We start from the raw sequence: 246,089 nt of genomic DNA, 5'->3' as shown, positions 1-246,089 counted from the left end.
GGGCAGATGCCATGCCTGTGAGTATGATGTTTGACTCTTTTCATATCTTCTGTAGAGAACACTGTGATGTTAGGATACAATGTTGGAAACTGAACCAAAGTGAAAGAATATAAACATTTCAGAAATGCACATACACAACAGGTATACTATAAAGAGCACCTGAATACATCAACATACACCACTGTGTTGCGTCAAACAACGTAACCATTACAATGTCCCCATCTCAATACAATAAAAATCAATTATAAAAGACAGTTAACATAATCATGCCCATGGCATATGACATAAAGTAATCCTCTGCAGCATTGCATTGCCTCATAAACACATACAACTTTCTAATTAAAATAGACATGGGACATCCAATAATGTTATGACCAATGGTGTTATGCAATTCACAATACACTATACAGACTTTCTAGCCACAATTTAATTAAAATAGCATAGCTAGAGCCTGCTGGCTGAAGAGGATAAAATGATATGGGCTTAATGTTTTATGTTGTAATAATAGTTATGCCATTTCATGCCACCTCAAGCTTCGCTCAAGCACAAAATATACCACAGTCTATAATACGTTAAAGCTTAAAATGACACGCCACGACAGTGTCATTATTACATTATGGTAAATATCTCTTTAGGTAAAATACAGAAAAACCGTACAATAACAAATGTTGAAGACAAAGACGGTGACAAAGATTATTAATATCACCGGCCATCTGGTTATGAATAGTATTGGACCGTCTGTGGGACAAAATAAAATGTACTCTTCCATCAAAGTGAACTACAATACCGTCTCCCTCGGGTGACACTTGCTGCTCAGACCCAGTTTCCATGGTGACTATGCCTGGGCTACCCGAGATAAAGCACCTCAGTCATTTGACATAACGGCAGCATAAGTTTCCAAAAAATTGTGGCCAAATGTAGATGGTATGTGTTGCAGCAGTGCCAATGTGACAAGACGGCCTGCCGGCTTTATGGGAACTGTTTTTAACTTGATGTAGATTCTTTTCTTTTCCTTTTGAGGTAGAGATGAAATGGCAATTCATGGCACAGAGAACACGTGTCAACAGGTCTCCTCTATGTTTAAAGTCCAGTGAGACTTTGGATGAGAGGAACCCTCAGTTGCACTCACTGAAACATCATCTGTGTGGAATGACTTAGCCAGGGGGCAATCACTGCAGGCCGGCAGAGGAGGTCAGACAGGCCACTGTCGTCTGTATTAGTAATATTAAGTAAAGGATGTCTGGGTGGGTGGGAATGTTATAATATAAAATGGCAGAGCAAATCACCCAGAGTTTGTTGTAAGTCTTGGGCAGAGAATGTGTTACGGTTTAGCCTAAAAACTGTGTAAACAACGTATGTGTTCCTCTTTAGTTCCTCTGAGAGACACTGGCAAATATAATTTTTATTTTCAATAGCCAGACATCAGAACAAAAAACAATGTAGCTCTTATCTACAGTGGTCAGCTGCTGTATCAGGTCTGTGAAGTCTGGTTTTTAAATGGTTTAGGAGAAAAAACAGCATTCGGCAATGAGCAAAACAAAGAAAGCCACACACACATCGTGTAATAATTTAGTACCGCTGTTAGTATTAGTTTGGATTATTCATCCAATTTTTTAGGCTCATTTGCAACATAAAACAAAGCATCATGTGAAGCATCTTTCAGTCAGTGCTTGTTAGGATCTATTCTCTTTAATGAAGCTTTTCTGTGTTCATATCATGTCATCATTTTGAGACTTGATCCATGTCACCACCGTTGCTGTTTTGTACCTCTTTAAGTTGACTTAGCTCACCTTGAAAACCCTCTTATTAAAGCTGACAGCTGTGTTATTCAACTCCAGCTCTCAGTAATGTATGTTGCTGCCTTTGTAAATGTGAATTACAAGAAAAGTATGTCATGTGATGTGGGGACAAGTAGCATGCCAACTGTGTCATGCTGGTGGGTCAGTGCTCTGGGATGTGAGCCATATGACCACAACGCTTACGCTTTTCCAGCTCCATCTTTGTTGCATGTCCTGCCCCTCGCTCATCATGTTTCCTGCCAGTTTCCACTGTCAGCCATTTAATATAAGGCACATAATGTATGCCAGAAATATGTATTTTAAGTAAACTGCATTGTGTTGATGACCAATGTTCCTGCAAACATTGCTTGCAATAAATGCTCAACACTACATGACTTACACCTTAGAAATAAACAACCAAAAACAAACATATTCACTTTACTGTTACTTGTTTGCCTTTGTTTAGGAGTTTCTGTTTTCCGTCCACACACCAGCGTACACTCTAATCACAGGGCTGTGCCACAATCCCAGATTTGGCAGATTAATTTCCTGGAGCTTTGATATTGGCAGTGGAATGGGAATCCAGTGTAGGGCTGTCTGATGATTATTAAATCAATTAATCATTTTGTCTAGAAAATTGTATATTAGTACTTAGGACTGACTCTAGCAGTCTGAAACAAAATATATTAAACTGACAATAAAACAGAGGAAAAACAACAGAAGATCCCCTCATTTTAGAAGCTAAAATCAATAGTTTTTGTGTTTTTGTTGGCTGAAACAGTCAGAACATTCAGAAATGTTGTCAATTGAAAATTGGATTACTTGACTAATTGGATCAGTACTAGTACAGTGGATATCGCACACACACACAGCACCAAAGCACAGTTCTCAGTATGCTAGGCAGAGGGAAAAGACCAACATGCAATAAGAAGTTATCATATTATTGCAGAAACACTGATAATACTGGAGCACCACAAGGGATGCCAGCTGAGAAGGCCAATTGTAATCATCCACCCCACCCCACCCCCACTCAACAGTTAACTTTACAAAGGATATTTAAAACAAATAGAGAGTAGGTGCATACTACTTTATTATTGCTCTTTATTATTTAAAACTCATGGCCAATGTCTTACTTTCCTTTCTGACCAGGCATATTCACACTGCTCAGATGTTAGTGAGCAACTACAGTAGGAGGACAGCAAATGCCAGTATAGGCCATGAAGAAATTATCACTGGCAATTCAGAGAGCAGTGGTGCATTAACGGAGAGGAGGATATAGATGTCCTGGCAGAAAGATTTCACCTCAGGCGATGCCGAGTCTGTGGGGTCAGGGAAACCCTATTTCTAGAAAAAGGCGATCATGACATTTTAAAAGCCAGCATGCAGACATTTTGTTCCTATCCTCTAACAAATATGAATAGTACCACTAAACCAGGGTTCTGTGACAGTGAGAACATTCGTTTAGGCCAGAGCACTTGTCTAGGGCATATAAAGGGCATTTGTCTATAAATAGCCTTTACAATTGGTTGAAAATAAAGAAATTCCACCTGAAAAGAGGTCCCAGCCTGTTCAGTGAGGGTGCAGTGCTACTTGAGCTAGTGCAACACATGCACTACCTCACCACGTATTCTCCTCCCCCCCCTGCTTCACATTGACTTCAATGGTTGGTTAAATGGATGAGAAAATGTGGCCTAAATGTGCGACTTCAAATTGCCTGTTCACTCGTACACTACAGTCCAATATTCAACGATAAGTATTGCTTATAAATGCAAATAAAGGCTCAGGAAACATGACTCGTTTTCGACCGATGTTTATCTTAATTACACACGGGTTTCTGTTTGCAATTCAAATATTCTGTCCAATGTCTGCCTGCTGATGTGCAGGCTGAAGTAGGCTATTTAATGCAACATAAGAATCACGGTCGACCAATTGACATCTTATTGGGCCTACATTTTCGATGGCTTCGGTGTGGTGTGCGTCGAGCAGCTGACTACACCAATGAAATATCAGTTAAACCCGCCGTGGTGAAGCCTACTGAAACCTTTATTTTGAAACACGGCCCGGCTCTATCGTTTCAACACGGCTTTAAAATGCAAATCATCACGTATCAAGTGAGCACTTTCTGGCTGTGTCCATGCAATCAGCGACCACCTGATTTTTTTTTCTTCTTCTGGAATACACATAGCTTGTGCTTTTTTCCGCTAAATCGTTCACAAAACGCTCAAAAGTACGAAAGGACACACGTGTCATCGCTTATAATGAACCGCGGATAGCGTGGGTGTGAAACAAAAGCAGGCAAATGTACCTTGGTCGATGTTAATTCCTCTCCTTCGCCGCTTTAGTCGGCATATTGTCGCCTCCATTCACTCGAGCAGCCTCTCTCAGCATCCTGCGCTGTCATTGGGCAGCGGACTCGCTCTCTCTCCTCCACACGCCAGAGAGCAGCATCTCCTCTGCAAGTGGCAGCTGGCAGGATGGGATGGGCGGATGGGACGCGGGAGCCGCCTGCTCGGGATTTAACTTCATCTGGGCGTTGAACGGCAATCATGGACCGCGTCCGCTCATATTAGTTCAATATATTTGAGTTTTTATTCGAGCTCTATTTGTCTCTTTTATGGCTCTCATTTTCAATCAAAGGTTAACAGGTGCAGGGAAACACAAATTCGGTACTTTAATATAGAAAGGCGTTGTTCAAAGTCAGCTGTGTGGCTTGGATGAGTATAGGCAAACATATGGTGACCCATTTCGATTAAAAAAGTAGCAAACCATTCATTATAATGACTCAGAATAATTAGTTAGCATTTTAAAATGAAGAGAAACATCCAAAATAATGATTTGGTACCTCAATATGTTGACCTAGTTATTTTGAGGTACAAAGTAAAACTATTTTTATTTTAAAGTACTACATAAAAATATTTATTTTGAGACACTAAATAATTATTTTCAGATCATTATTTTGATGGTTTGTCATACTGACTTCCAGAATTATTATAATCCCACTATGAAACATATGAACCTCTAGGGGGAGCTAGCTGCATTGCTTTCCTTTTTTTTTTTTTTGTCCTTAATTTTGACTCCCAGGCAGCCTTTCCTCCCGCACTGAAAACCACCCTTATCAAGCCATTCCAATTTAACACTGTAGGTTAAATAAGGTTGGGATAATACCAAGGGACAGAACTGTTGTCTGCCAATCCTGGCAAAAAAGGAGGGATTTGCATGCCTGAAAGGCTGTACTCTGGGAATATAAATCAAACGGTTTTCTTCATCTGCCATCTATCCATCTGCAATTTCTTCCTCTTCACTAGTCTTGCACAGCTGAGCCATTTCATTCTTAATGGCTGAGCAGAAGAAACAGAATTTCCCCAACACCTCTTATATGAAAGTGGATCAAGTGTGCAGGGGCAGATGAAATAAAAGCTTGCCCTACATGGAGAGACTAGCTTCCTTGCATAGAATTAGATGGCAAGGTTGATACTACTCTCAAATTCAGAGCTATAGACACTCAGCATAAGGACTAGATACAGGGGGAAACCGCCTGACTTGGCACACTAAAACAATCCACTAACCAATACATAAATGTAACCCGCAAACATGTTATGTGTCATTTGTTAAACGTTAAATGTTTTAAGGGTGTATATATGCAGGACTATTTTCTGGCCCTGTGCCGTAACTTCCTGGAGTCTCGGTTGGTTGCTTGGCAACGTCACTGGGATGACGAGACTCCAGCTGGTAGTTTTATATTTACAGCACAGACATGAGAGTGGTATTAATCTGCTCATCTAACTCTCGTCCAGAACGCAAATAAGCGTATTTTCCAAAATATGCAGCTATTGCATCTGGTTTGACGTCAAAGCAAAACAGAACTGGGACCGGCAGTCTGGTTTACAGTGGGAAGGATAACACATCAAGTAAAGCAGTGAGCAGCTGACAGAGGAACTTCTGTCACAGCATGAATCTAAACTCATGACATCACACACGGACTTCCATATGAGGTGAGCACGTCCTTCAGAAGTGTTTGAACAGCCAGACCTGCAGGCTTTTTTCAAAACTAAAACAATACCCCCATGGCTCTTGTCTTCCTCCTGCTCTTACCCACCTTCAGGCCTTCTGGAATTACGGGGACTTTCTCCCATTTTGCATTGTAAACATTGACGCTAAGTGTGCTTGACAGGGCCCAAAGGAGAGGCATCAGCATTTCTGTGTCCTGAAAACACAAACACACATAGGCTCCCTCATTCTTTCCCTCATGCACACAAACAAGGTTATATGAACAGGAAAGGGCGTACATGTGTACAGTAAGAAGCCCGTTGTGCTCCAGTTTATTGAATAATATATGTTCTACTGACATTTCCATAATGAGAACCCAGTTACAGTTCCTGCATTCTATGTGGTCAAAGCTGAGGTGCTGCCAGAAATGTCCATTTTCTTGCAATTTAGATTTCTCTTTAGGTGAGGGGAAGGCCCATGCTCCTGAAAGAAGAATACAAATAATTATGATAATAATGTCCATCTCTGGTAACATGAGTGTACTGTTCAATAGGTTAGATAGTTGTGTGCACAATCCACTAAACCTCAGTAACATAAAATAGAATAAAATAAAACTGCAATACAAGGATCACCCGCATACTGGATCACAGCTCCCTTTTCTGTTTTGTTTTAATTAACTACAGGTCCTCCTCAGACACACATTATCCTCCCAACATTTGAAGTTGTAGGCTACATAAAACTGTATAGTCTACTTTACATATTGTGATAATTGTGTTGACGGTATGTGCATTGTTTGTTTTATACAGGAAATAAATGTCTTGCTCTCATTATAGTGGCAAAAACAAGAAATAACCTTGAGACAATACAAGTATTTTTATCAATCTTCAAAACAACAGCCACTAAAGGGAGAACAAACTGCAGCAGTGAATCTCACCAAACCGATCATCTGAGTAACGTGGCGTCACATACCAGTGCTCAGTTTGCTGCTAATTTGCACTCGCAGATAATCAACACTGTTCTTTCCGGTGACCACAACTAACTTAATTACCTAATAAACAATCAGTCCCACGAGGCATCAGATTGTTTGCCATCCACATTCATAGGCAATTCATTGAGTATATTGTGTCTTCCCTCACCCAATGCACGAGACGTTGAGAACCGGTGCGGCCTCTCTTCAATGACCATTTTAAAACTATTGTTTTAGCCCTTGGCCTTAAATGGTTTATTAATGATAATAACAGCAGTAACTGAGGGTGTTTTATTCCATGCATTAATCCAGAATGATATCTATTCCAATCCCACTAAAACTTTTTGTCGCCAGCAAGTGTTCGTGTATCAGATGTCAGATGTATTTTTTTTCTGAGACATGACTGTGATTTTAGATTATGCATCTTTTTTTTTCTGGTGAGACAGCAATGAAACATAAAGCACATAAAGAAAGCATAAATGCCTGGAAAAGGATTCTTTCATTATAAAAGTGTTGTGTATTGATTATGCGGTCTGTGAGACTGGCAAAGCAAGCAGATAAAGACTGAGAGAGTGACAGGTAAATGAGGAAAACCTGAGCAGCCAGTTCTCCCATCAGTTTAATTCTCAGAAAAAGGCTCAATTACGGTAATGTGTGAGTGCTCTTTGGCTGTAGCAATGACAATTAATAATTTATTTGCAGAATGAGTCACTCTCTCCTTCCACAGTTCTTCAACCTCTGTGTCACACTTCCCGTCACTTGATGTTGAGTCACAAAATGTTCCTTTGAGGTCATTGCTTTTGGAAATAACTGGTTAATCCTCAGAGACCAATGCTCCTATCATGGCTTTCAAGCATCCCAATTATAGTTTATTGACTTACAATTATGCCCCTAGCAAGAAGATGTCTAGGTGAAGTGTCCTATAACTGAGGACAGCAATGACAAACCATTATTTAACCTGCTGTATACCAGCAGCCACCTGCTCTGTAGTGGGAGATCGGACAGAGCTGGCTCAGCCCATGAAAAAGGTCTATTAAGTAATACAGAGTAAGTGACCTCCAACAGTTTATGAAGAGGGTCGCTCAGCAGTTTTATATATCATTGTGGAGTTAAATACGCTCCATTAGAGCTACCTGATGGGAAAAAAAGGTTAGCCACCAGTGCTGGAGAGTTGGCTGCTGGGCCCAGCAATAAATCCTTGTTAGAGCCAAGATTGAGCATTTACGGCTTAACAACACTCTCATTGATCAGTTAATAGATGAAATTTTAGTGGTATTTTACCTTTGTGGACCTAAGTCTTCATCATCTTTATCAAAAAATATATGTTGTATGAAGACCACAATTGCTTAATTTGAAAACTGCTAGCAGAAGTCTTTGGCGCAATAGGTTATGGTATGGCTCAGCTGGGTCAGTCACTCTCTCACTTTCCATTTTGTTTCTCGCAGTTCACCCTACATGTCTAGATCTTTTAAATTACAACAAACACATCTTCCTCTCCAAGATTCAGTTCATATCTTCGGCTGTGGAGATCTGTCGAGCTTGCATGATTCAAATCAGATCATAGTACAGGCACTGACCTCATTAAGGAACCAGTGACCTTCTTTCAGCTGCAAAATTGAGTAAAAATCCAGATTAACCTTTTCATATCTTCTTGTTTTTATATGTGTACCATGCAATTATAATTGACCATGCACTTCAAATTCAAGATTAGCATCAAGGACCTAGCACTTAGATTCAGGGTCATCCTGTTTTGCATAACACATTCTTACACTTGGTTGTATTATTTAGAGGTATTTTCTCACTCTGAAATATATGCTGATACATTATTGACTCACGAAGCCCAATGGCAGCCTGAATATTCATTACTTATTCATATCTGTCTTTCCACCAAACTAAACACAAACTTCTTTCAAAATGAAATTAATAATTTGCCAACCAAAGTAACTTCATGGCTGCAAAATATTAATTGAGAATTTCTAGTCTTTACTTTTGATGAACAAGTAGAAAAAGGACACTTTGTGTATCCTTTTGATATATGTAACTTCACTGCTACAGTAGAGTATACAATGTGACAGTACAAATTCAAACTTACCTTTACTGACACACTTTTTAAGTAAATGTAAACAAAAATGAAATCATGTTTTCTTTGGCAGAGCTAAATGTAAAATGTATTTTGTCCATGTTGCTTTTTTGTACCAGATGAGGGCAGTCAAGATCTGCAGATGTACTGCTTTACTCTGAGGGAAAGGGGAGCTGCTGGATGGGTTGGGGCTTCATAGTAATCTGGTGGCCCATTCAACTTTGTGAGAGCAGCCGTTCAAACACAATATAGGGTGATGACAACTTGTGGGCTCAGTCTGCTGGTGAATGATAGAGCTGCACTGCTGTGCCAGCGGTAATGTAAGTTCTCTTCATAAAGGAGTGGTAAATTAATTCGTCCCTACTCGAAAAAACATTATATGCATCACATTGACATTAGGAATATACAGATCTAGACATACAGCACACATCTTAGATGAATCAAAAGAGAAGTGATGGAAGCCATTATTGTCAATCAAGCAACCCTGAATACAACAATATCAACTTTAAAAAAAAATCTTAATGGGACATCGAGTCTCAGAATCCTTCAAATGTACTGGGGCATACAATAAGTCATCTGACCACATCCGAGAGTAAACGTGTGTTCTGGTGCCATGGGTGAGCTGTGATGACTTGTACACATGGGAATAGTGAGGCACACTTTCCAATGGTCTCCGTTTTAGTTCCCATTTTAAGTGCCACCATATTGGTTTTATAACGCACTCTCACTCCAACTCTTATTCCAGCTTTGTCAGACCCCTTGACATCACCCTTGACAGCACTGGGTAGCCCAGCCCACAGTCACAGTAAATACGGGGTTAACGTTGTGAACTTTCATTGTTATGCATATGATACTCAATTGTATCTGTCGATCAAGCCAGACGAAGCCAGTTCGCTAAACCTCAAACATGTCTTAAAGACATAAAAACCTGGATGACCTGCAACTTCCTGATGTTAAACTCAGACAAAACTGAAGTTATTTTACTCGACCCAGAACACCTTAGAAATCAATTATCTGTTGATATAGTTTATCTTGATGGCATTGCTCTGACATCCAGCACCACCGTAAATCATCTCAGTCATCTTTGATCAGGACTTGTCCTTTAACTTCCACGTAAAACAAATCTCAAGGATTGACGTAACATTAAAACAATTAGGCACATCTTGTCTCAAAGTGATGCAGAAAAATAAATTCACACATTTGTTACTTCTAGACTAGATTACTGCAATTCCTTATGATCAGGCTGCTTTAATAAGTCTCCTAAATCTCTCCAGTTGATCCAGAATGCTGCAGCTTGTGTACTAACACAAACTAAGAAAAGATATCACATTACTCCTGTATTAGCTGCTCTGCACTGGCTCACTGTGAAATACAGAATTTAATTTAAAATCCTTCACCTCACCTACAAAGCCTTATTGGTGATGCACCATTATATTTTAAGGAGTTTATAGTACCAGATACAGTCACCACATTTAAGAATAGACTTAAGACACCACACACACACACACACACACACACACACACACACACACACACACACACACACACACACACACACACACACACACACACACACACACAATAGACGACAATAACCACAATATATTCCTTTTCTTTTTATTCTTCTCTCTGTTTGGAAATTGCAGGGTCAATATTTTCATTAATCACATTACTTGACATGATGCACCAAAATTTACTCTGTTTACAGGAATACACTGAATAGAACACAAGGTTTCACAATGGATACACGACTGACGTTTTGCCCATTGCACTTACAACAGTGAATGACATTTTTCCAGATTTTTTGTTTCATTTTTTTGCTTCCCTTTACCCTCATCACCAGTTGCAGTTAATATCCATCCAATCGAAGACCTCCTGATAGTCTGACAAAGGCTTTCAACCCTGCAGTTGCTGAGGAGGTTCTTTCTTCTGGTTTTACAAGCACAATATGTATAGAAACTATACACACACTGGATATGTTTCTGAATACAAGTTTTGTTCCACTGTTGTAAACAGTCAATACAAGTCAGCCACATACATTATGCTTATGCAATAATAATCATCATCATCGTCATCATCATCATCATCATCATCATCATCATCATCATCATCATTATTCATTAGTTTTACCATCATCCTCATTATTGTGGTAGTAAATATTCTTTTTATACACAAAAGTTGGCAGCAAATACGGCATGGGGATGCACATGACAGCCGTACTCAGAACTCAAAAGCTGTACAGAAGAATGGATTTGTATTTACATTTGGATGTAAGAATGTGTTTCTCTCTGCCTTTCTGTCAAATGGACAGCTGCATCGAAGGCTGTTTTGTCTCGTGCACTTCATCTTGACCAGATGACATTTCCAACTCGCTTTGATATAGATCTCACTCTGTTTAGTTGGAGGCACTGTGACGCAACCTCCGTATTTATGCGTTTCATCGGGCAGCAAGTGCTGCCAGTCAGGCTTGTGCTTTCAAAATGACATGCCCTGATTTGTGAATGACTGGCTGGACATTTTACTCATCAGTATTCTCTACATTGGCTTGTGAAAGTCAAGGTTCGTTAGGAAAACCTTGGTGAAATCATGCCTTTGCCTTTTTTTACTCAGGTACAACTTCCAAGAAGATAAGCTCTAATCATGCACCTTTCCAATGTCTTGGCTGCTGAGTGGTTTAATCAACAATGAAATATCCGATAGAAGCATTCCATTCACCCCACAAGTTATACTGACACCCAATATGTACATCGACAAGTATTAATGAGAAGTGCTGACCATCTGTATCACAGGTTTATAGCAGCACGGACAGTCACTGCAAGCCAAACACTGAGGAGCCCAGGTCAGCCAAAACGCACAAAAACTGAATGAAGGCTTACAAACAGCCAGACAAAGCCAAGCAAACCCATGCTTCAAAGCAACATGATGGTGGACATTCAAAACCGACAGTCTACACAGTTTACCCTTTGGCAACAAGTCCCCGTGTGGGGAGTGAGGGGTCAAAACATGCCACGAAAATAATAACAATTCTAGTTCAATATTCAATATTCAAATTCGTACAGACAAGTTGCTAAGTAAAAATATTTTCATGAGCTTTTTTTTCACTATGTTAGTTCATCATTTTGTTGTTTTCTTGTGAAGACAGTGATGATAATAAACTGTTTTAGGCAGAATCACTTCCAGGTTCAAAATGAGTCATTGCATAGAACATTTGAATTGATAATTGCTTTCATCCGCTCCGATATATGTTTGCACGTGTATGTGTGTCTTTGCACAAATAGAGGCAGTGGGCCGAGCTTGTTAGTGAGGTCATCTTGTTGGTGAATTGGTATAACCTCATTAATCAGCAGGAGGTTAACATCTCTATTGGGTGGAGAACATAATTAACCTTGGCTCTGAAGTGTAACAAGAGTGCAAAGTGTGTGATGTGTAAAGTATGTGTGTGTGTGTGTGCATATGTGTTTACAAGAGTTAGAGAGAGAGAGCGGGAGAGAGTGAGAGAGAGAGGGAAAGAGAGACTGTCTGTCTGTCTGTCTGTCTGTGTGAGTGTGTCCGTACCTGTCTGCATGCTCTTATGCATCTGCACATAACATGCATGTATGAACACGGTACTGTGATTGTAAACCCTCTGACAAATTGTATTACGGCTATTTATTGACAGAAGTGTTTGATATTTCCCATCGCTGATTTAAACAACATTTATACGATTGTGCTATATACCATTTTCTGCATGCTATTGCTTTTAAAAAATCAACAAGCAAATTATTCGATGCAAGAAAACAGATTCAAACAAATAAAAAGTGAAAAATAGAAAGTTTTACCAAAGAAAAACACAGAACAACAAAAAGTCACTGGAGAGTGATTCCATACATACACAAATGACACATTTACATAATTAGATCTCTGGTTTGTTTATGTACATACAGTAGTATACAGTTGTGTAAAAAGAAAAACATGATGACTTGGACATTTTAAAACATATGAGGTATACAAGTAAAATCATGTACTGAATAAGGCTCTTCCATTCCGTGAATATCAGGCAAAAATTAAAAGAAACTAAAGGTGAGACAAATCAATAAAAAGGATAAAGTCCCCTCTGAGGCTTTATCCTTTTTATAGTCAGCCTCAGAGCGTTGTAGTCAGCCTGGGGCCGACTGTAACGATGGCTTTGCAATGGCTAATTAAGAGCCGTGGCCACTCTTTCATTTGGTCCTCTCGTCTGTGTGAATCTCACACTTGTGGGCACACTGGTAGTACTTCTCTTCCCTAAAAACCTACAGCTGATGACTAGTGGCATCTCATAGGTGGTGAAAAAGTATTAATATGGGCTTTCTTTTTTTCAGTTTTTCCAATATTTGTGCGTGCATTCTCATGTCCACATTTATACAATGCATTCTGTAGACATCTAAATAAAAAGAGAAATAAAAACACATTCAAATAAAGGGTAAAATTCCCTATACTGGAATGTACTGTAGAGATCAGAGAAACCAAGCATTCAAGGATCGTAGTGGAGTTGTCCGGTTGGTTGTCATGGCCGTGATACACCTGGTTCACTCCAGGTATGTGGTGTCATTGTGGGCTGATATCAGTATCTTTGATACAAGGAAAACCTATGAAAATCTATCTTATTCTTTTTTTCACTGTATTTTGCATCTAAAGGCTGTGAAGACATCAATGTAGAATCAATATCCTTGCCAGATGTGCACTCCTCAGACGTGAGTGGTGTTCCATAATAATCCCTATAGAGGACGCTGTGGGGCTTCATTGATTGAGCTGTTTGAAAGAAGAGATATGCACGGCCTAACACGTTGAATATTTAGGTGCCTCAGCCAGCGGGCCTTTTACTGTCACACAGATCCCAGGAAGCTTTCTCAAGAAGAACGAGGAGCAGGACTCAAATCCCCCTTCTTCCTCTCTCTTCCGCTTCTCCACATCCTCATTATTGACCGTTATGTCCACCTGAAAAGACAGTGAAGATTGGAGTGTCAACAGAAATTAATTACATGTGAAATATGAAATTCTCGGAACCACAAAAATTAAAACTATATATAGCAGTATAATAGTATACATATAAATAATCTGAGCCTCTAAAGATTCAGTATGACTTCAATGGCCATTAGACAGCACACATAAATTTATAAATACATAAATTCAAACCATCTGCAATGTTTATGTTTCAGTTTTGCCAGCCTACTTTCCTTTACATCCTGTGACACTTCAGCCAATCACAGCCCTACTGTATCGGCATTAATCCAAAGGGCTGAGCAGGCTGGCCTGCTGCTCAGAGCAGCACTGACTCGGGTTTATCTCCACATTCCCCCGACTGAATCCTGAGACTGGCCACAGATATATATAAATATGACTTGACACAGCTACTGATATTAATCAAAGTGTCAACATAAACATCATTACAGCCGAACGGTAGACCTTCAGTCAAATGAGCCACAACTTCATCCTGTGCAAGTCACAGCATGTGTTTTGACAGACGCTAAATAAAGTGCATTGAAATCTGCCTCTGCAGTTCTGCTCCATTGAGCAGAATTAGTTTGTTAGCTCATTCTACCATGTAATGAATGATGCTTACCATGAGTCATGATTCTGTTTGTCTGCATAGGCTCTTGTCCCTGTGTGTCTTTGCATGTGACATTAAAGCAAAGCCACAGTTAGCCTTCTCAGGCTAATTATAGCCCAGTGTGCTTGGCCCAGATTATTGGGAGTTTGTGGAGTCAGAAGGTAAACCATACTAGTGCTGACCTCCCTTGGTCTTGGCCTCACGCCTCTGCAGCAGACAGTTCAAGTGTGTGTGACTTTCACAACCTGACAACCAACAACAAAACTAAATTCAATCAACCCTTAATACAGCAACAGAAACACACATACACGAGCACACACATGTAAACACACAGAGATGTATGTGAATGGCTTTAGTTACTTACCATTGGTCCAATGAGGCATCAGCCGTCTCCACAATAATCATTCTGGGACTGTAGTTCTGTCAAGGCATCCACTTACTTTCAGGCCTCTTCAGCCCTCTGCTCATGTCTTGTAACACTGTGCTGACAAAGCAATCACCCTTATTTAATTCACTTCAGTCGTGTGCCCATGTCTGGGGAATTCAGTGCTGACAAGGCATCTTTTGATTCCAGCTCTGTTCAGTAATTTGAGGTAAGAGAACGGTACAACGGATCAGTCAGAATATACTATCACAGACTTTAATCAGTCAAAAGTTAGCTTGAGTCTTCTCATTGTGCAGACACGGACTATGCTAATATATGTAAATATCCAGCTGATAAAACACTTAATCAATTAATAAAAGCATGGCAGAATTCTATGTTTTCACAGTTTGTTCCTGGTGTGCTAAATAAAACTAAAACTAACAAGCTAAAACTGCAAATATCACCAAAAATGTAAAATTTAACACGTCCGTGCATTACTACTTTTGTTTTACACAACAGACGTGAATCAAAATAGATTGCATTTTTAAATAGTTTTCTACAACATTGTTGTTTTCACTTGCTAAGTGAAGCAGGTGACACAATATTTATCATAAAGACATGTCCAATGATGATGAGATATTAATGAGATACTCACTGATGCACTTAGGATCTCTCTTCCTCATTTTCTTCTGTTAGTGATTTTTTTTATTGCAGTTTCATAGGTTTTTCAAGTACAAAGCTACCAATCCATCTCATTTCAACTCTGCATACACATCTGAGAGAAAAGCACAGTTGATTAAAAAATAAACAATTAAAGCAATAAGCACATGATCATTTCATCTATTATCTATAAAAACTAAAACATTTTGAGTTGCACAGGCCTTTAACTTCATGAAAAACAACTTACCCTCCTCTCTCCAGTTCACCAAAGTGAAGTGAACTTCTTCCCAAAGCCAGACAAAGCTGCGAGAATGACAAATGACGCGATTATCAGAAAACAACCTAACCCAAACTGTGATATACCCATTCAAGGAATTAATAGACTCTTACTTTAAAACTAAAGCTAAATCATAGTGGATTAAACATTTGCTAGACCTGAAGATAAGCTATATTAGATTTTTTTAAACATTTATTTATTCATGACCGTACCATCGCCCAGTTTCCCCGCTTGCTCTGCTGCCCCTCCTTGCAGGATTTTAGTGAGAACATTTTCCCCTTCAGCAGGTGGCGGTCCTGCTGCGGCGCTGCCGATACCTACGGGTTTACTACCGATCCCAACAGGGCCGGCCTTGGAGCCTGCAAACAACAAACAACATAACCATCACATATGTCACTGTTTGCCTTTGGTTATTGAGTGGTTTATGGTAATGATGGAACTGAGACTTACCAATGCCTGTAAGAGGAGGTGTCGCTATTTTGGTAGGCTGAGGTGCTGTTGGGGCTCCTGTTGTAGGTTTTATTCCTGTCGCTGCTGCTGCTGCTGCTGCTGCAGGTGAAGCTTCCATTTTCGCCTGTCAAACAGAACAGAGTCTTATTTTATGCTTTTGTTTTAATCTTTCCCACTGTGTTTAGTTTATATAATGCTCACTACCCACTAGAAGCCAAAAGCAAGAAACCAACAGCCGTTGCTTCTTTTTGTAACATTTAAAGGTTTTTTTAAACGTTAAAAAAGGACACAATGCCATGTTATGACTAAACCTATTTTCTGTCATCATAACTAACCTTTTGCAATATTTGACTAAGAAAATAACTTAATACAGGATTTCCAAGTAGCACATCCTTAATAACAGAAGATATAAACAGTTAATGCATGACATTAAAACCAGGCTCAGGTCTACTCACTGCTGTGGTAGCTGGCTGCCCTGCTGCAGACCCTACTCCTGGCTGTCGTCCCTGTGGTGGGGCGTGGCCAGATTTGGGTTGCTGCGGTGTTGGTCCAGCTCCTGCCGTGGTTGTTGTAGGCTGGCTGCTCTGAGGGGTTTGGCTGTGATGCAGGGGTTGCTGCTGCTGTTGTGCACTCTGCTGATGTGGCTGCTGGGCCTGCTGGGTACCATCAAGTGGTTCAGGGCCTGAATGTCTCCCAGACTGGCTCTGACCACCTGACCGCTGCTGTCCGACATGGCCCTGAGTGGGCTGCTGCTGCTGCTGCTGCGGCTGCTGCGGCTGCTGCTGCTGCTGCTGCTGCTGCTGCTGCTGCTGCGGCTGCTGCTGCTGCTGCTGTTGCTGCTGCTGCTGCTGCTGCTGCTGCTGCGGCTGCGGCTGCTGCTGCTGCGGCTGCTGCTGTGGTTTGGGCCCTGCTGCAGAGGGCTCCTGCCTCCTGGATGTTGCGCGATCTCCTTGGGGTCTCTGACTTCGTCCACCCGTGCCATGATGATGAGCAGAGGCTGAGTCTCGAGAGAAGTCGCCTGAGTTGCGGGGGCTTTCCTGGGCGGAACGGGAGTCTGGACCACTCCTTCTTTGGGTTGACGAGGAGCCTCTGCCATCAGAGCGAACAGATGGGTCTTTGGGGTGTGTTCTGGAAGAACGGGTCGACCTGGGATCCTCTGAGGTGTGACGAGAAGAGTTGTGTCTGCCAGTACTGCCGCCGTGACGGTGATCCCGCGGTGTTGTCGAGGAGGGGTGACGTTGTTGGTTGTACTCCTCTGGGGGACAGTATTCCTCTGGAGGTTCGTCATAGTCGTGGTAGGTGTGTTTACTACGCCTACCTGTGGATGAGTGACCTCCATGATGTCTTGAGCGATCAGAACGGGCTTCCCGTGGCTTCTCAAACCAATCAGTCTCCTCTTGGCTCAAATGATAGGCTTTTAAAACCAAAACAAACATTATCAGTCAATTGTTTTTTATGGTGAGAGGAGTAGCATGCAGATTGAAGCCATTTAAAATAACTGGGAAAACATGCTCCACATCCCAGAGCCATGCACATTTTTGAAGAATCCAACAGAAAAATTAAAAGAAATCCGTAAAAAAATAACGCATTACCTTACACTTAAAAATCTTGCGTGCAAAAACAAATATAAAACAGGCATTATTGGCTTAATTCATCACAAGGAACATTCCATAACAAAAGACAAGCGAAGTAATGTCTCTCTTCTCAAAATTCCACACTTGGCATGCAGTACCTTTCCAGCACACGGTAAAGGTGGCAAGAACAAGTCACACAGCAAACAAGATTCAACACCAGTTACCTTCACTGTCAGAAACAGCACAGTGCATGTCATCTACGAGGTACGGGTCATCTGGTTTATAGATATGACTTCTGGGCAGGTCCTTCTTGTGATGGTCCTGCACATCTGGCAGCGAATGGCTGGAGCCATACTGGTTCCTCACATCATGGGCTTCTGGTATGCCAGAGCCTCTTTCCATTCCTACAGGCTTCCCAACAGGACTGATCGGACTCTCCTCTTCTGAATTCTGGCTGCGCATTGGAGGCCTTCCACTGCGGCTGCTTCTCTGAGACCGCTCCATGGCATCCCTCTCGTAGGATTTACTTCTGTGTCCTGTGGCGTCTCTTGAGGAAATCTTGTCCATACCATATCCAGTAGACCTGGACCTGCCAGAGCTGTACATGCGGTCCTCCTCCTCAAGACCATCACGACTGGTGCCATAATATTTTTGCTGGTCATACGCATTCTTCTTAATCCCATAGGTGGCATCATCCTGAAGCTTCTTGGATCTTGACACAACTGTACAGCTGCCTCCTGTTGATGTTGTCATTGTGTAAGAGGCAAGGTCCGACTCCACATCCCGTGCTTCCTCAATAGGGGAGAATTTAGAAATCTTCTGCTCCATTCCCTGCTTCCTGTGTTTACTACGTTTAGAGGAGACAACAGCAGGGGCAAGATTCTTGGGTGCAAGTTTGTGGCTACCGGAGCTGCTCCTTGATGTGTGTTTATAATCATCATAGTAATAAGAGGAGCCTCCACTCACTGTGGTGCTAGTGCGGCTGTCCACTGTACTCTGGTACCCTGTTGTTCCACTTGGTCTGCCATAAGCATCTACAGGCTCATCTTCGGGTCTACTGTAGGCACTCCCACGTGCGGGGCCATTCTCATTGCGATACCGCCCTCCCACAGGATGGCCTAGAGCATCCATAGGTTGGCTAGAGTTATCCTTTGTCAGCTCACTGATGTCATCAATCATGACATAGTTCCTCGGAACATTCTGCTCCAGGTTAGAGGTGTAGAGTCCATCAGAAGCAAAAGCAGATGGGGGACTGTCCACAGAGTGAGTCAGGCCGGGCTCCGGGGGGCGGTACTGTCCATATGCATTGCTGTAGACTGAACCAAAGTTGGTATCTGGAGCTGATGTGGCCACTGACACTGCTGGGTTGCTGATGACTTCATAGTTGGTGGGGAGTTTTTGCTCAAGGTCAGCCAAAGAGGTTTGGCGTGGTCTTTGATGGACTGTAAGGATCTCTGCCTGTGGCGGGTAGGAGAGACCGGGTTGGTAGGAGCTGTGGCTGGGGTAAGGAAGGCTCTGGCTGGGCATTGGCTGACCAGGAGGATGGAAGCCCTGATGACCATGCTGCTGCATGCCAAGGTCTGTTTGGTAGGAGGGCTGGGCATACATGCGATTAGGATAGGTTCCCTGGTTCTGGTAGCTAGGGCCTGGTGGGGGATGGGGCTGGAATGTTCCTGGCTGGGGTGCAGAGGATGAAGGGTATTGAGGAGGTTGGAAACCTATCTGTTGGTAAGCAGAGCCTGGCTGCTGTGTTGATGGCTGACTTTGTGGGTATGGATAAGACATATAGGATGAGGTTGAGGGATAGTGGGAGGTTGCATTTAGGTCATTAGTAAATTGGCTCAATGGTGCAGTGCTGGGCCTTGTTAGCAGACCATTACCATCAAAGGTTCCTGTTGCAGCTACCATCCTGAGGTTATTAAGCTCACTGTCCGACATGTAGTCCCGAGCATCACCCATACATCTCAGGTAAGCCAGGTCTCTCCTCTCCCTATCCTTCACCATGGTCTCCTTACGTTGGGTGATGCCTAGCTCCAAGTAACGTAACTTGGCGTCAATCTCTTTCTCTTCTTCCTCTAGTTCAGCCTGCTGCTTACGGAGCTTTGACGACTCTTGTTCCACAGCTTTCAGTTCACTCAGCAGACCAGCCTTGGTGACTCCCTGGGCAGGTCTGGGTAGGACCCTCTGGGGCATGCCGGGGGAGCTGTACATTTGTGCTGGAGTAACAATGGGGAGCGGAGTCTCCTCTGGAGGGGGACTAGGGAGAGTCCTCTTTATTTTCCTCATCAGAGAGTTCTGCTGCTGCTGCAGGGAGGCCATCTGCTTGGAAAGGCAGAGACACATCAGCAAACACTGAGCTATAAACAGAATGTGTTTATGTAAATTAGACTCATTACTGTACACTGGGTATTCACAGAGGGTCTGCACATTTCTTCATGCCTAGACCTAAGTAAAAAGGTCTCCAGCCTGATAAGTTGTCAGACTACTTGGTTAATTAGCTTATGTACTACAGGGGCGTTAGCTCCAAGTAGTTCAACTATCATGGTTTGATTTCATTATATCAATTAAAATGTTGTTTCACTGAAGCCAAATACACTAAGTGACGTTTTTCATTTCATGCCTGCTTAACAATCTTAAGTAAAATGTTGAGTAGTGGCAGTCATTGTAGTATTCACGATGCGGCTCTATTACATAATACAATGTGCAACGTTACACCATTTAGCATGTTAATTGTTATACTAAACCAGCAACATTAATAACATTGTTACTGTAATAGATTAAATTTAAAATATATCTCTGCAGTATCAATTCATATCAAATTTTCAAAATGTGGGATCTATGAATGTCAGAATAATTCTAAATAAAAATGAAATACTGAACAAATCAATGTATGTTTCAGCAGCTCAGTAAATGTAAACATCATGATAAGATATTTTTCCAAATCAACATGCAACATCAGAGTTAATGAAACAATTGTGTTTTAAGTTGTTCGATTACATTCAAATGTTTTTTTAGAAATCTGTTAATTCTGCCTCTACTCTTTTGATCAAATATCCACAATATCTGGCCCTTCTGTATGGCATGCGGGTTAGAAAAGTCAAACTGTATAAACTAGAAATAAAAACACTTAAAATATATATATATATCTGTGCTAGTCTAATACTTACAAAATAGTTGTGTTGGGTAGATCCATAAGTATCCACAAGAGAACCATGTATGAAAAAATAACTCTAAAGATAAGTAAGTACATAAGGTGTGTTAAATGCCTGAAATCTGATTTATATGTTTCCTTCTCAGACAAATGTTGGGTCTAAGTGCAGAGCAATGTTAATTTACTTTGACCAGCTGCTCACAATCAGGAAGACAGCAAATCACCACCACAATTTCTCCACATACTATGTCCCCCTGGCAACTCTTAAGGGTTTGCCTGATATAGAAGACATGACAGAGAGAGAGAGAGAGAGAGAGAGAGAGAGAGAGAGAGAGCAGGAAAGAGAGAGAGAGAGAGAGAGAGAGAGAGAGAGAGAGAGAGAGAGAGAGAGAGAGGAAAACCAGCTAAAAGAGTAGAAAGGGGGAAGATAAGGGAGGAGATGCAGCAGAACAAGATGGGAATAGGCTTTCTGGCATGGCCAGCTGCTCTCATGAGAACATTCTGTCACCTTCTTGATGCCAGATCCTGTGTGATCATATAAGTCCACACAGCATATTTGTTTTGCATTAACATGCATATATTTTCATTTAAATTTATATTTGTCTTACTCTCTGACAATAAATTGACATATACTAACTTAATTTAAAGTACTCTATTTCTATGTAATGCTTCTGTACATGCTAATTTGGTCAAACATGTTGTGGTGTTTGAGACTAGTATGCACAGGATAGATTAGTTTGAGTGCAAAAGTTGTGACACATTTTATGACATCCTGTGTAGTGTCCGTGTGACCTCTAATACAGTAATGTGTGTATATATATATAAAAAAATATATATAAATATATATAATATATACAAATATTGCATTATGTTCCTACAATAACATACAGCATATTATCCCACGCAAACAAAATTTTAATGGTATTTTTGACATCCAAAAACAATGTATATTTGCAAAAACAAATGTTGTATTTGATCAGTATACTCACATTTCCGTGGGGGACTTAAGGCGTTTATGCAATATGCACTGTCGCTTTATTTGAAGGAGCTACTCTAGACTTGCTGCATTTCTACAAAAATATATATCTTCTGAATACATTTCCCTTAAATATATATATATTTTATATTCAATTAATTATCATTTTTTAAGCCTTCAGACATTTTGATAAACTAACTTCTGCTCAAATAAAAAGTGATGGTTTCGTACCTGACTGTTGGACACAGCTTGCTGATGATATGGGGAGAATCTGTTCTTGGCAGGGTCCTCAGATGTGGGGCTTAGAGGCTTGGGATCCGACATGGAACGCTGCACACTTTTTATGGGTCTTGGTAGGGTCTGGTGACGTTGGGGCGATTCAGCAGTAAAGGCCTTCTGCTGGGGTGTAACATGGGCCTTGTTAAGTTTCTCCTGGGAGGCAAATGTTGTCTCCAGCATGCGATGAGGAGACAATGGAGATACAGGAGAGTATAGCACCTGGGGAGATTTGGGGGGCTGTCGAGATGGAGACTCATTTTGTTGATAGCCAATTTCCAAGGGGTCTGGTTTCCTCCTCTCAAACTTAACAACTCCTTGGTGTCTTGGAGAGGTTGGGTCAGATGTGTTCGCACCTACTATATGCAGACTTGTTGAGTACGGACTAATAGTTGTAGGGACACTCAGCTGAGGGGCGACCACACCCTGAGACTGAGACTCTGGTTCTGTCTGGCAGGCCAGACTCTCTCCTTTGTGGGTCCTTTCAGGGGCCGCTATGTAATGTAATAGGTCAACCTTTGAGGTCTCTGCCATTGTAACGTGGATAGCAGGAGAAACCCTGCTTAGTTGGTCGGGCTCTGTTTGGCATGACGAATCATTTGTGGTCTGAATAGCTATACTTGCAGAAGCCACTTTAGATGACCCTTCTGATTTAGCCTCCCCACTGGACTCAGAGTGCTTGGAAACACGTGATCGCCTGCGCCTGACTGGCTGCTGGTCCCATTCTCCCTGGTCCTCCTCATCAGTCTGCACACTGCAGTCGGCAATACGCCTTGTTCTCCTACGCCTGTTCATAAATCTGTCTTCTCCATCTTCATCATCTGTTTGCACACAGCTGTCTGTAATCCTTTTCCCAGAGTCCTCCTCTGCACCATCCCTCAGACGTGGCATGGAATTCTGCTTTTTCATAATCTTGGATTCAGCCTGTTTGTCACTGCTTCTCAAAGACATTTCAGAGGCAGAACTATGAATGGGTCGAGCAGCCACCATGGCTTGGACCACTTGCCCATCCTGCCAAAATTGAACACTCTGTCCATCTTGTTGAATAACTCTACCACTCTGGTCACAAATAATGAAGCCTTGAGGGGGCCCTCCTCCAACAACTACCCCTTGTATAGCACTCTGGGCAGATGTGGCTGCTGCTGCCGCCACTGCTGATGCGGTGGCTGCCTCCACTGCTGCAGCAGTAGCTGCTGCCTCCACAGCTGCCGTCTTTTGTCTTTTTTGCTCCTCCAACTGATGCTGGAGCTGATGCTGCAGCGACTGAATTTGTTCAAGCTGCATTCTCTGCTGGGCCAGTTGTTCTCTTTGCATAATGAGCTGTGTCTCCCGCTCTGCCTGCTGTTGGTGTAGAACTTGGTGCTTGATTGTCTGCAGCTCTTGAATCTCACGCTGAACGATTAGTTGTTCTTTTTCTCTGTGACGCTGAAGCTCCATACGATCTCTTTCAAGCTCCTCGTGTAGGCGCAGCTGGCGTAATTTCTCCAGTTCTACGCGCTCTCGCCCTAGCGTCAGCACATGCTCTTGTTGCTGACTCAGTCTCTCATCTTCCTTAATTTTTTGGGCATCTACGGGAGGAGAAAGTGAGGAACTCTGTGCAAGGGCAGTGCCGTGGGGTGTCACTTGGGGCTGACCCTGTGGCAGAACTAATGGTTGAGGTTGACTGATGGGTTGAACTTGAGGTTGGCTTTGAGTCAAAGATAACGGTTCAGTTTGAGTAGGTAACTGGTGTGGCTGCATTTGAACCTGCAATGGCTGGACGGTTGGAGGTTGGCCTTGAGCTTGAGAGAATGATGAAACACTCTGTGAAGTAAGTTGAGTGCGGTCAGTCTGTTGATCTGCCATTGTTTGCATACCAGTTGATGGTACACTTTGTGCTCCTACATGTGCTGCAGGTTGAGTGGGTGGAATGGTTGCAGCTGTTTGAGCAGCAACTATTGTTAAAGGCTTTCCAAGGTACACAGGAGTTTCCTGGTGTGAGCGGCTTGCTTCAGGCACACTTCCTGATGGTGTGGCTGAAGTAGGATATTGGTTTGGACTAGGGTAGGAATATGGTCCCTGTGCGGACATCGGCATTCTGGGAGTCACTTGAGGCAACCGGGTGAGGCTAGCCAATGGTACTGCAGTTACACCTGTGGGATATGGTCTGTAAATTGCTCTAGGTATGGGACCCAGGACTGAGGAAGGCTGGGTGGTAATTGGCAAGGTGGAAGCTATGGGAGTGTTAATGGTGGAATATATCATGCCATCACCTCCTCTCATAGCAGCTGGGTACAAGGCGCGTATACTTGCTTGTCTAGCATTTATTAGGTTTGTTAGTGTTTGGCCATTTGCTGTTGGTCTTCCATCTGGGCCATACAGTATATTTGCTCTTATTGATGCTAAGCTTTGCTGGAGATTTAACCTAGCTAAAGGTCCACCCCTTCCAGCCCCATATGGTACCAGTTCAGGGTTATTTCCATACCGGCTCCCAAACTGGTCCCCAGAGTTTATAGCTGCACACATGCGAGTGATCTCCCTGGCAGTGGTTGCACTATACTGAGCCAGATTGGAGTCCCGTGGTCCTGTTTGGTCACGTGTGTAGGCGTAGTCAGAATTTATATTTGACATAGAGCCATATCGGCGAAGGGGTAATGAAGGACCAGTAAAATCTCCTTGGTGACGCAAGTCTGAGTGAGATCCATATTGCGCTCCAATGCCAAGGTATCCACCATCATAAGCCTGATTCATGCTGCTAAGATCTACTGCCAGACCCCCCTGAATGTTACTCTGATAGTGACCACCATCAGTCATGGAGGGCAGATTAGTATCTGATATGGAGGGCTGAATTCTTCCTGACAGGACTACGGGTGGTTGATGTGGTGTATGTTCCTCTGTTACTCCTTGAGTAGCTTGAGGCTGGTGTTGTTTTTGTTGTTGTTGGATGATATTGTAGTGTGGTGGATGGGGAGGGTGGGCTGCTTGAGAGGTTTCAGTGGTGGGTGTTTTATCTGAGGATACTGTTGTAGGCTTCTGAGTGAATGACCCTGAACAGGAACCAGCGAAGGGCAATTTGTAAACAACATCACAACAAGCCACTTGGTTTTCTGGTTTGATCTGTCCAGTGAGATCCAAGACCTGAGGAGGGGGAGGAGGTGCCTCTTGCTTAACCAGTTGAGTCACTGTGCCCCCCTGTGATGGTTTATTTTCATCAAGTTGCACCATCATGACATGGGGCTTACCAGTGGACAAGTTCATTACTGTTGGCTTGTTTTTTAGCTCTAAGGCAACTCCACCATATACCTCATGGGGAGCATCAGAGGCAGGAGCCCCAGACACTGATGGTGGAGCCAGGGGGGATACTCTAAGAATGGCACTAGCAGTCACTGCAGGCTGGGCACTGCTTGTCTGGCTGACTACAAGGTCTTTTTTCATTAGGATTGGCTGGACCTGATTAGCTAAATTGTAACGTGCAAAAGAGGATTGCTGATGGTGCTGCTGTAGCTGCTGCTCAAGAAGCTGTTGCTGCTGCAGGAGCTTCTGCTGCTGTAACTGCAGTTGTTGCTGTTGAATACCTAGGTTCTCCAGACAGGCATCAATTTTGGGAATAGATGGGTCAGAAATTGGAGGCTTGCTCTGGGTTAAACACACAGCTGATCCAACACCCTGCCCCAAATCCATACGGTTTTGCAAAGGATCGCCATACACGACTAGTTGCTTGGGTTGGGACATGAACATAGAACCTGCAACTGTGACGCTAACTGTAGTCGGTGTTGATACAGATATGTGCGGTTGCTCTTGTGCATTCAGGTTCATGATAAGAGGTTGCACTGCTGTGTGTCGACCAGATGGCTGCTCTGCTCCTAAAGAGTATCTCCTTGAATCAGAGGCAAGAGATGTTAGGTCCATTCCCTGATCTGTCATTATAATTGGAGCAGGCCTCATTGGGGCTCTCAGATCCACCACGTTAGAGTTTGGATGTGTTTGATCCTGACCCACAACCATTGAAGAGCCTGGAATATTTGAGATTTTACACAGAGATATGTTTTCCATAGATCCACGACTATGTGCAGTTGCAGTCCCAGTTCCAACATTAACTTTTTCAAAATTGTGACCCATTTGTGAAGAATGTTGTGATGGATGCATTTGTGGTGATGTTGGGGAACATGTTGAAGGGGGCTGGGAGCTATACAAGGTTTTACAACTGACCTGTGTTGGTGATGACAAAGGGGAAGTGGAAGAATTTACAGTGAGTGGCTTGGCAGGACTGGTCGTATCTGAGGCTAGAGTTATCACCATCACTGATGAATCTCGAGAGGATTGTTGTCGTGCCAGACGTGGTGAAATTGCCCTTTGAAGTGCCTGAGCTCCATGGGATGCTGTAGCTGCTGATACAGGACCACCAGGCAAAGATGGCAGCTGTCTGCCACTACCACCAGTGGATCTCACAGATGCCGTATGCGTTGGGCTTTGTGTTGGGGAAGCATTGGGGGAGACCGGGGGGCTGGGACCTTTGAAAAGGGAGAAGACTTTGGAGGTAAGGGAGGATGCTCCAGGGTCAGGTGATGCCTGTGTTGGCCTCTGGGAGCCCGCTCTATTGCCAGCAGGCCCTGTGCTACCTGCCTGTCGAGTTGTGGCAGTCTGACTGACTTGGGCTTTGGTTGTGGCAACTCCAACAACACCTTCAATTTTGGCACTCTGTGTCATCATCCTATCTTGCGTTTCTTTTGATAGATGCTGTGCTGCATGAATTCCTGGAATTCTTGGATCACTCCCTGTTGTGGAGAAGGTCATAGGTGCAGTAATCTGCGTTGGGCTTGAGCCAGGGGTCAAGACAGTTCCTGCTTCAAGATTATGTTTACTGTCAGGCTGAGAGGCACCTTTCTGCCTCTGCATGAGCTGTGCTTTCTTCATCATTTCCTCATAGACCTCCTCTGCACTTTTTAGAGTTTTATCAGATGGTGACATTGCTGATGTCTTCTCTGTAGGGGAGTAGAGTGATGTGAAGGTTGGAAGGTTATATTCATTTCCTGGATTGTAAAGCTTTCCACCAATCATCTCAAATCCCTCTGCCTCTGAATCTATAGATGGTGAGTATTCAGAACATGATGATCTGTGAAGCTCCTCCATCTCTGCAGCCTGCCTCAGCTCCTCTGTTGGTGATGCATCCTCAATAGGAGAGAGATTACTGGGTGGAGTTTTAGATCTTTCCCTGCGTCTCTGTGCCCGTAGCTCCTCTTTATCCCTTTTTGTTTTTCGAGCAGTACTTCGTATCCTCTGTTGCTCCAGATCTCTCATCTGCTCCTGTTCTCGTAGTAGTTCTTCCTCCTCTCTGAGCTCATCCTCCTCAGATGAGTCTTCGATAGTGGGCAGCAGTGGCCCATGGGACCGATGTCGAGCCTTCCTCTGCTGCTTTGCCTCCTCTAGTCTTGCCCTACGACTCGGGCTGCTGTCACTGTCATCCTCCATGGAAGACACAGATGTTGGGGATGTTCCAGAGGTGTAGCTCGGTGTGGTGGCAGGTAGAGTGGATGAATATTCTCCCTTGGACCGCTCTTCAGGAGAACCAGTCAAACTTTCCATCTCTAGCTCTGGTTCTCGTAGGTCATGTTCGGTGCTGAGCTCCATGTCTCGGTTGTAGCTGTTTGTGTTATTCAGCTCAATGGTCTTAAAACGCCGAAGGCCACCGGCCATTACAACATCTTCCTCTTCATTTGCCTCTGTTGCCTTGGTGTCCTCCTCAAAACTATTAGATTGGTGAGAGAGTCGTCGTCTCTCCTTGCTTAAATCCCCACCAGTTTTATGTCCCCTTTTAGTCTTATGGTTTCCGTGTTCTTCCATCTCCTCTTCATCCGCACTCATCTCCAAAATTTGCCTTCTCATGAATTCCTCATCTGTTATTTCTTTATGTGACTTCTTCTGTCTTACTGGCAATGGTGACAGACCACTTTCACTGCTGTCCTCCACATAATCATGGCGAAGCTTACAACTGAGGTCATCCTCTGATTCATCCCTTGCTGCATCATCATCAGGATTGTAGTCCCGGCCCTGTCCTACAGACAGTGAATGTGGCCTGTGTTTCTGGTCTGACGTCTTTGACTCTAGTAGAGGCTTCATAGAGCTCTCTAGCTTGGTGATTTCAGAGGGGATGGATGCACCTTTTTCACTGAGCTTGATTCCTTCTTCCCGGATATGTCCTGTAATCTCCCCATGAGAGCTTGAGATCCCATCTGAGGAGTATCCAGTGTCACTTAGACTCTGTGTACTTGATTTGTTGTATTCCTGAAAAAGGAGAGAAAGAAAGGAGAGAGGTCAGAAGCAAAAAAATGCATACATTTGTCCTAAATTAGCTCATGGCATGGTCTATTAAAAGCACCATTGCACACCTTGTATCCCACTATTTCATCAAACGTATCAGCAGTGACATTCTCATGATAATTTTTAGATGATAGGGAATACAAAGTAATGTACTAGACCTTAAACAGTTGAAAATGTCTCTAGTAATAGATATTAGAGAATAATTACATTGGAGAGAATAAGTCCTTCAGACAACCATACGTATATAGTAAAACTTTAGGCTAAAATCAACCCAAATATTTACTATTGCACTTTGGTTTTAGAAGTCAAGCAAATTTGACTTTGTATAGAGTTACCACCAAGCAAAATGTATCTATTATCCTGAAATGAAGACTTTTTCTAATCTTATTTTGTTGTTTATTAAACCCATTAATCATACTCTATTGATTTGGGTTGAGTTTACCTGTCAAAGTTACATCTACACAGATGGATAAATACACTGACACAAAGAGTGAATATAACAGACAGTTAACATACAAACATCTACAGACAAATGTCATTTGGTCACATGCTTGATTGTCAACTTTGACGCATTCTCCGTTGCATTCTTCGAATCGTTGAAGAATAACGAACATGCTTAGAATGCTTGAAAATATCATCACGAAGTGTCACAGTAAACAAAAAGCTTGCGTTTGACACAAAAATTAAAGTGTACGAAACCAGGCGGAGGAATGGAAGAACAGGCCACTGAGCAAATTATAATTATGATGACGAGGATAAGGATGACAATGATGGTGATGATGATGATAATGCTAATTATGAAGATGGTGATAATGATGACAATGATGATAAGGATGACGATGATGGTGATGATGATGCCAAGGATTATTAAATATGGCGATGGCGATGACAATGGTGATGATGACGTGATAATAGTGACATTTGATAATAACTACTACTAACTATCTTCAGAGTAAATGATGACAATGGAATGATGGAACTGATGAGCATGAAGAAGGAAAAGCAGAGCAACAAAAAAAAAAAGTTACTACAAAAAACATAATTAAGAGAAATATTAAATAAAAACGAGAGAGAGAGAGAGAGAGAGAGAGAGAATTATGTGTTGACCCCAATAGTGCTGTGGAGTGAATGATTAAAAGGATGATGATTTAATGAAAATGTTTATGAGAAATGGTTCCCATTATTTAAATGGAGCAAAAACATAAAATAAAAATGGTGAATCAAGAGTAACGTGTGACGGCGAAGAAGTTGCAGGTAGCTCACTTCATGGTGTCTTGACTTCTGTGAATCTTCAGCTATCTTCATGTCTTTTGGTGAAGTGATAGTCTCTGACAGTGTCTTCTTTGGTGAGGCCTTGACGTCTTCTTTTAAAGATTTAGATGCGACTTTAGACTTCTCCTGGAACTGCGGCTGTTTGCGGGCCTGGTTGTTACCTGTGGGTTTAGACTGAGTAGTTGCTGTTTTTGATGGGGTGGGAGAGGCCTTGGCATGGTTGGGCGTGGCTTTACCAGGGGTGGCCTTGGCACCAGAAGGATGAGAAGGGCCCTTAGTCTGAGCAGAAGGCTGAGCAGATCCTTTAGTCTGAGCAGAGGGCTGAGCAGATCCTTTAGTCTGAGTGGGCCCTTTGACCTGACACTGGCCCTTCATTTGGTTAGAAGACTGAACAAGGCCCTTACTCTGAGCATGTGATTGATTAGGACCTTTACTTTGAGGTCCCTTACTCTGAGCTAAGGGTTGTGATGAACCCTTAGTTTGGGAAGGTGGGTGAGTTGAACCTTTAGGTTGGGGAACAGGTTGGGCAGAGCCCTTGGTTTGAGGGGAAGCTTGGCTGGGCCCCTTGGTATGAGGGGCAGGCCCAGCATGTTTCAAGGACGAGACAGGGCCACTTACTTGGGGACCCGGTGGTTGTTGTTGAGGACCTGTGGGCCTAGGCCCTAAAAGCTGATTTGGCCCTTTCTGCTGAGGTGGTTGTTGATTGGCTGTAGCAGGTGACCGGGGGGATCCCAAGGGCTGTACAACAGGAGCTGCAACATCTCCCAAGCTTCCTGACAGAGCCCTCTGCGTCTGGCAGTTCAAGCACAGCCATTCTTTCTTCTGAAAAACAAGCAAAAAGAGAACAGCAAAATTGTTTTCTTAGTGTCACCTTGTTCCAAAGGAAACTATTTCAATGGGCAGCAATCTGTCTACATACACAAAGTATGCTCAACATTGGAGCTCACTTTGATATTGATACTACTTCGACACCTTTTTCATTATTTTTGTATGATGATTGATGGGTGCAGAAATATAAATGTGTTCGTTAGTATAAAACAAATTAAATCAGAAAATTGTTGCTTTACAAATGGTCATGAAATGCCAAGGACTCGGTATAGCAAGTCTGAACAACTGAATATTTGAAAGCCTGTCCAAACAAGGCCTTTCATCTCTCGGTGAAGACTTAATCATTTGACAACATTAAGCACTCTCAAACAAGGTACATAGAGAAAGAGTGTGTGTGAATACAAATTAACATGTCTGTTATTAGATTGGAGGAGTGCAACTGTCATTCAACACTTTCTGGAGGCCACAGCGAACCTTCAATCAGCAAGAAGAGTAAAGGATTGTATGGTGGTTTAGATTCGGACACTGCTAAAAAAATCTAGAACTAATCCCATCAAAATCAGGACATTAACATAAACTTTCAATTTCAGGTCAATGACTCAGATCAATGAAACTGCCCGATGGAGAGAAATAATTATATTGCAGATTATGAAAGCTGAAAAGAGAGGCGGCGGCGGCACCATGTTTGTAACGCAGACCTCCGTTTCTAGCCCGAGGCCTGAAGAGGGAGCGTCCTTGTGTCACAGACTCCTACAACAAAACAAATAACCTCATAAACACCTCTATTGCCGATTACCATCCGCCAAATAAATCATTACTTGGTGTCATACTCAAAAGCCTAATATAGAAGATGAAATTCAACAACATGACCTGAAACAGCAAATAAACAAAAACAATGCAGGTGTTCAATGACTGAATCAGAGGACACCTTTACTGCGGTCAGCCAAGATGTCAGAAAAGGTTGCAAAGAAATTATGAATTATTTTCCAGTGCCCTTACATTTTGCTCACATTTCAACTATCAAATATAATCAGTACTTGTGGAAGTTATTGGGATTATGACACTTCTGTCACAAAAAAAGAGTTATCTGCTTGAATGATACAAATAACTGAGAAAATCTGTTACAAGCTAGAAAAAGAGAGATAGACAGAGTAACAATCATTCACTCAGCAAGAAACATCCTAACAGCCAGATAGGGATCTCAATCTAGAGACCACAGAGACCGGCGTTAGACAGACAAGTCTCCGTTGATAAAGTCTTCTTTGTCACTTCATACTTAATCTGTGTAGAGAAATTGATCATACTCTGTGTGAGTGAGAGATTGATTTATTGTGTTCTACTCTGGGCTACTTGTGTGTCCTCTGGATTCGTATGGAAACAGTTTGGCTCACTGGACTCGATGTAAGGTTGATACAAACCAACACAGGCCGCTTCTACTATTTTTCCAGTAAAACTGATTCGTGAAGGCAAAATAAATCGCACATAATGGTAAACCACTAGCTGATGTGGGTGGTAAACAAAGCTACAGCTGAAATTTAACAGAAGAGGATGGAAAAGGATGCAGAGGAGGATGAAGGAGGTAGTGAGTGGAAAAAAAAAAACAGGGAGACGAAGAAAGTGGTGGTGAACTAACGATGATGATGATTATGGTGATGATGAGTGGAAGAAAGAAGGTGGTGGTAAAGATGATGCTCAAATAAATAGATGCATACCAATCAAAAGTAATTTGACAAACAAAACAGAGAAATATATAAAGTAAAATTCATGATCTTTGGAGATAGAATACACAGATATAAAGTAGGGAGCTGCAACTGACAATTTTAAGTTATTTTGAAGTTGGCATGCTGTCAGGATAACAACAAATTGCCAAACTACACAATCAGCAGACACAGAACAACATCATCATCCCAATTGTGTGTCTGGCCAACTGACACATTTGAAGAGACTTTTAGCACTGGCTTGATTTCCAGTAAAGTATTTGGGCCACAATTATCAATTATTTTCATACTCGTTTAATAGCCCATTACTATCTTCATTCATTGATTTATTGTACTTTAAAAATCTGTTAAATAATCAAATCTGAAAAGCTGAGACCATCAAATGTTTGTCATTTTGGCTTTAAAAAGTTCTGAATTACTGTTTATCAATATTGTTTCCAATAAATGTTCTGACAATCAGATATTTGATTAATCTACAAATGGTTTCAGCTCTTGGGTCTGTAGCTTGTTAGATGTTGAGATTTTTTCACCAGCTGCTGTGTGGGTCTGGTCAGGTAGCTTGCAGATACAGATACCAGAAATACCCCAAACTGCTGCCTGTGGGGAAAGACTCAACCTCTCTGGATTACTGTAATGTGAAAATTGTGATTAATTCAGCTTTGGTACCGGTAGACTTCAACTGTTCTTCTGTTAATCTGTAAATTAGACCCTTATGCAACATGAGTGTTACATTATGCAGCTCCCTCATTTAGAAATGATGCCATTTGAATCATGAATACTGTGAAAATATGCACTTCATTAAGGACATCGCTGCAGCAATCTAAGGAATAGTGATGGCAGCTACAAATATGTTTAGCATAAAAGGAGATCAAATAAAAGCCTGGCAAACACTTGGCCAGTTTGAAAACCTTTCAAGGAGCAAAAACCACAATGATACCTTTACAGTAACTTCACCCACTTAAATACAATAACTGCCAGAACCAAATGTAATAAAACATAGTATACAGATATAATGGCTACATTCGAAACCTATGTGTAAAATGTTATTTTTATTGATGCTATTTTTTCATTCAGGATAAAATCTCTCTGTGCCCAAATCCTACGGGGATCTGTAGTCTCAACTGAGAACACGAAGCATGGATGGAGCCATTGGCATGCCAAACAGACAGACTTGCTTTGTTTTCCTCTCTCTCAAGTGCTCTACTGAGAAGCTATATATAAACAGGTGCAGTACTTCCAGAACCGGCCATCTGTGCCGGTTCTTTCACACCAAAAAAATGTGCAGAAAAGTCAGAGTTAAGCGTCTGTGTGCTTGTGGACAGCTAGTGCACAATGGGGCCGACAGAAAACCACTGAAGCGACAATATGGCCGGTTAGGACATTCTATGTGTGTGTACTGTGTGCACACATGCGTGCATACGATCACATAATCAACCGATCTAAAACAATCTCCCAACCTTTGAAGTCTCGACTCACTTGCAACTTCCTTTAAAACCACATAAAATCTGCTTTAACTATTTTTTTAGTATGTTCATGAATTATTATCTACTTAAATTAGATACTATAATGAAGATTGTTTTTGCCTCCACCAAGAAGCTTTCTTGCTGCCATTTTGGCAAAGCCAAACTCTTTGCACCTGAATCAGCATAACATCACTGCGTGGGTGAAAGGGAGAGAGGGGCAAGGCCAAACTGGAGCTGGGAGTTGCAAATTATTCATGGAGAGTGCTTTAGCTTGTACAGCAGTGAGCATTGTGGGCTGTGTTCCCACCTCTGCCCACACGTTGTGGAGAAAATCAGGTCCGTAAAAAAGACTGAGCCACTGCGCCTCAAAAACAAGCTTTTAATGCATTCTGAAAACAGAGCAACCAATTCACTGTGGCAATCTTCTACTTTTTAACTGCCCTCTGAAGAAAAGCACCTCAGCCCAATACAAATAGATTAAACTACAGATACAACTAAGGAGACAGAGAAGGGAATTTGTTGCTCAAGCAGAAACTAATTACTTATGAAACACAGTTTTTACTTTGTTCATATCGTTCACTGGGGGGGAATTGTATCTGTGCGTGGGGTTGTACTGTACTTGTGTGGTAGCAGCAGGCTCAGTTTGTCCGTGAGATCATCTTGTTAGTGAGCTGGTGACCTCATTAAATGGCAGGAGGTTAACTTGTGTGCTCAGTGGAGAGTGTATTTAACGTCGGCTCTGAACTGTAACTCAGATGTGGCGGACAAGACTACACACTGAATATAATCTATCAATTACTTCTGAAGTATTTTGGCATCGACTCTTTTCCACTGCAACATGTCATGACTCATTGTGGCTTTCAGCATCTAGTTTGAAGACATTTTGACAGAACACATGATTTCTGTTTTTTACACTGTACCCTTCTAACAATCTCTCGCACCAGTGCAGATTGTTACTTGCTCTAAGATGTTAAGTGCCTGGATCTTCTTCCTGTTTATAGCTACTATTTATATAATCGATGTCTGAATAATGATATGGTATCTCATATAACAAGCTCAGTGCACTGCAACTTGACAAAACACATGCAAATTAGTTTAGTTCCCTTGAAGAAACTAAATATATAAAAGTATCATAATCCGTTGAATCTACCATGAGAGACAAGGGTGGATAGTGTGAACACTGGTAGTGTAGCGATGCTCCAATCAGCTCACAGCCGGAAAAGCTGCCCTTTCAGTGTCAAAATAATGAGGGATTGAACACTGCAGGTTACCACAAGGAAAAGGTCAGAGAGATTGATCCCATTCCCATAGATTGATCCCACTCTCAGAGGAGCTTGCTGAGACATTACAGCTCTGATCACTTATGCATGTGTGTGTGTGTGTGTGTGTGTGTGTGTGTGTGTGTGTGTGTGTGTGTGCGTGCGTGTGTGTGTGTGTGTGCGTGTGTGTGTGTGTGTGTGTGTGTGTAACCTGAGTATGTGCGTGCTAGTTTGTGTACATGTGTGTGTGTCCATGTCTATAAGTGTGGTTTGGTATAAATTCACCAAATGATGTAATGCAGCAAGGAAAGTACATTCATTATCCTGACTGCTAACCCCTAATGACAAGTGAAGCTAAAAGCAGGTATGCAAATGACAAATTAAAAGTGTTCAGATGGGGCTGGATTTGATTAAGGAATGTACCCTCCTAAATTAAAATCCAACTATTTTTTACTGTCTCTCTCAATTTGGAATGATCCAATAAAGGCAGAATGGCAAATGTAATGAGCCAAGAAGACCAAGTTCCCATAAGTAGAAGATGAACCCCGGGCTATAAAATATGTTCTTGAAGTTGTAAAAAGACATAACTCTGAAGAACAAAAAGGAGTCTGCTTAACACTTCAGTCACACAAGGAATCCTGCAAACCTCCTGCAGGATGGACTCCAGAGTGTGACTCAAAAGAGGATTTAAAACTAACATGCCTGTTTACTTTCTGTAGTTTCAATGCTAATTAAATCCATTAAAGCCTCAGAGATGGTTTATGGAGCTTGCAGAGAGCTGCAGAGATGCGTCGCGGACCTCCTGAAAAATGTAACTACGCGCCAGGCCCTGCAGACTGAGGTTTGATTGGACAGAGATGAACCAGGAGATGGAGTTTCTGGACAAGTACCTTACATCTTGTTACAACAACACCACAGTTTATTAATTCTCGGCACAGGAACTCCCCCTCTTCATCCAAATCTTCCATAATGTTTTTCTAGCTAAATGATTTATGTTGGACCAAACGTACGTGGAAACATTGAATCAAATAAATCAAAGACCATCTGACAAAAGACTTGAAAAACGAAGGTCCAAATCAAAAGAAAGTACATACATGTTCGAGAGGAGCTCACACAGAATGCACAGGGGCACATCTGCAGGAGTATAAATCACGCTTAAAACCTAAACCCACAATAGTTATTTGGCCACTTGAGGGCAGTAGAAACAGAAATTAACATGGCAAACGGTTATTCATTTGGAGTTGTTTTTTGCCATCTGATGAATCCCTCTCGTTTTGGCTCTGGTTTGCTCTACACCAACTAATGAGGGTAATGTGTGGTTCTTAGCTGCTCACCAGCTTGCCGTTAAGTTCGTCAGTCTGCTACTGTCATATATATAGAGACATGTATTTGTTCCCAAAACATGTTAGAACTGCCTCCTATGGGACAGTACAGGCATTGCTTTAGGCAATAAAATGTTTGTCCTTGTGCACTTCATTTGTCTTCATTTATTTATTTATAATAAACTGAAGTAGTGATTGCTTTATTTGGCTTTATTGGGGGCTCACCTTCTAGGTGAAATGCAGCTATGCAGTCTCCCTTTTGATAGCAGGAGCTATAAGAGCAGAGGTGGCTACTGGAAAATGTTTTCTTCAGGGAGAGATAACTACAAATAATGTCCAAAGTGGACTCTGTGATCTGCACGTCACACTTTTTTCTCCACACGGCTAAAATAAATGGTCACATTGGTCATAAATACATTTGTTGCAACCATGAAATAAAGGCCAAAATGCACACACGTAACGTTTACTAGAAATGTGCAGATAACGGACCTACAGAGCCAAACTGCTGGTGAAGCAAGAATATGATGGAGAGCTATAATATTTCCTGCCCATGGAGGGAGCCAGAGAGCGTAGGATTTCATAAAGAGATATGGAGCCCAGTGGGAGCATACACACCCACACAACAACATGAAAAACAAACAGTGCACTCACAGAATCTGATTCAAGCATCCTGCTAAATATTGCACTTGGAGTGGGCTGCATATTTAACACCAACCATTTTACTGTAATACCATCTCAGCTCTTATTCCCTACACTATTGGTGTGGAGACAGTCACTCCCCCGCTGTCCCACTTTACTTCTGATGAATACACATACACACGGGTATATTTTGATATGCTGATCAGCAAAGTGTACGAACACATGTGCAATTAGACATACTTTGTGTAGCCTACACAATGTCAGTATTTCACCTCTCTGTCAGTCAACTCACAGCAGGTGTCTGTCCCCCGCATTGTGTCTCCCCCCAGGAACCAGACCACAAGCTGTTAGCAAGAAATGTCAACTGACATAAACTGCAGTCACAAACATCACAAAGGTATATCATATCTTAGGTGACCAGAAAGGAAAGTAAGATCAATTCCCACTAAATAGTTATTTTCACGTCACAATAGAGACCACAAAATGTTAGAAAGGCTGCTCCCAACCTCCCAACCTTCTGCAAATGAAGCATGACAGCGATGCATGGCGATATACAAAACATGTGTAACGCATTATGTGTTATCCTCTCCCTCAAGGTTTGACTTCTAAATGTCAAACGTGACATTCAAATAACTTAAAAATGATCACAGTGAACCATCTCGAAAAATGTCACCACTTTATTTTTTTTGTGTTTCAGGTTCGTAGAATGTTTTGCCACCAGTGAAATAAAGGATATTATTTGACTTCTACTTCTAAATGTCAAACTCTATTCCACTTCTTACACAATTTATTAAAAAAATAATTCAACGGTAACTTTTACGTCTTTCCCATCAAAACAGCTTCGGTTATTACCTGAATAGAATTTTTTTGGGGAAGGTGCATAACAAAAACGCCAACTGCGTCAACCTTCAAAGTAATAACAAAGAACTGAAATAAAGAGGATAGATGTAACAACAAATAACCATCATAATAACCCTACACGTTCTGTCTCTCACAGAGAATAATGAGGTGTACGACAGAGGAGGTCATAATTAATTTGTAACAAGTGAAGGTCAGGGGAGCAGAGGGTCAGTGTGAATTATTAACTACCAAGTGCACAGGGGCGCGCTGCCAAGCAGGTATGAATGGGGTGAGTTTAAGGTGAGTGGGGAAATATGTCACGCACAGTTTGGTGCCCAGACACACACTTACGTTTCATACCAGTAACGAAGCATAGGAACACCTTAACACACTGAATGTAAAGTTCGGACAGTGACAGTCAAAGGTCATTTAGATTCAATCAAAATCAAATGAATGTCGGACAGAAGAGAAATGTATTTTCAATCTTCTGTATGTTTGCACAAATGGAAAATTTACAATAAAACTGACTGACTTTTGAATCACTACAAATAACCATACACAATCCTTTTTCACTGCAGTGATATCAACACTAAGAATTAAAGATCAGCAGATCAGGTTACTCTATGAATGAGCCCTATCGGAGCCCTTTAAACCATCGTATCCATTTCCATTATGCACAATCTGAATAAACAGTGGTGCGCAGTGTGAAGTGTGTAGCGAGCACATGTCACAGTAGGGTGCCCGGCTGTGCCACTCGACCACACGGCTGTGACAGGTCAGTAAGAGTCAGCAGGTATATAGGTCAATCCCCTGGGACTCCTTCAATGACGACACGTGGTCGGGCCTGTGGATTACAGAGGAAATGAAGGATCATCCATGGAGGAAGTCGGTCTTAACTACAGTCACAGTCACTCATACAGTTCCCCGCAGTGTATTCAAAATGAAAACACCATATAGTAGATGATAATCTTAATGTGTTTTGTAGGGTATTTCCATACTACACACTCCTGAATAAATATTATTCTTCTCCTCAGGGTGTGGCATGTTTGATAGGCCAACCTGCAGGTAGACAAGCCATTTATTTATTTGTAGGAGTAGTCACTGAGATTATTTTATTAGAATAAGAGCAAATCAGTCTGAGCAAGGTCTACCTGAGAATAGAATGGCTTCCCTGTCTTCTCTCTACGTGTTGTAATCCGAGTTTCTCTGTGCTTTGCTTACGTAGCTGGTCCGAGAACACATGCATGTTGGTGCATGTGAGTCCCACCGGCAAGCTAATCGCTGCCGCTCTGCACTGTGCTCATACAGCGGTTATCGCTGATAACGCCCCGACCCACAACTCAGGTAAACACTGTTAGCTCTGTCAGCACTGTTGCTGTTGTTTGCATTGCTGCTATCCGCCGGCTCAGCCGTCACCATGTTGAGAGCCGTGTAGAGGGAATCCCTCATTCAAAATGATGCTGTGAATGTGGAATTTAGCATCACCAACGCAATAACAATCCATCCATTGGGAATCATAAATGTCTGAGCAAACATAGTCTGGAAGTCAGTATGCAAAATATAGAGGGTCTTAATTGACACTTGAGACTCCCTGAAAGCTTCAACAGCAAAACTTTGGGGGATCGCTGGAAAAGTCCTCCAAAATGAATTTGTCATTTGAAATCATCTTTTAAAAGCTCCCTATGTCCACCAGTATTAATAATTAAAATTGCAAAACATTTATTCATGAATATGAATACAGAAAAATATTGTTTTTTATATTGCCTTTGAATACCAGCTGTTAGTTGTGTAGTTCTGAATCTGAATGTTTCCTCGTACAAAAGCAGTGGCTTTTTTACAGTCCAAAGACTTGCAGCTTAGGTTAATTGAAGGCTCTAAATTGCCCGTAGGGGTGAATGTGAGTGTGAATGGTTGTCTGTCTCTATAAGTGCCCTGAGATACCTGGGCACATATAGGGTGAACCCTGCCTTCTTCCAATGTCAGCTGGGATCGGCCCAAGCGCCCCCTCGACCCTAAATAGGATTAGCGGTTTGGATAATGGATTGAAAAGGAACATTATCAGACAAGCAGATTTTAAAAGCTAACCTTATCCCTTGCTTGATTATTACATGACTAATGTGAACAATTAAGCAAACTATCAAAGTGTTTACACTGGAAGTGTTTTCTAAAACAGTGGCAGTCTTTATGTGAAATAACTTTTTATAGTGTGTTGCTGCAGGACAACAGTGTGTCATCTGCCATTACGTATGTGTGTCTCTTCTGTCCCTCCGGGGGGCCGGGTAGCACAGTGTCAGGTCATGCTTCCTGCTCTTTATTTACTCATTCTGTCTGTTTCTATTCGTATCAACGGGGGCAACAGGTGCCCCCTTTTGGCCCAGCACACAGGGGCCGATCACATCAGTCAGAGTGTCCTGCCTCAGTAGAGGGCTTTCGATACATAAATAAGACACAGTGAACGCACCAAGACATCCAAGTTAACCCACAAAGTAATTTTATCTGAAAGCATGTTTCCAACCACACATCTTCATGGAGGTAGTCTGACACAGACACAGACGTTCTACTACCTCTGGGCAGGAACATTCAGAGGAGCACATTGTTTGTTTAAGTTCTGGATCTGTTAAGGTATCTCCGTAGGAAAACAAATCTGCAATAATTATACTTATATGTGGTGAAATGTACAACTTTTATCTAAACGTCATTTGAAAGTGCCTCTGAGATTTAAAATATCTTAATCAAGATGGTTCTGTAAGCAACAACAATGGGTTACAGACCAATGACAAATAAACAGAAAGGAAATTCCAAATTCCTGAACAAAATGACCGTTATGTAAAATATATCATTTTAGAAACAACCTGCATAGCACAAAGAACACAATAGTTGTCTAAATACTTTAACAAAACATACTATTTCCAAACCACCATCTTATGTGTGGCACTAAGCTACTAAACATGGCAAATAATAACGCTAATCCATCGCCTCCACCATGTCTAAATATAACTGAATCTTTAAGGGAGGTTCTGTGGATCCACCTCCTTCATCCCTCAAAGAAGTGAAATCTTTCCTAGAGGACAAGAACAATCCAATATCCCACTTCACACGCTTAAGGACTTGTAAGAAAGCATTCAACGGATAGCTGAAGCTGTTCTGAAGGCAGAGGGTAGTATTTGACAGTTTCCTTCGTTTTATTTTTATTTTTTGAAGAGCCTTTTAGCCCAGCTCTGCTAATTTGCTCTGTGAATGTTCAAGATGAATTTGCAATGTTTATTTCTCTGCAATCCTACATAAAAAGCACCAAGAGCGGCAGCACACGGCTCAGCTTAGTTTATTGAACGAAACCTTCCTCTGTGGTCAAACTGTCCAATGCAATCAGTATAATAACAACTCATTGATGTGGCTTATTGTTGACCTCCCCACACCTTCACTGGTCTCATATTTCCAGACTATTTGATAATTCTCCAATATTTAAATCTTCAATCAGCCAACAAGCTTAATGTCAGCAATATAATAAAACAGATTGCCAATGTGGCTGATTGAGATTAAGTCAGATGTACACAAAAGAACAGTATAGTTTGTTTGCAGCATCATACAGAGGATGGGCGATGGGTAATCTTCTCACTCTTTTGGCCACACAGGAAAACTCAGTCAGATGTGCTTTTTAGCTCAGAGGCAAAAACAGAATAAAGGCAGTGGCATAACAACAGTCAAACCTCTAATCATACATCTGTTTTCCAAAATGTTAATCAAGCTGCAGCCAAACAAACCCATTTTACACTGTGGTTGGCAGCCAAGCCTAAACAAGTCATGTATCTCATTGCATATGCCTGTCCCCAGGACAAGTTAATCAGGCTGTCTCCTCGGCCCTGTTTCATTTTAGATGAGTTTCTAATACCCCTGCCAGGCAAATCTGCAGCTATCAGCCAAGCAAATGCAATTCATGTATCTCACATTTATTTTTTAAACAAGTTACTCAAGTTGCAACCTCTCACAACCATGTAGTCAGGTGATTCCTCTACTGGAATTTGTCCAGCAAAAACGATGTATACTAATGCTATACTGAAGTGTCAGACATTTTGGAGTTATATATGTTTTAACTTAGCAAGTCTGCAGGGAAGCATCGCCATCAGCATCCTTTAAGTGGGACTTACTGTATAAGAGAAGTAAGTAGGGAATTCCTGAAATGGAGTGACATAATCCACTATACAAAAGGTAAATTAAAAACAGTCACAAGACTTGTGGTCACACACAAGACGCCAGTAAAAAAGCAATTACATAAAAATATAGAAATCTCTAATGGGCACTAACCAAACTATCGTTACTTTGGTATGAAAAAACATGATTATGTAGAACCTCATTGCTCATACGCTCTGACTTTGGACTTTGTCTTGCTGTTGTTAATGGAAGGATGAAAAAGGTGGCACATAGTGAGACATTTAAAAGTTCAAAGTGCATGAAGTGAAGTATCAGACAACACTGCTGCATATTTTTGTACATTATTTATGGTATAAAAAGCACAGGGGTCACTAATCTAGCTTTTAAAAGAAAGTCAATAGCTCTACATTTGAGACAAGAACAACCCTGTGTTGGTTTGTGAAATGAGGTGTTTAAATAAGAAAATGACAGTGACCAAGTGAACCCATTAAGCACTATTACACTTCCTTTGGTTGTTGTCTCACGCCCCCGCCATTGCAGCCTGTGTCTTCACTAATCGAGGCAGTGGGAGGACCATCTCTCTGGCCAAGTGTAATGATCTTCATGCTGCTTTTGCTATTGTTAATACTGTAGTTAGGCTCAAAGCAGCAGCCCAGACACGCATCGTTGATCTGGTCATCTCCACTGCTGCCCGACAGCTGCAGCACTGAGAAGATTAGCAAGGGGTTAAATGTAATATCTGAGTGATCAGTGAGCTTTATCTCTTTCATTTGGTCTCTCAATCTCCTGCTCCCTTTCATTATAGCGCTCCCTGTCTGGCTGTGTATTTTCATTCCCCTGACATACAACTACACGTCTCCGTTCCATAATCTCACATTTGTGTCGCCAGCCTTTTAGTATTTGCAGCCTCTAAGCACAGCGCACACTCAACTGACCCCCTCCTTCTTTCCTAATGGCAGCATTAGGGAGTAGTTGCATGCCGGAGGTTCTGCAGGGGAAGAGAGAGCAGGAGCACCGATGAGGCTGGTGAAGTGATATGTTGAGACAGGAGGGCCCAGTAGCAGGGGTGGGAGGACTCCGGTCCACCTCTGTGGCTGTGACACCGAGGATAGACACGGCACTGCCAGGAGCCCTTGGAGCATCGCTAAAGCTTGTTAGCAACGCCACCAGGCCTTGAAGATGATGAGTTCTGAAGAGGTGATTAAGCCAATGCTGAGGTCCCTGGTAGGCTTCAAAGCACATTCACACAAGGTAGAAGAGGAAGGGCATTTGAAGAAAAGAGCCACAGAAAAGAACTGGAGGGTAATTCAAGTTCAATATGGTCACTGTGCTCCGAGATAGCAATTCATCAAACGAGCTGATATGGCTGCCGTGGCAGACAGGGCTAGGTACAGGTCGAGGTTAACCTTAAAGACATCTCGTGAAAAATTAACACATGTGGTGAACAGACGCTGAGCAGAATAAGGCAAATAAATGCAATCCCAGTGTCAAATTGTGCCAGTCAGATTCTCCTCTCACCCTTTTCTTTTTCCTGTCAGTCCCATGTTTAGAATCAGGAAATACGGTGCAACATCTCAGAAAATCTTAAAAAGCACAAAAGATTGCACTGGAATATACAAGCAGGTGTGGGAGCTTTGTCCTGGATCTCTCAGTAGGTCTGTGATATACAGGAGTTTAAACAAAGTGCATGCGACTCCAGCTCAGACAGAGCCCAGAGCCTGCTGCCAAACACAAAGGTCCCAGAGATGAGAGTGAGTGGCATTTAAGCCTCCAAACCAGCGAGCCATCTGTGCTGGGTGCCACATAATCTCAACAGGAAGCAGTCATTGCTGTACATCCCATCATCTTCCTGTCTTTTCGTCTACTGCAGCACAGTCACACACTGTATTTTGTCACTGTGGCACAAGGGTTTTGGGTGATCCTGCCTCATGTTATTCAAACTGAACATGTGTCGCCTCTTTTGAAATACAGGCTTTAAGTGGAAAAACCTTTATTTCACCATTACAGTCTCTTCAACTCTAATATCAAGTGAAAATGGGCTTTGTCTCAGTTTAATCAGCCATCAAGGCTTACTATTCTCAGATGGCACTTATTTGTGTGGGTGGATCTTTACAATGGTGTGCCGGGGTTAAGCATCATACTCAAGGGATCACTACACTCCCTCAGCACGGATTACAAACACTCTCAACTATTAGCTCCTTCTAAGATCCCCAGCCCCATATACACACAGAAACACACCCATCTCGCTGTCTCTGCCTCTTTTTGTTTGTGTCTGAGTCACCTGTGTCTTATAAATACTCTTGTATTATGTGCAGGGGTTTTAGGATGCTCACCCTGCTGTTGCTGCTAAATCAACAGAGCGTAGACTGAATCAAGAGGGCTGAGTACCCGTGTTGCAATGTCAACTGCAAGCGATTCAACCAGAAGTAATTGCCAATTCAATCAATGTGTCAACAGAGAGCAGTCTCGAACTAAAGTGTGTAGACAGGAGGAGGAGAGCTAAGAGAACAGGTTGTTTCCAGAGCTGGAACATGTTTAAAAGGTATCAGGCACTAGTGTTAGACTTTTTTTTAAAGGGTAGCATAATTCAAGAAATGGATGGTTGAAATAACGGTGGTAACGGTAATAATGGTTGAAGATGAGTATGAGTATGAGTATGTGTGTTTTATTCAGTCAATCATTACATACAATACAATAAGTAAAGCCACAATCTAATATACAAAAAAAGAAAGATTGAAAAGGTATGTAGAAGCATAATGCTTCTATATTACTATCTTAAATTATTATCAATTAAATCAAATAATTGATTCAATATAAAGAACAAATAAATATATATATATATATATATATATATATATATATATATATATATATATATATATATACATACATTTTATTCACACTTGTAACCCTCAAAAATAGTTTTATAAACAATCCTTTTGAAAACCGTTCTTACATTCATGCTAGCGTTGTTCCATAATTGAACTCCTACAATAGAGATACATCTTCTTTTAATCCCTTTGTTAGCTTTTTGAACAGTAAACTTACAAACATCTCTCAAATCATATGTACACTCAAGTATTGAAAACAACCTTTGTACACAGTCTGGCAGTGACTTTGCTTTAGCTCTGTACATTGTCTGCATTTTTTTAGAATATACCAAATCATTAAATTTTATAACATGAGATCTGATAAACAATGGATTTGTTTGCTCATAGTAACCAGCAGTATTCATGATTGTAGATGATTGAAGATGTAGTTATGGGTAATAATATCATTTTATGTATTAACTCAATTATTTGTATTGAAGTATAGTTATATAATGCCAATACAACCATTTAGTGTCTGTATTCAAAATCACTGTCAAACGATGAACTGACAAATGTTGCATAGTTCTCAGTATTGTGCTTCAGTGGGCGTGAATACATGTATTTTAGTATGTGCAGCATGTGTAAGTTGCATGTGGGCGTCTGAATCTGAATTCTTGTAATAAATGTGCTCTGGCCCACCACAAGCACATAGTGCATGCAGCACAAAGGAAAATGGAAGTATTAAAAGGCAGCAAGCAGCTGATTGAGGCCGGGTGGGTGTTTGAATCTGTGATGGTGTCCCATCATCACTTTGGAAGCAGCCAGGCTGAGCATGGCAGGCTTGGATGCAAGATGCCGGTAGCCATCTGGCTTTGGATGGGACTCCCGAGGGAGACACAGACTGGTGCCAACCTTCAGAAAACACTTCTAGTATGTTTGAGAATGAGAATGACATGTTCATCTATACTGTGGCTCTGTGTGAGAGCGGCTTAACTGTGTTCCTGCAGAGCTGTGACACGTAAGCAAATACTACATGTTCTACATATGATTACTGAGTGCTGGTGTGTCTTCAAGGGTACTGCGGTCTCAAGCAAATTGTAGCCGTGAATGGAAAAGTAGAAGTAGAATCCCCACCAAGACTTTGATTAATTCAAGATATGGATTTAATCTGTGTGTAGCACTCAGTAGCTGTTGGCTGTAAGAGATTCTTCAACTGAGTCAACAGTGTGCTCCATTTGCACAACGAAATGTTTGAAAATTAAACAACGTTTTTAAAGGCTAAATTTCATGCTGCACAATTTATCTGCAATTTCTCATTATCAACATTTCATTGTGTGTTAACAGCACAGTTTACTGCTTCCTGTGTTCGAGCACATACAACTGCAGACGGCATTACAAACTGTTAAAAGGTCACTCTTTGCACAGTCTCTGACTGTAATTGCATATTGCAGAATGAGACTGTGAGAGAGTGCCTTTGTGTGTGTGTGTGTGTGTGTGTGTGTGTGTGTGTGTGTGTGTGTGTGTGTGTGTGTGTGTGTGTGTGTGTGTGTGTGTGTGTGTGTGTGTGTGTGTGTGCATGTGTGTGTGTGTGTAGATGACTATGACTATGGATGCATCATATAAAGTGAATGCATACTGGTAAAGGTCACATAATGAGCAGGTGAGTAGCAGCTATAATGTGAACATTCTGAACTGTAAATATATCGATGTAAAGTTACTGTATACGCTGATCTTATCTCAGCTCTGTGTGGTAGAACAAATATTTGTGACCAAGGAACAGAGCCAGAAAAGGCTACAGCTGAACTTTACTTTGCTAACATATCACCAGAATATGTTAATATTAAATGGGAGTCTGATCCACATTATTATTCTCGAGGATGAGAGAGTCTTATTTAGAAGTTAAAATATAATTTCTAGGCTGAAGAGGCAAGTTTAAATGTTAGAATAAAACTCCTCTGAGTTGCCAGAACCGTTAATATATTTGATACCAAATATATGTTCTGAGTAAGTCGACTTGTTTTGAGTTCAGAATGTGATACCCTCAGAAATCATATTGGATTCTTACACCAACCATACAACCTGCTCCTGGAACTCAGTCTCATACAAACAGACACTGTCCTGCATTAAAACTATCATGCACCCGCATCTCTTCTCATACACATGCATGCAACATGCACATGGGCATCAACACACACTGACCTTATGTGACATGATGAATCAAACACAGCACTTACCCTGCTCCGCACTGCATGAACTATTTATAATGTTCTCGTTGAATTATTGATGAACTATGTTTTCTGTTTCTCTACACTTTTTCTACAATTCTGTGAGAAATTCGCTGTTTACTAATGATCCACTCAGGGCCTCCATCTCCTTATGAATAGAGGGGACACGTCTATATCATAATAATAGACACACTGAGTCAGATCAGTGCGCCTGCCCAGCCGTAGGATGAAATGTCAGGCATATGGGAAAAATAATGTGTGAACTAATACATAACGCATTGTCTCAAACACACCTCCACCTATATTTATTGTCAAGAAAAAGGCATTGCTGAAGGCTGGAGTAGCCTGTGCGAGTGGAAGGAGAGAAAGAAAACATTTCAGGGATGAGGACTGACAGCGTACTGTAAATCACATCGAGCAGGAGACACTCCAGTGAAAACAGCTTATGTTGCAATAGCAACCATACTCTGGGGAGACGACAATGACTCAAGGTTGGGTTTAATCTCCTTGAGAACCGTAATGGGGAGGAAACGGCCCTTAAACAAGGACATCTTATTTACTCAGAGCCACACATGACATTCAACTCTAATTGATGTGAAATATTGTGCAATGTAACAAACAGTTGGCTTCCTCTCAGTCATTATCTCTGGTTCTCACTCTCTCTCCTTCCTCCTCCTTCTCAATCTATAACCTCTTTCCTTTCTCTCCTTCTCTTTTCTTCCACTCGTTCACGAACAGACGCTGGCATTCATTGCCTCATCTCAGATTAAAAAGGGGCCGACTATGTTTTTTTTGTATGTTACAGCTCAGCCTAATTTGCTCTGAATGAATTATGCAGTGTGTCACTCATGGGGTGACAGAACATGTATTTTCATGAATAATTTCAGCATTTTTCTGATATCCACAAGCAGATCCTCCTTAAGTACAGTGACAGAGAATTTCATGACAGGATGTCTATTACAAATCATGCTTTATGTGTGACATAGTAACGGTGGTGAACACTTAATAGGCAGTATTTCTGAATCTTATACTGCATTTGTAATTCATTTAGGTCAGTTTGTGGATATTTCTTTAACTTTTTCCATAATTTTGCATTAAAAAAAACCCTGATTAAGTCCACTGTGATTAGTAGACAAATTTAAACCTGAAAAAGACCATGGTGGGCTGAATGCTTTCTGTAGCTACTGTAGTTTGATATTGTTCTATTTAAGCAGCTATAATTACTTTGATACATACTTACAGTTGCAGCTCATTTGCATTGTCTTCCCATTTTTGTTTCTTTCTATCTATGGAAGCATTTCCTTAGCTCTCATTATCAGGTGAGGACTATATTTACAGTAAATTGTTTCTTCTTGTAGCCGGAAAAAACATCTTTTGGAAAGACATATAATCATATAGAAAACCATTTCAAACTGATTTGCTCCTTACAAAAAAAAGAGAGGAAAAAAGTCTGGTGCTATTATTATTATTATTATTATTATTGCCTATATTATCATTGTTATGCCCCCTGACTTAACTCCGCCCTCTTCTGAGAAGAGGGCTGTCTATCTGTTTCAGGTCTGGCGCACCTGGAGCAGCCACACCTGAGAGACATCAGTCAATCAGTGGGCTGGATAGATATACTCCCAGATCCAGTGCTCTCTTCCTCTTCCTCTCTGAGCGGCGAGCGGTCGGACCTGCGGTGGTATGGTGCCTGAGTGCAAGCTACCACTGGTATCATTTTGGGGGAAGCTGTGTAGAGGTTCTCTGTCATTTGTGTTGTCTCGGTTTTCTCCTGTTTTGTGGCTAGACAGGGAGGTCAGTATTGTATTGTCAGTATTGGTTTTTTAGTTTTGGCCTTGGAGATCCTGACGCCTTTTAATTCCGTTTTATTTGATTTACCTTTTTGTTAAACTATAAGCTGTCAATAAATGATTTTATTACATGCATTACATTTTTCTTTTTGATAAAGCCTATTCCTGTTATTACTCAATCAAAATACAAATCTCATAAAACATTTTAAACACAGAAATGAGCCCCATTGTTCCACTGTGTGGCATGTTCCATTTAATGAAAATGGGCACTGTAGTTTATTTTTAGCTGATCCCACATAAATCAGCTATAATGACTTAGTGCTTCAAATAAACGTATACATTCATGACTGTTTTTCAAAATCTGCAGTACATCTTCAGTAATAACTAATGGGCTGAGAGTTGTAGACCGGACAAGGAAGAATTACACATTGTTGGTTTTGGTATTTTCAGGATTTGTTTATAATAATAAAAATATTAAATATCACTATAGCCTTGTCCTTTACATTTCTAGTAACTGGTAAACAGTGGTCACTGCCCAGTTGTTAAGCCACTGAGCACAGATTTAAGTTTGTTTTGTCTCTCATCCAGATTGATTATAAAACATCAAACCAGACCAGTGACGAGAAGAAATGATGCATTCACAGGCTTTGTCACGACACCATGAAAACAGGGAGCAGTAATTAAAATTATGTCTGCAACAGGCAAGAAAATACAGAGAAAAAGAAATGGAGAAACAAAAAAGTTTGAAGAGATTAGAAGAAGATGAGAAGGAGAAATGTGCAAAACAGGCTGCGGAAATCAAGCTGAGAAACCAAGATTCAAAGTACAAAGCCTCACACCATGTCCAAATGGTTCTCACCCACTCTGGAGCGACCGACCTGCCAGCTCACATGGAATGACAACAAAAACTGTTCACAGGTTTGGAAATAATGCACCTTATACTGCATTGAGGTCGACGCCAGCAGAGCAGAAACCAATCACACCTAATAACAGAGTCTCTCCTGAAAACAGAGCAACAGCAGTCTGAAGGTTTTTGTCAACTCTCAGCGTCTTAGCAGCCGAGCATGAAAGGTACGCCTGACAAACAAATTATCTCTCTGTTTCCATAGCGATCTATGAATGGCCTGCGCTAGTGCCTGTGACAACCAGATGCCTGGGCAGACAAGGCTCGCCCATAAAAAGCCAGCGCTCTGCAGAAAGCCAGTTATTACTGCTATCATTCAATTGGACTTGATTTGCATAATTAAACTCTGTTATTGCCTGGCTTACTGCAAGTCTCTGCTCTTACCAACTGGTTTCCCAGCATGACAGAGGACCAAGGATTACTTCAGGAAAAAATATACCCTCAGCTAACCCCTGTGACTAATCAATACGAAGATTAACCATTCAATTGAACTTGATAAGGCCCAGTTTTGGGTAGATGGGTCATATATTTCTGTGCAGCTCCAGGGTAGAGTGCACACTGATGAGGTGAGTCACAGCCTGGACTTCACTCAGCTAACTACATGAAAGGCTCTGACATAGCAGAACAGAGCAGGTCCTGACTGAGAAACACTGAGAGAGAGAAAGAGAAAAAGCTCAGAGGCTTACATAAAGCTTTGTGTGTACAAGCTACAGAAACCTGCAGCTTGAAAATACAAATATCAACCCTTCTTGTGCAGAAATATTCTTTTGTTAAAGTAATTTAGTGATCTCTCTGGATTAAGGAATGGTAGCAAACAATAAGGCACTATTCTTTTAAATTACTTAGAAACAACAAGAACAAGCTCTGACATACAGAATAGGGATCATAAAGAACCTCAGAGACAGAGCAAACAGAGACAATTGTTGGCCAATTGACAGCAGTTGAAGCACAAGAATTCTCTTTAAATTGCCGCTATTCACTCCAAGAGAAGGCGACCGCAATTAGATAACAACACAACCCATTCAAATGCAACATGACACAGCATTTCCTCTGGAAACACATCAACAAATCATTTCATTTAGAAAATGCATGGTCTAAAAGCCATTGCAGACCAGTTGACTCTTTGTTACATATAAATGAAAGTCATACCAATCAAATCAGTCTTACCTCGACTAGGTGTGGAGTGGGATTGAATCCACACATGTTGCACACTTGGTGGTGGCACTGTGTGCAGGTATTGTAGTTGGGTTGTTCTGCTGTGTTGCCGATATTGAGGTTGGTCTTGCAGAGAGGACAACAAGCTTTGGGTTTAGTGGAGTCCGGGGGTGCGTGCTGTTGTGGCTGCTGAGCATGGGCTCGAGGCCCTTGTTGTGTAGGCTGAGGTCCTGAGGGTTTACCCGCCCCAGGCCCTGGACCAGGAGGTCCTCCTGGTTTGGGGGCCGTTTTGGGGGGCTGTTGTTGTGGTTGAGTAGTCTCAGATATGAGAGTGCTGGCCTGGTTAAGAAGAGAAGCACCAAAGCCAAACAGCTTCCCAAATGTCTGCTCTGGAGGTGGGGGCTGCCGTGAAGGAGAGCTCCCCGCACTGCGAGTCTGGTCGTGGCGGGTGTGCTGGGGTTGGTGGGCGGGAGAATTCCAGGACAGATCAGGCTGGGATGGGGCTTTGGCCATGCCGGGGAGAGCGATTGCCCCTGGAGGGAGCTTTACTTGATGCTGACCTGGGCCAGCTGGACCAGCCTGTTTGGTAGAGCCAGGCGCTGGATGAGCCTGTGCTGGATGGTGAGTCTGCACTGGAGGGTGAGCCTGCGCTGGATGGTGAGTCTGCGCTGGATGGTGAGTCTGCACTGGAGGCTGGGCCTGCGCTGGATGGTGAGTCTGTGCTGGATGTTGAGTCTGCGCTTGAGGATGGGCCTGCCCTTGAGGATGGGCCTGCGCTTGAGGATGGGCCTGCGCTTGAGGATGGGCCTGCGCTGGATGATGAGGAGGCAGCGTCTGAGGAGGGGGCTGTGTCTGAGGTGCAGGCTGAGTTGAAGCATCAGGTTTAAGTTCTGGTTTGGCTGCATGAGAAGGAGAGTGTATCTGTTGCTGGCTCTTGGAGCGTGGTGTGGTCATGTCCATACCCAACGCTCTCTGCATCTGACAGTTCAGACATAGCCACTCCTGAACCTAGGAAAGAAAGAGATAAAAAAAAAAACAATGACCATAAACTACAGCATCTATCTCCATCTTTTAGTTAATAAATGGCTGTGGAATTAGAGAAAAAAGTTAAACATATTGGGTAAATGTTTATTTGATTGATGACTCTCTCATGTCTGAACCCTTTTAATGTATTAAATACACACAATATAATGTGTTAATCAGGGAGCTTTAGAAGCACTGGTAGACAGATTGGCTTACCTTTATCCTTTTGTGTGTATGCTAAGCTAAGCTAACCAGCTGCTAACCATAGCTTCCTATTTACTATGCAGACATTCATTTTCACTTTTGGCAAGAAAGCAAATATTTCCCAAAATGTCAAATGATTCCTTTGATAAAAGGTTTAACTGATGGAGCTGTTGTAGATGATAACAAATGGGTGCATTATTTAAATAAGTCAAGAAGATATTCTTTAAAAAAAAGATAGCGTAACTTAGTTGTTTGCATCTCCTCCCTGCATCCCCGTGGGTTTCTAGTGGATGCTCCACTTTCTTTCCACTGTCCAAAGAGATTCAAGTAACATAACCTAAAAACTCTGAATTGCCTTTGGGTGTGAATGTGAACACGAGTGTGTTGTCAGTGTGATGAACTCGCTGCTTTCCCTTCCCCTGGCCAATGCATGCTGGGATAGCCAGGCATTGTGTATGGAAAATGATTAAATTAAAAAGAATAATTTTGAATGGTGTAAAATACCTCATTGAGGATGGATTTAAGCATCATGTGCTTGCATGGACATTTATTGGTAAACATAATTTACCCTTAAACAAATGTGACAGACGGTGTGAACTCTTGACTTCATCAATAAATCATGACCACCACTGATTTAGTATCTTGCCTCGCATGAAGTGTCTCTTCACTTTTTTCTTTCTCTTACATTCCCACTCTTTACACAACATGTTCCCTTCCTCATTAAAATCTTCCCACCATTTTCCTCTTGTTTCTCCTGCTGTTGTCATTTCCTTCACGGCTTTCTTTCTCTTATCTTCTGCTCCATTACGGCACATAAGAAGATCAAAGTCAGAAAAAGGTCCTATAGTGATGGCACATGACCATACGTGATAATTGGCATCCTGGTGCTTTGACACCTGCCACACCATTGTGTCTGTCTTGGATCTGTGGTTATTACATAATGCCTTAATGCATTATAAATGCAGTCGGAGAGAAGTTGTGTAAAGGTTGGGGCTGTGTTGGAGGTCTGGGGCTCAAAGGATGAGGTGGGAGTCCTGGACGCAATCTTTTTACTTTCTACCTTTGGGTAAAAATTCCCTTTTAGACTGTGAAGGTGGATTTTTGGTTCAGCTTCAGCGGAGAGTTTTTAGTACTCCGGGAGCTGCTGGAGCGAGGACTGAAAATGCAGCAAGATCTCTTTACTTCTCCTGTGGAATCAATCCCTGCAAGCCTGTGGCCACGGCATGTTGATTCACAAACAAGCTCACAAACAACACGAACATACACATTATCTATGAGGGACTACGGAGAATCCCACAATTTATGTGCATAATATATTTTAATAAGATCTCTGTCCTGTAAGATTTTCTCAAACTATTGCCTATGAAATCAATCAAATTCTACAATACTATTTGAACAACAACCACCACACATTTACTCTACATGTTTGATCCAAACTTTATAACGACTGTATACTAATACGAGAGTATCAAATAGCACTTAAATAAATTTCAATAAATGTCCTCTCAATATATCTTGCATATTATAATTTGTGACTGTTTGTGGATTATATGCCAACTGTACTATTGATGTTTAACTTCTTTATAAGGTTTAATTGCTAAATGTTATTGACATTATTATATTATTATATTTAATGACTAGAGCGTCATTAAATATATTATTTACATTTAAAACATTTCATACAAGCTAGTACAGTTGTTGTCACTTCACACATCACTTTACTGTTTTAAAATGTTTAATAATCACTCGACCTGCCTTGCAGTATTTCTCCGTCTGTCTCCAAGTCCGTCATTCAGTCGGTCAATCAGTCAGCTACTCAGGAGAGACAGAGTAAGGCTCAGCAGCATCTTTGCCATGTGCTTGGCTCCCGGCCAATCCTCAGTATGAGGAGAGATGAGGCCGTGGTTTTTATTGTCAGTCAGGGAAGCTGAGAAGCCGGGAATAGAGGTGAACCCTCGGGACAGTCAGAGTAATCTGGACAGTGAAATAAGCCAACACTGGAGCAACACAACACCATCCAACACTGGACTTCATCCAATCAGAGACTCACAAGTGGGAACTCCTCTTTCCATCATTATTATTGTCCTTGATTTTTTTTTTAATCTCCAAATTACAGTAAGGATAATCATATTAAGCCCATTGAGGAGAAAACAAACAGAGAAAGCAGCTGCTGGGAGGGCAGGCAGCTATTTATCAATTCCATCGTGTCTCTGCTTGCCTCCGCCTCATCTCTCCATCTCATTCCTCTCTGGGTCCCCCTTGTTATGAGGCAATCATGTGGATCTTTATGAAATCTGATCTGTATCAGCAAAAAACAAGCACACTGCACATTCTGTCTCCTGCCCTCCTTCTCTATAAGCTCTCTGCTGAAACCCTCCATCTTGTTCTCCTTCACCCATTTTTATTTATCCGTCTTATCTATATCTCTCGAATCACATATAACTCTCCTCCTTCATCTCCATCACCGTTTCCATATCAAGTACTGTGTGCATTGTTGATGGCTCTCATTCGGCTTTGCTTACATACATGGATCCAATTCCTGCCTAAGCTTGCTAAATGTGTGTGTGTGTGTGTGTGTGTGTGTGTGTGTGTGTGTGTGTGTGTGTGTGTGTGTGTGTGTGTGTGTGTGTATAATGGTATGATGCACGTCAAAGGTCATAAGATGCGATCAAAGCCCACTGTTCTGCGAGAACCCAGTGTCTGCCAACAGGATGCTCGAGCAACGTGGCTTCATGCAGAACAACAACTTGCTGCCAGAAATAGAACCTTTTAGCAGCAAGGGCCCAGCGATACTTGGATATGGATCAAATCATGAGCGCATCCTTATTAGCACCACACACACACACACACACACACACACACACTTATTTACACATTGAATGTTATGCTTTGGGTAAGATCTGATACATAATCTTGATCGTATCAACTTACAGTTATTTTTTTAATAATGTATTCTTTTGGAGATTATTTCATTATTAATGTATTAATTATTTGGTCTGTAAAAAGTTGAATATAATTGCAATCACAATTTCCTAAAACCTAACATCTTAAGATGTCTTCTTTTGTTCAACAAACAATCCAAACCAAAGGTATCCATTAAGGTAACTATCACATGTATCAAACAAAAGCAGCACTTCCTCACTTTTTTTTCTTCTCCTGAGTAATCAATGAATCAACACATTTTTCCAACTCTGATCATAGCTACAATGGGTGTGATTGTAGAATAACATTGGATTCCTATAGATAAACATCAACAAGCCTGGAAATGAAGCATTTTCAAATTCAATGACAAAAGGGGCAAACCCAAGTGATAGAATCAAAAGCTCCAGATCAAGGAGCCTTGATCAAGGGCATTGTTTTCTTAACTGCTGTTTCCAACTGCAAAATTGAACATTGAATCCTTAACGAATTCATTAAATCTGACGCATTTCTAGATTTTACACAACCTAAAATGTTAATAGACCTCTTTTACCAACGACGTTTTTACTTCTCACAATCGTAAAAGCACAGGTCTAAATAATAAGATAAATGGTGGCTGAATTCCATTTAGCTGCTTTAGTTTCAAGGTCTTGATATTGTGCATGTTGGTTCACTGTCAGCCTTAGCTTACTTACTGGACATTTGAGTAGACAGTAACCAGGCCCGCCCAAAGTTAATGTGTCCTCCCCAAATATGTGTTACTCTGGGGCTGCAACTAACGATTATTTTTAATATGGACTGTTCTGCTGATTATTTTCGAGATCAATCGCCTAATCGTTATAAAATGTAAAAAAAATTTTTTTTTGTCTTTTTTCAATCCCAAACCCAAAGATATTCATTTTAATATGGTATAAAACCAAGCAGGAAATCTCCATATTTGAGAAACTGAAAGAAGCATTTTATGCCATTGTTGCATGAAAACAATTACGTTCCCAATTAGACTAATTGATTCGGCGACTTATTGTTGCAGGTCTTATTTAATCGTATCATTGCATGCACGTGCTCTCCTTCTCTCTCTCCAACTAAACACATACATGTAAACTGAGACACAACCTACTCAGGCATAGCATAGCCAGGAAATTCACTCTTAATAGATAACACTTTAGATCACTTAGTTTCTTAGGTCATGTGGCTGACACCCACGTCTTCTTTTTTTGCAACGATTGTGTATTCAAGAGGACGTTTTCAGGAGGGGGCTTACATTATGAACACAGGTTACATTTTACGAAAGCAACAATAAAGACCACACTTATTTTAGTTGTTTTAATGACTAAATATTTTTGATCAAAATAGAATTGTGTTATCATTGCTGAGGTGGGGGCCTCCATGGCCCCACTTAGCAGCTCGGCCAAAAAAAACTTCTCCCTGTTTTACCCCCTTATGAGCTGCCCTACTATATATCTGTGGTTTTACCGCTATCACACTTTGACAACTGTCTGCCGTGAATGCGGCTTTTTGCTAATAGCAACAATAACTATTCTTCAGAATTGGGGTTGCTCCTCATATTTAGAGCATCATATTGCTCACACGTTTTTATTGATAGATAATCAGCATTTTGTGTTTTTTAATGATTTTAATTGAAAATATCAGCAAGTTAAACCTGTGTTTAAAGACGTAACTGAACTAGCGGCATCAGAACACATCTATTACTCAGATACATAATAATAATAATAATAATAATAATAATAATAATAATAATAATAATAATAATAATAAGCGTAAACTGTTGTTACATGTGGATCACAAATTGTGGCTTTAAATATTTTAGTATTTTTGCAGCACTGGCCTGAATAACATCCCTGTGACCCCAAAATGATCCTATAAGTTACAAGTGAGAAGAAACAAGCTGAGGAGAGAAGTAGAAGGGAACCTATCTTCACCTCCCCTCCCCACCCCCACCCCACACACACACACACACACAGAGAGAGAGAGAGAGAGAGAGAGAGAGAGAGAGACGCTGCATACATCAGGTGCACAGAGTTTCCTACTTTTCCTTTTCCAGTACACAGAAGTGAGACATCATGCACTCCATCATTCCCAAGGAAAGCTGAGTTAAGAGCACAGTCTGAGACAGAATCAAACTTCAACTAAACAAGAATGCAGACAAAAAAGGAAGTTCTGTCCCGGAGATCACGATGCGGTATCACCATGCAGTACGCACAGCAGCTGAGCACTGCAGTTTGGGGATCAGCATGCTTGGAATACAGCGGTTTATCAATTCCTTGCAAATTGGGCCAGAAGACATTGAAATGCCTCCCAATGCCTCACCCCCCTCCCTCAACCTCTCCCTGTCAATTTGTCTCTTTCTGCACTACACAATCTCAATAAAAAACATCTGTTTTAGTGCTAAACATTGCCAAGCAGGAAATTGCATTCATAGAAAAAGAAATTAGACTTGTACATTTATGAATGGTTGTGGGAAAATCACTGATACATTTCTGTTCATGCTGTTTGTTGTGCTGGTGCAGTGTCGTGCACAGCGTGGAGCCGCGCTGTAACTTAGGATGCTGGAAATAGTGCAGAGGTAGTGTATAACATTATATATATTGGTATATAGTACAGAAGATAGACACAATACACACCTGTGCAGTGTAATGTAATACAAAACTAATATCTGAAAAAGTCATGCTAATACCTTTTAGAAGCTTTTAATGTTACATTTTTGTTGAGACTGTGTCAAACTCTTCTCAGCTGTGATGTTTAAGGCTGCATTTAGTGCTGTTGTAGTTTAGTTTAGTTTAGTTTAATTTAGTTGTTTGGATAAAGACCAGATGCACTGTTTTTAGTGTTTGTAGCAAACCACTAATACATTACTGTAAAGGCTAGCTATTATCACATAATAGACAACAAAATGGTAACACACACCTCCGCAAATGATGAACATTACCATAAGCATACCTTTGAAACAGTCTCAAAAACTACAAGAGACATATCTCAGAAAAACAGATAATGATTGTTTTCTATTGAATTCCAATCTTTTTTTTTTTTTTCAACCATTATTTAGGGTATATGTTTATGGTCTGATCAGAAATATATATAATGGCAAACAAAATAACAACAAAGGACAAAGTTTAGTGCAGTCCTAATTGTTGGTAGAATTTTAAAGACAGTAAGAAGCCTAAAAAGGTCTGACAGAATAATATAGACTTTAAATATAAACTGCAAAATGTAGTTTCCAATGTGAAAATCTGGCAGAATAAACATACACATCCCTTCAATACATGCTTATGCTGCTGCTCTGATACACAAACAATGTGACTATACAAAGTTTGGTAAACTTGTGAGTTTCATACAAAGTCACAAATTACACCATGTTGCAGAAAGTGAGCTTTCAATGTGTTTTTCCTATTTTATTTGTTTACAGTAACAACGCAAAGAAAATGGAATAAAGACACACAGCTGCTCCATCTAAATTCAAACAGATTGAAAAGATGTGATGTTGCTATTATTCCCTGCTGGAGAGCACAGCACTGACTTTAGCAAGCTGAGACTCTAAATGCATCTAGTTACGGGGTAATAATCAAACCAGTGTCCTAGATTTAGTGTTTGACACTTCTCATTGCAAAATATTTTGGTAAATGCAAAATTCAGCATGTAGTGGTCTCAGCTGGATACCTGACCCAGTTCATACGGTTTGTCCACTTTAAGCCCCAGTCTGTGATTACCGCTTGGTGCAACGTGTGGAAAAATGTCACATAAAAACATTCTCACATAATTTTTCTGTATTTTGATTTATGGACACACTGTACATGTTCAGTGAGAAGTTCCCTGTCTAAGAATTTACAGTAAATAGGATTATGACATTTAGTACAAACTTACACATTGTAATTTGTATCAATCATATTATAACCAACATTTCATTTCCAAAACATTAGGTGTCATGTAAGTCAGACAGTCAATAATAATAATATTTAACAATATGGGCATGCTGTCAGAGTTTAGATGACCAAACCTTTTAATCCAAACTCTAACGTATTTAAATTATATCTATATGATAATGATCTAATAATTATTTCATATATACTGTACATTTTGTATCATAAGTGTCGAAGGCGAAACAGCTTTTTTTTCTTTTTTTCTGAAGTGGCACTGTCTCAGTCGCTAACTCAGCAAATGACGCACACAAGCAGGCTGACTGCTACGGTCTGGTTGGTGGGAAACCAAGAATTAAACGATGGCTCACTTTGTCCCCACAAATAATGAAATAGCCCATTTTTCTGTAAAACCTTTGATGACAAGCAATTGGCAGCAAAAACTAAATTATTAAACATCCATTCAGAATATTTTAAACGTATACATTATTATCAAAATCTTCCAGCACAGATAGTCAAACAACCCCAACTGCAAAGAAACTGGTATTTCCCCAAAATGGTGTGATATATGAAACATTCCAACTTTTTGTTGAATTGATATGTTGATAAATCACATCTTGACTCTGTAGAGTCATCACATACTGAATACCAGCTGTCCTTCGCTAAAAGTAAAGCTCCAGACAATATTATTGAGAGATTCATAGAACAACCTCATTGTCTCCCACTTTGCCCAATATAAATGCCATTGAATCTCTTGAGCCACATGATGGAAAGTTAGAGGGGGATTAGAAATGTCTGATGCTAAATATTTGAATTAATTCGAGGGGATTAGGAACCAGTCTCTGGCTCCCTCGAGGTATAATGGACTTATCCTTCAATGATATGACCACATCATTTTAATTCAAATATATTTGTATTTATTTTTCACTTTATATTTGTAGACTTTCTTTTCAGACCATGGGTAATGGTGGAATATAAATGTTATAAAACAACTGAAGGAGCTCTCACTCTGAGGCAAGCAATAAACCCTGGAAGAAGTTAAAGTTCAAACTAAGATCAATAATATACCTGAGACACTCACAACCTACAAAGTTGCCTTCAAGAACAGTTTGAAAAAATACCAGAATCTTCACTCAAACCAATATGGACAGCTTGTTCTCCCAGGTTGAGGTTACTGTAGCAGCCTGAGAAAATCAATGTTGGGCCTTGGGATTATGACATGGACCATTTTAAAGTCCAAGTCAGGTAAAAAAACACCCCTGTCTCCGAGAAACTTAAAGGCAACTCTGCGTCCCACAGCTGTGCATCTGCAGGGAGGAGGGGGTTGAAACATTTGAATGACTGACCAACAGAGTGACTCATAGTAGCTGCTAGTCACAGCTAAATACCGTCTTTTACAAAAAGAGGGCTGGTGTAAAACTATTTGACTGCACTCAAAGTTTACAATTCAGCCGTAAAGGACAACCTTAAAACAGCACCTTGAACACTTGGAAGTTGTTGTGGCGAACATGTATGCAAGACGTCATGAAAGCCATTGTTAATAGAAAATAATTCATCAGCTCAGATTTAACTTACTAAATAATATAACAATTTATGGAAAAATGTATCCATCCTTGTAAAATATTAGCTTGTGTAATCTTAGTTGGACATTTTTAAGTGCTAAATATTGTATTTTGGAGTTAAAATAGATTTCACATTTCTAGTTGGGTTGCTAAATATATATAGTGCAGGAGGAGATATAAAGAGTGCCTCTGCAGAGTCTATTGTGTGGGAGCATTTGTTAAAACTGTGTGTGGGATTGTTGGTTAAACCAAAAAAAAACAGTTCCAAGGCACTCTTCAAACAAAAGTATAAAACAAGTCTTCATTCCATCAAGACAGAGAGTGTTTCAAATCCATCTGCAGAGTGTTTTGGGCAATGCTGGTGCCTTCATCGTGGAGAAGCACACCAAACTGCAGAAAAGGTTTTGTTTTCAAAAGTGCCCCAGAATTATTTTTTTATTCATCTCTATATTTTGCATTTTTGTATTGCGGCACTTGGAACTGAATCAATGTAGTGTTGCAGAGCGTGAACACTCTGACTATTACGGTTAATTTATGATGATGCGTTTCTCTCTCGCTCTCTCTCCCCTGCTAACACACAGCTCTCTCTCTCTCTCTCTCTCTCTCTCTCTCTCTCTCTCTCTCTCTCTCTCTCTCTCTCTCTCACTTTCTCTCAGCTGTGGCTTCTCAGGACCCGGCCATCGATGCAGACAGAAGGAGGGTATGATCTATAAATAGAAATTGTACCAATTATAAAGCAGATGTTCCCCTGTATAATGGTGGGAGAACACTGGGGGGTTACTTTCACTATCTCTCTTAGCTCATGTTCTGTTTTATTCTCAGTCTCAAAGTCGGTCTATGACTGTCTTGTTTCTCTGTCTCCTTTCCTCTTTTTCCTCTTACATCACAATATCTTTAATCAATGTCTTTAACCGCTTCATAACTATTTTTTTTCACCGCGCACACATACGTATACAAGCTCATGCATATGAATGCTTGCACCTTCACAGGCAAAGAGTCAAAATAAACCTGGTCATCTCAGCTTGACTGACAGCTCTGGAACAGACTCATAACATCCATTTGTTGCTTGCTGTTTACATTTCTCTGAATTGCATTCCCATCACTAGGTTGTTAAACACAGCTCCGACTTTTATTTCAACAATTGTTATCATTCCTCAAACAATCTTACAAGAACAGGGATTTGTCGGCTTCCTGCTGAATGTAAAACAAGAAAAGAAAAGAAAACTGCTTTACTTTACACTTTTGATTCTCAGCCAGAGATACCATTTGGGACTTTGTGGTAAATAGGCATAATCTAAAATATCCAAATATGGAATTGCTCTTGGTTATCAACACTTTAATCGGCACTGCTGTCTTTCTGAAATTTAAGATGAAAGCCTCTTTTAATATCAGATTTTACTTATTATCCCTATAATCCTGGACAGTTCAATCAGTGTCTGTAAACTATTCATAAACAGAAACATCTCTGACAAAGCGGGGCATGAACCTGGACTGAGCCGGTGTTGTGATCAAGAGACGATACTGGAACTGCATTAAATGAGATGATCTTTTTAATAGAAAAATGCCACAGGTAACTTTCCCATCAAAACACCAGATATACAAACAAAAACAATTATAATCCTAGAAAATCCTGAAAGTCTGTCTCCCTGTCATCACAAATATAACAATATCTGCTCCTGCTCAGAAGGAACCGTTCACTCTGAGTCTCTCCTCGCCATCACTGTAATCGCAATTCCAGACATCATCGTCTTCGTTGTTATCATCACCTTGATCGCCAACTACGTGGCCATCATCAATTTCGCTGATGAGTGATAAGGCTGTGTTAGATCTGCTGCAGTGAGGCAAAAAGCCCAATCCATGCTAAGTAGGTTAGGGGGGTAAATTTTCAGGTCTCCAGAGGCTGAGCGCTTTCCCTCAGAGTCTCTCTCCCTGTCAGCATCTGACAAGCTCACCAAGGCTGAGCTGAAAAATACCCATAACATCCACCTCCGCAGTTCTCTTTACTGCCATGCTCTCCTTCACTCCCTGCCATGATCTATTCTTCTCTGTCTGTCTCCATTTTGGTCCACGCATTTCTTTCTAGTCCTTCCATCTCCCACTACTTCCTCTTACCATCTTTTGCAGAGAGTCTCCCTTCTTACACACACAAATATGCACTCATGCAAGAGTGTATTTAAAATGTGAATGCATGCATCTACAGTTAAAAAATGAAACATTTACTCCCTGAATCCTATTTATTCAGCCTGCAGTTGCTCTGCAGGCCAGCTTAACTGACATTGCATCTTGGCTGCAATTTGCAACATGACTCATTGGAGTTGATGTAAAACTTTGTGACAGATGACACAGCCACACTTGACTCACAGTAACAGCGAAGCATAGACTAATTCAAATTAGGCAAGTGATTTATTTTTGGATGAAGGCAATAGGCTTTATCAGCTACCTGTTAACAATGATGACTGTTTAGATGCACATGAATGATTGTGAATGATGGGGAAAGGTGTTGTGCTGCGTTCAGCGGTGTTATAAAAAGCTTTGTTTGGGAGCGGCTCATGGGCATGATTTGGATGCTTACTAGAGCCTGTCACAAAGGATGGATAGAGCTTTGTTCAAGTGTTGTGTGCATTTACTATGAACATCAGCTGTAAAAAACGTAGCACTTGCTCAAGATAAGGGCCTACGATTCATTACGGCTAATAGGAAGTGACCAATATGTTACTGGGTACAAACTTATGTGATAAGCAGGTCTTTGGGGATGAAAGATCATGAGCCCATTAATTAAACACTTCATTAATAAAGACGAACAATGGCCAGAACTAGGAAGTTCACAGCTCTCAATCAGCCGTGCAACTAATTCACATCCTCGCTAAGTTTCAGTTGGTGCAACCCAGCCAGCAGGCCAGTCACAGCCAACTTGACAATAATAGTCATCAATGACATTACTCACAAATGTCAATGAGAAATAATTAAGTAAACGTAAAGTAAACCAAAATGAAGTACCTGATTCACCTACTTTGATCAACATCCTTAAATGTACACTCACTGTAAGAGTTTTTATATTCCTGTTGATATGCTTTTTTGAAGACACTGCATAAAATAAAATAAATAAAACGCTGCTAAGAATAGGCAAAGCTGTTGTACAAAACAGCCGTCAATATGCGTATATGATTCCATATGTAGCTCCACATTGGGGAAATAATGTTTACTAAATAAAACCTGAAGGTATTCTGAAGAAGGATTTGTAAGCCTGATCACAATTCCAAGGCCTTTGAAGAACATCCTGGTTGTCCGTGGACAGGTTTGTAAAATATTTACAATGTATTGTTCGTTTCCTTTAGAAAACCATGTGCTTGGTAAGTCAACTTCACACAGCAACCCAGCTCCCTCTCTTCTCAAGGCTTCAGGCAGCCTATAATACTGTATGCTTGAATTCATTCTGAATCTTTGTGCAGTCGATTGTACAACAGCTTTTTATTTTTTTACTTTACTATTTTGTGTTTTAGATGTTTTTGTGTTCCATGTGAATGCTTCATGGCATATCCTGACTGTGTTTCTAATTCAGGGCAGAGTGACAGTGGTGACTTCCCATACATACCATGTCTCCTATGTGTATGTATTAAGTTGGTTTTTGAGTAAACTACTACAGAACTGGGGGAAAATAGAAAAAGGTCCCTATCATAAAAGTACAACACTGGTATTGTTACAATTGCACCACTTACCTCTGTGAGGTGAGGGTTGGGGTTGAAGCCACACTGGGTGCACACCATGGAGCAGCACTGTGTGCAGGTGTTGAAGTTAGGCTTGTCGTCCCCAGTGCCCATCAGATCGGTGGTTTTGCAGACAGGGCACAGTTTACTGCTGGGCATGGGTGCAATTTGTGGCACAGAGTAAGGGGACGTGGGTACACTGCCTCGGTCCGGGGACACGGAGGGGGACCTCCCAGTCCTGCTGCTTCCCACATCCACATGCAGACTCTTCCTGGACACATGACCCTGGCCCTGCTCTCCGTGAGGCGCAGCTTGCTGTCGGGTGTCGTGGGAGGCCAACCTGTCCCCTGTCCCGTGACCACTCTGGACTCCTGCTTTAGGTCCAGGGTCTGACTGAGGTGGTCTGGTAGAGATGATAAAGAGAACACAAAAGTAGATGACAATTGGTACATTTCTCTGTAGTTTACAATGACAACATGTGTCTCCCAGCAGAAACAATTTGTCTCATGCTGGTTTTATACCAGTGATCTCTATTTAATTTCAAGGCAAAGCTGTTCTTCTGCTTCAGTGGTATATTTTGGAAGTCTTCAGCTGTGAGATGCACAAGGTCCACATCCCATTAAAAGGTTTTTATTGTTGTGCATAGTGTGATATCAGACTACTCAAAACCTTGGCCAACAGAGAGGCATCTGTTGAATATTTTATATTGCCTCTACCGGTTTCTGTGAAGTGCTCCTTGTGGCTGGTTTTCACTCTTTGAAGCGGTTCTGTTCTGGCCTCAGCAACGTGTTTAGGGTGGAACAAATGTAGTGTATCAGACAACAGCATTGTAAACTTTTGGTTTTCTTGCTCATTCCGGCCCTCAGGGATTGGTGTCAATAGTTATATAGGAATAGAGGATTTCCACTGTCATAACAACTTAGACCTTGTTTTGTCATGCCCGTCATCTTCAAAGACTCAGCAGCCGCTCTGCATCCATAGTGAGAGAAAGGTGGAAATAAATGGAGGAATAAAATAATTAAAATATTTCATGTTAGCATTTATGAGTCTTAGTCATCAGGAAAAACCTACACTTTTCAAACCATCACTGGACTGTTACATTTCAAATTAAACACAGTCCTGCCAGTGTGCTGACCACCACTCTCACTCTGTTCGAAGGCTAAATTGGGCTTTTGAGGATATTGTTAAAGCTACTGACCACTGCTACACAAGTGCAGTCTAAATCTCCCCGGTGTCCTCACAAGATAAAAGGTAGTTTCACATAATAATCATCACTTGAATGGCACAGATACCCAAGTGGAGTCTTGTGTGACATTTGCAAAGCCTTGGGCATGTCTTAATGAGAAAAAGAGACACCTTTTCAAAAGATTTCTTTCGGTATTCTCATCCATAATGGGAGTCCACTGAGAACAACTTGAGGATTTGTGTCTAAACCAGTACAAATGGCTTCCTTAATCACAAAGTAGACAGTGAAGGTTTGTAAGCTGCCCTTTTTGTAATGGGAACTCTCTGCAAAATAAGTGTGACTTAAAGTAATAGTTCATTTCAGTAACATTTTGGGAAATAAGCTAGTGAAATGTTTCCTTTAAAATATATCATACTTGAGTTGTGTGGTAACAAGCACACAGTGAACCCATGTTTTGTACATACTTTATTGGCACTATCAAAGAAGACAGCTGAGACCCAACAAGCCGGGACATGCCAAAAAACATGTGTCAAACCAGAGTAAGTAGTTCTAAGATACTCCATCACACAGATATAATACTAACTATTGGGTAATTTCAGAAAATATATAAATAACGCATTAGCAGAAAGTAATTATTTCCTCTTTTGCAAAATACCCACAGATGTGTGGATGCAGTGCCTCTCTGGTTCCTAACTCAACAACTTTGATCAAAATGCAATGTTCAAATCAATTCTCAATTTAAATATAGAATGAGGACACATCAAATCCAAGGTAAGTTCAGTAACATCTCAGCAGCCAAGTGTTTGTGCCCGTTCCTCTAGTGTCCTCCAGTAGTGTTGCATCAAAAGAGCATACATTCAAATATTAACTGGTACAAGGTGCCGACTCATTACATAACTTTGAAAGGGTTTAACTGAACAATTAACATCTGGTCACTATACAATAAATAAATAAATGTATATATATATATATATTATTCTAAAAAAACATTACCTCACACTGACATCCAACTTGTCAAATATGTATCTTGGAACAGGAGGAAATTAGACAGGAACCTAATTGTAGCCTGACACACAGAATACCTGTATCACCATCCCTTTAATGGAGATTCTATATGTTTCTCATTGATTTATTCCTTTGTCCATTGGAAATTAAACTGGTTACCTCGGTCCTCTGAGGGAAATCTATATTGTGTCATATTAAGTAATATTTAAAGGTCAAACCAAAGAGATAGTGGATACATCACACTTTAACATGTTCAAATGCAATATTTGATTATGATGGCTAGAAGCATGTTAAAGGCATCAAGTGGAGCATAAATACACTGACAACTCGTCTGTTTTCACAAGGTTTCAGGAATGTCAGTGACTACTGACTTTTTGGAAGTAAAATGGAACGAGGTAATGATTATTTTCCCAAAGGGAAATACTTTTTAATTTAAGATTTAATTAGATTTCATGTTGTCATATTGTGGCTGCTGGACACCTTGCTTGTTAGACAATAGGTTTAATGTGTTTAAGTGTGTTTTATCAGCTCAGGGTAAAAGTAGGACAAAGAGGATATTTAAGACATTTCTGTCACAAATGATGACAAATGCAACATTTTAAAGAAGCCATTTTGATTGATGTTGTTAGCAGAAAAGAGTTACTGTGCTGCATTCCCATTTATTTTATGTTTTCAATTAGCCAAACCTGTATCAGAGGCTGTGACAGTTAGACCCTAAGTCAAGGCTGTTACAAAATTCACTAAACTAATTATTACAGTCTCTCACAGAGGTGGATAGCAGTGTTATAGGCCACGGCTCTTCTTATTGCCATTATTTGTAGCCGTTTCATCATTTAGTATCAGCCATCTTGGCAGGCCCTCAAAAGATAATTGATGAGCAGCCAAGACATGGACAAGGGAGAGATTCCTGCAGAGACACTGTAGTCCCCATCATGTTGGTCAAATGTATATGCAGGCGCTGTAGTGCTGAAAATGTAAATCCCCCACCTGCAGTGCGTCACATGAGAAAAGGCTCGTCATAAGAAGCAGACTACATCAAAACCATAACAAGTGGCCCTCAAACAATGATCCCAAAGACATCACACACACAGCAGTGTGTGTGATGTCTTTGGGATCATTTAACAACACTAGCCGCTGTTCTGAAGGTATTTCATGAACCTTCAGAGAGTTTTCAAACCATCTGAATAAAAAATAGTGTGTCCCCTGCACCTAAAAAAAGATTTTTAATCTGTTTCCTGATTTAATATAGTAAAAAATAGACATAGTAACCAGAACGAATACCTCCTTTTTACATTGCTATATTGATGTCTCTTTTTGATCTTTTATATTTTCACACAGAATAACACATTCATATTTTGATTGTGTTTGACAAAAAGAGTAAATACATATGTAATTTCCAGTGAGCTGAATTAGTCGCTCCTTGAGAAATAAGTTCAAGATCTTTTTTATTGTGCACCAGACAACATATTTTTTTCATCTAGAAGATTTAAAGAGTCTTTGAGGATTCTGTCTACATTCAAAACAGTGGTAAGTGTTGTTAAAGAATCATCTGTGTTTTTTTTAAAGATAGTCAGGCATGTATTTTCCAGAAAATAATTTGCTTTGCCCTGTGTCTCAAATTGGGGTTAGTTGCACCAATGTGTCTGCCTCTAACTCACCAACCACAGTGCCAAAATACACAAAGTAGCACATGGAAGTTGAGCAGAGTTCAGCTTTAGCCAGTTATGTTACAGTATATTTGCGATGGACCATGCAGTCTAAGATAATGCAACGTACTGAGGAAGTATGTTGTCCTGGTGCAGTCAGCTTAACTCCCTACATATGATGTACACGCATGCAGATAAAACTGACAACCAAAATAATGTTCAGTTTGCTGCAGCAGAATGCGGAATTAGCCGTAGAAAGACAGTAATGCTCACTCACTCACAAATGCACACACACAACCATTGCATTGTCCTTGTGGCGGAGATAATCATTATCTGGTGTTTAAATGAAAGAATAACTTACATTTTTGGACAACAAGGCTACACCATCAATGACTCACAGGCAGCCATTCATTTTCTGAATTATATGGCTGTCATAATGTTATAAATAATAAGAACTGCTTTTACATTATTTGTTTGCGTTGTGATAACCCTTTGTTGTGTGTCGACTACACAGTGAACAGTGTTTTCATGAAGGTAAATTATTTATGAGGGCATACTGTTTGTACACTCTGTCTTAAAAGAACATGACCGTATCCATCATATTCATGGATTTTATGAATATAGCTTTGTTGAGGTTTGTAATGGACTTTTGATTTATTTTGATTTGCATTGCTTAATGAGTTACATTGTTTGAAAAGACTGAGTCAAGTAGCTCTCAGCACTTCATAACATGTGTTGTTGCATGACGGAGCAAGTCCAGCTCTTCACTAATTTGTTTGTTTGACAGAAAACAGTGAGATGAAGATATAGCAGCAGCACATTGTGTAAACACAGGAGCTATCTGGACCATGCGTTCAACACAAGGAAGTATGTTTTACAAATGTAAAGGCTTGTCAGTTATGGTCATCAACTCAGGATGACTGTGCACTTAGTTAAAGCTGTTATGATTAATGCAGAAAACAACTATTGTGATGCTTTGTGGATATGAAGTGTAGGGTGACTCCCATAGCTTCAAAGCTCTGACTGCGATGCATTTATCTACATATATATATATATATATATATATATATATATATATATATATATATATATATATATATATATATATACTATAGATAGATAGTATATATGTGCCCATTTATATTAATTGGCAAATTCATAACAGTTCTTATTAAGATGAAAGTCTCCTATCTACAGTCTCAACACAGCTACTGTCTCATTGTTTCTTACACTCTTTGTGGAAGTTACACAACTTCTTTGTGGAAGAGTATTTTAAGGGAAGATTCAGACTGAATGTGGAGGCCCTGATATCACGAAACCCATTTTAATCAGCCATATGATATACTCTCTCTCTCTCTCTCTCTCTCTCTCTCTCTCTCTCTCTCTCTCTCTCTCTCTCTCGCCATATCTGTCTCTCAGCACTCCACATCACATTATGAGACACAGAGAGAAAACTAGATATGAAAGATTATTGTGTTACATAGGAGCATTTAAACCTGGCCCACATGGATGGAAAGTGGCTGTTTTTCCAAAAAGAAACATAGACAGGGCTTAACATGATCAGAGGTAGGGCTATACAATGTTCTTATGGTGGGTGAACACATACATACAGCTCCACACTACACCTTACAATCGTTTTGTGCAATGACACAAATCAGGCAAGAGAGACTTTTCAAAGGACCAGCTTGAATTTTAGAATTGAACGAAGCATGAATGAACATACATCTTCTTGGTTGGCAAGCTAAAATGGCAAGTACAGAGAGACTGTAAGCAGGTGTGGCACATCCAGACACAGCTGTGCCTCTGCATGTGCATTTTCAGGTATACGACTGTGTAATTAAGGCAATATCAGATCTTGTTGGAAGGGTAATCCCTCCCACACACAGACCTATAGGCCTACAGGCTACACGTGATTAAACACTAATGATCTGGGCTGGAACAGGCTAATATTGTATCTGATTATATTGCCTTTAGATAGCACAACAATTGAGTTTTCATATGCAACTGCCAAAATATTATAATACTGTTATGTAGGGCTACCATAACTGTCAATGTGTCTGGCTCTGTGTCTGGATTTTTTTCATGAGAGATGAAACAGCACGCTTCCAGAAGAAATTACCCTGTTCCTGTGCTGTGTAGTGGTATAGTGGTGAAAAACAATTTCCACTAGCTGCATATTGATTCGCTTTGAGATCTGATGAGTGAAGCAGCTATATGGCATATGCGTTACGGTCCTGTGCTCACAATGACGCTGTCTGACGGTACATTGTCACCCTATACAACAACCCACACCAGCACAGGAAGGTGATTTATTAGAACGACTTCGCATTTGCAGGTTTTCATGTCTAGGCATGTTCAGGAAATCAACCCGTAATGGAACCGAGTGAGCCATCCAACATGAGATGCAGTGCACTTTGCATCATTTACATTTCTAATTTATTTATCACCTGAAGCTATGAGGGACATTAATATTTGTGAGACCCATTCCGAAGTATTCATATTTACTTGGCACACAACCTCACTATGAGGAAGAAAATGTCGCTCATTCATTCATGTTATACTTAGCTGCTGATGCCTGAGGACAGACACCGTGAAAACGGGCGTAGAAATCCCTACTGAAGCGCTTGAAAGCTACACTCACGTATTATTGATTCTACATCGAAAGCGTTGCATTTCAAATTTGACTTCGACCCGAATTGACGTTGAGTAAAAGGGTAGTGCTGTCAATAAGCAGAAATGGGTCTCAAAAGGGGTGGTGAATTGTGTTGACAAGGATATTGAAATAAATAATTAAGCACCCATTCAGGTCTATCTCCACGCAGTCGGTTGATCCTAAAGCCTATCTATCTACGCTCCACATCGTACAGATGTACCGTAGCATACACGCCACGCTGCCGTGTAGCCTCACCGATGTCTCGCCACAGTTTGGCCGAGAAGCGTCCTAGCTATAGCGGCTACCTGTTAATCCCCGGCCCGGGTCCAGCCCCGCTCCCTCCGGCTGGCGCTCCATTGCTGGGCTTGATGAGCTGTCCAGAGTCCGGTGGTGCTGAAATGGAAGCCGGAGCCCCCGCTGCAGGGACGGCGGGGCCGGGCTGTCCCGCCTGTCCCTCCCCTTCCATACTGGCCTCGTTCCCCATCGCCTCGGGATCGGTCTCGACGGAGAGAAACGATGTTGTAGATGGTTCTACAGCTGTGGTAAAAACTCAGATGAAACTCAGCGCTGCTCCCCTTCCGCCATCATCACCTACAATTCAGCATCCCGCACGGAGCACGCGCGCTGACGGAGAGGGTGAGGGAGCGCGCTGACGCAATGGGTGGGAACTCGAGTGGCTCATACGTGCGCGTTCACGACGCTCGGTGATCTCAAGTAGGCACATGACTGGAGACCACTGGGACCTCTCTGATTTAATCCCCGTCTTTCCCTCATAGACAATTTGTATTTAACTGAGATGACCAGCAACATCACACATGATTTGTTTGAAATGTTGGTATATTTGTCCATATTTTGCATTTCTGTTCCTGTGAGCCTAAAAGAGGTCCACAGTACACTACAAATTGTGCTTACTCATCATTTAATTACACAATCTATAAAGCTAAAACTATTAATTGACTAATCTATTTGACAATTAATCAGCAACTATCTTGATAATCGATTAGGATAATCATATAAGTAATTTAAAAGAGGCCAATAGATCTTGGTTCCAGCTTTTGAATATATTGCTTTTCATCTGATCTTTTTACGATATTAAACTAAATACTTTTTGGTGTTCGGATTCTTAATAGCAGCTATAATAGGGCTTTGGGAAATTCTGAAAATGGTGGCCATTAAAAATTCTGAAGTAGTATAAACAAATTGATTAATCAACTAATTGAGAAAAGTGAAAATGTATTAATTCGTAATAAAAATAACTAGTTGCAGACCAGATATTCCTAAATCCAAAGATCTTGGTCTCTGTCTCTAAACCAAATCACAGGCAAACAGTGGTGACATAACACTACAGCATGTACAAATGTGTGGGTGAAGGGTATTTTTTTAGCTCCCACTCCCACAGATGCTACTGTGTGTACTTGACCATTCTAATCTTATTGGTGTTCAAAGATGTTAAAGATTGAGTGTCAGATTGAAAATGAAATAAACAACCTAATGACCAGAGAGACAAACTGAAATTTTAATGGAACATATATAATTGTTATTATAATAAAATAACACCAGTACAAACACACTAAGAATACAACATATGCATCTAAATACACATGAACATCACAGCCATGGTACCACAACACAATCCTTCTGCAGAAAAGCCAAAGTCCATTTTATTGTGAACGTCTGTTACAGAAAGGAAATGATTCTGAGATGGTCCCACTCGTTTCTGAATGATTGCTCTCCCTAGTGTACACCAACTGTCACTACAATAAAACACTTAGATCTCATAAACCTAATCTTGTTTACCTACTAAGATTTGTAACATAAATGTCAACAGCCTTTGTAAACATGTTGTTGTACTATGAGAGGGAATCCTACGTCAATAAATTCACTCCCAATATAAAATACTGTAATCCTGGATGAACCGTTCTAGTCACGCCACTTTAAAAAAAAAATGAAATCTGGATTATAGCAAGACATTTGTATTGACTTTATTGTGGTATGAATTGGCAAGCACACAGAACAACTGAACTCAGTGTACAGGAAAGCCAACCAACAGTTACATATGTACAAAAACATACAAGATCACACATCCAACTAAATAATCACTCACTTTGAGATCCATTTCAAGTACAAAAATAACAAAAATAACAGCGTGTTTCTCATTTGCAGGACCTCAAAAGATATTTATACACAGCAAGTGACCCTTTGTTGAAAAAACATTCAAGAATGTGATTAAAAGATGTTTTTTTTATGTTACAAAGTGAATTACCAACAGTGAAGAGAATATAACTGAAATTCTATGGAGGAATAAAACACCTGGCCTTCTTTTGTCAGAACACTCAATACTTCATTGGCACCATAAAAACACGGGTTGAGGAAATATCGACTTATTGTTACCAAATTGAATATTTGATGATATACTAAACTGACCATAAGACTGGAGAGGAGATCTTTCAATAATAATGAATACTTTGCCAGATGAAAAAGCATTCGACACACCATTGGGCACATTCCTTTTTTTATATTTACAAACAGTCAATAGCAGTGGTACAAGAAAAACGAAAATTTACATTGAGACTAAAATGAAAGTACATATATACATAAATGATAAGAACTAACCAAACACATGGTCGATCTCATGAAGGAGAGGAGGCTTAGACTAAAATACAACCCTAGACCGCCGTTATGAGAGAGGTTCAGGATTGCATCAATTTCATTTTCTCTGTGGTGATTGCTCGGTTTCTTACAGAAGTTATGATTGTTTGAAATTACTGCCGCTTGGCTTTGTACGGTCGGGAGCGTTTCCTGCGATCAGGCTTCCTCTGTTTGTGCAACCGGCCGATACTAACTCCCTGACGACGACGCACGGAAATGTTTTGCTCCACAAGGCTGGCCAACATGCCTGAAGAATGAGAATCAGAATGAGTGAAGGAGCAAAGAAAGTATAACAACCACAACAAAACAACAGATTTGAGCATTTAAATAGGATTTTGCAAATATGTGGTGGCTAAAATGTTATTTATTAGTAATCTTTTATTTCTTCCTTTTAGGAGGGACATGTAGTATTGTCATGCCGGTTGTATTTTGTGTGTTAAGCCAGTAAAGAAGAAACAGGTGGCCTTGTATATTTTTCAACAATAACCATAAATATGGTGTAATGCTAGTGGAGAGTATGAGACCTTTAGTCACCAATGATCCACCACAAAGACCCCAGGAATTTAAGTGGAACTTTTAAAATGTTTAATTGTGTTTTTTAATGGAAAAAGTAAAAGGGGAGAAGAATGGTAAAGAGAAGAAGATAAATTCTCAAGATGATGACATTTACCTTCTTGGGCCAGCATTGATATAAAGGTGCAGATGAACTCATCGTAATTATGGGTCCTCCTCTGATCATCAATCTGATCAAATGAAAACACGTTTTTTTATTAAAAGCCAACAAAAACAACGTCTCACTCACTAGAATTGGATTGGTTCCAAGTAAACAAAACCTACTTTGTATTTCTTTCTCTTTTCTACTTCCTCTTTTAGATACACCTCATAATTGGCGATGTCGGCCTCCACACACTTGAGCAGTGCAAGCAGCTCCTGCAAGAGACGGAATAAGATTAACCACTCATTGTGTTTGTTGTTTATTATACCTTTATAGTGTACAGTTTTTTTTGGAAGCACAAGTAAAAAATGTGAGACTAATGTGATGTTAAAAAAATATATCATCAGGTTGATAAAAAAGAGCAAGGTATATACTACAATTCATTATAACACAAGGGCATCCATGGACTTACTTTGGGAGAGTACTTTTCCCCAGGGGGCTTGATGTCGGCCGTTGTTTCTGAAGCATTGAGCTTTTCCTTGCTAGCCTTCACCTCTGCTCCATCTTTGCTCTCCTCTTGTTTCATCTCCACAGACGGTCCCTCATCTCCCTCATTCACGCCCTCCTTCTCTGCTGCTGAGAGGTCTTTTATCTTCTCGAGAGTGCAAGGCCGCTTTGTGCCATCTGCAGCCAAATCTACCGTACAGAGTAGAGATAAAGTAGCAAACTATCAGAATGAGCTAGACTCTGACAATCCATTAATACAATGATTGTATGTTATTCACATTAAAAAGGTCCTGTTTATGCCTATTGTCTATGATGATTAATAAGCTCTGACTGTTCTGTGATTATCAAGTTATAGACTAAAATGCTAAGACTTTTAAAATCACCTTTGTAAATAACACAGAATATTGCAACGACCTCTGGTACTCACCAGATGGAGGGAGAGCATAGATGATGCCATCCTCCTGCAGGTGTAACAAGGCTGCGCTGACAGAGGGACCCAGTTCTCTCACAGCACGGTTATGTCTGGAGTCTAGTCTGAGCATCTCATCTTCTCCAAACAGCACACGAGACAGATGGGATGCAACTGGACTGGATGGGCGGGTGGCAGCCTGGGAGCGCGCGGGTGAGCGTAGCGGGGAGTTGAAGGCGCTGCCGATCTCAGAGGCCGTGTCAGTGCTTTCATTGCTGGGTGTGGGGGAAGGCTGGGACGCAGATGTGATGCAAATGCCTCCTGTGCGCCCTTCTGTGCGTACAGAAAGGGGTGTATTTAGGGCATCTTTCCTTTGGGCTTCCTTCTTCAGTTTCTCAGCCAACACAGTGAGCGCAATCTGGCTCTCCATTCCAGTCCCTGTCCGCAATGGTCGTGATCGCAGACTTGCCTTCCGTCTAAACCTAAATGACAACAAATTTAAAATTAAGAGCAACATCGAAAATGATTCTAAAGAGCTTTAGCTTCCTTCAGTTAGGTCATAAACATAGAAAGAAATTATACCTTTATATACATTACGATGCTAACCTGTTGGATGTGGCTGCAGCACCAGTTACTACCTCTTCCTCATCTTCATAATCAGCTTCATCGTCGGAGTATTGGGGTTTGGGCGGCACTGCCACTCGAGAGCGTCCAACTACAGCAGCAAGATCCTCCTCTTCCTGTTAATCAGATACAAAGGGACTTTTAATTAACATTATAGTGGATTTGCATTTTTTTTTTTTAAATACAACCCGCACATCTAACAAAGATCTTTTCCGGCCAAAGTTTGTGAAGAAACTGCAGAACACACACTAAATACATCCAAAATACTTTTCTATGCCAGGACCTTTACTTCTGCCGTTACCTGCATTGGGGACTTGGCATAGTTGTGGTTGTCCAGGAAGGCCGGCAGCCGCTGAACAATGGGGTTGGGACTGGTGACTTGCTGGGGACCTCCTCCTGTGGGGACTGGTGGTTTGCCAGGGATCTTAGCTTTTCCTGGGGCATCCTTAGACTGACCTCCAGACTCATCCACTGAATGGAATATTAGATTAGAGTCTGTGTATTTCAGGAAAATGTTTACAAGATGTATTTGAACAAAGGCTGGGGAAAGAAAGCCAACCTGAAGTACCTGAATCAGCCCTCTGGGATGTAACTGGCTCCACATCTGCCTCTTTCTTGATCACAATGGTTTTATCATCAACGGAGGAAGACTCCTGCTGCTTCTTGTCGTGGACAAGCTCGGGCTGAGTGAGCCGGATCATCTGAAGGCATGACAACATACAAAAGGTATCCAATAGCAATACCACATTCGGACATAAAAACAAGTGTCAACTATGTCATGCTGCAGCAAAGGTCATAACAATTCATCCATTTGTATTTTATTTCAGGTGAGGAAATTTATAGTAGATCCTGACCTTCTGAAGACCCTCCAGAACAGTCTGTCGATTCCTCTTTAGAATTTCAAGTTTGGACTCATACTTCATCCTGCGGTCAGGCACCACTGCCATGAGGTTGAAGCGAATGTCATGGTACGGCTCCCTGAAAAAGAGAAGAAGAACAGCATGAAAAGAAATAGGAGGTGAACTATCGCTGCGTGAGCTAACTGGCTCAAGACTCACCCAGCAGTGGCCAATCCAATCCTCTCCATGATAACCCGCCGAGCTTTATCGGTCCATTCCTCCTCCTCACCCCAAGGCCCTGAAATAGAGTAAAATATTATACTTTATTTATGCATTAATGAAATGTGTGCAATGTGTCATAACAAGGAATCCCAAAACAATATGAATGGCACACACTGAATAGGTAAACTCTTGAATTTAATACATACCTATATATATATACCTCAACATAGGCACAGCCTTTACGCCAACTGTCAGTAATTCCATGCCAGCCAAAATACTACAAATCAGTGAAAAGAGCAGGGCTGTATTTTTTTGTCAGTGTGTACTCATACCGTGATCAATGGGGTATGCCTTGAGTCCATCAAGCTCAAAGAGTCGGTCTTTGATGGGCACATAGCTCACAAAGTGGAATGCCTCCATAGTTCGCACTGCACTGATCCCATTCTGTTTCTCCGGCAGGTGCCTGGGCTCCGGTCTCCATAGAAACACAGAATGAGAGCTTAAGAAACTGATGAATGCACAAAGCCTGACATCTCTCACAGTATAGTAGACCAATAATATTGGATTTTTTTTTCACAGAGGCATGAGACATTTAAAAAAGGAACCACTGACTGAAACCTACCTGGCGTGGCTGTTATGTGCTCTGGCAAGCTCTGGGGCATTTCCTATTGCGTAACCTTTACTCTGAAAAATACATACAAATCAAAAGTTAAACATGAGGGAAGCAGGAGGGAGAGAAATGTGATCTGTTGAGATATATAGATAGATGCATAGAGAGAGAGATAGAGAGATAGAGCGAGAGACCGTTCATACAAATGAAAAACTCCTGATTTGACTGTAGACCATTGTCTGTTCTTTATATTTAATTTTGTTTTGCGAAATATAGATTATCATTACCTTATCTAACCAGCACCTATTAAGTTGTCAATTTACGATCATTTCTTAGACTAACAGCCAAAGCAAAAACTAATCTGAGAACTGATTTTCAAATGAAAAATGTATAAAGCACACTATTAAAATTACACTTCCCATAACACGAGTGAGTGTGAGAAACATCTTACCTCTGGACTAAAGCCTTTTGTGAAAGCCTTCATGCGACTAAGGGTGATGCCGAGTTCAACACCACTGCAGTTCAGAAGCACACTCAACAAAGCGTGGGTTGCACATGAATTTGGTATAAGCTAGACACATAAATGACAGCATAAACACAAGTCAGAGTTAGAATATGCATTTTATCAAATGTGTTCCTTTCGACATTATTACCAGACATGATTTTTAAGTGCTGGAAGCAGAAAAAATATCTTATGACTTCTATTTTGTATGGTGGAATCGATCTCCACATTTTTAAAAGTTCCATATATGTTAGAATATAACTGCTATACTTAGTTTGTCCTTTCATTAATACTGAATATATGGATCATTGGTTTCATATATTGTGCAGACTTGGTTGATAGTTGATTAATAATAATTCATCAAAAGAACATTTTCAGATTATTTTTAGTTTTTGATTTGAGATATAAATGTACACATTATTGCAATATATATTATGTGAAAACACACAAAATGTACTGGTACCACAATTTGCTGGCTTTTCAAAATTGCATACAGTATAAAACCTGTGGCTAAATAGTCAAAATAATTTGCACAAATTACTTTGAGACCAGATATGATATGAATGACATTTGTCATTGGTTTTGCAACTTGAATGAAAAATACTTAAATACTAAAACAATAGTTATCTGGAGTGATGATAAAATGGCTTTTGAGTATGAATGAAATTTGCTCAGGAGTAGCGTATTTACTTTATGGACAGTACTATTGCAAAAATGAATTTCCCTTAGATGACAGGAATGTAATGGAATGGAATCTAATACTGATAACATGACAGCTGATAAGAAATCAGCGAAAGGTGTTATGACTTCAAACACAGATCAGTTGCTCAGTAATCAAACTACTTTATTTACACATTATTTCACATCAATAACTACAATAACTGCACATTAACACTTACCTGATGAGCAAAGAACATATCATTTACAATTTCCTCGTCAATGACAGAAGTCTCATCCACCAAAGTGTTGACTTTCCTCCTGGATCGACGTTCCTCAATCCACTTGAACAAGAAGATGAAGCCATAGACAGGGCTAAAAAAAGAATGTTGTTTATACAGTCAAACAAGGTGTAAGCAAATGAACACTGTATATTCAGCTATGAGTTTGGATGGCATTAACTGACATTACCTGCCAGAGAGTTTCATTATTGATTTACTCGCAACTATTGTTCACCAAACAGACTTGCATTTGGTTACAAATGACATACCTTTGGCATTTGCTTTGCAGATCATAGATTTCCTCTACTTGAACACCTTTGATACCTACAGAACACACATTTTAATTGGCTTTATTAGACTCAGGACAGGCTTTGGCTTCTGTAAAAGTGCACAAGTTACTCACCAAAATCTTCAACCAGCAAAGTGAAGAGTCCTGAAATTATCAAAATTGTATGTATGGTTGAATAGCATAGAATACAGCAGAAAACATCGTGAATGACCAGATTAACGTTAATATTTTAGCTAATAATCCTCCTCATATTTTGCCTTTGGTTACTCGCTCCATCAACTTTTTGTTTATTCTTGTTCACCGTGCTTCGATCTTGAATTGCATTTAAGTTACTTTTATACGCTTAATACGTCAAGCTGCTTAGAAAGCTAAACTGTCTATCTGGATGTGTGTGTGTGGAAGCTAACGATGGTGAACGTTAGCTGTGTTGTTTGTCGAATTGTCTCACCTGGATCACTCTCGAGCTCGAGCCACCCTTTGTTCATTTTCGCATTTTCGAACAAAGCTGACTAATCTTTAAGATGTGTTCCAGTCCATGTCCGAAAGAGGTGTAATAATCTAAAACGATAATGCTGTATCCATTCACGAGACAACTCTGGAGAGCTCAAGATAAACACAATAGACAGAATTGGCCGCCTACAAACTACGTCATCAAGAAACGACAGGGGGTCGCAAAAACCCGTCCTCTCCCCAACTTCCGGTTGTCAGAACTAAGACCAAACAATCAATAAATCAGGCAATCAATACATTCATAGTTGTATTTGTTAGGTGCACCTTTTCTTTAATTAAATTATGATAACATACATGTAAATCAATAACCCGGAAAACTCTAAATGATGACAAAGTTGAAATACTAATTATATTAAAGGTTAAGATTCGGTGAATGTCATTATTTGTCGCACTCATGGACATACAATCCAGCTCTACAGTATTTTCAGAACTTGCAAATATTGAATAAGCATAGTAACATTATGGACATGTAATGTGCAATATGATATTCAAATGTTCTTTTTTACGTTTTTTGTTTTGTATGAATGTAATGCTACATAATTAAAAAAAATACTGATTGGGAAGAGGATATTTACTAAAAAAAGCACAGTACATAATTTGAAGTTGAAGTGTTGCAAATATTTAAAACGTTTATTTTATTGTATTCGTTACCGGGCTTTTTCAGTGCCGGAACCTCACTCGGAGCTACGTGTATGGGGGCGGTATTTATGGTTACACTGGAAAAAAATTGGAAATTAGCAACGTTTATCAGTTGAATTTTCACAGTTCACGTCCTGGGCGAATTAATTGGTCGGTTGTTGTATGCAAGAGAGGTTCCTTGAAGAGTACAGCAAAGTTGCATCCAAGGTAAGATCCAACAACAGAGCAGCCCGATGTTTGAGTTAAACTGGCGCGTCTTACCTAACCGACAGCGTTAGCCATGTTGTAGTGCAGGCTAGCATTAGCTACGTGAACGTTACACCTAACGTTGAACAATACAAGATTATTATCTCGTGACGACAGACCCTAAAACAGTCTGATCGACACGAAAAGCAAATTTTCTTTGAGCCGAAGATACAACCAGCCACCCTGTTTTGCTGCCACTAACGGGCAATGTTTAGTTCAACAGTAATGTGATATTAGCGTTTGGGTTTGCGTTCATTGTTGTGTAATTGGCGATCATATCGGTCTGCGGACTCGACCTGAGAAACATTACCATTTATTTGCATTCGTTTAGGAAGCCCAATAAGACAACTAACGTCAGGTATTTGATATTAACGTTAATTAACAATAACAACAACATGGTGATAGATGAGATGCAGAAATAGCTTCATGCTATTTGCTGCCGCTTGCCGCCTCCATCCTCTGCTCAAAAGCCTTTGGGCGAAATCCCTCCCATGTGTCACGTCATATTTAACATTGAATATTAAACATTAGATTCCGCACTCATAAGGACTCAGTACATTCAGTGTGTGATATATGCAAATGTAAACATACTGTATGAGGGCTGTAGCAGCTTTACAAAAATAGCCTGTTTTGGATGGACCACAAACGGGACTAACTTCCGTATGATGCGTGTTAAAGTGTTTTGCTGTCAAACGTCAGGTCTGTAAACTCACCAAAATGATTTAAACGTGTAGTTGGATTTACCATCTAGCTGGTTATGCAGTTTGCAGTATTTGCTTCTCTGTATAATCTGGCCAAGTTAACAATGACTCGGGGGCAGCAGGTCTGTCTTTAATGAAGGATTAAAGACAGATTATTTATTTTATTTTATAGTATCGTTAGTCCCAATCCTTTAGGACCATGGCCAAGTTAAAAACCTGTACAGTTGGTGATGCTGACCTTTTTATTTTGTTAACATATCAGCAGCATCATCAAGGAAGCCTCCCATATTTCAAAGTTTAAAAAATAAATAATTCAGTGTTTTTTTTTTTTGTCTCATTGAGACATCTGCAACACTTGTCCATGCCTTTGTCATCAGCAGTCCAGCCTAAATGAATGTTCTTATTAAGAATATCGCTTCTCTCCCTATTTGAGGGGCTCAGGGCTTGATTTAGCATAATGGTTCACCATTGCAGAGATGAACAAGTGGGGCTAGGTACAAGGTTACATTCATTACAAGTTAAAATAAAGAGGAAACACAAATCAATGCAGTAGCTTAATGGGGAAAGACTTTTTCTCAACTGGAATGCTCTTTTAATTGGGCCTGTTTATAATTAGCTCAACAATCCATTCCAAATGATGTCCCTTACTTTAATAAGGGCCAAATAATCCTGTAATTTCAGTTCTTCTTTAACATCCCACTGGTCTGGCGCCAGTCAGATTATGTATCTGACATGTTTAAATTTTAAGAATCCAAGAGGTTTCTCAGGTCACAGATCAGTCGTTTGATTTCAGATTGGAGTGTGTTTATAAATCAAACATTGTAGAAGTGGTTAGAGAATATTGTTTACCGATTAGTAGATGGACAGAAATGTAGTCATTGGCAATTTTCAGAATGTATTAACAGTGACATTATTTCAGGTAAAAATACCAGACATAGATGGTTGTAAAATCTCATTGTCCAATAACTAGGTTTAGTTTTAAAATGTTAAGATGTGATTTATTTCATTATTGTAGGGCTCCTGATGAAGGTGTGTAGGTGATACTTTGAGAGCCTTGTAAGACGCCATGTCTGAAGAGGCCATTTCAGAAAGTGACCTGGAGCCCAGCCTTAACAGTGAAGAAGAGTATTTGGAAAATGAAGAGCAGGAGGAAGAGGACAATGAGGACAATGAGGACAATGAGGACAATGAGGACAATGAGGACAATGAGGACATGGAAGAAGATGAGGATGAAAATGACGGAGATGACGAAGATGATGATGGTGTTGGTGAGCGACAAATTAACTTCCCTTGTGCCTCTTATTATTCAAATGCATTCACAGATAATTGTAATATAAAGAAAAGGAATCGGTCCCCGTTAACTAGTCTGTGAAGACATCAACTGAACTATTGTCTATTTTCTCTCTCAAGAACGACCTGCGAGTGCAGAGAGCAGGACAGAAACTGCTCCGGATGGCAGGGACTCCACTTCAACTACCTCTGGAGAGCCATCCCCAGAGTCTCCGTCTCAGCCTGCGTCCCGCCCATCCTCCACGGCTCCCTCCAGACCGTCTTCTCGTTCTCAGCCTCCACCCAGCCCAGAAAACTCAAGCCAGAGCAAGCCACCTTCCAGCAAAACAAAGAAACATAAAGCCTCGAAATCAACCAAATCTTCTAAGTCTTCAAAAGGCTCCAAGCCATCTAAGCCTATACACATGAGGAAGAATATCAGGTACATGTATCTGTTTGATATTTTCTCTCAAGTACAGTATATTGCTAAATGCTAAATGTTGGTATGTAAAATTGAACTTTTCCGTTATGCTTACAGAAAGCTGCTGAAAGAGAATCAGCTGGAGGCTGGGACCAAGGCAGCTCAACAGGAGGAGATGGACAGGAGGAAGCGTTTGGAGCAGCAGAGGAAGGACTTCCCTACAGCAGCTTCAACTCTCTCAGACTCTCAGCTAGGTGACTGTCCCGCTTTCAGTCAAGTTTGACATTTCTTTTGGGTACTTTTATATATCCTAATACCTTGCCATCTCTCTCCAATAGTCGACACTGCTTCAATTTTAGGGGAAGTGTCTCACTTGGTCCCTGCTCTCCTGAGCCAGCAGGATGTGATCTGTCTGGACAGCAGTGGTGATGAAGATGAACAAGTGGACCCTAAGCTACCTGCACTTGCTATTAGAGATGGTAAGCTATATGATACTAATGTGAAACTAGAATCATTTTTACTCCAAATGATTTCACACTGTTTTCACTTCTCCTGTGGCGTAGATATAATTGAGCTTAGTTCTGGGGATGAGGACACCCTGCAGATCAGCAGCGAGTCGACCGATGAGGATGCTGATGGCACCGGCGCCTCAATGGAGAGCAGCGGGGCACATATCAACGATGCTATGAATCTGCCTGATGCCCAGGGTCAAGTACTGGTTAATATCAGTCACCCTGCAGAGGAGAAAGATATTTACCTTGCTCCACAGCTAGCCAAGGCTGTCAAACCTCACCAGGTATGCCCATAATCTTGTTCTCTCTCAAACTCTCAAAACATCCTTCTTCTGTAGCAGAAACCCACAGTCCAACTTGTTTAATCTCAAACATTTGTCTCCTCGTTTATAAGATTGGGGGAATCCGGTTTCTCTATGATAACCTCATTGAGTCACTGGAGCGGTATAAGAGCAGCAGTGGCTTTGGCTGCATTCTTGCTCACAGCATGGGGTTGGGCAAGACACTGCAGGTCATTTCCTTCACTGACATTCTACTGAGGAATACTGAGGCTCACACTGTGCTTGTCATTGTTCCTGTGAGTAATACAAGTGTATACAGTGCTAAAATAAATATGTAGACTAAACATTCATCTTCTCTGAAGTCACTATCTTATTTTGATTTCAATTAACCTCTGAAATATTTTCTTCCGTCATAAAAGGTGAACACACTTCAGAACTGGCTGACAGAGTTTAACCTCTGGCTCCCAGCACAAGAAGCCATTTCCCCTGACACTGATCCTGAACTCGTCACAGGCCGCACATTCAAAGTTCATATTCTAAACGATGAGCACAAGTACGTAACATTCCATGTTGTGTGCAAGATTAAGCATTGATTGTCAAACATTCAAGCTGTTAATCGTCGCCCTGTGTGTATTGCAGATCGACGGTGGCCAGGGCCAAAGTTGTGGAGGAGTGGTCCAGAGATGGAGGGGTGTTGCTGATGGGTTATGAGATTTACCGTTTGCTGTCCATGAAAAAGAGCTTTGTAATGGGCAAGAAGAGGAGATCAAAGAAGCCAGCAGGACCAATCATCATTGATCTGGATGAAGAAGATAGACAGCAGGAACTTATGAAAGGTCAGCAAAAGTTAAGGGAAGCGGTTTTAAAAATGTGTTTAAATTGCCCTAACTCATTTTGTGAAGTTGTCTATGTGCCATTTGAAAATGTAAATGGCACACAAATGCAAGCCAATTTACAGTGTAATGTATATTTACAGACTTATTCCCTCAATCTTCTTTTGACTCTCTTTTCAGTTATTGAAAGGGCCATAGCTCGCCCGGGCCCAGATGTGGTGATATGTGATGAAGGTCATCGTATCAAAAACTGCCATGCCAGCACATCACAGGCTCTGAAGAACATCCGCTCCCGGCGCAGAGTAGTCCTGACCGGTTACCCGTTGCAGAACAACCTCATTGAATACTGGTGCATGGTGGACTTTGTTAGGCCTGACTTTTTAGGCACACGTCAGGAATTCAGCAACATGTTTGAGCGGCCCATTCTGAACGGGCAGTGTGTGGACAGCACTCCTCAAGATGTCCGCTTGATGCGCTACCGCAGCCATGTGCTGCACAGCCTGCTGGAAGGTTTTGTCCAGAGGTAAACTTTCTGTCAGTGCTGGATTTAGATGGTGGACAAAAACCACAATGCTAACCTGTCAATATTCTCTGTGGCACTTTTCTGGGTTACAGACGAGGTCATGATGTGCTGAGAGACCAGCTTCCCTCCAAGGAGGAGCATGTGATCTTGGTGCGTCTCTCTCCGGTTCAGAGGGCGCTGTATACCGAGTTCATGAGACGCTTTCGAGAAGCAGGGAACAGTGGCTGGCTCGGTCTAAACCCACTCAAAGCCTTTTGTGTATGCTGTAAGGTGAGGCTGTTTCCCTTGCTGTTAGGTCGAAAAACGTCTGGTACTGACGGGCCAGACAACCTGTTTTCTAGTGATACATTTGATGAATCCGGTTCATTTTTGATCAAGTAAGCCTCCTTCTTCTTCCCCGGATCCCATCAGATCTGGAATCACCCAGATGTCCTCTATGAAGCCCTGCAGAAGGAGAATCATGCCAACGAGCAGGACCTGGACCTCGATGACCTCACTTCAGCTGGTAACCCCCGCTGTCCTGCTGCGGGTGCCGGCCTGAAAGCCAAAGTGGCCGACTCAAGCAACAGCAAAGTCAACAGCGCCCTGCCACTACAAAATCACTCTCAGGAAAAAGCCAATCAAGTCATTACATATGAATGGGTATGTCATGACAGTCCATGTGAGCTGCCACAGCTCAGTTTTACAGCTAAAAGAGTCCACTTTTTGTTAGATTCTTGTCTCAAACCTCAAGCTCAAAAAAATGTAGAATGTTGAAACTACTTTGTTTAATGCTGATATGTCTGCTATACTAACATGTAATCTTCGTCGTCATCTCCACATAGTGGTCTCTGAGTCGTGCACTGCCTTTTAATTCAACCTCCACATTCTATGTTACAGGCAAAGGGCATAATGTCAAACTACCACACCGGAGTCCTGGAGAACTCTGCCAAGATGATTCTGCTCTTCCACTTGATTGATGAGAGTGCTGGAAGAAGAGACAAGATGTTGATCTTTAGGTAAGTCCAACGTGCATTGCGTTAAACACAAATCAACGATTAAGATGCTTAGAGAAGAGGTTGACTGACTTTGCATTTCAGCTTATTAGATCAGAGTTGTGAGAGCTTTTAGAGGTTTTTACAAACTGGGGGAAATTCATATTTTAATCTTCCTACGTCTTATGAGGTTACTCTTCTAAGCAGGAATTTCATAGTTTACCAAAAAGATGACCTTTTAATTAAACACAGTTCATAGTTGTTTGTAGTCATACATGTACATACAGCAGTACTGTGACATCTGACCTGTTTATAGTAACTCTTTACTTTGAGTAAGTCTCCACAACAAACTCGCTATTATTTCTTAATACTTTTTATTTATTTTATAATAAGTTTTATTTATTTCATCCCACGGTGTACTTTACTTACCCCCATATCGGTTTCTGCCCTTTACCTACTAGTCAAAGTTTGTCCACCCTGACGGTGATTGAGGACTTCTTATCAAAGAGACCCATGCCGCCAGGCATCGCCTCTGACACCCAGAGCCAAAACTGGGTTCGCAATATCAATTACTACAGTGAGTCATCCAGCCTGTTCTCTCTCGTCTCTCCACCAAACAGCAACTCTGCAGAAAGTGTGGTCATCACCACTGAAACCTTTTGATGGTCTTTATTTAGTATCAATTTAGCTGCAATTTCTTGCAGTTCTTGACAAAAATGTTTGTTTTTGTATATATTGTATGAGTCTTTTTATCTTGGCGGAATATAAAAAAGAACTTCTCCCATAAGAATTTGATAGAAAATAGGAATGTCCATGATTTTAAAAATATCCAATATCTCAAGTATTCAATGAAAGATATTACCATGACACTTTCTGGGTGTTCAGGTGATTCAGTGTTGAAAGATAATGTTTGTCTGTCTCCAGGACTGGATGGGAGTACATCTGCCTCAGAAAGAGAGCGACTTATAAATCAGTTTAATGACCCAGAAAACAAAAAAACATGGGTCTTCCTACTTTCTACAAGGTATGTGTATCTGCTCTTTTTTTTTCTTCTTTTTTTTTTCTCACTTCCTGTATTCACTAAGAGAAATATTATCAATAATTTGCTGTGCTCCTTTTAGAGCGGGCTGCTTGGGGGTGAATCTGATTGGGGCCAACCGTGTGGTCGTGTTTGATGCCTCCTGGAACCCATGTCATGATGCGCAGGCGGTGTGTAGGGTCTACCGCTATGGCCAGAAGAAACCCTGCTACATTTACCGCCTTGTCTGTGATTTCACCTTGGAGAAAAAGATTTATGACAGACAAGTCTCCAAACAGGGCATGTCTGGTAAGAGATTTGTACATGTGTGTGAACTATCTTCATATTAAACATTGCATTCATATTTCAATTGCACAATCCGGTTATTATCTGGTTACAACTATTGGGGTCCGTCTCATGAACAGGATAAATAAGCTCTCGAGAAGAGTTCCAAGTATTATTAGCTACTTCATTTAAATTCTTAATTTGACAAGTAATACTTGAATATATCATTTAAAGTTGTTATTGAGCACTAATCCAAGCACTATAAACATATACTTAACCAGTTAAAAGTTCCTCATAGTATTGTTATTATTAAACTGTCTCAATTTAATACCGATTCCTTTATATGACCTACATAGGTAAACAAGACCATCTTGTCAGAGTAACTTTCTATGTAGTTATTGCTTTTGATGGGCGCCACAAACTCCTCCAGGCACATTTTCTGAATGCTTCGGGCATTTCAATATGGGACCTTTAAAATGTTGTGTGTGTGTGTTTGTTTAAAGACCGTGTGGTTGATGACCTGAACCCAGTGCTGAACTTCACTCGTAAGGAAGTGGACTCGCTGCTGCATTTTGTAGAAGAGGAACCTGAAAGAATTTCCCTGGAATCCCAGAATGAATTTGAAATCGTGATGTATCAAGCTTGTCAGCTTTACCCACACCTCATCACCAAGGTACAGAAAATACTGTTGGAACCGTTTTTCACACCATATGCCATCCGATTTGTTTCCCACTCCAGAAAAGCACCCAAGATAATTCATGAACCAAATTAATGAACCACAATGGTGTTTGCATTTCTGATTTTGCAAATCTTTTAGATGGCTGTTTTTTTTTAGCCCTCTGCAGTCTACTCAGTGACTAGATTGAAGAGGGTTAAACTATGACAGTGTATCGTATGTTCATCTGATGTCCCTTGATCCAATTCAACCACACAGAAATTCTCGTAACACTTACATCTCTTCGGCTTAACTCGTAAAACTGAAATGGGCAGTCTGTCTGTGAAAAGGATCAACTTGCTTCTTGCATGGAAAATCCAATCTGACAGTTGATCTGTAGTTTAATTTCCTTCTTTTCATTTCTCTCCTTAGCAACCGTTTCCTCACGAGTCTCTGCTGGTGGATCGGAAGGAGTCGAAACTGACCAAAGCAGAGAAGAGAGCCGCCAAGAAGAGCTACGAGGAAGAGAAACGAGCCTCCGTGCCTCACTCGCGTCCATCATACGCCCCCTACTACCCAACCAGTGATCAGGCGCTCACAAACATACCAGCATTCAACCAACGCGGCTGGTGGGTTTTAGACTGAATATTTTAGCTTGCATTCATTTTAGGTATCTAATTAAATTGTTTGCATAGTGGCTCACAGATGCTAATGTTTTGTTTCAAATGTAAACCATTGGCTTCCCAGCGACGACCAGCGACGTTTTCCTGATATTCTGTAATGCAATGCGTTACAATTGACGCTTTCCTCCACCAAATATATTAAGTAGTCTATGCGATTGCATCCACCACGAACAAAATCGACTCTCAAATCTGACTGCCTTGCTTACTGGCAAAAACATGCCTCCAAAATTAAACCACCATTAAATGTGTTACTTTCTTTGAGATGGTAACTATACGTGAGTTTGTCTTCTACATTTCCATCAGATTAAACAAAACTGTTATGTTTGTGTGTGAGCGTCTCATGAGTTCAGCCCTCATTTTTCCAGGCGTCCCATGGCACGGCCAGATGACAAGCCTGTGGCAAGTGTCAGGCCCATCCAGTCAACCCCAATCCCCATGATGCCTCGCCAGGCCGGCATGGGTGGCTCCAGCTCTGCCGGCAGCCTGCCTGTCAACTTCCTGCAGAAAGCTGGAGTTTATGTGCAGAGAATTGTCACCACAACTGGTAATATATAATATTTTAAATGCTTAAATCATTGAATGTACCACACCAACCCTGACATGTTGCATTAACCATTTTATGTATTATTTCTTGTGAAATGTAGTGACCATACAATAACATCTGCCATTGTGTCTGGATCTACAGATATTGTAATCCCAGGAGCCAACAGCACAACCGATGTTCAAGCTCGAATTAGTGCAGGAGAGAGCATCCATGTTATCAGAGGATCAAAAGGTAGTTGCAACCATGCAGTAATTTCTCTCTTCGTACAAAGCATTTTGAGTTAATGCCGAGGTCATGTCTTGATGTATTCTCCACCACAGGTACCTACATTAGGACAAACGATGGAAGGATTTTTGCTATTCGATCTGGAAAGCTCAGTAGGCCAAGCGTCGGGGGCTCTGCTGCTTCAAGAGGTACAAAGTCATATTAATTCATCTTGGTTCCAGCTATATAGTTTTGTATTACAACCACCCGAACAACTCATACAACACCGAGGGTGATATTCTTTTACACAAAGTTCAGTTTACTTGTCAAGAGAAGGAACTATGCAACCTGGGAAAACAGTATACTGTCTTCTGTGGCTCTGCAGAGTCGTAATGATGTCATCAGGGTTATCTCAGTGTTGGCTTTAGACTTAAAGAATATTACAAAAAGCCAGCCTTACAAACAGGAGATGTGGAGTTTAAAATATGTGGGCATGCAGGAGGTATAGGGTCTGATGAAAGCCACCATCAATTTGGAGGGATTCGACCCCTTATTACAGAGTTAAAGTCAGAATACCTCAACCTCTGCTGCACTGTTGGCTATCTGTATTTTATGGTTTCTGACAACCCTCCAGCTGTATGGAAGTGGCATACTTAATCTTGAGTACACATCCAACTCCTAAGTACGTTAAACATAATGTTTTAGAGGATGAAACACTATAAGGAATTACTGTTGGTTATTAACTTCTATAATATTTGTACATCAAGGACATATTTGGCTTCACCATCTTATTTCCAGGATTGACCTTTTCAAACATACATTATTCAGAGACCGAGACATTGTCTCCTGACATTTCACGATTGCCTTTCTCTCTCTGCCACAGACACCCAGGGTTCCCTGATCCATCCACTCAGTAATGGCTGTTCATCGCCTGCGGATCAACAGCAGGGTTCTCCCAACGGGGAGCAGCGGCCCTCCTCTCCCTTAAGCTCTGAGATTCTCAGAGAGCTCAGCCGCTACGCTTCATCCACAAGTGACGCCACCGCTGGCATGGGGAATGAATTGCCATCACCGTCCGAAATGTTGGCTATAACAGCAGGAGGGAATGAAGGCAGTTCACAAAACAATCTGACCGGTGATCTCAATAGGCAGCTCAGTGATGACCTCTTGAGCTCGGCTCTAGAGATGCGGGGCAGCAAGCGCCGGAGTACTGAAAGCCAGGGCAACACACAAATAGGAGGCAAACGCAGTTCTGCTGTAGCACGTTTCCCTGGACTATCCATGGGCTCCAGTGGGCTCAATTTCCCCCCCGTGGGTATGAACTCCTCCTCCCTACTGGGGAACATAGGTCACATGAGTCATCCACTTCTGATGGGTGGTAGCGGTGGATCGTCATTCCTTCAAACCACAGGACAAACCCTGGCTGACCTACAGAACATGTTCCCCTCTGCAGGCTCGGACCTACTGAGACAGTCTGCCACAGGAAACGGACACCTTCCCACCTCCTCCTCGTCCTCTCTGTCAACTGTTCTCCCGATGGCATCTGCACCCTCGGCAGCCACGTCTTCCTCCTTGGTGTCCGGGTCTCTGCCTCCGTACTTGATGAATCCCAACATGGCTGGAATGCTTTCATCTGGCTTCCCTCTCAACTACAGTCAGTCGCTGCTCTCTGAGGCGAGGATGTTCCCTACCCCTCTCCTTTCTGGGTCGGGGGGATTCCCCACGCCTAACTCCAGCTCTACTACATCCAATTTCCTCTCCCATTTCAACAATCCCACTTCCAGCCTGTTGGGAGCAGCTCTGACTCAGCTGGACATGCATCAGAGTACAGAGAACGGCGACAGTAGTTCTGATGACGACGTTATAGAGGTGACCGGGCAGTAGAGGGGCAGTTTCACACACTGTTTGATCAATCACGGCAAACATAAATTAGGGATGGGAATGATTACACTGTTATGAAATGAACTAAATGGATTATGTTACAACATCTACTCCAACCTATGAACTGATGATTGATGGTCAGATGCATTGGGATATTCTGAATATGTGCGCATAAAGCTAGAAACAACTAGTCAGTTAAATGTATTTTGACCTTGCTGTTCCTACATTTAGCTGCATTCCCATTCCTAATGGTCTCATTAAACCACACACACACACACACACACACACACACACACACACACACACACACACACACACACACTTGCCTGCAAATGAGAGAATCAACTTGTACCTTAATGACTTTACAAAAGTAAGAGTAACAAATCCTTATGCTGAATATCCCAGAGTTGTTCAGCTGGAGCATCAGAACAGTCGAACAGACAACTGTCGTTCGGGGACCAGCTGAATCGTTCGGGCGCTTTCTAAGCACAGCCTCCACTGCTATACATTAAAGCAAGGCCTCCCCAGTGCTGTTAGTTTTATTTTCAAATAGAATAAGGTGATAACTGCTTATTGTTGGATTGTCTTATCATAACATATTAATGTGAAACTGTCTAGTGCAAACAAAAATTTGACCTACTGTTTGACTTATTAGCAGTACTCACCTGCTGAACAGTAATCTACAACTTTTCATTTAGCACAGATTTGTTTTCTACTAAATACTGGAAGGCAACATAGTACAATAAATAACTCATGGTGGCTCCAGAACGTGGTGTTGATATTTGACAATATACTTAGTGAAAATCCTTTGAGGCTTATATCTTTAACAGAAATCTTAGGCTTTCAGAGCATATTTTAGTCTTTAGCAATTTGATAGACATTGTAGCATCCCCTGTTGAGAGGATATATGTGTGATACTATAATTGAACATGTGGATACTTTGTAAATAGCATCATTATCGTTGTTTATATTGCAAGTCAATACTGTGCAGTGTGTAGATTTTTTTTGTTGGAGGGAGATGGTTTATTATTACAGTGACTATCATGATGATAAACACCTCTCACATTGATGCTAGGGAAACAAATTGATGTTAAATTTGATAATTTACCTTTCCCCCCCTTAAAACTAAAATGAATGTACTTTCATGTTAGCCTTTGATAACACAGGGGCTGGGACGAGGATTCGAACTGTGTTCTTTCATTTTTAGCCTTAAATAACACAAAGGGGTCTTGAGTCTTGAGCATTTATCTTAGTACATCCTTTTTTCAAATCTGTTGGAAGAACTACTGAGCATTTAGACAGTGGGTGAGAAACTCAAAACCGGTATTGGGCAGATTCAGCATTGTGATGAAAAGCAGCAAGTGTGGAAGCCAAAGGGAGAAGAAAGCTAATTGTTATGTTGCTTGCTCATTTGCCTTTTTTGTTGTTGCAGTTTTTACTTAAGTGTCCCCTCCATCAAACAGCCTACACCCTACATGTAGATTTGATGATCCTAATTTTCTTATGGGTTTTTTTTCAGAACCTTGCTGAGAACAAATATTACCTAAACTGTAGGAAACATTGCATTCATGCAGCCTGAGTGTCTAAAACCTTCAGTCAATGTAGCCACCAACCATCAAAGCAGATAGTGAACGTTTCACTTCAGCCCCCTGTGACTGTTGCAGAACGAGGTCAGGTGGTGTGGTGGCCTTACCAAACTGACCGTGCCATCGTGTGGTAGCTTTTCACAGAGGTGCGTCTTTAAAAGCAGTGCAGTGTAAGTAGCTTCTGTCGGTAGTGTCGGTCTGCGGTGCTTTAGGGAGTAGCTTTGTGTTTCTGTTGTGATGACACCTCAAGGTACGTAGATTTAAGGAAGCCCTTCTCCTTCGTCTGTGACATAGGCTAGACACAGTGGTTGTTGGCCTTTAGGAAACACTGGATAACCTGAGGCAACAGATTCCCTATGAAGTTACATTTAGCTTCCGCTGTTCACTTTTTGTTACTACTGGCTCGTTCCCTGTTGTTGTTCCCGGTGCTGCGTTTATATCAAGGATGATAGAAGTTTTCTTCAGCATGTTTTGGGAACTTGTGATGGTTTGTTTTAGATTTGAAGGTAGAGTTGGGACTTTACAAAAGGAGCATATCTGCTTGTGAACTGGGCGGGGTACAGCATATTGACGCCATGTCTTTGTTCTCAGTCTTTTTGATTCATTGGAAACATTTCGTATTTGAATCTTGGGAATCATCAATGTATAAAACAAAACCTGTCTGCCATTTCTTGTCAATTACATGCATTTTTCTGTTTCATGGAAATATTTCAGTTTTTTTAAATGTTTTTTATAACTTCGTATTGGCAGTTGTTTCCCTTATTTCAATGTAAACGTCCAAAATTTATTTATTTATAATGGAAAATACATTCTTTTTTGTAATTACATTTTTAACGTTTTGTTCACTTTGACCCATTGACGGCTGATTCAGTAAGAATTTCGTATATGCAGCCTAGATCGAAGCAGAATATGACTGTGTTATCAATGTTATTTTAACAATAAAACACTCTTCTATTGCATCGTGAATCATTTACAAATGCTTTTAATTTACGACATCTTTAGTGTTTTATCACTTAAAAAGCTGCTTACACAAGTAATGAAGGGCATCATAAATAGTCAAAAGACAAGATAATAAGCTACCTGAGGTACAATATTTCATAAATTCAGGGCAATAGGAAGCATTTTAGAAATACTGAAGTCATGAATAAATAGTATTTTTTTATTTTGAGAGTACTTTCTTCAAAATGTATCTCCCACTATGATCTAAAAACTGTCAAACCCTTCACACTGCACAGTTTGCAAGAGAGAATATAAACCGCTTGTTTTTCATTGATGTAATTTATTCAATTTACAGGCATTTTAGCAGCTCACTGCTTTTGTAAAATGCTATACTAATTCCTATCAGGTACAAGGTTTACCGTGTTCACCAGTTTAATTAAAAGCTGTGGCCAATGGGAATATCATTCATTTTGGAAGCATTTGGTCAAAAACTAAAATCCCAGTTTGTCATTTTCACTGAGAAAGTTAATAGAAAGAAATCCTTGGGAAAAAAACAAAGATATGACTTCAAGTGTTCTCAATGGTCCTATGTATTCCATATTTTATTTATTTTTTAAAAGCAAAAATGATTTATCTTCATGTGGCGCTGGTGCTTCATAACCTTGAACGATGAGTGCTGCTGCAGTCATCAGTTCCCCTTATAACGTTCATGCAAACCAAACTGATTGTATGTGACTAATGAAATCTATGCCACAAACCTTGCATAAGTAATCAGTGAGTGTTTTGAGTGTCAGCACAGTGTCTTCAGTCAGGACTGCAGCCGTTTCTTAGCCGTGTATGCACTGCTGACTTGGTTCATTATGATGAGGGCATTGAGAGCACAGCAGAGCGCTGACAGGTACCAGGTGTATTCCCCGACTGATCCAGTAAACCAGGCAGAGCGGAGCCCGAGGAGCAGGCTGGCACTGCCCAGCAGGTATGTGACAAGTCCAGTTGCTGAATGGTAGCGTTTGAGTTTGGCCAAGGACCAGCCTTTGGCCAGGGAGTGGTAGATGAGAGGCGCGGCTGCCAGAGACTGCAGCCCCACCACACACACCGTGAGCAGGCCAAGCAGACCGTGCCACGAGGTGAAGTGGGGTTTACCATTCAGGTGTTTGTTGTAAGAGATGGCTCCCAGACCCAGGACTGCACAGGACACACATAGGCCCTGCAGGATCCAGTGAACACGACCTTTTGTCTTGTGTGGGAACTTTTTCAACAGGGAGCCATGGGGGGAGAAAAGAAGGATGGCTTCTGTCATGAAGAAGGAGAACTATTGGGAAAAGGAATGAATAAATACATACATGGGGATGCTTCTCACCATCATTGTCATTGTTGTATTGTCTTTAAAATATAGAATGTTCATTACAATTTACATATTCAAATTGACTTAAATTATCAACATATGAGAAATATTTATGATAAAAGCTTTCAACTTACTGCTAATGTCATGAAGAAAGGATGCCATGAAAACAAACCTAAAATGAAACAAACAGATCAAACAAACAAAGAAACAAATCAAATTGACAAATGGTATTCCAACAAGTAACAAACTACCATGTACCAGATGTTCGCATACAAAGAGCACTCACTTGTACCCGGTCGGGACAGAACTGCGATGAACACCGTGAAGACGACGCAGAGACAGTGCGACAGAACTGCGGAAGCGGTTCTGGTCCAACCGTAGACCCGAAGCTCAGACCCGGTCTCTGTGTTGTGGACCATATTAAACACAATGCATGTGGACGTGGGCAGTTCAACAGCAATCGACAAACAACAACACCAGGTTGTCGCCTGAAATTAACTTTGGTTTTAGCCCAACAGAAGCGGAAGTGGTAATTAATGAAACGTTTCCGTGACCTCCTCGTGCTCAAGTATTGTTGCTTTTCAGGATAGAAGACAGGACTTTAATAGCAGAATCCTACATATACAGATAAGTGTCTCATGGTGGTAACTTGAAGATTCAGATTACTTTATCTCTGTCAATGAAGTCCAATGTGCTTCTATGGGTAACTTTGCTGGACAGAAAATAATAAGACATCCGGTTAGTTGTTTTCAGAATAAAGCGTTTTCTTGCAGATCCACCGTCACTCCATTCAAGAAACTTCAACCTGAGCAGAAGACTATACAGCCAGAAGAAGTGATAACACATGTGCGGGTTTTGTAGGGCCTTTAAACTACACACAGACCTTTTTATTACTATTCCACAATAAATACATCATGAGAGTTTTTTGTTTTTAGGTACAACATTGAGGTGGCACTTTCAGATTAAAAATGTGGGAACTACGCCTTTACATCTGTATAGTGATTTTACAAGCCCTCACACAGCCCACAGCCCAGCGAAGATTATTCTGGTGTTTTCTTGTAGAATAAGAGGATTTGTAGAAGTGAGTCCACATCTTTTTTTAATACAAATTAATAGTTAACTTTGTCCAAAATGTTATTACGGCTTTATTCTGAAATCAGAATATCCGGAAGTCTCCTGTGGTTAAACTGGTGAACTTGACGCACCCGCGCCTGGCTGACGTGGATTCCTCCCGGAAAGATTTCATTCCCATATATGCATTTTTTTTCTTCTTTTCTGGTTGCATCAAGCCTGGAGCTGCAGGCACACAGTTGCAAAGAAAGTTGTGTCCATTACTATGGCATTTGAATGGTTAACTCTAAAAATCCCCAAAGTGTGCATTCAAACTACCACAGTTTGGGTGTGTGTTGTTGGTTTGAGCCGGCTGGTGCTGGTGTGATGTCTCGGCCTCACGACCACCCATTTCACATCCAACATTCAGTGGTCAGTTGTGCTCCAATTACTCTCTCATAAACTTGTGACTCTGCAGGGCCGGCCCATACTGGGCATACAAAGCAAACAAACAACAACACGCTCATTCAGGACATCCCGCTCTGTCACACACATTATTTAGTATGGACACATGATTATGCTCACCAGATACAGTGTCATTTGGTCTCTTCATGCTTATGTTTTTGTTCATTGTGTGCCATCCAGGTTCCTGTTGTGACCAATACTCATTACTCAGGCACGTGTTGTCCAGATGATGGCATTCTATATAACATAAAAATGATAAGTAGTAGGCTATAATAAGTCCTTACTCACATATGAACTCCAGTTGATATGAGACTCAGGGTCGGAGTAATGCATTCATGTTTACTCTATTTTATTGACTTTTGAACAGTGGTGGATGAAGTATTCACATTATTTACTCAACAAAATAAAAAATGGATCATTATTTTTTCAAACTCAAGCAATTGGCCTTGGCTCATTTTCTCTGAAGAAACCTATTTTAAAACACATGTTCAATGTCCACACACTGTAACTTTCCAGCTCATTTTACCCTCTGTCTTGCGGGAACCAATCTTTATTTGCTCATACTCCATCCCAGCTGCAAATTGGGGGCAGGACACAATACATATAGCTTTGCCCGTGTTGTTTCTTGTCACAACTGATCAAGGTGGCCAAAAGATCCTGATTTTGGAAGAGAGAAGCTTTTGATGATGATGATGATGATGATGATGATGATGATGATGAAGAAGAAGAGGTTTCAGAATGTGAGGATCACATTTTTGATAGTATAGTCTACACAGGGAAGCCTGATGGAGGAGCCACTCAGAAAAATCAAGGAATGAGAGTTGTCCTGCACATGACTCAGGGACTCAGTGGACACAACATCACATGAGACAAAAGATTTATTTTAAATTCACTCTTTGTCACAGGGTCTGTTCTTTCTCGCTTTACAAAGACTGAATCAACTCATTGAAGAAAATAAGAAAATTAGTGGTTGTGTATAGCACATGGTATTCCAACCTATTGGCTTGAGAGGGATAAGAAGGGCACTTCGTCATCTGTCCCCATATTTAAGCCTGGAGGCTTTTTCCTTATTGAGGGATTTCCAAATGGCCCTTTAATTAAACATTAAACAGTCTATTAATTTCAAACTGACTTCCTCCCTGAGTTACACATTGATCAATAGTGGCATTCATTAGAAAATCAAACACATTTCAGTGACTAACGGTCGGAAATCTTGACATCGGTCGGAAAATAAATAAATATATATATATATATATATATAGAGAGAGAGAGAGACAACATTGTCATCACATTTTCATTGTAATAATACAGTTACAATTATTCTTTATACACTCTAATAAACCCCAAAGGAGTTATACAAGTTGTTATAAACGTTGTTTTTATTAATGGTTTATTAATGATCTTCAAATCATAAGAACATGATCTATTCACCATGAAAAAAACTTTCAATCTATATATAGATGACATATTATAAATTATAACCAGAAAACTACAATGAGTGTTTAGTGTGAACCTTTCTATGGACCACTCCATCACAGTATGCATGCAGTAGTGTAGTGTGTGAGAACAGAGCGGGCTCTTCCTGTGGCGCTTCCCCTCATAGTTTAATACACATAGCCTACTGTGCGGGATTAGGAGGTAATCCCGCACTCACAATGTGCATGCGCAAACTGAAGTACGTGCGAAGGAAGAGGGACAGCTCAGTGTTAATACGAACTACAAACTGCGTTCACTCTCCGAATCTCCTCTGCGATAAGTGGCGATGATGATTTAAACGAGGTAAGGTCCTTTTTTCAACGTTTTGTCTGTCAGCAAATCCGAACATTGATTCGGGTGTCACTGTCAATTGATGGTGTCGTCTCGTTTCGGACAGGACGGGGCTGTTTACTGGGCTGTCCCGTTACAGACGGGGCTGCCCCCTGCAACAAATGACACATGCAGATTCAATACGAATAATCAGAAACTTTATAGGTCGAAGCATTACTTTATTGGGTTTATAGTTTCACAATATAGTAGTTCATGACGAAACCAGCAGAGTCTGCATGGATGATCCAGTAAAGGCGACATTGTTGCCCTGTGTGGATAATTGCGCCGTGTGGTGACCCACTTGGCAGATAGAGCCCCGGGTTGTTCTTATTCAAGTCACAATGCAGCTCCACAGAGAAACTCACGAAACTAAATTTCTGATGCACCTGTGGACATTTCCTCGCCGTGACATCACAGAGGAATGTAGTTAAACCACTGTCAGTGTTTGCTTAACAATCCCTGCACAAGAAGTGGAAGAGGCATTCGTGAAGTAGCAATATCTCAATGTAAAAATACTCCATTACAAGGAAAAGTCCATTATTCAAAGTCTTCCTTTCTTTAAAATACACAAGTATCAGCATTGTGCAGCAGAATGACTCCTGTCAGTGTTATCATGTTTTATTAATTATTGTGATGTATCATCACTGACTGTATAAACAGTATTATTAATGTTGTAGTGGGTGAAGGTCATTTCATACACTGCTGCATAGTTTAATGTACAACAAGTTTAATGAATGAAATGGTGCTGGCCCACCATTATTTTTTCAGTGTCACACACAATAAAACAGCATGAGTTGTCACAGGATTGTACAGGATTATAGTAGTCATCTTGTCCCATATTTTATTATAATCATATCTGGCATCAAATAACAGAGGTTAATCTCTTGTTTTTCCATTTGTGAAGCCCATACCCCAAAACAGTGTCGACAGTGTCATCCTGATGACATGATGACCGAATGTGTTGATCTTAACAATAAGAATGTTCTACTTCAACTGATTTAAACATGCTGATGACTATTTTATGTTAAACTGATCCATACATGTCTTGATTGTATTGTACTTCTGTATGATTTTAAACTGTCTTGCAGCTCAGACGGAATTAGCAGCCACCCATTCCTCTTCACATCACACCAATCTGGACCGACCTGTACATTTAACCCAAGCACCACGTTCACCACATCCTCATTAAGTATGCAACGGTGCACATATTAATGCTGTCTCCTCTCTTTGCCGGGTATACCATACTGGCTCATGGACAGCAAGGGTTCACTTGACATGTCAGAGTCTCCATCAGGGACAGGATGTCTAAATGTGAGCTGATTGAGTTGAAGGATCTGAGTGTAAATGATCCCATTGAGTTGGCTGCTCCCACTGCACGCACAGCCCCACCTGTCAACCCCGGTCAGCCGAGCCCTTTCCATGTCGTCCGTCTGCTCGGAGACAGCGTCAGAATCGAGGCACCCCGGTGTCAGATAGGACATGCTGGAGTGGGTCATGACTTCCAGCCCTACAGTCACACCCATCTCACCTGGTGTGACCTGTGTGGAGAATTCATCTGGGGTGTTTACAAGCAAAGTTTACGCTGTGCCAGTGAGTACCTCTGTTCCAGAACTATTAAAAGCATATTAATCAGCCCAAATGTTGTATTGAGCGACATGTTCCTTTAATCCCATCAGCATGTGCACTGTAGTTCATTTTGAGTCAGGCCCACATTCACCATAGACTGATAAATACATAATAGAGCACAAAATGTGTATGAATCCACGACTGAAAATAGTCCCCAATAAACTCACCTATTTGTAACATTTGATAAAAACTACAGTATCCAGGTAAATTAATAAGTCATACTTATTAATGAAAGTATATATTAGGGAACAATTTTAAAGCCTTGAGTATGAACAAATGGTCTTGGCGCTGAGAGCCAGAGATAGGTTGGAAAGTATTGTGGTATATTTAATTTAGGCGATAAGAAAAATATAGAATAACAGCAGGCTTGTCTTTTATGTTTGGTGTGTACACGATGAGCATATTTATTTCTGCAACCGTTGACCTACAAAGCAAAGAGACTCAACCAGCCACTATATGTATTGCATGAGACACATATATGTGCAGTTTATTAGACTGCCTGAATCATCATGTTCCTGTATATGAGCTATGACATTGTGAACTACTGTAGTTTTTTACTCAAGGTTGATCAATTGCACTGGTATGAAGATAAATCCATTAGTCTAATCAGAAATTACGTATGCCCTCAAATTAAAGACCAGCTCTGTAACCCGATCATAACTAAGATGTGTGTGTCCAAAGCTGACAGAGCTGTGACACAATCTTCACTTTCCAGTATCACGACAATGCAGGATGCTCACATTGTTTCTCCATTCATGAGAAACTTTATCTCAGAGTTTGTCTCAAACTGTAGGAAGCTCTGTCAAGCTTCATGTTGTACATATAGTCCCTGGGAGTGTTTTCATTTGTCTGTATCATTTTACTTCATGCATTTCTGTCCCAGTTCATAAAGAATTGAAATAATAATAACTGCTGTAGCACTTAGAAACCGTTGTGAGTTATAACGGCCTGCAATTAACATCCCATTAAACATCAAACGAGCAATTTTTATTTTGTACAAACAAACATTTTGGCATGTTCCTCAGATAATGCATCTAGGTTAGTGTGATGCTTTTCAGCACAGGGACTGATTACTGAAGAAAATCCACAACAAGCATTGACCGCTAGCCAAAGCATAACTAAGAACCCAAATTCTCTCTCTCTTTCTCTCTCTCTCTCTCTCTCTCTCTCTCTCTCTCTCTCTCTCTCTCAGACTGCAGCTACACTTGTCACCACCGCTGCCGACCATTCATCCAGCTGAACTGCAGCACAGATGAAAGTTTGTTAACAGACCAGGAAGATTTCTCTGTTGACACCCTCGAGACAGACACAAATGTGGTGAGGAAAAAAGCTATAATCGCACAGATGGAGGCTACCACATTGTCCACTGCAGCGTATCAGTGTACCATATGTCCTCAAGGATGCTGTTTTTATTATCTCCTCATTGTCAATGCATCTATACAGAAAGTGATTTAGGAGAAAGCTGAGAGGAGGGGATAATTTAACAACTTCACAATGAGGCAGCTGCCTTTATTTCGGAACCACACAAAATAATCTTGGTCCAGCACAAGTTATCAGATAATTAAAGGATTGGTTGCCCTCAGTTTTTCAGCTCCCTCAGACAATATTGATGATAAATAAAATGGGAAATGTATAGCAACATTTGATTTATCATGATGTTAAAATGCAGCATAAAGGAGTGGCAGAATAGGGAATTGGCGTCAGTGGTGAATAATATATGATAGGAAACTACAGTTTGATGTTGATATGTAGCATTGTGCAAAAGTTTTCCTCTCAGGATGATTTGAGCAGATCTCCTCTTGGAGTGGTTTGGCTCTTTAGACATCTTTGTGATGTTTTATTGTCAGGGAGAAGCAAATGTAAATGCTAAGGTCAAAAGAGATGTTAGTATAATCTGATCTCTACAGACAGAAGAGAGAGAGAAAGACAGAGAGAGAGAGACAGGGGAAAGCTAAGAAAATTCAGATTTACAACTCCAGAAATTCAGATTTGGGCAATGACAAAAATCTAGTACAATTTACCTGAACCACGGAGATGACTTGGGGAAGCACAGCCAGTGACACATTCTGCAGTCAGGAGGACAGTAGTTCAGAGCTGGAGGTGGATTTTTCCTGCATATACATCGTTCTTTCACAAGATCAGAATATCTTATTTTGTATCCACAAACAAAATGCTTGAATTGGTTTGACTTTTACTTACATGCATCTGTTCCCTGTCGCCTTCTCTTCATCCTCAATGCTCACTTGTGAGGACAAGCTTTCTGCTGACTTCATGTGGCCTATTTGCTGTACTGTAACTGCTTTTTTCTTATTTTTAGGATGAACAGATCGATTTGGGTAAACAGGAGTTGACGGTCTGTGAGATTCAACATAAGGTTAAGGAGTATAATGCACAGATCATCAGTAGTCTCTACATGGTGGTTGTGAGTGACTAATAACCTTTTTTCCCACAAAATATTCATTATTGCACAAATGTTTACTTCAACTGTATTTTAATTGATTCATATTTAATAGTTTGCACTGCATTTAACTCTCATTCTAAAAATATAGTATATCTTTCTTACTTGCAGAATAAAGATGGGTCCTACACTGGTTTCATCAAGGTCCACTTTCAGTTAGTTCGTCCCATCTCTCTGCCTCCCCCCCAGAGCCTGTGCTCCACACAGGAGGAAGATCAGCAGGGCAGACATATGAAGCGGCGGACATCCTTCTACCTCCCTAAAGACACTGCCAAGCACCTGCATATAAGTTCACAGACACGTGTACGAGAAGTCATCGAGGCATTGCTCAACAAGTTCACTGTGGTGGACAACCCGGCCAAGTTTGCCCTGTTTGAACGCGCTGAGAGACGAAGTCAAGGTAAGATCCTCAATAATGTGCAGTTTTTGTCAAACAAAACAGAACCAAGTTGTAAGTTAAGTGTAAGTGCTGAATTTTATTTCTTTAAGTGTACATGCGTAAACTGCCCGACGATGCGTTCCCCCTCTACCTGCGCTTGTGTGCTGGCCCCAGTGAAAAAGTCTTGAGTCTGGTTTTGAAAGAGAATGAAACAGGGGAAGTAAATGTACGTATCCAGTTGGCTCTGATATATGATACACATGGTAATAATATATTCTGAAATAGTCAGTCAACATGATTCTAATGGGACATTGCTCTCCTCCACAGTGGGATGCATTCAGTTTTCCTGAGTTGTGCAACTTTCTGCGAATCCTGAAGCGTGAGGAAGAAGAACATGTACGGCAGATTGTGAAGCGCTACAGTCTTGCGAGAGACACAATCAAGCAAGCCGTGGCACGGATCACTACTCCTGGATGACTTTGAGCGATTCAATTGAGCTTCATATTTAAACATGAAGAAGAACGTTCTCCCACTTTGTTGATTACCAATATAAAAGGGAATGAAAGAGCTCAGACAATGGCATTGTTTTGAAAAATGTTTGTTTATGAAGCAGTTACTGCTGTTACATTTAATGTTAACTTCTTAAAGGCTTAGGCCCTGCTAATTTTGTGCAAGCAGAGCAACTTTTGTGAACTATTGGACTTAATTGGATGCAGTTCTTTCTTGAAAAACCATGCTGCTTTTTGGGATTATTTATAGTGGTATTAAAAACACAACGGTAGTTTTTTCTGTCGTCATTTATCATGTGATATTTAGTTTCTATTATATTCTGTGAAGATGTTTTTAAAATGTTGGCACTTTAATGAACCTGTGAAATATATTTAGGCAAGTTAAAATGTGAAACAATGTGTTTACAATATAACAATCTAATAAACTTATGATAATAAATTATGGGATATTTTGATGTCATTGTTTAATTTATATAGGAGTACTGAGTACGATGACTGTTTGTCAGCCGTTCATGTAAACTCTGTTAAGCTGCATTATTATTTCTGAGTTTGGGTTGACAGAGAATATTTACAATGATGTGAAAGGCAACTAAGGAGCTGTTGCGAGCTGAAAAAGTGTGTTGGACCTTAGTATTAACACTACATGAACACTGGACATAGGTGCTGTTTTTTTGTAAGACATTGGATGTATGGTATTGGGTATGTTTTTATTATTATTAATAATTATAATAATAATATCTGTGTTAATGTTCCACGTCTTTAATGCCACAACTGATTTGTTTCTTTATTTTTTGACAATATTATTATTATTATCCCACTCCGGTCCACGTGGTGGCGGTAGCTCACCATCATCTCTTTACAAGCCGGCGGAGAACAAGCCAGAAAAGAAGAAGGTGTATGTTAGTTAGCATAAACAGCTACCGTAGCTGTCTGTCTTATCTTGTGTAGATTTAGCAAACCCACCAAGACAAATCCATCAAAGAACATTTCATACCTGCGAACACGTCAAACCAACCCTTAGGTATGTTTTCAACTGGCTAAGGGGAAGCGACAAACGCCGGTAATTAAACCAGCTAACCAGCGTTTTGCAGCGTCAGTAACGTTAAACGTTATTTGGTGAACCAGATAGAAACATGTTGACCTCGCTAATGCTAGTGACGGAGTAACTGTCTTCAGCTAACGACGGTGAGAGCAGCCAGGGCATGAAGTGACATGAAGGACGCTTTAACTGACGAACGAAGGACCAGTTTCTTAATGGTCTTGTCGGTCAAAGCTAGCTAGCCCAGTTAGCCGTCCCGTCTAGACAACCTAAGCTAACGTTAATGGTGGCGATCCCTCTTCTCTCAAGCAAAGCCGACTAACGTTATTCAGTACTTTGTTGTTCTCACGTACCACACAGGCGAGTGGTGAGGTTTGCGACGTTGTCAGACAGTGTGTTGCATTAAAATACTATAGTTAAACATGTAACGTTGCACTGTAATGTGACGTTAGCTGGCCTGCTAGGTGTGTTATATTCTTGCATATATGACTCGAATTATAACCTAACATCAGTCTGGGGCTTGATTTACATGTTGGCTATGAGCAATGTGTCATTGCTGTCCATAGAATAATGACATCCGATATAAGTGCAAGTGCACAGGTGTTGCAATATTGTTTAGCCTATTTGTTTTCTTTTTTCATATATAATAGAGAGTATAGTTATTGTCCCTGTCAGTAGCATCACTTTTATTGACCACAGGGAACTGTGTTGCCAGCATCAGCAGGAAAAAAAACTGTTTTTTTCTTGTCTAAAATGACTCAACTCCCCCCTTTCATGTGCTACTTTTCATAGGTTTCATATTCTAAGGGCCACATTGAATCCGGTACAGTAACACTGTAACACCACTGGCAGTCGAGTGACCCAAGAAGATAATGCGCTGCAGCTGAAGATGGGTGGGAGCGGCTCCAAATCCAAAGGATTTTGGCCATTTTCTGGCTCGGTTAGTGTGGACGATCCAACCAAAGATGGAAGCGAGCAGTCTATGGCGAGAGTTCGAAGTTTCCATAGTGCAACTCCTTTTGTGTTAACTAGAAAAAGGTAAATATGCCGTCAGCAGGATGTAGCCTTCATCATACCCGTTTCAGAAATCATAGCTGAGTGATATAAACTTACATAATGTTCTGTTCCAGTAATCATATTGGCTTACAACAACACAAATACCCATATTGATATTCCTTAGTTTTTAGATTAGTTTGATCCCCTGGTCGCCTTTGCATCCCGAATGTTTCACAGAAAATAGCTCCATATTGATCGATCAAGTCCTGCCATTGTGGAAATGCATACATGCTTTAAATATCCTGCCCAGCCTGAGGTTTACTATTGGACTGTAATGTATGTATGAAGAAGGTCATCGGAGTAAGCCAATGTGACTAATGCTCTTGGTCAAGGACTGAGAATATTTTAGTAAATGGTGTATTATGTAAGATGCTAAAAAGACGATTTAGAGACACACCTGTGTTTGCACATAACACATCCCCACATATGCAGCCTGTGTTGTTGACACTGGGAAAAATTGAGCCATAAAATGACATTGTTTGCAAATGTGATATTTATTCCTTCAGCCAATTTCCACATGAATGTGTTTACTCAAGCGGTTTTACTCTTTATTACACTTGTTTAACTTTTACACAGGCATGATGTTCTGCCACCATAATTTATATGTTATGGTCTTAGCTGCCATCATATACAAAACTTTTGTGCTGAGCTGTTTGCTTACCATCCTCCTCTGATTTTTCAAAACCAGGCTCTTTACCCACAGGAAGACAGCTGACTGAATGTTTTGATTTCTTAAACTTTTTTAGGTAAACTACATTTTGTAATGTCTAAAATTCACTGATGGATCCAAAGCCTAATCATCTTATGTTTTCTTTTTTTTTATGCTCACAAGTTGATCTACTTCATTGAGTAACTCTTTTTGTGAAGAACCAAATACAGTATATGTGAAAATAATGTTTGATATTCATGTCATCATACTACTCATACATATATCTTGTAATATTACCAACAACCTTAAGTTTTAGTATCTCGTGAAGGTTTTGATACACACGGACATATTATACTTGTACGGATAATTAATTTAGTCTCTCTGCTGCAGCTCTATGTACTTCGATGAAGATGGCGACTTGGCCCATGAGTTCTATGAAGAGACAATTGTGACAAAAAATGGACGTAAAAAAGCCAAGCTGAAGAGAATCCACAAAAACCTAACACCTCAGGTGAGGAAATGAAAATCCCTAAACTATGGTTTTACTCACCAACAGCAGCTCTCTGTACTATCAATCTCAATAATTATCTCCTTTTGTGTCCTTCCAGGGAATTATAAAGCTGGAGATCCCTTGCATCCATGTAGATTTCCCAGTTGTCCTGTGTGAAGCCTGATGATGTCTGAGCAGTGCCTCAGACTAGCCACTGTGTCAACTCCGTCCTGTGGTCTCCCCTACAGCTGGAAACCTGAACCACCTTTTAAAATAACATGATCTCTTGATATATTTGATGCCCTTATGTGGACTGGCTGATGCCATGTGTGCTGAGCCTCTGCATGTGATCTGTTTTGGCTTGTGTGCAGTTAGTCACAGAATAGGTCACAAACGGAGATCTAGAAGGGTGCCAAGATGTCAGACTCAGTTTACAGGTCATGGTTTGTGTGCATGTTAGTGTGAATGTGTGTGCAGACACTGGATGAAATGTGACAGAGTCCTGAATTTATTGCTGCAGATTGTTTTCTGGTATGATTCATTGAACTCTAGGAGTTTGAGGAGAAGGTAACCAATGTTTCCCTCTGTCACAGTCATATCTAGAGCGGGAAAGTTGTATGTGCACACTTGTTTGTTGTTTGACACCAACATGACTTGCTTTATTATGCATGAAAAGGATCTGCTTATCGGTAATAGCCTAGGGAGTTGACAATCAGTGGCCCACAAATGCTCAAGTGGATTTATGTCATAATGTTAGAAGGACTGGCTTCAATGACCTCGGACGATGGTCAAATAGTGGTCACATGTACACAGCAGCAGTGAGTCTAGTAAGAGATCCTGTTGTTTCGTTTGCTGCTCTGGCATACTATCTTTCACTTTTAATTTATTATAACTGTTTTTTAATTACAATATCAAATGCTAAACGGTGTCATGGTCCTTTTTTATATCAATACAGTTAAACAGCAAATTAAAGTGTGTTTACTTTTTCACAAGCTGTCGAGATCAAAGGGGAAATAAATATCATGGACATATTTTATATTCATTGTCTAAATAAACTCTTGGGAGGGTTAAATTCTGTAACTGAAACGTGTGGTAGGTGTTTAACTGGCTAAACAATAATCTGAAAATATTCTCTAGATCCACTTAAGAGTTGAATGAAATACCTGGTTCTGTGAAGTAGACCTGCTTGGTGGGACATATTTACAGAATCTAAATTATAGGCTTTAAAGGTACTTAGATCCTGATACACTGCATATTATGTCGAGTGAAACTGAAATGTTAAGGTGAAGGACGTTAAAGGAGAAAATCTCTTTTTATTAGCGTCAAATGTTTTTTTTTGTAACAATTATTTGGCAGGCTTATAAGAGCTATTTGTCAAATTACCAACAGCTTGTTAGGAAATGTTCCTAAACTGAACTGACAGGACCTGTCCAGTGTCCACTCATGTAGTGTAAATAATGGCCCTGAGATGAAAGTAGCCACCTGCATAGGAAATTGAGAAGTCAAACCATTGTTGGGGGGTGAAGTGAAATGTGTGTCTGCTAATGAAGGCGGGGTTAGAGAGAAGTGAGGGGAATGCAGTCTCCATGGGAAAGAGTTCCCTACAAAGCTGTCTGTGATATTGTTCTTCTCAGAGGATAAAGAGGCTTTGCCAAAATCCACTCCACTTTATTGCTTCCATGAAATTATTTTATTTTACTTTTATTTTTACCTCTCTTACTTATCTTATTCTGTTGTATCTGGGGGAGAGAAGGCAGTACAATTACTTTTTTTGTTTACTTTAACTTAGCTGTAATAATATGCAAGGCCATGAGATGAATTGCAGTATTGAGGTTAAAAAAAAGATTTGACTCAGCAAACCACCCATCCTCTAGCTTTGCTGACAAAAGTCTGAGCGCATTCATGACAAGAAATGAAAGTAAGCTATTATTCACAGTAACCATTACCTGCATTATTTAAATCCATATTATCTTGTATTTTGTCATTAAAAAAACAAAACATAAATTATTATACTTCAATACAAAGCTGTATGTTTCAGACATGCCTTGTCTGAACCTTTTTCCTTATCAAAACAACTGCCGGAAAATAAAGAATAACTAAGCTGATTTACCTGTGAACTCTGGAGAAAACGGTAATAATGGGGCAATGACATCAATTGTGTAAAAAATACATGCTGTGTCAAAACAAACACTTTAATAATGTCTTCTCTTTGCTATAGGTGCAAAGAGAGATCTTACAAAAGATATTGCTGAAGTAATTCATTAACTCTCAGTGGTATTATGACCCCACTAAGTTCAACAAAAGGTTAAAAAAAATTTTTATGAAGCATGAGTCTTGGAATTGGCATCTACACCACGCCCTTAAATGGCGAAGTCCCTTTTAGCTTTTGCTGATCTTCGCAGCTTACTGTACATGCCTGTGGTAATAACTTTTATAGATCATTTGATGGATGTTATGTAAGCACTTACTTCAGGTCACATAACAGGCAAACAGTACCATTTCTTGGAAATCACCTTTGAGCGGTTTTCAGCTAAGCTTGTGTTTACAAACAGTGAGAACCTGACATACACTCATCCTAAACAATTAGCTAACAGTAGCACTAGATATGTCTCACTGACACTGTACACTTGTTGATGCTCACAGCTCACTCACAAGAGCTGAAAAAAATAAAAAAAATTCTCCATGATGAACTACTCAGACATCTTCATAATAGATTATCAATCTACGTACTATGCTATCCATTGTTTTGGTCATATTAAATGTTTAATTTGAACTGACTACTGGTGTAATGGGGAAAAAGCTATGAAGCGTAAAAAAATATGTTGTGCAATCACTGTACTTAAAGAAGTATCACGCTGAATCTGCCTCAATTGGATGAGCTGCCCTTTGACACCGCCAAACAGAAGAAGAAAAAAGAGGTGGAGTCTGCTGGATATTTAAATACCACTGGGTGGTGGGTGTCAACACAGAATGAACAACTGCTTTTGTCTGCTCTTTTGGGGGAGACTCGCAGACTAGGAAAAGATTTGTGGTAAGAGACATTTTAATGAAATAAGGAAATGACAGATTTAAAACGTATTCATGAGTACTACTACACTGTGTGTGTGTTTAGTAACTGGAATATGAGCAAATATATATATATATATATTTGTTCATATTCCAGTTAAAATGTAAGATGTATGTATGATAAAAAAAGTGACTTTCCTCAGAACAGATGCAAGATATAAATTCAAGAGCACTGTCGTTAACAATTTTGCAATCCGAAAATTCTGCCTATTATTCTTAGCAAGATAGAAGTAGTGCTAGCAGTTGGGGGTCTAAAGCGTCTTTTACGTAGCCAAAGTATTTACTGTTCAACTCAGTCAATTACGCTCTTATGGTCTCAGAAAATACAAATTAAATCTAATCAAAATACAACAGCCATTCAACAATATAACGTGGAATCTGTTTTGTATTTGCGCTCACGATCTAAACTTCCCTCTAAATTCAATTCAGAGCATGCCCGGAAGAAGAGACCACTTTGGTCTTTATGAAAGGGTAGTAACCGGCATTGGCGGATGTAATGTTACGCTCATATGAATGCGGGACAGGCATACAATCGGGTTTACGTGCCGAAATACTGTTATTGTAAATACAAAAACACATGAGATATTCATTAAAACGGCAAACCAAGACAAAATATGCCTTTCATAAATTAAAACACCCCTACTCAGGAGCTCGATGCACTGAACTGTTATTGCTCAACGTCATCATCGCTCATTCCTTCATTTCTATTCTCCTTAGCTTGCAGAATTGTAAATCATCAACATGGATTGAAAATACTTTTGTCTTTCACATGGCAGGTCGGTGGAAAAGTAAGTTATCTGACGGTTACACGAGTGCAATAAGTCCCTGTTCTCATCTTTATCAGAACAGGACAGACTGGATCACAATATGGTAGCGTCCGAGTCAACTTTGAGCTAGCGGTTAATTTGACCAAATAACTGAGTTAGTGTACGGACGAAGTTTAAAGTAGAGAGAGAGGTGACATTGCCGTAACAACCTGTAACTTAATTTTAACAATATCTCGATGTGCTCACTAAAAGTGAGCCTGCCTGTGAAATCATGTTGCTCTTATTCTACCTAAAACTCTCTATTGACATTACTTGGGAGTCAACCTTACTTGGGAGTCAACCAAGTGTATATATATAAGATTATATTTTCACAGATGTAATATCACTGACATATCTTATATATATATATGATATGTCAGTGATATTACATCTATATATATATATATATATATATATATATATATATATATATATATATATATATATATATATATATATATCTCATATTTTGAATGGTTTTGGTTTTATTCATGTTTTTGGCTGAATTTAACAAAAGCACTTGTTTTTTCTTGTCAAGAGAAAGAGGTGAGAAGGTGAGCAGTGACCATGGAGGCTGGATTCCCCTCTCTCTTCACCACAGCTGGCCAGCTGCAGTGGTTGCTTCTGGCTCTGTTGACATCCTGGACAGTCTTGTGTTCAGCAGATTTAAAGCAGACAAGATGGCCATTATATTCCCAGAAGCCGGTTCTTCTTGCCTGGAACGCACCAACACAGGAGTGTGCCCCGCGACATCGCGTGACTTTATCTTTGGACCAGTTTGACATTGTGGCATCCCCCAATGAGGGCTTTGTCAGGCAGAACCTCACCATTTTTTACAAGGAGCGCCTTGGATTGTATCCCTATTATGAGCGGGGAGGCACTGCAATGAATGGAGGCCTTCCACAGCTTGCCAGCCTCACTCAGCACTATGAAAAGATGCCTGAAGGTTTGCAAAAATATATACGTGAGCCACAGGCAAAAGGTTTGGCTGTAATTGATTGGGAGGAGTGGCGTCCATTGTGGATCCGAAATTGGGACGTTAAAGATATCTATCGAAGTAAATCCCGGGAAATGGTGGCCAAAAAAAATCCTACGTGGACCCCGGAACAAGTGGGTAAAGTTGCACAGCAAGAATTTGAGCTTTCAGCTCGCAAGTTCATGCTGGAGACTCTAAAACTTGCCAAGAGTTTGAGGCCCAATCAACAATGGGGCTTCTACTTGTTTCCAGATTGTTACAACCACGACTACAGAAGCGGCCTGAAGAACTACACTGGCCGCTGTCCTGCTGTGGACATGGCCCGCAATGATCAACTTAACTGGTTGTGGATGGAATGCACAGCCTTCTTCCCGTCTATATACGTGGGTTCTGTACTCGCCTCCACAAATGAGGGACGCCTCTTTGTACGAAACAGGGTGAAGGAGGCGATGCGCCTGGCATCTGTTGGGGATGGATTAGCACGGCCTGTTTTTGTTTACACCCGCCCTACCTACATCAATCAGATGATCCTCCTGACTCAGGTTAGTTGGCTTGAGGAACAATTCATCAAGTACAGGAGGCTTAACATTCATTATAATATCTAGAAGTTCAGTTCATATATTTTACCATTGGATGGTAGTGTGTATATTTCTGGGTATCAGCAATATTAGGTATTGATAAAGCTTGAGCTGTGCTTGACACTATAATAACGTCAGGTCCATGAGAAGGTTAGATACAATACATTTAACATTATACTCCCCCCTCATTGGATGGTGTACCACTGAACTGTTTGTGTTTTGTAGATGGATCTGGTCTCCACCATTGGGGAGAGTGTTGCACTTGGAGCTGCAGGCGTAATCTTCTGGGGGGACACCTCCTATGCAAGCAGCAATGTAAGTGTCATACCCTCTCTGCTCATATGATGCTGAATAGCCTAACGTTCATTGGTTTGGGGTTAACATCTTTTTTTTGTGCCTGCAGACCAGCTGCTCCATCCTGAATAAGTATCTTCAGGGACAGCTGGGCCGGTATCTCCTCAATGTGACTACAGCAGCAGAAGAGTGCAGTCAGGTGGTTTGTAAATCCCACGGCCGCTGTCTGCGCAAAGTAGCAGACGATGAGGTGTACCTGCATCTCAGTCCCTTAACACACAGCATCACCAGTCAGGGTGGTCAGCTGAAGGTTACAGGCGCGCTTAGCCAAGCCGAGCTGGCGCTTTTCCGCACACACTTCCAGTGCCAATGCTACAGTGGGTATAGGGGTGAGGCCTGTGCTCAGAAAGAAAAAGGGCAGAATAGTGCCTCCTCTGTCTTAGGGACCTGGCCTCTTTGCCTGTTACTCCCACTAGGACTCCTCACACTGCTACACTGAGGAAACGGAGAAGCCCAAACTATTCACTGCTCATGCCAGCCCTGAAAAGGACAAATCAGACTTTTCAACACATAGGTGGTAAGTTACGGTGCACTAGTGATGATGCTGAATGATGATGCATTGTCATCAGAGATTAATTTATATCACATCTCCATGCTGACCCTGGCCTCATCATTCCACATTGACTGTATGTGATTATAGTGTAATTGTGGGGCTTTTTCCCACTGAGGATAAAATGCATCATGAAAAAAGACTGCTTAACCTTAAAGTCTTTTTATTTTACAATGGACACAAAAATACAATATGAGGCTGAATCAAAAAAGTTGAAGAAAGGTACCTTTGATGCCCAGTGGCACACAGTATTCACAAGTTGTTGTTGTTGTTGTTGTTGTATCATGACTAGGTATATGAATATTGCTGCCCTCTTTAAACATAATTGTTTCTATCTGTTGATTTATCAAGCTGTTAAGTGTTAGCCGTATGAATGAAATGTAAATAGTGCATTATGCCAGAAGGTGATTAATTATGAAATATGGAGCCTTAAATATATTTGGTTATCTTTGGCCTAAAGAAACAACATGGCTGGACCTGCCTGTTTCAGTTCAAAACTGTGCCTTAACTGGGCTACAAACTAAAAAGTGCTCTTTTTTTATGGTTGCCTTTGTTTTCAAGTTTTGACTATTGAGGTCTTTCCAGCAGTGATTATCTCAGCCCTCTGCTGGCACTGGTGCTTTATACTGATATGAACTCTTTAAGCATACCAGTTTTCATGTTATTCATAAATGAAAATGTATGTATAGAGGAAAAGGTGGACAGACCTGAAAAGACCAAAAAGAAAAGAGAAATGGACTGTATCTTTCTAGTCTTTCGTCCACTCAAAGTGCTTTACACACATTCATACACTGATGCAAGGTGCCAAACTGCTCATCAGGTTTAAATATCATCATTCACACACACACACACACACACACACACACACACACACACACACACACACACACCGATGGTACAGAATTCACAGACTCAGTATCTTGCCCAAAGACACAAAATTCGGACTGGCAGAGCCGGGGATCAAACAAACAGTCGTCTAATTTACATGGATATCACTGTGAAAACAAGATGTCATTATGTTAAAAAGGCTCAATTTCAGCAATCTGCTAATGTAATTTTCATGAAAACATACAGATACTAGCAGCATGTACAGATACACATTTAGATTCCAACTCTTCATGGGAAATTTAAAATGGTTTCATATATACTGATATTGACATATCTGTGGCTAAAAACTATCAAGAAATTCTTGGACATAAATGCCAAAAATATGTTTCTTTTTCAATGATATATTGTTTTGTTCACTTCATGCCATGGACACAATTCTTAAATATGTAAGGAATCTGTTAATTTGTGTTTACGTTGAAACAATTTGGCTGATACCGTTCAGCTTCATATCCATATTAGCCTCAGAAAACCAGCATTGCCCCGGCTCTATACACAATTATTATTTTATTTTATTTAGTCTGTAGTTTGGCAGAGACAATGCGTTGATTGCAATAGGTACACCTTCATTAGTTTATTGACAAGTAAATATATTTTCTAGAGTTTCATATTTATACAGTAGGTTCTGTATTTATTCTCTATGGCACTGCTCAGAAAAGTATTCAGCTACCTAAAATAAGTTATGTTTTTCATAAACTGAAACATTTGTACTATTAGTATTGTGATAGAACGTTTGAATTATGCTGCAACCATTTTAAAATACTGCACTTTAACTACTTTTTTGTTGAGGCAAATCTACCTTTATTTCAATGTTAGAGATTTATTCCACTGTGAATTTTGTCTAAAAAGAAATGCTTCTGATTGTTGTTTTTCCTGCCTTGGCTTTCAACTTTCAAAAATATTCGAAGGGTTATTTATCTTTATTTCTAAACACGATATTTTCTTGTGTGGGGAAAGACTCCTAAACATATTAATCGGATTATAAAAACCATGTCTGACACAGTAACACTGGTTTATGGTATAGACAGGGAAGATGTCACCCATGTATAATGCCGATTTTCCACCTCGTAATATTTGACCATTATTTACATGTAAATTGGATGGTAAGATGTAAAAGAGGACATAGACTGCCAACCATTTTCAATGGTATTTGAATGTGTTCTTTTTAATTTTTAGGCAGCAGTTGCTTCTAATTTGTTGCACAACAGTATACATATTAACGTGAGACTTTGAACTTGTTTGAGCTGAGTAATTATCAACCGTTATTATCAGTGATAATGCGATGGATTGTTGTACTCAAGCAAGTTTCCAGTCTCAGTGAAATTAGTGGCTGCCTCAAGGGTAAAATTATGAATCTGTAATCTATAGTTTACATAATTATAGAATTGCCTTTTGTCCCACTCCACCTCTCTGTTTTAAAAGCATTTTTGGTGTTAATTAGGAAATTACTTCGCAAGCCTTATTTTGTCCTCCATGTATTGATGTTTTTCTTTAAAACCAAATGGAAGTGTTTTGTATTTGAAAACATTTTGTATTCGCCTTTTACATCAGATCATTTAATTATTTAAAGAGGAATTTGAATTTTCTAAAGACTGTAGTCTACTGGGATGTCATTCATTTAACAATAAATGTTTACTCTTTGTGCAAAAATATTGTAAAAACTGGAAATGGACGTTGTCAAATATGCTTGTGACTTACACTGATCAATGTGTTGTATATTTTTTTACAACAAAAGTACTGAGAATACCAGATATAAGCTATCTAAAGTTAACATTAAGCAAGCAAGTAAATAATATCAAAGAAAGTAGAAAACAGATGTCATGGTGTCTGAGGGACACACTCTCGTGTTACACAATTTATATGGCCTTGCAATTTTAAGTTTCAGGGTATCGAGACTAAAAGTGGCATTCAAGTAACATTTGATTTTTGAATATTTCTGGGATGAATTTGCAGGGCTCTCAAGTTTTTAAGACAGGTAAGAGTGACATATCATCATCCTCCTCCTCCTCCTCCTCCTCCCCGCCGCCCGCGCCTCCGTCCATGCCGTATGCCCACAGACCAGCCCCCCTCCCCCCATATTATTATAAGCTTTATTTTCATTGGTTGCTGGATTACATTTCACCCAGATACGACAGATACGTTTTTCTGATTGGCTATTCGTGTAGCCCATTTCTTTTTTTTGATTGGCTGATGAGTGGCACCTCACGGCAAAACTCCAGGGGATTCGGGGGAGACGTGCTTGATTCCTCCATGGTGAGGGCAGCGCGACCAGGTCATGTTTGCGCGCTGCGGCACATTAAATAGCCCAGAGTTTTTTTTTCAGCGTGAGAAATACGATCTGTGGCGGGAGGGCGTGACTTAAGACCGAAATGCGTGACAGTCACGCTCAATGCGTGACACTTGAGAGCCCTGAATTTGGTACTTTCCAAAAATCTAAAGCAGGTTGATAATACGCTTTTCTGATAGCCTCAACAGAACATGACGTACACTGGTTAATGTTGTTGTGTGCAGCCAGAAATGGGCTCCGACGAGGAACAGACGACTTAAACCGTTTGTGTGACAGAGACCTATTCATCGGGATTCCCATGCATCCCTCGACTTTCTCGTGTGACATTACCTGTACCGCTTTTACTAGATAATTGATTCGACATTTTCTACCCAAGGAACATTGGACGTACAGGTAGTTTCTTGTCAGTAAAATGATGTCTACCTAGCGCCAAGCTAAGAAGTTCTCCTCTCAGTCACCAGAGCTAACGTTAGCTACACTGACCACCAGCATCGACCCAAAGCCGTTCTGCAACATTTCCCATCACGGGCAACCAGCAATGCAGATGACATGACGATAAAGCAGACAGCCTCGGCCTCGTCCACCCGTCAGTGAACGTGTCTCACAGTTATCTCCTCTGTCTTGGTAGGTTTTCCTCTGGTGCTGCATCCTTAATGTCTCCTTCAGCGTCTCACTGTTCAGAGATGTGACGTTAGCTACATTTATTCGTGAGCGAATGTTAGCCTATTTGCATATTTGAGCTAAATTACATTCGTCAGCTTACTTTATTTGCTCTGCTCTGTCTTCCGTCCTTCATCCGAGAGGATTAGCTTCCCACAGTATGTGTTGTTCTTGATCCACTTTGCACAGTCACTTCCAAAATAATGTTGAAATATGTTTAGTTATTTTGTTGTGTGCGCGTGTGTGTGTGTGTGTGTGTGTGTGTGTGTGTGTGTGTGTGTGTGTGTGTGTGTGCAATACTTTTACTCATCAAGTGAATTGTTGGCATCTGCAGATGTGGCAACATTAGTGTGCTGCACACAACTTGTATTCTTATTTCTCATATTAACAATGCAGTTGGTGAGTTAGTCGATGTGAATGGTGGTTAAAACTATGAAAAATTGTGAAGAATGTTTATATATATATATATATATATATATATATATAGGTTGAACCACAATGGTCTCGATAGATGGGGATTGCAGTTTCTGTATACACTACCAAACAATTAGAACTACTGTATGATCAGGATCCATATGATGGGCTCTCAGACAATGCACTCTATCTCTTTTTATAGATCGTTTGTCTTGACAAAATGAATTTCTTGCGTAATCGTCTTGTCGTTCTGGGCCTGGTGTTGTTGGCCACGTTACTGCTGTACCTGCTGCTGCCATCCATTCGCCAGGGCAGCATGGAGCCATCCCTAGAAGCTCAACGAATGGGGCTGATGGCCACCCCTCCTCCTCCAATTCCAACCATCAATGTGTCCATTCGCACTGGACAGCTACCCGGGGACCCTCCACTGTTCTTCAGAGAAGCTTTACCTGTTGATGGAGCTGGACGACAGATATTGCCAAGGTGATAAGTGGAGAGACCTGTTTAAAACATCTGAGCACATAACATGCCTAGTCCTTGTAATCATAACCAGTGAGGATGATATAATAAGTGCTGGCCTGCGATAAAATCCTAAAATTATTTATTTGTGCAGGCTGCAAGTGGTCCTTCTGCACGGCCAGGCCTTCACATCCAAAACCTGGGAGGAGCTCGGTACGATGGCACTACTGGCAACTAATGGATATCAGGCCTTAGCGATGGACCTTCCAGGTAGAACTTATTCTTATTGCACATTATCACTACTTTAGTGACTGAAATGAGGATATAACTTTAAACTGATTTCCACACATTATGTTTACAGTATTACATATAGTCTGATACACTAATGTACTACATTTAACAGATGAGTAGATTGACACATTAATAATACTTCTATAGTATTTTTATTCCTTATTTATATTGTAATTTATTCTATTCTATAGTTATGTTTATTGATTTATTTTTATTTTTTATTCTTGCTTTTTTTAAATTACATTTCCTCTTACTATGCTTATGGCATACACTAATACACTAAAGCAAATTACCTTGTGGGAATACCTACTTGGCAATTGATAGAAAAATTTACTCGACACCTTGAGGTAAAATCATAGATCAGGACATTTATTCTTTGCAAAGAGAAACAGTTACAGAAGTACACAACATGACATGTCAAATGCGTATCCTGAACTGCTTCCCGACAGTGAGAAGACTACCTTCTTAAATACATATGTTATCAATAGACAGAGGGCCCCATGACGCCGTCATGGCTCCATCATGAGTCCCTTCTTGTCTCTTGATTGATTGGCTGGTCAGGGCCGAAGTCACAAGACTGAAAACCATACTTAAACAAGAGACCTACTGATACATCAATCTCTTGTCACTATCAGCTGACAACGCCATAGATGTGTGAGCGTTAAAAACTGTGTGAGAGTTCAATCAGAAGTCACTGGCTTTATTACTAATACGACTGACTAATGTACCTTGCTAATGATCCTGAAGGTAACATAAAAAACATTACTAATCAAGCGAAAATAAGTTTTTCTTCTAACAGCAATAAGATTTTGATTATATTCATAATAAAGCCGAGCAGGTCACTGTTGGTATTTTTTAAAGAACATATTATTTATATTCATATAAATACAAGTTGTGTTGGTTTGACTTTGGTTTTCATGAGCTGATAGTGCACTCTTGTGGTTGAAAATCAGAACATGTTTTTACCTCATTGTTTTTCTTACATAGATTCTTACAGCATCTAACATGCCCTGTACAGACTATACATACTAAAATGATGTATTCTATTTGATGTTATTAATCTAATAACATAAATTCTAATAATCTTTATATAATCTTTCAATACATGAAAACCGACATAACTGTCGGTTTTCTTTGAGGCATAACTCTCATTGTGTGAGATTTATGCACTGGGTTTGCAGACCTTTTCACTTTTAGGTTGCTATGTGTGCTATGCTGTTGGAGCATGTGGCATTTTGTTGCAGTACAAGGCTTACATTTAGTTTGAGATTATAAACAGCAAAATAAGTATGTGGTTGAGTGACCTCAACCGATTACCAGCACTACACCCACATAAATCTAAGCGGCGATCTAATCAGCCAGAATAACACAACACGTGTTTATGTGCAGGGCTTTAACAAAGTCTGTAACAAGAAAGAAATTAATAATAAAAAAAAGGCGCAGTGAGTACACATTGAAAAGCACACCGGTGTTAATGGATGTTGATCTGAGCTAACACACATTTGTTCTTCTTCCCGGAGGTTATGGAAAATCGCCCGACTCTGAAGCTTTGAAGACTGATCAGAATCGAGTGGACCTCCTTTCAAGATTCATGGAGTCTTTGGGTGTCAGGGCAGCTGTGCTTCTGAGCCCCTCCATGAGTGGACATTACTCCATCCCCTTCCTCATGAAGAACAGCGCTCAGCTACAGGGATTCATTCCCATAGCACCAGTCGGTACACGAAGTTACACCGCACAGCAGTACCAAAATATTCAGGTGAGGGAGGTAAAGAGATAAAGATTGTGTGTATTCATATATTCAAGCAGAAACAACAGACATAATGGCATAATTAGTTCTGTTTTGCGAGTAGAAAAACTCTACTGGTGATGCTCATGACATTAGGAATAACTTTTCTGTTTTGGGTGAACTGTGTCTTTTAATGGGGAGTAAATTACATGAGGCATGACCAGATTAACTCACTAGAGCGCTTTGTGTAAGTGACATGTCTCTTCAAACACCCATTAAGTACAATGCTCTGCATTAATGGGCACTAACAAAAGGACGTTTTATTACATTTTTGCTAATACTACCTGAACATGCATGCATGGCGCTAATATATAACTACATGTTGCCAATTAGTGGCAACATGGTTTGTCGTAAAGGGTTTCTACATCAATCTTTTCAGGGCCGCAGCTAACAATTATTTTCAAAGTAGATCAGTCTGTCATTTATTTCCTCGATTTATTGTTTGATCTAATAAATGTCAGAAAAATGTCTCTCACCATTTCCTAAAAAGTCCAAAGTAACATTTTCACATTGCTTGTGTCGTCAAACTAACAAAGATATCTAACATAAGATAAGCAATATAGGCACACTTTTTATGCAATGGGTAAACAAGTGCCAAGTACAGTAGATTCCCCACCCATGTCAGTGGGTTTTGTATATCTTTACACAGCTGTATGCTGATATTGGTGTAAAAACATGTTTTCCTCTGTGTAGTTTCATAGTTTTCTCACTCCTCTGTGCTCTTTTTAGATTCCCACTCTCATTGTGTTTGGAGCCCTGGACACAAATCTGGGTGCCCAGTCCCACAAGAACCTCATACAGCTTCCACATCACTTTGTGCTTAAGCTTGAAGGAGCTCGCCATGCCTGCTACATGGACAAACCCAGAGAATTTCACCAAGGGCTGATCGACTTCCTCAGCAAACTGAAGTGAGATGTGTGTTTGAGGAAGAGGAGGTAAAAAGATGGAAACAAAAGAAAGAAGAGGAAATTGTCAGAGGAACACTAGTCCCCCGATCAATGGTGTAGTGTGGTGCCAATTTTGCTGAATGGTTCTAAGAGCTATGTTCTCATTTTATCATCACCTGAAGCAAGAACATTGGCATGGGAGTAGGTTTTGATACATGGAAATGGCCTCTAAAACCTTTTAATAACACAGTAGTTTAGATGTTTCAATTATGAAAATATTGTTTTTGTGTCACCCAAAAATACTAGTTCATCTCAGCTTCAGATTTGTATAGTGGTGAGTTTTGTTTCATGTCTCTCTTTGCATGTAAAAAACATGGAAAGCGTTTGCTTCACCGTTACCATTTTTGTAGGTGACATGTAGGTTGCTGTCAATATGCAAATGTAGCAGGTGCGTGTGTTTAAGTAGCTTCTGTTAGCTTCACATTTGACAAAAATATTTGTATATTATGATCTGGAAACCATTGCAGCTTCCAAGAAAACATGTGCGAGATAAAAAGAAACAGTGTTAAACAAGTTATACTGTAATAATAAAAGTAGAACCGATTTAAAAAAAAAATAGCTCACGTTTATTTATATATTGATGATCAAGTTATATGTAATATATTTGCAATAAGTTTGGACAATCATGCAGAAAACTACTTAAAATAAGACGTGTATATAAAATAAAAACAAAAATTGTGTATTTTGTGTCATTTGATAAAAATGCCATATTTGGGGAATTCAAGGTTATTTTGATGCATTTATATAATTCAAATGTTATTACACTGCTGACTTTTAAAAAACTTTGAGGAAAGTTTTTTGGAGTTTGAAACGCTGCAGAGCCCAGATGTCCTTAACTTTTTTTTCTATAGGTGCAAAGCGTTGAGTTCCCAAGGCAACCGTATATTTGACTTCTTATGCGCAATGTATGACAAAACATTTAGAAAGGAGCACGCACGGAGCAGGGAAAAATATAGAAACTAAATAAATATTTCAAACAAACACTGCCCACATTTAAGAACGTGCTGTTGAGGCAGGTGACCAGCAGGAGGTGTAGTGTCATGTTGGTAAACAGCAAGGCCTGCTCCATGTTCCACACTAGCAGTAAGAAACACATTCATTTTATGGTTACATTTTAACAGGCTTGGCCCTGACCTGGTCAGGGTTTAGGGGGAGTGCCTACTCCTTACGCCAGCCATGTAAGGAGGGCCCGTTTTAGAACCCTGAGGTTTTCCTCTCAGTTTGCTTTTGATTACTGTTTATAGAGACAATGACGGCTGTTAAAAAACCCATTCGTTTGGTATCTCCCCGTGGCCTACTATTTCATTGAGCCACGTGATCCACCAAACTGTTTCCTCTAATAGGAAAGGAAGATGAACTGTTTTACACACAGTGCAACCCAAACGATTACTTACATTTGTCTGGATCTGGAAACGAGGCAGAAACGTACTGGATTGTGTTCCCTGGTCAACGGCCTCGGCCCGGTCTTTACCTTGGTGTCTCGACAACCTGGAAGTCGTCTTCTTCTATTAAACGGGAGTCCCCATTGAGTAGATTTCTACACTCTTATTCCAGAGTATATTGGATTTATTTCAACAAGAGTAATTATACACACAGTACTATGACCAAGTCTTTCCTTCCTTGTGAGTCACCCCGCAGTACTAAGAAACAGTCAAAAGTAACATATATTAAAAGGTTATACATTTTAATACAGTAACCGAGTCTTTCCTTCCTTGTGGGACATCCCCGCAGTACTAAGAAACAGTTCAAAGTATCAAAGTGTAAGAAAGTCTCTGTTTGATTGCTCAAACAAAGTGGTTCAGTCTCAAGGACAGGGTCCGAGAAGAACTGCCGAAGTGCGCAGTTATCACATTATATACTGTATAGGCAAGTGCCATACAGATTTCGTGTCCTTGAAACATAGTGGGAGTAACTGAGTAACAGGTGCCTGTGGTCCCAAGATGCTCTGACCTTGGTCACACGCTCAATAGCGTGTTTGTGGTTAAAGCTGCAAAAATACAGATAAAAAAGATACAAAAGGGCCGCTACAAAGCAACAGGATATCATCTGTTATGACCTCATTCAGACCTGTGTCTTCTTTGTGATATACATATAAATGTAATAAAAAACAGGAATGTACTACAGCATATTAATGCAGCGTGATAGAAGACAATTTCAATCAAAACATTTATAGTCAATAAAGAAAAAATGAAAAAGAACTTAGAAAAGAAAATAACTCGTATTTTACATAACCCAATCCTCAACAACATGACAGAAATGGTAAGGGTTTTGTTGCTTTTAGTTGTTCACAATGGATGAATGGACAGTTATCAGCTTACTTTGACTGTCTTGACTTTGGAGCAGGTTGCTCGGAGATCGTCTTCAGGGGAGAAGACTCAGTGCAGCACCTCTTCATCATGGTCATCATGATGACAACATATACAATACAACTTAAACCAAATGTATATCCAGTAAAAGCCTTGAATCATCTATCAGGAGACCAAACTCTTTCCCCGTGGAAGAAAAATAAAATATAGATAAAGCTGTTCTCTGAGTAAATTCAGTATTAAAGGAGTGAATTACCTCTTAATGATGTGAGGGAAAATAGACCACTTGACAATTCCTGGAAAACATAACACTAACAATGTTAAATAGACGATGATGATGAATATATGATATGATACCCACACCCATAGTGTCATGGCCACAGAAGTAAAAGTATAGTTACACATGTATACTTTAAGCAGTGTATTTCAAGTGTATCCTGACAAAAATGCTGTATATTCATTATTTTAAAAAGCCCTCTTTATTTTCCAGTAGTTCGTCTCCATGGAAACTATTTGACCTTAATGATTATATCAAATACAAATATACAGAGATACACTCAAAGAAATATGTCTGCTTTGATATCTGGAGCGTTTTGTTGGCTCCACTGTACACGATCTTGGCTGCATTTTGGGAGAAGCAAGTGGGGGCGGATCACCAGACAAAACAGAGAATCTACACAACCCAAGGTGCTTTAACTAGTATTGAGTTAAGAGTCTGAATACTAGTGTTAAATAAATATTTCAGACTTTTACTTCATAATAAATTCCTCCATAGTTGTGCAGACATGGCATTGAAGGGAGGAGCTGTCTGCTGTGCTTTTGCAAGAGCTTGGTGCAGGACATTGAACCATCCATGTGGATGAGGAGGAGATGCTCAGGATCCAGGTTAGCCTCTGCTCCAGGTGTTGGCTTTCCTCTTTGTCCAAAACTCACAACAAATATGATCAATATAAAGCTTTTGCCCAAGATCGGTTAAAAAATTATATGTTTTTTTACCCACCGTCATTTTGATGATCCATTTTATACATTGTTGTCCTCATTTCCTCCTCTTGGGCTTTGTCTTATAGTGAGTCATCTTCCTCCTGACTGACCTTTAATGATTTTGACTGTGTCATTGTTTCCCCACTTTATCTTTGCCTTTCATGTCAGGAATTTAAAATGGTCCAAACAAAAGCTCACTTGCTGCTCTTGGAGTCCTTCAGCAATTAGCTGGCGCTCTTTTTCAGAATGATTCAGCAGATTTACCTTCGGTGTCTTGCTAAGGGACACATTAACACAATGCACATCACCTGCTGTTTGAAGTGAAGTAGCAGCTTGGCCCATGTGTGTTAAAAATCGTTTGACCACTGACCTTTGCATGTTTGATATGTTCGTCTTACTTGCTCTACTTGAGCTAGCTATGCAACATCTCAAACTGTAAAACTCAGGAGTTTACCATTATGCATCATATTCTTGAATATCATTCAGGAATATTGAAAAGGTATTTTGGTATTTAAAAGTATCCTTTTTAAATACCATAATAGCTATATGATGGAATTACATCTTGTTATTTTCAATGGTGACCCTTTTTTAGTTTGTTTAGTCGGGTCCAGTGGTGGAATGTAATATATGTAGTATTTACTCAAGTGCTGTAGTATTTGTGCTTCACTTGAGCATCTTATTTTCATGATACTTCATACTTCTACATCACTTTATATCAGAAGGACATATTGCACTTTCTACTGAACTGAAATTATTTTTTGGTAATTAAGGTTTTAATGCCAAAATATTTAATGTTTCCAGGTTCACGAATTTGAGGATGTATTGCTTTTCCTCATAAATAATTTCATAATTACATGGTTTTTCAAAAATGTAAAAGTTTGAGGTATTTGCTGTAAAAAATAAACATATATATATATATATATATATATATATATATATATATATATATATATATATATATATATATATATATATTGTGTTAATACTTCCACACCTTGTACTTAAATAATATATGCCTATATTCACGCCTGAATATAGTTTAAAAATTCAAACATTAGGCTCGTTCGAGATGAGCCAGTTCTGCGCAGAATTGATCGGCGGCGATCAGCACGCAATGCATGCCGGTTAGATTTGTGTCCGACTTGCTCCCGACTTGCTCTGACGTCATGCACACGTGGTCAACGATACTCTCACGAGACCAAGCCGGCTGTCGATTTCATTAGGCTCGTTCGTTAAAGCTAAGCCTCGCCTGGAATCCAGACGAGAGCAGGCGGCCACAGCAGGAGGCGTTGACAAAAAACTGCAATCAAGTCGGACAGTTGTCAGCTGTCAGCTGTGTATACGCAGGAAGTCACAGAAAAAAGTACTTCCTGTTAGTTCCGAACTTTTGTTTACTTGTAGTTTACAGATCACGTTTGGATTTATTATATGTGTTTATAAATATATATTTATGTAAAAATGAGTGTGTAGCTGCATCCTTTGGTCTTTTGATGTCTGCCTGTCTCCTCCAATGAATCGCCACCTTAACGTGGTGGAGGAGTTTGAGTGGCTCAGTGATCCTGGGAGCTATGTTGTCCGGGGCGTCAGCCCCTGGTAGGGTCTCCCAAGGCAAACAGGTCTCGGGGGAGAGCCCAGACTAAGAGCGGTTCAAAAAACCCTGATGATGTACGGCCCACGGAATGAAGCTACCTCGCCCGGACAAGGGAAACCGGGGCACCCTCCCGGAGCCAGACCCGGGAGGGGAGCTCGACGGCGAGCGTCTGGTGGCCGGGCTTTCACCCATGGGGCCCGGTCGGGCTCAGCCCGAAAAAAGATCATGGACCAGCAACCCTGTGGACTCACCACCCGCGGGGGGAAGCATCGGGGTCGGGTGCTATGCAGACCGGGCGGCGGGCCAGGCAGGAGACCTGGGCGAGCCGATCGCCGGCAGCATAGACTAGCTCTAGGGACGTGGAACGTCACCTCGCTAGCGGGGAAAGAGCCGGAGCTGGTGCAGGAGGTGGAGCGGTACCAGCTAGATTTAGTTGGGCTCACCTCCACGCACAGCATGGGCTCTGGAACCAAGCTCCTGGAGAAGGGTTGGACTTTGTCCTTTTCTGGAGTTGCCCAGGGTGAGAGGCGCCGGGCGGGAGTGGGGATACTCACGAGCCCCCGGCTGAGCGCTGCTATGTTGGAGTTTTCCCCGGAGAACTCCAACATAGCATCCAACATCGCCTCCCTGCGCCTACGGGTTGCAGGGAGTAAAGCTCTGACTGTTGTCTGTGCTTATGCACCGAACAGCAGTTCGGAGTATCCGGCCTTCTTGGAGTCGGTGGGAGGGGTCCTGGAAAGGGCGCCGCCTGCCGACTCCATAGTTCTCCTGGGAGACTTCAACGCTCACGTGGGCAATGACAGAGAAACCTGGCGGGGCATGATTGGGAGGAACGGCTTGCCCGATCTGAACCCGAATGGTGTTTTGTTGTTGGACCAGCTGCGATGGTCGCGGATGCTAAAACTCGGGCATGGGAGGAGTTCGGGGAGGCCATGGAGAAGGACTTTCGGTTGGCCTCAAGGAAGTTCTGGCAAACCATCCGACGGCTCAGGAAGGGAAAGCAGGGCCTACCCCAGGCTGTTCTCAGCGGGGGGGGGGGGAACTGCTGACCCGGACTGGGGACATCGTCGGGCGGTGGAAAGAGCACTTTGAGGAACTCCTAAACCCGGCTAACATGTCCCCCGGAGAGGGGGCAGCGCCGGAAGTCTTTGGGGTGGTTTCTCCCATATCCCTGGCAGAGGTCGCTAAGGTAGTCAAAAAGCTCCTTGGTGGCAAGGCGCCAGGGGTGGATGAGATCCGCCCTGAGATGCTGAAAGCACTGGACATTGTTGGGCTGTCTTGGTTGACACGCCTTTTCAGTGTCGCATGGGGGTCGGGAACAGTGCCCATGGACTGGCAGACCGGGGTGGTGGTTCCCATCTTCAAGAAGGGGGACCGGAGAGTGTGCTCAAACTATCGTGGCATCACACTGCTCAGCCTCCCGGGAAAAGCTTATGCCAGGGTGCTGGAAGGGAGGCTCCGACCGCTTGTCGAACCTCAGATTCAAGACGAGCAGTGCGGATTCCGTCCCGGTCGTGGAACAGTGGACCAGCTCTTTACCCTTGCAAGACTACTGGAGGGGTCCTGGGAGTTTGCCCAACCAGTCTACATGTGCTTTGTGGACTTGGAGAAGGCTTTCGACCGGGTCCCTCGGGGGTTTTTGTGGGGGGTGCTGCGGGAGTATGGGGTGCCGGACCCGTTGGCACGGGCTATCCGGTCTTTGTACGCCTGCAGTAGGAGCTGTGTTCGTATCCTCGGTAGTAAGTCAGACACGTTCCCGGTGGGTGTTGGCCTCCGCCAGGGCTGCCCTTTATCACCGGTCCTGTTCGTGACCTTCATGGACAGGATATCTAGGCGCAGCCAGGGGGCGGAGAGAATCCGGTTCGGGAGTCTCGGGATCGCCTCTCTGCTGTTTGCGGATGATGTGGTCCTGTTTGCCTCCTCGGATTGTGACCTCCAGCATTCACTGGGGCGTTTTGCAGCCGAGTGTGAAGCGGCAGGGATGAGAGTTAGCGCCTCCAAATCTGAGGCCATGGTGCTCTGCCGGAAACCGGTGGATTGCTCCCTCCAGGTGGGGACAAACTGCCTACCCCAAGCGAAGGAGTTCAAGTATCTCGGGGTCTTGTTCACGAGTGAGGGTAAGGTGGAGCGGGAGATCGACAGACGGATTGGTGCGGCTGCAGCAATAAAACAGGCGCTGTACCGGTCCGTCCTGGTGAAGAGGGAGCTGAGCTGGAAGGCGAAGCTCTCCATTTACTGGTCGGTCTATGATCCAACCCTCACCTATGGTCACGAACTCTGGGTCGTGACCGAAAGAACGAGATCTCGAATACAAGCGGCCGAAATGAGCTTCCTCCGCAGGGTGGCCGGGCTCACCCTTAGAGATAGGGTAAGGAGCTCGGACATCAGGAGGGAGCTTGGAGTCGAGTCGCTGCTCTTCGTGTCGAAAGGAGTCAGCTGAGGTGGTTCGGGCATCTAGTCAGGATGCCTCCTGGACGCCTCCCATTAGAGGTTTTCCAGGCACGTCCAACTGGTAGGAGACCCCGGGGAAGACCGAGGACACGCTGGAGGGATTGTATCTCCCGGCTGGCCTTGGAACGCCTCGGGATCCCCCAGAATGAGCTGGAAAGTGTTGCGGGTGAGAGGGAAGCCTGGGTCGGCCTGCTGAACCTGCTGCCACCGCGACCCGACCCTGGATAAGCGGCTGATAATGGATGGATGGATGTCTGCCTGTGAAATACATTGCTAGTAGTTTTGATGTGTATTGTATAAATACGATTTTGTATTATTAACCACACAAAAAATGTTTTTAGATCAAACATGAGACTAATAGTCAATAATCCAGCGTTAAGTATTCCAACTACACATAAAATACGAAATTTCTACAACACGTGGTGTTTGCTGTCAGATCTAAGAGCCAATCAGCTCTCTGATGTGGCGAGAGCAAGGCGCCAGGCCAAGCCAGGTGCACTGGGCCAAGCAGTCTGGGGAGAGCCACTGCAGCGCCAGCCTCTGAAATCGACGGTCGGCTTAGTCTCGTGAGAGTATCGTTGACCACGTGTGCATGACGTCAGACCAAGTCGGGAGCAAGTCGGACACAAATCTAACCGGCATGCATTGCGCGCCGATCGCCACCGATCGATTCTGCGCAGAACTGGCTCATCTCGAACGAGCCTAGAGTCAGTCGCCGCAGTTGCTCTCAAATGACTGCTTGGCCCAGTGCATGATGGGAAACGCCTGGCTCTCGCCACCTCAGAGAGCTGATTGGCTCTTAGATCTGACAGCAAACACCACGTGTTGTAGAACATCCTTATTTTATGTGTAGTTGTAGTACTTAACCCTCGATTATTGACTATTCGTCTCATGTTTAATCTAAAAACACATCTTGTGTGGTTGATAATACAAACTGGTGTATTTTCATAACACATATCTAAACCAGTAGTAATGTATTTCACAGGCAGACATACTAATACCAAAGGATGCAGCTACACAGTAATTTCTACATAAATATATATATATATATATATATATATATATATATATATATATATTTATAAACACATATAATAAATCCAAACGTGATCCGTAAACTACAAGTAAACAAAAGTTCGGAACTAACAGGAAGTACTTTTTTCCGTGACTTCCTGTGTATATTTTGAAGGCAGCTGACAACTGTCCGACTTGATTGCAGTTTTTTGTCAACGCCTCCTGCTGCGGCCGCCTGCTCTCGTCTGGATTCCAGGCGAGGCGCAGCTCTAACGAACGAGCCTAATGAACAGGTGTTTTATTCCGGCGACCGGTCTTTTATGTTGAAGGGCAGAAACAGGCTGAGTCCGCATCGGTCAGACGACAAGTGAACTGCACAGGGTAAGTATTGTGACAACTTTAGCAACACAGATTTAATGCATCTACCTTTCTTGCTGTTCTGTAATTCAGCTTTACTACCAGAAGGTTTGACCAGTTGGCTAACATAACGTTTGAGGTGCATGCGTATCATCTTCTACAACTAACGGTTAGCTAAACATAGAATAATAAATTAAGCAGTTGCACGGCTAGCTAGCTTAAATTAAAAACAAACCTCCTCTCAGCTTCATCAGACAGCTAAGGGTCATGTCCCGTGCTGCTGGCCCGGGAAGTGAAACCAGCTATAGGTTAGCTGAGTTAACTACACGATATAACATGTTGGTTATTGTGTATATTGTAATATGTCGTCGTGTGTCCTCAGAACGAGAAAATAAATCGCACCATGCTGCCTGACAAGGATGGTCCAGGTGTCGGAGGCGGACTCGGCTCCCCTGGAGGAGAGGACCTCTCTGTGAGTCTGTTCAGAGAGTACCTCCGTGTCAAAACGGTCCACCCAGACCCGGATTATGGTGAGACGTCTTCATCACAAGACTCCGATATTAAACTGTGCTTGTTGGACATGTCTCTTTGTGGATTGTTGTCATGTGGGATCAGTCAAAACTGCTGTTTACACTTTTTAACGTTTTACAATCATTCTCATATCATATCACATACACACCCATAGTTATTTTGTAAACATGTTTAAAAGACATGTTTAATAGTAAAATAAAAAACAAGTAATACAAATAAACAGTAAAGCATCCACAATAGCAGATACAGACACAGACACATACACATACATACACATACAGAATAAAACGTATTTTAAAAAGTATTTATATTGCACTAGTTGAAGTGATTTAAGCCCCGCATGGACCTTTTTGGTCCTTTTTTTAAATTTTAATTAAACTGTGTAAAACATTACAATAATCATGAATAAATATATTGATGCTACACATCAAATTAAACAAGAGAACCTGGGCTACAATAATTAGTCAGCCATTTCAGCCAACACAACTCAAACACCAACTAAAATAATTATTAAAATAAAATAGTTATAATTTTGTCACGAGTCAGCCCACTCTGCATGTTTCCGGAACTAGCAGCCCGTAGCTTGGTGCTATCAGACAAAGACAAATAGCAAAAAGCAAGACAATTCCACACAGATTCCAAATCTATTCACCAAATCCCTCTGCTGCAAAGCATCACCGAGATACGAACCAAAGAACACAGCAACATAAATTGCTGAGTCAGCACATTTTGAAACTTTATTTTTTTTTGTTGAAAAAATGCATTTCCCCCAGTAAATCCACACTGATACAAGTTTATTTAACACCATAAGTCATATGAAAGTGAAATATAAGGTTTGCTACATGAAAAAATTCAAATGTCACAGATATATATATATACATATACTGAATAATAGAAAGGAAAATAATAACAAATTGGCTCGTTGCACACTTGATTTTTGCCTCAATATATATATATATATATATATATATATATATATATATATATATATATATATATATATATATATATATATATTGTATAGTTGTGACACCACAACAGTACGGAAATCCTGACAAGACGTTTAAGGGCACAGTTTCTGAATATGGGCTTTTTGTTTTTCTCCATGAAGTTACCGTTTCAATGCTTTATATAGTCCTTAGACCTTTATCACAAAATAAAATCTCAGTTTTTGTAATATGGGACTTTTTAAATACTCGCCGATATGTATGAAGTTCGTCTTGAGTCAGAGTAGTGAGGGTTAAGGAGAGTTTCTTCTCACCTGGTTGCATCCACACACTAATCTGAAAGTGGTTAGGTAATAAGAGAAAGCTTTTGGTTTACTGCGACTGTACCAGAGTCCGACACTACTGCCACAGCTAGCAGCAGCAGCAGGAGGCATTATGACTGTCTACTGTTCTGAGAGGTTTTACACAAGTATTAATATTTAAACAGATTGTTCTGCTATCTGTTTATTCATTTATAGATGCTGCTCTTCGTTTCCTGGACAGAATAGCAGAGGAGCTTGAGCTACCTATGAGAAAGATTGAGGTGTGTGTCTGTGTATAATATGATGTTATAATTTACGTAGCACACATTTGTGTAGACTGTTGAAATAAAAAAAATGGGTAATACTTCTTCTGAAAGGAAACACTTATCTGTTGTTCTCTCTCCCTGTAGGTTTGTCCAGGCAGAGTTGTGACGATCATGACATGGGAAGGGACCAACCCAACCTTGAAATCCCTTTTACTGAACTCCCACACAGATGTCGTACCTGTTTTTCAGGTATGGCGTCTGTCTCTGTTCATGATGTTACAATCCTGTTATATGTAATAGACGTGAAAAAAAAAAAAAAATGGATTTGATATCAATCTCTTCTCCAGGAACATTGGAAACACGATGCTTTCAGTGCTTTCAAAGATGCAGAGGGCAACATTTTTGCTCGGGGATCACAGGACATGAAATGTGTAACTATACAGTGGGTATAACAGGATTTGTACTTTAGTGTTGTTTTGATCTTCATTTTATTATGTTCAGTGAGAATCACTTGTTGTAACACCCGCTCTCTCAACCTGCATACTGTCAGTCCAAACTCCATTTCTTATTTGTGTCCTAACTCTGTGGTGTTTTCTTTTGTTTTCTGTAGGTACATCCAGGCTGTCCGAAGACTGAAGGAAGAGGGACAGAAACTGATGCGCACTGTGCACTTGATGTTTGTTCCTGGTAATATATTTGATAGCTGCTCTCCTCTATTTGTAGTTTGTTGTCAAAGCATTCACACACCATTGGTCCAACCACACAGGTGTTTTCCCTTGTATTAGATTAGACTTCTCCAGTGAAGACAGGCATGGTATGTTCAGACTGTGCTTGATAACCATCTTCCTCTTTCTCCTTGTAGCTTGTTTACACCTGTTAAGTTGAACCATTGTGTTAAATATAATTCCCCTGCAGTCAGCTCTAAAATTCTTTTACCTGATTTCATGGTTGTGATGCTGGCAATGAATACATATTGATCAGAGCGATTATAAACTAAACAGTGAATGAGAGCGAAACTACAATTTGTTGCCTTGTAGTGTGATAAGGTATATCATGGATATCAAACATGCTCGAGAAAGGACTTTCTCCATGCTCATGAATGTGATATCTCAGGAACGTCTGGAGCGTATTCCTTCAAATATGGCACAAACGACGACCTGGATTAATTTGTGTGGTCAAGATGACATTTTACAACTTGTAAGAATCGGCAAAGACAGTGAATTACCTTTTTTTTAATTTTAGTTTCATCCACTACAGCCATATTAGTGATTAATAGCCTAAATTGCTTATGAGGCTGTTGGTACTTGTAGTATTATTTTGTCTATTTACCATGTAAAGCCTTTGTTTCAAGTCAGCAAAACTATTTCCTTGCCAACTTTGAGCCTTTTGGCAACTAGAAATATGGAAACTAAAATGAAAACGTCTTTCTTTTTAGATGAAGAAGTTGGAGGTCACAAGGGAATGGAAACATTTGTGAAGCACCCGGAGTTCCAAAAATTGAACATTGGCTTTGCGCTGGATGAAGGTAAATATATAGCTGTTTGCAACATCTTCTTTCAAAAGTTAATAAATAAGAACCTGACCACTGTAGGTCACTCAGTTAAAAATTGAAACCAGGTTTAATTATACCGTGCCCACGTAAAACTCAGTTTTCTGTTTAGTTGGCAGCTGTCTGTTTTTAAAATGGTATATCTTGGCACCACAAACATTCCTACCAATAATATATATATGTATCACTCTCGATCTTTCTGCAAGATACTGTATTAAACTGCATGTTACTATAGCAACGATTTTTTTTTTCATGCTACATTACCAGTAAGTTTGAGGGGAAAATAAGCTGACTGAGCACAAATAAACTTTAGAAAATAGATGGTATTTAAATTCATCCTCCCTTTTTTTCCTCTTTGTTTCGACTGTTTGTTGTAATGCCCTCAAAGGGGAAATTCAGAGACAGAAACATCACTTAATGTTGCATCTTTAACATTGATCTTATTCCCAAGTCAAGACATCTAGTCAGAAATCATTTATAAATACTGACTAAACTAGAGCTGGATGATATTGCCATATAACTATATCTATATAACCATAGATGTCATATTTGATTTAATTATGATAAACATAATAACCTTTTTTTGTCTACAGACATGTATTAGATTTTGGATTTGACTGAGAACATTGCAGGTCATGGTCAGCATCTTGACCCCTCTGGAGCCCCATAATAATCTTTCTTTTAGAAGTGACGCTAATATTTCCTTGAGAGGTCCCTTGTGATGTTTGGCCTAGTTAATTGCAATATGACCAGATAAACCCTTTGTGAGGAAATTGGATGGTTAAAAGTTGTGGCTAGATCTCTTTGAAAAAATTCTGCAATAGGAATACATGTAGGTCTGTTTGGCAGTCCCCAATGGCTGAGCCCGCATAGTGGTGTTTGATACAGAGCCAGCAACCAAATATTTAGATAATACATGTTACCCACTGTGCCAAATTACCCTGATTGATTTTGAAGCAAATGTGTGCTGAAATGCAGCTGCTGCTTTGGAGGTTCATAAACCTTCCTTTGGTGTAGTTGCTCATTTGTACATCATCAATTTCTATCCTTTGCCCCACAGTTTGTTGTTTTAATAGTTATTGTTATGCACTAGACTTACAGTATGTTCACAGTGTTTTATTTGTTCTGTAGGTCTGGCAAACCCTGGCGAGGCCTTCACTGTGTTTTACGGAGAGAGGAACCCCTGGTGTGAGTATAAAATACATACCTAAAAAGAATCCACCATTTTATCAGATTACAGGGTTTTATGAGGACGATAAAGTCGTGCTTGAGTCAAGCAGAATTACTTCTTCTTTCCAGGGATTACAGTCCACTGCCCAGGCAGTCCAGGTCATGGGTCCAGGTTTGTGGAGAACACTGCTGCTGAGAAGCTGGTAAGTTTCCACGCCATGCAACCAGATAATAAAACCGTTTTATGAATCATAAAAACATTTTGTACAAAGACTGGGAAAGGCCACGTCAGTGACATACTGCCTTATTCTTCTCAGCGCCAAGTCATAAACTCCTTCCTGAACTTCAGAGAGAAGGAGAAACACAGGTGAGATGGATCCGTTTACATCTTGTACAGGATGTTTATGGAAAGACATTTTCTCTTTAATTACAAGCTCATTTATAACACTTGATCTGCTTTGAGCAGTTATTCCCCAAATTTGAGATTTGAGGCTTGATTTCCTACAGGAAGTCCTGGTATGAAAGTCCTGCTTTGCTGCTTTTCATACAGTAGATACAAATACTATGTTGAAGGCATCGCTTCATATCAAGACAAGTTCAATTAGTTGATATAGCCCTGTATCACAGATTTACAATCTGTACAGCATATGACGTCCCCTGTCCATGGTCTCTCGCAGCCGATTAAAGGAAAAACAAAAGGCTTTTTAACGGCGGGAAATATGGAAGAAACCTCAAGAAAACGGAGAAGGGATCCCTCTGCAGTAGATATCATGTTACAGTATAAGCAACAACATTATAACATAGACAATCCATACGACAACACTGATACAGCAGTGCTTGTGGGACACAAACAACAAGGGTTATTGTAGCTTCAAGTTAATATTATTATTGTCATCGGCAGGACTACTAGGCTGAGTTAATACAGTGACACTGAGACTGACCCTCATGACTAATTTAAAGTCAAGACAAATGGATGAGTTTGGAGTTTGAGGCTTCCACAGAATCGGACTGCCCTGGAAAGATGTATGGAACTTTTATTACCAGTAGAAATTAAAGCCCTGTAAATTATTCAGTTAATGTTTTTTTTTGCACAGGTGGCAGATCATTGTCACAGTCCATAAATAAGGACTTCTGAAATTCTTCAGCTTTAAACATAAATGTGGTATTTTGCATGTCCACATAGTTAATTAAAACATCTCAGTGGGAAAACTGCCTTTGAATTTATGAAAACAACTAACTGAAATACCAGTTTTAGAACATTTTCCTCTGTATTCCTGTAATCATTAGTACCAAATTTCATAATTATCTGCAGGAAGTTTTCAAGGGAATTATTACAAAAGCATGGGCATGTAATGTAAGACATTTCATGAATCTGGCCCCTGGTCAAAATGCTAATCAGCCATTATGTGTTGTGTTTGTGTCCCAGAGACATAAATTAATATGAACAGAAATATTGAGTTGCCAATTAGTTCTTTCGTACAAAGAATTTTGATGTAAGCAGATTTCTTTGATTAAAGTCAAGTTCATTTTCAGTGTTGGCCTTTCAAAAATGCAATTCTACTTTATATTTCATTGCTGTGTGTGTGTGTGTGTGTGTGTGTGTGTGTGTGTGTGTGTGTGTGTGTGTGTGTGTGTGTGTGTGTGTGTGTGTGTGTGTGTGTGTGTGTGTGTGTGTGTGTGTGTGTGTGTGCGTGCGTGCGTGTGTATATTTCAGGCTAAATACCAGTGAGTGTTTCACGCTTGGTGATGTCACCACAGTCAATATGACCATGGTCAAAGGAGGCGTGGCCTACAACGTCATCCCAGCTGATATGGACGTCAGTTTTGACCTAAGAATTCCGCCTAAAGTAAATCTACAGGTGTGTATGTCTGTATGGGCGGGTTTGTGTTTGTCTGTGTTACTCATGTCGACATGCAGCCATCTGATCTACAGGCAGATGTGTCGGTACGAAATGACCTCCAGCTCAATGATAACTCCAATTATTATTATCCTTGCAGGAGTTTGAAAGGCAGATCAAAGAGTGGTGTAAAGAAGCAGGAGAAGATGTCACTTACACATTTGCTCAGGTCAGTGCAGTACAGTTGTCAAAGTGTTGTTGCCTTGCTCCTGTTGTCAAATAGATTAAATTAGCTGTCATCCATTGCAGAAACATATGCACCAAAAAGTGACTTCTACTGCGGAGAATGATCCTTGGTGGAGCGCTTTCAGTGCAGCTTGCAAGGCAATGTGAGTACACTGTACACACTAATGCACAATCTGTATGTGATTCCAGTATTTATTTTGCAAGTTACTGTGCAGGTAAATACAAGGCTGATGTTGTGTAAAGAACTTAGTTAAGAAGAACTTAATTAAACTATTTTATTTTATTGTATTCACTTGATAAAAGTGAGTAAAAGCTACTGGGACAATTTAAACCTCAATTAAGATTTTTGTGATTTTTTTTTTTTTTTTTTTGTGTGTATTTTTTGCTTCTGCAACCCTTTTATTGCATTCGCTCCATGAGGTTTCACACCTCAATTGCAAATATTCCCAACGTTTCCCACAATCCTCTTGTTTAGAAATAACAGCATTGACAGTCCCTGTCTACACTTGCTTGTCTCAGCATCTGAAGAAAAGTGTATTTTTATTTTTACAGTTACTATGTATTCTACTGAAAATGTGTATAGGACCTATTGGTCATGCCTGTCTAACAGACTGTGGCACTTTTAGGATATGTTTTGGAAATGTTTACCCAGATAATAATAGCTGACAAAACCATGAAGGACTAGGACTGTAAATAATCTGTCCTTGTATGTATCATAAAACCTTTGTCAATATCTCCTCTGTAGGAATTTACCTCTGGAAAAGGAGATATTTCCAGCTGCCACAGATAGCCGTTTTATCCGAGCAGTGAGTATAAATTCATTAAATCTGACTTTCCATTCTTTAATTTAGCTATTCCACTCCTTCAGTTCTGTTTGCTTTGTTTGTTGCATCTAGGTGGGTATCCCTGCTATCGGCTTTTCTCCAATGAACCGGACACCAATCCTGCTGCACGATCACAACGAGTATCTGAATGAGCGAGTCTTCCTGAAAGGCATCAGCGTGTTCGAGAAGCTCATCTCAGCTCTTGCCAGTGTTCCTGCCTTTCCTGATGAGGCTTAGACATGTCTTAATTGTAATCCTCTCTAAAAAAATGTATTTCACTGATGATCTGAATATTTAACTTGAACATTTTGCAGAGATTACCAAAGAATAATAACATGTGTATCATAAAGCCAAACAGAGCACTTAGCCTTTGGTACTATTGATTTTATTGTTTTTGATGATTCTCAGGATATAGGCACAGTGAGCTTTGCATTACTCAGTACTGCAGCAGTTTTTTTTTTAACAACATAATGTATGTCAACATAATGCTACATCACCTGTTGTGTATACAATGTTTTCCTTATGGAAAAAGCAACTTACTAAAATGTGAAGATGACTTTGATTAACTCTTTGATCAAACATTATTTAATTGACACTTTTTAAATTTAGCTTGATTTATGATTCCACAGCTATAATTTTATTTAATAAACTGGAATTTAACTAATGTATTCGTTAATTTATGTCATGGTCATATTTGTCTTTTGCCACACTGAATGAGCAGCAGGATTAGAGCTGTATGGAGAAAAATTCTGACTGCCTACGGCAAAGGCATTTAACCCTCCAAACAACCATCTGCTTCTAGGTCAGACAATACAATGTACCATAACTACATCAATAAGAAATCCAAAAATCACTTTATATATATATATATATTCTCATTTAACAGATGAATAAACATAAACACTCATACACATATTCATCATAATTTATGTTGAGTAAGTAAGTTCCCCCTTACTTTTTTTCTAGCATCATCATTATTTGACCCACATTTTAATTTCTCTAACAGGGCTGTATATTCAAAGTCCTGCAAAACTAATAACATTCCCATCAGCCTCAGCTGTAGCCTACTTTTAGTACCATTTAGCAAATGTTAGCATGCGTACACGTTAAACTATTTTAAACTTGGAAACATACTAAACATCAGCATGCCAGCATTTTGAGCGTTTTAGCATTTTGATGTTAGCATTTAGCTTCAAGCACTGCTATGCCTCCAGTTTCACAGTCTCTAGAATTTACTATATTATTGTCTGTGTCTTGTTGTCATATATTAATACAATCAAATATCTCATTCAGTAGAATAATACATTTCTTATTGATCTGACAGATAAACCCAAATAATGGTATTTTATCATCTATTAGAACAGTGGTTCTCAAACTTTTTTTGTCACGCCCCACTTTGGAGGAAGAACAATGTTCTTTCCCCACCGCCCCAACAAAAAGTCGATCTCCATGAGATAGGCTTTTTTGCTGTTTTTGTTTTGGCAAAACGCCAAGAATTGGCGAGTCGCCAAGAATCTTGGCCGTCGCACATGCACAAGCGTAACCTGTTAACGCCGTAACGTAAACATTTCCACGAAAGTATAGGCATTTCACCATGTATTTATTAATGAGGTTTTATGTCCGTGTACTTTGTACTTTTGAACTATGTGAAAATCTAATGTAGCTCATGGGGAGTGTTCGTCCTGAAACCACAAGGTAGCCGATTTGATCCCTGTTCTCCCCATATAATAGTTGGCATGACGAAGTGTCCTTGAGCAAGACACTGAACCCCGGCTGCTTCACAGCAGCACACTGCTCCTTAATTACTAAGGATGGGTCAAATGCAGAGAATAATTTCCCCACTGTGAGATTAATAAAGGATTCTGAAAGAACATTTTTAAAAAAGAAGCACCCCATCTATAATACCTCCGCGCCCCACTAGAGGGTCGCGCCCCACAGTTTGAGAACCACTGTATTAGACAAGTCTAAAATTGGCCTGCTGTAACTGTCATTGCTTTGCCAGCCGAGCTGAGTTTTTACAGCAAATTACATAAACAAAACATTATTTGCATGTATTCAAGAGCGCTTGCCTTAAATTATATAGAAGAACATGGGAAATGTGGGTATAATGGAGATTCAGGTAAGAAGGTAAATAACAAATAAAAAAATGTCTTTTCACATGTAATGCTGTTAACATGAAGCAAAGGTCGGTCTCATCTCCAGTTGAGCTCCCTTTGGAGTTGTCGTCCAATTAACAGCGTATGGTTCTCCGAGGGGGACTGGCAGGAAGACTGTGCAGTCAGTAATTAGTCTTCTTTCTCCCCAGGACATGACAGCAGTATTATCACATGGGGCCATCAGGGAGAGGACTAAAAGCTGAACCCACATCCTTCCTCCCAGAGGGGGCGGGTAAAGCTGCAGTCATGCTGTCGGGTGAGCCGTCAAGCATTTGAATGCCTGGCTGCAGAAAAACAGCGGTACTGTTAAACAGTTAATGGAAGAAAAGTTCCTAATCTCACCGTTTCAGGAAAGCTTTTCAGGAATTTGGTATAGCATAAGCATTTCCATTGTAAAAATTGTAGCCAGGTCCTTCTGGTTTGATCCTTCAAGATTTGCTCCGTTTCGCTCCTACAATCAGGGTCTGGTTCAGATTCATAACAGCAAATCTGAGGAGAGGTGAGGAGGGGTTGCACACATGGAGAGATTTAACTGGGCTCCTGCAGTCTCTCCACCCTTGCTGTGGTTTTATCAGCATCAATATTATAATATAAACAAAAAGCTCTCAAAGACATATTGCATTAGGGGACTGACTTGTGCCTCAAATGGCTGTGACCTGCAATAAGGGGATGAAATGAAAAGGTAAGAAAGCACCAGGCTGAGGGAGAAAAGTATACATCCTTTACACTATACTGGGAAATAAAATGTATTACCTACATAGAAAAAAAGTCAGAAATTATCTTTAAAACCACAAAAGCAATCTCCAATGCATTGTCCTTACAGAAGCTTCTTTTTACATCTTCGACGTCACAGTGTTGAGTCTTAGCTCGCTGGTTTTCTTGCTTCTGGGAAGAGCTGTTTATATTCACAGATGCTGCAGTGTATAATGGAATTATGCATACTGTAAATATTTCATCTGAATGGCATTTCTCTTGCTGTGCTCTCCCACTGTTGTTTGACGGAAATTACAACCAAATCATTTTTGTGACACATTTAAGATGGAATTCATAGTAGGTCGTCAAAAATTGCACTTCTACAATCACTGTGCTGTGGTCAATACATGTTGTTTTCCTGTTACACTTATTTTCATTTTATTATTATATATATAAATTATATGCTGTTTATGTTTTTATTTTTGCATATAATATGAAAGTCTACAGCTGAAAAATAGAAGGTTTTAATGAAGATAGATCTAGGTTAGTAGTTGAATTTGCATATCTTTACATATGAAATATTTCTGATCACTATTTGAAGACTTTGAGGGATCCATCTGATTTTATAATGTTAGACAGGCAGTGACTTGTTAGACTTGTAATGATTTTTATTAGAATATATAAATATACAGTATATATTCTAATATAATATATCAATATATATATATATATATATATTAATAAGACAATCCTTATAATACATAGATATAGATATATATATATATATATATATATATATCTATATATATATATCTATATATATATATATATATATATATATATATATATATAATATGTATAATATGTTGGCAAACTAATAAATAGATAACAGACTTATTTAACACAACTGTGACTAAACAAAACGGAATGCCTTTGTTCTATTTAGGTTTACAGCCAACCAACCCCTCAACACCAGCGCACAGTCACTGCCACAGCTAAACGGAATGTAGCCGTTATTGATGTTGTTATACCTGTGTTTAACAAGTCCAAGTGTCTGCTGTGAGTAAGGTCCACTGATTAAATGTATACTAGGAAAAGTGAGGTAAGAAATAAAAAGGAGAGGGGGAGACATACACATTCATAAATTATAATATATTCAGTGAAATATACTGTTATTAAACAATTTGATGTTTTTTTATATTGTGTTATTTATATAATATGTTTTTTTGTTGTTGTTATTTAGGCCGTATGTTTACACTTTTGAGACAAATTTAATTAATTATAATAAAAATGACTCCACTATTGACTTTATTATTTATTTTTCGCCATAAATTATACTATGGAATAAATTAAACTATGGACTGAAAAGCAATGCACTGTATGGACATGTATTCATTTCGAATAGGCATTTTTTTTCACATCTGGGGCTCCATAATGTAGTGCTTTACGTGCTCCCCTCTAAGGATAACACAGTGAATATCCTATTTGGGTGCCCTGGGAGAATTTTTTTCCACTGTGCCCCTTGTTGACACCAGTACACCACATTGTGTATACCTGTCACCTCCCAAGTTCTCATTTGCCCATAGCAGACTACACACAGCAGCTTCAACAGGCCTTTTTCACAGCAGACATGTTGACATGTCCTTGTACGACAAGCACAGATGTAACATCAACAATGGCTGCAATCCATTTCAGATCTCCCAGTTCCATGGTTATATTCATACTGGCTCTCTGGATTACTGGGATACTTAAATGGAGAAGAATCTTCATTAACGTTATGAGTTACTTTGTGTTTGATTATTATTTGTTAATATATTCAGTATACGATTTTCCATTTACATAATTTTGTCAGTTTCAGGGCTAAATATAGGCTTAATGAACCTAAGGTTTTGGGGCCCAAGGGCAGTTGCTCATTTTGTCTGTTTGTTGATCTCACCTGAAACCATTTTCTCAATGTGTTACAATCAAGAACGTCATTGTACTTTCAAATGCATCCATGGACGTTTGAATCATTTAGTTGTTTTGCTTCTCTGTCATTCTGCAGGTCTGCTGCTGGTTCAATTGAACCTGAACATATTTAGTTCACAATAGAGATGAAGTCTGACTCCTTTTCCAAGATGCCTGCAGCAATAGGTCCACACAGATAGTTCTCTGCACAGATATGGGACAAAATAGCAACACCTACAAAATAGTAAAAACATAAAACATCATGTTATATTTTCTAAAAGCAGAGCTTTTGATTTAAACTGCTTCATAGCTGCATTTACATGTAATGTTACTGTAGTTTCAGTATCGTTTTACAGCTGTGAAAATATATTGAATTGGATTTGGTTGGCAGATAGCCAACTCAAAATAAAGGGCTGATCAGCCGGAGAAAACATGTGATCAATAAATATCTCTTTAGCTCTGTGAAGTGATTATTACATTCCTTGTTGTAAAGTCAGGCTCTAGCAAGACCCTTCCAATAACCCATTAGTGCTCAGACATCTGAAACGGGCCTCGGCTAGAGAAGCTTTTTTTGGGTAAAGGGTCACAAACCAAGCAGGTTTGATATCACTGGTTTCATCTTTCACAATGCATTGTATTCTATAAACGTATCATTTTTAAGGTCAAATATTGACCTGAAAAGGAACTATATCAATGTATTTGGCAAAATCAGGTGGTTTGGACTGAACACGTGACTTCTGGGGCCCCAGGGGGCCGGTGTGCGATGCATCCTTGAGGCGGAGTGAAACAGCAGTTCATCTTCATTTTTCTTCACCTTGTTGCATTTAGAGACCCTTTAGTGCTTCCGCTGCTACATCCTCCTGTCCGACAGAACCCCATACAAGAGCAGCGTCCAGTCTTGTATGAAACAAAAACCTAAATGTATTCCGATGATGAAGCCCACGTGGCTCTGCAGCGATAAATAAAAGCCTAAACTAGATTCGTCTTCTGCTCCGCTGTTGCCTGGTGAGCGTGAACGCGCCTGGCTCAACGCGCTGCTGAGGAGGGAGAGGGAGGGAGAGCTGTCGTGGACGCGCCGGCCTGTGTGTTAGTGTTGGTTGTGTTGGTGGTGTATATGTGGGAGCAGGAGGAGACACTCTGCAGTGTCTTGGCAGCTGCATTGGAGCATCTCCCCCCGTCCACGATGCCTCCGCGGCCAGTGCCCGCCTCCTCCGCGTCCACCTGAAAACAGAAACCGATATGAGGTCGTGGGGAAGCTGAGCCGGACGCGTACACCAGCTCGCCGTATGCCCCGTAGACGGTCCGGAGCGCTTCATTCACGCACAGAAACCCCCGTGACGAGAATTGTTAATGGAAAATGGCGAAAGGCAAAGGGTCTTGCAGCATCGTCTGCTTGGTATCTATCCAGATTATCTTGATTTTCAGCGCATCGTGGCCTGGAGCAGCGGGTCTCACGTTCCCGCAACAGTACACGTAAGTGATGGTTCCTTTGATTGGAAAACACACCGGGGCTTTGCATGGGAGACAACTTTGTGGCATGGACACTCAGTTATGGTGTCAATAGACACTTGACTTGTATTTTCTGCTGTTATATAATTTGACAGTGTGGACGATAGCATCAATGTAAACGTTGAGTATCTAAAGCTCAGTGTCATATGTAAGGTATAGTCCACAGTAGGGGCATTCATAAGCTGTATTCAGATCTTTTACAGGGATGTATTAATATATATATATATATATATATATATATATATATATATTCATATATTTATAAATAATGTATATGTGTATATATATATATATATATATATATATATATATATATATATATATATATATTAATATATGAACAATCGCATTTCATTGTATCAGTTAATGCTAATGTTTTTTTTAATCAAGTTTTCCTTTATATCAGATATAATGTGTAGCATGTGACCAATAATTTAGCTTCTCCATTTACATATGATAAGTTATAGCCTTCATGTTTAGGTTATGAACATTGAAAGCCTTAGATCTATTGGCACATTGTCTCAAATCAGTTGTCTCTGTTATTAATGCAGAATGACTCTCATTACACTGTTTTATATTTTTTTTTATAAAAAAAAAGAAGAGGAATGGTGAGGATAGAGAGATGTTTTCTTTTTGACACACTTTACTTTATAGTTATGTCAGTGAAGGCATATATGATGCTGGTCGTGGCTTGTATTATCAGAGGCTTATGGTGTATTTGACGGGCAACATTAAATCTGTGCAGTTGTGAAACTAAAAAGGGCTTTTTTTTTGCGTTCCTCCAGCTCCTGTTTTTGTGCGCCAGTATCGATTTTACCATGCAGGCTTTCAAGTTGTGTTGTTTTGTAAAAAAGCTTGCCACTCTAGCAACCTCCTAAGAAAATAAACATTGCAGTATTAGCTTCTATATACTGCATGCCCAGTTCTACTAGTAGCCCTACCATATTGCATAGAAGAAGAAAGGTGTGGTTTTACATTGCATTTCTCTTAAAGCCTCTCTCTATTTCAATCAATCCCGAGCTTAGTTCTTAATTGTTAACTTTTAACCCGTTGCAGTTAAGTACAGCTGACACTTAACTTGAGACTACAGTTATCTAGGCCCACTTCCAGGCTCTGCAATCAGGCTGCTCTCTGGAGGGAGGACCAGGCCAGATGGTCCACTCATCTTCGGGGCACACGTTGAGGGATTTTTAACCAATCACAACTGGAGATTTGTGCCGTATTTACCAATGAGAAATGGGGTCTATAAATCAGGGAGGTGTGGGTGTGTGTATGTGAGTTTTTTATGATGAATTGGGTTATTTCAAGTAGGGTATATAGACGTTGCTTTCTCAACCGCCTTCTCATCCTTTCTGCTGAGTGCTCCGAAACGGCTACATAGCCCTCTGCCCTGGGTCTCTTCATGTAAGCTAAATGAAGCAGAATCACTACGCTGAAGAATAGCATCTCTTTCCAATTAAGAATTAATACTGCAGCAGTGAAGATTTATTCCCCCTCGCCCTCCCTCATTTCGCTCCCACCCCTTCTGTCTTGATTCTGTTTGTCGATAGATAGATAGATAGATAGATAGATAGATAGATAGATAAATAGATAGATAGATAGATAGATAGATAGATAGATAGATAGATAGATAGATAGATAGATAGATAGACGGATGGATAGATAGATTGATAGACAGGCGGATGGATGGATAGATAGGTGGATAGATAGACAGACGGATAAATGGATAGATAGACAGATAGATGGACAGATAGATAGATAGATAGATAGATAGATAGATAGATAGATAGATAGATAGATAGATAGATAGATAGATATATAGACAGACGGGTGGATGGATAGCAACCCTCTCTTCTACCAAATATGTTTATATGACTACTTAATTGCTTTCCAAGTACGTTACGGAGGAAATGTAATTGCTGCATGGATTAGATTTACTGGCAAGGCTTTTTCCTATCCAGGAAGTGTGACATTGATATACTTCACAGAGCAGGACTTTGACACTGGAGATTGGAGTTTGCATCCTGCTTTGAACATTTACTTTTTTTGGTTAATGCGACCAAAACACTTAAATTTCCCCCCCCTGATTAATCTAGTGGTTCTCTTCCTGTCAAACAAAGTTTGACAAGATTCATTCTAACAAACTTACATGGAAAGTGCAGAGTTTTTATCAGGGAAGGAAACATAACAGCTGGTGGTCCTCATCCAGTATCATTGAGTCAAATCTGAGATATGACAAAGGCCTGTCACGCTCTTGAGATCACTGCCAGTGTGAGTGGGAAACCTTGTTTCTTTTGTGTATTTGTGTTTGAGAAATATTTAGTATTTTACATTACACTGCAGTAACTTGTGAGAAACAGACAAGAAAAGAAACCCAGTTCATGTTCTAGATAATGTTACATCTAGATCATGTTAATTTGAATTAAATCTGTTTAATTTGCTTGCTTTTGTCTTCTAAATGGATGCGTGAAAGAAAATGTTTCAGAACCACTGGATTAATCACTATAGTAAAAATAACAAACAGGGAAGATAACGGCTTTGAAAAGCCCAATGGGAACTCTTGAGATGCGGTGGTGTGTGATCAACAGACCAAAACCCAAATGTAATCAACTTAAAATGAGAGGAGCAGCAGATCCTCACATTTTTGAATTTTTGCTTCATAACTGCAAAAAACTGATTCATTTTGTTGTCTGCGGTCGATTAGTTTCCTGTTGATCCACCTATCTATCCATCCATCCAATCTATTAATTTACTTCTATTGGCTTCAGAATGAAATTTGAATAGATGCTTCCATGCTGATGTTTAGTACATAAGATGCTTATCATGTTCACCATGTTAGTTTAGTGTGTTAGCGTGCTAGCATTGGCTGATACCAATGGAAGAGTCATTATACTCTAGGTATTTGGTCATAAACCAAAGTTTTGGTTTACAGTAGAGATCACAATTCATCCGGAGAGGGACACAAATGTCTGAAAAGTTGTTGAGACTTTTCATTTAAAACCACAAATGTAAAGCTTGTGGTGGCACCACATGAAAAGTCAAAGGATCACCAAAGTCCTAAGATTCATCCTCTGGGGGACATGATAAAAGTCAAATTAGTTACTCTAGTTATCAGTTAGTTAGATATATATATATATATATATATATATATATATATATATATATATATATATATATATATATATATATATATAGATAGATAGATAGATAGATAGATAGATAGATAGATAGATAGATACACCTATTGCCTTGCTGCTCCACCCTCTCAACCTCTCGCTCTCTCTGACTGAATATGGGTCACAGCACATAGTGCTTCTCTCTATTTCATCCCAGGGGTGAGTGAATATAGTAGGTAACAGAGTAGAGGCACAAGTGTGCAGTGCTGTTCAGCCGCTTCATCGCAGCACTGCGATACAGAGTTTTCTGATGTCCCACAGGGCTCAGGAGGAGAGGAAATGGAGCACACACTAAAAAAACTTGGGACTGTGCTTCAGCTGCACTGACTCACCCGGTTAAAGCTGCTCTGCTGTTCTGTGGGCTATAGTCATGTAACAAACCTGATTTATTCACACAAAGGAATTCTACAATTGTAGGTGTTAAGTAAAATAAAATGTACTTTTGCTACATTTTCAAAACATGAGCACTGTGGATGGGTGACGTGGGTTCATGACGCGTTTCTGCTCACATACTTCTCACAATTTAAATCAGCACTAATCGGGCATTAACATGCAGTCTCTGATTCTGATACAATTCTCTTTTTGTCAAATCCAGCAAGCAATCCCCTCAGATGCACCGATCCAACTTTTCCAGTGGTGATACCAATATCTGGGCTTTGGGTATTGGCCAATATCAGTGTTTAATTTGTAAACTGTATGCCTCAATGTGTGGAAGAGACTGGGATCATTCTTTTATGTTTAAGGCAACATCAGACACAACGTAAACATTGCTTTCCTAAGTTTGTAAAACAAAATGTAACAAATCAATGCTTGAATATAAATATACATTTGATTAAAATAATGGCATCCGATACCAGATTGGTACATTGTCCCCGATAATGGACCCTGCTATTTGAGTCAGTATCGGACCAATATTCGAAAAATAAATAAATTTTTGTGTCATTTTTGGTACAATCTTTGTACTCTTATGTTTAATTTTTGGTGTTGCTCCATTGTGAGAATCACTAAGGCATCCACAAAACATTACATCTTGCCTGCTGCTGCTCTTTTTTTCAGAGCACTTCTCGTCTTAAACTGAAAATAATTGCACTTTTAAATAGAGCTGTGCTTGTCAAAGACACTTCGTCAGGCATTCCATCATATCTTCAACTTTCTTTTTAGAGTGATAATCTTGATGTTGCTGGAGTTAAGGAAAAACAATAGCTTACATATTTTCTACACCACTCCTTTAACTTAGTTCTTTTCTATCAGAAAGTCAAGCACTCATACTTCTCAGGGTGGTCTATTCATCATCAGGCCTAACAGTCTTTCACTCATGTTTAGCTCATAATATAATCAAAAAGCGGGGAAACAAATGATATTCAAATGCTTTTCATTGTGAAGAGTGTCTTTCTGTGGATCTGGACAGTTGAGTCGAAATGTGTGTCTCTAAAAACAGAGGAGACTTTGATCTGTTATGTTGTCTTGTAACTCTGCTGGGAGCTGAGTCATTGATAATGAGTCGACTCTCAGGTACTTACATCCAAGGCAATTTTCTGGGGATTGAGATTTATTTCCTGGTTTAAACTAATTTAGGTAGAAAGCGCAAATAAATGTCTTGTAAAGTCTTTTTTAATCCATTTGCCAGGCTGAACATCAGAGAATGTCCAGCCAGTGAATCATTGAACCAGTACAGGTAGGCAGGTGAACAGAGGGAGATGTGCGTTCATTCACTGATCCTCAGGGTCTCTTGAGGACAGAGCGTCAACGTCTGGCCATACAGGGGGTCTGGTTTAGTTAAGTTTAAGGCATATTTTGCATCTTATGTAATTCTGTTCCTCGTGGCGAAGGGCATACGCTTCAAGGTAGCGCTGACTATGTAAGACAGCAGTTGTTCTTATCCTGCAGGATGTTTTGATGGGTTCTGCAGGATTGTGTCTGTGCTGCTTTGAAATTGCAGTTTGGGAGGAGATTATGCTGTTTATCCCTGAGAATACCTTTTGGAAAAAGACGAACAGAAACATTTAATGGGTTCATTGGAGTGAAAGATTGTCAAATGATCAGTTAAATGAAGGTGGTTTGATATTGTTCATCTGATGTCCGCTGTTTAGAGTTAAATTATCTAGTAAAGTGGCCTATTTATCAAACAATAGTTCCACACAGATGTTTGAATCAGTTGAAAAAGGTTTGTCTCAATAACTCAAGTCTAAACACTGGATTGGTTGGCGAAGTGGTTAAGATTATATGAAAACTTGATTTCCTCTTGCATGAGAGATTGCTGCACTAAAGATGGCAGAAAACAGCTGCTGTACGTCCACCTTACACTTCCACTCTTCATCAGCAGCCCTACTGTGAAAACAGTTGTATAATGAAGCTTTCTAAAGTCTGGGGAAAAAAACACTGAAAATTGGAGGCAGGAAACAAAAATGTAATTTTCATTTTACTATATATTTTTATTTGTAAATAATTAATAATTAATTGAATAAAAACGTGAAAGAGCACATTAATGAACAGGTGTCTGTTGTTTGCTTTGTCCAACTGCCATCTGACCTCAGCTTGTGTTTAACTATTGATCAAAGGCCTCAGCTCAAGCACTGGTCGCCACAGTCAAGTATATTCTGAAAGCTTGTTAATCAGTAGCAGCATGTATCTCAACAGTTTTCTGAAGATGATTCAAATCTCCATAAATTGGACTCTTTCTTGGTAGAATCTTGTTTCATCAAAATAAGAGAAAATATTACTCTGCAAAATATCTATTTTCCTGACTTTGCAAGAATGCAGTTAGTGTTTGTTTTACGCCACCTTTTCACTTGATGTTCCTCTCTGTTAATTCATTCTGAAATTCAGTCTAAAAAATCATTAAATTGGTCATGGAGAGAATATATTGTGCTTCTGAAGGAGATACTAAGTCCATACCAGTTTAGTTTTATGCACGTGCAGGTTTGAATGCAAAAGTATCAAAAAGCTAAATGCACAACCCATTCAAATGGTCATTAAGCTGCCTCTTTGACTTCCTCTTTTTATATTACCGTATTTATAGTAGAAACCCTGTATTGGTTTGCGTGGGCTCGGAGGGAATTGGCTGCTGGAACCACATGTGCTTATAGTGCTGCGTTGGAGTTGGAGACATTTAACAGAGGAGTGCTGATACTGCCGAGTGCTGATGCTACTGTTAAATAGCCAGATACCCAAACCTTTCATTCAGTACAGCTGCCTCTTTTTAACAGTGGTTCACAAAAATAAATCTGTGTTGGTGCTGGCAGTACTCCATCATCGGGCACAGTGGTTGTTGTCGATATCACTTGTGTTTCTGCTACTGACTTTGATGTATTTGCAACACAACTGGACTATTTCACAAGTGTGGATACTCTCTTTCACAAATATAGCTCATATTACAAAACACTGCAGAATTGTTGATACATAAACAAAATCAAGAGTATAAAATGTGGGGAAGGATGGGTCAAACTGACCGCTTTTAGTATGGGATTAGTATATTGCAGTCCACAGTAGCTGGTTGAAGAACAAATGAAAACTACAACATTTGATAATTTGTTTTATTGTACAAAAAATGTGTTCAAATTCCAAATTATACGAATATATCTCTGACAGCAACCAAAAAAATGACTTGACCTTGAATTTGTGTTTCTACTGAGCATACAATTCACACACACAAAAGCATATTTAAGGCGATTGCTCATTTAAAGCTCAATGTGAAGTTCTCGGCTTCACTAACTAACAGAACTAAAAGAGCTTGAGTATTGGACTGACATTCACCCGGTGGGTAGAAACACGGCTCCAAATGAATACAAATGTTGCTCTGTAACTGCTGGATGTGTGGATGAAAAACTGATTGCTAAGTGTTTGCCATATTCATTTAAAAATATATGTCAGTGTTGTCTCATGACTACAGTTATTACAGTTAAGCATTTTGTCGGCGACTGTGGCTCAGTAGTAGAGCAGGGTCCTCCTTCAATCAGGGGATCGGCGGTTTGATCCCTGGCTCCGCTAGTCCATGTTGATGTGTCCTTGGGCAAGTCACTTAACCCCAAAATTGCTCTCTATGCCTACACGCTGTATGAATGTTGTATGTATGTTAGTCCTGATGGGTAGGTGGCACCTTGCATGGCAGGCAGCCCCTCCCATCAGTGTGTGAAAGGGTGAATGATGACAAGAAGTGTTAAAGAGCTTTTGGGTGGTCGGAGACTAGAAAAGTGCTATACAAGTCTATTTACTATTTGAAATATATTGGACTCATAAACTTTGTGTTTTAACAAAAACAGAACCTACATTGTACAGTTTATTGTCAAGATCATCCCAGCTCCAACATCCATAAGCCATTTTCATAGACAGTTACTGCTCTTCACGAATATCGCTGTAACTGTCTTGATATTCAGCATTTTCAACTGTAATTTGTTGACAGAGACTGTTAAACTACTCTGCCGTAGAGCCATACATATACCTCCCCTTCCTTGAAATGCCTCTGTTGTTGTTACTCTAACGCTCCACACAGTGGATGTTTTATTTATCCTGCCTCATTAGTTGCTCTATTTTGGGAGCTGCAAGAAATTCCAGTCTCATCAATTGATCTTGGCTGTCGCAGCAGGTTTTAAGAGCTGTTTACATACTTAGTATATAATAATGATGTGGCAAATTGTATATTTTTCTTTGCTCCGGAAACATCCTTTCGTACAATAATGATGACGAGTCAACAAAGCTGATTAGGAAGCATTACTTACATTTCAAGGCTTCCTCTCAACCACAGCCTGTTGTCAAAGCTTCTTTATACCTGTTGTCACTCATTGAATTTGGGAATTCAGCGCTGAATTGGTGGAAACTGTGTTTTTTTTGCTTAAAAAGATATTGTATCAAAGAGGTGCACAAATGTGAGGTTTTTCTTTCCATTGTGTGAAATTCTCAGATATGATCAGCTTCTTTTTTTTCATCCTACAAGTTTTCCTGTTCACTTCATTTCATAGGAAATGGGCCGGATCACTGGTGCTTTATTAATTGTATTGATTGCAGTATATTTCATTTATTTTTAGTACATCTTGAAAAAAAAAAAATATGTATATATTTTAATAAGAGCCAAAAGAAGTAGAGATAGTAATGTTTTTGTAATTTGTGTTAATCCATGCACAGGTAACAACACAGAACACAGAACACACACACACACACACACACACACACACACACACACACACACACACACACACACGCACACACATCTTTTTCATTGTTTGTGTTGTGTTGTGTGTTTCTGATGTTTATCCACAGGATAATGCACTGGGCCAAGCGTATCGAACAGGAGATTGACAAAGTCTTTCAGCACATCACTGGCGCTCAGCAGTTGAAAGGGGTGAGTGTGTAGCTCTCTTTGTATAGTGCACAGTTCTTAGTCATCATATTGCTGCATAAACTCAACAAGAAGAGCTCACTCAGCATGCAACATAGCTGTAAATCCAATAAATTAAATAGCTAAAGCTAAATAGGTGTATAAAACAAGAAAACAATTTCAGTCTACCTTTAATGGTTTTCTGCAACTCTTTTCGGAGATATGAGTAGCCAATAACACAGATTTAGTTTTCCCTTCACAGACAAACTCTTTCTAGCTTTTATATTCATCAGATTTCTTAATGTATGCTCTGTTTTGCCAAATTTTGCTGGCACTTTGTGTATTGTTTGCAATAATTATCAATCTTGACACGTTACACAATTCCTACAAAGCGGAAAAGATGAACGCCTACAGATCAGATTTCTGAGTATCTAGTATTATATTACATGAAGTCATGAGCTTAGTAACACCTACATTCATGAATACTAATTCAGGTCTTTCATAAGATGATCCTGTCATGTATGTGTTATTTGTTGCTGGGGGAACAATTTGTGAAGTGTTTTATTGCTTTGCATTCATGCAGCGTTATCTTTCATCAAGCTCTCAATCAGATCCATTTTACATTAGATTTTGCATAACTTCCATTAACCCCTTGACGTCCTATGGCCCGCTATCGGGCCAGGGAACGTACACTGTACAGTTTAAATGTAAAGTGTACGGTACATGCACACTTTAGCCGATCTTTATTTATAGTTCGATACGAGTGTGGTAGTGCGTTAGAAAGCTACGGTTCTCTGGATTCTAATTATGTCAACCATTTCAAGATCGGACCACCACAGCAGCTACAGTTAACGTTAGTGTCAAACAACAACAAACAAACAAACAATATACACATCTAGGCAACTCACCGATGACGCCTCATGGTGACCCATAGCTCGATCACATTACAACAAAAACTGTCTTGTTACATCGTAAAAACGTCCAGACAATCCAATCCAGTAAAATATTTTGTCCAAAACACTTGATTATATGCATAAATATCCACAAACTGGTGCTGCATCATTTGAAATCAGCCAGCAGATATGACAAAAATATTTCCGTATCTTCCCTGTAAAAGCCGTTATCATGCCTGCACTGAAGAAAACTTGATACCGGACTGTCCGTTGAACTCTAACCTTTCGATTGACACCAAACGTGAGCCAATATGAGCAACATGTCCACTTCACAGCCTACATTAGCCAACGCGAGTCAGCGTTGGACCGCGCCCACTGAGCCCGATTTGAGCCAATGAAAAGACGAAAACGGTATGCAGATTACAAGCGCGTCAACAACTGCGTCACGGTAAACAGTGGACGTAGTTTCATTCATTTCATTTAGCGTCAATACAAACACTGATAATGGCGAATCTGTCGGGGAAATCACGTCATTATTCTACAAAAGAGGCAATGGAAATGTGTCTCCGGCGTGATTGCGACAAATCTGGGGATGAAATATCCGAGGAAGAAAGTGAAATGTCTTTTGACTCCGAGACAGAGGAACCGTTTCTGGCTGGAGGAGACTATATTCTCGACAAGTAAGTATTTTATTATTGTCTTATTATTAAATATTGTAGTTTATATATTATTATTTTGACATAAAGGAAATGTTTCTGGAAGGAGACAACAGGCTCGTTCGTTAGAGCTGCTTCTCGCCTGGAATCCAGACGAGAGCTGCGTCATCAGCAGGAGGCGTTCACAAAAAACTGAGACCAAGTCTGACAGTTTTCAGCTAACTGAAAAAGTAAACACAGGAAGTCACAGATAAAATTACTTCCTGTTAGTTCCGATCTTTAGTGTACTTGTAGTTTACAGATTACGTTTTGATTTATGTGTTTATAAATATACACCAGCCTTTGATCGACTCGGCAAAATAAAACCTCTCTACGAGGAGATGAGGGAAGCCTGTAAAAGGAACTATCACCCCAGCCAAGAGATTTCGATTGATGAGCGAATGGTTGCCTCCAAAGCCCGCATTGCTCTCAAGCAATACATGAAAAACAAGCCTAATCGCTGGGGATTTAAATTTTTTGTTCTGGCGGACTCCAGGAATGGCTATACGTGGGACTTTTTTATATATGAGGGCAAGTTACAGGGAAAGACTGGCAAGGGACTGAGTTACGATTCTGTGATGGAACTCATTGATACACGTTTGCTGGGCACTGGCTACAAGCTATATGTGGACAATTTCTACACAAGTCCAATCCTTTTCACTGACCTCCTTCAAAAGAGGATCTGGGCGTGCGGAACCATCCGCACAAACCGAATTGGATTCCCCAAAACCAAAGTGAACAGTCTCCTCTCGAAATCAGCCCGTGGCAGCATACGCTGGATCCGGAAGGACTCCCTCCTCTTTGTCCAGTGGCGAGACACGAGGGACGTCTTCATGTGTTCAACCCTCCACACAGCCCATGCGGAGAACACCATACAAAGGCGTCTCAAAGATGCAGATGGGCACTGGGCAGTGAGGGACATCCCAGTTCCACCAGCGGTAAGGCAGTACAACCGGTATGTACTATATATTCAACTATGTTTTATGTCCTTTCAAAATGTAATAATGTGTGTGTTTGATAAATTTATGTTTTGGTATATTTTTCTCAATGTTGTGTACTTCTGTCCATCCAGGTGCATGGTTGGAGTGGACCTATCTGACGCCCTGGTCGGGTACTATAAAGTCCTCCATAAGACCATGAAATGGTATAAAACCTTTTTTTATCATTTCATGGACATTGCCATTGTGAATGCCTTCCTGCTGCACAAAGACCTGGCAAAAGGCAAAGGAGACATTCCAATGAGCCAGAAGGCGTTCCGTGAGACCCTCTCCGAGCAGCTGGCAGAGGTGGGATCTCCCTCCACAGCCAGACCCGTACCACCTCCGGCTCCAGGCGGGGGACATCACAAGCCGGTGTACATCAGTGGGCACAGCACTGTTGGTTGGCTGAAATGCAAGCAGTGCCATAAGAAAACAGCACTAAAGTGCTCCTCATGTGATGTGGCTTTGTGTCTGGTCCCAGGTAGGGACTGCTACAATGCATGGCACATGGCTAATAACATGTAAATTCCTCCCAGCACTGAAAAAAGCACTGATACAAGCACACACACTGATACAAGCACACACACTGATACAAGCACACATACTGATACAAGCACACCCAAGGTCGCTCCTCCACTCCCCCTCCGCAGCTGAGCATAATAACCCCCCCTGCCACCACAACATGTACATTGTTTTCTGTGTTATTATTAATATAAATGTAAATAGTTTGCTTTGTTTTTCTAATGTGTATTCATGTTTATTTGTGATGCTTATTCCACACTTAACATTTGTTCAAACTGTCTTTTCTACAGTGGAGATATAAACTGCTTTTCCACCAAAACATTTGTTTTGACTCTTATATGCAAACAATTTAGTTTCAATTATGGGAAAAAACACTAATGTGTTTATGCTTCAATTAATCTGTCAGCCATAGTGAATATGTATATGGGATAGGATACCTCTCAGTGTCACCTTTTATTAGAGCCTAAAATGAAGACTGTACGTTCAAGCGTTCAAGAATAGTAGTCTTTTTAGCATAAATGTGACTGGGTACCTAGGGTCCTCTGAAGTCTCCAAATGGCCTTTATTGGAAAACGCCTAGACATAACCTTAGTAAAACATGTGTAAAATATTCATTTTCTGTGATATTATAATAATGTTTTCACTTAGACTAGAAAAGGCTTCAGGCTATTGTCCCATTGTGTTTTCCAGTTCATAAGTCACATTCATAGTCATCTACAGGCATCTATTTGCAAAGAAATGTTCAGGCGGAAATAAAAACCTTATACTTTAGTGTGTTCAAACTCATATAACTCAGTGTCAGCAGCACTTAAAGGGATTCTGACTATTGGGGTATATATAATATTATATGTAATAATATATCAAATACTTCAGATTGTTACCTTTCAAAAGAGACCAAGACCATGCATTTACTCCAAAGAGTTCAAGTACAGCTTCCAATTTACTTTGGGTATACCTGGATAGGCGTTTTTCATCAAATTTTACAGGAACACTAAGAGGTTAAGGTAATCTGATAGTTGGCTCTGCAGTGACCTGAATTCTAAACTTGGATACCCTGTAAATGAGACTCAGTGTTGACAGTTCTAAAGCATTCGGCATAGATTTTAGAAGTCACTTGGCAGACAAAACACATTTTTTTGTAGGATATCTCAATATCTGAGCTTATAAATGTTGTTGTGATCTTAGTGAACTGGCCCTTTAAGGGGATAAGATACATTTCTCTCTCTAGAGAAAGGGAGTTGATTATTTGTCTATCTATACGCTCTTAATGGTTTTGGCATTGTTGTGTAGAAAATAAGTGCATACAAACTGGGGTTTAGACTATTGCCTGCATGTAAATGTAACATTTCCTGGTTTCTTGTGTGCAAGTAAACAAAGTAATGTTGGGAATATATTTCATATTCGAATTCATGAAGATATCAACATCTACTTATGTCCAATAAGTTATCAAGATTATTTTTGCTTCAATCATGTAACGGGGCTGTGAACAAGTGGCTGTCCCTAAGAAGGCAAATGCCAAACAAACTGACCAAAGGTCATCAGTAGGGGGCAAGAGACTCCTGCTCTGTGAAGATGTGTGGGGGCGTTCCCTCAGCAGAGGCCAGCGGCACGTGTCCTCTCTGTTTGTGTCACAGCAGAGCAGATGGTCAGCTGGCAGCCTGCAGTAATGCCTTGATGTGAGACTTACTTGTTCATTCAGCCCTCATTAATCCCTCTATGTTCCTGAAACACTCTGGATCTGTTAAAGAAATTGTTTCTCTCTGCCCGGAAAGCTGAGTGTATCTTGTCTTCTCGAGGAAAAGCTTGTAACTTTAATGAAACACAATTTTCTATTTCTCAACCAATGCAAATCTGCAATTTTACATTTGCAGATACTTCTGTTGGCCTCCGTGGTACCACTCAGACTGCTTGACTACAGTTTAGCGGGACAGTTTTTGATGGTGATGCTTTTCAATGAAACCCCACCAATTTTTGCATTTTAAATAAAGCTAACATGATTATCTCGAGGTTTAGGAAAATCAGTGATACTAAATAAAAACTATTTGCTTTACTATTTGTCAAAATAAGGTCTACACCCTTACTGGCCTTCTTCTTAGGGAAAGAAGTGCTTAAAGCTCAATGTTAATGACAGCATGCTAATACGTTCACAATGACACTGCTAACATGCTGTACGATCAGACAGCAGTTCACAGAAACACCCTGTTCATTACTGCATGTTCCCATCTGTTCGGCTTGAGCCAATAAAGCATCTGGTCAGTACACAACTTGACTGATGTCTTAAAGTGGATCTGGTGAAGTCCATTTATAGAGACAGTGTTATACAGCATGCAGGCTTGCTAAATATATTCATCCAGGTCATTGTCTCCATCTTCTCTCTGATGTATTTGCTCTTGAGGTAGAGTCTTATGGCCTTAAACCCACCAGAAAGCAAGCTTATAGCAAGAACTTGTTGGTGTTTTGTCTGCTGCACATCTGTTCTTGATACACCTCTTGAACTCCCAATCATCATGGTTCTTATATCTAACAATATGCAGCTGAAGACAATGTTTGTACAATTAGATATTGCTGGCAAAACCAAGCATATAATAAAAGGTGTTATTTGTTTTTGGAGAGATCTGGATGTGGGCAACTGCCAACTAAAGCTATGAAAGTTCCTCTTTGTGCTCCTGTTTAAGAATAGATGTGTTCATGTGTTCAGGCAGTATTTCATGCCAAAAGGCACCAAACATTCTCTAGGAAGTATTAGAAATTAGTTTGAAACAAAAAAGTCACTCAGACATTTGCTGCTCAGTGTCATTCCCAGATGTCTCCTGATGACCCATACAATTCTAAGAAATTATAAGGAATATTTTGTGAGCATGTTGAAAGGCCACATTTCAGAAGATAACTATGATGTGTGGTCTAATTTAACTTAAGTTCCTCAGGGGAAGGGCATTAAGAGCAGAATCTGGGTTAATCTTTAAGCTTGAGACTCAAGTCTGAACGTAATGAAAAAGGCAAAGAGTTTTTCTTTTCTTCCGTTTATTTCAGCAATATGTGTCATCTTTGAGGTGAATTGAGAACGTGAAATAAACCTCCATCTTCAACTTCACTGGAAGACATTATTGGCTATGGAAACAAAGCTGATTAACTAATAGTCTGTCATTTTGGTATGGAATTCCAGTAATGTGATTCTTCTGTGAAAACTTGGTTCAGAGACAACAGACATTGTGTGTGAATAGATCACATGAAAGGATCCATATTTAGATTTGGAGTGAACACACAAACACAACAAGTGAATGTTCCCCCGTGTCCTCAGTATTCAAATATAAGAAGGATTTGCTTTTGCAAATTCATGAGTTTTGGGATTTTTATTATTATTTTCAGGATTGTTCTGAGATCTTGAGCTTTAAACTTCAAACAGACTTGTAAATCATTATTTTCAAAAAAGATCACACAGATACTGCCCATAACAATCAACTGCATCAGAATCAGAATCAGAAACCATTTATTTGTCAGGAATGTTTACACAAACGAGGAATTTTTCTAGGCGGAAGGTGCATACATTAGACGAGACAAACAACAATCAACGACAACAACAGTGCAATGGGTATTGAATTAAGTATAAGATAATGATACATTATGTAAAATCATCTTAGACAATATGTCAAAGGTTACAAATTGTCAACAGCAAGATAGTAGGTCAGCAGAAAAATAATTAATCAAAGGAGTATTGTTCTTATGTTTTTAACTTTTTCCATGAAAAATTTACAGATATACAATGAAGAAAGACGACGGTTTAGTCTGGTGAAGAATCAGCCTCGGAAGATTGTGGAGAAGGTGGCCTCAGATATAGAGAAACTCCTGGCTAAGAAGCGCAAAGCGCTCGATGTAAGTATATTATTTCTGACAAGTATTAAATACTTTATTGATACAACTGACAGTTGATTTTTTTATCTGCTACTTATTTCTTCTTGTGTTTTTAACTCTACTTTTTTTTTGCAAATAAAGTGATCACTCTCAGAACTACATTGTCCAGTCATGGCATGGTACTTGCTCCTCTAATGTTTCTCTGTTTCCAACATGTAGAGGTTAGCCAGTGAAGCAGAGCGGCTCCAGCGAGAGCATCTATGGCAGGATGGAATCAAGGTAAAGTCTTAAATAACGTGATATTTAAAGTTAAAATAATGCATTCGTAAATTCTGATCACAGTTAATATTACATGGACTGTAGTCAGTATTACTGCAAGCCTTTGATATAAAGACAACACTGTTTCTGACCAGTATTATTAACACCCCTTTACTTTTCTCATGTATTCAAACTCCCCAAACTTTAATTTGTCTGTTATGTTTGGGGGATTTTTTTATCCTCATTTTCTAATATAGTGGAAACATTACGCAGTCAAATTTAACCACTGATGTAAATTCAAACCAGATGGGTCTGATGTCTTCAAGCACTGTAAGTCTAAATGGGACAACCTGAGAGAGGCAGAACATTTCCGATCCCTCAGCGCTCAGCTGGGTGAAACAGATGACCGAGTGCACTCAGCTGTGTGGTTCCGTTGAGTCCTCCACACATTGGCATTCCACGTTACCACTCGGCCGACTTCATTTGCCTAACAAAATGAGGTGGGGTTAAACCTCATGATCTCACATGGCCTCTCACGTACCTCCCTGAGGCGCTGAATCCCTCCGCCATTTTAAAAGACACTGGTGGTTTTGCATGTTTGAGCCCAATCATTGAAAATGGTATAGACTTTTAAACGTTGTCATTTTCCTAAGCATGTATTTTCTAAAAGTTTTTCTGGCTGAAGAAGAAGATCAATACATCTTTTGTGTTGACCCGCGAAATATGAAGCTACAGCAACTGGTTAATTTAGCTTAGCATAAAGACTGGAAACAGGGAAAACCGCTACCTTGTATTCATCCAAAGGTAATGAAAAGTATTCGTAGAACCTTGTGTGCTCATGGCAGAGAAGAAATACAGGAAAATTAAAGAGTTATAATTAACGGTTTAATTACAGTTCAAATGGTGATACAGTGTACATATACTCAGCTGAGGGTCTCCGAGCTTCCGCTCCACAGACCGTTCCTGTCTCGCTTCAGCTCAAAGACCTCGAACAGGAATCTTCAATCTGGTTTTAACATCCCAGCTCATTCGCCTCATTGGTTCAAATCGACGGCATGCGATTGGCTAAAAGTCCCACAGGGGCGGAGTCTCTCTTTGGCGCAGGTTTTGAAAATGGCTCCATAACATTTATGTTTTCCGGTACCTGAAGTCCTCACTCCGCCCTCCTGTGTTTACTAACAAAATATTTGACCTAGAAGGAATTGTTATTCAGTTCTATATGTTACAACTAATGAGAATCTTACTACAGCTCACAGTCATCCTTCCCCAGAAACCTTTCATCTCGGCTGGCTGACATGCAACTCGAATCCCCCACCAGTTCCTTATCTCGTGTCATAAACCACAGGACGAACCACAGGTGGTCCATTCTCTTTGTTCCTTAAGACCAAATGCTCCTTTGTAAAACCCTCAACCACTGTCTGTGTGTAAATGACCTCTGCACTCTCCAGTACAGAGACCATGTGATCCTCAGCAAACTAGTGACTCTGTGACCTGATAAACAATAATCTATCTTAAGCATTGCAATGTACACATGGACATCATTACACAGTAATAAAGTGACCTTCATATGCATACAATTACAAATCCCTCATAATAATATCCCTTATTAATTATCATATTTCATGCATTGTAATGTACACATAAACAACTTATTTTACATAGATGTGCAAGTCCAAATGTGACAAACTAAGCTTAAAAAAAACTACAGTAACATCTGCTCCCAGGAGTAAGAGCCAAATTATAATACCTCCCTTTTTATTGAATCAAAAATTATTTTGATTCGAGCATCGTAAGATTGTCAAGATTCCCGCCCCTAAATATTTCTTGATCAAAAACACTGGCTAGTAATGTCTTGATGTTTTCAGAGCTGTCGTCCTCTGAGTACGGGGGATCCGTATTAATCACCGCAAAAAGACAAATAGCCGTAATAAAGACATGTCATATTATGTGAAATGTGATATAGGCTAAGGCGCTCTTTGGAAATAAGATTTGATAATCTTAATCAAAGCTAAGCCTCTGAGTGGATGTCACGCTTATTCTGAAGTATGTCCGGTCTCTTCAGAAAGTAAGACTAACAGATGGCGATGCTCTATCCAAGCCCTGCAGCCTGTCTACTGATTCAAATGTGAGAGTAATGATCAGAAAACAAGAGCAAACATTTGGTGGTTACAGCTTTACAAATGCAAGGATTTTAGACTTTTCTCTCTTTCATGTCCTTGTAAACTATCCATTTTTAAACGAGCAACTTTGAGGTATAACTTTGGGATGAGGTAACTTTTGATGCACATTTGTTGTAAGTGTTGCTGTGTTACAGATGGAGTGATAGAGTAATTCATTAAAATGAAATAGTAGCCTACTGCATGTTTTGTATACGTATAGGTTATGAGGCTGGTCTAAGCCCATAGTCTCTGCCGGTCCCAAACATTTTTTTTGCTGATTAGTTGTGTAACTACTCTGTAATGATACACCACATTTGACACCTTTATAATTTTGATTATATGCATTTTGTAACTAGGTTTTTCTAGACAAATATTCTACATTCCTTTAATTCATCATACATTTTGGCTCAAACTATTCACAATAATAATAATGTTTTTGTAAACAGCTCAGGTTATCCTGAAAGAGAACATGCATTACGTCCATATTTGAACAAAAATGCAGTTTATAAGATTATTCTATATATATATATATATATATATATATATATATATATATATATTTTTTTTTTATTATTCTTATTATTATCGTCATTGAAGATTGATTATGATTAATCAAAACAGCAACACTTTGGTTGCATTCCTAATTAAGTAGCCTGCATGTGTTAGAGGTTGACCTGACCTGTGTGCACCATATTGAATAACCACGACTCCTCATGCTGTTCCACAGCTGTCAACATTGCAGCAACCTCATGTCTGTATCTGTTTTCTCCTAGGAGCTGGACATGGCTTATTATGACTCCAAGGCAGAGCTGGACTATGTGAGTAAGAGACCTATAAACAGATTGGTCTGCTTTGTTTATATCTATTGAAGCCATTAAACAGAAAAAGTGATTGATGAATGTGTTGTGTCTTCAGTCATTGTAATAGTGCTGATGAAAAGATGATGGTTAATGTGACATGCGTGCTTTCTCGTGTTGTCACAGTACTCCATGGATGGAGAAGGAGAGGTGGAAAATCCTTCACACATCAAGCTGGAGTTTGTTTATGATCCAAACTTCAAAAATAATGTCAACTATTCCTACACAGCTGTTCAGATCCCCACAGATATTTATAAAGGAGGCAAGTGAAGTTCTGATTGTATTATGTATTACTCGGAAATATCTCATATGCAGGTGATTTAATTTGATTTATTTTACATATTTTAAGGAGTATATCTCTGAAGTTTCAACTCTTTTTCAGCTCCAGTCATTCTGAATGAGTTGAACTGGACGCAGGCGCTGGAGAAAGTCTTCATGGAGAACAGTCAGGAGGATCCTTCGCTGCTGTGGCAAGCGTTCGGGAGTGCGACTGGTGTCACTCGCTACTACCCAGGTAACCTTTAACAACCATCCCTGTGATTCTGAACCTGATGTTGAATATGAATGCTGAAGGGACATTTCAAATGGATGGAACAAGGGTTAACTCAAATGTACATACCCGGTAAAAAGTATCAGGGACAAGGTCTTTTCTTTTCTTTCAGCTACACCTTGGAAAGCTCCTGATAAAATAGATTTATATGACGTCAGAAGGAGACCTTGGTACAGTATGCTGCCTAAAACATATTTTCATGTCCGCCTATCACAGGTGCAGTAGATTTAAAGGGTTGACATACTGCGTCCTCTCTTTTTCTTTGTCACAGGTACATACAGGGAGCCTCATCTCCAAAAGATATGGTCATTCTTGTTGATGTGTAAGTAATAAATAGTGTTCATAAATCTTCTTGGGTTTAGTAATTGTCTAACATGTGAATGTAACGTAGGTCGCTTTCTTTTCCAGCTTTAATTAAATAATGAACTGGTGTTGAAATCCATTTGTGAAGTTTTCCTCAGCCTTGCTTGCACTTCTGTCTCACTCACAAGTGAAAGAGACCATCTATGCTGTTATTTCACACAAGTGAGCAACTTCTTCATGCTTCTGGCCCTATAGGCCAGCAAATTAGAGAAACAAGCCAGCCTAAAGTAGAATTGTAGTGGAAAAAATATGCACCTGTCACTGACTGCACCAAAATCAGCTGAGCGTGCAGCTCATATTGCTGATCATGTGTAACAAAGGTCAAAATTAGAGATAATTCAGACACAATAATCAGATCTAAATGGTTTGTAGATGATGTTCTTTTGTAACAGTCTCTAACTGGATTAAAGTAATGTGATATAATATGTTAATGAGTGAGCTTCAAAGGTGCTGATAGGTAGGTTTTGTTACCAAAAGACAGATCATTTAACAGACAGACACAAACGTACTATTAATCCATGCATGTAACTCTCTGCCAGAAACTAAACAAGCGTATTTTCTTAAATGTCTAACTATGGATTTCAGCATGAACCTGATGAGATCGAGTTCTGCTTCCTGTTTCTATGGTAGCGCAGACAGTAGAGTGTGTTTTGCTGAGTGTCGTCATACTCATGGTCATGGTTGAGTACAGTAGCCTGTTGTTGTTGTCACTGTGTTGTCCCCTTGGTTGCTATTTATTGTGATGGTAATGTACTGTTTATTGGAAGTGTTAATGCTATTATTAAGTTAAATAAAGAAAATAGGAGAGTAGCCCTCATGAGTGACCTTTCATCAACATGGTTCATCAACATGTACAACAAGATAGTGGTAGAGGCAGCAGTGTATTCAGGTACACATAGAAAACAATTAGCAATGAACAATGGAATGGAATTATTTTTCACCCATAGGGAAGAAATGCTGCTGAATAAACTATAGGCCTCCAAAGCTGAAAATCATTTGCTCTATATTTATTCATTCAGACAGCATTTAGAGACATTATTGAGTGTATGTCCGTATTTTCATTTTAGTTGCGTTAAGGTTGTTTGTGCTTGTAATTTTAACAGCAAAAACAACCTTAATGCAAGCCCATTTCAAATTGTGTTTGTGAAAAACAAACAGTTCATTAGCAAACTACATTAGTGTGTTCCTCTGTGGACTGCAAAACACGGGAGAAGGAATTATAAACAAATAGCCGCAGAAAAACATTTATCAATGCTGATAAATCACCGCGGCAGGGGAAATAATTTTTGTGATTGAACATCTGGAGGAAACACGTGTAAAGTTGTCAGCACTGCTGAAGACTTCAGTCGGGCGCTCAAAAGCAGTGAGTGTGCATTGTTATTCAAGTTAAACGTTTACCAAAACATCTTCCATATTATCATTTGTTTCGGTAAAAATTAGATGATTTTACAATTCAACCCCTGCTCTTTTTGTTGAGCTATTATTTCCTCACATATCCTCCATTGTTGTGGGGACACAAGTGTACAACTAATTTGCACAAAATGTGTCTTCAAGATCCTCAAGATTAGGTCCAAATTAGCAGCACTTTACTCAAATCAACTGCATCTGGACTCATACTGGACACATTCCCTTTTAGTAAATACTTCTCTGAAACGGACTGCTGTATAAATTTGCAGACCTCCAAGTAAAATTACCTTTTTGTTGGTGTTATTTGTTTTAGTATTTGAGCAAGTGATTGGGATGATACTTGTGTTGTTCCTCAGGAGCGGCAGTGTCAGTGGCCTCACCCTGAAGCTCATCAAAGCGTCGGTGACGGAAATGCTGGACACTTTGTCTGATGATGACTATGTCAACGTGGCCAGGGTTAGTATCTGCTCGTCCTCACTCATTCTATTATTTCAAATGTCTCTATCTTTGTTCACTTGTTTCCTTAACCTCAGTTTTTACATATTGAAGCCCAAACTGTGTCTGTCATTGTGCTTCAGTTCAACGAGAAGGCCGAGGCCGTGGTTCCCTGCTTCAAACATCTCGTCCAGGCTAACGTGCGCAACAAAAAGATCTTCAAGGATGCAGTGCTGCAGATGCAGGCTAAAGGCACCACTGACTACAAGTCTGGTTTTCATTTTGCCTTCAACCAGCTGTTAAATGTGAGTCACACAAATAATGTACATGGACCTGAGATTATGTCAATAGTAACATCTGCACACAGTTTTACTACTGTTCTCTCTCATTCATCTCCCTTTTAAATGTATTTTTCAGAAGACAAATGTTCCTCGGGCCAACTGCAATAAAATCATCATGCTGTTTACTGATGGAGGAGAGGACAGAGCTCAGGATGTCTTCATGCAATACAACTGGCCCAACAAAACGGTTGGTTTCTTCTGACCATAAGAGACACCTTTTACTTGCATCCAGCATGTTTGCACTGTGGCGTCTTGACCACCCTCTAAAAGCTTTTATATCTTTCTCCATTTGTTCCTCCGAAGGTTCGAGTTTTCACATTTTCTGTGGGTCAACACAACTATGATGTTACACCTTTACAATGGATCGCATGCACCAATAAAGGTGAGCCGAACTTTCTGTTTGATTCATTGATTTTATTTTACTCCCAATATCACAGTGGGTCCCAGTCTTTTTTGTCTGAAATACTCCCACAGCCCTTCAATGATTTCACCTGTACATTCATTACTTTTAGCTATTTAACTACTTCAACTTCTCTGAAATTACACAATACAAATTAAAATGCAACATGTTATGAAAAAATTATACTATAGAATATTTTCATAAATTAAGATAAAGAACTGCTCTGTAGTTACTTTTTGCCCTGTCATTGTTATAGGTTGGACTTTAAAATATTTGTTCATAATTCAATTCAATTTGATTTATTTTATTTTGTATAGCCCAAAATCACAAATTACAAATTAACCTCAGGAGGCTTTACAATCTGTACACACACAACATTCTCTGTCCCGGGACCTCACATCGGTTCAGGAAAAACTCCCCCAAAAAAACCTTTAATATAACTGGGAGAAAAAGGGAAGAAACCTTCGGTAGAGCAACAGAGGAGGATCCTCTATCAGGATGGACAGAAGTACAAAAGAGGTCATGTGTGCAGAAGGAACAACATAACAGAGTTACAACACATGCAATGCACATGACAGAAATTATTCATATAGTGAGATTATAGGCATGATGAAAAGGTTACAACTACCAAATAGCAGCAACAGTGAATATAGCAGAATAATAATTATAATAAAATCATTAATGATATTGGCAATACTAATTGCAATGCAACTAATAATAATAATAATGCTAATAGCAGGAGGTGTCGGGAAGGACCAGGGTCCAAATAAAACCACGATCCATGAAAACCTGTGAGGCGAGAAACCTGTGAGGCGAGAAAGCAAAGACTCCGAAGGAGGAGCAAAGTTAGTAATGTGCATTAATGGTGCATGAATTCATACAGAAGGAAATAGAGAAGGGTGGGCGTCAGCAGGACCATGGCAGGAGGCCTTCGATCCATGGAAACCTGTGAGGCGAGAAAACGCAAAGACTGCGGGGAAGAAGTAGAGTCACTAATGGCAGAGCCCTCCTGCCATGTGTAAAGCATCAAAATAAGATTAGCTGAGCAGATACTGTCTACATTAATTTCTACAATAGCCCCACATTGTGCATACTTAAAAAAGTTGTCTGCTGTATATTTAATAATCAATGCTGACGCTGAGGAACACATACATAAATCCCACTGCTTAATGTACAGTACAGTGCACTGACCTTACTAATGGGGCTGCCTGTCACAGCTGTGAGCAGACCAGAGTTGGCTCTCGCAAGGCTTGCTTTGCTCACGCAGAGGTCACTCGTTCTCCCTTGGAGAATTCATGTTCGCGAGGATGCTTTTTGCTCGTGCAGGGACGATGACTTAATGGCACCCAGTAGGAGTTTGGTGTATTATTATTATTATTTTTTTAAACAATTCAAACACTGAACAAGTTGTGTCTGAGTAAAACTAAATGGCCATCTGATCATGTCCAGTTGAAATGTGTTTTTTAAATAATCAGGCAACATAAGGTTGTCACAGATCAGTACCTCCAGTTATTGAACTTCATAGCAGAAGATGATTTATGTTAGCACTTTATGATACTATTCCTTAAATTCTAGTGTACATATTGATATGTCATTGGATTACATTGTAGAGCTAAAACTATTAGTCGATTAGAGAAGATAAGATCAACTTTGATTAATCCCATGGTCCCAGGGTTTAAGATATACATATATATACGTATATATATATACATATATACGTATATATATGTATATATATATATATACGTATATATATATATATATATATACGTATATATATACGTATATATATATATATATATATATATATATATATATATATATATATATATATATATATATCATATATATCATATCATATTAAGTAATAGAGTAGTTGAGAAACTAATCAACAGATAAATTGATAATGAATATAATCAGTAGTTACAGCCATATTGCAATGAAACATGATGGGAAACAAATAATTAAGATTCTGATAAGAAATTAGGTTTCAGGTTCAGCAGGAGCTTTTAGTTCGGACTGTTAACTGATCCAAAGGTCTTCACTTAACTGTGTAGATACATCAGTTTACAGCTCAGTGGTATTCCTCTGTCTCTCTCTCTCTCTCTCGATCTGTGAAAGTTAAGTGACTGATTGTCTATTAACATCAAGTAAAATCTGAAATATTCATGAGCACCACTCGTGTGTTGTTTTTTTCCTGATAGCATCGCTCACACATGCTCTTCCTCTCTCTCTCTCTCCCCATCTTTCTCTCTCTGTTTGTCTTTTTTCTCTGTTGCTTGCCAGGTTACTATTTTGAGATCCGGTCCATCTGTGCGATAAGGATTAACACCCAGGTGGGTTTGTCTGGTGCCTTTGACACAGCTGATTCCCGTTCACTGTTTCAAAATCTCCTTGTGGCGCTCGCGCGCTCTGTAGAAACATCTACTTCCATTAGTGTGCACACCCATTCTCCCTGTGGCCTGATGTTGTAGGTTGTTTTGAAGCTGCAGTCAGTCACGTATCTCTTTTGTTTGGTCAGGAGTACCTCGACGTGCTGGGGCGCCCCATGGTGCTGGCTGGCAGCGATGCCAAGCAGGTTCAGTGGACGAATGTGTACCAGGATGCTTTGGTGAGACTGCATGACCGCGTTGACTGTCTGTGATTAAATATAGTAGATGCACCAAACATACATGCTGAATAATTGATATGTTTTGGGACTCTGTAGGGCCTTGGCATGGTAGTAACTGGGACTATGCCCGTATTTAATCTCACCATGGATGGAAATTCACAGGTAACAAAATGTGTAATTATATGAAAGGTTGAATGTTTTTTATGTAACAGGTGATGGTCACTTTCTCTTTTCATTATTTCAAAGGCAGAACATAGCTCTGTATATATATATATATATATATATATATATATATATATATATATATATATATATATATATCTTAGAATACTAAATGACTACCTTTAAATACTCTTATTTGCTTTTGTTACCAAAAGTGAGATGAGTAGATTGATGTCACTCTCATGACTGTACGGTAATATTAAGCTACTGTGACTTAGCATAAATACTGGAAACAAGGAGAGACAGCTAGCCTGGCTCTGTCCTATGGTAACACAATTCACCTACCAGCTCCTCTAAAGTTGACAAATTACCATTTCATATCTTTTTTTGGGTAGCCCATACAAAAACTGAATTATAAAATCTACAAGTTTTGTTTTGTGTCTGGATATGTGCCTGGACAATTTTTTGGCCAGGCAAAGTGACTTCTGAGCTAAGATCCTTCTGGCCACAGCTACATATTTACCAGACAGAGAGTGAGATCAATAGTCTCATCCAATTTTCAGCAAAAAAAGAAAAAAAGCATATTTCCCAAAATGTCAAATAAATCCGAAAACCAGCTGTATGTGTTTTATCTGACCAGAATCAGCTGATATTAGGTGTCATGGGGGTCGACGTGCATCTTGATGAGATAAAGCGCCTAACACCACGGTACAATGTATGTACATCTCATTAGCACTATTATTAGCCACATTTTTCATAATTTGTACCGACTGACACATCACTGCTAATCCTTGCTTTTAATATTTTGTGAACAGCTTGGAGCCAATGGATACATATTTGCCATTGATCCAAATGGATATCTTCTCCTTCACCCTAACCTTCAGCCAAAGGTGGTGTATATTAAACATTATTGATTAAAAAAAAACTACTGTGGGTTGCAGGAAGGAGGAGGTATGGGCCATACAGGTCCCTTGGGGTTTCAATTTAGAATTGTTTATACATAGTTTAGATAATTATTATTCTAATTATGATTACCTGTTCTACGTTTGATGTTATTGTAAATTAGTTTTTTATGACTCCTCTCAGCCGGTGAACCTCCCTGAGCCTGTGACACTGGACTTCCTGGATGCAGAGGTGGAGGACAGCAATAAAGAGGAGGTGAGCACTAAGTGGAAAGGGGAACTAAAATCTTTCTGGTTTCAGGCATTTTCTGTTCCTTGTTGTTCAACGTTCTTACTGGGCCAGTGAACAACATTATCTGCCTCCAGATGATTTGCCAATCAATTAACTGAAGGCCCCACGTTAAATGTTTTACATGTGTATGATTAAATAGGAAATGCTTGGTATTTTAATTTTCTAGATCCGACGACAAATGATTGATGGAAGACCAGGTGAAATGCAGGTCAAAACTCTAGTCAAGTCAATTGAAGAGGCAAGTAAATTCCCTTTCTATAGCTTCACAAATTTCACCTTTTAGTTTGAATGTAGCCGTCATGTAGAGTTCAGTGTGATGAATATGTTTGAACAACATCTTGACCTATGTCTTTGACAACCTGTTCCTTATTTGTACAATACATTGTTCATATTATAGACATGATGACACACATACTCTACCACTGCTGTTAAACTTGCTGTGCCCTTATTTATTAGACTATGACAGTAATGAGCAGCATACTGTAGATGAGTTTAAAGATAAAGCGCATCTGCAATTCATTGAATAGACATTTAAAGTCATTATTTTCAACTTTCATTATGTATTTATTTCCAAATAAGTAGTTTAAATATCAATTATTTCCTTATAAGATTGTTTGACCATATACATTGAATATGAGTACATTTCTTATCATATTTGAAAAGTTAATCTGAAAACCCATCATCTGTTGAAAAAACACCATTTAGAAGTGGTACTTTTCTACCGATTATAGTTTAACATTAAAACCTCTTTTCTTTTGTGTTTACACAAAATATTGCTATAAGTACATTGTAACATTCATGACTTAAGGTTGTTAAATTTAGATTAAAAGAGTGATAACGTGTTGCAAGTGTGTGTTGAATTGTAGTTTTGATCCAGCCTTAAAATTCTCAAAACAATCCTCAAAACACAGTAAAAAAAAACTGTTTACTTTGGTTGACTGGAGCGTCCTCAAATGTCTCCTTTACTGTAGAAATACATTGACGATGTGTACAGGAGTTACACCTGGACTCCTATCAACGGCACAGATTACAGGTGAGCAGTTACAATATAATGAATTACAAATAATAACCAACCAGCTGTGGCCTGATGAGGACTGCACTCATTCTTGTGTCTCCTCGTTGGGATGCCGCCACCTGCAGTCTTGGTCTGGTATTACCCCCCTACAATGAATACTTTATCCAGGCCGACCTGAGTGATGTGATGCTGCAGCTCCAGTGTGAGTAGAGAGGCAGAGCTGTCAAGATTCTGTTTTATAAGCTGTAACACAAAGAGGAGATGAAAACTAACATCACACTCTGTCTTTGTTACAGATATGCAGTCGCTCCTGCCCAGCTCCTTTGAATCCTCAGGACACGTGTTTCTGGCTCCCAGGTGACTACCATCTCTCTTTATATTTATCAATCTGTAGGGAAGGGAATGTTTTGAGTATTTATGTCCTCTCTTTCTACAGGGAATACTGCAAACGTCTGCACCTTTCTGACAACAACACCCAGTTTTTGCAGAACTTCCTCTCGCTCATGCTGGACATTTCTCCAGAATCTGATGAGTGTGAGTGTGTTAACAACATTACGTAGTTAGCAATATTTGCTACCGCTGCAGATGCCCAGATGAGATAATATAATAATAAATGTAATGATATAACATATATAATACACTTATATATGTCTTTTTTGTTTCAGGTGACCAAGGCCTCATCCACAACCTGATTTTGGATTCTCGGATTATCGGGCAGCTGGCCTCTCGTGTTTGGAAGAACAAGGACCTGAATTCGTGAGTCAACTTGTTGTTGTTGCTTCTCACGCACCATCTACCGTTGTAAAAACCCCAAAACAACATTGTGCAAATTAACAGCAATCTCCTTTGATGGTATTATAGCTGTAGCAAACAGAGCTGGCTGATTAAAAAGTAATTGTTACAGGTACGGCTTCCTGGCTGTATTTGCGTCCACTGATGGAGGAATAACACGTGTTTTCCCCAACATGTGAGTAAGACTAATGCACTTACTAAAGCAGATAAATATTTAGTAATCTCACAAATATGACCTCTATAACCTGTTTGTAAAACAACTTTTGTAATGCTTTGTGTTGTGTTTGTACAGAGCTGCTGAGTTATGGGATGAAGATCCCGAACCCTTCAATTCTAATTATTATAGAAGGAGCCTCGACAACAAAGGCTACATGTTCAGAGCTCCATCCAGATCCAGTGAGTAACTGTGCAAACACATCTTAATGTGGCTACAATCAAGATGTTTAAGATAGCAGTTGTTTAAATGACTATGATGTATATGTGTAAGGGGTCACTCAAAGTGATGAACCCACAGATAATTAGGATCCACCGGTGCAGATTCCTTTATCACTGCAGAGCTTTATAGGATAATACAGCTCATTGTTTGGGTTTTATGGCCCTGCGGCTTTGCTATTTTGGTTCATTATAGTATCGTTTTCGGTCAAAGGAAGCAGCTCGAAAAAAACACCGTACACTGTTCAGCACCAATCAACAAACTGGCAAGGTCAATAACTGGTGAACATAGTGGAGAACTTAGTGGTTTCTGCTCTGGAGTTGGTGGAGACCAAAGCTGAAAGAGATTGAATAACATGACAATACATGAATGATATTGCTCCATAATTGCTGAATGTGTAACTAAACTGTTTGCAAACAAATTCACTATATTACTAAATCCTTTTGTTTGTGAACAGCATCGGATGACCCTGTAAGTGCAGAAAATGGCACCATTGGAATTCTAGTTAGTTCGGCCGTGGAGGTTAATTTAGGAGGCAAACTGCTCAAACCTTCAGGTAAGAGAAATACTGTTACGTGTGAGACTTAATGTGCTATTATCCTGTGTCATGTGAGATTCCTAGGAAAGTTCTTTTATCTAAAATATGTCTTCAGATGTTTCAGCTACCTCTGTGTTGTACTCTTCTCACCAAAACACGGCTTCTTGCTCTCTTCTTGCTCACTTGTGCTGATCCTGTGGATGCTGTCACTCAGTGGTCGGGGTGAAGCTGGACTTGGAGGCGTGGGTGGACAAGTTTAAGATTCTGGCCAGCAATGTGTCAGACAGTCGACAGGGCTCACACAAGGTACAGCGCTGGGCCACTAATTATTCATCACTAATTACAGAATTAGACTGCATTTACTGCAAATAAAGTGCCATTGTTGTCTCATTACACGTTTTGTTGAAACAGTGTGGACCATCCAGAAGCTGTGAGATGGACTGCGAAGTGAACACTGACGTAAGAAGGATTTATAGATTGTAGCAGGCCTGCAACTTCAATCAGATACTGTCCTCAGTTTGTGACCACAATTGCATTGAGAGGTTAAATGTGTTCTTAAATATATACTCTTGTGATTATTTAATTGGTCTGTTGCTTAGAGGAAACTTTGTGAACAGTTTATAAACCAGCTGTATTCTGTTTTGACATTGAATTACTAGAAAACCTTTGTGTACAAAAAGTGTAACTATATTATCCCTTTATATAGTATATTCTGGCTTGTTTTGACAGTGGAGTCTGACATGCTTAATTAACAACCAAATGACTCATACGAAAAACTTTTTAGCAGTTTGATATATAGAAAGAAATTCATATACTCTGTATGTAAGAAAGGCATATTATACATTCATTGAATTTCAGCTTTGAACACTTGTCTGCAGGTTTTTACAGTTGTCTGACTTCTCTTAGAAGATCATGCCAAACTGTATCTTGAGGTTGTCTGTGCTGTTGCTGCTCAGCAATAAAGTAAATAGTTAAAACACTTCTCACTTGATGTACACTGTGCTGTGTTGTTTGTAGGACCTCCTCTGTTATCTCGTTGATGATGGTGGATTCCTGGTTATGTCTAATCAGAGAGATCATTGGAAAAAGGTATGTCTTTGTGTGGTAACGTGCTTATTTAATACTGTAGGATTGCATGTACTATCTACTTTTAGAAGAAAGAGGATAGTATCTTTCACTATGTTTTAAAAGTGAGGCAAAACCAAAGGTTTGAAAAACTCTAATCATGTTTTGTGAGTTTATTTTATCAACTGTTGTGAATGGTGTTGTTGTTATTTCATGTTTTACAGCATATTTACTATGTTTTCTTGTGTTGAAAATTGTTTTTACATTACATTTAATTTAGCTGACGCGCATTCAGGTTACAGGTATTTAACTCGCCCAAATACATTTGAATTTCCTTCGGTTCATAGCAGTTCAATTCAGTTGTAGGATTGAGTCAAGAAAGTAACAAGTGGAGAACTTGAACAAAGTTTATGTTAAGCCACTGTGGCGTTATTTCCCTTATGTTTTTTTTTTTTTGTCTCTGTAACTGTCTTTCTATTTTTCTTCATCCATCACAGATCGGTCTTTTTTTTGGTGATGTTGACCCTTACCTGATGCATGCACTCTACAACAACTCCATCTTCAATCGCCGCCAGTCTTTCCACTACCAGTCTGCATGTGAACCAGTCAGCAGCAGCCATACTGGTGCAGCACCTAGGGGCATCTTTGTGGTAAGAGACCACCTGCAGATTTTAGAATCAGGAACATTTTATAACGTTTTGAGTTGGTGGAAAGCTCTTATCTGTTCCCACTGTAACCATGTTTCTGTAGCCCTCCATTGCTGACATCCTCAGCTTGGCCTGGTGGACATCCACGGTGGCATGGTAAGACTTTGTGTACTGCAAATCAAACGACACCAAGAGCATGTGTGGTGTCCTTTCAAACTTTTGTAACTGTGTATAAACGTCTGCACATGAAACCAGTAGCTGTGACATGCTTAATGGTATTTATTAATGTTTACAGATTGTATTTAATTTAAAGTGCAATGTGAACACTGTTTTAGGTCTGTGACCCAGCAGCTGCTATATGGACTCGCTTACAACAGCTGGCTCTACCAAGGTGGATTTTTGCATCCTCACACATTCTTGTGTGCACATGAATATCTGTGCGATTACTTTGTTTTTATGTTAACAATGATACACATTGGATGAAAAAAATCCCTTCTACAAACATCTCACAAGCAGCTCATTTCCATTTTGCCCTTATTTTTTGCCTTAAACTTCTGTTACCATAAACATGTGGTGTGTTCTTGCAACAATACGTGTGTACATAATATCTGGGGAAAAAGTAAATTTAAACCAGTTTTCTCCTGTTTAGATCATCTTAATCTCAATTAAAAACACAGAATGAACTTTAAAAATAATATACACATGACATAAAGTGTTCAACTGTTGTGTTCTAGATGATCTCCTGGTTGAAGGTTTTGAAACAAGGGAAAGCAGCTGTGTCACCATCCAAAGCCAGTTCTACTTTACAAACACCACCAACTCCTACAATGTGCTGCAGGACTGTGGAAACTGCTCACGGTGCGTTTTTCTGAAGGGTCAGCAGAATGTGTTTGTGCTCTCATACCTGCACTGTACGTACTGTATGAGGTTGGCTAAGTATCCATCACTGTCTCCCACAGGCTTTTCCACGCTAAGCGGATAGAAAATACCAACCTCCTCTTTGTGGTCGCTGAGACGCTCCCCTGCAGCTCATGTGAGATAGAGAGATTGACGCAGATTAAGACAGAGTGTATCCTTTTCATGCTCACACACTCTGTGGTGCTTTCATTTGTGCTGAAGATGGAAATCTCTTCAATCTTGTGGGGCAGGTATGTTCACTGTAACCACCCTTAACTAAAAACAAACAGTTCAGGAGGAGAATCCATGCGAAGTACTGAGCAACGCACGGTATCGCAAAGGCCCGCCATCCTGCTTTGACTACAGTGTCTTAGTAAGTAGATATACTATAAATACAGCATTATATTTGTGTCTCAATCCTGAGCGAGCAATGTACCATTTTTAGCACAGATTTTTTTTTTAAACACGTAAGCTATATTGCATAGGAAACTATTGTCACAGAAAGAATAATTGGATTTTAACAAATGCCCTCTCCGTGTCACTGCTTTGTACACTCACACATCTTTATGCAATTCTAGTTAAATAGATAATTATAAATTAGCCTCGACCTAGCTAACTTGGTCTGAAGCTAGCTAATCTCTCCAGATAAACAGTAGTGAACTAAGCTAGTTGGCTAACTACACAGCTAAAGCATTAATCATTAATGTAGTTCATTAAAAAAATAAAACTATGCCACAGACTGTGCTTCATCATTTGAACAGTAATTACTAGAATTTAATTAATGATCATAATGCTGCGTAGCTATACATTATAACACTAACTAGAGAACTTAGCTATTGCTAATTTGGCAGAAGTAACTAACTAACTAACAAGTTACTTTGGTAACATTCCCCTGTAACCTTCCAAAACTGACAATCTGGCATCCACAATAACTTAACAGTATTATTGGCCAAGGAGCTTGAGTTTGAGCTTCTCTCTTTTTGCTCTCTAATTATATTCATGATACAAGTATTTCTGTTACGTTCTAAGTGAACAACACTATGAATTCTGAAGTCTGAAATTGTGTCACATTATCCAAATATTTCCACAAAAGCACATCCCCCATCTTTATGACTATTCACACCACATTTCAGTGTGCTATTAACACTTTTGATTTCACACATTTTGCAAACAAGTTGTTTTCAGGCAGCTTTTGGCATTATTCAGTACACTACATTACAATTATTTACCTACAAACTATAATGTATATTCTCATAAAATATCTGTTTCTGATTTTATATCTTTCTCTATTATAAATGTCACATTGACACTTAGAAATGAGGCACAAATTCCATTCATGGTGTGCAAAAACATCCACAAGTATTTGATGTACAAGTGATGAATAATTTGCTTTGAAAAAATATTATTTATTGTTAACTCTCATTGCAGGAAAACACGTCTGAGTGTGGACGAGGTTGTGCACTGCAGTCTTCTATAGGAGTCCTTCTCTTTATCCAGCTTACTCTGCCTCTTTTCCATCTCTGACACGTGCAAACACTCTAACTGACATTCATCTCTTTGGGTTTAGGCTCGGATCTACTGAAGGTCAAATCAGACAGCTTCTACAAAATTATTATTTTTTGTTGTACAAACGACACATAGTGCATTTGTGCTTGAAAATAATTTGTGGAACAGCTCTTAGTGTTTATTGCCTTATTGCTTATGCATTTGTTGGTGTTTCAGGGCTTGCTTGAGTGCAAATTATAGAATGTGTCGAGTGTGCATGCTACTTAAACGAAGACCAGCATGTTTAAATCTTTTGCACACATGCTCAGCCATTTAAGCAACCACCAAAAAGTCAGGGAGGCAGCTGAAATGCACTTCTACCGGGCAAATAAGTGATCGCCCAGCCGGAACAGACGTCAATCGCAATTTGAGGTTTGATTGTGGTGGTGAAATTACAAAAGATCTAAAACTCAGACTTATTTCCTTTGTTGTAAATACACAGTGGTGGAAATAAGTATTCAAGTTGTCTTACGTTGCTAGAGATACCATAAAAACTCATGCAGTCAAGATCTTATTTCAGTAAAAGTAGAGAAGTATGAGAAACAAACGTTGCTTAAAAATACTTATTTGATGGAAGAAAGGGTGCGATCAGTGTTATTTCTACATATCATGCAGTATATTATCAGGTTATTATTACTGATGTATTAAGCATCCATTTTAATGTTGTTGCTTGCCAAAATGGAGCTCATTTTCACTACTTTGTATACTGTTGAGTAGTTTTATCTATCACAATTATTTTTTAAACTCAGCATAGGTTTTTAATGTAAAATGTTCAAATGAAAAGTAATTACAGCTGTCAGATAAATGTAGGGGAGTAACAAGTACACTATTTCCCTCTACGATATAGTTGAGTTGGAAGTATCAAAGGTGCTCTGTGGAGTTCTTTACTCTTGCAAGCAAAGTTTCTGTTTACAATCAATGTTTCTAACCAAAACAAATTACGTGTATTCTCGAGATCTAACAAATATGTTGAATGCACTTCCTGCCTCATAAAACATTTTGATAAATATTTTGAAAATGTTGCAATCGCTTTGTTTACATACGTGTCTACTTGTTTGCAGTCTTCTTCCTCCCAGAATTTTCTGGCGTATTGCAACATTTCTTGGCGCGTCACTGCCACCTGTAGACCAGTGGAATAGCGTAAAAACCATTGGCAGGACAGTGTATATCACGTACACAACAGCACCAAAACATGGACCCACTAACAAAAATATTGCTCCATAGCACTACTAGTGGTCAGAAACTGCACAGGGTACCTTTAATAAAGTAGCAAAACATGGAATTGCAAGCAACATCAGCAATGCACCGTAGCTAACCAATTAGAGCTCCAGAATTGGCTGAGCACCGCTTTGTGGAGAGAGTAGTTTGAGTTTATTGATCTTTCTTTGTCACTGTCTGACACAATGTTGAACAGCTCTGGATATATTTATATGACTTTTCAGCTGTAGGCTTTACAGCATTTGTGTGTTTGGGATGGCTCATTAGATTAGGCCCATCTCAATAGTTATCTGTTTATATGGATTTACAATTCCCAAACAACTTCTGGGTAAAGCTATCCAAGGCATTTACACAACTTTACATTGTGCACACCACACATAAAGCTAACTGCTACAGCAGGAAAATGAAAATAGATAGACAGAATGTGCAGAGCTCAGACGCTGATGCTTCCGAAAACTTTATGCTTTTTTGGCTTCATGAAATTGAGTATAAATTATCTCCGCCAGTTTTTCTTTTTAAATCCTGTCCTAGTAAATATGTTTGCACATATGTCTGCACCTTCAGCGTTTTTTACATGATAGTAGATCCGGGCCTTGACCTCTCGTTCACTTCAGTGTCTTTCAATCCTACTCTGACCTTTTGCAAATATATTCAGTATTATTTGTCCCCCGAAACATATTTTCTCAGAGCACTTGAGAAAAGTCAGTATGAGGAAAAATACCAATGTTAGACCTTCAGCCAGATATTGTGATTTTAAAATCAAAGTAGTTTCATTCATACGAGGATTGTTAAAGTCAAGGTTTGTTGAAATGCTTCCAGAGATACTCGTTATGATCTTCCAGTTGATGAGAATTGTTAAAGGGTGTAAAATCACACAAAAACAAACCAAATTATGGAATTTTAACAGTGATTTTATTGACAGAACTGTAGTAGTGAATCCTTCAAACCACTGCATGATTTAATGCAATAATGCTGTGATAATCTGATGTTTAGCAGTAATTATCATTGCCATCAATTTATCAATCAAATTTAGATTTTAAGTAATTTACATGCAGTGTTATCTCTGTAGTCTTAGAGCACAAAACATGCGCATACGCCAGTGTGTGATTTTTAAACATCATTTATTTGATGGATGGGAAGCTCTCTGTCCGTTTTTTTTTCTATCTTGTATCGCCACAATTTGTCAAACCTGAATTTATGCACTTATGTATGCTTCTGTATGGGGAATGTAGCTTCTGAACAGCTTTCAATGTTATCATTATGTTATTAGTATGTGAGGTTGTTTGACCCTCTGTTGAGGTTTCCCTGATGTCTCGTTCAAAGTGATGATTTGCTGTGGCGAATATTTTATATTTTATCATGCGTACCTTGTCTCTGCATTGATATCTGATTCAACTTTTTACTAAATTATGAAGCTGTAAAATTAAACAATGTATTTACAATTAAATGTTAGCCCAGTACTGTATGTATGGGGGTATTACTACTTGAGTTTGGCACCAAAGTTTTTTTAGATTGTGCAATATATTTAATTCATGTCAGGATTAATGCTCTTTTTGTTCAGGCATAATATTAAGGCCATGATGAAAACAAAAAATCACAAAAACATATATTAGGACTGCAGGTGTTATCTCTTATTCTGTCAATTGTGTTCTCAATTAATAAACTATTAGTTGTTTTGTCTATAAAAAAATTGAACCAACAGTCCCAAACCTCTAAATATTATTTTAAGGTGATAAAAGAGCAGAAAAGCGCACAAGCTGAAACAAGCAAATCATTGTCATTTTGACTGTTGATTATCAAAATATTGCAAATTAATTTTCTCTGGATCGCCTAGTCCGTTATTGACCAATAATTCCAGCTACAAAATATTTTATGTATAAAGCTATTTAGTATTATGCCTTATTTTAAGTTCAAAGAGTGAGCAAGATGTCTTGCTGGCTGTTTTCACTAAAATGTTCTATTGGTTGCTTAGTTTGGCAAACAAGGCTACAGCATATGTAATGTTAAAACACATAAAATGTGTTACTTATTGTGCTATAATAAAAAATTAAAAATGTTTTCATAAAATTAAATTAAAAAAGATAGATTGTTAAAAAATCTTTAAATTACATTTATAAATGTTTAACACAGGATGTTTCTTACGGCATATTGAACCACAATTGATTAAGATTAGCACAAATCCTGCTGGTATGTGTACACATTTATTTAATGTATTCTAGTGAAGTCTTTGTAATGTCTTGTTTCTGAGGAGTTATGCATGATAAAATCCTGAAACCATGTTCCCACAGTGATTCATCAGTCCCTGGTGTCTTTTTGTGTTTTTGATCATTTGATCTGGTTAAAGAGTTACTCGGGATATTTTTTTAAAGCTTTTTTTTGTCAAAATATTTGTAAAATGTTGTTTATCTCTGTCTGCCTGGTGTTCCACCCTGCAGTGCCTTGTTGCACTCATTTTGGATGGTAGGAACCTTTGGCTCTTAGATGTGTTGACGTTCATCCTGCAGGGCCAAACGAAAGACACACTCAAGTTCAAGGGTCGCAATGTTTCAGCCCTAAATGGACTTCTTAGTCAGGGAACAAAATAAATGCTCTTCATGAACTTATGAAGCATTTTAAAAGGAGCACAACAGAAGTTTGTCAAGCAATTGGCCTCCCCTCCTGCCTTCCTGTGGACAGATGTTTGTCAAAGCAACGAGAACGAACCCTGCTGCCCTTCTGTGTTGTTTATCTCTACACTGTGGTTCAGCCTTGAATCAAAGCACAGACACTGTCCATTTTCATAGATTAACTTTGTCCCATATGCACACTGTATATTATATATTTGAAGCCTGTCGGAAACATGTAATTTTCCATTAGTACTGACTGAAACGAGTGAATGTTTATGTACAGTAATACCTACTGTTGTGCTTCTCTGCTGTACCCGAGCATGGTGGGAACCAGGAGAAACAGATTCAAGCTCAACACTGTTCGGAAACCTCAGCAAAAACACTGCTTCCAAAAGAGTATTAAGTATTAATAAGGTCATATTGCATTATTCAAACAACACTGTTGGACACTGAAAGAAATACATTTTATGGAAGTCTTTATAGCCTACAATATATTACTGCTGTTGAGGTCAGTGTTGTAGTTTCGTTTTGAATTACCGGTATTAATTTGCATGATATTTTAAACAATTAAAAAATGCGTGTACATAGTCTGATGGATATTTTACATTCCTGTCCACATTTAGCTCTCCATTACTGTGTGGAGAAGTGAGGGCGCCCCCTGTGGATATTTGGGGTGATGTGGAGGCCTCAGTGCTCTTTACTGTGTGTAACTGAATGAAGCTGAAAGTTTGACTTCAGTGAAGCCTACAATAACTGTCAGTGTTTGCAATTTAGGTTTTTGCAACAAGTAAAAGCACAGAGAAGTTATGAGCAACTTACTGCCTGATTAAACTTTTGTCATTTCTTTAGGAAAAAACGAAGGCTGGAGAAGATGTATGGATTTAGAACTGTTATAACATACAAATAAGGCAGTGGCATGTGTGGGGACACCCTTTTATTAATTCAGTTTGATTATGAAATCAATGTTGCTTATTTAATTAATTTATGTATTATTTTATTTATTTGGATATTGTGGAAAAATGTAAACATGAAGGAATTGAATGTGTTTGAAGCTTGTGTGATCTCACTAAGCCGTTTACAAGAAAATTGCAAAACAGACAAAAACAAATACATACATACATACATACATACATACATACATACTGTATGTTCATGTCCATTTTATTTACTGAGTATCAAATCAGAAGAATGTTAATGTGTTTTGCTGTAATGTTGCTTTTCCTTTTGCTGATGTTGTTTACTTGGGACAGTTTCCTCTCTTTGTGCCAGTCTCTAATGCCACCTCATTTTTGTACAGACAATGCGAAGCAGTCAGCAGAAGATGAAGGCTAAATTTGTAAAGATTTTGTCAGTCACATTACAAAAATGGATATTTAAATGTTTATATCTTTGGTCATTAAATGCTGTTGATATTTTTCACTTCAGCTCGGATTCCTTATTGTACTTGACTCATTTCTTTGCCATAAAAATATCATAAAAAATGTCCAAATCATATTTAAAAAAAATTTAAATGTATAGAAGAATTCCCTTCTATTATCCAAACTGCAGGGGCGCTGGAGCCGATCCCAGCTCTCATTGTGCAACGGCAGGGTTCACCCTGGACAGGATGACAGTTTATCACAGGGCACATATACAGACAGAGAACCATTCACACCTACGGTCAATTTTAGAGCCTTCAATTGACCTAAGCTGCATGTATTTGGACTGTGAGAGGAAGCTCAAGGGCCCACACTGCCACAGGGAGAACATCCAAACTTCACACAGAAGGACTGCCCGGGATCGGGGATTGAACCCGGGCCCACCTTGCTATTGGTTGATAGTGCTAGCCACTGCACCACTGTGCAGCCGGTATAAAATCATATTAAAATAAAAAAAGAAATCATAAAACTTTGCTGTATAATAAGTTGTGAAAATGTCGTAGTATCGTATGTCTAGAAATGTCAAAACAAATGAGAAAGTAAAAAAGTTATAGTAAAGTATGTCATAAGAAATGTCATAAATAGTCAGTATGCCTTGAACAATGTCACAAAATGTCTTGTATGAATTCAGTAAAGTAATACAAAAGGGTCATATTATATTAAAGATTTAAATAAAAGTCCAAGTATATCAAACTTTAATTTCAGACTCAAGATCCAGATAATACAAACAATTAAATATAATGAAATACATACAAAAGCACAATTAAAATACATAGACAATGCTTTATAAAGAGACAGCTTTACCAATGTCTCCACGGCTGGAACTGGTAGCGTATAGTCTGAAAGATGATTTCTTAACCATGTTGGCTATACAGACCGATCTATAACCTTCTGTTCCTCTCTTTCCTTGAGAAAGTAGTTGCAAATCAGTTGTGTGACTTTCTCTTTATATATATTCTCCCCTGTTTCCCCTGGTCCCCTGCCAGATTGTCTTTGTATCCCTGTGTGTGTGCATCGCCTTCAAGTCTGAGTAGAATCTGTTTCTAGAGTACTCTTTGTTTCCCGTGTGTTTTTGATCCTGACGAGTAAATACTTTTAGATTTTTCCCTCTCACCACGTCCACCTTGACAATATCGGCCCAGAACACCTTAGAAATTAATTATCTAATGATATAGTTTCTCTTGATGGCATTGCTCTGGCGTCCAGCACCACTGTACTCAGCGTAAAACTCATTTCAAGGACTGCCTTTTTTCACCTACGTAAAATTTCAAAAGTTAAGCACATCCTTTCTCAAAGCGATGCAGAAAAATGAGTTCACGCATGTATTACTTCGAGACTAGACTACTGTAATTCCTTATGATCAGGCTGCTCTTATAAGTCTCTTACATCTCTCCAGTTGATCTAGAACACTGCAGCTTGTGTAGTAACACAAACTAAGAAAAGATATCACATTACTCCTGTATTAGCTGCTGTGCACTGGCTCCCTGTAAAATCCAGAATCAAATTTAAAATCCTTCTCCTCACCTTAATTGGTGATGCGCCATTATATCTTAAGGAGCTTATACTACCATATGACCTCACTAGAGAACTGTGCTCACTGAATGAAGGGTTACTTGTGGTTCCTAGAGTCTTGAAAAGTAGGATGGGAGCCAGAGCCTTCAGTTACCAAGCTCCTCTTCTGTGGAACCAGCTTCCCCTTTTACTCCGTGGGGCAGACACAGTCATCACATTTATTTAGTATAGACTTAAGACTTAAGACTTTCCTCTTTGATAGCGCTTATAGGGCCTCTCCAGTTTGCCCTGGTCCAGCCCCTAGATATGCTGCTATAGGCCTAGACTGCTGGGGGACATCTTAGGATACACTGAGCGCCTCTTTCCTCTTCTCTATCTCCTTCTGGACGTATTCATGCCTCTTCTATGCACATTGCTAACTCTAATTCATCCCCGGAGTCTTTGTGCTTTGTCGCCTCTCAAGTTTCCATGGATCGTGATTGTGTCTGGAGCTGAATACGTTCTGTCATATTCATTGAATGTGCTGAAACTCTGTTAAGTTTCACACATTATTCTGTCCATCCGGGAGAGGGCTCCTCCTCTACTCTCGTGAAGGTTTCTTCCCTTTTTTCCCCGTGACATTTTTTTCTTCTGTTTTTTGGACAAGTTTTTCCTGGGCTGTCGTATGTGTACAGATTGTAAAGCCCTCTGAGGTAAATTTGTAATTTCTGATTCTGGGCTCTACAAAATAAACTGAATTAAATTGAATTAACCTGGCAAATAAATGTATACATAAGATTTCTTAAAACATTTTGGAAAGTATTAACTCCTGCAGCCACAACCATTTCACTGGCACTACACCCCATCTCAGTCTCTATAGTACGCAATACAAATGTTATATAAAAGAATTAATGAAAACATCTGATTTTAATATGCTATAAAAGTAAAAAAAAAAAAAAAAAGTAATAGAATTTTATTACATAAAAAAGTCATTGTAAGTCATAAAAAAAGATGATTGGTCATATGATAGTAGTCCATAAAAAGGTAATTGAGAAAGCCATTGTATTGTATACCACACGCATGGCAAAAAATACTATAGTATGCCATTAAAATGTCTTATGAATAGTATGTGTTAAAGAAGATCCAGGTATCCATTAATTGGTGTTACACCTGGATTGTGGTTGCACTTGCTGCCATGGCTCTGCTAGGCACCCACTGTTATCATTATTATCAGTCATATTTCATTTACTATTACTAACAATCGAAAAAGAAGTTTGTATCTTCCCATGGAAATATCTAAATCTAAATTCATTTTAATTCGAAAATAAAAGTCATAGTTAATATGTCATAAAAGCGCCATAGCATCCTATGCTATAAAACATTTCAATATTTTATGTCATGCCATAAAAAAAGACAACTTGCAGAAAGCTACTTGTGTGGGATCTAGCTGCACCTTGCGAGTGTTGCAGGAATTTACTTACTGTCATCAAAACTAGTGCTGTAATCTAAAGTAAGCTATTTCGGTTACTAACTCTGCAGTTTAGGAAGTGAGATTAAAAATACATTTTAGTTTTATGTGTTGACTTTACAATGCAGTGAACTGTATCACTCTGATGTCCAGTGAGCAGCTCTGCGTCAGCTGTCAAAGATTAAAATATGAGTATTCAGTGGCATCCCGAGGACCAGAAAAGAAATCCAAGAGGCGAGCAGGTTGTATGGCGGTCATTTGCATTTGTTCATAATGTCAGTCAGTAAAGATATCAAGCACTAAGCTGAGGTCTTCAGTGGAAAGATGATAGGCTGCTGGCTACTTCCACAGACACACAAAGCTCTAGATGGGAGTAGTGGGATGTTTTAGGTCCTCTGGTTTACTAAACCAACAGCCCTGTTCATGCCAGCTGGTTTCAATGGTATTGTTTTGATTAATGATACCTTCTATCCAGCAGGCATTGTGCCTCGTTGTGTGGCTTAAAGAGAAATACACTGTCTGAATTAGCCATGATATCACACCATCAGTGTTTGGCAAAGCAGTTTGGCTCATTGTCATTTTAATGCATCATATGAAGTATAACCAGCAGACCTCAGAGGCTCGTCTCCCATAAGCTGAACATCAGAGACTCTAAACAGATGAAGCTTTCAGGAGAGACGAGGTCTACTGCAGAACACGACTTTCTGTTGGGTAAAACCGTTTTTAATTACAATTTATCAAGTAGACCTAGAATCTGTTGTAACGTCAGTTGTTGTGCAAGTTAGTTTTTGTATTCAATAGTTGAATAGCTTATGAATTTGTTTCTGCATTATGTGTAAGAAAGCATTTTTTCTTATCAAGATTGTAACACAATATTCAGAAGGTAGTGAGTTCCACTACATAGTTAATAACTGCTTCAAAACTTGAGGCAATTAATAGCTGTGTCTTTTTTTTAGAAAGTATGGGAACATACTTGAGAAACATGGATATGAAATGAGCTAAGAAGTGTAACAGGAATGAAACTTAAAGCAGTTTTTGTTTGTGTGAGATGTGATACTTCTTTAACATGAATACAGTTATTTATAAATTATGTTTATAATTATTTAGAATTATAAATATAATTTAAAATTATTGGTTATTCAGAGAAAAATACCACTGTAAACTATACTAAGCTGTGTGTTAAAACATATGAATAGGAACTAAAAAATACAACATTTAACTATACAAATACTTGTCCCGTGTGTGTAGTAGAGACCTCTGACATGTCTGGTGCCACAGATTCAGGAGCAAACAGGTGCAACAAGATTAGTGGTGGGAACGCCAGCTGTCATCTGTCACAATGTTTATGAAATGGCTCCCCAAAGAGGAAGCACACAATACTGGATGGTTGCTTTCCTCCCAAAGAATTTGTGTAATTTATTTTCTTCTCTTCTTTGAGGAAGAGCGGTGATGCAACAAGTAAAACACATTTCATCTTTACTGCCGGTTGACTCTTTAAAATATTGCATCTAGTGACTCCTTATGTTAGTATGGTAGTTACTTATGGTAGTTCAGATGATAATTGTGATTGTGTTTTTAAAGTATGTGTTTCCTGCCCAGTGGCCGAAGGTGAGAGCCACTACAAAAGTGTTGGAATAAATATGAATTTGTTTTGTGTAAGAGCAGACTTTAAAGAAATAGTTGGCATTTCATTCACCGCATGGCAATGACAGGACTACATGGAGTTACTGCCAAGAAATAAATGTAACTATTAAACACACTATGTGTAATTTTTACACTTTGACATACCAGTTAAACAAATGTGATATCACGTGTTAATTAGTACGCTTAAGAGGTGCTGGAAGGTGGTTTTAGTTACTGTTAGAAAGAGCCAGGCTATCTGCTTCCAGTCTTTGTGCTAAGCTAAGCTAACGAGCTGATAGCTGGAGCTTTATATTTAACAAACAATAGAGTGCTGCAGGCATGATGTATTTTTGTAGGCCAACCCTTGAAGTCAGCAACGCACTGGTACTCTCCACTTATATTTGCAGAAAGATCCATGACAAACAAACTTTTATGATAATTACAAATTTGGTTAAGCAAGATAATCTTCACAAATGAACACCACTTTTATGATTTTTGAAGTGTGAATGCAATCGGAAGAAGTATATATCTAACGTTGAGCTATAAATGAACTACATCCCAGTCGCATGAGCCCAAATATACACAACGAGGCTGTTGAGGTGGATTGTTTGGCTTGTTGGTGTTTTACAGTCTCATTTAGCCACTTGTTAGCAGCCTCCTTTTTGAAGACACTTAAAAGATAAAACATTCACTAGGTGGGTATTTACTGATATATTTTAGATCATAGAACAAAACGTTAAAATGCCTTCGGCTTGTGTTAACCACAGACCTCATTTCAGGAATATAACCAAAACCCCGTAGGCTTAAAGACGAAGAAACCGGCAGGGCCAAAATAATAAATAAAAAAAAAAGTCCTGCAGCACACTATATTGAGCATGAGAGTGACTAAGTAAATTTCGAACCATTTCATTATGGTCACGTTCTACATTTGGGAGATCCCTATTTAAGTGTAATTACTTCTGTATCGGCATTCTTTGCTGCGCAGCATGTTGGTAACTCAAATGCTTATTCAGTTGTAGTTGTTGTTTCTGTCTCCTGACTGAACTGAGTTTTGGATAAAGACTGTCACACGTACTGCTATTGTTCCTATCAACAAAAAATACCTTTGAATTAATTTAATTGAAATGTAACAAATACCATGCTCTTTGTCAAAACATGGCTATTGTGTTTTTAAGTGAGTGATTTTGATTTGTAGATTCAGATCCCAGGCTGAGCGACAACACACCCGGACTCAACCCTATAATGACACTACTATGAACTATTGTTTGTTTTACGATGAGTGACTACTACTTTAGTGACAACGACTACTACTACATTTGCTCGAGTGAATCAAGAAACCCAATCTGCACTTCTTCCATTTTCTCTTCCATAAACCAAGTAGTGCGTATCTTTGTGTTGTGCAAAGAAAAGTATAAAGACAGTAGACTTTCAATATAATTTATTTAATATAGATCTACAATATATAGTGAGAGCAGTCCAATGAAAGAGCATATTCTATGATTTTCATTTGTGTCTCTCAAAGAGGTTGCAGTTTATTCTTCAGCCTCCTTCCCCTGAAATTGATAGAAAAAGGAGAGAATAAATCGTTAATGGCGTTACGCCTATGGGAGGAAAATATTGTCATGTGACATGTGTGTAGCTTTAACTTCAAATCCAAATTGAAATAGCAGAATATTCATGCATGTGAAATATTGAACTTTCAAACAACATTAGCTCAAGAAACCAATCATGTTGCTTTTCTGTAAGACTATCAAAAACCATTTGAACTGACTGAGTTTTATGTATCACTTACTCTTCCAATGTCTCGACTCTTTGCTCTCAGCTTGTTGACCTGAGACTCAGCGATGTCAGCTCTCTCCTGAGCTTCCTCCATCTCATGCTGCACCTTCCTGTACCTGGACAGGTGAGTGTTGGCCTGCTCCTCCTGTGAGGAAAATTCAACTCTGGAGTCAACATCCATCATAATTACAGATATAAAAGGGTGATTGTATTTTTTCTGTTTCCAGGTTTGACTGTACAGCATTTAGCTTTGTTTGAGACAATACAGTGAAACAGTGATAACAAGTGTCTGACTCACAGCCTCCTCAGACTGCCTCTTATAGGCCTTCACTTTCAGCTGCAGCTTGTCCACCAGATCCTGCAGTCTGACAACATTCTTCTTGTCCTCCTCTGTCTGCAAGAATTAAGGATTGAAATGCATTAATTTGGATCTTTGTCTGACAATTCTATCAATCGTTACAGAAGAAAATAACTGCCTACCTGATAGGTGAGCTCCTTCACTCTTCTCTCATATTTACGAACACCTTTAATAGCATCGGCTCCTCGTCTCTGCTCGGCTTCAACTTCAGCTTCAAGCTCACGTACCTGAAATATGAACGATGTATGCTGTTACTTGGAGGGCAAGATTTTTATATAAAAAAAAACAGTTGAGATCAGATCACATTTGTCTTTACCCTAGCTTCCAGTTTCTGGAGCTGCTTCTTGCCACCTTTCATGGCCAGATTCTCAGCTTCATCAAGGCGGTGCTGCAGGTCCTTCACTGTCACCTCCAGGTTCTTCTTCATCCTCTCCAAATGAGAGCTGGTGTCCTGCTCCTTCTTCAGCTCTTCTGCCATCATGGCAGCCTGAAATGTTGTTACATTTTATATTATTGGATATAAACCTATTACAACTACTAGAGCACCAGAAATTAAGAATAAATAGCCTTAGTATTATTAAGTATTATTGTATGCACTGACATATTATGCATTATACTTTCTGTTCAATTGCATAGAAATGCGTACGGATGACTCACATCGGTGATGGCCTTCTTGGCCTTGTCTTCAGCATTTCTCGCCTCCTGGACAGAATCTTCCACTTCACCCTGGATCTGGATGAGGTCAGCCTCCAACTTCTTCTTGGTGTTGATGAGGCTGGTATTCTATGATTAAAGAAGCAAAAATTAATTTTCATATCTTAAACTATTGTAGAACATTCTTGTTTGTCAACCTTCGAGCATACCTGGGAGTGCAGCAGTCCCACACGCTCGCTGGCATCAACCAGCTCCTGTTCAGCCACTTTGCGGCTTCTGTCCGTCTGCTCCAGTGCAGCTCTCAGCTCCTCGATCTCAGCCAGCATCAGGGTGTTCCTGCGCTCCACCATGGCAACCTGCTCCCTCATGTCTTCCTGGCCTCTTATGGCGTCATCAAGATGAAGTTGGGCATCCTAAATTGTAAAACATTGAAAGATATGTCAGCAAACACTTTCAGCTTGTTTTCAAAGCAAAATGCTAAGCCACAAATCTTTTTGTGGATGTACCTTAAACTGTCCCTGCACGTTTCTTAGCTGTTTCTGGGCTTCCGCTGCCTGGCGGTTGGCGTGACTCAGCTGAATCTCCATCTCGTTGAGGTCTCCCTCCATCTTCTTCTTGATTCTTAGGGCATCATTCCTGCTCCTGATCTCGGCATCCAAAGTGCTCTGCATGGACTCAATCACTCTCTGGCTGTTCCTCTTGATCTGGTCGATCTCCTCGTCTTTCTCTGCAAGTTTTCTGTCAATTTCACTCTTGACTTGGGTGAGTTCAAGCTGAATGCGCATTATCTTGGATTCTTCATGCTCCAGTGTAGCCTGTGAAAAAGTGTGCTTACTTTATCAACTAGAGTGCATAACAGGTTGTTCATTCAAAATAAAGAAATGGAGGCCGAGTTACAAAGAGGGAAAAATAGCACTGTGTCAAGTCCAATACCTTTACAAGATGAGTCTAAGAGGCTCTGCTAAAGCTCTGCTAATATTTACCTCTGCCTCCTCCAGAGCAGTCTGGATCTCCGACTTCTCAATTTCCACTGCCTTCTTTCCCTTCTCAAGCTCATGAATCGTTTTACCGCTGTCACCAAGTTGTTCACTCAAGTCTGCGATCTCCTCTGTTGGAGCAGATTCATGAGGTATACATTTTAGAATGTGAAGCAATATAAACAATAAAGTAACAAAGATACTTCAGATAAATTGATTTGCTGCATTTCTTAGTTCTGTTGTGGAGAACATAATAATTGTCTTACGTTGCAGGTTCTTGTTCTCTCTCTTCAAGGTCTCCAGGTGGTCCAGAGCTTCTTCATATGAGTTTTTCAGCTTGAACATCTCAGTGCTGAGAGAACGAGATTCTTTTAATGCTCCCTCCAGCTCTGCCTGGCTTTCCTCATACTTCTGCTTCCACTCTGCAAGAATCTGAAACATAAACAGACCCATGTGTTTCAGTAATTGACAAGTCTAGGGTCTTCATTTAAACAAAAAAGGCACAAATAGAAATCTAACCTTGTCAAAGTTCCTTTGCTTCTTGTCGAGGTTAGCAGCCAGAGCATTAGCTCTCTCCACGTCAATCATCATGTCTTCCACTTCACCCTGCAGTCTCTGTTTTGTCTTTTCCAGAGAGGCACATTTTGAATTCACAGCCTCGATGGATTCTTCTGCATCCTGAAGACGCTGGGCGAGCTTTTTCCTGTTAAACCATACAGTAAACAGGCTCAGTGATGCATTACTGAATCAGTGCATGTGGAAACAGGGTGATTTCAGGACTGGTCCTTACTTAGCCTCCTCCAGCTCCTCAGTGCGCTGGATGGCATCGGTCTCGTATTTGGCTCTCCACTGAGCCACCTCGCTGTTGGCCTTTGACAGTGCCCGCTGCAGCTCAGATTTGGCCTCCTGCTCCTCCTCATACTGCTCTCTGAGCAGGTCGCAGTCATGACGAGCTGACTGAACAGCATGAGCCAGGGCGTTCTTGGCCTTTGAAACAAAAGAGCACCTCATTAATACTTGATGCCAATTGTCTGGTGGCCTTTTTCTCTGTAATAATTCTACTGATTCCATAGACTGTTACCTTAACTTCCTCCTCAATGTGCCTCTTCAGCTCCTCAATCTGCTGAGTGTAAGCCTGCTTGGCTCTTGTCAGCTGAGAAACAAGAGCTTCTTTCTCCTCCAGCTGACGCGTACATTCACCTAATCAAAGATATTAATGAACTTATTGGTCATCAGAATGAAATTATCAGGGCTCACGTAATAATGTATAATGTATATAATTCACATTATTGTGCAAGAAAGGTTTTCCTCTTGGGCTATCATATTGAACAGAGATACATTTTGAAAGTTTAGAGGTTGGGAAAATTGCTGGTTTGTGCAATCTGCAACAAATATTACATTTAGGTAAAAGGGAGTAAAGGTGGAATAGGGTTTTTAAAAGTAGGGGAGAAGCCATATAATTGAATGTATGCAACATGAGCCTAGTTTTTGAACACCCCGAACTATCATAATTATACCGTTTTCAGTTTGAAGTCTTGCTTTCTGTGTACTCAGGTCGTTCAGATGACGAACATTTTCATCATTCTTGGATTTGAGCTCACTCAGCTGATCTTCCAATGTCCTGCACATTTTTTCAAGGTTTGCCTGGTAAAAATAAAACATATATATTTACAAAACTATTACCATTATATTTTGCTCCCTGTAAGAAAATGTACTTTTCTCACCTTTAATTTGGCAATAGACTCCATATTGCTGCTGAGGTCATCGATCTCCATCTTGTATTCACTTTTCTCTTTCTCCAGCTTCTGCTTGACTCTCTGGAGGTTATCAATCTGTTCTCCCAGCTCTGCCACACTGTCAGCCTGCTTCTTGCGGAGAGCTGCAGCGGTGGCCTCGTGCTGCAGCGTGGACTCTTCCAGATCACGACGCAGCTTCTGAAACTCAGCCTCACGCTTCTTGTTCATCTCGATCTGAACAGACGTTGCTCCACCAGCTTCTTCCAGCCGCTCGCTGATCTCCTCAAGTTCCCTGGAAAGATCAGCCCTCTGCTTCTCCACCTTGGCCCGAGCAGCCCGATCGGCCTCAATCTCCTCCTCCAGCTCTTCAATACGAGCCTGAAACACAAAAGGTTTAAGTGAAAACCATTTATTTGATATTTGAATGTTCCGGTTACCTTCAACTAGTACTAAAAACCTTACCTGGAGTTCCTTGATCTTTTTCTGAAGCTGGATTCCAAGAGTCTGCTCATCCTCAATCTTACCGAGGATCTGACTCATCTCAAAGTCCTTCCTGCAGAGAATAGAATAAATCGTCGCATTTGAGTTACGTGTAAGTAGTGCCTCCAATTAAATAATGTATTGCAAGTAGCTAGGAGGATGGCGTTTTGCATTTTGTTATACTTACTTCTTTATTTTCTCGTCAGACTGCTGCTTGTCATTCTCTAGATCCATTATGGATTCCTGGGCCAGTTTTAGATCTCCTTCAAGCTTCCTTTTTGCTCGCTCGAGATCCATACGGAGTTTCTTTTCTTGCTCCAGAGAACCTTCAAGCTGTCCATGAAAAAGATGTTTTACATAATTTAAGTTACAATTGTTAATATTTTCAGAAGGTCATACTCCATTTTTGATGATATGTATGGTTTGGTGATGTATGTAGTCCAGCCCAATTTTGTCAAGTTGATAATAGATTTAGTGTTTCTTACACTGTGCAACTCAAAGTCGTATTAAGTAAGTTAACTGTGACAGATAATCAAAATGTGTCGATAAAACAACGTAACAGTCAATATGTCCGTGCTGTTAAACCAAGGGTGTCACCAAATAAACCATGATTGCGATCATTAAAAAAAAAAAACGTAAAAGAAAGATTTTTGCTATTTTATAAGCAAGTTAAACTTTTGTTTTTAAATTCAGATATTACTCACATCGTCCACTTGCTGCTCCAGCTTGGTTTTGGCCTTCGTCAGGCTGTTGACTTTGTCTTCCTCTGCCTGCAGATCATCTAGGGTCTGCTGATGGGCCTCTTGGAGGGCTTTCTTCTCTTTGGTCAACTTGACAATGCTCTCATCTTGAGATGTCATTTCCTCAACCAGGTTTTTAACCTGTATTCACAATATTGTCAAAACAATTTTCAAAGGTTTAAGCATTGTAAAAGAGACAACTTAAATGCTTTATGGAAGATTTACCAACCTTGTTCTCAGTGGCATGTTTCTCCTTTTCTACTTTGGCCAGGGTGAGCTCCAAGTCATCAATGTCTTTCTTCAACTCGGAGCACTCGTCCTCCAGCTTCCTCTTCTTTGCAGTCAGCTCAGCATTCATTTCCTCCTCATCCTCCAGTCTCTCAGACGTCTCTTTGAGTTTGGCCTCAAACTGGATTTTTGCTTTAATGAGCCCCTCACACCTTTCCTCTGCATCACTGAGGGTTTCACCTTCCTAAATGACATACAATTGAAATATTTAGTTAGTTGTAAAAACCGGGATCATTGAAGTAACAATGTGTCTTGCACTTTGTAACGTACAGCCTGAATTTGTAGCTGCAAGTCATTCTTCTCCTGCAGCAGAGAAACCATCTTCTCCTCCAGTTCTTTCTTCTTAGACAGAGCCTTTGCTAGATCCTCTTTCATCTTTCCAAAGTCTTCTTTCATTTGGGCCATTTCTTTCTCAGTCTCTGCACTCTTCAGCAGAGGCTTGATCTTAAAGTACAGCTTCATCCATGGCCATGTTTTGACATTCATGAATGAGCGAATGTTGTACTGGACAGAGTAAATTGCCTCTCTGACAACAACAAAGAAGAAAATGTAATTAGAAAATGTGAAAAAGTTGCAGAGTTTTAGAACATGCTTTACATTTTTAGACAACATCAATAATAGACACAGTACCTCCTCTCCATCATCTTGACAAACTCTCTCCTCATGAGGTAACCTCTGCTGAGAGCCTGAGTCATTGTGACCAGCTCAGCCAGTTTCTCATCTCTCATCTCCTCCAGAGTTCCCAGCAGACCGGCTTTGAAGAACACCTGTGAGTCAATGATTATAATTATCTTTCAGTAATTCATTATTTATGATAGTTACTCTTATACCTCTACCTAAATCAAGTCCTCTACCTTGGTGTGTCCAAACTTGTACTGAGTCTGGTCCACATCGATAGATCCTAGCAGCTTCTCTGAGGCTTTCTTGCTGTCAATGAATTGTCCCTCAGGTATGACACTAGCATTCAATACTTTGTATCTGAAAGTAAATATATTTTACAGTTAGATGATACTTTTAGATGATAATTTTTCAATCACTGCCAATGTCATATTTCCGCTACCTCTGCTTGAAGTCACCATAGAGAATTCTGCTGGGAAAACCTTTCCTGCAGATCCTGATACCTTCCAGCACACCGTTACACCTCAGCTGGTGGATAACCAGGAAGTTCTCCATGAGACCTATGATCATGTATTATACGTAATGAATTAGTAACAGTACAAGAAATGGTAAAATCCCATGACACATTTTATTTGTGTTGCCTTTTGTCTCTAATTTCAATAAATGTATCAATTAAATCAACATTGACAGAAAGCGCACATACCTGGTGTCTTTGATTCATTGGGAATCAGGCAGCGTACAAAATGAGGATGTGTGCATCTCAAATTTGACATCAGCTTGCCCAAATTCTCCTGAAGAATTAAAAGGATATTTCATTGGCAAAAGGCTCTAAATTAGTGCAACGAAGTACGAAAGTCCTTCTTTTATATCTTACCCTGAACAATGCAGACACAGTCTGGAAAGAACCACCCTTCTTCTTGCCAGCTTTCTTTGAGCTACTGTCAGCTGTGGAATGAAAATTACATTAAAATGATTACATTTAACACAAATAAATTTGCATTATTGTATATTTCATAATGTAAAGACAGGTAACAGCATGTACCTTCTGATCCAGCATGTGCTATATAGAGATGAGCCAACAGTTTGACTGAAGACTTCTGGTAGAGCTGAACCACTGAGTCGTTCAGGGGGTCTTTGTTCTTATCCAGCCAGCCAGTGATGTTGTAGTCAACAGTGCCGGCATAGTGCACCAGGGCGAAATGGGCCTCAGCTTTGCCTTTGGCAGGTTTTGGCTTCTCAAAAGCCTTGGTTTTACCAAGATGCTGGTCATACAGTTTGTTCTTGAAGGTGGTGTCTGATGCCTTGGGGAACATACACTCCTCTTCAAGGATGGAGAAGATGCCCATTGGCTGTCATAATGAAATGATGAATTAATACAAAAGATTTCAAGTCATCGGATAGTTTTCTGTGTTTGTGAATATTCAGCGTGTCTCTCACCTTCTCAATCAGCTCAATGCAGGCAGCCAAGTCCATACCAAAATCAATGAACTCCCATTCAATCCCCTCTTTCTTGTACTCTTCTTGCTCCAGGACAAACATGTGGTGGTTGAAAAACTGTTGCAGCTTTTCATTGGTGAAGTTGATGCACAGCTGCTCCAAGCTGTTGTACTGCACAGATTCAAATATCAAAGGTCAGCAAACGTGACCGTTTTAAATGAAGATGCATAAGATTATATCAACAAACTTACGTCAAAAATTTCAAACCCAGCAATATCCAGGACACCGATAAAGAACTGTCTGGGCTGCCTGGTATCCAGCATCTCATTAATTCTGACGACCATCCACAAGAACATCTTCTCATAGACAGACTTGCAGAGAGCACTGACGGAGTTGTTGACCTGAATTTTTACAGATAAAAATATCATTAATCAAAGATTTCAAGGGTCAAACAGAAGCTATAGCTTTAAGATTCACAGGACTGCATGTGATTGTTTTACCTGAGGCACAGTCTGGCCCTTAGTCACAAACTCATTTCCGACTTTCACCCTTGGGTAGCACAGTGCCTTCAGTAAATCAGCCGAGTTCAAGCCCATGAGGTAGGCGATTTTGTCAGCGACTGCAAAGAAGCAAAAATTGAGTGGTGAGAGGTAATTTTATAGAGGTTATAAAATATTTAAATTTATAATTTTTTAATTGTTTTCAAATGTGCAACATACCCTCATTGCCATCGGGCTCAGCCTGCTCCTCACGCTGTTTCTGCTTGAACTTCATTGCTCCGTGGTGCATCACAGCTCCGGTCAGCTTGTAAATGCCGGCCTTCTCATCAGCACTGAAGCCCAGGATGTCGATGGCAGTCTGTGAGTATTCAAAGAAAAGTAATAAGTTATGCTCTATACTGCCGCTCTATAAATAAAACATTTCTAAATTCATAGACTTCTTGAGGGTCTAGACTTGATCGTTTTCTTACATCAGTGGCAATGAACTCCTCAACATCGTCAATACTCTTGACAGTGATTTCACCTTGACTGATCATGGGATAGTCGAATGGATTGGTGGTGATGAGGAGAGCCTCTGAAAAAGAAAGCCCTTGTGGTTAATTCTTGTCAGCACACGTACAGCAGGTAATGAATGGTCTTTGAAAATCTAAAAAGTATCACCTATCAACTCAGGTTTGTGGCCTGTCATGAGCTGATAGAAGATGTGGTAACTCCTCTCAGCAGACAGCTGGAACGTCACGCGAGACTTCTCCAGCAGATCTGTCGATCACAGTTAGACACCAGTCAGTTTTGTTCAATGAGCTCAACAAAAACAGACTGAAGTATCTGCTTTATCATTTCTACACTTACATGTTTCAATGTCTGCTGAGGCCAGCTTCCCAGTTGTTCCAAAATGGATTCTGATGAATTTACCCTATTAAAAAAATGACTATAGATTAGCATTATAACTTATTGCATTCTGATATTGTTTAAAAATAATCAGGTAGAAAGACACTTACAAAGCGGGATGAGTTGTCATTCCTCACAGTCTTGGCATTACCATATGCTTCCAGCAGGGGATTGGCTGCAATGATTTGATCCTCCAGCGACCCCTTTATTCAGAAAACAATCAATGGAAATATTCATGCTTCATCCCTGATAGTTCAAGATCACATTTAATGTCTATGTCAGCTTTTTTGACACCTTTTCCTGAAACAGATTTGTTCATGTACCTTTATTTTTCCAGAAGTCTGATGTTCTGCTTTCTTTCCTCCAGCCACTGCGATTGTTGCAAAGTACTGGATGACTCTTTTGGTGTTGACAGTCTTTCCTGCACCAGATTCTCCACTTAGAGCAAAAAAGAGGAGAAATTAGCAGAAATTATCTCCTTGATGGTGAACTGAACAAACCTTGAAAAAAGCTGACTTGTGACGTAAAGCATACTGTCTATGTTACGGTATGTTTATGTCAAATAATATATAGTTTGCTGAGACTTTTCTTTGACATTAAGTTACATTAATTTCAGGATTACTTTCTGTTAGACAAATCATTTATAACATTTGCAAACTTACGTGATAAGGATGGATTGGTTATCCCGGTCTGTAAAACAAAACAAAAGTTGCATACTTTCAAATTACTTCCATAATTGTGTTTTATTTAATCTGACATTTGCTAGAAATCTTCCAATGACGTGAGGTTATAAAAACCTATTATTCCAAGGCTTTAAAAACAAACAAAAAATAGCTTCTGTTAGCTGCTACTAGCTTAATAGATATGTGTTTAGAAAAACATTTGATATATACGGTAATAGTTGCTGTCTTCTCGTACAATTTTCCTTTTAAAACATGCAAAGTTTCGTCACACTTCTCACACACCAGTGAGCATGAACTGATAGGCGTTATCAGAGATGGAGAAGATGTGGGGTGGAGCCTCAATCCTCTTTTTGCCTCTGTATCCTTGCACAACCACTGCATCATACACTGGGAGCTGCTTGTAGGGGTTCACAGTCACGCAGAACAGCCCTGAGTAGGTCTGTGAAGACAGAGAGGATATTTACTGACGTCTTCCTTTAGCCACCGTTTTGTCTACTGATGTGATGACGAGGCCAAAACTCACGTAGATCATCCATGCTGCATATCGCTCTTTGAGGTTATACAGCACAGATGGCTCGCTGAGGTGGGTCATCATGGCCATGTCCTCAATCTTGTCGTACTTTGGAGGGTTCATGGGGAAGATCTCAGTGTCTTTTACAGTGAGAGTCTGTAACAAGGACAGAAACAACACAGGACTTCAGTTTTTACAGTGGAGAGCGAGCTGGTCAGTATTCATTATTATTTGTATTACAGTCAGAGGATTTTTAGAACCACTAACAAATATCAATTTAAAATCTTTTCACCTTTTATCTTTTGGGTTAATTACAGATAAAGTATAGTGCTGAACATATTTCATTCCCTCACAAGACATGCCTTTCATGCACTGGTATGTCAATTAATACAACGTAAAAAACATCACACAGTCTGTCACCCTTGACAGTTTACTTTGAAATTGAAACTGTTTAACTCTTTGTTTTATTCTACTGTCATCACGCTTACCTTTCCACCACCGAGAATCTCCACGGTGGCTTTGCCCCCATCTCTCTTAGTGAGCTTCCCCTTGAGGTACATCTCAGCGGGCTCAGTCACAAAGTATGCAGTTTTTGCATCGAAGGGAGTGTTTTGAGCTTCAATTCTCTCCCTTTCAGATTTCCGGAGGTAAAGGGCCGCCGGGCCAAAACACTGCATTTCAGCGTCCGTACTCATGGTGACTCCTTACTGCAAGTGTGCAAAAACAGGACAGCAGTCATTTATGTCAGTCATCAGTCTTTCTTCTCATGGTGGTACATGGGGGTAGTAATGAACAAAGCTGTTAACGTTTTTGAATGTTATACTCAAGTGATGAACAGAGAAAAATAGACAATGATTTAACTTTACTTATTTATGTTTCATGCTCAATGAAAGAGTTAATCACAAAAGCAGTTTACAGTTTGTAACAACGGGGTAACATTGCTGTTACATTTTCCATTCACTGTATAACATATCATCTTTATTGTTGCCATGACTTGTTACATGCACCAGACACTTTGGTGTAAGGGAACAGGGACAATGTATGTATTCTATCTAATGATGCAGACACATGCTAAAACATTATCTGTTCATTAAGTTGCTACTAATTCCACACAAGGTTAAGATTAAGCAAGTTAAGATCACATAATATAATGATTAAAAATGTTCTTAAACAAAATGAAACAGTAAAATAAATCACCTTCTTCCCTCCCCTTCAGATGAACCAATAGTGATGGACTAATGAAGGTTCTGGAGAAAGACACAAATAATTTCAATTAATCACAGCAATTAAACAATTTCATATTAAAAATTAACTTACTGTCCACTAAAGTCCTGGCACACATAAGACAGTTCTGTATTCACTTTGTGGTGTTCATGCCCTGCATTGTTCATTAAGCTGCTGCTTTTCTTCCTGCTAATAAAAGACTGTCACACACTCACCTTGGGCGTCTGTCAGTCCTTGGGTGCGTCCAGCCTCCCTCTTATATAGAGAGATCAGTGTTCTCTCAGCAGACATGACCTGCTTTATTTGGTCATGTACTTTTATGCTCTCATGCTTGAGTATTTTTTGCATCTTATCTGACCTCTGGCATCTTTTGTCACTGAATGACCCTGACAGTTTATCACAGATTAAATGCCCGTCACTTTCCCTTTCAGAGTCCCTGGTTTAAAGAGGCAAGAGATAAGAATTCAAATGAGAAATATGTACACAGACTATTCTTTGAAATTATTATGGTTAATCAGTGCATACACTATAGACATCTAATTATTGGTGTCATTACCAGAGTAACCCAACTTTATCAACTGGAACATAAATGAACAGGATGTTGGTGCTCTTTCATTGTCATGAATATTAATCCGAATAATTTGTTTCAATTAAAAACCACAATGTCCTTCGGGGCTACAGCATATGTCGAGATGTCTCATGGTAAACTTTTTAACAGAAAGAGCATGGTGCCACACAATAGTTACAGTTAAGCAGCATACTGAATTGAAAGGTGTATAAATAGATCAAGACACATGCAATGCAGCATTTTTTAGAACCCTGTGTAAATATTGTTCTGGCAGCCGTATGGGTTACTGAAGTTCAGACATTGTTTTGGTCTTTACAATAATCTCCTTAATGCACCTTGGCACTGCAGAGGATCCGACTTTAGCCGTGGAGAAGCTCTCATATGTCACTGGTATTTTGTTGCAGAAGCCTTGCAAGTCTTTCCTGTGACAAAGAGGCAGAATTGGGCCTAACAGTTGCTAATCTAAGAACCTGTGAAAATGATGATACCTCATGATAACAGAAACACTTGCTGAGGTCTGTGTTTTATGAAATCCCAAACTTAATTAGATTTGTTCGGTAGGGATGAAGGACAATGGGAAGAAGAACAATACTCGTATTAATAGCGCATTAATTTCCTCTGTTGCTTAATTCATCCATCTAGGAGATATCCTGTAAAACTTGATGTGAAAATAACAAACAAATGGTGATGGTATTTGCTTTGAAGTTCCCTTGATACAAAAGTCCACTACAATCCATTTTGGCACGGTTATGTCAGTGTCACTACATCTGATCAAAACATTACTATTTTACAATGTTTTCAGACACAAACAGTATTTCTATACAGAATTGGCAGAGTGAACATGTCATGACATAGAAACCTAAAAACTACTCCACTTTCAGCATAAGAGCTGGCCAAAGTGTTGAATTATCTCGTTATGACGACCAACGGTGGAAATCTTTTGGAGCAGGGCCAATGTTTGAGCTAATGTGACAAGATTACAAATGCCACATCACTGCATCACACTCTCCGAGTGAGAAATGTATGATGATGATGATGATGAAGTGATCAAGTAAAAATATAGTATGCCTCATCAATATTAATTAGATGGTTGATAACATACGACTGTACAATGTAGTTTTTTACAGTGTTCAATGTATCTGTCAACAACTAAAATATAAGTGGAGGCTGGTGTATAAAAAGATAACAAATGACAATGAATATAGTAAAACAAAGTTGTAATGATACTGGACATTAATAAACATAAATACAAACACATACTGCTTTAAATTACATTGTTGTGTGTTATAAAGCATTCATTATACGTTGTATACTTTTCTAATGAATGCTAAATAGTGCTACCCAAATGTATTGTTCCACAGCTTTACCACATACTTGATGATATAACAGTAGAGAGTGGTGTTATATATCTTCTCTGACACATTTTTTTGGGGGGAACATAACTAATTTCACTAGATATTATTTAAACTGGTCTAACAAAAGCAGTCCTGGTTATAGACTAATGACATATTATCCCAAAGAATCTTTGCAATTACTGAGGAATATTTTAGGCTCCGCAGCTGTATATTGGCCTGATTATAGTGCATAAAGGAACAGACAGGCGGTGATTACAGGGGTCCACGTTCTATTTTTGTACTTATTACTTTCAAGCAAGTGTGCATTCTGGTCCATTGTAATTTGTATGAAAATGTGCAACACAAATAAACTTGACTTTGACTTTGACTTTATTTATTTGATGTGGACATCACATGGCATTCAAATTCCTAGCACACAGCTATGCACAAAGCAAAAACCAGATGCACTGTGTTATAGCGAATGCTAATTTCCAACACCTGTCCACAGGTTACTACTGTGTGAAGGGAACTGGTGTGGAGCCTAAGCTTTTTGTTTGAATTTGGGTCATATAGGAAGGAAAGAGATCTTTAAACGCTACGATCTCATTCAACACAGTAATTATCTATAAATCTAAACAAACCTACTTTTCATGGCAACTCCAGACAAATAATTTGTAAGTGCAGAATTTGAAGAAGTAGTATTAGACCATTGTAAAGGATGTATAGACTATATTTAAATAAGAGGGGGAAGCTTGTTGCTATGTTTACATTCTTTGGGCGCTGATATTTGTATACTTGACTCCTAGGGCACTGTCTGGAGGGGAATGAGTGTCAGGTTTCCATTAATCCTCTACTGACAGTGCTCTAACAGTCTGAGGCTTCATTTTCACTATTTTGGACCCATAATTGGCCCTAAAATCTCAAGGATGTGAATCTACAGAATGACAAATATTTAGTGGTCTGCCGGCTCAGATGTCTGACTTTCCTGTTGCTTTAAGAGGGTGTGATGATCCCAGAGCCCAGACAGATGATAGACATGTTCGTCCTAAATGGGGTCGTCTCGCTGGGTCAGAAGGCCTCAGCTTTCTAGGGACTGTCTTTGAAATATGATATTATGAACATTATAACACTATCTCTGCCACATTACACATAGAGGTATTAGAATATTTCAAAAGGCTCATAGATTTTGACCAAATGTATTCATTTTCAAATACATTGAGTTTGACTTTGAACAGTAATCTGTAGGTTGTTTCTCAGCTGATTATGATTCAAAGTACAACATCTAATTAATTCAGGTTACAGGTTGTTTGATTAGTTTGAAATGGCCACCATTAATCATTGTGTACTTCAACTATTTCGATCAATGTCATATTACTACATTTAGATTGTGTGAATTAATTGTTTATGTGTTGTGTTTGCAAACTTGCTTGTCTGAAATTGCCACTTGAGAGACAAATAAAGTATTTAAACTGAAACTGATTTGAATTTACTTTTAGTGTATACTGTATCTGCATTATTGGTAATGCCTTAGTGGTGCGGAGTTTAAATCGGCCATTAATGTGTGTCGCCCCCCCCTCTCTCCCCTGTTTTATGTCTATTTTAAATTGTATTTCTAATAAAGGTAGTTCAATTCCCCCAATGATAATAATAATAATAAAGATTAGCAAGCTAATACAAAATAAAACTGAAAAACCTCAAATTAATTGAAAAGGAAAAAACCCGATAATTTAAACAGGATTTGAATCAAATATTGGAGATTATTTATATCATTAAATACTAAATGAAGCATTGAGGTTGCTTATTTCAAATAACAACCATATTAATAATCTAGTATCATAAACGATGATTACCTTTGATTTACCTGAGTTTATCACTCTTTCACTTTAATTTCTACATTTTAATCATGTTTCCAGTTATTCTAAACATTAGTTTGCTCACATAAACAATACAACATTCAATGTAAAACTAAATCAAGGCTTCTGATTTTTAACAAACCACTATTTTTCTCTTTCTTACATCAATCATCCTGACACATTTGAATGAATTCAATTAGCATTTTTGTCACTTTTACTCGTTACATTTTCGAGGATATCAGTTTACACGTCTGCATTTCCTACAGTATAACCAGCGTGTGTGTGTGTGTGTGTGTGTGTGTGTGTGTGTGTGTGTGTGTGTGTGTGTGTGTGTGTGTGTGTGTGCTACTCAATGACCCTCTCATCTCCTAAAAGTCAAAGGTTTAAAGGTCTGCTGTTGACAACTCAACTGTCAGTATCAGACATGAGAAACGATCGCGTATCTGGAGCCTTAGAAGTCTTTCATGTTGTGCTGCATAAAGTCTCCTGGTGTATTTGTCAGTAGACCCACAGCTCTATTGTCCAATGTGAAATCCTCAGTGAACAGGTGATTAGATTTCTGTCTCCAGGTTTTTTAAGGCAGGCCCTTGTGTTGTCTCAAGGGCGCGGATGTATTTATAAATCCTTTCTTTAAATGGTCTTGTTGTATTGTGTGTCCTGACAGATGAACAGAAGACAAGGCCAGGCTTGGAGCCTGACCTTCCCTTAAGGCAAGTGTTTGTTCCCCATACGCGGCAAGAACGGGATCATGTTATATGATGTGTAGTAGTTTGCATTCTTTCCCTGTTGAAAGACGACACTGAATTGGCAAAGTTGGGGAGAGGGCATTAGGAGCTAAATACTGAGCACTTCACACCCCACAAAAGAGGCCTATATATTCAATAAAAATGTGAAACCTGATCTCTTATGCTGCCGTGTGTGCTTATTAGGAGAAATACAAATATAGCTGTCTCCTCAGCAATGCTCTCAGAGCGCAGCCATTTGTCACTGCCTCAATTCTTATTGTGGAACAACCTTTGATATAAAACACCCACTTCCTCGGTGGTCTTAGTCCTAGTAGACATACTGATGCTTATGTCAATATAGTAGTCTTTCGTCTTTAAATCCTCTTGTGTTTATTCACTGTGTGTCAAATCTTACTCAGCGTTCTGCAGCAGCAACTGCTTGCACTGATACCAGATACATAAACACAAATTTGAAGGATTACTGATTAATGAGATGGAACAATCAAACACTTTGGTTTAATTACGATGACTCTCCAACAAGCTTTAGGTTGCAAATAAAGGCAATAACAGAATGAGAAATTAAAGGATGGAAATTGTGATGTACAACTAGTATATAAAGTAGTAAAAAGTCCTTAACAGATGGGGATGATCTTGCCTATCATAAGCATAAATAGTTTTATACTACAACATCAATGTATATCTCTGTATTGTCCAGAAAAAATCTATTGAACCAGTTTGGAATGTCTGTCCATGGCAACTTCATCACATTGCCTGTAATGCAGCAATATAACATATATTTAAGAGGTTGTTACCTCTTTATAAATGTTACAGCTGGGTTACATATTGGTAGACACATGTGTATCCTCCTGACCTTATCTGGAAGCATTCGTATTACTTCCCCCAGTTACATTTGTTTTTGTTTTTTCCAGTTAAATAATGATTCATTTTCCCTCTGTCCTTATGGTACAGTCCACTCTTCATAATACCATTGATAAACAATAGCATTTGAGAAATACATACCAACAAGATTCATTCGGTCATTGTTTTCTTTACTACATCTTTTAAGAATTACTAGTTCTAGAATATTCCTTCATCTTGTCAGTGAAGTATTTTGCTTTTGACACACACTGACGTTTTAAGTCAAGCATAAATTAAGGTTGCAATTTCCTTATTGTCTGTATAGTGAAAAGCAAAATGCTTTACTTCTTGTAATGAACCTACAGTGTAGTTACCCAACCAGAGACATCAATGTGCACAGACACACTAGGGTATCACTGTGTTGCAGTTCACTAATAGGTCTATTTTCATCACAACTTAACACGGTGCAACATGTGTTTTGAAGCCCATAAAAAACTGTTAGGTCAATGGACTGTCAGTAACATTATCACCACGAGGCAAACATTTGCAGTTATCGTAACCTGCAAGACTTTTACGTGATAACTGGCAACAGTTGACATCTCGGCTATTTTAAATGATGAAGCTCCACGCGCTGCTGCTCAAACATTGAACACCAAGCACAGCCCTCAAAATCTGTTTATCTATTAGTAATTAGAATGATGTTCCCCTGATAAAAGTCTGATGATTCGTATAATTTTTTTTTCATTTACTTTTTTAAATATAGAAAAAAAAAATCCTCAGCCGTAGCTCATGAAATCTATTCTGAGTCTTTGATAAATTAATCACTGTATGTAGTTGGTGAATTAATGGAGTGAAATTGTTTTTTCACAACATAATCATTGGCAAAACAAAGTTGAAACATTGGCATATTTGTTTAATAATATTATCTGAGTAGTTTAAAATAATATGAATTATATTTGAATGTTCTGCTTGTAATGTTTGTGCATAATTAACTTCATACATCCATTGAATTAAGTGTGAATTGATAGAAACAGATTAATGGCACAGAAAGGGTATTCAATTGCTTGCTGATTTATTTCTTGTTACACATCAGATAACAACATCATATTGTATGATTTCTTGTCCTGTGTCATGTCTGGACTGATGTTCATTCTTCACCATCCTTTCCCTTTAAGTCAACACAAAAGAGAGAAGTTAGAGGTTAAACTCTTTGTCAAGATGCAAAGATACAGAAGTTCCTTGAATGAATATCATTAGTGTACAGAATGAAAAACCAATAAAAATGAACATACCCTGACAATCTCACGGCTTTTGGCTCTCAGCTTGTTGACCTGAGACTCAGCGATGTCAGCTCTCTCCTGAGATTCCTCCATCTCATGCTGCACCTTCCTGTACCTGGACAGGTGAGTGTTGGCCTGCTCCTCCTGGAAAGCATAAAGTTAAAGAGTCGATATTTGGAACAATCTTTCCAGTCAGACGAGATGAAAACCATTAAATTACACTGTATCATGCTGTCAATATGAGGCAGTGTTAGGAAAGGTGTTACTGGTGTGATGCCTATTTGTGTTGCATGTGTCAAATGTTTCACACTCACAGCCTCCTCAGACTGCCTCTTGTAGGATTTCACTTTCAGCTGCAGCTTGTCCACCAGATCTTGCAGTCGGGCAATATTCTTCTTGTCCTCCTCAGTCTAGAGGCGGTAGACAGTACAGTTGGTCAGACTAAATCTAAAGCAGAAAAGTATCGGACAATACTCTTTGGTTTCTCAGGACTTCTTTATGCTCACTGTCCCAGATTGAAGACTTTTCTGTTTGCTGTTGCCTTTAATTGATCCAGATTCAATTGCTGCATCTCACTACTGCATTTTATTTCTTAAACTGCACTGCATCTTTTATTCAACTTTTATTTTGCTTTTTGACTGTTTTAATGTTTTCTTAACTGTTTTTAAATCTGCATTATATTTTGATGCTTTTAATGGTTTTATGTGAAGCACTTTGAATCGCCTTGTTGTTGAAATGTGCTACACAAATAAACTTGCCTTGCCAAATGCCAGAACGAAAATGGAAAAAAGGGCTTTTGTGTACTCTGCACCCTCATCATGGAATATGTTGCAGAATGATTTAAAACTCAAAGAACTGATACAAAGTACTGCTTTTAAATCTAAAATGAAAGAAATGTAGGCAGGTTTACGTCACTGTCTCTTAGCTTTTAGTTTCTTTTAACACTTGTTCTGTGTTTTCTGTCTGTATCTTTGTGTTTCTTATGTTGCTGCCTGTTTTAGCCAGGTCTCCCTCGAAAAAGAGATTTTTAATCTCAATGGGACTCTCCTGGTTAAATAAAGGTTTAAATAAAAGCCAATACCATCATCCCGTTGTGTTTTAGGAGGATCTTTAAAAACGCTCGAGAGCCAACAGACATCCAACAATTAAAGCACAACAGCAGATAAATGTACACAATGTCTGTCGGAATCCTTCAGTCCTGTCAATCAAGCTGCTTGTAAGAACTGAGTTCACATGGAAGCGTATCACACTTTGGTCATACTAATCTATGCACATAACCACGTCTATTTATAGCTGCAACGGTAGAATGCTTATTTTTAGATGCAATCCACTCTTAATCTCTTCAGTATGTATGTCAGAGCTTCAGACATATGATGGCAATTAATGCCCTCTAGAGGTTTGAAAGATATTCTACATCCAGTTTGATGCACAAATTGCAGAATTATTGCAGAAAAATATCATGACGATAGTAGTTGTGTCACTATTCAAATTCAATTTTAAAGGTGCACAATAGAAGTTTTGCGCTTTGGTTCTCTATACCTGGTAAGTCAGTTCCTTCAGCTTGCGTTCGTATTTGCGGGCGCCTTTCACAGCTTCTGCTCCATGTCTTTGCTCGGCCTCGACCTCTGACTCAAGCTCTCGGACCTTGACAATAAGAGGTGCAGGTTTTATGGTGATGGGACTCAATATGCTTGAACAGAAAACACATCTTTTATGAACTTGGGTAACATGTTTGTTACAAGTAGAAAATACAGGAGGTTGTAAAGGCCCTGAAATTCAAGCAATTGAGCAATTTAACCTCAATCATGGTTTCATTTCAAATCCAAACTGTAAGAGCACAGAGTAAAAAGACCTCAAATAAACAAATAAACTTACTCTAGCCTCCAGTTTCTGGAGCTGCTTCTTGCCACCCTTCAGGGCGAGATTTTCAGCTTCATCCAGACGTTGCTGCAGGTCCTTCACTGTCACCTCCATGTTCTTCTTCATCCTTTCCAAATGAGAGCTGGTGTCCTGCTCCTTCTTCAGCTCTTCTGCCATCATGGCAGCCTAAGCATGTCATGATTGCAAGAAGGGCAATGAGCAGAATGCTAAAACAACATAAGGCCTAATTTATAAGCCATTTGTAAAACAAAAATGGAAGATTGCTACAGGACAGTTTTTAGCTGTAGATTTAACAGCAGAGCGGTTCTGAATGCTATTTTTTTGGCTCCGGCGCTTTGGTAGTAATCAACAGTGAATATTCAACTCAATGTGCACCGTGTGACCGGAGGAGCGCTTTAGTTCTCGGTTCGTAGGCATCACAGACTGATGTTATTAAATGAGCACACACACCTTCAGAGGCTTCCCCCGCATGTTTTTTTTTAAATAATACTGTCATGATGAGTCCACGAGTGACGTTATTACTTCTCCGGTCATTTGTAATTAATTTAACATTGCTGTCCTTTATTTAAAACAAGGGAACTTCTGTCTAACCACTGGAATGTCTCAACTTTGACATCCAATAGTGGACTTTCTGTATAAGCATCTGATTTTTCAATTACACAATACAAAGCTGCTAAATACTAAGACAGAGCTCACATCAGTGATGGCCTTCTTGGCCTTGTCTTCAGCATTTCTTGCTTCCTGGACCGAATCTTCCACTTCACCCTGGATCTGGACAAGGTCAACCTCCAACTTCCTTTTAGTGTTTATGAGATTTATATTCTAAAAAGGAAAAAAATATGTATAGTAAGGTTTCTATATATTTACTTCAGTGATTTGTATTTAACAGTTAAAAATACAGATATATAATACCTGTGAGTGCAGCAGTCCCACACGCTCGCTGGCATCAACCAGCTCCTGTTCAGCCACTTTGCGGCTTCTGTCCGTCTGCTCCAGTGCAGCTCTCAGCTCCTCGATCTCAGCCAGCATCAGGGTGTTCCTGCGCTCCACCATGGCAAGCTGCTCCCTCATGTCATCCTGGCCTCTTATGGCGTCATCAAGGTGCAGTATCGCATCCTTTATGAATAATCATAAAAAAATGAAAATAACTGCCATGCAGTCTGAGTAAAGTCAACTTTATTTAAAAACGCCACCATACCTTGAGCTGTCCCTGCACGTTTCTCAGCTGTTTCTGGGCTTCCGCTGCCTGGCGGTTGGCGTGACTCAGCTGAATCTCCATCTCGTTGAGGTCTCCCTCCATCTTCTTCTTGATTCTTAGGGCATCATTCCTGCTCCTGATCTCGGCATCCAGAGTGCTCTGCATGGACTCAATCACTCTCTGGCTGTTCCTCTTGATCTGGTCGATCTCCTCGTCTTTCTCTGCAAGTTTTCTGTCAATTTCATTTTTCACCTGGGTGAGCTCGAGCTGGATACGGATGATCTTTGATTCTTCATGCTCCAGTGTAGCCTACACAATTAAATATATGATGGAACATTTCAGAATGAAGAAGTATTAAGTATACAGAAGGTTGCAGGTTTTGGATCAAGACCAAGGTTCCTAACTCCATAGTCCCTCGTTTGGATTTTTCTTTACAAACAAGTCAAACTGAAATACCTCGGCCTCCTCTAAGGCAGTCTGGACTTCGGATCTCTCGTTCTCTGCGGTCTTCTTCCCCTTTTCAAGCTCATGAATTGTCTTTCCTGATTCAGCAATATGTTCAGACAAATCAGATATTTCCTCTGTTGAAAAACACAAAACAAAATTCACATAATACAATACGTCAGCAAAGTTAAGTTTTTAAGTGTAATTGTAGTATTGCATAAATTATTTATCTAATTTTCTAGTGCGATCAGGTCAGACACAGGAGCCCAAACTTCAAGGTAAACTTTACAAAAACTACTCAACACACATTCATTTTGCACATGTTATATGTTATAAGTAAAGAATGCATTTTATGCCAAAGATCACATGAAGTATTTTTTGTCTTACGCTGCAGGTTCTTGTTCTCTCTCTTCAAGGTCTCCAGGTGGTCCAGAGCTTCTTCAAAAGAGTTTTTCATTTTAAAAATCTCTGTGCTTAAAGCGCGAGCCTCCTTCTGAGCTCCTTCAAGCTCTGCATGGCTCTCTTCATACTTCTGCTTCCACTCTCCAAGAACCTGAAATGTAAGACAGAAATTAGTGTTTTCTGTCACCTCGTGTCAACCAGTTGAAACAGTGCAATACAAGATATATCCAACCTTGTCAAAGTTCCTTTGCTTCTTGTCGAGGTTAGCAGCCAGAGCATTAGCTCTCTCCACGTCAATCATCATGTCTTCCACTTCACCCTGCAGTCTCTGTTTTGTCTTTTCCAGAGAGGCGCATTTTGAATTCACAGCCTCGATGGATTCTTCTGCATCCTGAAGACGCTGGGCGAGCTTTTTCCTGTTAAACCATACAGTAATCAGGCTCAGTGATGCGTTATTGAAACAGTGCATGTGGAAACAGGGTGATTTCAGGACTGGTCCTTACTTAGCCTCCTCCAGCTCCTCAGTGCGCTGGATGGCATCGGTCTCGTATTTGGCTCTCCACTGAGCCACCTCGCTGTTGGCCTTTGACAGTGCCCGCTGCAGCTCAGATTTGGCCTCCTGCTCCTCCTCATACTGCTCTCTGAGCAGGTCGCAGTCATGACGGGATGATTGAACAGCATGAGCCAGGGCGTTCTTAGCCTAATAATGAGAAAAGACATGAGGCAAATCTAATGTAGTCTTCTTAAAATAAAGAAAATGTGATTATCTGCTGCTACATTAAACAAAAGCATAATGCAATACCTTAACTTCATCCTCAAGGTGTCTTTTGAGCTCCTCAAGTTGATGAATATAAGCCTGTTTTCCCCTTGTTAGCTGTGAAACAAGAGACTCCTTTTCCTCCAACTGACGACCAAATTCCCCTGATTGGAAAATAATAATTTGGTTAATGATTTGTGCTGACTTACATTGTAATATTTTGGGGCAGTTTGATTTAATATTCTTATCTCACCATTTTCGGTCAACAGTCTGGCTTTTTGAACATTAAAATCATTTAACTGACGCATATGTTCTTCATTCTTGGTCTTTAATTCACTTAGTTGATCCTCAAGAGCATGGCACATCTTCTCCAGGTTAATCTTCGGACACAAATCAAAAACGATGTTAAGTTCACTGTAGTCATAATGTTACTGTAGATGATAAAACAAGAAATGTGGTAATTGTTAGTCCTTAAATAATATACATATTTCAAAATGTTACCTTTGATTTGGCAATCGACTCCATATTGCTGCTGAGGTCATCGATCTCCATCTTGTATTCACTTTTCTCTTTCTCCAGCTTCTGCTTGACTCTCTGGAGGTTATCAATCTGTTCTCCCAGCTCTGCCACACTGTCAGCCTGCTTCTTGCGGAGAGCTGCAGCGGTGGCCTCGTGCTGCAGCGTGGACTCTTCCAGATCACGACGCAGCTTCTGAAACTCGGCCTCACGCTTCTTGTTCATCTCGATCTGAACAGACGTTGCTCCACCAGCTTCTTCCAGCCGCTCGCTGATCTCCTCAAGTTCCCTGGAAAGATCAGCCCTCTGCTTCTCCACCTTGGCCCGAGCAGTCCGCTCAGACTCAATCTCCTCCTCCAGCTCCTCAATACGAGCCTGTGACAACATTATAAGTGTCAAGTGAAGCCTACCACAATTATTGATGATTATTGTTGTTATGGTTATGGGTTTACAAATGGCTTAATTATATACATGCAAGTGAAACAAAAATGTCTAGGAGTTGATATATTTTAGTGAGTGTATATCAACTGCATTCCTGAATTGTATTCCATCCATCTAGTAACTTCCATAAGAAACTGAAAACTGAAAACATATATTTTTGACTGAGATACAATCACAAACATTCAATACCATTTCCCTCCACAAAGCCTACACTCATATTTGCACATTACCTGCAGTTCCTTGATTTTCTTATGAAGTTGAACACCAACTGACTGTTCATCTTCTATCTTTCCAAGAAGCTGACTCATCTCAAAGTCCCTCCTGAGATGGAAAAATCAATGAACAATGTTGAAAGCAAGCTGTTAATTTGGGAATTGTGGAGGTTATGAATTAAGATGTCATTTTTATATACTTCTTAATTTTCTCATCAGACTGCTGCTTGTCATTCTCCAGATCCATTATGGACTCATGGGCCAGTTTCAGATCTCCTTCAAGCCTTCTTTTTAATCGCTCAAGATCCATACGTAGCTTCTTCTCTTGCTCCAAGGAACCTTCAATCTAGTGTATTCACATATAGTGTAATCAGTACAAGCGGAAATAAAGAAATACTTTGGTGCAGTTGTTACAAACAAAAACACAGTCTCTTACATCGTCCACTTGCTGCTCGAGCTTGGCGTTGGCTTTCGTCAGAATGTTGACTTTGTCTTCCTCTGCCTGCAGATCATCTAGGGTCTGCTGATGGGCCTCTTGGAAGGCTTTCTTCTCTTTGCTCAACTTGGCAATGGTCTCATCTTGAGATGACATTTCCTCAACCAGGTTTTTAACCTTAACAGTTTATATAAATACAGTTATTTAATATTTAATCACAGTGTTTATCTATTCAGGACAGATTGGTAAAGTGAAATAAGAGACATGAACCTTGTTCTCAGTGGCATGTTTCTCCTTTTCTACTTTGGCCAGGGTGAGCTCCAAGTCATCAATGTCTTTCTTCAACTCAGAGCACTCGTCCTCCAGCTTCCTCTTCTTTGCAGTCAGCTCAGCATTCATTTCCTCCTCATCCTCCAGTCTCTCAGACGTCTCTTTGAGTTTGGCCTCAAACTGGATTTTTGCTTTAATGAGCCCCTCACACCTTTCCTCTGCATCACTAAGGTTATCACCTTCCTAGATTTGATATGACATAACATCACAATTATATTTAATCAACTTTAAAACCAGGGTCTCTGAGAAAGTAATTCCCACATTCTATGTAACGTACAGACTGAATTTGTAGCTGCAAGTCATTCTTCTCCTGCAGCAGAGAAACCATCTTCTCCTCCAGTTCTTTCTTCTTAGACAGAGCCTTTGCTAGATCCTCTTTCATCTTTTCAAAGTCTTCTTTCATTTGGGCCATTTCTTTCTCAGTCTCTGCACTCTTCAGCAGAGGCTTTATTCTGAAGTACAGCTTCATCCATGGCCATGTTTTGACATTCATGAATGAGCGAATGTTGTACTGGACGGAGTAAATAGCCTCCCTGGGAAAACAAACAAGAATCCAGTTTTATAGAAACACATGTTTTTATTAAAGACACTGTTTCCTATTTCTGCAGCCCTTACACACCTTTTTGTGTGTAGAAATTAAATCTCAACAAATTCAAAATAAAGCATTGTGGAATCATGACACTGTGTTGTGGACAGTTGATCTCTATCCACAACAGACTGCATTGTGTAGCATGACTTTTCCTTGGCAGTGACTGACTCAATATTCAGGGTATATAACGTGCTGTCATCATAACAAGTTATAAACAAAACAAAAATGACATATACTGTATGATCCCATACCTATAGCAAAACATTTCTAACATCAATTATATGTGAGTGCCACAGTGTATAACAAAACACTAAGCCCACCTTCGCTGCATCATTTTGACAAACTCTCTCCTCATGAGGTAACCTCTACAGAGAGCCTGAGTCATTGTGACCAGTTCAACCAGTTTCTCATCTCTCATCTCCTCAAGTGTACCCAGTAGTCCCGCCTTGAAGAATACCTGATGATAGATGTAACATTGATTTAACCAAAGCATTATTTGTTTCAAGTTACACAGTGATCTATCTCATCATGTCGTATGTTGAAGTATGTTTATTTACCTTGGTATGGCCAAATCGATACTGGGATTTCTCCACACTAATGGATTGTAGCAGTTTCTCTGAGGCCTTCTTGTTGTCGATAAACGTTCCATCAGGGATGACACTGGCATTCAATACTTTGTATCTGAAAGGATTGGTTTAAATCAGATCATCAACAGAACAGAATCAACACATGTGGACTGAGAGGTACAGAAATAGCTTCTGCTACCTCTGCTTGAAGTCAGCGTAGAGGATTCTGCTGGGGAAACCTTTCCTGCAGATCCTGATACCTTCCAGCACACCGTTACACCTCAGCTGGTGGATGACCAGGAAGTTCTGCATGAGACCTTAAACAGTAGGAAGCACATCAATGTAATAGCTGATTAAGACCTTGCACAGATCAGTGTTACCGTAGAGGTGTGTCATTTGCAGAAATAACCCTGATTTCAAACAGCAACTATGGGACAGAGAGGCTAATCATACATTAGATGAACAAGAGCGAGTTATAGGTTCATAAAGACTTGAGACTTCTGTCAGTTATATACATAACATTTTTAGGACTAACCTGGTGTCTTTGATTCATTGGGAATCAAACAGCGCACAAAGTGTGGGTGAGTGCTCCTTAAGTTGGTCATCAGCTTGCCCAAGTTTTCCTGTGAATGGACAAATCATTTATTGATGTTAGGATCTCCTGCTTTGTGCAATCCCCTGCAAAGTGGACAGTCATTCATATAAGTATATAAGAGTGACTACAAAAATGAAAATACCCTGAAGAGAGCCGACACAGTTTGGAAGGACCCACCCTTCTTCTTGCCGCCACCCTTCTTTCCACTTTTACCATCTGTAAAAAGGATTTACAATTTTTTATTTTGCAATTTGTTATATAAATTCTTTCCAAGTATGATGGCATTGACGTTGCAGAATATTGGCTATTTTTTATATTCTTATCTTAAATTCTTAGGGGGTGACTTTGTACAAACCTTCTTAGTTTCTCTTAAACCTTCCTTGTGCAAAAACTAAACTATGACATGTAATGGCGATGTCTGGCTAAAATTACTAGATGCAGTACATTTCCTTCAATATCCCAAACATACCTTCTGATCCATGTGTTATATAGAGATGAGCCAACAGTTTGACTGAAGACTTCTGGTAGAGCTGAATCACTGAGTCGTTCAGGGGGTCTTTGTTCTTATCCAGCCAGCCAGTGATGTTGTAGTCAACAGTGCCGGCATAGTGCACCAGGGAGAAATGGGCCTCAGCTTTGCCTTTGGCAGGTTTGGGTTTCTGGAAGGGAGCGCTTTTACCAAGATGCTGGTCATACAGTTTGTTCTTGAAGGTGGTGTCTGATGCCTTGGGGAACATACACTCCTCTTCAAGGATGGAGTAGATGCCCATCGGCTGTCATAATGGAATGATGAATTAATACAAAAGATTTCAAGTCATCGGATAGTTTACTGTGTTTGTGAATATTCAGCGTGTCTCTCACCTTCTCAATCAGCTCAATGCAGGCAGCCAAGTCCATACCAAAATCAATGAACTCCCATTCAATCCCCTCTTTCTTGTACTCTTCTTGCTCCAGGACAAACATGTGGTGGTTGAAAAACTGTTGCAGCTTTTCATTGGTGAAGTTGATGCACAGCTGCTCCAAGCTGTTGTACTTGTGATGGGACAAAAGATACAGCGTCAACCTTCATTTTGCTGGTTCAATTTGTAAAATGTAATAATAGGTGCCATGTGTTGTTTACTCACATCAAAGATTTCAAACCCTGCAATGTCAAGGACACCGATGAAGAACTCTCTGGGCTGCCTGGTATCCAGCATCTCATTAATTCTGACGACCATCCACAAGAACATCTTCTCATAAATCGACTTGCAGAGAGCACTGACGGAGTTGTTGACCTGAAGATTTAAATAGTTGGAGTTCTGGTTATTTGGAACAAGGGACGTTGTAATATTAAGTATTACATGTATGTTCATTCACTTATATTGTTTCATGTAAATTACCTGTGGCACCGTTTGACCTTTAACCACCATCTCATTGCCGACCTTGACTCTGGGGTAGCATAAAGCCTTGAGCATATCAGCAGAGTTCAGGCCCAGGAGGTAGGCGATTTTATCTGCCTCTGTCAAGAACAAAAGCCCCAGAGATTATCACTCATTGATGCTAATGAGTTACACAGTTGATTGGCAATGATGTGAAAATATATTTTACAAAATCCATCTATTCATCCTGTGCTGCTTGTTTGGGTCCGGGTCACTGTCACAACAGGCCAAGTGTTGGCCATGCTATGCTAGACATTGTTCTCCTCGGTCAAATCATCCAGCCCAGCCTCAGGAATCCGAAATTATTCCGAGCCAAATGGGATCCAGCATTTTCTGGGTCTGCCCCAGGCTCTCATCACAGTTAAACAGTGCCCAGAATACATTCCTCGGGAACCATCTGGGAGGCATCCTCATCAGATGCCCAAAACACCTCAACTGGCCCCTGTTAATCCAAAGGACCAGTAGGTCTACTCTGAGCTCCCTGGACCGCTCACCTTGGCCTTAAGGGGAAGTCGAGACAACCTAGTCACCCTCACTTTTACGAAGCCATGATTCACAATTGTGGAAGCATGATTGAATACACAAGTACCGAGTATATAAGTGGAATTCTGATTAAATGTATGCAGTGACAAAAAAAAACATTACAGTATGTTTGCAATGATTAATTGTTTGATATTAGGAAGCATTTACCCTCATTGCCATCGGGCTCAGCCTGCTCCTCACGCTGCTTCTGCTTGAACTTCATGTTTCCGTGATGCATCACAGCTCCAGTCAGCTTGTAAATGCCTATTTTCTCTTCGCCAGTGAAGCCCAGGATGTCGATGGCAGTCTGCAGAATGGATAATTAAAAACCCAGATTTCTCTTAATATTTTGTCTTTCAATAAAGGATCCTCATTGCATACAAAGGTGCACTGGTTCACTGTGTTATCAGATGCTCCAAAAATACATAATAATGACATCTGAGGGACCCTTAAAGTATGTGCAACATTTAATCACTTTCAAGTTAGAGTGTAAATGTTTGTGACTTTGCATGTGTACTCACATCAGTGGCAATGAATTCCTCAATGTCATCGATACTCTTGACAGTGATTTCACCGTGACTGATCATGGGGAAGTCGTAAGGGTTGGTGCTGATGAGGAGGGCATCTGAAAAATATGTATTGTGTTTCATTATACAGAACCAGGTGACACATGCGTTTATTCTATAAAATAATATATGGCAAAATATCTCACCTATCAGCTCTGGTTTGTGGCCCGTTGCGAGCTGATAGAAGATGTGGTAGCTCCTCTCAGCAGACAGCTGGAACGTCACTCGAGACTTCTCCAGCAGATCTATAAAACAAGTTGACGATAAGCTGGTTTACAGTTTGTGCTTTCATCAGACCTTCTGGGTAATAATAGGCTGGAGGCTTACATGTTTCAATATCAGCTGAAGCCAACTTTCCAGTTGTTCCAAAATGGATTCTGATGAATTTACCCTACAGAAGAAAGCAATTATCAGTGTGGACATATTTGTGACTGGTGTCACTTTGTTAGTACACATGTTGTATACTTGGTCGTAAATGTAATTATTCAGAACTACACAAGCAAAAACAGCATGCTTCTCAATTTGGAAATTGTACTACATTCTATAGTGTGAAGACAAATACTGAAAGAGGACTAGCAGATCCAAAAAACAGACACTAGATTAAAGCAGCAGGATTTTGTGAACCCAAACTTACAAAGCGGGATGAGTTGTCATTCCTCACAGTCTTGGCATTACCATATGCTTCCAGCAGGGGATTGGCTGCAATGATTTGATCCTCCAGCGACCCCTAAAAACAATATTATATGACATGTGTTTGTAATCACACTTTTATATATCATACATATTTACAGTATATATTATTATTTACCTGAATTTTTCCAGCTACTGAGTCAGATTTCTTTCCTCCAGCCACTGCGATAGTCGCAAAGTACTGGATGACCCGTTTGGTGTTGACAGTCTTTCCTGCACCAGATTCTCCACTACAATGCAGATAATTATATGACACATGTATTGGTGTAAGTTTGACATGATACAGCACAGAAATAACCAGTCTGTAATGTATCGGTCCAAATTTGCTCTCTTTGACATTGACTTACGTAATCAGGATTGACTGATTCTCACGATCTGTTGAGAAAATACAATTTCAACATAATAACACATAAATATAAATGAATGCAATAACACAACATATGTTGTGTTATTGCATTCATTTATCGTTAAAAAAAATTGCAATTCTTTTTTTTTAAATATTTCATCAGTCAACAACAAACTGTTGTGAAGATACAAAACGGTGTTGGATATTTAAAGACGGACTCCTTTTATAGAGCGACAGATTCAAGATAAATTGCAATCTAAAAACTGAGTGATACCTTGAAGCATGAACTGATAGGCGTTATCAGAGATGGAGAAGATGTGGGGTGGAGCCTCAATCCTCTTTTTGCCTCTGTATGCTGCTACAACCGCTGCATCATACACTGGGAGCCACTTGTAGGGGTTTACAGTCACGCAGAACAGCCCTGAGTAAGTCTGTGATAAGAAGAGGACATTCATATTAAATGTTTCCTTCATACTTGCAATGTATACTGTATTAACAGTGCAACCACAGGTCTTACGTAGATCATCCATGCTGCATATCGCTCTTTGAGGTTATACAGCACAGTGGCCTCGCTGAGGTGGGTCATCATGGCCATGTCCTCAATCTTGTCGTACTTTGGAGGGTTCATGGGGAAGATGTCATCATCCTTTACAGTGAGGGTCTGCACCAAAACAGTGAATAATTAGTTCAGAGAATGTGCAGTGCCATAATGAAATAGAGTATGAGGATTTGTGGCATTAACATTACTTGTTTATATTATAATATACAACAATAGATGTATACACACCTTCCCACCCTGAATTTCAACTGTGGCTTTGCCACCTTCCTTCTTTACTAGTTTCCCCTTCAAATACATCTCAGCGGGCTCCGTCACGTAATAAGATATTTTAGCATCAAAGGGAGAGTTTTGAGCCTCAATTCTCTCCCTTTCAGATTTCCGGAGGTAAATGGCCGCCGGGCCAAAACACTGCATTTCAGCGTCCGTACTCATGGCCTCTGTTATTAAAGTATAAATAAAATAAAATAAATAATTGGATTAATAGAAAGACATTTTAAGACAACATGAAAAGGGTATGGCTAATCAATATACTTTTAATTTTATTTTTATTTTATTTTCAGTAAAATAACTATTTGCATTAATGTAATTTACCTTTTTGTTGCCAAGTGATGAAGTTGTTCTGTGGATACTAAGAACAAGTCAAAATCAAATTAGCATAAGAAACACATGCAACTCTCTGCAATCTGAACACATAATGTAACTAATTAAAAGCACTGATCGCTGCATAAAGTGTGATAGGAGACTTACCTACGTTGGTAGCCTGTCAGTCCAAAACTTCTGGCCATGCCTGGTAGTTCCTCTTTTATACTGAAATCTCTGGACACCAAACAGGAACAGCACTCCTGTTTAGGTCATTGCGCTTGTCTCAGGAATGATATCAGATGGCCTTCTCCACCCACCATATAATACAAAAACAGCATTAACATTAAATAAAACCCTAGATTAAAATGTAAGGTTATTGTCCAAAAACCAAACAGCTGATAATGACAATGCACTCTAAAACCTCAATATGTTTTACTAAGTGGTATAACTACAAGAAATACTTGATATATACTGTGCTTTTCAGTTACTATAGGATTGTTCTGTATAAATAAAAATTTGGAATTAGGATGTATTACTTTAAATCTTTGTGAATGTGGGCCAGAAAGTCTTATTACAGGATTATTTTCTCCATCTGCATGAACAGAAGTTTATTACACCTTTCAAACAAACTTTCGGCAATTACATTGTTTAAAACATCTCTTGAGCATAGGGCTAAGTGTGGCTAATTTAAGAATCCATTATGGGCCATTCTACTGTTGTGCTTTCTTTCCAAAGAAAGATGACACCTGGCTCGCTGGGAAAGTATTCTCTTGTGGTGTGATTATGTTGCAATAAAAAGGTGACATTCAATATCTCTGGCCTTTCTTTAGACTTATTAGGACTTAAAGCAAATATAGCCTCTAGCTCATAAATGCCCGTGGTCTTACTATTGCAATTGTTGACAAATGCATTGAATGCTTCTGTTAATTACATGTCAGATGTATTTCGGCATCCTGTTACTAAGCACCGCAGAAAAAAATCCAGGCTGTGAAGCTTCTTATTCTTGCTTCAGACTATCAGTATTGTGACTAGATCATAAACTCATCAAGTTCAATTTAGTTAGGTTCTGTACCGTGGTAAGTAGAGATCTCTAAAAGTTTGTTGTTGTTTCTTTTCCTCTGTAGTTTGAGGAGTTTGATGGCCACAGCATGGTGCGAGCATTGCTTGTTTGGTTCCTGCGGGCCTTCTGATGCTAGATATGCTTGTGCTGTAAGTATAATAAGTAATATAGTGCCATTACAGTTAATATAGTTTAGAAAAAGTAAAAAACTATCTATATTTCTAAACTGGAAGCATTGAGCAAGTGCAGTGTGCTGGGTTAGGGGAAAATGAGTTAGTTAATATAATCTTGAAATTGTTCGGTGAGAACTGCTTGTGGTTTCTCGATTACAATTAATATAAATCATCATTTTGAGTTGTGTTTATGTTCCTGAATGGCTTATATCAACATGCAGAGATGAAATGATGTAATCTAAAAGGAAATTCATTTTATCACCTTTAGTTGATATTTTATTACCATTTTAGTTGTATGGGATGGTGTGTATTGTGTTGTGTTAGCCACTAGTATTATACCCAATTTGCTGTTAACACATGTGTGCTAAAAACGGGTAAATGACAAACAAATAAAAAACCTGGGAAGCTCACAAGCATATAGGAGATTAGAAGAGATATTTGACCAGTGCAGCTGCTCAGAGCCTACAATTCTCTACACTAAAAAAAACCTAGTTTACCATTCTCTACTTTCTAAATTCATTTATAAGTAATAAAAATCCCAAAACAACTAATAATCAACTGCAAATATTTGCCTAAATGGAAACAGTTTAACAGCTTGTCCACATAATAGACCACCTGTTGGTTTTGGATAAACACCATTTCGTCCTCAGGGTGGCCAAGACATTTTTGTATTCCAAAGCAGCTAATATTCCCTTGTGTGTGATAAATAAGACATCTCTGTGCAGGTGTTACATTGCTGAACATTTTGTTTGTTTGTGTCTATATGTTACCATTTACTCTTGTGTGAGAGAGAAATTCATATTACTAAGTGTAGCAAGGAAGGACGGAAAAGAGTGATTGAGAATGATGCTTTTCTTTGCGGTTTTCTTGAGTCAACTCCAGAATGTAAACGCGCTGATTTGTATTTAGAATAGTGAAAGCAGCAAGTTCAAGTAAGTGAAATACTTTAAATAAACTGACAAGTGCGCCTTTGCATTTTTTTGTTTTTAGTACATGTACTTACTTAATATCATGGTATTGTCTGCATTTAGATGCATATTATTTATAACATTGAAGCAGTTTCCTGTTGATGATGATGAAAATATGTTTGTATTACCCTAATATCCATTTAACTATATAAACATGCTTTGTATATAACACATTGGCTTTTTGTTGATAAGTGATGCAGCGACTGCATGATGCATGCTGAAATGCTCTGATCTGGCTGAGAGTAGAATGGCGTTTGCAAAATAATGTATGTAAGGAAAATGTATGTAAGGAAAACACTTCCAGCAAAGAGTCTCCTTATCAGAATATGTATAATTGTCTATACGTGTCTTCATATGTGTTAAATATTCAAAACTTAATACTCACATAACTGAATAAAACCTGAGCGTATTAATAAAGTCAGTGTTGAAGGCTTTTAACTCTTGCATAGTCAAAAAATGGCCGCTGAGTAATGATAGCACCCTGAACTAGTTTGAGTGTTTGAGTATTGCTAATGAATGCACTAAATTAAGACTATATACGATTTCATTTTGTTTATTACAATTCTTATTGAGGATCGAAGTACAGTATTTCCGCAAAATTAGGGTAAAACACAACGGAGTTGGTTGGATGAATTTAAAAGGTACAGTGAGTGTATACATCCACCACAGTGAGCAAGTGTGGAGGTAAGGTGACAATATGAGTCCTGATGACATAACATTTCATCTTAAAGTGTAAATACATTGTTTGTATTAGTATTTCAGCATAAATCTATAAAGTGTCTTTGTTTGGCGTGTTGACATGAGAATAAAGAGTGTCAGGTAGCCCCTCCTAATTACCAGCTTGTTCTAGATCTCCACAAACAGAGATTTGAGTGCATGAGGCTGTCAGTGATTGACTATTCATGAAATCATTTGGTAAGTATGCTTTGTGCAAACATTCTGCTAAAGTAACTATTTTTCGTGTTAAAACTACTGATTACCAGTTTGTTTTTTAACTATCAAAAAAGTGACTTTTTACATCTTCTTTTTATGTAACAGCATTGCATGATTTTAAATATTATAACATTGCTGATTGATAAGCAATTAGTTGAGTGACATGCCACGTTATAGTGTACTGTTCTAAAATGATTTTGATTCAGATTTGTTTAAAGGTTCTCCTTATGATATTCAGAGCAGAGGAACTGCCTCCACATGGCTCTTAACATGGCGTCTGAGCCGGTGACTATAGTCAACGCTGTTAACAGCATGAACAGTGCAAACAAGGGGAATATTGCTGACAGAGCTAACAGTGTTCAACTGAGGGTGAGGGCCATGCTTCCAACGCTGTCATCGGGATGTTGTTGTCAGCAGTAATGAGTGCAGTGCAGAGAGGTGGCCATGGGCTAACCAGTGGGGCCAACAGACACGTACATGCACGAGCGGCCAGTCTGGCTACAAATAAACAAGAGAGAAACTCGGATTACAACACACACAAAGAGGGAGAGCTCAGGTAGACATTACTCCTATTGTTTAGAGAACCTTTAACACAGAACTTTCTCTACAGAACAGATGTAGATGTAAGAGTTCAACATATTTTCTTGAGTATACTTTTTCAGTGTCCGTCCATAAGTATCAGCTACCAAGATACCAGTTTAAGTATATTGTATTTTTTCGACACATTTTAATACAACTTCAGATTTAATTTGAATTATGATTAAATATTACATATGCCCATATTAAATAATAGGCATATCAATTGAGTTATTTGTCTCTGGTTAGTAATTCTAAAATATCATGTTTAATGTCTATTGTTTAATCTTTTGTGTGTCCAGTAGTTGTGGATTTCTCTGTTTATTGCATATTGCGTCATCTTGCATTTAGTATTTGATTTACTCATATATTGACTTTTAATTCAGGTCATTTCTGTGCCCTACAGATAAGTGGTTCTCGAGATGGAAATACAGATGAACATCCAGTTCTTCTCTCCACTTTGCATGTTTGCCCATTTCTGAATGAGTATTCTCATATTACTGATTTTCTTTCATCCAGGAATACTTTTTAATACAGGTACATAAAGTTAATTTGGATGATTCATTGAGGATTGTTGGTTTTATTTACATTTATCATTGAGTACTTTTCCCTTTTTTTTCCTGGAACAATTGCAGGCCTTCTTTAAAAACTGATTTACAACAGATTTAAGTAATACATATTATACCTTCAACTATCTGACAAACTTTTATTTGATGTTTCTATCAGTTGACATCGATCCATTCACCCAGGTCTCTTTCCCTCTTCTTCCACCTTCTGTGTACTGTAGATGAGGAATAACATAGCATCAGTTAGTTGGTTTTATTGATTAGAAAAGTGCAAATTAAGGGGAGGGTTAGCTTTTTCTTACATGCAGTCATTGTGAAATGAAGCTTAACTCAACACATTTTTAAAATTACATTTGGTAAACCAGGAGTAGAACACAATATGTGAGGACAGCTGTAAAATGTCTTCTTTGATTGTGGAGGTGTTTGACAAATTCTGAAAAAAATATCTCTGATAATGTCATCAGGGTTATCTTTTAATGGCTGGTATAACCAGAAGGAATGATTAGAACAAGCAATAACAGTTTCAATGTTCATGTGAGTAAAAATCAGACCTGAAAAACTGTGAACCTATACATTGATCTGTCTCTTGTGAATTTTTTTCAATTTAAAGGATGTGCAATACTAAATAGCTGGAGAACCTGATAAACAAAAACATAACTACTCTCTATTGGCCAATGCTTGAGTGAATTACTTAATTCATATTTAAGTGTCTATACTGGGTGCATTATATCAGCTGCATACTATAGGTGATACATAACCTTCTTGTTACAAAACTCTGCGACTGGCTATACTGGTTTTATTTTAGTTGCACATTTGAAATCGTACTTTCAAAAAAGGCAATACAAGAGCTTCCTAATATTAATATAAATAATGAACTACCGTACTTCACTACATTTGATATCAGATAATACAATAGTGAAGTGATGAATTAACAATTATAACCAAAGATAGTTTATACAGGAAAGAAATACATTGTATCATAATTTCCATAATTCTAACTGAATTAAATGAAAACCGGCAAAGACGTGAACAGTGAAGCATTGACATGTATGTACTAGAACCTCCAAATATGAATCACAATTTCTGACATCTAGATCTGTAAATGTGCATACCATATTTTAAAAGGGATATTATGGACTGTCCAGGGTTTTTCTCTGCCTTCTGTCCAATGTGTGGTGGGAGAAATTCCAACATGTCTTTGTGACCCTGAATAGGAACAAAGTAAAGACGAAACATAAGTAAATTCACATTTCTAAATGGTTTCTTTGACAACTAAGTATCATTAATGACTAAGTGTTTGAACACTTAACTCACTACTAAATGCACAAGTTGGTGACATGGTGTAATGCCAAGACTCTTGAGGTTGATAATAGAGAAGCTGGTGTCATAAGGAGCATGTTTACACATTTGCAACTTGAGGCTCCCTCTGGTGTTTATGGGATGTCAGTGACCCCCAACACAAACATTAATACACACACATCCTTGTGTAGGCCCTTCACACTGCCAAGGATCTGACAGCACCTAAAGCAATCCCTCTCAACGTGGTCATGAAGAAAAGTTGTTACTGCACAAAGGTTTTTGAAAAAGCAAAAGCAAGTGATTTTCGTCATACAGATGATGCAGAAAGGCCTATTACAGTGTATCTCAAAATACTTTAAAACCTAATTTGCAGAGTGTCATGATGATACAAAATGTCATCAACATACATGAAGTCAGAAGCTTCCAAAGTATCATGTATGACTAATAGATTTTTGGAGTACATGGTCATCCTCCACTTTTCACAACCTAATCCCAGGGATGGAAAGGTAACCAGGGTCAGAATCCAACACTGAGACCTAATTTTAACCAACAAACCCTAGACGTGGTCACAAACTAAATGTTATGACATTCTTCAAAATAAAGGTCACCGGGTTCTTGTGGCGTTATTTGAGTACAGCTGAATGTGAACTTCTTTGAAGGATTGCAATTGCAAATATGATGTATGTCTTGATGCACAAATGACACCAAAGCAGTTTTTATACAGACATAAAAAAAAAAACATTCTCACACACAAATAGGCTGAAAAACAGATTATTTCCAAGAAGTTTGACACAACTGTAATTTTGTTGTAGTTTTAAAATGATAATAAAGTTCAAACACATAGGCACTAAACGTTTGAATTGTTGTTTTACTTTATCCTTTTAAAACAACCATTCTAAATAGTCTAAATAATTGCCATACCACAACATACAGTCAAACTCTAAAACAGGGTTTGAAAGTCCATTTAGTGAAGTTTAAATGCCGAGGCACACCAGCACTCATCTCTAAAATAAAAATATAACAATTTAGATTTTCAATTACAATTTTCAAATGTATTAAAAATGTACTTACAACGTTAAATATCGATGCTACTGTAACTGTAAATACGTATCCATGCTCTGTGACCAACTTGTCGACTGGAATGTTACTCAACACTCACCTTGGTTTGTTATCCAAAGTCCAGTTGTTGCTGCTGCTTGACAAATGAAGAAACTGACAGACAGAGATCAAAGACCATAAAAACACAATAAGCCTCTTGAGCACTTGGCTTGAGCATCAACACAACCCTGGTGCTATATTTGAGTTTTGCCCTAATAAGACAGAAGATTTCAGAGCAGGTATCATGTAACACATGTTCATTGAAGACAGAGGCTCATTATATCTTTGCTGGTAACCACTTCAGAATTTCTTCTTCTTAATCACTGGTGAAAGTAGATCCTTGTTCCATTGGAAATAATGCCTAATAGTTGTCTACCCACACTTTTCTGGGCCATGTTCCTGCCTAAAACATTTAGAGTTAGTTACGGGTACACTTGCCATCAAAGAAAACATCTCCTACTGCAGATTTTAATAAACAAAACAGTTTAGGTCTGAGTGCCCTAAACATTGTGAACGTTAAAACACAAAGACAATCATGGAGAGGTGACTTGTAAAACATAAAGGAAGTACAGCTGGGGTCCATCCCTCAGCTGCTCTACATTTCGGGACGGTCTCAGTCTCCCTTGTTTATCCCCTAAGATCAAGTATAAGAACAGCTGTTGGCACTATTGTGAGAGAGAATCCCCTGGCAATCATTTTCTTTTCTTTAAAGCTCATTGGCAATCATGTAATTGTTTTAATCATTTCTGACTTGTAAGGACTCTGAAACAGTATATCAGTGACTTTTTAAAGCTTCTCCAAAGCATGGCATGGGGCTACTGTTGTGCCAGGAGTTAAACAGATGCATTAGTCACACCTTTGGACTGTCTGTAAGTGCTGAACTAAGCTTGTGAAAAAACTGAACCAATTTATTCTACCTTATTTGAATACACGATAGTATTCAGAAGCAGAACCAACTTCACATCTGCTTGATACATTAATGTTTCAAACTCATAGGTACAAAAAATTATGGTGGTGTGGTTACATCTCACAAATATTGTTCTTATCTTTACAACTTATGACTAAAGGTATTGTGTAGTATGTATTACTAAAGGCAACACAACATGCCTAATTGTTTTGGGCAATAATCAGGAATATGGATAATATATTGAAGAAAAACTACTCTATTTGCAACATATTCAAAGTTTGACAATGATCCAGCCAGGAAGACAACCCATAAACTGTGTAATATGACAGCTAGGGTTAAGAACTAAAGCACAAGCATTATGTCATGCAACATGACCAAATACAGCAAAACACGTGCGATAGGCTCCTATCACACTGTATAAAAAGGCTCAGCAAATCTCCACCAAGGACAGAGACCCAGCAAAGGTACGTTTATTGTCTCGGACGTATTTAGAGTCATTAATCTACTTGAGTAAAAGATATTATAATACGGCCATGCATCAATTGTATTAAGTTGATATTGTGTTTACAAAAATAGAAGTATGACTACAAACTGTTTGAAAATTAATGTATTATACTATATTTTTAATTTCTGACCTTATTGTAAAGCAAAACATGATAGATTCTCTGATGTAGTCTCTGAACCTCACATGTTTGTTCTTTTTTTTGTTGCAGAAATCTGCATTGAAGTCTGTCAGAAACCCCCGGCTCACCTGGTGTCATTCAAGGTAAATTATAGGGCTGAATGATTTTGAAAAAATATCTGATTGGTTTTATTACTAGTGCACTATTATCTAAAGGTTGTCCCCTTTGAAAATCACAATCCTGTTCGTACTTTGCTGAGTTCTGGTAGGTCTCTATTTAACCAATCTTAATGGTCAAGCATTCATTCGACTACCATACTAGAGGATGCGATAGAGATTACTTTGTGGGCACCCATCCGTCTTCCCTGGCATTAAAAACTTTTTTTCCTCTTATGCAGTAAGGAGTCACCATGAGTGTGGACTCTGAAATGCAGTGTTTTGGCCCGGCGGCCCTTTACCTCCGGAAATCTGAAAAGGAGAGAATTGAAGCTCAAAACACTCCCTTCGATGCAAAAACTGCATTCTTTGTGACCGAGGCAAAAGAGATGTACCTCAAGGGGAAGCTCACTAAGAAGGATGGGGGCAAAGCCACTGTGGAGACTATCGGGGGAAAGGTAAGAATGAATGCACTAGAATTAAAAGTCTGGACTGCTGTGACAAATTAACTATTTTATGATTTAAAACATTTAAATGAAAATGTAAAACGTTCATAACTATATAAAAAATGTTCATAACTATATAAAAAATGTCATAAATTGGTTTGCAGACAGACATGAAAGCATTTGTAATCAGTTACTAAGATTTTAAATCTGACATTAGACAATACATGACTGCTGGACAGCAACTAATCCTATTGCTGTGCCTTTTCTGTTGTAGTTGCAGACTCTCACTGTAAAAGACACTGAGATCTTCCCCATGAACCCTCCAAAGTACGACAAGATTGAGGACATGGCCATGATGACCCACCTCAGCGAGGCCACTGTGCTGTATAACCTCAAAGAGCGATATGCAGCATGGATGATCTATGTGAGTTTTGACCTCGTCATCACATCAGTAGACAAAACGGTGGCTAAAGGAAGACGTCAGTAAATATCCTCTCTGTCTTCACAGACCTACTCAGGGCTGTTCTGCGTGACTGTGAACCCCTACAAGTGGCTCCCAGTGTATGATGCAGTGGTTGTCCAAGGATACAGAGGCAAAAAGAGGATTGAGGCTCCACCCCACATCTTCTCCATCTCTGATAACGCCTATCAGTTCATGCTTCAAGGTATCACTCAGTTTGCAAATCATTGTGTGTCCAGAAATATAGCAGCTGCACTTTAGGAGAACTCCTAACCTTTTGATGTCTTGCAGATAAAGAAAACCAGTCAATCCTGATTACGTAAGTGACAGTTTTTTCATATTAACTTCATTATAAGTATTGCAAACAATAAGTCAAATCTAATCATATTTATGAACACACTCCTCAAATCAGCGGAGAATCTGGTGCAGGAAAGACTGTCAACACTAAACGTGTCATCCAGTACTTTGCGACAATCGCAGTGGCTGGAGGAAAGAAAGCAGAGCATCAGACTTCTGGCAAGATCAAGGCAAGAAAGATTTAATAATATTAATATTCATTTATATTTAAAAAAATATATATTACAAAGTACATTAACACAAATGCTATTTCTAGGGGTCACTGGAAGATCAAATCATTGCAGCAAACCCACTGTTGGAAGCGTATGGTAATGCCAAGACTGTGAGGAATGACAACTCATCCCGTTTCGTAAGTTATTTGGGGGTTTTCTCTTTCACTTGAAATGATGTGTTATTTTGTGGCAACAATCATTCACTGTGATATTAATTTAAATGTTAATCTATTTTTATAGGGCAAATTTATCAGAATTCACTTTGGGACAACTGGAAAGTTGGCTTCAGCTGATATTGAAACATGTAAGATTCTTTTGTGGAACTCATTTAGAATAATGTGTTTCATTACATGGCCAACTCCTTCAACTGTGCTCTGCTTCTCCCTTATTTTGTTCACAACATAAATCAATACAGATCTGCTGGAGAAGTCTCGAGTGACGTTCCAGCTGTCTGCTGAGAGGAGCTACCACATCTTCTACCAGCTCATGACAGGCCACAAACCTGAGCTGTTAGGTGAGAGATGAGTAAATAATATTGTCAGTTATTCAACAGAAAGTGAACAATGGTTCATCACAAAATATATATATATATATGTATATATATATATATATATAAATATACATATATATATAATATTATATAATAATATTATAATATTATATATATAATATATATTGTTATATTTACATACTTTTCTCCTCTTTTCTTTAGAGGCTCTCCTGATCACCAAAAATCCTTATGACTATCACATGATCAGTCAGGGTGAAATCACCGTCAAGAGTATCGATGACATTGAAGAATTCATCGCCACTGATGTAATGTCAACTTCACTTAGATGATGCATTTACAGATACTACAAATCATTCTTATGTTCACTTTTATGATTACTATTTGTCATAACGTACGCTGGCTTACCAATGTGTCATATCGTAGACATATCATCACTACTAAAAGTTATTTTTTTAATGTAGAATATAGAATATAACTAATAATTATACACCATTTTGATTTTTACCCAAATCCTGCTTCTGTTTGCTTTAAAGCCAAGTAAGATATATTGCAGAAGACTTATTTAGGTTTGTATTTTAAACTGACTCTTTATTTCACAGACTGCTATTGACATCTTGGGCTTCACTGGAGACGAGAAGGCAAACATCTTCAAGCTGACTGGAGCTGTGATGCATCATGGGAACATGAAGTTTAAGCAGAAGCAGCGTGAAGAGCAGGCTGAGCCCGATGGCAATGAGGGTATGAAACCTAAACACCATGAGCACAAATGTAGAGGTCAAGTTTTTGCTATGTAGAAGAGAACCTGTGATTTAAAAGTACATTTTTTTAAGTTATCCTAGACCTGGTTTTATGGACGACTATTTGTGTTCTCCATTTAGAGGCAGATAAAATCGCCTACCTCTTGGGTCTGAACTCTGCTGATATGCTAAAAGCGATATGCTATCCCAGAGTGAAGGTTGGAAACGAGTTTGTGACCAAAGGTCAAACTGTTCCTCAGGTATGGGAAATCAACAAGAACACACACACACCAAATTGTTTTTACATGATGAATCTATTTTCACACGTTAACAAATATTATGGCTTTCATTAAGTTTGTTGGATTATACCTTTGTATGCTTTTTAACTCGTTTAATCCTCAAAATATATAATCAATTTTGTAAATGATCACAATATCGTTAATTTAGTATTACTGATTTGTAACTTCAGGTCAACAACTCCGTCAGTGCTCTCTGCAAGTCGATCTATGAGAAGATGTTTTTGTGGATGGTCGTCAGAATTAATGAGATGCTGGATACCAAGCAGCCCAGACAGTTCTTCATCGGTGTCCTGGATATTGCTGGGTTTGAAATTTTTGATGTAAGTTTGTTTGGCTGATTGATTTAATCGTATGCATCTTCACTTAAGCTGTCACTTGAGGTCTTTGCTGACCATTGATATTTTAATCTGTGCAGTACAACAGCTTGGAGCAGCTGTGCATTAACTTCACCAATGAAAAGCTGCAACAGTTTTTCAACCACCACATGTTTGTCCTGGAGCAAGAAGAGTACAAGAAAGAGGGGATTGAATGGGAGTTCATTGATTTTGGTATGGACTTGGCTGCCTGCATTGAGCTGATTGAGAAGGTGAGAGACACGCTGAATATTCACAAACACAGAAAACTATCCGAAGACTTGAAATCTTTTGTATTAATTCATCATTCCATTATGACAGCCGATGGGCATCTTCTCCATCCTTGAAGAGGAGTGTATGTTCCCCAAGGCATCAGACACCACCTTCAAGAACAAACTGTATGACCAGCATCTTGGTAAAAGCGCTCCCTTCCAGAAACCCAAACCTGCCAAAGGCAAAGCTGAGGCCCATTTCTCCCTGGTGCACTATGCCGGCACTGTTGACTACAATGTCACTGGCTGGCTGGATAAGAACAAAGACCCCCTGAACGACTCAGTGATTCAGCTCTACCAGAAGTCTTCAGTCAAACTGTTGGCTCATCTCTATGTTGCGCATGCCGGCACAGAAGGTAATAATTTGAAAGAACCTGTTGGCGGCGTTAAAGTATATTGGTTGATTTGTAGCTACAGTACTGACTAAGAATCAAGTATATATTAAAATGTATCACATTTGTTAAAGTTAATAATTCAAATTAAATGTTTATGGTACAGCTGAGGCTGGTGGGAAAAAAGCCGGAAAGAAGAAGGGCGGTGGATCTTTTCAGACCGTATCTGCTCTGTTCAGGGTAAGTATCACAAATCACAACCTCAATACATAACCACAATACAATATGTAGTAACACTAAGGTATTCCCAAATACTGTCAAGACAGTATATACAGGTTACATCCAGGAAAATAGGCCATGTAGTTTTTTATTTGGGAGCAATTTAAATTTGTTTTTTATATTTCAGGAGAATTTGGGCAAGTTGATGACCAACCTAAGGAGCACTCATCCTCATTTTGTACGTTGTTTGATTCCAAATGAATCAAAGACTCCTGGTAAGCCTAATATAAGTATTCATTAATTTATTTAAACACAACTGTAAGTATGCAACACAAATTTACTGAATTTGGCATGTCTTTAAGGTCTCATGGAGAACTTCCTGGTCATCCACCAGCTGAGGTGTAACGGTGTGCTGGAAGGTATCAGGATCTGCAGGAAAGGTTTCCCCAGCAGAGTTCTCTACGCTGACTTCAAGCAGAGGTAGTTACTAAGATTATTAATATATGTAATTATATTATAATCAACTATTCATTGTTGATTCATTCCCTCCGAACAGATACAAAGTTTTGAATGCCAGTGTCATTCCTGAAGGACATTTCATCGACAACAAAAAGGCCTCAGAGAAACTCTTGGGCTCTATTAATATTGACCAAACTCAATACAAATTTGGACACACAAAGGTAATCTGTGTATCTGTTATGGGTGTGTTTGTGTGTGTTTTAACTGCTAATGATGATACTGTAAGTAAGCGTAACCATCATGTCAAGTAACTCTTTGTTTTAGGTTTTCTTCAAAGCTGGTATGCTGGGAACTCTGGAGGAAATGAGAGATGATAAACTTGCTATCCTGGTCACAATGACTCAGGCTCTCAGCAGAGGTTTCCTCATGAGGAGAGAGTTTGTCAAGATGATGGAGCGCAGGTACTGTATACAGTTAGCTTCATACATCAAAGGGTAACCATACATGACAACTAGATTTACATTTTCAAGCCAAATGTTTACTTTAGAAGCCAAAATCCCAAAGCCCCTCATCAACACAGCTTTAAGAATCTAAAATAATGTTGTATTTACTTCAACCCCTGTTTTACCCAGAGAGGCAATTTACTCCGTCCAGTACAACATTCGCTCATTCATGAATGTCAAAACATGGCCATGGATGAAGCTGTACTTTAAGATCAAGCCTTTGCTGAAGAGTGCAGAGGCTGAGAAAGAAATGGCCCAAATGAAAGAAGACTTTGGAAAGATGAAAGAGGATCTAGCAAAGGCTCTGTCTAAGAAGAAAGAACTGGAGGAGAAGATGGTTTCTCTGCTGCAGGAGAAGAATGACTTGCAGCTACAAATTCAGTCTGTATGTAACATAGAGCAAGACACATTGTTACTTTAATGATCCCGGTTTTTACAACTAACTAAATATTTCAATTGTATGTCATTTAGGATAGTGATAATCTCAGTGATGCAGAGGAAAGGTGTGAGGGGCTCATTAAAGCAAAAATCCAGTTTGAGGCCAAACTCAAAGAGACGTCTGAGAGACTGGAGGATGAGGAGGAAATGAATGCTGAGCTGACTGCAAAGAAGAGGAAGCTGGAGGACGAGTGCTCTGAGTTGAAGAAAGACATTGATGACTTGGAGCTCACCCTGGCCAAAGTAGAAAAGGAGAAACATGCCACTGAGAACAAGGTTGGTAAATCTTTCATAAGGCATTAAAGTTGGCTCTTGTAAAATGTTTTAACCCTTTAAAAAAAATATATATATATATATATATTGTGAATACAGGTTAAAAACCTGGTTGAGGAAATGTCATCTCAAGATGAGACCATTGCCAAGTTGAGCAAAGAGAAGAAAGCCTTCCAAGAGGCCCATCAGCAGACCCTAGATGATCTGCAGGCAGAGGAAGACAAAGTCAACAGTCTGACGAAGGCCAAAACAAAGTTGGAGCAGCAAGTGGATGATGTAAGTATATAGTAATAACAAACAGTTGTTTCATTCCCCTTGAAAATGAAAATCATTGTGCACATTCTCTAATAAAGTATATTTAAAAAAAAAATGAAAATGAAAAACAAAAAACAATCCTTGTCTCGCTTAAAACAGCTTGAAGGTTCCTTGGAGCAAGAAAAGAAGCTTCGCATGGACCTTGAGCGATCAAAAAGAAAGCTTGAAGGAGATTTGAAATTGGCCCATGAAACCATTATGGATCTGGAGAATGACAAGCAGCAGTCTGACGAGAAAATAAAGAAGTGAGTGTGATCTATCTCATCAATATAGACAAGTAATTCATGTCCGACGTAATTGTATTTGTCCAGCATACAGTAGCCAGAAATAAATCCTCCTAGCCAAAGAGCAGAGACCTGCAGGACAACTGGTAGTCTTATTTAAAACACTGTTCTGCAAAGTTAAAGTTACCACATCCCTAATTAAATTCAATCAAAATATTATGCTAGAAAACTGGTGTCATTGTGAATTTGCCAACGACTATAAGGCTCAATAGACTTACTTCAACGAACGCTGGATTTAATGTTAATTAAATTATTTGTCCCGGCACAGGAGGGACTTTGAAACAAGCCAACTTCTTGGCAAGATCGAGGATGAGCAATTACTTTGTGCTCAGCTTCAGAAAAAGATCAAAGAACTTCAGGTTGGTATCTCGATAGTTTTCAACAGTGACTGCACTGTGACTGACGTTGGATGACCCGGATGTGCTTGACTTGTAGACAGATATATAAATCTATATTAAATTGTGGTTATGTTTTGTTTTTTTAAATAATAGGCTCGTATTGAGGAGCTGGAGGAGGAGATTGAGGCCGATCGGTCTGCTCGGGCCAAGGTGGAGAAGCAGAGGGCTGATCTTTCCAGGGAACTTGAGGAGATCAGCGAGCGGCTGGAAGAAGCTGGTGGAGCAACGTCTGTTCAGATCGAGATGAACAAGAAGCGTGAAGCCGAGTTTCATAAACTGCGTCGTGATCTGGAAGAGTCCACGCTGCAGCACGAGGCCACCGCTGCAGCTCTCCGCAAGAAGCAGGCTGACAGTGTGGCAGAGCTGGGAGAACAGATTGATAACCTCCAGAGAGTCAAGCAGAAGCTGGAGAAAGAGAAAAGTGAATACAAGATGGAGATCGATGACCTCAGCAGCAATATGGAGTCGATTGCCAAATCAAAGGTAAAATAAAAATGTTTTACTTCCAACAGCGTCGACTAAACTTACTCTGCCTTTATTCGGCTTACACTGAACACAACTTTTGATTTCAGGGCAATCTTGAGAAAATATGTCGTACTCTTGAGGATCAACTGAGTGAGCTGAAGACCAGAAATGAAGAACATGTGCGACAGCTGAATGACATTGGGGTGCAAAGGGCAAGACTGGTAACCGAGAATGGTAAGATATATATATATATATATATATATATATATATATATATATATATATATATATATATATATATACACAATTTACTGATCCTAATCTTTTATTTCCAATACAATATTCATATGTGCATTTAGATTAGTTTTAAATCTCTGTCTTTCCTTAGGTGAGTTCAGTCGCCAGCTGGAGGAGAAAGAAGCCATGATCTCTCAGCTTTCAAGGAGCAAGCAGGCGTACACCCAGCAAATTGATGAGTTCAAGAGGCACATTGAAGAGGAAACTAAGGTATTTGCATATTAAAACCACTAACTTCGCCCCAGAACTGCAATGTTGACTCAAACCTGTTTCAGTTGATAAAAACATGTCTCTATTTATTTGTAAGGCCAAGAACGCCCTGGCTCATGCTGTTCAGTCAGCTCGTCATGACTGCGACCTGCTCAGGGAGCAGTATGAGGAGGAGCAGGAGGCCAAATCTGAGCTGCAGCGGGCACTGTCAAAGGCCAACAGCGAGGTGGCTCAGTGGAGAGCCAAATACGAGACCGATGCCATCCAGCGCACTGAGGAGCTGGAGGAGGCTAAGTAAGGACCAGTCCTGAAATCACCCTGTTTCCACATGCACTGATTCAGTAATGCATCACTGAGCCTGTTTGCTGTATGGTTTAACAGGAAAAAGCTCGCCCAGCGTCTTCAGGATGCAGAAGAATCCATCGAGGCTGTGAATTCAAAATGTGCCTCTCTGGAAAAGACAAAACAGAGACTGCAGGGTGAAGTGGAAGACATGATGATTGACGTGGAGAGAGCTAATGCTCTGGCTGCTAACCTCGACAAGAAGCAAAGGAACTTTGACAAGGTTAGATTTCTATTTGTGCCTTTTTTTGTTTAAATGAAGACCCTAGACTTGTCAATTACTGAAACACATGGGTCTGTTTATGTTTCAGATTCTTGCAGAGTGGAAGCAGAAGTATGAGGAAAGCCAGGCAGAGCTGGAGGGAGCATTAAAAGAATCTCGTTCTCTCAGCACTGAGATGTTCAAGCTGAAAAACTCATATGAAGAAGCTCTGGACCACCTGGAGACCTTGAAGAGAGAGAACAAGAACCTGCAACGTAAGCACACTTTTAAAAAAGCACAGAGTTTTCCAGACTATGTAAATGAAGCTGTGGCATTGTCTTTAAATTAAAGAAAATGAAGAGTGTGCCCCCTAGTGGGCAAACATGATGAATGTGCATGATCTTTGATTTCAAACTAACATACAATGTAATATATTGTTGCAGTTGAATGTGTGAATGAAGTATACAGTATATTAAATTGAAAAGTCTACCAAGGAGACAAAACACATAATTCAGCTGACACTTATTTGCACACTGTGTATACCTTCTTTCTCACAGAGGAGATCTCCGATCTAACTGAGCAAATTGGTGAGAGTGGAAAAACCATTCATGAACTGGAGAAAGGGAAAAAGACTGTAGAGATAGAGAAGTGTGAACTTCAGACATCACTTGAAGAAGCAGAGGTACTTTCTCACAAAATGTATCTCATTAAATACAATTTGAAATGATGCTGGGGCCTTGGGCTACACAATATAAATGTATTTTTATGTCAAGGCTACCCTGGAGCATGAGGAATCCAAGATTCTCCGCATTCAGCTTGAACTCATCCAAGTCAAGAGTGAAATCGACAGAAAAATTGCAGAGAAAGACGAGGAGATCGACCAGATCAAGAGGAACAGCCAGAGAGTGATTGAGTCCATGCAGAGCACTTTGGATGCCGAGATCAGGAGCAGGAATGATGCCCTAAGAATCAAGAAGAAGATGGAGGGAGACCTCAACGAGATGGAGATTCAGCTGAGTCACGCCAACCGCCAGGCAGCGGAAGCCCAGAAACAGCTGAGAAACGTGCAGGGACAGCTCAAGGTATGGTGGCGTTTTTAAATAAAGTTGACTTTACTCAGACTGCATGGCAGTTATTTTAATTTTTTTATGATTATTCATAAAGGATGCGATACTGCACCTTGATGACGCCATAAGAGGCCAGGATGACATGAGGGAGCAGCTTGCCATGGTGGAGCGCAGGAACACCCTGATGCTGGCTGAGATCGAGGAGCTGAGAGCTGCACTGGAGCAGACGGACAGAAGCCGCAAAGTGGCTGAACAGGAGCTGGTTGATGCCAGCGAGCGTGTGGGACTGCTGCACTCTCAGGTACTAAATATTCAAGCCATCACACGTGAAACACTTAATGACAGAAAATGACACCATGTAATCCAACCCAAACTATTATTGGTTTAGAATACCAGCCTCATCAACACCAAGAAGAAGTTGGAGGTTGACCTTGTCCAGATCCAGGGTGAAGTGGAAGATGCTGTCCAGGAAGCAAGAAATGCTGAAGACAAGGCCAAGAAGGCCATCACTGATGTGAGTCATCCTTGGGCAACTTAACTCGGGTGTTGGGCGATGATTTCGATATTAGTTTTGTTCAATCGAGGATACTCGAGATCAAGGCTAGGTAAAACCGATAGCCAATGTGTAGTGCCGTGTGGCTCAGCGCTGTAGGAGCTTCGAAATAGAACCGTTTAGCTTTTGCCAGCATTGTATTTAAAATATCTAAACATGAATAACAATCTACTTAATAGCAATGTCTTCTCTTTTCAAACAAAGGCTACCTTTTAAAAGTCCATGTGTTTGTGCTTCGTGCAAAAATAGCACAGCATCATGTTCTGTTTAACATTGAGCTATTTAGTTATCTTTAATATTACAATCTGAATCATATCACACCAGCAGTAAGGCTGTACAGAATAGTTTAAAGCTTAATTCATAATTTAAACGTTAAAATTATTATTATTATTACTATCAATAACTTAAAGAAAATCTTCGCCACTTGCCCCACTATCTCAAACATACACCACAATCAAAGCTTTGAATCAAAATTAATTATATTTCATTGAAACAGCCAAAACGTTAACTACTCTTATTGAGCACATAGCAAAGTTTTGGTGAACAGGCATATGGAGAATGGAGATGCTGAGTGTCAGATTTGAGAGATATTAGTACATAATATTATTTTTTAGGCTTTTTCTCATCAAATTCTGGTGTGGAAACATCAGACTCCAATAAGTGTATATCCAATAATATATAAATCAACAACATTTCAGGCTGCCATGATGGCAGAAGAGCTGAAGAAGGAGCAGGACACCAGTTCTCATTTGGAGAGGATGAAGAAGAACCTGGAGGTGACAGTGAAGGACCTGCAGCACCGCCTTGATGAAGCTGAGAATCTGGCCATGAAAGGTGGCAAGAAGCAGCTCCAGAAACTGGAAGCAAGAGTAAGTGCCTGCTCATATTTACTGCAGGTCAAGACAATATGTAGCTTTGTAAAATCCCTAAATTCTTCTTTATTCAAGATTCGAGAATTGGAGGCTGAAGTTGATGCTGAGCAGAGGCGGGGTGCTGATGCTATAAAGGGAGTGCGGAAGTATGAGAGAAAAGTAAAGGAGCTTACCTATCAGGTATGTCACTATTTAAAATGCTAAACCTTAAATAACTGCAAATCCTAATGGTAAAAATTGTAATAATGTACTATTAAGCCTGCATTATAATGGTATATCATTGCTGATTTACAACAGTTTGAGGAGGACAAGAAGAATATTTCCAGACTGCAGGATCTGGTGGACAAGCTGCAGCTGAAAGTGAAATCCTACAAAAGGCAGACTGAGGATTCTGTGAGTACACTTAGTTATTGATAACAACACACAGGACATGTCACTCAGTCCACAGGTTTTGACTTCTCTGTGGCTTGTCATACAGGAGGAGCAGTCCAACACTAACCTGTCCAGGTACAGGAAGGTGCAGCATGAGATGGAGGAAGCTCAGGAGAGAGCTGACATCGCTGAGTCTCAGGTCAACAAGCTGAGAGCAAAGAGTCGGGAAATTATCAAGGTAAAAAATAAATATCTGAGATGAATCAAGTTTGTCATTTTATAGAAGGATACAATTTTGCAATTTGTTCCAAAGGGCCAATGTGTAATATTTATTTTAAATCCTACACACTGGGCCTTCAAATGTAAATTATCTTGACAAATGTTGTACATGCTTTTGTTCTGTCATTTCAGACCAAGGATGAAGAGTGAGGAAGCAATCCTTTTTATACAGTAGCAAGAAGCCATACAATATGATTATCTTGTTACTTGTTCACTCTAGCGTGCTAACCATGCTGTGGTAACCAAACGACAATAAAAAGTAGTTTGTTGCAAAAGAAATTGTGTACATCCTTTCATTTTGTTTACTCATTGAATGAGTGGAATGAGTGAATATTTAACAGTTTAGCATTCAGAAATTTGTCAAGTTTTTGGGGTCTTAGATTTTTATTATATATGCAGCTTAACATAGTAATGCAAGTAAGTTATAAAATAAAATGAAATAATCAAGTATGGTCGAATATAAGACATGGCAAAATGTTTTACAGACAATACAATAAATGAACAATTAGCACTACCCTGTATTCCCTTGGTCCAAGTTAGTTCAAGTTCATTGCATGTTAATCCTACACGACTCAAAGGGATTTAAAGAAAAGAAAATATCCAGATATTAAACTTCTGCTCTAATTCATGTCCTCAAGTTTAAACTCTCCTCACCTGTGAATCAAATAAACACATGTTTTAAATGTAAACTTAGTAAACCCAATTTGCAAAGCATAGAGTACACTGTATAACATTCTTTCCAAATAACATAAATAATCACTTAAAATAATTGAACCAAATGTTGTCCAGTGGATTTTAGCACAATGATATGTTTAGTTTCCCAAACGGATAAGCCATTTCTATCTTTTTCTGGCACCAAGTACATAGATGATTCATTCTCTGTCCCACATCATTGTTTCAGTTTCATGCTAACGTTAGAAACAAGGTATTGTACTTGCAGCCTTTATATGATGGTATTTTAAAATGTGGCAACTAAAACCTATTCTGCTCGTGCAGAACAATCCTGGCGGAGACTAGATGCATCTTAGATTGAAAACTACAATATGCGATGTACCTTTAGGGGTAACATTGACTTAGCTACATGAGGAGTATTAGCAGCTATAGCTTAGCGAGTTCGGCATAAAGACAAATGTTGTTAATTAAGAAACAGAAAAGACATAACTTACTTAATAAAGTAAAGCTGACGTCATACATGTAACGACCAGTCCCAGATGATCCCTCTCGAACAATTTGCTACTGTTCTTACATGTTTAACCTTTTTAGGCAATTAAGATGAACTTGAATTTGCACAGCTAACAGTAACTTTAAGCCAATTGATCTAGTATTATAACTCATTGCTGCAATTCAGACACCACATGTTTGACAGCACTTACCACAGTTCTTAATGTATTTCGGGATGCTTCAAAACTCTTCTCTTCATCTGGGACACAAACATTTACTGGGCTGCACAAGTAAAGGGAGTATTTTACTGACCTGTTTCTCAAACTGTGACTCTTTCAGCAAAACGAAGATGGTAACCGGAAGTGACAAACTGGTTGTCTGGCTAGAGACATCGTCAAAAATAAAACCTTTTCCTATCACAACCCACAACAATTAATTAACTATTATTAATGATCAATGATCAACTGTTATGAATTATGGGCTGTCTGTAGGCATAGTTTAAGATTGAGAACATGTGTTAAAAAAAAAGAACTAAATTACAAAGCTGTAAAAAACTAACCAAAAACTAGATACACACACAATATTAAAACAATATGACAGCTGTTTTTTAGGGCCCGAGTACTGATGTAGTCAGAGTCGAGGACCTATTGTTATTGTTATCGAATGTTTATTTATTATTCTTCACCAATGCGCAGGGAAAAGAGGTGCTTGGGATGAACCTAAATTCTTCAAAATTTTCACACCCATCCGACTCGGCGAACATTTTAATATAATTTGGGTGTTGGCCAAAAGTCTGATAAAATGTCTCTATAGCGCCCCCTTTAGTTGTGAAAGCCCAACCTTTTTGCGAACTTTGACCGATTGACTTGAAATTTTGCACACATGTCCGGGTGGGACTGCTCTACAAAAAACTCATCCGTGAAATTAAAATGCACCTAATTAGATTTTCCGCCATTTTGAATTTTGTAAAAAACACATTTTTGCCCATTGCTCCTAAACGCTGGGACCATTTCTTACGAAATTTTCAGTGGATAATCATTGGCTCAATGTGATCAAAGGATATCTCCCACTTTGTTGATATCTCATTGCGTTCAGAAGTTATTAACCAATTAACCTCTTAGGGGCGTGGCTCAATATGTCAATACACATAACTTCCAAATTGCTTGGCCTATCTTCACAAACTTTGTAGTATATGTCAACATCGTGTCCCTTAACGTACCCAAATTGTTTCATAATATTCAGACACTAGAGGGCGCTGCAGTGAACCGCTCAATTTTGGCATTTTCCTTGTTTTCAGAAGAAAGAAGAAAGTATCCTTTATTAATCCCTTTGGGGAGATTCTTCTCTGCATTTGACCCATCCCTGGATGGGGGGTGGTGGGCAGCCCTTTGGGGCGCCCGGGTGTCTTTCTCAGGGACGCTTCGACATGTGAGCTATGGGGGGACTGGGGATTGGGCCGGCTACCTTGTGGTTACGGGACAACCACTCATCCCCTGAGCTACAGCCGCCCCCAAAGGCGGTTGTATTCTGACGAACTCCTCCTAGAGATTAAACACGATTGATTTCACATTCGGGCAATATGATGTTGAGACCTTTGCAGAGAAAAGTTATTTCAGGATTTTCAAAATATCGAACTATGTGAGCGCAGGTCAGCGGCAAAGAGACACCATTTTCCATGAAAATGGAAGTTGTTTTAACTCGGCCGTACATGATGGAATCTACTCCATATTTCTCATATGTCATGACCTCTTGACCCTGAAGACATCCATATGATCATTTTTAATCCTAGTCATAGCGCCACCTAGAGGCAACAGGAAGTTACATGTTTTCTACTTGTACACCGAGCGCATCACAGATTATTCAGATCCCTCTCAAAATGCGTCGGAAGAGACTTAAGACATTGGTAATGCCTCACCTTGAAGATTGTAAGGATCTGTTGAACGGCGTCGCGCGGGAGCATCGCGGAAGTTCAATCCTTTGCCATGACCGAATAAACCGATGTAACTCGACTCCACATGATAAGATCCTTTCCAGGTTTCACATGTTTGATCAGCCTCCAGGCCTGAAGACATGTGCAGTCTAATTTTTAATTAGAGTCATAGTGCCACCTAATGGCAACAGGAAGTAAATATTCTATACTTTGGCTTGCTTCTCTTAGTCGGTCAATCAGATCAACTTCCAATTCCTTCTAGACAAATATAAGACTTTCATGACACCACAAAGCTTTTGATGTTTCGTGAAACGCTGTTGCCGTGAAGACCCATCCTTCGCAGTCAACAATGAAGTCACTTTTGAGGGATTAGGCATGCTCGACACGTAACTAAACTTGCCACACACTATTAAAGGCAAAGATGTAGTTACCTGATGTGATTTGAATGACTCAAAATGGCACTTTGGCTCGATAGCGCCGACCTACAAATATTCAATTAAGCAGCCCCAGCGCTACGGTTGACCTACATGTATGAAACCTGGTAGCCATATGTAACACATGTAACCTTAAAAATGACTCTCTTGGGACCATGCTCTAAACCGTACAGGAAGTCAGATAGCGCCCCCTAAAAAACATGTTTTTTTTTGACAACCTGTGAGATGTGATAGCCCACAGTTTTTGACCTGAAATTTGGCACACATGTCCGGTTGTGTCTGCTCTACAAAAAAATACGTGGTCGTATTAAACTCCACCGACTTAGAATTTCAACTATTTTTAATTTTGTGAAAAACAATTTTATTCCCAAATCTTCCTAAACGCTTGGTTCAATTTGTACAAAATTCTCTGTGGATCATTAATGGTTCAATTTCATGCAAATATATCAAAAGCTTGTTTGTATCTCATTGTGTTCAGAAGAAAAGGACCAATGGACTTCTCAGGAGAAAATTCAGCTAAATTCAACAAAGCAGCCCTTGCAGTACGTTCAACATAGACATACAACATTTGATAGGCGTATGTACCACATATCAACTTACAAATAAGTCTCTTGGGACCATGCTCTAAACTGTACCGGAAGTCGGCAAATTTCATTTTCTTCGTTCATTTCTAGTTCAAATTGCCATAGTTTACCATTAGGTGGCGCTTTGACTATGAGTTAATATTGACATGCAGAAGTCTTCAAGCCATTACTCTCATAAAGCATGTTAACTTTGGAACAGTTTTGACAAAGTACAGTTGAGTTACAACAGCGTGCTGCATGATCACGAACCATATGAAATAGTCGTCACACCACTTCCACGCAGTTCCATGAAACCTCAAGCTTTTGATCACTTTTAATACATATTTGTATCTTTTATACATGTCTATATACATATTTACATGTATAAAATATATATACATATATTCCATTTTCCAGAGGTCAACCTTTCTGCGAAAAAGAGGAAATATGTGTCTGTCATCAGATCAAATGACAGAACTCAGTTTGCGCTTCCCAGATCTTTCTGCCATTGAGAAAGAATTCAAGCTGTTCTCGACTCCCTTCCTGATGATGCAGAAGAAGTGAAGAGAGTCTGAACTAGAACTGATGGAGATGCAGTGATGAATCTCTGAAGAACCAGCTTCAGTTTCTCTCCCTACCGACTTCTACTGGAGCTTGGAAAAGGCCCAAAAGGCTAAATTTCCTCTGATGTGATTTATATATATATATATATATATATATATATATATATATATATATATATATGTATATATATATATATATATATATATATATATATATATATATATATATATATATATATATATATATATATATATATATATATGTATATATATATATATATATATATATATATATATATATATATATATATATATATATATATATATATGCATAATTGACCTCATTTGATTCATTTGGCCATATACCTCACCTGAGTAGCCCAGACTTTCATATATTTTTCTGTTTGTGGCCCTCGGTGAAAAAAGCTTTGACAGCCCTCATATATGTATATATAATATACATATTATATATATATATATGTGTTTGTATATATATATGTATATATGTGTATCTATATATATATATATATATATATATATATATATATATATATGTGTGTATATATATATATATATATATATATATATGTATATGTATGTATGTATATACATACATATACATATATATATATATATATATATATATATATATATATATATATATATATATATATATATATATATATATATATATATATGCATGTGTATATATATATATATATATATATATATATATATATATATATATATATATGTGTGTGTGTGTGTGTGTGTGTGTGTGTGTGTGTGTGTGTGTGTGTATATATATATATCCCTCTAAATTAAAGCTGCTGTCAGCTGTGACTGAGCCGAAGGATCGCCGGCTCTCCCGGCCTCGAACATCCGCCTGACAGGCGAACGTTCTCGGACGGACGAGCCGGCGATCCTTCGGCTTACCCCGACGTGCTGGAAGCGAGGGCACAGCTGCCAGCAGCTTTAATTGTTCTTGTTTTGTGTTACTTTATATCTCAATTTATATTTAATGAAGTCTATGCCTGTGTCTCTGAACATACAGCACTTTGTTTATGTTAAATGATTTTGTTGGAAACATGTATTTATTATTTACTTTTACTGTATTCTAGAGAGAAAGAGACATAGACAGAGAGAAAGAGATGCACTGCATTTGTACAGGAGTGTGTTATTTGTTCAGTTCACCAGAGGTCACCATTGTGCGTAGACAAAATAGTTGCTGTGAACAGAGCTCGGCCGATGGCGTATATATTGTCGTATATACTGCAGACCGTGATGTTATGTTCTTCACGTTTTTATTTTTTATTTTAGAAAGAGATTATTGTATTCGGTTGGTGCTGGATCAGGTGTGTGCAGCAGGTTGTCTGAGATGAGCTCCGCCGTGGTTTGGGATGCGCAATGCGCTTTGCTGCCGCTGCTGACTGGGACTGCTGCAGCGTAAACAAAACTAGAGCCTGCAGCGCTGCTGTCAGTGGGCAAAAAGATAACGACACATAGTCAATGGTAGTTGACTTTTCATCTTAAACGAGCTCGGTTTCATGATGAACCCTCTGTGTTGTTGTTTTTTCTTCTAGTGCGCAACGACTTATTTTCTGCAGCGGAGAATCCGGCTTATTTATTTCGTAATTAAACTGGACATCTGTCGCTCAGCACATCTGCCAATTCGAACTAAACAGCATCCTATCGTTGGATTAATCAGATGGACTTTGCTGTCGAATAAGTATCGACTCCTTCTTGAATCAGGAAAATGAGCGACAACCAGGACACATCGGATGCCGAGGAAGACACCACTCCGCCCGGGAGCGCGACCTTGCCGCTCCGGCCGCCGTGCGACCGCCTCCCTTGCAACAAGAGCGGCGTGTGCTCCCGCTCCTACTTCGTGGTAGTCATGGTGTTTTTTCACGTATACATCATTAATGTTATAGCACTGCTATTTTACGTTCACTATAACAGCGGGCAGGATGATGCGACCCCGAGTCGTGATGCTCCGAGCAGTAACCACCAGCACCCCGAGCCGCGACGTCCGCCATCAAAGCCTGAGTTCCTTCGTGATGTTTCCCTAACAAGGATCGAGGGGATAAGGGTAAGAGTAACGTGATGATGCACCACTCCCACTCTTTCATGTATACCCTGTGTTTCTATGTCACGCACAGTAGGCACTACGACACCACTCCTCTGCTTCATATCTTAGGTGGGGCACGTCCAGAAGGTGTCACTGGTGCCAAGCAAAGTGCATGAAATGCGGACTCTGAGTCTGAAACCACTGCTGTTTGGTAAGAGCAGAAACACAAATGTGTCAAAACAGATTTGCAGCACACCCACATGAGCCTCGAGTTAGTGGCCAAAGAGTCTTCCTCTTATTCTGATGATGAAAGCAAACATGCATTCACCACATACGTGTCCTTGTTTTCATCTTCGTAACTATCACCCCCAAACACATAACCTAGTTTAAATGCGCATGCTCAGGTCAACCAAGGCTACATGAAAAACGTCAATAAGTCCTGAGGCAACTGCCCCTATTAAGGCCTCATAATTGATCGGGACATAACACAATTCAAAATGTAGTCATTAGATGTGCTGGAGTAAAGATGGTACAAACATTTCGAAGTGGAAAATGTCACTGTATTGTTTGTCTTTCTCGTTCATTTATGTTTCATTTATGTAACAAGCATTTCACTTTGATTTTGACTGGTTCAATGTTGATATGAGTGGTTCCGCTCTTAAATACTTTTCCATATTTGGGCTACTGCGAAATATATTTTTGACTGTAAATCATCTTCTGATAATTTTCTCTATTAAACCTTACGAAGTAAAGAAACATGTGTATCACAATTTTGTAGAGACCAAGGTGATAACCCAAAGGCTTAGCATGTACTTTCATGTGAGACAAATTAACAAATCCTTCAAGTGAAGTAGCTGGAAAGGTTTTGCATTCCTGCTTTATGGATGGAATGATTAATCGAATACCGA

At 39.7% G+C, this 246,089-nt stretch overlaps 14 protein-coding genes across 14 annotated transcripts in view; 9 read left to right on the top strand and 5 right to left on the bottom strand.

Annotated features, from left to right (window-relative positions):
* Nucleotides 1-15,667: 15,667 nt before the first annotated feature.
* Nucleotides 15,668-71,041, bottom strand: bsnb (bassoon (presynaptic cytomatrix protein) b; the record flags this gene model as incomplete). The annotated part of the gene is made up of 12 exons (XM_079217632.1): nucleotides 15,668-15,708; nucleotides 15,895-16,041; nucleotides 16,133-16,256; nucleotides 16,588-16,869; nucleotides 17,020-17,546; nucleotides 17,931-20,028; nucleotides 22,065-28,370; nucleotides 29,670-30,500; nucleotides 50,796-51,397; nucleotides 51,605-51,791; nucleotides 64,080-64,470; nucleotides 70,863-71,041. The coding sequence occupies 12 exons, from the start codon at nucleotides 71,039-71,041 to the stop codon at nucleotides 15,668-15,670; spliced, it is 11,715 nt and encodes a 3,904-aa protein (XP_079073758.1).
* A 1,481-nt stretch (nucleotides 71,042-72,522) lies between these two features.
* Nucleotides 72,523-79,321, bottom strand: bap1 (BRCA1 associated deubiquitinase 1). Its single transcript, XM_079218483.1, has 17 exons — nucleotides 79,250-79,321; nucleotides 78,916-78,945; nucleotides 78,782-78,836; nucleotides 78,474-78,606; nucleotides 77,524-77,643; nucleotides 77,085-77,146; nucleotides 76,795-76,937; nucleotides 76,460-76,538; nucleotides 76,256-76,379; nucleotides 75,970-76,102; nucleotides 75,703-75,872; nucleotides 75,384-75,517; nucleotides 74,796-75,259; nucleotides 74,334-74,557; nucleotides 74,044-74,136; nucleotides 73,877-73,949; nucleotides 72,523-73,453 (listed from the first exon to the last, which is right to left on the bottom strand). Exons 1-17 carry the CDS (start codon nucleotides 79,284-79,286, stop codon nucleotides 73,320-73,322), a joined length of 2,208 nt encoding a protein of 735 aa, XP_079074609.1. The 5' UTR covers nucleotides 79,287-79,321; the 3' UTR covers nucleotides 72,523-73,319.
* Nucleotides 79,322-81,963: 2,642 nt separating this feature from the next.
* Nucleotides 81,964-90,983, top strand: rad54l2 (RAD54 like 2; the record flags this gene model as incomplete). The annotated part of the gene is made up of 21 exons (XM_079217972.1): nucleotides 81,964-82,165; nucleotides 82,308-82,608; nucleotides 82,705-82,841; nucleotides 82,926-83,066; nucleotides 83,151-83,383; nucleotides 83,494-83,676; nucleotides 83,800-83,933; nucleotides 84,020-84,216; nucleotides 84,394-84,736; nucleotides 84,829-85,006; nucleotides 85,148-85,378; nucleotides 85,616-85,734; nucleotides 86,172-86,287; nucleotides 86,635-86,734; nucleotides 86,832-87,037; nucleotides 87,517-87,686; nucleotides 88,101-88,297; nucleotides 88,717-88,895; nucleotides 89,037-89,126; nucleotides 89,216-89,308; nucleotides 89,983-90,983. 21 exons carry the CDS (start codon nucleotides 81,964-81,966, stop codon nucleotides 90,981-90,983), a joined length of 4,551 nt encoding a protein of 1,516 aa, XP_079074098.1.
* Nucleotides 90,984-93,676: 2,693 nt separating this feature from the next.
* Nucleotides 93,677-95,269, bottom strand: cyb561d2 (cytochrome b561 family, member D2; the record flags this gene model as incomplete). Its single annotated transcript, XM_079218968.1, has 3 exons — nucleotides 93,677-94,817; nucleotides 94,985-95,022; nucleotides 95,137-95,269. 3 exons carry the CDS (start codon nucleotides 95,267-95,269, stop codon nucleotides 94,314-94,316), a joined length of 675 nt encoding a protein of 224 aa, XP_079075094.1. The 3' UTR covers nucleotides 93,677-94,313.
* Nucleotides 95,270-99,472: 4,203 nt separating this feature from the next.
* Nucleotides 99,473-103,579, top strand: rassf1 (Ras association domain family member 1; the record flags this gene model as incomplete). The annotated part of the gene is made up of 6 exons (XM_079218599.1): nucleotides 99,473-99,761; nucleotides 100,990-101,114; nucleotides 102,115-102,219; nucleotides 102,367-102,655; nucleotides 102,745-102,860; nucleotides 102,962-103,579. The coding sequence occupies 6 exons, from the start codon at nucleotides 99,473-99,475 to the stop codon at nucleotides 103,109-103,111; spliced, it is 1,074 nt and encodes a 357-aa protein (XP_079074725.1). The 3' UTR covers nucleotides 103,112-103,579.
* A 453-nt stretch (nucleotides 103,580-104,032) lies between these two features.
* tusc2b (tumor suppressor 2, mitochondrial calcium regulator b) lies at nucleotides 104,033-108,018 on the top strand. The gene is made up of 4 exons (XM_079218494.1): nucleotides 104,033-104,164; nucleotides 104,975-105,220; nucleotides 106,278-106,398; nucleotides 106,496-108,018. The coding sequence occupies exons 2-4, from the start codon at nucleotides 105,072-105,074 to the stop codon at nucleotides 106,559-106,561; spliced, it is 336 nt and encodes a 111-aa protein (XP_079074620.1). The 5' UTR covers nucleotides 104,033-104,164; nucleotides 104,975-105,071; the 3' UTR covers nucleotides 106,562-108,018.
* A 2,798-nt stretch (nucleotides 108,019-110,816) lies between these two features.
* Nucleotides 110,817-112,596, top strand: hyal2b (hyaluronidase 2b; the record flags this gene model as incomplete). The annotated part of the gene is made up of 3 exons (XM_079218860.1): nucleotides 110,817-111,767; nucleotides 112,029-112,118; nucleotides 112,207-112,596. 3 exons carry the CDS (start codon nucleotides 110,817-110,819, stop codon nucleotides 112,594-112,596), a joined length of 1,431 nt encoding a protein of 476 aa, XP_079074986.1.
* Nucleotides 112,597-117,173: 4,577 nt separating this feature from the next.
* On the top strand, nucleotides 117,174-121,069 carry abhd14a (abhydrolase domain containing 14A; the record flags this gene model as incomplete). Its single annotated transcript, XM_079217813.1, has 4 exons — nucleotides 117,174-117,436; nucleotides 117,567-117,682; nucleotides 119,224-119,459; nucleotides 120,219-121,069. 4 exons carry the CDS (start codon nucleotides 117,174-117,176, stop codon nucleotides 120,399-120,401), a joined length of 798 nt encoding a protein of 265 aa, XP_079073939.1. The 3' UTR covers nucleotides 120,402-121,069.
* Nucleotides 121,070-129,532: 8,463 nt separating this feature from the next.
* On the top strand, nucleotides 129,533-137,467 carry LOC306736732 (aminoacylase-1-like). Its single transcript, XM_079218394.1, has 14 exons — nucleotides 129,533-129,666; nucleotides 131,133-131,197; nucleotides 131,327-131,431; nucleotides 131,530-131,624; nucleotides 131,793-131,869; nucleotides 132,618-132,707; nucleotides 133,863-133,919; nucleotides 134,031-134,104; nucleotides 134,219-134,268; nucleotides 135,616-135,760; nucleotides 135,900-135,968; nucleotides 136,049-136,128; nucleotides 136,731-136,791; nucleotides 136,882-137,467. Exons 1-14 carry the CDS (start codon nucleotides 129,540-129,542, stop codon nucleotides 137,044-137,046), a joined length of 1,260 nt encoding a protein of 419 aa, XP_079074520.1. The 5' UTR covers nucleotides 129,533-129,539; the 3' UTR covers nucleotides 137,047-137,467.
* A 5,495-nt stretch (nucleotides 137,468-142,962) lies between these two features.
* On the top strand, nucleotides 142,963-176,188 carry cacna2d2b (calcium channel, voltage-dependent, alpha 2/delta subunit 2b; the record flags this gene model as incomplete). Its single annotated transcript, XM_079217716.1, has 38 exons — nucleotides 142,963-143,078; nucleotides 151,544-151,625; nucleotides 158,445-158,561; nucleotides 158,760-158,819; nucleotides 161,731-161,775; nucleotides 161,941-162,076; nucleotides 162,197-162,328; nucleotides 162,477-162,534; nucleotides 162,636-162,686; nucleotides 164,491-164,590; nucleotides 164,713-164,874; nucleotides 164,987-165,097; nucleotides 165,214-165,292; nucleotides 167,597-167,646; nucleotides 167,832-167,921; nucleotides 168,018-168,083; nucleotides 168,724-168,798; nucleotides 168,899-168,973; nucleotides 169,170-169,241; nucleotides 169,444-169,515; nucleotides 170,249-170,310; nucleotides 170,418-170,494; nucleotides 170,589-170,649; nucleotides 170,729-170,826; nucleotides 170,958-171,048; nucleotides 171,197-171,259; nucleotides 171,377-171,480; nucleotides 171,975-172,073; nucleotides 172,270-172,361; nucleotides 172,467-172,514; nucleotides 173,073-173,144; nucleotides 173,618-173,770; nucleotides 173,871-173,923; nucleotides 174,103-174,158; nucleotides 174,502-174,625; nucleotides 174,727-174,836; nucleotides 174,955-175,037; nucleotides 176,093-176,188. 38 exons carry the CDS (start codon nucleotides 142,963-142,965, stop codon nucleotides 176,186-176,188), a joined length of 3,291 nt encoding a protein of 1,096 aa, XP_079073842.1.
* Nucleotides 176,189-187,456: 11,268 nt separating this feature from the next.
* LOC306736342 (myosin heavy chain, fast skeletal muscle-like) lies at nucleotides 187,457-198,377 on the bottom strand (the record flags this gene model as incomplete). Its single annotated transcript, XM_079217967.1, has 39 exons — nucleotides 187,457-187,586; nucleotides 187,826-187,957; nucleotides 188,111-188,206; nucleotides 188,293-188,397; nucleotides 188,487-188,657; nucleotides 188,828-188,953; nucleotides 189,034-189,237; nucleotides 189,331-189,639; nucleotides 189,808-189,932; nucleotides 190,068-190,233; nucleotides 190,321-190,504; nucleotides 190,592-190,788; nucleotides 190,883-191,001; nucleotides 191,319-191,445; nucleotides 191,526-191,915; nucleotides 192,000-192,090; nucleotides 192,205-192,350; nucleotides 192,722-192,898; nucleotides 192,987-193,229; nucleotides 193,316-193,571; nucleotides 193,676-193,812; nucleotides 193,900-194,023; nucleotides 194,106-194,223; nucleotides 194,367-194,454; nucleotides 194,538-194,608; nucleotides 194,706-195,012; nucleotides 195,101-195,271; nucleotides 195,352-195,501; nucleotides 195,601-195,719; nucleotides 195,820-195,958; nucleotides 196,071-196,174; nucleotides 196,261-196,359; nucleotides 196,450-196,513; nucleotides 196,599-196,691; nucleotides 196,812-196,926; nucleotides 197,151-197,178; nucleotides 197,454-197,610; nucleotides 197,695-197,838; nucleotides 198,171-198,377. The coding sequence occupies 39 exons, from the start codon at nucleotides 198,375-198,377 to the stop codon at nucleotides 187,566-187,568; spliced, it is 5,820 nt and encodes a 1,939-aa protein (XP_079074093.1). The 3' UTR covers nucleotides 187,457-187,565.
* A 6,930-nt stretch (nucleotides 198,378-205,307) lies between these two features.
* On the bottom strand, nucleotides 205,308-218,424 carry LOC306736343 (myosin heavy chain, fast skeletal muscle-like; the record flags this gene model as incomplete). The annotated part of the gene is made up of 39 exons (XM_079217968.1): nucleotides 205,308-205,412; nucleotides 205,537-205,668; nucleotides 205,839-205,934; nucleotides 207,064-207,168; nucleotides 207,400-207,570; nucleotides 208,102-208,227; nucleotides 208,318-208,521; nucleotides 208,604-208,912; nucleotides 209,060-209,184; nucleotides 209,435-209,600; nucleotides 209,682-209,865; nucleotides 209,953-210,149; nucleotides 210,252-210,370; nucleotides 210,460-210,586; nucleotides 210,708-211,097; nucleotides 211,394-211,484; nucleotides 211,576-211,721; nucleotides 211,812-211,988; nucleotides 212,082-212,324; nucleotides 212,419-212,674; nucleotides 213,051-213,187; nucleotides 213,288-213,411; nucleotides 213,496-213,613; nucleotides 213,832-213,919; nucleotides 214,034-214,107; nucleotides 214,361-214,664; nucleotides 214,753-214,923; nucleotides 215,016-215,165; nucleotides 215,271-215,389; nucleotides 216,000-216,138; nucleotides 216,353-216,456; nucleotides 216,544-216,642; nucleotides 216,725-216,788; nucleotides 217,032-217,124; nucleotides 217,206-217,317; nucleotides 217,435-217,462; nucleotides 217,708-217,864; nucleotides 217,951-218,094; nucleotides 218,221-218,424. The coding sequence occupies 39 exons, from the start codon at nucleotides 218,422-218,424 to the stop codon at nucleotides 205,392-205,394; spliced, it is 5,814 nt and encodes a 1,937-aa protein (XP_079074094.1). The 3' UTR covers nucleotides 205,308-205,391.
* An 8,762-nt stretch (nucleotides 218,425-227,186) lies between these two features.
* Nucleotides 227,187-238,738, top strand: LOC306736786 (myosin heavy chain, fast skeletal muscle-like; the record flags this gene model as incomplete). The annotated part of the gene is made up of 39 exons (XM_079218458.1): nucleotides 227,187-227,390; nucleotides 227,653-227,802; nucleotides 227,887-228,043; nucleotides 228,130-228,157; nucleotides 228,251-228,365; nucleotides 228,452-228,544; nucleotides 228,648-228,711; nucleotides 228,823-228,921; nucleotides 229,120-229,223; nucleotides 229,518-229,656; nucleotides 229,797-229,915; nucleotides 230,125-230,274; nucleotides 230,370-230,540; nucleotides 230,629-230,935; nucleotides 231,078-231,151; nucleotides 231,318-231,405; nucleotides 231,493-231,610; nucleotides 231,687-231,810; nucleotides 231,914-232,050; nucleotides 232,222-232,477; nucleotides 232,564-232,806; nucleotides 232,903-233,079; nucleotides 233,218-233,363; nucleotides 233,671-233,761; nucleotides 233,894-234,283; nucleotides 234,373-234,499; nucleotides 234,654-234,772; nucleotides 234,870-235,066; nucleotides 235,154-235,337; nucleotides 235,426-235,591; nucleotides 235,874-235,998; nucleotides 236,090-236,398; nucleotides 236,481-236,684; nucleotides 236,772-236,897; nucleotides 237,635-237,805; nucleotides 237,884-237,988; nucleotides 238,106-238,201; nucleotides 238,287-238,418; nucleotides 238,592-238,738. The coding sequence occupies 39 exons, from the start codon at nucleotides 227,187-227,189 to the stop codon at nucleotides 238,607-238,609; spliced, it is 5,823 nt and encodes a 1,940-aa protein (XP_079074584.1). The 3' UTR covers nucleotides 238,610-238,738.
* Nucleotides 238,739-244,866: 6,128 nt separating this feature from the next.
* Nucleotides 244,867-246,089, top strand: part of p4htmb (prolyl 4-hydroxylase, transmembrane b) — a gene marked incomplete at its 5' end in the record, with an annotated part of 5,177 nt that continues 3,954 nt past the window's right edge. The window contains 2 exons of the mRNA XM_079219012.1: nucleotides 244,867-245,202; nucleotides 245,311-245,392. Of these exons, the coding sequence (XP_079075138.1) occupies nucleotides 244,867-245,202; nucleotides 245,311-245,392 (418 nt within the window). The remainder of the gene's footprint in view (nucleotides 245,203-245,310; nucleotides 245,393-246,089) is intronic.

Source organism: Taurulus bubalis, assembly GCF_910589615.1.
Source record: "Taurulus bubalis genome assembly, chromosome: 5".
Taxonomy (NCBI): domain Eukaryota; kingdom Metazoa; phylum Chordata; class Actinopteri; order Perciformes; family Cottidae; genus Taurulus; species Taurulus bubalis.
The sequence above is the reverse complement of the archived record's forward strand: the minus strand, read 5'-3'. Positions and strand labels throughout refer to the sequence as shown.

Excerpts from the sequence above, each read along its gene's own strand:
- LOC306736732 (XM_079218394.1), top strand. The coding sequence starts at position 129,540 with ATGCTGCCTGACAAGGATGGTCCAGGTGTCGGAGGCGGACTCGGCTCC. Across the intron at positions 131,198-131,326 it reads TACCTATGAGAAAGATTGAG|GTTTGTCCAGGCAGAGTTGT; the intron begins GTGTGTGTCTGT and ends CTCTCCCTGTAG. Across the intron at positions 132,708-133,862 it reads TGGCTTTGCGCTGGATGAAG|GTCTGGCAAACCCTGGCGAG; the intron begins GTAAATATATAG and ends TTTGTTCTGTAG.
- bap1 (XM_079218483.1), bottom strand. The coding sequence starts at position 79,286 with ATGAACAAAGGGTGGCTCGAGCTCGAGAGTGATCCAG. Across the intron at positions 78,607-78,781 it reads CTGCAAAGCAAATGCCAAAG|CCCTGTCTATGGCTTCATCT; the intron begins GTATGTCATTTG and ends TTCTTTTTTTAG. Across the intron at positions 75,260-75,383 it reads GCTGCAGCCACATCCAACAG|GTTTAGACGGAAGGCAAGTC; the intron begins GTTAGCATCGTA and ends GTTGTCATTTAG.
- tusc2b (XM_079218494.1), top strand. The coding sequence starts at position 105,072 with ATGGGTGGGAGCGGCTCCAAATCCAAAGGATTTTGGCCATTTTCTGGC. Across the intron at positions 105,221-106,277 it reads TTTGTGTTAACTAGAAAAAG|CTCTATGTACTTCGATGAAG; the intron begins GTAAATATGCCG and ends TCTCTGCTGCAG. Across the intron at positions 106,399-106,495 it reads ACAAAAACCTAACACCTCAG|GGAATTATAAAGCTGGAGAT; the intron begins GTGAGGAAATGA and ends GTGTCCTTCCAG.